Source organism: Cynocephalus volans, chromosome 13 (assembly GCF_027409185.1).
Source record: "Cynocephalus volans isolate mCynVol1 chromosome 13, mCynVol1.pri, whole genome shotgun sequence".
Taxonomy (NCBI): domain Eukaryota; kingdom Metazoa; phylum Chordata; class Mammalia; order Dermoptera; family Cynocephalidae; genus Cynocephalus; species Cynocephalus volans.
In genome coordinates, this window is record NC_084472.1 from 9,607,227 (window position 1) to 9,895,584 (window position 288,358).

At 40.7% G+C, this 288,358-nt stretch overlaps 4 protein-coding genes and 1 long non-coding RNA gene across 13 annotated transcripts; 2 read left to right on the forward strand and 3 right to left on the reverse strand.

The window, feature by feature from the left end:
- Positions 1-37,952: 37,952 nt before the first annotated feature.
- On the reverse strand, positions 37,953-56,028 carry LOC134362154 (general transcription factor II-I-like). Its single transcript, XM_063077480.1, is given in 5 exon segments — positions 37,953-38,738; positions 40,070-40,393; positions 40,396-40,647; positions 40,650-41,063; positions 56,025-56,028. Coding segments are annotated over 5 exon segments (1,515 nt in total). The 3' UTR covers positions 37,953-38,217.
- A 13,436-nt stretch (positions 56,029-69,464) lies between these two features.
- LOC134362003 (uncharacterized) lies at positions 69,465-92,580 on the forward strand. Its single transcript, XR_010021514.1, has 4 exons — positions 69,465-69,662; positions 73,395-73,445; positions 75,887-76,033; positions 91,883-92,580. It is a non-coding gene; the product is annotated as an uncharacterized LOC134362003 (long non-coding RNA).
- A 1,099-nt stretch (positions 92,581-93,679) lies between these two features.
- LOC134361766 (mitochondrial enolase superfamily member 1-like) lies at positions 93,680-121,163 on the reverse strand. 4 transcript variants are annotated; one of them, XM_063076771.1, is made up of 16 exons: positions 121,071-121,163; positions 116,012-116,120; positions 111,227-111,342; positions 110,583-110,669; positions 110,196-110,222; positions 108,314-108,386; positions 108,162-108,200; positions 107,638-107,720; positions 105,946-105,980; positions 103,991-104,078; positions 102,316-102,450; positions 99,211-99,252; positions 98,283-98,412; positions 97,903-98,002; positions 94,631-94,712; positions 93,680-94,058 (listed from the first exon to the last, which is right to left on the reverse strand). In XM_063076771.1, the coding sequence occupies exons 1-16, from the start codon at positions 121,152-121,154 to the stop codon at positions 93,957-93,959; spliced, it is 1,332 nt and encodes a 443-aa protein (XP_062932841.1). In that variant the 5' UTR covers positions 121,155-121,163; the 3' UTR covers positions 93,680-93,956. The 4 variants fall into 4 exon arrangements, with proteins under 4 accessions (XP_062932841.1, XP_062932840.1, XP_062932839.1 ...); XM_063076770.1 differs by lacking the exon at positions 121,071-121,163 and adding an exon at positions 120,905-121,070; XM_063076769.1 differs by lacking the exon at positions 116,012-116,120 and having other exon boundaries at positions 120,905-121,163.
- A 9,987-nt stretch (positions 121,164-131,150) lies between these two features.
- Positions 131,151-208,472, reverse strand: LOC134361758 (tyrosine-protein kinase Yes). 6 transcript variants are annotated; one of them, XR_010021474.1, is made up of 14 exons: positions 207,969-208,471; positions 205,471-205,555; positions 158,738-159,010; positions 155,234-155,333; positions 152,232-152,330; positions 150,947-151,050; positions 150,705-150,854; positions 148,788-148,943; positions 148,440-148,619; positions 140,909-140,985; positions 139,331-139,484; positions 137,852-137,983; positions 133,583-133,907; positions 132,820-132,905 (listed from the first exon to the last, which is right to left on the reverse strand). XR_010021474.1 is itself a non-coding variant. In XM_063076738.1 (13 exons), exons 3-13 carry the CDS (start codon positions 159,000-159,002, stop codon positions 132,784-132,786), a joined length of 1,539 nt encoding a protein of 512 aa, XP_062932808.1. In that variant the 5' UTR covers positions 159,003-159,010; positions 205,471-205,555; positions 207,969-208,471; the 3' UTR covers positions 131,151-132,783. The 6 variants fall into 6 exon arrangements, 5 of the variants coding, with proteins under 5 accessions (XP_062932808.1, XP_062932807.1, XP_062932805.1 ...); XM_063076738.1 differs by lacking the exon at positions 133,583-133,907 and having other exon boundaries at positions 131,151-132,905; XM_063076737.1 differs by having other exon boundaries at positions 132,816-133,907; positions 205,495-205,555; positions 207,969-208,472.
- A 68,925-nt stretch (positions 208,473-277,397) lies between these two features.
- On the forward strand, positions 277,398-281,488 carry ADCYAP1 (adenylate cyclase activating polypeptide 1). Its single transcript, XM_063077541.1, has 4 exons — positions 277,398-277,507; positions 279,543-279,656; positions 280,109-280,207; positions 281,299-281,488. The coding sequence occupies exons 1-4, from the start codon at positions 277,398-277,400 to the stop codon at positions 281,486-281,488; spliced, it is 513 nt and encodes a 170-aa protein (XP_062933611.1).
- Positions 281,489-288,358: the final 6,870 nt, after the last annotated feature.

Sequence of the window (288,358 nt, forward strand, 5' to 3'; positions counted from 1 at the left end):
TCCAGATAGACGAGCTTGGTGAGATTTTTATAGAATGAGCCAAGTGTGGACACCCAAGAGCTGGTGCTCATCACCACTACCACCCCAATGTCACAGGGTATCGTTCCCTTCCTGGGAACCTATCTCAGCGACCTGGTGATGTTAGACGCTGCGATGGACGACTATGTGGATGTGAGTGAGCCTGGGGACGGGCAGGTCGGGGGCCAGGATCCTGAGGCTGGGGAGGGGAGAGCCCTTAGAACTCAGCACTCGGCAAACCTCCACTCATGAGACCTCACGCCTGCCCGTGTGCTGGGGGGGTCACGCCCTTCTCACCCGTGAGTGATGGAGTGTCCATACAAGCCCCCAGTCCCTGTTCTCCAAGTGGAGAAGTCGCAGAGCTCAGCTGGACTCAGCCTCTCCCTTACTTGCTTGCCATGGGAAGAGAGTGAAATAGGGCCCCTCTGATGGCAGGCAGCTTGGGAGTGGCCAGCAGCCCCTTTTTATCAGAGGCTTCAGTATCCTCACCCTGTCATCAGGGAGGGTTGAGACAGAAGGTCCTCGATCCTCAGCTCCAATGTCATCCTTCTCCAGAGCTCAGAGCCTGACCTAGGTGCAAGCCCTGTTTTGTGCACTCCCCCTGACCCAGATGGCCCCGGCCTTAGTGCAACACGGGAACGGGTGAGGATGGGGCTAGAAATGGGCTAGGGGGCCTTTCTGAGAGACTCGGACCATCACTCTTTCAGGGAAAGGTATTCAACACCCAGAAAAGGCGGAAGGTGAGTAGCTGCGGCCCTCGCTCAAGGGAGCGTGGGGATGTGGAAGTCACAGACGGCCCCTCTCACCCGGGCAGGACACTTCCTGCCTGCATCCCCTGCATCTCTGATTTATTAGGAAGATTTGATAGACGGAGCGGGGCATCCCATCCCACTGGAGGGTGTGGGAAGGGGACAGCAATCAAGGACACATTTCTGGGGGACAGGCTGTTGGAACCCAACTCTGAGAACAGGTTGGGGCATGGATGGGATGGAAGGAGAGGAGGGTATCACTTAAGAGAAAACTCTGTAAACCATCTCACTGCTTCATCCCTCCCCCACAAGGTCCCTTTAGCATCTCCCACCCAGGCCCTGTCGGCATCCTGTTTTTCTCTCTGGCCCCAGGAAATTAAAGTCCTCAGAGAAATCCAGCTCCTCCAGGTGGCAGCCAACAATTACCACTTCGAGAAGGAGGAAGAATTTGGACACTGGTTTAGCTCCACTGAGTGGCTCAGTGACAACGAGAGGTGAGGGCCTTGCAGGAATTTGATCATAGTCAGGGCATAGGGGGCTCTTTCTGGTGGCAGCTGCGGAGAGCCTGGGGCCATGGATGTCTGGTCAGCCACAGACCCTGTCGCATGGTGACCACTGGGGCACCAGGACTCCAGCTACAGGGCAGGCACTGGGAGGGAGAGCTGAGGTGTGGCTCCCGGTAGACTCGCAGCTGCCTCTCTGTCCTGCAGCTACAAGCTCTCCTGCCAGCTGGAGCCCCCATCCCACTAGGCCGGCGACACCCTCGAGGCAAAGAGGAGCAGGCCCAAGGAAGCCAGGCAGCCAGTGAGGTCAGAAGCCCATTCTTCCCTGGTTGAGCCTTCAGATGACAATGCGTTTCAGGTGACTACTTGACTGTGTCTGCTGTCATCACTTCTCATCCCTTCTTTTCCAGGGAAGGTAGCTGCCCTTCCTTCTCTCCACGGCCTTCCCTTCCACCCCAGCACAGCCCAGCTGCATCACTGCACCCATTTCCAGGGCTTCCTGCCCCCAGAACCCCCAGTGCCTCTGCACAAACGCATCTCTAGTCCCAGCAATCTGGACAAGCCTGAGAGTTTTCACAGAAACATTCAGGGGGAAAGTTAAAATCACCACCAGGCAGGCGCCCCCTCCACTCTCGCCCTGTGGCCTCCCCAGTCACTCCCCTATCCCCTCACCTCCTCTTTACTAGATGAGCACATTTCTGCTCACTGAGCTGTCTTCGGCACACAGCTTTTGAAATTTCGGGAAGCTTTTTTTTTTTTTTTTTTTTTTCTTTTTCTGGAGAGGGGAAAGAGGAATAAGTGTGAATAATGTGTGGAGTTGTGTGAGTTCAAATTCCTTTAGTTTGAAAATCCAATGAATTCCCATTGTCTGGATGAGAGCTTCCAGCTGGGTTTCTCTGCGTCCTAAGGGCTGCGAGGGACTGGTGAGAGGAGCTCTCATGCTGGTCACCTGTGCCCCATCCCCATTTCAACTGAGCAGCTCTGGTTTTACAGGTGAGATTTCAGTTGGGCAAAGAGTTCCATTGCTGTTACTAAACACTTGATAGTGTCCAACCGGCTCCAGCCTGTGCCTGACAGTTGATAACACTGAATCCTGGGGCAGAACTGCTGGCCTAAGGTCCCAGAAAGATTGACAGGCCTCTTCATCCAGCTCATTGCAGCCTCCAGTGTCCCTGGCCCCAGTGACTTCCAGGCTCACCGACAAAGCCATGTTCAGCACAACAGAGGACCCTGGTCGTCCCTGGTGCTCCTTCCCGGGTAGGGGGACGTCCTCCCTACCTCCCAACTTCTCTCCGTGTCTCCTTCAGACAGTGAGCAGATGTGCCAGGCAGGGTACAGACAATGGCACAGAGTGAGAAAAATGTCCTAAATGGCGGCACCCCTGAGAAGGAAACACAATAATCTATGAGATGGAAAGCAGTTCCCGGGCCTTTCAGCTGTGGTCCCCGAGGCAGGTGCTGATGACACGGTTGGCCACACTGTTGAACTGGGTAACGGTGGCATGGACAGTTGCTGCCGGGTGCTCCTTGACCTTCTTGTTCTACTGGGACCAGCGGGGGCTCCAGTGGTCATAGGGCACCACCTTCTTGCACACCTGCTACAGAGGAGGAGAGCATTGCAGGGGCATGGCCCACCCCAGCTCAGAATCCACAGTATCGTGCAGTCCCCAGGCAGGTGACGGTGGTCTGAGCTGGAGCTCAGGAAGCTCAGCATGTAGCCGGAGGCTGGCAGGAGTCCCTGCGTTGGGTTCTCCACCCACTGAGGGTGCTTAAGTACATGATGTCCCAGGCCTACCACTGCTGACCAAGGGTCTGTAGCATTGCCGCCAGGTTATTCTCACCAGCCCCACACCCAGAAGCTGTCCAGGGCATGCACATCTCAAGGTGGCATCTTAACCCATCCTAATGAGTCCTCTGCTCCATTTCCCCATTCGGATTCACACTCCCTTTGGAAGCTACAACTAGGGGCTCTACTTGGGCGTCTGCTACAGTGTCTAGTCCACATCACGTGCTAAAGAAGTGCTGAAGCTGGTGAAGCCTCCTGGGAGGGTGGGTGGAAGAGACCCATGGAACTGCCTGCACCTCAGTGAGCACCCTCCATCCCCAAATGGCCCAGGGCCTGGACTTGCTTCCCATACGTCCCAACTCATTTGATCTTCACAGTCACTCCGTGCACCTGGTGCTGTCGGTGTCCCATCTGTACTGTTGACGTGTGGACAGGAACGTCACATGCATTATAAAACGAGTTCAGTTCACGTGGTTAGTAAGATGCCTAACTGATACCGGACCCAGATCACTGCATTCTGGTCAGGAATGGCTGGTCTGGGACATCAGGTGCAAGAAGGACAGCCTGTCTAGGCCCCACTCTGCAGAGCCAAGCTGCTCACCGTGTCCATCAGCGTCACCTGCTCTGCCGGCAGCTTGGGAGAGAATGCCATGATGTCACGCATGTCCACACTGGGCTGGTTCATCGCATCACAGGACAGGGGTAGAAGAGCTCTGGAGATCGCTCAAGTTCCAGCTCCATCACTGGAGGTGGCCACTTCCCTGCCCCTGGTGTGGGCTCAGAAGATGCTCATGGATCCAGTCCTACAGGTGACTCTGGGTGCAGAGCAGGCAAGGTTGGCTCTAGAGCCTGTGGGGAAGTGCCCGTTGCTCCGGGCATGAAGCATGTGCAGGAAGAAAAAAAAAAAAGCTTCACCAATATCACCAGTTTATGAGCTCAATGGCTCATTTAACGTAACCGGCATCGTGATCTTGGACAGTTCCTATTTAACAAGAATACTGAAAACGTTTCATCCAATAGACACACAGCAAACTCACCTGTTGCTATCTTTACGTAACATGTTCGTGGAAAAGAAGTAACAGAAGAGAGCAATTCATGAAATTTCATTTCTATCAGTTCAATTTCACAAACCTTTCCAAAGACCTATATTGTTCTGGGCCTGGAAGGAAATACAAAGACACCCCAAACACTCTCTGCAGCTTCAAGGGGCTCACCAGCTAGTGATGAGCATGAGCAGATGATTATTATTAAGTCTGTCTTGGATCAGACTCAGGAAATGGGATATGAAGGTGATGGGGACACAAAAAGCACAAATCTTCATGGTGGTGTTAAAATAATTGGGGGGCCATTAGGCTGAGACAGCTCCATTGCCTTGGGTTCCTCCTACATAAGCAAACCGAAATCCAACTCAATGTCAACTCAAGCCTTACCAATCAGAACCCACCAAAACTAACCTGTAACTAAAAACTTTCCACTTCCACCAATCAAATGCATCTTCTTTGTCTTGCTTCCTCAAAGAACAACTAACAAACATTTCCCCAGCTCGCCCCCTTGCTGGGGCACTGGACCTCTTGAGATCTGGGGCTGCCAGAGTCCTAATCGTTGTCTGCTCAGATAAACTTGCCAAAATTTTCCTGTGCCTAAGTTTCCCTTCTAACAGTGGGCCAAGGATCAACCACATACAGTATACCATTTTGTGGATAGTTTTCCAAAAGAAATTTCAGACTGTTTTTGTCTGACAACGTTATACATGTTTGTTAAACTTCAAAGTCCACACATGAATATGCCATGGACTATTTAATCATATACCCTTAAGAATATAGGCAAATACGGCTTTAAAGTAGATTTCTCTAAGTGGAGTTTCTGGGTCAAAGGCATGCTCGTTTAAAAGTTTTACAGATACTCCCAGGCTCAAGGTCTTCCAAAAAGGCTTGACCAATTTATACCACCATCAATGCTACGTTCAGTCAGATCTCCTTTTAACATCAAAGGGTGGTCAAAGAGGTACATTACTTTCAATCTGTTCATCTGGCCATGTCCACTCAGCCACTTAAAAAGACACTGAATTGAGCACCTACTATGTGCCAGGTACTGGTTTCGGCACTGGATTAAGCACCTCGTGATGAACCCACTCCCGACCTGGAATGCCCTGCTCTCCCCTTAACTCCTCTACAGCCTTCCCAGATTTCACGGCTCAGTTCAAGATTTTTCTCTGCAAGCATTCCAACTCTCATTGGCTTCCCTCTCTCTCCAACCCCGGCGGTTCCAGAATCGACTGCTCTCAACTTAGCCTTTGATCACACATTAGGTTCTATTACTTGCTGTTACGTCACGGGTACTAGCCAGCTTATCTGCTAACTGTACAGTAATACAATTCCTGAAAAGAGGGGCAATATCTTATACTCCACACACATCCTCACCACCTCAAGGAGAGAGGGCCACATGGCACATGCCCCCTGACCCAAATGTCCCTATGTGCCCCCTGTCCCCGAGTACATTCCCTGTCATGCATTTATCACAGTGCAGGGGGCCTACCCAGTCTCCTTGACTGGACTTCAAGCTCTCTGAGGATAAAACAGTCTTGTGTAATGATGTAGAAGTTAACACGGTAAAAGGCTGAGCAAGAAAGGTTACCTTTGGAATATTATTCAGTGCTAAAAAGAAATGGGCTATCAAGCCATGAAAAGACATGACGGATACTTAAATGCATACTGCTGAGTGAAGAGGCCCGTCTAAAAAGGCCACATACTGTATGATACCGACCATATGACATTCTGGGACAGGAAAAACTATGCAGACAGTGAAAAGATCAGCGGTTGCCCAGGGGGACAGGGGAGGAAGGGATCAACGTACGTGCATCCGTCTAACAAGTGTAGCAGCACTCCGGCGAGGGCTGCTGAAAATGGCGAAGGCTGTGCATCTGTGGGGGAACGGGGGATACAGGAACTCTCAACTTTGCTGTTTATACTCTGGATATCCAGAATATACAAGGACCTCAAATATCTTTGCACTCAAAAACCCAATAATCCAATTAAAACATGGACAAAGGAGCTGAGTAGACACCTTTCAAAGGAAGACATACAGATGGCCAGTAGGTATATGAAGAAAAGCTCAACATCACCAGTCATCAGGGAAATGCAAATCAAAACAACTCTGAGATATCACCTCACCCCAATTAGACTGGCTATTGTCAAAAAGATAGAATAACAAAAGCTGGTGAAGATGTGGAGAAAGGGGAACCTTCCTACACTGCTGGGAGGACTGTAAAATAGTGCAACCATGCTATTATGGAGAATAGCATGGAGGTTCCTTGAACAACTGCAGATAGAAATGCCATATGACACAGAGGCATATACTAGGAATATGCATTTGGACATATGAGTCTAATCATGAGAGGAAAGATCTGATATGGGCTTCTCCACAATTTGAACAACACATTAAAAAGATCATCCACCATCATCAAGGGGGATTTATACCTGGGATGCAAGGATGCTCCAACACATGCAAAATAATACATGTGATATACCATATGAACAGAATGAAGGACCAAAACTACAAGAGCACCTGAACAGATGCGGAAAAAGCATCTGACAAACTTCAACAACATCTCGTGATAAAAAGACCCAACAAATGAGGTATAGAAGAAATACACGTCAACACAATAAAAAGGGCACATGTGACCAACCCCCAGCCAACACCACAATCAATGTTGAAAAGTTGTGACCTTTTCTTCTAGGATCAGGAACAAGACGAGAATGCCCACTCTCAGTGCTTTCAGTATCATAATGGAAGTCCTAGCCACAGCAATTAGTCAAGAAATGAAATAAAAGGAATGCCAAACAAAAGGGAAGAAGTGAAATTGTCTGTTTGCTGGCAACGTGATCTTGCATATAGAACAGAAACACCTAAAGATACCACCAAAATCTGTGAGCACTGAAAAACAAATTCAGTAAGGTTGTAGGATACAAAATCAACACACAAAAATCAGTCACACTTCTATACGCCAACAATGAACTGTCCAAAAACATAAGAACACCATCCCATTCACGATACCAGCCAAAAAACATTTAGAAGTAAATTTAACCAGGATATGAAACGTCTGTATATTGAACACCATAAAACACCGATGGAAGAAATGGAAGCAAACACAAATGAGTGAAAATACATGTTCATATTTATAGATCAGAAAAATTAATATTGTTCAAATGTTCATAGGGCCTGGAGTGATATACAGATGGAATGCAACCCCTATCGAAAGTCCAACGTCATTTTTCATTTTTCCTGTGGAACTCAAAAGACCCTGAATAGGCAAACTTGAGCAAAATGAACACGGCTGGAGGCATCACACGACCTGACTTCAAGATATACTACAAAGCAGCTGTGGGTTGAATTCTGTCCCTCAGAGTTCATGTAATAGAAGTTGAACTCCCACTGTGACAGTGTTAACAGGGTGGGAATTCTTCCTATGGGAATTGAGAGGTGGGGCCTTGAAGAGGTGATTAGGTTGTGAGGACCATGTTTTAGTAAAGAGATTAATAAACTGATGGTTTTAACGGTGGTCAGGGGCATGGTTCTGGGGTCTTTAAAAGGAGAGCACACAAGGAGCATGCCATTTCTCTTTCTCTCTTTCTCTCTCTCTCTTGCTCGCTCGCTCCTGCCTTTCTTACAGTGTGATAACGTGTGTCGTTGAAGTCACCACCAAAGAAGATCCTCACCAGATGTGTTTCCTAGACTTTCGGTTTCCCAGCATCTGAAACTGTAAGCGATAAAGACTGTTTCTTTATAAATCACCCAGTTTGAGGGAATTCTGTTATAAGCAACAGAAATGGACTAAGACAAATGCTACAGTCATCAAAACAACAAGGTAGTAGACTAAAAACAGGAACATCAACCAATGAAACACACTGGAGCTGCAAAATAAACCTACACATTTACAGTCAAATGATTTTCAATAAAGGTACCAAGAACACTTAATGAGCAAATAACAGTTTCTTCAATAACCGGTGCTGGCAAAACCGTGTATACACATTCAGAAAAATGAACTTGAACCCTTATCTTATCTGAGACCACATACAAAAATCGACACTCAATATGGATTAGACAGGTAAATGGAACACCTGAAACTGTCAAACCACTAGAAGAAAACATATGGGAAAAGCTCCACAACACTGGTCTGGGCAATGATTTTTCGGAGTTAACCCCAAAAGCAAGGTGACAAACTCAAACACAGACAAAAATGGGATTGCATCCAATTAAAAAGCTTCCGCACAGGAAAAGAACAATAAGAAGAGTTAAGACACAATGTCTGGAATGAGAGAAAATACTGGAAAACTATACATCTGGTAATGAATAAGTATCCGAAAATATGTACAAAATTCAAACAACTCAATAGCAAGACAATAACTCGATTCAAAAATGGGCAGAGTAACTGAATATCCATTTCTCAGAATAAGACCTCCACATAACCAACAGTTTGATGAAAAAATGCTCAACCTCACTCATCATCAGGGAAATACGAATTAAAATCACTAGGAGCTATTACTTCATACCCAATAGAATGGCTGTTATCAAAAAGACAAAAGATATCTAGCATTGCCTGGATGTGGACAAAAGGAAACCCTTGTACACTGCTGGTAGGAACGTACGGCCATTACAGAAAACAGCGTGGAGGTTTCTCAAAAAACTGTAAACAGAATTACCATATGATCCAGCAATCCCACTTCAGGGAATATCCCCCAAAGAAGTGAAGTCAATAGGTTGAAGAGATATCTGTACTCCCATGTTCATGGAGGCATTATTCATAAGAGTCAAGATATAGAATCAACCTGAGTGTTTATTAACAGACGAACAGATAAAGAAAAGGTGGTATACGTACACAACGAAATACTATTCGGCCTTAGAAAAGAACAAAATCCTGTCATTTGCAACAACTCGGATGCATCTAGAAGACATTATGCAGATACATATGGGCCTCTGATGATGTCATCTTTCTCTTATTTGAAGCTGCCTTGTTTGCTTTTTCTTAAAAGACATAGACCTCTCTCTCCCTAGTCTGTGCCTCTGTTTTGTACCCCTGGGCCTTGCCCCCTTTCCTCTGAGAAGGGTACAGTGACAGGAGGTGGTACGCACACCCACCACGATCAGTATCGGCAGGGCCTGCTTTGATGGCTGACCTTCACTTCTCCGTGTTCGTGTCACCCTGGTGTGACAATTCCTCCAGGAGGGTGGAGGTTTGGCCGCTAATTTTCTGTTCCCTGCCAAGTGCTGTGGGAAAGGCTTTCTTCCCTCATGTCCCGCAACATTCCCGCGTTCTGTCTCTGACCTTCTGTCCACCCCTTATTTCAGCTGTCGTCAACGGTGAGAGGTACCTTTTTAAAGCTGACTTGAGTGCTTTCTCTAAAGGATACAACCTGAGGTCTGCTGTCTTCAAACCAAAAGAGATTCCTCACCTGAACCCAACTATGCTCAGACCTTGATCTCCACCTTCCATGCTCCAGAACTCTGAGAAACAAATTGATGTTGGATATAAGCTACCCACACTATGGTACTTTCTTATAGCAGCCTGAACTGACTCAGACACAAGTGACATCCCATCCCATCACTTGTGTTGTGTTCCCTTGGTCAGAACGAAGTGGCTAACCACTTAGTGCTGGGAGCCATTCATTGTGCAGGATGCCACCACACAGGCCGAGGTAAAGCCCATGGGACTGATTCTAAATATCATAGGAAGGCACTGAAAATTTTACTATCAGGAGATGACAATACCTGAATTTAATTTCACTGTGTTATCACTGCAGGGGGGAAAAAAAAAAAAACCTGGTCACAAAAAAGGACTTTCCCAAGATGATGACACTGCTGGAATTCAGGCCTCTTGGAATTGTATCTCATGCTATATTTCACTCTTTTTTGCAATTCAAATATCTCCATGTATGTGCAGTATGTACATTTGACACTGTATTCATTCCCTTTTGTGTTGCTCTAACAGAATACCTGGATCTGGGTAATTTACAAAGAAAATGAAATTTTTTTGCTTACAGTTTCTGAGGCCGGGACGTCCAACGTCCATCTGGTGGTGGTGACAGCAACCCAGGGGTCTCGCATTGCAAGATGGTGGAAGCAGAGAGAGGAGAGAGCAAGACAGATTATCCTCTTCTTTTAAAGCTCTCAGAACCACACCCCTGACCACCACCTTTAATCCATTCAGCACAGTCTCACAATCCGATCCCCTCCAAGGCTCCACCTTCCAATTACCGTAATAGGATTTCGCACCCTCTTAACAATCACAGTGGGGGCTACGTTTCTAATACATAATGTGTGGGGGATACAAGCTTCAATGACTTTTGGGGGGACATAATTCGATCCACTACAGACACCAACCCATGAGTTTCAATAAGATTTAGCTCATATACACCTCATGAATTTCGTAGGAAGTAAATGCTTGCATAATCCCCATTGGGCATATTGGGAAACTGAGGAGGTCTTGAAAGACACGATATCTTGTCTTGGATCACAGAAATGGTGAGAAAAAGGAGATTCTGATCAACCTCTGCCTTGAAACCTGGGGCCCTTGCTGCACGCCCAAAGGGCTGAGGGAGTGCTGTGTTTGCACACTTGCGTGCAGTTAAGAAGTTGACATGGGGGAAGAGGGTGAGCAGTCGTCAGCCCAGAGAGACCACTGGATAGATCATACTGAAGGAAAGACCCCATGTCATGGAATCTTAAAGAAGTGACCTCACTTCCTTAGTGATGGACCGCAACAGAACTTAGAACTCTGGTAACCATCCAACTCACTTGGCAAGCAACTGCCAAGAGAGAAAGATGGATTCATGTTGCTTCCCGAGTTTTCGACGATCTCACCTCAGGAATTCCCAGAGAGAGAGCTTGTTGAGACGATGGAGACGTTGGCTCCGTCCTCCCCTCTGCTGCCTGTGGCCATTTGGCAGGGGGCAGCCCCAGGTAACACAGGGCAGCCCAATCCAGGAGGGTCCACACCTGTGATCGCATCTGGGCAGTTTTTCACCACGTTCCAATCACCGTGTGTGTGTGTGTGTCTGTGTGTGTGTCCGTGTGTGTTTGCGTGTGTGTTTGCGTGTGTGTCCGTGTCTGCATCTGTGTGTGAGAGAGAGAGTGAGAGTGAGAGACTGGGAGAGAGAGAGAGAGACAGAGAGAGAGACAGAGAGAGAGAGAGAGAATGAAGAGGATAAGAGGGGCCCCTCCTGAACAGGAGCTGGTCGTTAGGGGATGAAACCCTGGAAGGTCTGTCCATGTCTCACGTTGTGGCTGGCAGGATGGGAAAGTAACCGTTAGGGACCAAGTCTGTATCCTCAGAAGTAAATCCTGAACCTCTAGCTGTTATCTGGTTTCCTCCCCCGGCTAGAGGTCTATGCAGATGCTCCTCTGTGCCTGACCGGGGGAGGGGGAAGAATTTCTAGTCGGGGTATCTCCCATGGACACAGGCAGGAGGCTGCTGACTCTTATTGGCCCAAATGCTGGCCACTTTCATTACAGAGCTCCACGCAGGAGAGCACCGAGGAGGTGTTTGATGGGTCCAAATACTCCATCTCCTTGGACAAGGGCCAGGCGCACCATGTCACCAACCAAGGCCAGCGCTGGTCTAAGGTGAGAGCAGGCACAGAGAGGTCTCCACAGACAGGAACCCATAATGACCAGAGTGGGCCCAGGACCCTGACCCAAATATGGGCACTCCCCTGGAAACTGTACTCAAGCCTTCCCACTGGAGTGACCCACAGTTCCACTCCCACAGGAATCTGGCCTCTAGTACTACCCACTGGCAACTCGCTTAGGTGCAAAGTCCCTGTTCTCCCACTTGCAGGACTATAAGAGAAGGCACTTTTGTGTGGTTTCGCTCTACACTAGGCCGTGAGCATCTTTGCTCGTTGCCACTCTTCTTACTGTTTTAGCTCCCCACCCCAGGTGTCCTGTGCAGCAGTCAGCCCCGCTGCCTCCCAGGTCTCCTCCAAGACTTACAAACCATCACTCTTATGGGGGAGGGGGGTGTTCACACACACAAAACAGAGAAGTCACACAAAAAAGGGGGTCCGGCTGTTCTACACATTTGTCTGCAATGGATCATCTCACAGAGCACATCGCTGGAGCCCCACCAGGCCGGGAGCTGTGCCATCCCACGTCTTCAGGTTTTCCTGTAACAGAGGCCATTTTCCCTGGCAGTTCAGTCTCTCGGTGCCGGTGGAACGTGACACGGTTCAGTTGTAATTTCCATTTCAGCCGTGCTGCAGGGAACATCTTATGTGTGCCCGACAGACTGTGTGAGCTGGCTAGGGATGCTGTAACACAGCACCACACACTAGAGGCCCCTGACAACAAAAATATATGTTCCCACAATTCTGGAGGCTAGAAATTTGATATCAAGCTGTTGGCTGGGGTGGTTTCCCCTGAGGTCTCTCTCCTGGGCTTGTAGACGGCCACGTTCTATATCTCTGTTCACATGCTCTTCTCTCCTGCTTCCCTGTGGCCTTACCACGTCTTCTTCTGAGGGCCCGTGCCATGTCAAATCAAAGCGAACACTAACGAATTTACTCGAACTTAATTGCCTTTCGAAAGACCTGTGTCCTACCGCAGTCATCGTCTTATGCACTGGGTATTACCACATCAATTGTGAATTTTAAGAGGGGAATACAGTTCAGCCCAGAACATAGACTAATCCCCTCCTAAACCAGCCTCTGGGGAAAGGGATTCCTGGGTGAAAAGCTATGCACGTGTAAAATGTTGACAGCTGAAGCCAGATGACTTTCCAAAGTGATGTAGCAGGTGCATGCTCAGCAGCAGTCTCAGAACGGAGCTGCTTCCCTGCCTCAGCCTTTCCTGGGTGTTCACATTCTTTGCAATATTTTACCCATCTGGAGACCATGTGGCAAATAAAAAGACCATTGATTTTTCTTCATTCCCAACCTCGCAACTGACAGTCTCAGTCACAGTCAGCCACTTACCGGCCACTTGATCCTTCTTTTCCCTGAATCATCTGCTCAGATCTTGGCACTGCAATGGGCTTCCTCCTGCCCCAGGAGCTGCCAGCATTCCCTCTGTGTGGCATCTGGGATCACCGTGGCTCGCTCTGATGGAAACGAAAGGAAGACAATTGTGTTGTTTAAGTTGTGAGGGTTCTCTTCAGGTGTCTTTCTCTGCACGCTGTCTCCAAAATGGGGAGGAAATGAGGTTCCCACCGCCCCCTTCCTTTCCGTGCCAGCAGCACACCAAGCCCCAGGGAGCTCAGTGGGAACATGCAGCCACAGCTGAGGACAGTTCTCAGTGCCGACCTGTGTGCTGTCGAGCAGCCACTGACATCCAAATGCCTGTGTTTCCTGTGGCTACCGTGGGAGTCATTTTTGAGAACTCACTGGGACAGTGATCTCTATACAGGCTACTAATACAGGAAGTTAGTTGCTCCACAGCTAACAAACTACATTGAACATACTGCGAAGGTACTATTTTCTTAGTTCTTTTCTGTCCCCCACGTCGAATTTGACTTCGAGAGCCTATAATCTTTTCCACGATGGACACTCATGTCTTCCACATGAGCAGATCCCTAAAGGGTTGGGACTTCCTGGTCTGAGCTCCAGGCCGCAGTTCTCTGGCAATTCATGGTGATGACACTGAAAGCGCGTCCCTCCTTGTTCCTTCCAGGATAAAAGTGGTCGTACCCTGGACCTACAAGAGATCCGCGTGATGCGGACCCTCCAGCCAGGCACAAGGGCGAAGCTGGTGGAGTCCCTGCTGCCAGCTCTCCAGGGCAGAGCCGTCCCCCACTTCTCCACCTTCCTTTGCTCATACTGGGACTTCACCACCATCCCACAGTTCCTGGACCAGCTCTTCAGTAGGTGAGTGCCCGCCCCCTCCAAGGCACCATGGTGACTCTGCCACCTATAAGCTGTGTCTCGGGAATGCCACTACAGCACTCTGAGCCTCAGTTTGCTCCTCCGAGAAGTGGGGTGGTAAGAGGATGAACCCCAGAGAGTCCTTATAGGGGCCAAATGCCATAAGACATGACAAGGAGATGCCTGGTGCCTGGCTCTGCTGGATGCACTGTGCTTTTTCATATTTATTATTTTTCTTTCCTGTTTGGCTGAAAAAGCTCTCTGCCTCATGCCCCCATGGCCAGGGTCTCTCTGAGTTTGCAAAAGCCCATAGAAGGCATATCTGACTCAGCACTTTCATTGGAGATCTCTGCTAACTTGTCTTTGTCCTCGATATAGAAAGAACAGGCTCCATGGGCACCAGAGAAGGAGACCCCAGGTCCACTCAGATATCTGGGAATGCTCTGCTTGGGGCTTACTTATTCAACACATTTATAAGCCCTTCCTTTGTAAAGTCACTTTTCTAGATGCTTGGCATAATTCAGTGACCAAAGCAGACAACAGACATTGGGTCTCAATTCTAGTCACGGAGTGAGATACTCACGGTAGACACCGTAAGCAAGTCACGTCCACAGCATGTCAGTTGTGATGCCCTCACGGCCTCCTCAAGGTGGAGGTGCATTCTCCCGCATTCTACCCACAATGACAGGCCCAGCACCCAACTAGAAAGTATGTGGACTTTTGATCCAGAAAGAGAGCTCTCTGTACCCCACAGTGTGGGGGCACATATGGACCGTGGCTGGGGAGGGACTGACAAAGCTGTGAATCTGAGACAACTTGTAATTCCCATGAGGGCGCTGAGGTCTGGGGGCTTTCCCTGCAAGTGAAAAGGAGTCAAACAGAGCTGTGGATGGGGTCACAGGCTCCCTGCAGAACAGGGGGAGTCTGGGGCTCAGGGCCAGCTCTCCACAGACACGTCCCCAGGACAGTCGCATCCTAGCTCTGCCCGTCCTCCATCCCACCTCTGTCCCTCCTGACCCAGGCAACAGGGGCTCAGGCCTGAAGTTATTATGAGCAACCTGCCCACAAATCTGCCTGGGGCCTTGGTCCTTAGTTCACAGGTGCACATAGGTGGCTAACCCGTCCCTTCAGAAAACCCATGTGAGTGTAAGGGTGAGGCTCACAAGGGTCTGTACTTGTCCTGTCTAATGGCCGGGTCTGCCACTGTCAGGACAGCCACACAGCGCTTGAGGGGGGGCAGGTTGTCCTCTAGACAGGCAGTGGCAGGCCCAGGGGCCCAGATCCACACAAGCGTGCCCTGGGAGCCGCAGCATGGAAGGAAAGGCCAGCCTCTGACTCTGCTGCCCACTCTCACACTTCCAGCACCATCTGTCACACTTTGGTCACTATGCCGGAGCGTTTCTGCACAGATTTTCATCAGCCCCTGCACTTTCCATCGTTGAAAGTTAAGATCGACCGCGTGCAGGTCAGCTGGCCTGGATTGGACATGGGTGCCCATGTGTACATTCTGCTCACCAACCTGAGGCATCCAGAGCTCTTTGAGGCAGAAACAGATGGTGAGGGGACCGCAGTCTGGAAGAACTACCAGGGGTGGTGCTTTGGGGTTAGAACTCCCTTTAATGCAGTCAGATCCTTTCTGTGTTTGGAAAGGCCAGTGGGAAATGACTGATGTTGGTGAACTTCCCCCCCCCCCTGCTCCTGCTTCATGTCCAGAGCCACAGGCACTTCCCAGGCAAGCTCTAGAGCCAGTGCCAGCACCTCCGGTAGAGCTGGGGCCTGCCCTGCACTCAGAGTCACCTGTACAACTGGGTCCACCACCAGCTTCAGTGCCAGCACCAATGCCAGGAGAACAGCCACCACATGTGACAGGACTGAAGCTACAGGAACCTTCAAAGCCCTCGTGCCCCTCTCCTGTGGCAACAATGAACCGGCCCCGTGGAGACATGTGGGACATCAGGGCATTCCCTCCTAAGCTGCTGGCAGAGCAGCTGACTCTGATGGACGCGGTGAGCAGCTCGCCTCTGCGGGGGGCAGGGGGGGCTGCCTAGACAGGCTGTCCTTCTTGCACCTGGTGTCCCAGACAAGCCATTACTGACCAGAGTCCAGTGATCTGGGTCCAATACCAGGTCCACATCCTACCAGTGATGTGATCTGGATGAGTTTCTTCATTCCCAAGCCTTCCCTGTCCACATGTCGACAGTCGACTTGAGACATCAACAGTACCAGTTGCAGAGGGACCGAAGCTAAGATGAGATGGGACAGAGAGAAAGCAGCATGGGGGCCTGGCTTATCTGGTTCTGGGAGGGTGCTCACTGAGGGGCAGGTGGGTTCAGGAGTTACCCACCCATCCTCCCATGTGACCTCACCAACCTCAGCACTTCTCAGGACCTGATATGTACTAGACTCCCTAGCAGACACCCAAAGAGAACCCGTAGTCATAGCTGCCACAGGCAGGGCGCATCTGAGGAAGGAAATAGAACAAAGGGCTGATCGGGGTGCACACTGGATGCAGCCTCAAGATGAGCACACCCGAGCCACTTCCTAGTGCTTGGAGTTAGTGAGAACGGCCTGCCTGACAATGCCACTCGTTCCTTGCCTGCCAGTATTAGCTCTTGGGTGCCTTCAGTGGGCACATAGCCAGATCCAAACTCTTTCACAAGAGTAGCCTGTGTGACACACTCTTCCTCTCCAGGAGCTGTTTAGGGAGGTGGTGCCCTATGACTGCCTGGGCTCCATCTGGTCCCAACGCAACAAGAAGGGAAAGGAGCACCTGGCACCCACCGTTCGTGCCACCGTCGCCCAATTTAACAATGTGGCCAATTGCGTCATCACCACCTGCCTTGGGGATTACAGCATGAAGGCCCAGGACAGAGCCAGGGTGCTGGAGCACTGGATCAAGGTGGCCAGGGTAAGCCGTGGGAGGACCCAGGGGATCCCCTCTCTGCAGACCTGGGAACTGCCTTTGACTTACAACCACCATCAGGGTAGTCTTGTGTGCTTAAGTCCCTGCACAATGCCTGGGCGTCTCCTGTCAGGGCACACTGGCCTTGACCCCCATGTCCCAGTGGTGGAGGCTCACTTCCTATCTGGGCTCTTGGGTCGAGCTCACATCCTCCCTCTGTGAGTTCTGCTCGTGGGGTTCCAGCTGTGCCCTCCCGTGGCTGCCCGGGCCTCTGCCTCATCCAAGAGGGGAGATGTAAGCCAAGGGGCTGAAGCTGGAGCAGGCGGGCTCCAACTCTCCACCTCATGGTTCACTCTCTTTCCTCCCCAGGAATGCTTGGTCCTCAGGAACTTCTCCTCGGTGCACGCCATCCTCTCCGCTCTGCAGAGCACACCGATCCATCGAATGAGGAGGACATGGAGAGAAGTTTCCAGGTGGGTGGGCCTCTGTCTCTAGGAGCACAGGGGTGGACCAGGGACCTCCCACAGCTTTGGGCATTGCCCCCTCAATGACCCTGGCAGGGACTGGGAGGTCAGAGGCACTGAGGCAAGAATGGGCTCATGACCAGGGTCTCTAAGACTCCCTGGGAACTAAGCCCAGGATTTCTTACCCCAAGCTAAAGTTTCATTTTGCTCCGTTTTCTTCTCTTATTAAGTGTCAGGCACAGGTTTTTACCAAACTGGCAATTTCAAGGGTTTGCTATACACAATAAGACCTTGTCATACTCACATCTCAACTGTAAAACAGAGCTTCTCAGTTGAAATGGGGACGGGGCCCAGGTGACCAACATGAGAGCTCCTCTCCCAGGGCCCCGGAGCCCATAGGACTCAGAGGAAGCCAGCTGACAACTCTCCTCAAGGCAGTTTGGATTGTTTGCAGTCTCAAAAAAACAAACGTATCAGCAAACAAACAAACAAACAAACAAACTTGAACTTACACGTTGCCCCATTACTCCCAAGTTAATCTTTCTTTCTTTCCCCTTCACAGAAAAGGCTCCCGTAGTTTTGAAAAATTATGTAGCAAAGAGAAGGTACTAAGCAAAAAGGTAAAGTAGAGGCTGAGAGGTGGGGGCAGGTGTTTGGGGACATAGGCAGAGGTGAGTTGTCTTGTTTTGCTGTGGTGCGTTTTGCTTTCTCACTGAAAGTTGACAGGAAAATTTCAGTCTCATCTTGCGTGGACTAGCAGGAGAAGGATGTGTCTGCCGTGGGCAGGTGGAGAATGTGGCAGGAGCCCTGGTGATGGGACGCAGTGATGGCAGCCGGGCTGTGCAGGAGGGCAGAGGGGCTGCAGAAGCAGCCGGTGTCTTCTGTCTTCTCACCTGGAAGCCGTAGGGATGACGAGCCTCTTGTGCGGGCCTCACAGAGTGGCGATGGGGTTAACGAGGCTCATGGAGCGTGCCTGTGTCTGCCTCTTCCTCCAGGGCTGCTGGGGACAATGTCCAGGACAGTACTAGGAGTTCTCAGGGGATCCTCTCCACATGAGGAAACAGGGAAGGGTGGCCAGGGTGCACGCCCAAGACCACACACTGGAGAGTGTCACAGCTGGCATCAACTCTAGAACCAGAGCCGCTAGAGGCGGTGGTGGCACTACACCAGCTCATGAGTCAGATATCCAGAGTTGAAGGTCAGGCGCAGGGGTGAAACTGGGTGAGGGGAAGATGGTCTCATTCACCGTCTTCCTGTGTTCTGTTGCTTACAACAGAATATCTAAAATTGGGTCGTTTTTAAAGAAACGGAGCATTTTTTTCTTACATTTGAGGAGGCTGGGAAGTCCAAGCAGAGGGCGTACATCTAGTGAGGGTCTTACTCCAGAGGGGCGGGGGCGACTCTCTGCAGAGTCAGGAGGTGGCACAGCGTATCAGATGGCAAGAGGGCAAGAGCGTATTTCCACGCACTCTTTAGGAAGCCGCCAGTCCGGTTCCGTGATAACCCATGAACGAATTCATTCATTCATGAGGGCAGAGTAATCCTAGTCCGGTCACCTCTTACAGGGCCCCACCTTTCAAACAGTGTTGTGGAATCTTCCACCCTCTTAATACAGTTACAGTGGGTATCATGTTTCCACATGAACTTTGGAGGGGACATTCATTTGGACATAGCGCTAACCTTGTCCCGGACCCTGTCAGGTGGGGACCGTCAAATTGGCCACCTTAGAGATGAACCATCAGAGAGCCCAGATGAGGCAGCGGCAGCAGAAAAAGGTGAGTGTGTCTGTGACTGGGAGGGGCTCTAGGGAGTAGATGACAGGGGCCCCTCCCTTCCAGCTGGAGGCCTCCAAATCAAAAGAGGAGAGAGCTTCCGCCCTAAGGGGCCTGCCTTCCTGTGGCCACAGCATCTGAGATGCCTTTATTAGAGACACCACGTCCAGGACCTGGAAGAGCTGGCCTAGAGGGGATTACAGAGTGAGGTGTGGCAGGAACCACGTAACCACTGGGACATGAAACTTTCACCACAGAGGTAGCTAGGGGGTACACGGTGTCTTTGGACGCCAGCTGGGGAGAGAGCAGTGTGGCCACGGAGGGGAGGCGCCCGAGGTTTCTCTGTGGCTCCAAGTGGAAAACCCTGGCTAGGGGGGTCCAGAAAGACGAGCTTGGTGAGATTTTTATAGAATGAGCCAAGTGTGGACACCCAAGAGCTGGTGCTCATCACCACTACCACCCCAATGTCACAGGGTATCGTTCCCTTCCTGGGAACCTATCTCAGCGACCTGGTGATGTTAGACGCTGCGATGGACGACTATGTGGATGTGAGTGAGCCTGGGGACGGGCAGGTCGGGGGCCAGGATCCTGAGGCTGGGGAGGGGAGAGCCCTTAGAACTCAGCACTCGGCAAACCTCCACTCATGAGACCTCACACCTGCCCGTGTGCTGGGGGGGTCACGCCCTTCTCACCCGTGAGTGATGGAGCGTCCATACAAGCCCCCAGTCCCTGTTCTCCAAGTGGAGAAGTCGCAGAGCTCAGCTGGACTCAGCCTCTCCCTTACTTGCTTGCCATGGGAAGAGAGTGAAATCGGGCCCCTCTGATGGCAGGCAGCTTGGGAGTGGCCAGCAGCCCCTTTTTATCAGAGGCTTCAGTATCCTCACCCTGTCATCAGGGAGGGTTGAGACAGAAGGTCCTCGGTCCTCAGCTCCAATGTCATCCTTCTCCAGAGCTCAGAGCCTGACCTAGGTGCAAGCCCTGTTTTGTGCACTCCCCCTGACCCAGATGGCCCCGGCCTTAGTGCAACACGGGAACGGGTGAGGATGGGGCTAGAAATGGGCTAGGGGGCCTTTCTGAGAGACTCGGACCATCACTCTTTCAGGGAAAGGTATTCAACACCCAGAAAAGGCGGAAGGTGAGTAGCTGCGGCCCTCGCTCAAGGGAGCGTGGGGATGTGGAAGTCACAGACGGCCCCTCTCACCCGGGCAGGACACTTCCTGCCTGCATCCCCTGCATCTCTGATTTATTAGGAAGATTTGATAGACGGAGCGGGGCATCCCATCCCACTGGAGGGTGTGGGAAGGGGACAGCAATCAAGGACACATTTCTGGGGGACAGGCTATTGGAACCCAACTCTGAGAACAGGTTGGGGCATGGATGGGATGGAAGGAGAGGAGGGTATCACTTAAGAGAAAACTCTGCAAACCATCTCGCTGCTCCATCCCTCCCCCACAAGGTCCCTTTAGCATCTCCCACCCAGGCCCTGTCGGCATCCTGTTTTTCTCTCTGGCCCCAGGAAATTAAAGTCCTCAGAGAAATCCAGCTCCTCCAGGTGGCAGCCAACAATTACCACTTTGAGAAGGAGGAAGAATTTGGACACTGGTTTAGCTCCACTGAGTGGCTCAGTGACAACGAGAGGTGAGGGCCTTGCAGGAATTTGATCATAGTCAGGGCATAGGGGACTCTTTCTGGTGTCAGCTGCGGAGAGCCTGGGGCCATGGATGTCTGGTCAGCCACAGACCCTGTCGCATGGTGACCACTGGGGCACCAGGACTCCAGCTACAGGGCAGGCACTGGGAGGGAGAGCTGAGGTGTGGCTCCCGGTAGACTCGCAGCTGCCTCTCTGTCCTGCAGCTACAAGCTCTCCTGCCAGCTGGAGCCCCCATCCCACTAGGCCGGCGACACCCTCGAGGCAAAGAGGAGCAGGCCCAAGGAAGCCAGGCAGCCAGTGAGGTCAGAAGCCCATTCTTCCCTGGTTGAGCCTTCAGATGACAATGCGTTTCAGGTGACTACTTGACTGTGTCTGCTGTCATCACTTCTCATCCCTTCTTTTCCAGGGAAGGTAGCTGCCCTTCCTTCTCTCCACGGCCTTCCCTTCCACCCCAGCACAGCCCAGCTGCATCACTGCACCCATTTCCAGGGCTTCCTGCCCCCAGAACCCCCAGTGCCTCTGCACAAACGCATCTCTAGTCCCAGCAATCTGGACAAGCCTGAGAGTTTTCACAGAAACATTCAGGGGGAAAGTTAAAATCACCACCAGGCAGGCGCCCCCTCCACTCTCGCCCTGTGGCCTCCCCAGTCACTCCCCTATCCCCTCACCTCCTCTTTACTAGATGAGCACATTTCTGCTCACTGAGCTGTCTTCGGCACACAGCTTTTGAAATTTCGGGAAGCTTTTTTTTTTTTTTTTTTTTTCTTTTTCTGGAGAGGGGAAAGAGGAATAAGTGTGAATAATGTGTGGAGTTGTGTGAGTTCAAATTCCTTTAGTTTGAAAATCCAATGAATTCCCATTGTCTGGATGAGAGCTTCCAGCTGGGTTTCTCTGCGTCCTAAGGGCTGCGAGGGACTGGTGAGAGGAGCTCTCATGCTGGTCACCTGTGCCCCATCCCCATTTCAACTGAGCAGCTCTGGTTTTACAGGTGAGATTTCAGTTGGGCAAAGAGTTCCATTGCTGTTACTAAACACTTGATAGTGTCCAACCGGCTCCAGCCTGTGCCTGACAGTTGATAACACTGAATCCTGGGGCAGAACTTCTGGCCTAAGGTCCCAGAAAGATTGACAGGCCTCTTCATCCAGCTCATTGCAGCCTCCAGTGTCCCTGGCCCCAGTGACTTCCAGGCTCACCGACAAAGCCATGTTCAGCACAACAGAGGACCCTGGTCGTCCCTGGTGCTCCTTCCCGGGTAGGGGGACGTCCTCCCTACCTCCCAACTTCTCTCCGTGTCTCCTTCAGACAGTGAGCAGATGTGCCAGGCAGGGTACAGACAATGGCACAGAGTGAGAAAAATGTCCTAAATGGCGGCACCCCTGAGAAGGAAACACAATAATCTATGAGATGGAAAGCAGTTCCCGGGCCTTTCAGCTGTGGTCCCCGAGGCAGGTGCTGATGACACGGTTGGCCACACTGTTGAACTGGGTAACGGTGGCATGGACAGTTGCTGCCGGGTGCTCCTTGACCTTCTTGTTCTACTGGGACCAGCGGGGGCTCCAGTGGTCATAGGGCACCACCTTCTTGCACACCTGCTACAGAGGAGGAGAGCATTGCAGGGGCATGGCCCACCCCAGCTCAGAATCCACAGTATCGTGCAGTCCCCAGGCAGGTGACGGTGGTCTGAGCTGGAGCTCAGGAAGCTCAGCATGTAGCCGGAGGCTGGCAGGAGTCCCTGCGTTGGGTTCTCCACCCACTGAGGGTGCTTAAGTACATGATGTCCCAGGCCTACCACTGCTGACCAAGGGTCTGTAGCATTGCCGCCAGGTTATTCTCACCAGCCCCACACCCAGAAGCTGTCCAGGGCATGCACATCTCAAGGTGGCATCTTAACCCATCCTAATGAGTCCTCTGCTCCATTTCCCCATTCGGATTCACACTCCCTTTGGAAGCTACAACTAGGGGCTCTACTTGGGCGTCTGCTACAGTGTCTAGTCCACATCACGTGCTAAAGAAGTGCTGAAGCTGGTGAAGCCTCCTGGGAGGGTGGGTGGAAGAGACCCATGGAACTGCCTGCACCTCAGTGAGCACCCTCCATCCCCAAATGGCCCAGGGCCTGGACTTGCTTCCCATACGTCCCAACTCATTTGATCTTCACAGTCACTCCGTGCACCTGGTGCTGTCGGTGTCCCATCTGTACTGTTGACATGTGGACAGGAACGTCAAAGGGTGGTCAAAGAGGTACATTACTTTCAATCTGTTCATCTGGCCATGTCCACTCAGCCACTTAAAAAGACACTGAATTGAGCACCTACTATGTGCCAGGTACTGGTTTCGGCACTGGATTAAGCACCTCGTGATGAACCCACTCCCGACCTGGAATGCCCTGCTCTCCCCTTAACTCCTCTACAGCCTTCCCAGATTTCACGGCTCAGTTCAAGATTTTTCTCTGCAAGCATTCCAACTCTCATTGGCTTCCCTCTCTCTCCAACCCCGGCGGTTCCAGAATCGACTGCTCTCAACTTAGCCTTTGATCACACATTAGGTTCTATTACTTGCTGTTACGTCACGGGTACTAGCCAGCTTATCTGCTAACTGTACAGTAATACAATTCCTGAAAAGAGGGGCAATATCTTATACTCCACACACATCCTCACCACCTCAAGGAGAGAGGGCCACATGGCACATGCCCCCTGACCCAAATGTCCCTATGTGCCCCCTGTCCCTGAGTACATTCCCTGTCATGCATTTATCACAGTGCAGGGGGCCTACCCAGTCTCCTTGACTGGACTTCAAGCTCTCTGAGGATAAAACAGTCTTGTGTAATGATGTAGAAGTTAACACGGTAAAAGGCTGAGCAAGAAAGGTTACCTTTGGAATATTATTCAGTGCTAAAAAGAAATGGGCTATCAAGCCATGAAAAGACATGACGGATACTTAAATGCATACTGCTGAGTGAAGAGGCCCATCTAAAAAGGCCACATACTGTATGATACCGACCATATGACATTCTGGGACAGGAAAAACTATGCAGACAGTGAAAAGATCAGCGGTTGCCCAGGGGGACATGGGAGGAAGGGATCAACGTACGTGCATCCGTCTAACAAGTGTAGCAGCACTCCGGCGAGGGCTGCTGAAAATGGCGAAGGCTGTGCATCTGTGGGGGAACGGGGGATACAGGAACTCTCAACTTTGCTGTTTATACTCTGGATATCCAGAATATACAAGGACCTCAATTATCTTTGCACTCAAAAACCGAATAATCCAATTAAAACATGGACAAAGGAGCTGAGTAGACACCTTTCAAAGGAAGACATACAGATGGCCAGTAGGTATATGAAGAAAAGCTCAACATCACCAGTCATCAGGGAAATGCAAATCAAAACAACTCTGAGATATCACCTCACCCCAATTAGACTGGCTATTGTCAAAAAGACAGAATAACAAAAGCTGGTGAAGATGTGGAGAAAGGGGAACCTTCCTACACTGCTGGGAGGACTGGAAAATGGTGCAACCATGCTATTATTGAGAATAGCATGGAGGTTCCTTGAACAACTGCAGATAGAAATGCCATATGACACAGAGGCATATACTAGGAATATGCATTTGGACATATGAGTCTAATCATGAGAGGAAAGATCTGATATGGGCTTCTCCACAATTTGAACAACACATTAAAAAGATCATCCACCATCATCAAGTGGGATTTATACCTGGGATGCAAGGATGCTCCAACACATGCAAAATAATACATGTGATATACCATATGAACAGAATGAAGGACCAAAACTACAAGAGCACCTGAACAGATGCGGAAAAAGCATCTGACAAACTTCAACAACATCTCGTGATAAAAAGACCCAACAAATGAGGTATAGAAGAAATACACGTCAACACAATAAAGGGCACATGTGACCAACCCCCAGCCAACACCACAATCAATGGTGAAAAGTTGTGACCTTTTCTTCTAGGATCAGGAACAAGACGAGGATGCCCACTCTCAGTGCTTTCAGTATCATAATGGAAGTCCTAGCCACAGCAATTAGGCAAGAAATGAAATAAAAGGAATTCCAATCAAAAGGGAAGAAGTGAATTTGTCTGTTTGCTCGCAACGTGATCTCGCATATAGAACAGAAACACCTAAAGATACCACCAAAATCTGTGAGCACTGAAAAACAAATTCAGTAAGGTTGTAGGATACAAAATCAACACCCCCAAATCAGTCACACTTCTATACGCCAACAATGAACTGTCCAAAAACATAAGAACACCATCCCATTCACGATACCAGCCAAAAATCATTTAGAAGTAAATTTAACCAGGATATGAAACGTCTGTATATTGAACACCATAAAACACCGATGGAAGAAATGGAAGCAAACACAAATGAGTGAAAATACATGTTCATATTTATAGATCAGAAAAATTAATATTGTTCAAATGTTCATAGGGCCTGGAGTGATATACAGATGGAATGCAACCCCTATCGAAAGTCCAACGTCATTTTTCAGATCCAATCAAGATGGCGGAATAGACGGTACACAGCGTCACCCTCTCCCACAAATCAACCAATTTATAGCTATAAAAATGTAACATCAGCCAAGCCGGGGCTGCTGGAGCTCAGCGGAAGAGGAGGAGAGACCTACGGAGTTCATGAAGGCAGGAGAAACTACGATGAGAGAAAGAAAAAGCTGCTTTGAACATTTCGGACTGGGGCCACTTTAAGGCTTGAACTGCTGAACGCATGGAGCAGGAGCCGGCAGAAGCCGCAGCTGTGCCCTTCAGATGGAGTTACCTGGAAACGGCTGGAGAGAAGAGGGCCTTGGCAGCCCCAGGACAGCAAGACCACTAATAGGGTTCCCGTGGACCCACACATGAGCGAGGAGCCAGAACAACTGAAGAAAGGAGCCATTCAGAGGCCGGTAAGTCATCACAAGGGACTGGCACATGGGACGTGTTTGCAGCACTGGCAGTGGGGGAGACAGGCCCACCAGGGGAACACTGGGGCACAGCAAGGACAGCCGACCTGCCCCCCAATCAGCACAGGACCACTCAGAGGAGACTGGTCGAGAATACAGAATTGCATGGGGTGCAGTTTGATGAAAAAACTCAGGCCCAGATTAGAGATTCTACAGAACACAGATCCACCAGGTCTCTGGAGAGCCGGAAGTACCTATAAGGTCGACCATTAAACCCTGAGCTGCACAAAAAGCCTTCCCTAGGGAAACAGCAGCATAGTAGCAATTTAAACAACCACACAGCTCAAGTACTGGTTCCCACAGGAAGTTTCCCCATGTTAGAAGCAAAGGACAAAAAATTAGTTCCAGGCCAGGAACACCACCAGCACCTTGGGGCCTGCCTGGGAACTGGAGGCTTGGATCTGGACACCAGACCCCACTCCCACTTCCAGGAAAACTGCACCAGTGTGTCGGGGCCAGCCTGGGGACCTGAAGCATGGAGAAGAGGACTGGACCCCCCTCCCACAACCAGGCACACTATGCCAGCACCTTGGGGCCTGCCCGGGGACCTGAGGCAAGGAGAAGGGGAACAGACCTCTCTCCCACAACCAGGCACCCTGAGCCAGCACTTCAGGACCCACCTGGGGAACTGAGGCATGGAGAAGGGGACTGGACCTCTCTCCCACAACCAGGAAAACCACGCCAGCACCTTGGGGCCCACCCAGGGACCCAGGACATGGAAAAGGGGACCGGACCTCTCTCCCACAATCAGGCACATTGAACCAGCTCCTTGGAGCCCACCCAGGGATCCAGGGTATGGAGTTGGGGACTGGACCTCTCTCCAACAACCAGGTACAACATGCCAGCACCTCGGGGCCCACCCATGGTCCCAGGGCATGGAGAAAGGGACCAGACTACCCTCCCACAACCAGGCACACCACGCCAGCACCTTGGGGCCTGCCTGGGGACCCAAGGCAAGGAGAAAGGGAATGGACCTCTCTCCCACAACCAGGCACACCATGTCAGCACCTTGGGCCCTGCCCAGGGACCCGGGGCATGGAGAAGGGGACCGGACCACCCTCCCACAACCAGGCACACTGAGCCAGCACCTTGGGGCCTGCCCGGGGACCCGAGGCAAGGAGAAGGGGAATGGACCTCTTTCCACAACCAGGCACACTGCACCTGTACCTCGGGGCCCACCCAGGGACCTGGGACATGGAGAAGGGGACTGGATCCCTTTCCCACAACCAGGCACATGGCGCCAGTGCCTTGGGCTCTGCCCAGGGACCAGAGGCATGGAGAAGGGGACCAAACAAACCCCACAACCAGGCATACTGCCACTGCCAAGGAGCATGCCAAAAACAGCACCCCCTTTTGGGTGGCCCACCACAGCCACCACAATAACCATGGCTGCTGCAAAAGCTGCTAGACACCACAGCCACCATGCAGATGATCCGCCAACAACTGGAGTGCATTCACACAAGAGTCACCAGCAGAGACAAAGAAGAGAATGTCTCTTTCCACAAAACCCATTTCAGAGTGACAGAAGAAGCATCTGCTCTATGATAATATTGGGGGACCTGATCACATCTCTCAGCATTGGACATATCATCTAGGCAACAAGGTAACAGAATAGCCATTATTCTTTCAGAAGGAGAGAAGAAATCTATGACAATTAGAGGGGAGAAGGGGAGGAAATGGGGGAAGGGGAGAGGTTGGACAAGGGGCATAAAGAATAATTACGATTTGTAACAATATATATGCTAGTAATACTGATTTAATCAACATATCTCAATGTTCAACCCCAAAAATATGTATAATTGATTTTGATTCAATAAATAAAATAAATTATTAATTTAAAAAGGTGAAAAAAAAAAAAAAGTCCAACTTCATTTTTCATTTTTCCTGTGGAACTCAAAAGACCCTGAATAGGCAAACTTGAGCAAAATGAACACGGCTGGAGGCATCACATGACCTGACTTCAAGATATACTACAAAGCAGCTGTGGGTTGAATTCTGTCCCTCAGAGTTCATGTAATAGAAGTTGAACTCCCACTGTGACAGTGTTAACAGGGTGGGAATTCTTCCTATGGGAATTGAAAGGTGGGGCCTTGAAGAGGTGATTAGATTGTGAGGACCATGCTTTAGTAAAGAGATTAATAAACTGATGGTTTTAATGGTGGTCAGGGGCATGGTTCCGGGGTCTTTAAAAGGAGAGCACACAAGGAGCATGCCATTTCTCTTTCTCTCTCTCTCTTGCTCGCTCGCTCCTGCCTTTCTTACAGTGTGATACCCTGTGTCGTTGAAGTCACCACCAAAGAAGATCCTCACCAGATGCGTTTCCTAGACTTTCGGTTTCCCAGCATCTGAAACTGTAAGCGATAAAGACTGTTTCTTTATAAATCACCCAGTTTGAGGGAATTCTGTTATAAGCAACAGAAATGGACTAAGACAAATGCTACAGTCATCAAAACAACAAGGTAGTAGACTAAAAACAGGCACATCAGCCAATGAAACACACTGGAGCCGCAAAATAAACCTACACATTTACAGTCAAATGATTTTCAATAAAGGTATCAAGAACACTTAATGAGCAAATAACAGTTTCTTCAATAACCGGTGCTGGCAAAACCGTGTATACACATTCACAAAAATGAACTTGAACCCTTGTCTTATCTGAGATCACATACAAAAATCGACACTCAATATGGATTAAACATGTAAATGGAACACCTGAAACTGTCAAACTACTAGAAGAAAACATATGGGAAAAGCTCCACAACAATGGTCTGGGCAATGATTTTTCGGAGTTAACCCCAAAAGCAAGGTGACAAACTCAAACACAGACAAAAATGGGATTGCATCCAATTAAAAAGCTTCTGCAGAGGAAAAGAACAATTAGGAGAGTGAAGACACAATGTCTGGAATGAGAGAAAATACTGGAAAACTATACATCTGATAACGAATAAGTATCCGAAAATATGTACAAAATTCAAACAACTCAATAGCAAGACAACAACCCGATTCAAAAATGCGCAGAGTAATTGAATATCCATTTCTCAGAATAAGACCTCCACATAACCAACAGTTTGATGAAAATATGCTCAACCTCACTCATCATAAGGGAAATACAAATTAAAATCTCTAGGATCTATTACTTCATACCCAATAGAATGGCTGTTATCAAAAAGACAAAAGATATCTAGCATTGCCTGGATGTGGACAAAAGGAAACCCTTGTACACTGCTGGTAGGAACGTACGGCCATTACAGAAAACAGCGTGGAGGTTTCTCAAAAAACTGTAAACAGAATTACCATATGATCCAGCAATCCCACTTCAGGGAATATCCCCCAAAGAAGTGAAATCAATAGGTTGAAGAGATATCTGTACTCCCATGTTCATTGAGGCATTATTCATAAGAGTCAAGATATAGAATCAACCTGAGTGTTTATTAACAGACGAACAGATAAAGAAAAGGTGGTATACGTACACAACGAAATACTATTCAGCCTTAGAAAAGAACAAAATCCTGTCATTTGCAACAGCTCGGATGCATCTAGAAGACATTATGCTAAGTGGCACAAGCCAGGCACAGAAAGACATGCTGCATGATTTCACTTGAATGTGGAAACTAGAAAGGTCAAACTCATGGAAGTAGAGACCAGAATGTTGGTTAGCAGAGTCTGAGAGCTGGGGAGGAGGGGGAAGGATGGGGGAACCAGAAAAAAGGGAAGTTTGACCAATGAGTACCAAGTTTCACTTTGGAGATATCAGGTATGGTAATCTATTACACAGGAAGGTGACTATAGTTAATAATAATGTATATTTCAGAATTACCAAAAGTGTAGATTTTCAGTGTTCTTACCACAAGGGAGGAAGTATGTGAGGTCACGAATATGTTATTTGCTGAACTTGCTCACTGCACAATGTACACATGTATGGAATGATTACATGGTGCCCCATAAACATATGCAGTTGCTAGCTGTCAAAAAAAGGAAAACTTAGGGCCGAGCCCGTGGCGCACTTGGTAGAGTGCTGTGCTGGGAGCGCGGCGACGCTCCCACCGCGGGTTCGGATCCTATATAGGACTGACCGGTGCACTCACTGGCTGAGTGCCGGTCACGAAAAAACGACAAAAAAAAAAAAAAAAAAAGGAAAACTTAAAGTCAAATAAAAAGAAACATAGTGCAGTGCCGGCGTAAAGTGTACATCAGAGGAACAGAACTGACAGTCTAAAAGCAAGCTCTTACATCTATGACAACTGGATTTTCATAAGTGTTTTATGACCACAACTGAGTCATTGAATAGCCACTTGGAAAAAAATGAAATCCAGCCCCTTTCTAACCCCATACCCAAAAGTGAACTCCAAATGTGTCACAGGGCTAACTGTAAGAATTAAAACTACAACACTCGTGAAACACAGGAATAAACCTTTGTCATGCTGGATTTGGTGATGGTCTCTTAGGTAAGATGCCAAAAACACAAGAACCCATATAAAGAAAGAGTAAATCGGACATCATCCAAAGTAAAAACTGCTGTGCTTAAAAGGACATCATTGAGAAAATGAAAAGACATCAGGCTGCACAGGAAAAAAACATTTTCAATTCGTAGATTAAGAACAAGACTATAGAAAGAGCTCCTACTACCAGCGATCCAAAAGACAATTAGCCCAATTTAAAAAATGGTCAGAGGAAGAGTCGGCCAGTTAGCTCTGTTGGTTAGAGTGTCCTGTTCTAATACCAAGATCAAGGCTTAGGATCCCCACACAGGCCAGCCGCCGAAACAAACAAACCACAAAACTCCTCAGATAATTCAAATAAACATTTCTCTAAGGGACAGATAGGAAAGGCCAATAAGCACCGAAAGACATATTCATCGTCACCAATAAGGAAATGTCTATCAATACCGCAGTGAGATAATATGTCGTACCCTTTAGAAGGGCTGTAAATCAAAAAGACAGTCAGACAAAGTGTTCACAAGGCTATGGAGATATCACAACCCACATATATTGAGGGACAGACTGTAAAATGGTACACACTGTCAGGAAACCAGTTCGGTAGTTTTTCAAACTGTGAAATGGAAACTTACTATGTGGCCCAGCAATCCTACCTTTGGGTACATACGAATGAAAACTGAAAATCTGTCCACACAAAAGTTTCTACAGGAAAGCTCAGATCAGCCTCACTTACATTAGTCAAACAGAGAAAACCACACAGAACGCCAAGGAAGAATACTGAAAGCTGCATGAGAGGGAAGGAAACACACACACACTCTCTCTCTCCTCTCTCTCTCTCCCTCTCTCCCTCCCTCTCTCCCTCTCTCCCTCTCTCCCCAACAGAAAACTCCCAGTCCAGGAAAGAAAGAGATGTTCTACTCAAAGAAAAAATTCAACAACAACATACCGGTCAAGAGTATCCCTCAAACACAGAGAGAGACAATCCTCTCCCAGACAGAGGAAGGCCGAGAGGATCCCCCACAGCAGACCACTCTCCCAAAGCGCTGTACAGGGCCTTTGATGACGAGAAAACCGCTCCCCGCCCACCCCTGGTGGCCTCGTCCCCACCGCCCTCGCACTCGCAGCGGCGGGGATGGCTCACCAGGCCTGGACCGAGGACACGGCCCCGTGACCAGCAGGCCACAGCCCAGCTGCACCTGCTACTCTGGTCTGGCCCCCACACCATCCCCCGCTAGCTGCTCCCGCAGCAGCCCTGGGACAAGGCGACACTACGAGTTGGGGACGGATGGACGGGAGGGAGGACGGACGGACGGACGGACGGACGGACGGACGGCGGGGCAGCGCTGGGCTCCTCCGGAGGGGAGGAGGGCGCCCAGGCCTCCTGTCTCTGCCAGCGCCGGGCATCCCGCCCGCCGTCTGCATCCCTCCCCTCTGGCCTCCGCCGCCCCTCCCGAACTCAGGACTCGGGGAACCTCCTAAGGCACCCCGTGCCGCCTCCATCTCATCTCGAGGACGCTGCTCCCCTGCCTCGCTCGGGAGCCACAGCCCCCTCACCCGGGCTCTACCTGCTACGGTGCGCTGCTCCCCTCGCGGGTCTCCTCCATCGGCCGCCACTACCGCCGCAGCCGGGGCCGCCGCTTCCGCCGTTACCCCCGCTGCCGACGCTGCCTCTGGCGCCGCTTCTCCCGTTGCCCCCGGCGCCGCTTCCACCACTGCTGCCGCTGCCGTTGGCGCCCCTCGACCCGCTGCGGCCGGCTCCGCTGCCTCCACTTCTCCAACTGCTGCCGCTGCCGTTGGCGCCCCTCGACCCGCTGCGGCCGGCTCCGCTGCCTCCGCTTCCCCAACTGCTGCCGCTGCCGTTGGCGCCCCTTGACCCGCTGCCACCACCTCCGCTGCCTCCGCTTCTCCAACTACTGCCGCTGCCGTTGGCGCCCCTTGACCCGCTGCGGCCGGCTTCCGCTGCCTCCGCTTCTCCAACTGCTGCCGCTGCCGCTGGCGCCCCTCGACCCGCTCCCGCCGGCTCCGCTGCCTCCGCTTCTCCAACTGCTGCCGCTGCCGCTGGCGCCCCTCGACCCGCTGCCGCCGGCTCCGCTGCCTCCGCTTCTCCAACTGCTGCCGCTGCCGCTGGCGCCCCTCGACCCGCTGCGGCCGGCTCCGCTGCCTCCGCTTCCCCAACTGCTGCCGCTGCCGTTGGCGCCCCTCGACCCGCTGCCGCCAGCTCCACTGCCTTCGCTTTTCCAACTGCTGCTGCTGCCATTGGCGCCGCTTGACCCGCTGCCGCCACCTCCGCTGCCGCCGCTTCCTCCGCTGCTGCCGCTGCCCGTGGCGCTGATTGCCCCGCTGCCGCTGGCGCCGCTACCGCCGGCAGCAGGGCCTCCGGTGCGCAGGGGGAACAAGCAGGCTCTGGTGCGCCCGCCGCCTGGCTGCGTCTGGGAGACGTGCGCTCCCGCCTCTCCAGGCCGCCTCAGGGGGAGGAGTCGATACCCCAGAGTGGGCGGGGCCGGGCCAGTGCCTAGGGCAAGGCGGGTGGGAGGGGCGGGAAAACAGCAGGGAGTGTCTGCAGTGGGGTGGGGAGTAATTAGATGTTTTTGTTTAAATGTCACTTCCTCCAAGAGGCCTTCCTTAGCTACTCTATCCTAAACAGCCATCACTCCACAGTCACTTTATTGGTTTATGGTGTTTTATTTTCTTTATATTACACAATACTACCTAAAATATGTTGTTAATTTATTATTTATTGATTGATCATCTGTCCTCCTCAACAGTATGGGCTCTGTAAAGGTAGAGTCATTAATGTTATTTATTACTGTTATCTCCAGTGTCAAGAATGGTATCTGGTACAAGGAAAGTGGTAAATATTTGTTGAAAAAATAAATGGCGTTACAGCTCAAGTTTTAGCACCTTCCTCCTAGGAAACTGTTTTGATCTTTGGACAGCTCGTCTTTTTTAAACTGCAACATATTTCAAACATTCTAAAAAGTATTATCCATTCATCAATTCTTCTCATTTTACAAAAAGGATACTACACATATGGTTTTCACTTAATATATTAGGACCATTTTTCCATATCAATTTCTTACATTATTTTTAATGACTTTAGATCACTTTACCAATCCAGTATTGAAGAGCACTTAGGTTAGGTCCAAAAGTCTCTTGAGGGCTGACTCCGCGGCGCACTCGGGAGAGTGCGGCGCTGGGAGCGCAGCAGCGCTTTCCCGCCGCAGGCTCGGATCCTATAGAGGGACGGAGGGATGGCCGGTGCACGGTGCACTCACTGGCTGAGCGCGGTGCGGCCGGTCACAGAAGAAAAAAAAAATAAAAAGTCTTTTGAGACTAAATCAACTGTCTCTTTTTCCTTTAGCCAATGCCCAAAAGGTACTCCCCATCCAGATCCATCATAGTCTCAGCAAAATACCGCTATCCCCATTATGTTCTATAATTTCTCTCCCTTTATTCCTAACCCTTCCCTTCACCCCCACTGCTTCTGGAGCTTTTGCTTCATGACACTCTCTGCTATATTTTGCATTCTTCTTAGAGTATTCCCTCCATCTCCTATCTTTAAGTGAAACCTGGCTCTTTTCTGAGGCCAATGCTTCCCCTACATCCTTCTGATTGGAAATTGTTTATATTCAGCATACCCTATGTACTTCAGGGTCAGTAGGTCGTATTGGAAACATCATTGCTTTCATTATTGCTTTTTGACCATTATTCCCCCAGTCTCTCATTAAACTCCTATTACCCTGAGGATCCTGTCATTGCTCTACCACCCTCAACTTCTCTCCATTTGTATCATCTATGGACCTACTCACTCTCAATCACCGAATATGTTAACACCTGATTCACAGTCTTCCCCTCCAATTCAACTTTACCATCATCCCCGCTGATGTCAGCATCACAAGAATGACACCAACACTCTGAGGACTAAGTTATTTGACCTTTTCTCAACTCCAAAGACTTTCCAAGCAAGCCTTTCACATAGTCATATCCTAGAATTTGTCATCAATTAAAACTGCATCTGTTTTAAAAGAATTCAGTAATTCAAATGTCTCACTACTTCCTGATGCGCACATCTTAACCTTCAAGCTTGGTTTTTCAACCATTCCCACTGCCTCTGCCCATTTGTGTCATCAGACCATTAATTCAAACAGTCATTTTTCTAAGAACTGGGAATAAAGTGGTGAACAACATAGACAAAAAGCTCTGTCCTAGTGCAACATACTTTTTCTCAACTCTTTATCCCTTACCTAACTTGAATTTCATGGTCCAGCATTCCAATCACTCTCCTAACAATGCTCTTATTTTTTTTTTAATTTTATTTTGTCGATATACAATGTGGTTGATTATTATAACAATGCTCTTAAAAACATGTCCCCTTGTCTTTTTGTTCTCTCCCCCCAAATCTGGCAAAATCACAGAACTGGATGAATCCAAATGTCTGCGTTTTCTGTGATTTTTATTTGGACAATTTAGTGTAGATCAAAAACAGAACAAGCAAATAAAGAACAGATCCAGTATAGATTCGTAGTTATTACGCTTAAGTGGGTGCTAAACATTTTCTGACAAAGATACTATATTTTTCTAATCAGTTGTTTTACTCTCCTAATTTCCTTTTTTCACTATTTACTCTAAACAGATGGCCTTGCTTACCACTTCAGAGAAAATAGAGGCCATCCAATTATCTTCACACTATCAAATTTACAAGTCTTTCACACATTTCCTCCTTCTACACTGAAAGAAGTGGTTCTTCTTGTACACATGGCCAATCATTCCATTTCTGCTTCTTAGGAACATTTTAGTATTGAATATCTATTCTAGAAACTTAAATACTTTCTTGATTGCTTTATAACCGAGAATGGTTAAGAAGTTCTCTCCTTTCCATAACCAAACCATTTCTCAATTTATTCCAATCTGGCTTTTACCTTCTACCACTCCACTAAAACTGAATTACAAAATTCATCAATGACCTTCATGTTGCTAAATCCAATGGACTTTTTGTAGTCCTTATTTTACATAATGCCTCTGTAGCACTCAATCTGATTGATTACTTCTTTATTTTCTAAACTTTCAACAGTTCTGTTGAAGAAAAAAATACATACAGAAAAATATACCTATTTACAGTATGCAGCTCAGTGGTTTTTAGTTCAGACCGCTACAACTATCACCATAATCCAATTTTAGAATATTTTCATTGTCCCTGCAAAGAAACCCTGTACCCATCAACAGTCAGTCACTCCCTCTTCCCAGCCCCTTCTCCCAGCCCTATACAATTACTAAACTACTATCTATCTCCATAGATTTGCCTGAATATTTCATGTAAATTGTAAATGAAGCATACAACACGTGATCTTTTTTCACTCAGCATAGTTTTCAAGATTCATCCATGTTGTAGCATGTATTGGTACTTTATTCCTTTTTGTTGCCAAATAACACTCCACAGTATGGATATACAGCATTTTGTTTATCCACTCATCACATGATGGACATGGGGTTGTTTCTACCTTTTGGCTATTGTGAATAGTGCTGTTATAAACATTCATATACATGTTTTAGTGGATATATGTTTTCAGTTCTCTAGGGTAGATAACAAGGGGTGGGATTGCTGGGCAATTATAACTCTGTGTTTGACATTTTGAGGAATTGCCAGACTGTTTTCCAAAGTGGCTGTACCATTTTATACCAGCAATGTATGAAGGACCTATAAATATCAGTATGTGGAAGTCTTTTGGGGGGACCACTAAGTTTCTTCATAGAAGACTCCTTCAATATTCTGCATGGGAGGGAGATGTGGTCTACTTCTGGAACAGGGAAGGAATCCAACCTTTCCATTTGCAGACTTTGAATTCATCTCATTTTCAGCCCTATCTGACTCATCTCACCTTCCAAAGTACATGACATTCCTGAGTCCTCTCTCTGTTGAATTTCTCCAGAGAATTAATCTTCTGCCTGGGACTAACATTCCATATATGCCACTGTGGCAGGAGTATTAGGTTTTATGATTTTTGCTTCAAGCATCCACATCATACCATTTTTAGTTCCACCCCATATCACCACCTTCCACTGTTCATGTTGCTTCTAACTCCCAAGCCTTGCCAAAATTCTGTGAAATCAATCTCTTTTTGTTTGAATAGTAGCTCTCAGTGTTCTCTACGTGTTAGCTTTCTCCATCCTGTGTAATAGATCACTAATCCATTCATTTTCCACTTTCCAAAAATGTATATATATGTCTGGTCTGTGGATGATCCTTCTCCTGTTAGATTTATTTTTGTGGATTTATGCCTTTTTAAAAATTCATTTACTCTCATTTTAGTGATGTCTCAGGAAAGAAAAGAGATAAATATAAGTGCTATTTTTGTTCTTTCAATCATCTTATCTAGAAATATATTTTCAGAGAGCTTCCATAAATTTCTTTTAGGTTTATTATTAGTTTTCTAAACTTTTCCATTGCTGTTGTGAATGAGCCCCCTCCCCCAACTATATCTTTTAAATAGCTAATGTTGGTATAGTGGTTTATAATAACTGAGTTTTGTATGTTATGGAACTCTCTTAATTCTTTAAAATATTTTTTCAATCAATTCTCATGGGTTTTATGGATGAATAATCATTTTTAATGTAAATAATGATAAAATTTATGTGTGTGCCAATATTTGTATATATTTTTTCTTATATTATTGCCTTGGCTAGAACTTCCAGGGCAATGCTAAAACTACAAGTGATGACAGTCACCTTTGTTTAATTCTGATCTACTTTTTCAGTTTTAAAATATGCATTTAGCTCTTTATATCTTCTATCTTTATGCTGAGACATTGTATCTTTTGATTCATTTGAAGAGTGCTCTTACTTCATGAAGCATGAATTTAATAGCTACTTTAAAGTTGTGTAATAATTCGAACATTTTTGTTATTTCTGGTTTGGCATCTATTGATTGTCTTTTTTCTTTTTTCTTTTTGTTTTTTTAGTGTGTGAAAGGCATGGATGGATTTTATTTATTACCCGATATCTACAATTTAATTTGAGGTAAAATGTAAGCAACACATAAAAATGCCTATTTCTGCTACCATGTAATATAACTCTCCATTGTGAATATTGTGAGAGGAAATGAAAATTCTATGCCATCACATACTCCAGCTTTTCATACAGCTGGTTATTTTACAATTAATTGTTTGCAAAATCTCAACACATGTAAGATTCTCCTAAAATGGCGCAGAACATCAGAGGGTGCATAATCAGCTTACCGACCCATCACTCTCCACACTGGGGCCTCAATGTGACAAGTAGAATTAGGAAACGATGCAGGCAATGACAACCCCTCGAGCCTGATCCAAGCTGGTACATGTGCCAAAGAATTCCACAACATGACAGGTCGGATACGTGACTGAGGGGCTTTAGTGTCGTCTAGTGTGCCCAAGTACTCATACCTGATCTTCAACTTCTGGTACACCGTGCATTTTATTTGGACAAAAAGTAAAAGTGGTACAGGTTCTCTGTATTTCGCCTATAATCCACACGCTGAGATACTGACCTCTGACTGTTAGGTGATCCAGAGGGTTTTTCTTTTAATTATGATAAAAAACATATGAACCATGATAGATAGCTTAGGAAAAGGTTTAGTCAAATATACAGATACTAATTGTTCACTCAGTCATTAAGGAGAGCTGTGAACAAAGGGTCATTTAAATGATTTTTCAAATAGAAAACCTAAAGAACTGAACTATCACAGGAATTTTCTCCACTGCAGAAGCTGAGATGTTCCAGTAGGAGATGTCTTCACTTGATTGGAAAATAAACACCACAGCTGAAGGCTCTGCCGAATATGTAAAAAATTCGATGAGATTCATCCCTGTCGTTTTCCCTGTCATTTTCCCAGCATTGCTGTAAAATCTTTATAATACATTCCAAAGTAAACCAGCCATTCCCCATCTACAGTCACTCTGCTCTTTAGTTCAATTCACAGAACTGCTGAAAAAGTAGACATTTCTATCTAAAAGTAGAAAAAAAGGTTTGTATAGAAGGTATTTCTGTTATACAAGTATATTACACAGCTTGGGGCGGTAACAGGTCCAAAAAGCTCTTCTCAACCACTGATACTTTAAGCCTAGGAGGGAGCAGGTCTACCACGTGGGGTCTGGTTCTTGCTTGATCTGAGAGCTTCCATCAGTCTCTTTTATTTCTTCTGTCACTGGAACCTCCAACTGGCTTGGCTCAGCTGATTCTTGTATCACTGGGCCTTCTGACTCATTCTGATCAACCAATTGGTTATTAATCACAAGTCCTGGAAATGGTCTAATGACTGTGAATTTGATAAACTCAGCAGAATCTAAGATCCTTCTCATGGAGCTAATTTCCAGGTAACTAGGGGCTTTGAATGATACCCCAGGGGGCATGCCATCAACCGCCACACAGCCAGGGTCGATTGTGATTTTCCTGTAGGGAACTTTCACAGGAAAACCCATCCCAATAGCTTCACCAAATTTTCGACTGAAGAGGTCATTCACTTGTTCTCTTAGCTGTCTAGCTTTTTCAACTTTTGACAGTCTTTCATTATCATCATCTGGAATTGTCACCTGAATGATGTTAAGATCTTCAACGCCTGATGCAGTGGTATTAACATTGGGTGATGAATTTATTTTTCTTGGAGGGCTCTTAGAGGAGGTGCTCTCCTTAACTGCCGTCTCAAACATTTCAGGCTTTTTAATAATGAACTTAATTTTGGCCTTGTTTCTGAGTATCTTCTCCAGCCTCGGAATGCTGAAAGTAGATGGTCTTCAGAATGGCACACCCTCAGGTAGGCCTTCCACATAAAAATCTTCTGGGAAAGATTCAAATAATGCAAATGACACTTTCACAGCCTGTTTAAGGCCAAGAGCTTCGCAGCATTTTTCATTGAAAACATTTTCAACTTTCTGTTTTAGGTCCGTGATTTTGGCATTCCAGGCCTCAAAGGAAAATTCTCTCCCTCGAGGCTTGAAGGGAACATTAGAACCATTAGTCTGGGTAGGGGTTCGAACAGTTGAGGTTTGAGGACTGTTGTTATTAGGACCTTCAACAGTGACCTCAGTTTCAGGAACCTTTGAATTACTCCCAGGGCTTCGTGGTCTTTTTGGAGACTGCAATGCTTTAGTGTTTATCTTACTAGCCATTCCAGGAGGCAAGTAGGAAACAACTAGTTCAGGTTTTTTAACAACAAACTTGATTTTATTACTCCCATGGACAATCCTTTCAAGTCGTGGAATTCCAAACCAGGTAGGGCTTCGAAAGGGAATTCCTTCTGGCAAGCCTTCTACATAAAGGAACTCAGGATTTGATTCGAACACAGGATATGGTACTTTTACTGCCTCAGTAAGTCCAAGAGCTTGAGCAAATTTCAAATTAAAAATCTCTTCCACTTGCTTCCGTAGCTTGGTAATTCTGACATTCCAATCTTCTTTGACTGGTGTATTCGTTCTCGGCTGAGTAACTTCAGTTGTACTGTGAGTCAGAAGTTCTGGTCTTTTAATAATAAATTTGATTCGATTGCCGACTTGAATGATTTTTTCCAGCCTTGGGATTCCTTACCATAAGGGACTTCTAAAAGGAATGTTTTCTCGTAGTCCTTCAACATGTTTCTTAATCACAAAATGAATCCTTTCCTTGGCAAGTAATATCCTCTCAAGGCGAGGAATTCCATAAGGAGATGGTCTTCTAAAAGGAATTCCTTCAGGAAGTCCTTCTACATAAAGATCTTCAACATGAGACTGGAAAAGTGGGTATGGGATCGTCACCGGGGCTTGGCTTTTATAGCTTGAGCATATTTTCTTTCAAACAACTCTTCCACTTGTTTCCGTAGATCAGTAATTCAAGCATTCCATTTCTCAAAGTTGAACTCCCTCACTTTTCGTTTTCCAGCATTGGCAGGTTCCGTAACTGGTGGCTGCAGTGGCTCACGGCTCTTTGGTCTCTTGGTAGGCGGAGAATAATCATCATCTTCAATAGTCACCTCAACTTCAGGGTCCTCACTTGTTTCTGAAGGGACTTGTTGAGTAGAATCTTCTGCTGGTACTTCCATTTCTGTTCCTTCATTGCCCTCTGAAGAATGATGGATTCCTTGAATATTATATTGATAGTAATCAGGATCTTCTGATTCTTCCTTTACTGTCACAGCTGCCATTTCCAGGGAAATGCCAGAATCCTCTGTGGGTTCATTTTTCACTTTGATGGGGCCACAACTTCCGCCTTGGGATAGTATTGACCTTTCAGCATCTGTTACCATCACACGACCACCAAGGTGCTTCTTTGGCTCTAGGAAAGTCTCTTAATGATAAATGAAATCCCTGCTTTGTTCTCCAAAATCCATTTCAGGGTTGCAAGATCATAATTCTCAGGGTGTTTAAAGGTAACTCCTTCCGGAAGCCCCTGCACTACCACAGCCCCCTGGTCTCCTAGCATCTTCTCATACGGAATGGGTACCACTGTGGATTCGCCTAAAGCTTTCCCATAGCAAAAGCAGAAATAGTCCTCAACTGTTTTTCTGAGTGTTTCAATCTCTACAGCATCTACATTCATCCATTCGCCTGGGTTGTAGATTTCATTTTATGCATCTCTGCAGCCTTTTCTTCTTCTTCAACACAGTATTTTACGAAATCTTTTTGAAAATCCTTTCTGGTATTGACAAAAGCACGTCCTCTTTCGGTTCCAACAACAAACACATCTGTTTCATATACTGCAATGCAGGCCACTTCTGCCTTGGACTTGGCCAGTTCTTTACACATGGACTCAAGAGCAGACATGAGGAACGTCACCACCATCCTGCTCTCTGAGGACTCCTCATCTTCAACAGGCAGCGTGGACACTGCTACTTGAGCCAAGATCCCCGAGTGCGGCAGCCTCCAGGCAGCGCCAGGGCCGGGGTGCCGAAGAGAGGCGAGTGTGGGCCGCGCGCGCGCTGCGGCCACCACGGAGCAGCCTCGGCGGAGGCGACCTGGGGGGCGGGCAAGAGGTGAGAGGGCGAGGGGCCCGTGCGTCTCGGCCGCGCTCCTGTCACCGCCGCATGGCCGCCCCAACTGTCCTTTTTCTTATGAGTTGAGGTGTTCAAGGTTCTTCATATGCTGAGTATCTCGGGACTGTTTCCTGGACATTTTGAATATTATGTCATGACAACCTGAGTTTTGTTTAAATTCTAAGGAGAATTTTTTGTTGGTGTTGTCATTTTGATGTAGTTTTGTTGTAGCAGGCATTCAAGCAGGACTGATCCAGAACACAGTTCCAACCTGTTTTCTGTGAGGTGTTGTTATAATGTCCAGCTAAATTTTCAAAGCATTTGCGGTGGTATTTGGATTAGTCCTACATGTGCCCCACAGAGTAGACAGTATGAGCCCTGGATAATGGTCAGTCCTGAAGCTCAGTTCTCAAAGGGCTGCTATCTGCTACTTAGGAATGGACGTCAGAAAAGTTTTCTGTTAAGGACCAGATAGTAAATATTTTAGGCTTTGTTGACCAAGAGGCAAAATCCATGACAGGGTATACTTAATTAACAAGGAAAATAGTAAATTCCACAACTTTTTTCTTGGTACAATTTTAAAAATCAAAACAATAATTGAGTACACTTTTTAAAAATTCATATCTACTAATGAGAAGAATGGAAATTGATTTTTTGGTAGGGGGATAGGGAGAGAGAATATTTCCCTTACTAGGGTTCGTAGTTAATATTCCCTATCATCCAAATTTAAAATGTTCACGTGTTAATGTTGAACTGTAATGATATGTTTATACAGGGGTTCTTCAAAAAGTTCATGGAAAGATTTGTACTATCTTTTAATTCTATTTTCCATGAACCGTTTGAAGTACCCTCATGCATTTCATCTGTGAAAATGTCTTTTCACACAGATAGGTCAAATACTAATATCAACCCACAAGCATATGATTTTAGCTGAGCATTTATAGGATTCAATTAGATTCTTCTCTTGATATTTGCCTTTTAGCACATCATTACACTGCAGACTTATCATTCCAATTGATAGTTAGGTACAAACTTCTCAATTGCACAGTTAAATGTATCTTGCAATATAGAAATTTCCTTTGCACTTGCATCCAGGTCTGAAAAATATTTCTGGAACTGTTTGTGCTCAGGAAATATATCTGCTGTAAATTTGTGAAGAATGGAGGTCTCAGTTCTTGTTTAAACTGTTGACAGCCTGGGAAGTGTATAAAACAGCATGATATTACTTATGATTCAGACAAGGTTAGTTGTGATTGAAATGACTATCACAGTACAAGTTCATACATAAGCACTATTGTGCCTTGTAATTTAAGGTTGAATTCATTAAGAAATATTATTGAGTCTGCAATAGTCGTTGAAGGGAATTTTTCTCATTGAGAAAAATTTCAATCTCAGTCCTGAACTCAAAAACAAACAAACAAAAAACAAACAACTTTATCACTGCTAAACCACTGAACTACTGTGTCACAAGTCAGGATATTCACCCATTATTTCTGACAAGTCAGGATATTCATCTTTTAATTCTGATGAATAACACAATAAATAAGCTTTAAATACCTTACATTTTCACAAGCTTTGTAAATTTGTCTAACTAAGCCTTTTTCTTCTCCATATACAATTTTACTGCTATCAGTTGTATTACATTTCAGCAGATTCCACTCCTGGTTGTACTAAATTAGTGTTTTATCAATTTCTTTGAAAATATTCTTGCCTGTGGTTGTCCCATATAAATTATTCATAGAGGGTAAGTCTCAGTTATTGGTACTGACTCCAACTGAACAGTGTCTGCAACCTCAGCTGACTCATCAAGAATCAAGGAAAACCATGTGAAACAATTTGCCTTGTTTTAAAATTGACTATTGATGTTCATCCCAATATCAGCAATTTGAGCAACTTTAGATACTCTACAGATATTGACAGCACTCTCTTTTTAGCTCTCTTCCTATTCAGTGCTCTGCCCTGCAAACTCTAGCCACCTTGGCCTCCTCAGACTCCCAACTCTGCCTCTTTAAGTCCATGAACATGTTTGAGCTCCACACTGAAGTTCTCAGATGTGATCCAGAAATATAATTGTAGGGCTATCCTCATTTGTTTTCCCTCTTTCAGTGATAACTGCCCGATGTTTGATGTATGTTTGAAAACAGTAGTTTCATTTATTTTGTCTGATATTTTAGTTGCTTCAGCGGGGGAGGACAAAACCAATCCTTGTTACTCAATCTTGGTTAGAAGATGAAGTGCCCTGATAGGATCTTGACTTGAATTTCAAAACGTGTTTTAAGAACATGCTTCAAGAAGATATCCTGCTTTCTTATGGTTTTTGGGTTTTGCCACTAGAGGTATTTAACCTTGCTGGCAAATGTTAATTATTTTCATTAGGGTTTAAAGGAAGTTTTTAATTTATTTCAATTTTTTTGTTTTGGTTGCTGTTTTTGGTTTTGGCAGATGGCAGAGGGTTTAAGGAAATTTTTGGATATATACATAGGATTTGTATTCTGGATGTGCCAGAACCTAACACATTTCCCAGAATACCAAGATTAAAGTTATAAGAAGAAAGATGCTCACTATTCCTTTAATAACAATCCATGTTTCCAGTTTCTCAGGATAAAAAGGACGAATAAGAATTTTTAGTGTGAAATAGATCTCAGTGGCAAATAATCAAGATTTTAAAAAGTGTGTATAAATGTGATCCAAACCAACATCAAGGATTAACTAACAAGAAGAATACAGAGGTATCAGTTGCATAAGACTAGCCAGATTTGAAACACCATCCTATTTCATCTTTACTTGTCTGATAAATAAGCATGAATAATAAGCCAAATTGCCTCCTTAAGAGAGATCCCCACAGCAGACATGCACATCAAAAGGTAAGAGGAGCAAAAAGGGCATGGTTATTCAACATGCCAAAGTGGTAAGAGAATGCGTCTATGGCTAGCAATCTGTGGATTATACTAAAAAGCATATGTACTTCACAGGGCCTGGTTTTCCAAAGCCTTGCAGTTTCAAATATTAACCTTGTGGAGGACTGGAAATTTTCCTCAGGCTATAAGTCTCTGATGTAAGATAAAGATTTGTGGCACAGCAAGGCTGCTGGCTCAAGGACAGACTAGTTACTGATTGTTATGTAAAGATACTGAGAGATTGCTGTAGGAAGGAATGTTTGCTAAGGTCAAGCTTTTGTTAATTGCCTTACTGGAATGTCATCTGGCTTGTTTCACTGAAAGTTACCAGCCTGTACTGTTAAACTATAACCCCACCTATGTCTCTTCCTGTAACTTCCTGGTCTGGAAAATAAATGCAGGAAGAGAACCCCAATTCAGCGTTAATTTCCCAAGGAAGGGATCCCTCTCACTTGAGCGTTCCCAGGGAAGTTAACCACTTCGGGGCTTCTCACTGCTCAGAAGAGATGAGGTTTGAGTAATCCTCTGCATCTCCATCACCCAGGGGAAGTGGGTGACAAATCCGTGGGGGGTGAAGCAACACAAAGCAACAGCAATCAAGTTTACATCTGTGGGAGGGTTAGAGAAAACACATATAGAAAAGTAAAGTTAAGCAAATTTCTTGATTTTTCCTTCCATCAAGAGATTAGACAGCTTTCAGGAATCCCTCTGAACAATAAGATTTAGAAGAAAAAATAATTTTAGCCTACAACAAAGCCATTGGGATTACAGGAAATTTCAAAGAGTTATTTTTTTTAAGTTCTCATTAAATATAACAGCAGAATTTAAACTTCTGCATATCTACTTTCTTCCCCTAATTTCCCCAACCTCCTAGTTGATGAATTTGCTGCATATTTCATTGAGAAAATATTCCACAGGAAACTATGTCACACTCTCCACCACCAAAACTACCAATTCCTTGCATCTGCATCAATCTTCTTTCTTCTGGTCTGTTTAATGAAATTGGAAGGGGTAGACCATCTCTTAACAAAAGCTGACCCTTCCCTATCTGTTCTGAATCCTATCCCCTGTCACCTCTTGAGAACCTTCATCATTTGATCATCTCTTCTCTCCTCTTCAATATCATTTTTTCCTCTCTCTCAGTTGAATTCTTACAATCAGCACTCAAACATGCTCCAGTGTCTTCCAATATTTAAAGTAAATCCTTCCTTAAATTCTTTCTAGAAGAAATTATGGCTAATAAATACAGAGGGAAAAATGAAAGATTATCACTTTGTAACCCCTAATCTAGTCAACGATCATCAATGGCCACTAAAACCATTAAAAGAAAGGCTGATGGGGGTCTTTATAATAGATGGATCAGGATGGCATTACCTATGCCACTGATCCACCTTAAAATCACTAGAAGTAGGATGACCGGTAATTATTTTCTTCCTGTTATGTTACTATAGAAAGTACACATTATCACCTATGAAGGGTTCTTGCCATAAATTAAACAATTAGATTTTAACCTAATCAGACATCTAGATCTACTTGTCAATTTACATGAAATACAAAGTATAGAGGAATAGGTTAACTGACATCACAAGGATATAATCAGCCAAGTCCCAGAATGTGTGAAATTCTATGAGACAGATGACTCAATTACTTCAACAAATATAAACGGCATTAAAAATGAAAAGATACGTAAGAGATCTATCAACCAAATGCAGCATATAGACTTTAATTGAATAGTGATTCAAACAAATAAATGGTAAACATGTACTTTTGAAACAAACCGGGAAAACTGAATAGGAACAGAATTAGATATTAAGGAATTATTATTGTTTTGTTAGGTGTGCTAATGATATATGGTGATTGTGTTTTTAAAAAACCTTATTTGTTAAAAATACATACTTAAGTATTTGTATGTATTTGATTAAATGACATGTCTGGAATTTGATTTAAAATACTGTTTAAAGAAAAAAATGTTTGGGGGGATTATGAGAAAGAATAGTAGAACACTGAAGGTTGCTGAAACTGAGTAAACCATATGGACCCATTATTACATTCTCTCTACTTTCATATATGATTGAAAACTCCATAGCACAAAATTAAAAAGAAATCCTTTCTTAACCGAATTCCCCATTTAGCTACCACCCTAACTTCTTCTTCCCTTCGTAGCAAGCTTTTTGGAACAGGAGCATGCACGCTGTCGCCACTTCACCTCTCATTCAGTCTGCAACCACTCCAATTTCGGTTTCTCCTGACCACTTTCCTGAAACTGTTTTTCCTAAGGTTACAAAATAACCTCCATTTTGGCAAATCTAGTGGACATTTCAATTGTTTTGATCTCTCAGACTCATTCTACAGAATTGACCATGTCTACCTCCTTGAAACACTTTTTTCTCTACTCTTGGTTTCCATGACATTACATCCTCCTGAATTTCTTCTTGCCTTTTGGGCCCCTCTTCAATGATATATCATTTGCTCACTCTTCTTCTATGTAACTTCAAAATGTTGGCATTTCACAGTGCTTAGGTCAGAGGTCTCTTCTCTTGTCAGCTTTTCTCCTTACTCTTTCTTTTGAAAAGATTTCAGTATTAACATCTCTGTGCTGATTCTTAAATTTATATCTTTAGTTCAAGCTTCAAAATCCAGTCATCTGCTTGATTTCTCCACTTGGATGTCTCAAGGCATCTCAAACTTAACTTTCCTTAACCCAGAATGTTCACGTTTGCCTCACACCTGCCCCTTTCCTTATAGCTAAAATGCTCCCTCCTCTCCTAGTTATCTCATTGCAGAAAAAAGCTCTTTCTTGCACTCCATTGCTGAAGCTAGGAACCTTAGATCCATCCTTGACACCTCCGTCTCTTTACTGCTCTCTTCCCCATACAGTCCTGTTGTTTCTAGTTGCTGAAGACAGTACGGTGTTTATTGTTTCTATTGCATTTCACTCCTTGGGTCCCAGTCACTATCATCTCTCATCTGTACTACTGTAACAGCCTCAGTGGTTTCCCCTTTTGACTTCTGCTCCCCTCCACATAGCAGCCAGAGCGAATTTTGCAGACACAAAATACATCCTTGTCAATCCTCTTCAGTGACATTTCCTTGTCCTTAAAGTACAAAATAGCTAACAAGGGCAGTGTGATAGTTAACTTCATATGTCACCTTGGCTAGGATATGGTGGCCAATTGTTTGGTCAAACACTAGCCCAGATGTTGCTGTGAAGGTATTTTTTAGATGTCCTTAACATTTATAATCAGTTGACTTTAAAGCGTATTATCCTCCATAATGTGGATGGGCCTCATCTAATTAGCTTAAGGCCTTAAGAGTAAGGATTGAGGTTTCCTAAAGGAGAAGGAATTCAGCCTCAAGACTGCAACATAGAAATTCTGCCTGAATTTCAGCCGCTATGAGTTTCAGACTTTCTAGCCCCCACAATTATATGAGCCAATTCCTTAAAACAGATCTATCTGTATCTATCTCCTGTTAGTTCTCTTTCTCTGAAGAAACCTAATACAGGCAGCTAGACCCTGAATGTCTTGTGCCCTGCCTGCTTCTCTTACTTCTCATTTCACATGACTCTGCTCCACTCGTAACAAACACTCTCGCTTCAATTGTCTTCTTTCTATTTCTGGAATAGGCAAGTTATTTTTTTGCCTCAGTGCCTTCATATTTGCTGTCTCTATCTGTTAGGAATGTTCTTCCTCTCTCAATGTCTCTACCCTCCTCTCTCTGTTTTATTTTTTAATAGGAAAGAGACTGTATAGTATTTATGTATAGATAAAGAATAATAATAAGATTAACACTTGAATATCAACTGTCTACCAATTCTTCTGGAGAGCTATTATTCATCCTACCAGATATCAACTGAATTTTCACTTCTTCAGAAAGGTCTTCCTTAACCCTAATATCTAAATTAGATTGCCCCAGTTATTTTTTTTTTCTCATAATACTCTGCTCTTTTCCTTCATAGCATTTAACACGGTTTGTAATCATTTATTTTGGCTTTATTTATTTAATATCTGCCTTCCTCATCAGACTGGAAACAAATACAAGGGCAAGAACCATTTTCCCTTGGCTTACCTTTGTAGCCTTAAGGTGAAGTACTCAATAAGTGATGAAACTACACTGTCCTAATTAATTTCTTAAAATTTTTTAATTGTTCAAATAAGATATGTTTACATTATAAAAGTTCAAATATTCAAAATTATATAATTATACAAAGAAAAATGAAAGTCCCTTCAATATCCTATCTTCTCACCCAAATGCCAATACCATGCCCCTTACCAAAGATCACTGGTAATAGTTTAGTATATATGCTTTCAAATCTTTTTTAGTACAATTATATGCATGCATGTACATACACAAATACAGAGACATAGATACATACGCATTTACAAACTTAAGTTGGGCCATGCTTATGTACTGATCTGTGATTGGTTTTTTCACTTATCAGCATGTTTTGGAGATTGTTCCACAACAGGGCATATAGATCTACCTAATTCTTCTAAACCACAGTGCAATGTTCTATTTTATGGATGTGTCATTGCCCTAATTTTAAAGAATTTCCGTAGCTTCTACCATCTTACTCTAGCTAAATTTTATATTTGGTATTCCTGTTCTAGTATCTTAAGGGGAAAAAAATGAGTATTTGGTCATTTTTGTTGATTTAAGGCAATTTGCTTGAAAACATTTCCTTTAAAGTGTACTTTTCTTAAACTTTTCTACTATATTCACGCGAGATAATGTCAACACAACTTGCTTCAATGAGCAGAAATAAAATAGCAAGGCACCACAAGGGGTTCAGGAAGTCTCAGATAAAGTAGCTCAAATTAGGGTTGCTTTTACCATGTCATAAACTAGCCAGGTTCATAACGATCTAGTATTTCTCTTCCTTTTGAAATACTGAATTCATATAGGTATCAGCGATCCCTATGTTGTAAGCAGTTTTGTCTTATGCACATACCAAGTAATCCTCAGGCTCTATGCACAAAGCGTGAGGAGCTCAGGCATCATTCTGGCACAGGGGGTCTCAGAGAGGTTAGAATCCCTACAGGTTCTCTCCTGACTTCTTTATGCTATTAGTTCCATAGCTCCAGTTCAACTGAAATGCCGTTGGCTGAAAAGCTTAACTCTTATTTCTATGCCAATTTTGTGGTTCCAACCTCCGGATCTACAAAGTGAATATTATCTACTGTGCTAAGGCTTTTAAAATTGGATGCAGTTGATAAATCTGTTACTCTGACAAGTCATTATCAGAGTATTATTATTTAAACAAAGCTGTAGCTCGATACTTTCAGCAAAGTAGAACAATTCAGTGGGCTAAATTCACAGGTATACACACTTCCAATAGATGAACATTCTTTTTTTTAACTATTTTAAATGGCATGGTTTTTCTGACACCAGTGAGACACAGGTAGTAACAACGGGAATAACTATGGAAAATTTGGGAATCTTTATGCCTGAGACTTTGTTATTCAAGGAGAATAATATCTCAGTCATCCTAGTAGGGCTAATTATAACTCTACTATGATATTTCTGGTAATAGCTCCAAATTAATATTCTTCAGAAAAACATTGCATTCAAGGTAGTGGTCAGAGGTCAAGCTCTGAAGACAGCTGTTGGATTTGAATCCTGGCTCTACCAATTTCAAACTATGAAATCTTGGGCAATTTGCTTAATTTTTGTAAGCTTCAATCACTTCATCGTAAAATGGGAATAAAAACAACAAGGCCTACCTTTCTGAGGCATTATTATAATATATATAAAATGCTTAGCAATATGCCTGGCATATAATAAATGCTCAATAAATGAAAGCTATTACTAATTTTTTAAAATTATTGTTAGGAAGAAGGATGTAGGCAGAGAAAGGGAGATTAGATTGAAGAATCATAAAGAACTCTAGATAAACGTGCCATTAACGCTATCGATAAACGATTACAGGAATGAATGTAGAGTGAAATGATTAATGACAAATCAGAGGTGGAACCAATTGAAAGACCTGAAAAATCATTTGTCTGAGAGAATTTTCTGCATGGAAACAAACGCCATACAACCAAAATCAAAAGACAAAAGACCAGCTGGGCAAAATAGTAGTGACATACTATGAAAAGGGCTATTTTTCTTCATATGTAAGGAAACATCTATAAGTCAAAAAGGAAAAGACTGACACCTCAGTGGAAAAATAGACAAAAGATAGAACAATAGTTTGTAGAAAATAAAAATGACTCCAATAAAAACTTCACCCATAATAAGAGAAATGCTAATTATAACTACAAGATACCATTTTCACCTTTCAGACTGGCAAAGTACCAAACTTTCTGATTACATTGTTGAAGGTGTGATGAAATAGGCACTTTCAAATATTCTAGGTGGGACATAAGTTGTACAATCTCTATTGAAACAATTTGGCTATATCTACCAAAATTCAAAATGAATTTGTCTGTGACTCACAATTCCATTTCTAGGAATTTATTCTACAGATATCCTGACACGTACAAATAGCATGTATTGCAATAGTCACTGCAGCATTGATTGCACAAAAGAGTCACAAAAGAGTGAAAATAACCCAAATATCCATTCACTAGTGACTGGTTAATTGTATTATGGTACATCCATACAGTGAAACATTGTGCAGCAATTATAAAGAATGAGGCAGTTCTGCAATACATGCATTCATATATCTAGCCAAGACTGTGTACATGCATAATTATCACTGAAAGGACGTGCAGGAAACTGGTAGTGATTACACCCAAGGAGCTTACTTAGTTGACTGAGAAATTGGGGTGTGAGGAAGCCTTACTTTTCACTAAATATCCCTATGAATTTGTTCTTAAATAAGACAATAATTATAAAAACAGTTCAATTCTTTGTCTCTGATAAGTGAATATTCAACCAAAATGAACATGAAATATTTTAATGGGGTCCTCCTGTAACCTGTGTAGCCTAGCATTTTATCTAGGAGAACAACATGAAGAAATGATTTGGAGGGAGGAAAGCAGAAACATTGACTTTTATGGAAATTCCTGGACTAGGAATAAATAAAATAATATGTCCAAGAGTGGTCCAAGGATTATGTAGGCCCTTAATCCTTATCTGCAATTGTGAAGTCTTTCAAGTACTGAAAATTCAAAGTTTCTTCACAACGTTTTTGGTAGCAGCATCTGACCTAACCCAAACTAATCTGACTTGAACTGATATGAGACTATTTATATTCTTTGTTTATTTCATTTAATGTGAGTAATCATACATTATGCTGTATCCCATATGGTATATGCACTATGTTACTTTTTTAAAAAGTGGCTTCTGAAAGATATTTGGCCCCAAGAGTTTTGAATGAGGAACTGTGGACCTGTATCATTTTCTCTCCTATTAGTCCTGAGTTAAGTCTTCACACATATTATCATTAACAGAAAGAACCTTCTGAGAAGTGCCCCATCCTCTTCAACAATGTCCACCGATCAAGGTTCATGAGATGCCTACTCTTGGCTTTTTGTTGTTTTTTGGAAGTTTTGGTAAAAGACTCACTATGCAAAGAACATACTTAGAGATTTTGATATGGAAAGCAAATTTGGGCAAATCTGGTAATTTGTACAAATATGAAAATGAAATTGTTTAAGAATTCCTTTTCTCCCTGTAATTGTAGCAGGAGCTACACACAGGTTTTTTTTTTTTTTTTAATTACCACCTTTGTTATACTTCCAAGTACTCAAAAACTTAAGATATCTTAATTATTTTCTGTCATCTTAATCATTTTGTGAAATTATGACATTAGCTAATGGCTATTTAATATAAAGTGTTCTCTTTTCTACGAAATTGTAACTTCCTACAAGTTGTGAATTAAAGCCTAATTTAGTATGGCTGGAAGGCAGCATGACATGTGAAATTTATAGACCGTAACCTTGATTGTATTGAGAGACAAGCGCTGCTGGACAGCTTGGAGTCAAGGAATATTACCTGTTAGGCTCCGTTAGGAAAAGCAGTAAGCTGACAGCTGGAGAACATAATGTAGAAACCAAAACCAAGAGGAATCAGTTTTGCCTTGTAACTACTACCAGGCCAAAATGATGCTAGGTCACTCTGATTATTAGTGTGCATGTTAGAAAGTACAGGGCATGTATGGATATGCCTTCGTTCCATTTAATGCTACACATTACTGAAAACACGTTCCATAACATAAATAACTCATCAGCACATTGTTTAAAATTTAAGATTTCAGAACTGAGCGGTAGTATTCTGTTTTATGATTGTTTAAACTTTCAAAGAGAAAGACAATATGGTAGATGGACTTCATAACCTTTATATGAATCTATTAGGGAGAACCCAGCAGACAAGAAACCCCCCCTGCCCCCTCCACACACACGCACACAGACATACACACACAAAATTTCTCTGCATGTGCCCCACAGGTTGTTATCTTCAGGTGTAACTAAAACCAAGTGTTCAGGGCTGCTTTAGTGGGGACAGAGTGAGTTGGAGATTAAGGTGACTGCTTGCACTTACTGCCACAGTTGAAGGTGAGAGACTAAAAACTGATCATGAGCAAGCTGAAATAGGAGTCACTTGGAAGTGACCTGAGATTCTTACAGTTTAACACAGCAGATTTTACCCCACCACCCTCTGGTCACAAAGAAGGTGATACAGGTTGGCAGAGAGCAAAAATCATGAAACAGGAAACCTTAGTGGATATACAGTGAAAGAACTTATGCATTTTGTTAAGTACAGACAGCCCCCAGAAGAGCCATTACTTAAACGGCTGATCACTATTATGGACTCAGAAACCATTGCCCTAATTTTGGATACAGCTTCATGTTGAGCTTAATATATGACCCCCAATTGATACCTCAGATGAAAATTAGAGGTTAACTCCAGCCTTTTGGGGAAGATAAGGTCAATACTGCAATGCGTATCCCGGAAAAGGCAATTGTCTAACTTCCCTATTAAATGCAATGTGGAATACCTTGGGTAAAGCAGCAAGAGGCTGTGAACACAAGCCATGCTGGATTGGCTTTATAGTAACCAAGATGCTCTCCCAATGATATGCCTCTGGCTCAGGCCATGATAAAAGATGCAAGTAGAGGGCACCTAATGTTATTCCCATGTTACTTTGTTACTGGGGGAGAATAGTGCAGGCATGGGTGAGAGAGAATTCTAAAATGCTACTTGCTTGTCACTTTGAGAACAGTGGTATTTCAGTGAATGGATGTGGTGACCACAATGTAATACACGCAATGAAGTGTTTCAATACAAATGAAATCAAAGAAGATTTTTAAGTAAAAATGAAAATAAAAGATATATTCCAGGAAACGATATCTGATTTACTGTCCCAACTTCCTTTAATAGGATTTACAGATGCTAAGAAAATTAGAACAATTCAGCAGAAGGGGAGTCAACATAAGAGAAAACAAGTATAGCCAAATAGGTGGGAATATGTCACTGTTAAACAAGGAATGAATAAAGCAGAAATTGATGGGGAAGAAACCAGAGTTTTAACGGAACATTGCTAAGACTGAGGGACCAACTGGGGTTTCTCCCAGTAAAAAGACCCAGACAGATCTACAATCTATTCCAGTTTAGAAGAATTTGGAAAATTGGATGACAAGGAAAAGCCCAGTGAATTTGTTATTGAAACACAAGGTGTCAATAAGAAAGACAGAATCTGATCAAGATGTCCCTTGTTTGGGTCAAAAATCAATGATAAATGGAAGGAAGGAGGTAAGAGAATGAATAAATGTGTTATGCTGCTGTGAAAACCCAACATTATTTTGGTGTTTCAAGAGAGGTACAGAGCAAGAGAATAGCATTCTTAGCTCAAACGCTAATGCCCAGAAGGGTGAAGCAATATGGTTTGATAAAGCTGCCTCTGCTTCTGGAAACTGACAAAGTAGAATGGCAACCAGCAAACTTGAATGGCATCTTCTTGGAAATGCCTTTTTTTCTGCATTAGTCCTAACCAGGAAGATTCCATTTAATCATTTTTTTCCTTTCATTCATTCTAACTGCTTGATTTAACTTTAATACATATTTTTCTCACCTCAAAAAATAGAGGTAGGAGTCATTTTTAGAATATACATTTTATACCAGTAATTTCTTTTTCAGATTAAATTTCTGTATATATCCAAATGGAAACACAATCACCTCATAGCATTCCTAATGTAAGTTATGAGAGAAACGTGCACTCTCGTTGCAACAATCAACACTGCTAACAAGCCAGTCAAGGCAATGTTATTTAGCACACCTAATTCTCACCTACTTCTTTCTTACTTATTCATGGAATGGCAAACACAAAGAAGAGTTTTTGCTTTTTTAGCTTCTGGAGATCTCACAATTTAGAAAACTTTAAAGAAAGACAAGTTTGTAAAAAGTGAAAGAAAAAAGGACAAAAGAAATAAATAGTACAGTACTGACAGTGGGATATACAGTGTGTACAGTATGTACAATGGAGGTAAGATTATAGGTGATTTAAATGTTACTTTAAAAAATCTATAGTACCACTGCAGTTGTCCTAAATAAACATAAATGCTTACATGATTACTGCCAAATCACTGGTATCAGCTTCTTTAAAAACTCATTAGCAAACAGACTCTGGAGTGAATCCTCCCTAGCCCTCTAAAAAGGGATTATAGTTGGTATTGTGAGGAGGTGAATGCTGGGTGCCCATGTCATAGCCAGTTAATCTTATTCAGCTGTTTAAGCCTGACTTTGGGACCATGGGCTGAAGGTGGTGGCAAGATAGTAAATTCAAAATACTTTATAATAGGCCGTACAGTATTTCATAATTTGTGTAAAGGCTACACAAATATATTTCTTATAAATTAATGTTAAACGGTTTATGGTATTAAGTTGTAATTCTAATTTTTTTATTTCTTTGATCCTAAACCTCTGAAAGACTTGTGTATATAGGCATTTTATTTCATTTTTTAAAAGATTCATTTTAACCAAATATCCAGCTTAAATAATAAGGTCTGATTTGTTTCCACCATGTTTGCTATTAAACTATTCCAGACTTTTCCTTATACTGAGAGCTTGCTCTACTATGTTTCCTTCTCTCTTTCAAATAAACAGCTGTGTGAAGAAGAAATTTTAATTTTTTTTTACCAGCAATGACTTTTGAGTCTTGGGACCATAGTCATCCATATGGAAAACCACACTAGCTGAAAAGAATTCTTTTTTTTTTTCCTTCTCCTTAAATAAGAGCTTTAGCCAACAGATTTTTACTTAACTCTGTTTGGAGATCTCAAATGGATCAACTTTACTTTCTTTCAATCTGAAATGAACTTGATACAGGGATTTACCCTTTATGCAACAACAGGGGCAGAGAGAGCACAAAAGACTATTAAGTCTGCAGGGTGTGAAATTAAAATTTTCACGTTGGTACAAAAGATACCACTGAAGTAATGATACAATGTTATAATTCTGCCATGAAATCTTCTGGTTTGAATAAAAGTCAATGCCATGTGACCTCCAGTTTATACATCAGTAGAAACAGTTTGTTGTTCACAAAAATATCTATATCCAAAGGGAGAAGATAAAAGAATTGGGGAAAGCCAAGCATAAATTTACTGAAGGGGACAATTCTGGGAAAGCTACAAAGCTCTAGCAGCACTGGACCGGGAACAGAGGAAACTACAATCCTGGCTGAGGTGGCTCATCTATGTGCATCATAGCAATTCCCAGTGATTCCTAACTCTCCTAATGTCCACAGAGCAGTCACGAGTACCAGTGGTTTCTGTACAAGTCCCTGTCTCAGTTTTGCCACCAAGTAGCTTGTTCATTTGTAAACTGGTGGTTTGTGTTACAATCTACCCCTGAGAGGAAGCAGCCCCTCAGCTTTCATGGAATCTGCTTCTTCCACCACCAGTCCATTTCTTTCCAAAGCTCAGAAGACAGAGTCTGCTGTGGGTTATTACCAACTGGTCTGTACAGGGGTCTTATTTTAGGAGCAGCACATTTCTCAGTCATGAGCTGAGACTGTGAGGACAGCAGACATGGGCTGGATGGAATGGAAGGACACTGACTGAGGACTCTCCTTTGAGCTAGCTGACTTAGCACTTCCACCTACCCATGCCAGGATGGGAACACTTCATTAACAGAAAACACTTAAAAGGATCTAAATGAAAGAACACTCCAAATGCCAGTTGTAAACAGTTCATTGTGCATCTGGCGGGGAATGTGTCCCAAGGCAAGATACTTCCAGCCTTCATCAGGTTATACCAAGTGCCAAGTATATGACTGTGGTGACTTCTGTAGGGCAGACTACTTCCAGGGCATAGGGAAGAGAGAGCCCTCAACAAAAAACAAGTTGAACACCCCTTCCCTCAGCATGGACCAGCATGCTGCCCCAGCTCTGGCTTTCCATTGTGGTTCTCAGCAGGGTTGCTCGGAGCCCCAGAAGGAAGAAAATCCCCAAGGCACAATTCCTAGCATCCTTTTGTTATTCAATGTATAACATTTAAAACACAATCCCCCTAACTAAAACAAGCCTTTTACCTTATCTTCCTTATTGTGTATTATTTAATATCAACATTAACATAGAATATCTTTAAACTGCCCAAATGTAGCAAGAACGAATTCACGTATGTTAAGAAATGCAACTGTATACAAGGCTTGAACGAGACGTGTAACTGTATGCAAGCTTTGTCTGCTTTCTACCCTGCTGTGCTGGTAATGGGCTTTAGACTTTATTCTCAGCTCTGCTTATTGGCTCTGGTTTTCAAGTAGCCCACTTGGCAGGAAGAGCTTGAAGCAGGGTCCCTATTCTGATACAAATCCCAACCGACCTCAGAATCTCCCTGCTCTCCCAAAGGAAGAAATGACTTCTCACATAACAGTAATCACTCTCTATTTGCCTGCCAAGAGGCTTGTGTTCCAACCTAGGTGATCGTTTTATAAGCATTTAAGGATGGGTGCCAAGCAACATGATGATGAGCTTTCCATCTCACTAATAGTCATACTTCAGTATGCACTCACGACTAAAAGAATATCAGTGAAAGCCTACATCTTCTCCATTATAAGTATTTTTGCTGACAAAGTCTTTGATTTACTCAGTGGCCTTCTTGGTACTATCATGCACAATTCTGACCATTTTTTCCCCCAAGGTAAGACATTATATATTAGCCTATGCTAGTATATGGCTGCCTTTTTCAATGTGACTGATGACCTCAATTTGGACTTCAAGGGTGTTACTTTTTTTCTGTGTCTTTCTCTTGGTGTCCTCCCTACAGTAAGATCTGATGCTTTCCAGACATGATTTCATTCCAGTGTTTAAAAAGTAAACCTTCAGTAAACACATGTTCACAGGGTGTAATCTCGAGACATGTAAATTGTGCTAGGTCCCTTGTCGACTGGGAAGGCCAGTGCTTCCCACAAAATTGCTCTGTACTGTATTGTAAATGACACAGTGCCAAGTTTGCTATATACTTAACATCTCTAAACTACTGGCCAACAAATTCCACATGACTTTTGGAGGGAACAACACATCCAGACTCCATCAGTGTTGTTAGCACCATGCTCTCCAAGTGAGCTAACCAGCCATCCCTATACAGGGATCCAGACCTGTGGCCTTGGTGTTATCAGCACCACACTCTCCCAAGTGAGCCACGGGCCAGCCCTAAGGCCATTTAAAAAAAATAAAATCATAAACAATTTTATGACAATAAATTCAATAACTTAGATGAAATGAGCAAATTCCATGTAAACAAAACTTATCAAAATTAATCTGAATAAATAAATCTGAACAGTTCTACATCTATTAAAGAAAATGAATATGTATCTAAAAACTTTGGCACACAAAACAAAATCCAGAATTACACCATCACCATCAACACTAACAACAACAACAAAAAGTAACAACACCAGGCCAGAAGATTCAATGGTGAATTTTATCAAACAGGGAAGAAATAAGACCAATCTTACACAAACTCTTTCAGAAAACAGAGAAAGAAGAAATACTTCCTGCCTAATTTTTTTGTGGTAAAATACACACTTAACATTTAACCATTTTAAAGTGTATAATTCAGTGGCATTAAGTACATTCATAATACTGCACAGCTATGACAGCTTTCTTTACATAACTTTTTCATCACTCGCAGTGAAAATCTCGTGCTGATTAAGTAGTCATTCTCAATTTTCCCCAACTCCCATTCCCTTCCCACTTCTGGTGACCACTAATCTGCTTTCTCTCTGTATGGATTTGTCTGTTATAGATATTTCATATCAATAGAATCATACAACATATGGCTTTTTGTGTCTGGCTTCTTTCACTTAGCATAATGTTTTCAAGGTTCGTACATACTGTAGTATGTATCAGAACTTTGTTCCTTCTTATGGTTGAATAATATTCCATTGTATAGAATGTACCACATCTGTTGATGGACATTTGAGTTGTTCACACCTTTTGGCTATTGTGAATAGAACTGCTATGATCATTTGTGTGTAAGATTTTGTTTGAATAACTGTCGTTACATATTTTGGATATATACCTATGAGTGGAATTGATTGGTCATAAAGTAACTCTATGTTTAATTTATTGAGGAATCACCAAATCATTTTCCATAGGGGCTGCACTATTTTAAATTCTCACAGCAATGTGTGAGGGTTCTGATTGCTCCACATTCTCACCAACACTTGCTATTTTCCATTTTTTAAATTATAAAAATCCTAGGAGTGTGAAGTGGTGTCTCACTGTAGTTTTTGATTTGCATTTCCCTAATGGTTAGTGATGTGGAGCACCTGTTTATGTGCTTATTGGTCACTTGGGTGTCTTCTTTGGAGAAATGTCTGTTCAAGTCCTTTGCCCAGTTTTTACTTGGTTTGTTTTTTTGTTGTTGAGTTTTTAGAGTTCTTTATATATTCTAGATACCAGACACTAGTTTTAGCTCTTATATTTAGGTCTTTGATTAACTTTGAGTTAATTTTTATATGTAGTGTGAGGTAAGAATCCAAATTTATTTATTTATGTTTTGGCATGTGGACATCCAGTCTTCCCAGCACCATTTGTTGAAAGATTCTTTCCCCACTGAATTGTTCTGGTATCCCTGTTGAAAATCAATTGGCCAGAGATATATGGGTTTATTTCTTGATGCTCGATTCTATTCCATTGACCTATATATCTATCCTGTGCTAGTACCACACTGATTACTCTAGCTTTGTAGTAAGTTTCAAAGTCAAGAAGTGTGAGTCCTGTAACTGTTCCTTTTTCAAGATTGTGCTGGCTATTCAGGGACCCTTGCAATTCTGTATGAATTTTAGGATTGGCTTTTCCATTTCCACAAAAAATGTCATTGGGATTTTAATAGAGATTGAATTTATAGATCACTTTGGAAAGAACTGCCATCTTAACAATATTTTCTTCAAATCCATGAACACAGAATGTCTTTCCATTTATTTAGGTCTTCTGTAATTTCTTTCAGCAACGTTTTGTACTTTTTAGTGTACAAGTCTTGCCCCCTTGGCTAAATTTATTCCTAGGTATTTTATTGTTTTGAAACTATTATAAATTCAATTATTTTCTTATTTCCATTTCAGATAGTTCATTACTAGTGTGTATAAAAATATAAATGACTTTTCTTGGTTGAATTCCATCCTGCAACTTTGCTGAATTCATCTATTAGCTCTAATTGTTTTTTGTGCATTCTCTGGGATTTTCTATATATCAGATCATGGTATCTGTTAATACAGATAGTTTAACTTTTTCCTTTCCAATCTGAATATGTTTTATTTCTTTTTCTTGCATATTTATCTGGCTAGAACTTCCAGTACAATGTTAAATAGAAGTGATAAAAGCAGGAATACTTGTCTTATTACTGATCTTAGGGGGACGTTTTTCAGTCTTTCATAATTAAGTATAATGTTAGCTGTAGGTTTTACATAGAGGCCTTTTATCGTGTCAAGGAAGTTCTCTTCTATGGGCCGAGCCCGTGGCGCACTTGGTAGAGTGCGGCGCTGGGAGCGCTGTGATGCTCGCGCCGCGAGTTCAGATCCTATATAGGACTGGCCAGTGCACTCACTGGCTGAGTGCCGGTCACGAAAAGGACAACAAAAAAAAAAAGGAAGTTCTCTTCTAGTCCTACTTTATTAATTGTTTTTTTTTTTTTTTAATCATGAAAGAGTGTTGGATTTTGTCAAATGCTTTTTCTGTGTCAACGGAGATGATCTTGTGGTTTTTCATTCTATTAATGTGGTGTACTACACTATTGATTTTTGTGTGTTGAACCACCTTTACATTCTTGGGTTAAATCCCACTTGGTCATGATGTATAATTATTTTAATAGGTTGTCACATTTGGCTTGCTAGTATTTTGTTCAGGATATTTTCATCCATATTTACAAAAGACATTGGTCTATAGTTTGGCTTTGGTATCAGGATAATGGTGGCCTCTTAATATGAGTTAGGACACATTCTTTCCTCTTCTATTTTTGGAAGAGTGTGAGAAGGATGTATGTTAATTCTTCTTTAATTGTTTGATAAAATTCACCAATGAAGCCATGTGGTCCTGGGCTTGTTGGGAGGTTTTTGATTACTGATACAATCTCTTTACTTGTTATAGGTCAATTCAGATTTTCTATTTATTCTGAATCAGTTTTGGTAGTTTGTGCATTTCTAGGAATTTGTCCACTTCATCTAGGTTATCTAATTTTTTGGCTTTTGTTTGCCTCACTGTTACTTTCTTATCAGGTGGCAGCAGTGTGTTCAATTGACTTGCAGTGTTTTCAGAAAATGTCCTACATGTATTTGCTTCTCTGCCCTGAGAAAATACAGAATCAGGCAAAACAAAGGCAGATTCCTTGTGTCAGCCCTTTAGGGAATCCACAGACAGGTCAAAAGAGACAAATAATTCCTTGAGAACAGGGTCTGCTCTGCTTCCTCTGAGACCAGGTACTTATACCTGGAACATGGGCTGCCATCTTCAAAGACTGCTGCCATGCTGGGAAGGGGGTGGGGCAGGGCTAAGTTAAAACTCCACAAAGTTCTCCTACCAGGGTGCAGTAGCCTTTCTCCTGGCTAAGCATTTGTTTGCTTTCTGTAAATATTTATCTTCCAGAGTTGTGATAAGGTTGATTATGACATCTTCTGCCAGATTCTTCAGTGTTTCTGGAGAGCTACCTTTCCCACCTTTTTCACTGACATCCTCCTGACTCATTTATGACACTAGCCAAATACCTGATACTGAACCTCAAAGGGTTATTACAAAAAAAGACATTACACCCCAATATTGCCCCATCAGGTAACCATTAAATTAACAGAATAATGAAGAAAAAATAAAATAAAATGTTCATCTCAAATAGGTGCAGAAAAAAGATTTGGTGAAATTCGACATCCACTTATGATAAAGACTTTCAGCAAACTAGGAGGGAACCTTCTCAACCTGATAAAAGGCATTTACAAGAAACCTCCAGCTAAAATCATAGTTAACGGTAAGAGACTGTCTGCTTTCCCTATAAGATTAGGAACAAGGCACGGAAGTCCACTGTGACCATTTTATCCAACATTGTAATAGAATCCCCCTAGACAGTCTAATAAGATAAGAGAAATAAAAGGCATAAAAATTGGAAAGTAGTTATTATAAACTGAGTTGTACTCCTTCCCAATTCACATGTTGAAGTCCTAACAATACCCAATATACCTCAGAATGTGACTGCATTTGGAGGTAGGGCCTTTAAAGAGGTAATTAAGGTTAAATGAGGTCATATGGGTGGGCCCTGACAGTGTATGCCTGGTGTTCTAAGAAGAGGGAGAGACACTAGACATGCACACAGAGAAAAGGCCACGTGAGGACACAGTGAGAAGGCGGCCATCAGAAAGGCAAGGAGAGAGGCCTCAGGGGGACTCACTAAAAAGAAGCGTGAGAAAACTTTCAGGGATGATGGAAATGTATTAGATCTTAATTGGGGTGGTGGTTTCACGGGTATATACAATAGTCGAAACTTATCAAAGTGTTCATTTAAGACCTGTGCAATTTTACTGTATATAAGTTAAATCTCAACTAGAATAAAAGCAAATGAACCCCCTCCCCTCCCAGTTTTCTTGACTCCGAAGGCAATGCCTTTTTATGACCCCACTTTACTGATTTCTGTTTGAATTACCACTCAATCACCATAAGGACTTTGAAGAGACAAGTACATATTTTGCTTAAATCACTAAATCACTGCAGGCAGTGAAGTTGAAAGGTCTAACTGATTAGGTCCTTATTTTGGGAACATGGGACAAGGATATAACATTACGTTAATTTGTTCAACAGATATATAATGAGTACCTATCACGTGTTAAGCAATGTTCTAGAAGATGGGGAAACAACAGTGAACATATGGAGCTTATATTGCAGTGGGCGAAGACAAAACATGTATAACGAGTAAATAAATTATACAGTATTTTGAGATATTTCTTTCCATTTTAGGGGATAGAAAATGTAGACCCTCTCTCTGGTTTAAGTGACAATACTCTATACATAGCAACTTCAACTCTTAACACTAGTCTCTTGCATTTGAATTCCTGTTTTTAGTGGACTGGGCAGGACAATTTATTCTACATGTTTGGGTTTATTCATAGCCATCTACCATGCTAGTATTCTGTGTGCTGCTGATAAAGACATCAACTTTTAGCATACCTTTTGGCTAAGACTTCTGGGAATCAGAAGTAATATCTTGTGGCACTTTTTCTTATGATTAAATATATAATAATTACAATGATGGTAGTAACAAAAGAAACATACATAAATGCTCCTTAGGGGAAAGATGGAAATGGTTTCTGAACTTTGGATACTCCAATTTGTTTATTTTTTAAATCATGTCACCTATTTACACATCTTGGGCTGTGACGAGCACTCATATCATTGCAAGCACAGGCTCACTTAGAGGAAAAAACAGGAGCTTCAGAGATTATGCCTCACTTCAGTCAAGTCTACAATAATCCTCTTCCAGTAGAAAGAAAACATGAGTATGGTTAACCACTCAAGGGACTTCAACCAGTGGCAGCTGTTTTATAAGATTATATAATCTAAGAAAAACCCAAAAACAAAATAAAGGGCATTGTCAATACAATGAGGTAAATACAAATTAGTTTAGGTTCAGCCTCTCTCAAAGAATTAAGGGAATTTAGAGATCCATAAAAGAGGAACAAACAGGGGATAGGTGCTTTGGAATGGCTTTACAGCTTGACTTACGGATGGGCAATGCCAAGCCCCAAGGTCTAACGTTTCAGTTCTGGAACATGCGTACTCAGGGCATCAAAACCTCTGCTAGCTCATCAGCATAATGAGAAAAAAAAAGCCCTCAGCTTTGAGGGCTCTTATAAAATGGAATCAGTGATTTCTCAGGAAGGGGAGGTTCTAGGCAAGCTGGGAGAGACTTTTACTGCTGCATGGAAGAAAGACAGAGGAATGAATGAAGATTGGGTGCTTCCAGATTTATACCTTTTAAAAGTTCTTGACCCAAGTTTAGATTTTCCCAAGTAGTGCCTCCCTGTTCCACACAGCTCAATAAAAGCAGCTAAAATATAACATCCCAAGCACTGAGAATAAAAACAGTTCATATGTCAAGTGCAATTCTGACAATACTGTACATATTTTTGCTATCACAAGGTTATTTCTTGAGAAAAGAGTCTGGCAGAATGGTGAGGAGATTAGAAGAGGTAAAGGAGCGAGAGACTGGTAATAAAGAGTAATGGTCCTGCTGTGAATGTCCTATGCAGTACTTAATGATTAAAGGGCAACAGCAAAGGAAACAAAGGAAATAAAACAAAGGAAGACTGGTTGATTCGCTCAGTAAGTTAGAGTGTGGTATTATAATACCAAGGTCAAGAGTTCAGATCCCCATACCGGCCAGCTGCCAAAAAAAAAAAAAAAAACCTGGAAGAAAAATACATTGAAAAATTCAGGTACAATAAAGAGGAAAAAGCAGTTAAGGAGACACTAAACCAAGCAGTGTAACTTAGGCAATTAGTGCTAGGTCATTGGCTTTACGATAAACAGGGTATCCAAACCTACTGCAGCACACTTGGAAGCTTTATATCTCCCATTTGGTTAGGTGCCACAGCAAATGCCAATGCAATAACTTTGCCCTGGAGTGTAATCTGCATATAGCAGCTCTGCAATGGGTAGAATGGCTCAAAGGGGCAATTTTAGCACCTTCAATGATCAAGTAGACCATGATTTTGTTAATGGCTCCATATTAGAATAAAAGAAGAAAAAAATACAAGACAGTCTTTTTCATGAGCAGAAAAGAAAGTTAATAGTTCCTGTGAATACCTTAAAATTCTTTTAGAAAGATGGAAAAGTTTCTTTCTTTCTTTCTTTTTTTTTTTTTACTACAACACTACAACCTTTCCCCATGTGCCCAAAATGGGGGGGTAGGGGGGTACTAATGAAAAAATAAAGCCGTGAGTGAAAACTGTTCCTGAAAACTTTGCAGAATTCTAACAGCTTTCTCTCATTTAAATTGATTATAGCAACATTATAAAATGACTACTAGGATTCATTGTGCACAACAGAAAGTGCTGAAATGTCAGCAGTCTATACAGCAAAAAGTAATGGGTTCTGAACCCCTGTTAGTCAAAAATGATTTTGTTTCAAATTAGAAATCGATATTCTTTGGACAAGCCCTTTCCAGGTTTCTGGTTTCTGTAGCTGGGTATGGGAGAGATTAACCTCCTCCACAGCAAGGGCTGGCTTGATGATACATTTCTCAAAGTGCCTTTTCAATTTCTGCTTTCTAATGTTGCTGTGGTCTTAACCAATAACAAGTTATTTGTCCCTTTGCTATTACACTATGTTTTTCTCATTTTGCCATTTTATTTTAGTGCTGACACTCAACACAGATTTGTTGACAAGTTAACAGACAACCATGTTAGGCCTTGCTCTGTAAGGCACACCAATTTTGGCTATTTTACACCAATTTTGACTGGTTCTTTGCTTTCCAAAGTGCAATGACTAAGAATAGAAGAATCTGAAGTAAGAGTTTCCCATCTGAAGGACTACTAACGGAGAAAGTAGATTCTAACTTATACAGTAAGCTTCCTTCAATTTCATTTTTGTTTTTGGAAACAAAAGTCTAAAAGGAAACTTCTGAGTTGTCCTAAAGTAACAGAGGTCTATAGAACTTTTGACTTACGTTAAAAAAAAAATGTACTTTTGTTTTTGTTTCAAATTGTGAATAGTCTCCCTTCTGAAGTTTGGACTAATTATCATCTCAATTATCTGGGAAAGGATTACACAATTTCTAGGTTAACCATAATTAAAATCAAAAAGCATGACAAAGCTGGCAGCAGGTAAGAAAAGGCAGGGAGAAGCAGGCAAGATCTTCTCATAAAGCAATACCCAATTTTCAAATAAATAAATGTAAGAGTATGGTTAGAGAGATTGTGGAGAAGTTGGTTGCTTAACACCAGAGGTCCTGGAAAGAAAGGTCCTAGCCCAGTGGAAAAAGAGGTAAATAAGAAGAAAATACGGAATAATGGTTGAGAACAGGAAAAAAAAAGATGTCTGGAAAAGAGGTATGAGCAGAAGGAAGCTCAGAGACCTTTCTGATGATTTGTTCCTGTACATCTCTTCTGTACAACGAAGCTCAGACTTGCTCCATTCTCTTCCAAAGTCCTTACTTTAAGAATGCCTGGATGGAGTAAGCCAAAAGCTTAAGAGAAAGAGAGAAGCCTTTTTTCCCTCTCTGTGGAGGCATCTCAGAGAGCTGCAGTGGTGGTGGCAATGGGTGTCGGGTTTGCTGCTCTGGAGTGTGGTATTCTAACTGGAGCAGGTGCAGCAGCACTCAGCTTTGGCCCAGCAGTAGCAGCAGAGGCTCCAGGAACTCAAGCTGTCTAGAGCTTGTGAGCCCTTGCTCTTTTGGCTGTTGCTACTGTTGAACACCTAGAGTGTCGGCTGCAGTATTGGCTTCTGGCTTCCTGCCTATTGGTGGTAAATGTTCCAACATCAGCAGCCTGAAAGGGCCAGTGACAGTAGTCCCTGGGTAAAACTATTTTGCCTTTCATTCTTCCAGCCTAAAGGGTTGGAACAGCTTGCTATAGTTACTAATCTCTAGGTAATCTCACATGTTCCCTTTTTGCTCTTAATTAACCCTTCCAATATATTTGTAATCTATTTCCTGTGTTAACTTCTGTGTTTGAAATAAACTGGAGAGGATGCTGCTTTTGTGATTGGATATTGACTGATACAAAGTCTATATAACATTATTTGCAGTTGATATGATTTTTTTAACCCATATACCCAAGAGAATCAATGTAGAAGCAAAATGAACTAAGAGTTCAATAAGGGAATGGATAAAAAATAAATATAAAAAAATTAATAGCTTTGTTGTAAACAATGTAGAAAAAAGAGCCCATTTACAATAGTATAAAAACTATAGAAAGTTTTAATAAACCTAATGAGAAACATGCAAAACTATGTGAAAAATCTTTAGAAATATAATGAAGCACATATAATGAAGGCTGTCTAAAGGAAGAAATAAAGCATGCCTAAGGTGATCTGTGCATGTTAGTACATTAACAGGGGAATGGTTAAATAAACCACAGTATGTCTATATTTTGGAATGCATAGGTTAAAAAGAATGGAAGAATGAACTAGACTCACATAGAAGTAACTCCAAGACACAGTGGATATTTTTACACATTTGTTTATATTTATTTATTTATTTACTTTTGGCAGCTGGCTGGTAAGGGGATCCGAACTCCATGTCCTAGGTGTTATGAGGCTATGCTGTAACCAACTGAGCTAACTGGAGAGCTCCACAGTGGATATTTTTAAAAACACAAAAATAGGTATAGTATTTTAAAATTTATTTTTAAAAATCCAAACAAAATTTCTGTATACTAGGTACACATACACATTTTGTATTAAGTAAATTCATAGAAAAATGTATGGAGGAGTACACAGTAATGATTATCATCTTTGGGTAGGAAGGTTAGATTGTGGGGTAACTTTTTACCCTATATGCACCTGTATTTTAAAACAGGTCTTATAATAAATATGTAACTTAAAAACTGGTCTAGAGAATGAGAAGACAAGCCAGACTAGGAGAAAATATTTGCAAAAGACACATCTGATAATTATTATCCAAAATATACCAAGAGCTTTTAAAATTCAATGATAAGAAAACAATAGATACCTCACCAAAGAAGATATATAGACAGCAAATAAGCACATGAGAAGATGCCCCACATTATGTCATTAGGTAAATGCAAATTAAAACAATAATGAGATACCACTAAACACCTATTACAAAAATCAAAAACACTGACAACAGCAAATGCTGGCAAGGATGTGGAGCAACAGGAACTATCATTCATTTCTGGTGGTAACACATAATGGCACACCAACTTTGGAAGACAGTTTGGCAGTTTCTTACAAAACTAGCATACATACTCTTACCATATAATCTAACAGTCATGTTCCTTGGTATTTACCCGAAGAAGTTGAAAACTCACGTCCAGACAAAAACCTGCATGCGTATGTTTACAGCAGCTTTATTCATAACTGCCCAAACGTGGAAGCAACCGAGATGTCTTTCAGTAGGTGAATGGATAGTGTGGTACCTCCCTACACTGGAATATTATTAGGCACTAAACCAAAATGAGCTTTCAAGGCATGAAAAGACATGGAGGAACCTAAATGCATATTACTAAGCAAAAGAGGCCAGTCTGAAAAGGCTGCATACTCTGTGATTCCAACCATATGACATTCTGGAAAAGGCAAAACCATGGAGACTGTAAAAACATCAGTGATGGCTAGAGGGAGAAATGAATAGGTGGAGCACCTATTTAGGGCAGTAAAACTATTCTGCATGATACTACAATGGTGGATAGATGTCATTATACGTTTGTTAAAAGTCATAGAATGTACAACACCGTGAGAGATAATAATGCCTGGTTCCCGTGACCAGCCTGGGGGATATTGATAATGGAGGAGCTGTGCCTATGTGAAGGTAGGGCTGTGTATGGCAACTCTCTGTATTTTCTGCTCAATTTTGCTGTGAATACAAAAGTGCTCTAAAAACTGAAAAAAAACAAAAACAAAAAAACCCCCCGTGTTTCACCTATTCAACATTCTACCCCCACCATGATAATCTGTGACAACCACTGATCTGTTTACTGTCTGTATTTAAACTTAACTTTATAGAGAGTAGAACTGTGGTTACTAGAGGTTGGGAAGAGGGGAAAGGAGGAGGGAATGGGGGAGGTTGTTTAATGGACACAAAACTACAGCTTGATAGAAAAAATAAGTTCTAGTGGTGTAGTACAGTAGGCCTTGGTATCAATAATTAACAATTATTTACTGTATGTTCTCAAATGGCTAGAAGAGAGGAGTTCAAATGTTCTTATCACAAAGAAATGAGAAAGTTTTGCGATGATAAATACACTAATTATCCTGACTTGATATATAACTTTGTACCCTAAAAATATATACAAGCAAAATGTGCCAATTAATAAATTCCTTAAGACAACAATAAAAAACTTTAAAAAATAATTTTATAAAAGATTTTTTAATAAATTGATTGGACTTTATTAGATGGTGCTTTCTCTGAAAGAGTGTCTTTCACCTTAAAAAAGTTATAGTTGGGGCCAGCCCGTGGCTCTCTTGGGAGAGTGCGGTGCTGATAGCACCGAGGCCGCGGGTTTGGATCCTATACAGGGATGGCCCGTGAGTGTGGTGCGGATGACACCACGCCAAGGGTTGCAATCCCCTTACCGGTCCAAAAAAAAAAAAAGCTACTTTATCACGTCTTACATTCTTGGCATTCCTGGCCATAATCCAAAATGTAAGCCCTTTCTGCAGGCTCAGTTTTGAATTTTTTCCTGGACTTTCACTTCGCTAACCCAGTCTTCCGCTGTTCCCCATCCTACCTCACGTTTTAACAATGCCCTCCGGAATGCCTTTCCCTGGTAAACAAAATCCCCTAAATCGTTAACCTCTTTGAAGAACGTTCCTCTACTTCCTGATTTTGACTGAATCCTTGATCTGCGGACTCTTCACAGGCCTCCTGTCCCGGGGTTTTCTGCTCATTTCACTTATTTCTACAGTGGGACTCTGGCTCCAGGAGTCCAATTCACTTCAGTTCCTGCCCTCTCCCCCCCACGTAACCTGCTTCTCCACGGAGAACTTTCTGACTTTTAATATTTACTCAACCTCCACCAATCTTGGTTTTTTTATCACCCCAAGCCTGTTCCACCTGTGAAATCTTTCATCAGTTTGGCCACTACTGTGGATCCTTTCCTCTTCGACCTCCGTACACCCTCGCCTTCTCCCTCTCAGCTCCATCCCCCGCGCCTTCACTTTCCAGCTACTGAGCCTGGACTCTTTAGGTCCTCCCTGGCTTCTCCCTGCTCTTTGGAGCAGAGCTCCGTTCCCGAGCACGTGCGCGGTTCCACTTCTCCCCTCGCTCCGCTCCGTGGGCCTATCCAAATGTTGGCTGACACTGATTCAGGGCTGAGGGCTGTGGATGGCATTTTTGACTTTTTCATTTCTCCTAATTTCCACTCCTTCACGACGAGTTCCCCTACTCCCACTACAGCACAGCTACACCCAGTCTTGGCGAGTAGGCTCCAGCCCGCGCGTGCTCGCTGAGGAGGCGCGGGCCCGGCGGAAGCCATGTTTGTGGCGCGCAGCATCGCGGCGGACCATAAGGACCTCATCCACGATGTGTCTTCCGACTTCCACGGCCGGCGGATGGCGACCTGCTCCAGCGACCAGAGCGTCAAGGTGCGTGTGGCGCTTTCGGGAGGGCCGAGCCTGGAAGGAGGGGCGTGGGAAGCGGCGCGGGGGACAGGGACTTGCTCCGATTCCAGTGTACGCTGCCGGAAAGGAGGCCTGGAACCTTGGGGCACAGCGGGCAGACCCCAGCCGGCCTACGCCGCCCTCCCGGCCAGCGCATTGTGAGGTCACGGCTGCCCGCGGGACCGCGCTCCCGTGCGCCTGCGAAGGGCAGACGGTCTGGCACGTGCGCGACCGCCGCCGGGTGCTGGGGGGGCCTGGGAGCCGATGGTCCGGGGGCGCCTGGGGCCGGCGCGCCAGGGCGCTCGGGCTCTCCTGCTGCCCGCCTGCCGTGGGCTCGTCGCCCCGCGGCGCCTGCCGGTCGCAGGTCTTACGACGCACAAGGTCGACCCCGGCATTTGTGGGGGGACCTGTGGGGAGGCCGCCTTCGTGGGCAGCGTGTCCACGAGTTCTGGTGCCTCACCTGCGTTCCTCACAATCCTGGGGGGCTGTTCTCCACTTGGGGTCAGATCAGAAGCTCGTTTTGTTTCACGAAGAAGAAAAATACAAACCGTTCACATCCAGTGAAGTCTGTACCTGCGATCTAGACATCGGAGTGTTTGTTTCCTAAAGTTTCTGTGAACGTCTGTAGACTCTTGGACAAGCAGAATTTCTATAATATGAGGATAATATTTGGGACTTTGGAGTCTCAGAGAAATGTTATAGGGAAATGATAATCTGAAGATAAAAGCTGGAGAATGGATTATGTTCATTCTCTACAACTCCAAAGTAATTGAAGATATGAAGGACAGTTTTTCCTTTTTCACGTTCAAGTTTGATACCAAAGATTTCTCAAAGATGAAGGTATTATAATAGCAAATTATCCATCGAATAACCGTAGTGTTGTGACTCTTAAAAGGTTTAGTATCATCTTTTTTAAAAATTTGTTTGTTTTTATTGTGATAAGCTGCGTAACCTTTTAAGTGCACAATTCATTGGCATTAAGCACGACGGTCACATGATTGTGCAGCCGTCACCGCTGCGCACCTCCAGAACCTTTTCATCTCGGGTTGGTGAGACCGAAACTGCCCGATAACTCCCTGTGTTGGGCAGCCCCTCCCCGGTAACCTCCATTTTACTTTCTACGAATTTACCTTTTCTAGATACCTCATATAAATGGAGTCATAGAATATTTGTCCTTTCGTGTCTGGTTTATTTTACTTAGTGTAATTTCAAGGATTATCCAAATTGTAACATGTATTAGAATTTCATTTTATTTTAAGGCTGAATAATATTTCATCGTATGGGAAGGAGAGGGAATAGTGAGAGTCTGGTGAATCGACTTAAGATTACAGCTAGATAGGAAAAATAAGTTCGGGTGGCGTGCAGTAGTGCTAGGCATCTATAATTAACAATAATTTATTGTACTCAAATGGCTAGAAGAGAGGAGCTTACATGTTCTCATCACAAAGAAACGAGATATTTTTGTGATGGTGAATTTGCTAGCCACGCTGATTTGATCGTTACATTGTATACACATATCGAGATATAACTGTGGGGCTGGCCTGTTACTCACTTGGGAGAGCAGTGGTGCTGGTAACACCAAGGTCAAGGTTCAGATCACCTTACCACCCAGCGCCCAAAACAAAACAACAAACAAAAAAGAAATATAACTCGACCTCATCAATATGTACAATCAACATGTTTCAATTTAAAAATAAGTTAAAAAATAGATAGTAAAAGTAAATTAAGGAAAGGGGAAGAAAAATTTGGTTGTGTCTATTTACCACATGTTGCTTGTCAATTCCTCCATCCCCCTTTTGGCTCTTGTGAATAATGCTGTTATAAGCATTGGTGTACAAAAATCTGTGCAAGTCCCTGTTTTCCTGTTTTGGGGAAACATTTCAAATATATAATTGTCCTAAATTGGCTGGTATAAAATGTCTAGGTATGTTGATTAAATATATATCATATTCATACTCTGAATGACATCTCAATCAGCTTTATTAATGTACAAAGAGGTTTTGTGGGGTGTCTTTACCCAAAGAGTTTTTACCTGAGGATGAAGAATTATACTTATTTGTATTTTATTATTATTTAATTTGTTTTTCATTATTTTGCAGCCTCATGTCCATTTCTTTCAGAGTACTTTTTCTGACTGATGAGCCATGTGTTTATTTATTCACACTCATGTGCACACATGTATGCATACATATGTACTTATTTGTGCAAGTAATATTCTTTTTATTTACAAAGAGAAAAAATTACTTATAGGTTCATTACTGTCTTAAGACTCATTGTTAATATTTACGATTTTTTTCTTTTAATGTTTTAAATAGTTGTTATGGTAGTGTATATATCTGTAAATTTGCAGCCATGGCATGCAAAATTTTATTGTATTAATTCCAGTATTGCTGCATTGTCTTAATAATTACCATTCCTAATGGCTTAGTTAATGTGTGTTAACAGGCCATACATTTGTTTTCATTATCCACTTAGTACTGGATCTTTTAGCTGATCTTTCAGTATGTAGATTGTGTCTGTCAGAAGTAGTGTTGCCATGAAAATCTTCATTAATTTTCATCATTTTATACATTTTGGGTGATTTCCTTATGCTAATTCCAGAAGAGAAATTAGTGAACATTTTAAAAACTTTTGACAAGAATTGGCAAATTGCTTTTTTGTAGGTTTTACCATTTTATACTGCCAGTGAGAACATTGATTTGATAGCATCATTGTGCACTTTGGGCGTTAGCATTACATTTTTCAGCAGGTTAACTTGGCACCTTGTCATTGTAATCTGTATTTTTTGTGGATAGTAAGGCTCAATATTTTGCTTTAACATTTGTTACATATACAGTTAGTCCTTGTTATTTGTGGATTTGGTATTTGTGAATTTGCCTACTTCTAAAATTTATTTGTGACCCCAAAGTCAGTATACATGGTGCTTTTGCAGTCATTCATGACATATGCAGAATGAAGAAAATTTGAGTCTCAGGACACATGTTTCTAGATGAGGTGGAGAAAGGTACGCGTCTGTCTTCTTGTTTTGGCTCATGCTGTAAACAAGTGTTCTTTTTATGGTCTATTTAGTGCCATGGTTTTTGCATTTTTTGTTCTTTCTGTTGGTAATTTCACTATTTAAAGTGGCCTCCAAGTTTAGTGCTGAAGGGTTGTGGTGCTGTCGAGTGTTCTTTAGCTCAAAAAGGCTGCGATGTGCCTTGGAGAAAATAGATGTGTTAGAGAAGCTTCCTTCAGGCATGAATTCTAGCACTGTTGGTTGTGAGTTCATTGTTGACAAATCACCAATATATATTAAATAAGGTATCTTTAAACAGAAACACACGTAAAACAAATTATGTATTGATTGATGAAAATGTTAGACCAGAGGCTCACAGGAACCTAACCCTGTATTTCCTCTAGGAGCAATGTTTCAGTGGTCAAGGCAGCTTTATAGAACATAACTACTGCAAATAATAAGACTTGATTATAACTGTAATTGTCTCTATTAACTGTTAGAGCTTGGGTTCCTTGATCCCTCAGTGTTTGGCCCAGCGACTGACACATTCAAAGTTCTCAATAAATATTTGGTTGAGTGAATGAATGTTACTCTTACTGGTCGTATTCTTTTGTGACTTTTATGTTCACCTCTTTGCCTGTACGTTGATTTAGTCTTATAGTTTTTTGTATCAATTTGTAGGAATTGTTTGTATAAAATGTCTGCCTTTTATTTTCTTACAGGTCTGACATAAAAGTGAAAGTGAAGATTGGCATTGTACTGCTAGCTGGAAGGTTAGTATTTATTTTTACAATAAATTTTTTAAAAAATTAAAATGTTTACTATGTATTTGGTAGTATCAATGACTTGCTTGTCAGCTTTGAGAAAATCATACAATTTAGTTCTTTTCATGGAAAGATATTTTACATTTTTTCACTATTAAAGTAACAAATACATTTCTGTGAATCTGAGAGTAAGAATATCTGTAATTTCACAGTATTCTAACATGGCTATTTTAGGATTACACCATATTCAGCATATTTCTTACTTTTTCTTTTACATATTTTTAATAGTTTTATTTCTTGCTTTAAAAAAAAAACTTTACTCAGAATTTTTCATTCCTTAAAAGTCATAAATTTTAATGTAGTTTTAAACTTGCAGTTGTACAGACATCACCACAATCCAGTTTTAGAACACTTCCATCAACTCAGAAATTTTCCTTGTGCCCATTTGTATTCGATCCCTCTTCCTACCCCCAAGCCACAGGTGACCATTGATCCATTTCTTCTATAATTTTTATTCTTTTCTAGAAGTTTTATATAAATGGAGTCCTATAATTTGTAGTCTTCTGTGTCTGGCTCCTTTCCCCTAGCATATTTTTAAGGTTCATCCATGTTGTATTACATGTCTATAGTTCGTTCCTTTGTACTGCTGAGTAGTACGTTGTATGGATATGTCACATTTTGTTTCTCCATGTTTTCATTTCTCTTTGGTAGATACCAGGAGTGGAATTTCTGGATTGTGTATCTTTAACTTGCTAAGAAATTGCCAAACTTTTCCAAAGTGGCTGTACCATTTTACATTCCCACCAGCAATAGCTTTCCTATGTCTTTAAAGGCTCTTTTTAAACATCCAATAAATATACCATTTTGCTTAACTGAACATACTGTTTTGCTTAAGTTGTTTCCTTTTTATTGTGATGAACATTTTTGAGCAAATCTTATTCTTTAGATTCTGTTTTACTGGGAATCTAACAGTTTATAAAACCTCTCTGCCTTAGTGCCTTTTTTACTTAATAGACCTGTATAAGTAAGAATTAAAGGTGGAACCAAAAAAACTGGACAAAACAAAGGATACAAAATAAGGGTACATAGTTTTACCTTTGGTTGGTGACATTGCTACCATGAAGAGGTTATCAGATTAACAAGTGTTCTTATGTTGTTGCATGTAAAAAATGTTAGATATACAGAAGTGTGAAACACATTTGTAAATGTAATTGGTGAACTCATGTTTATTTTTAGACAATATTTTTACTGGGAAGCACCTAGCAAATTCTTTTGGTGGTGAAATGCTTTCAGACCTTTTCATCCTTTTTTTTTTTTTTTTTTGGTGTGGTCAACATGAAGAGGTTGTAGAATAGTAATAGACATTTTTCATATATAAAGATAATGAGATACTTAGCTTTTACATTATTTTCTCAGGGTACAAGGATTTGGGTTTCTCTGTATTTGCTCACTGAATGCCTATTTTCCTCAAATAGTCCATTGTCTAAGATCCATTGGTTAAGATCTTTTAAGCATTTTGCTGCTGTAGTTTCTATATACCGTTAGGCTTTTTTTTTTTTTTTAAAAAGATGACCGGTAAGGGGATCTCAACCCTTGGCTTGGTGTTGTCAGCACCACGCTCAGCCAGTGAGCAAACCGGCCATCCCTATATAGGATCCGAACCCGTGGCCTTGGTGTTATCAGCACCGCACTCTACTGAGTGAGCCACGGGCCGGCCTCCGTTAGGCTTTTGAAGCAGATAATTTTTTAAAAAATAGAATGGTGCTTTTTAAGATTGAGCTATAATTTACATACCATTGTGTTCACCCATTTAAAACATACAATTTAGTGATTTTACGTTATTCACAAAGTTGTGCAACCATCACTATTATCTAATTTCAGGACATTTTCATCACCCCAAAAGGAAACCCATTTAGCAGTCACTTCGTATTCTCCCCTCTCCCAGATGCTGGTAACGACTAATGTGCTTTCTGTCTTAATGGACTTTGAAGCAAATAATTTGGATTAATCTGATTTTATTTATTTTGTTATGTGGATGTTTCCTGTAGAAAGAATTTGCGAGTAAAAAAATTGTGGACTCATAAGAATCTCTGTTTCAAAGCTTGGTTAGGCTAAACTCTGAAGCAGGTCTCCAACTGTTATCCCTGGAAGTTGTCAACTTTATCTGAATGGATTTTTCTTTATTAGTAAAATGTTAGAAGAACTTGATTCTAGAAAGGCTGCAATCCTCAGTATAGAATATCCTCGAAAGGTTAAAGAATTCTGGAATTTAACTTTTTAATCTAAATGCTAAATTGATTAGCTTTCTCCTTTAATGAAGTAAAAATATCTGTATTCTCTTTCTTCAAGTAAAAGTTTTTATGTGTGAAATGTGAATGAATTCAGGTTCCCCCCCACCAGAATAAACAGAGATATTGAATATGTGTTCTTTTTTTTTTTTAATTCCCCAGACACACAGTGGATCTGTATGGCGTGTGACATGGGCACATCCTGAATTCGGACAGGTTTTGGCTTCCTGTTCTTTTGACTGAACAGTTGCTGTGTGGGAAGAAATAGTAGGAGAATCAAATGATAAACTGCGAGGACAGAGTCACTGGGTGAGACATTTGTTAGTATTCTGAGGGTGGGGAGGGGGAGACGTGACCAGCCAGGGAGCATTAGTGTCATAACACCGTGCTCTAACTAACATAGCTAACAGGCCAGCTGGAGCATTAGTCCTTCTAAGAATACCTCAGGCACTTGCTAAAATGTTACCATTCCCCTCTAAATTTACCAGTTCCACTTTTCTTTTTTCCATATTTTCCTCAGACTTGTTTTTTAATTTTGTCTTGGGCCTGAAGTACTCGGGAGCACCCATGGCATTGTTTAGTTGTAACTTTCATGATAAATACAGAGTATTTACTTTGTATATGATTTTATATACTATATATTTTATATAATATTAATGTATGATTTATTACTATTTTTTTACTTTTTTGCCTTTTTCTTTTTTGTCTTGTGTCTTTTTGGTTTGTTTTTGGTGGCTGGCTGTACAGGGATCTGAACCCTTGATGTTGGTGTATATGATCATAAGGATATGGTTTTAGAGTACCCTCTCAAATCCTTTAAAAACTTGCTCTGTTTTGTGGTTCCTTTTGCTTTCTTACAAAATGCGCTCTCCTTTATCTGTGCCTACTTTAAGCTCTAGCTCTGCCCTCATTGCATGTTTGAGTTTGGGCAAGAACACACGTTGTGTGCTGCTCAAGTTCCTCGTCTGTGAATGAGAGAACCGAGCTAGGTGATCTTTAAGACCTTTCCAGTGTGTTCATTTTAAGATTATCATCTGTAGGCTTGCTCTTTCCCCCTGTGATTGTTTTTTGTAATAATCATACACATGGTATAAAATTCAAAAGGTATAAAATGGTGCACACAGTGAGAACATCCTCCCCTTTCCTCACCACCTAGGTCTCTCCCTAGAGGCAGCTGCTATTGCAGCTTTTTGTGTGTTTTTCCAGAATACACAAAGAAGACATATACAATGTTTTTTTCTCCCTCCCTTCTCCCCCAACTTCCCTACTAATGCTTGCATGCTATTGACACTTTTTTCTGATGTATTTTTTTTAACTATAGTAAATATATCTAATATAATATTCATCATTTTATTTATTTATTTATTTATTTTGGCGGCTGGCTGGTACTGGGGATCCAAACCATTGACCCTGGTGTTATATAACACTGTGCTCTAACCAACCGAGCTAACCGGCAGACCCCCATTTTAACTATTTGTAAGTGGTGCAGTTCAGTGGCATGAATTACATTCATGGTGCTGTGTACCCATCACTGTTATCTATACCCAGAAGTCCTCATCATCCCCAACATAAACTCTACAACATTAAATAATACCTCCCTTTTCCCCCTCTTCGTAACCCCTGGTAACCTCTACTGTACTTTGTCTATTAATTTGTCTATTCTAGGTACTTGTGTTAAGTAGAATCATACAGTATTTGTCCTTTTGTGACTGACTGATTTCACTAAGCAAAATGTTTCCAAGGTCCATCCATATTCATATATCATGTTCATGTATCAAGCATACATCAAATTCATTCCTTTTTATGGCTGACTAATACTTCATTGTGTGTATGTATACCACATTTTGCTTATCTGTTCATTTGCAGATGGCTGTTTGGGTTGTTTCCACTTTTTGACTATTGTTAGGAACACTATTATAAGCACTGGTGTACAGATACCTGTTTGAAACCCTGCTTTCAGTTCTTTTGGATATATACCTAGGAGTGGAATTGCTGGCTCATATGGTGGTTACATGTGTAACTTTTTGACGTACTGTCAAACTGTTTTCCACAGAGGCTGTACCATTTTACATTCCCACCAACAATACACAGGGGTTCCAATTTTTCCACATTTTTATCAACACATGATATTTTCTGGTTTTTTTGTTATAGCCATCCCAGAGGGTATGAAGCGGTATCTCATTGTGGTTTTGATTTGCATTTCCCTAATGATTAACAAGATTGAGTATCTTTTCATGGGGCTGTTGGCCAATAGCATGTCTTCCTTGAGGAAATGTTCATTCAAGTCCTTTGCCCATTTTTCTAATTGGGTTTTTTGTTGTTGTTGAGTTGTAGGAGTTCTTTATATATTCTGGATATTGATCTCTTATCAGGTACATGATTTGCAAATATTTTCTCCTAGTACGTGGGTTGTCTTTTTACTCTTTTGATAGTGTGCTTTTGTTTTTGGCTTTTGGTTTTTTTGGGGGGGGGGGTTTGAACTGGTTGGTATAGGAATCAAACTCTGGACCTTGGTGTTATCAACACCATGCTGTAACCAGCTGAGCTAACTGGCTAGCCCTATAGTGTCTTTTGATGCACAAAATTTTTAAATTTTGATGATGTCCAGTTTATTTATTTTTTCTTTTGTTTCCTGTGCTTTTGGGGTCATATCCAAGAAATCATTGTCAAGTTTAATGTCATGAAGACTTTCCCTAAGGTTTTCTTCAAGAGTTTTATAGCTGTATTTCTTAGTTTAGGTTTTTGATCCATTCCGAGTTAATTTTTGTATATGGTGTAAGGTGAAGGTCCAAATTCATTCATTTGCATGTGCATATCCAGCTTTCTCAGCACCATTTATTGAAAAGACTGCCCTTTCCCCCATTGAATAGTCTTGGCACCCTTGTTGAAAATCAATTGACCATACATGGAGGATTTATTTCTATTCTATTCCATTGGTCTCCTTATGCCAATACCACTCTGTTTTAATTACTGTAGCTTTCTAGCTTGAATGCTATTCATATGATTTTACAACTCTTTTCTTATAGGGGGAGGAGTTGGTCTGATTGCCTTTGCACTAGAGCCTCCTTAAGACAAACAGCTGCTTAAGGAGAGAAGGGAAATGTATGGAATTAGAAGGAATTTTTCTGGCATCAGTCTGAGGTGTGTCAGTTTAGTATACTATAGGGTGGGTTTAGGAGTTGTGGCATATAGAGAGTTTTTCTTCTAATTTTAAGATATTTATTTGTATTAGTTAAATGTATTGACTTAACTAATTGATTTATTTTTTCAACATTTGTGTTGATGTTACTTATTCAGTGGTGTTTGTAGAAAAAGTTTGCTAAGATATTTGATGTTTACCTAACATTAGTCTTTTAACATTGAGATACCTTGAGAAATATTTTGGTAACCACAGATAGTAAACTATTGATTTTTAAATTTTATTGACATTTTCAGTCAAATATTGTCCTATCTAGGTACCAGAAAATAGCTTTTAAATGTAATGCTGGACTTCTGTGATCATCACAATGCCAGCTTACTACCATTCACTATTAAACACCTTCACTTAAAGGTCAGTAGTGGTGGTTTAAGGAGGATTAACATTTTATGCTTAAGAGAAGAAGTTGTATGCCTTCCATTTGCTGTTAAAGGATTTAAATAAGTTTTACTGCTTGCAGTGTGCTTTCTGTGACAAAACTACCAAAATGAAAATTCTAACATTTTCTGGTTCTGTGACAAGTCTACTTATGAGAGATTACTTACATAATAAAGTTTAGGCTTTCTAAGGTAGACTCTTGGTGCTTTTGCCAAAGATCAGATGGATGTAGGTGTATGGGTTGATTTCTGTGTTCACTATTCTATTCCATTAATCCGTGTGTCTGTTTTTATGGAAGTACCATGCTGTTTTGCTTATTATAGCTTTGTAGTATACTTTAAAGTCAGGTAGTGTTATGCCTCGAGCTTTATTATTATTATTATTTTTTGCTCAGAATTGCTTTGGCTCTTCGTGGTCTTTTGTTATTTCATATAAATGTTAAGATAGTTTTTTCCATTTCTGAGAAAAATGTCATTGGAATTTTGATGGGGATTGCATTGAATTTGTAGATCACTTTGGGTAGTATGGACATTTTCACAATGTTAATTCTTCCAGTCCAAGAGCATGGGATATCTTTCCATCTTCTTGTGTCCTCTTTAATTTCTGTCAACAGTGGTTTGTAGTTCTCATTGCAGAGATTTTTCACATCCTTAGTTAACTGTATTCTTAAGTATTTTATTTTTTTGGTGGCTATTTTAAATGGTCTAACTTTCTTGATTTCTTTTTCTGCATGCTCACTGTTGGAGTATAGAAATGCTACTGATTTTGTGTATTTATTTTGTATCCTGCAACTTTGATGAAATTATTTATCAACTCTAAGAGACTTTTTGTAGAGGCTTTAGGCTGTTTGATGTATAAGGTGATGTCATCTGCAAACAGGGACAGTTTGAGTTCTTCTTTTCTAGTGTAGATGCCCTTTATTTCCTTCTCTTCTCTGATTGCTCTGGCTAGTACCTCCAACACTATGTTGAATAGGAGGGGTGAAAGTGGGCATCCTTGTCCTGCAAAATTTCCCCATTTCAGCTTTTCCCCATTCAGGATGATATTGGCAGTGGACTTATCATATATGGCTTTAATTGTGTTGAGATACTTTCTGTCAATACCTAACTTGTAGGAGAGTCTATCATGAATGAATGTTGAATTTTGTCAATGCTTTTTCTGCATCTATAGAGATGATCATGTGGTCTTTGTCTTTGATTTTTTTGATGTGGTGTATCACATTATTGATTTACGTATGTTGAACCAACCTTGCATCCCTGGGATGAGTCCCACTTGATCAAAGTGTATGATTTTGTGTATGTGTTGCTGTATTTTGTTAGCTAGTATTTTATTGAGGATTTTTGCATCTATATTCATCACGGATATTGGCCTGTAGATTTCTTTTTTATTGTATCTTTGTCTGGTTTTGGTATCAGGATGATGTTTGCTTCATAGAATGAGTTTGGGAGATTGGCTCTTTTTCAATATTTTGGAATAGTTAATAGCAAATTCGTATCAATTCCTCTTTGAAGGTTTGGTAGAATTCTGCAGTGAACTCATCTGGTCCTGGGCTTTTCTTTGTTAGGAGCCTTCTGATAACAGCTTCAATCTCTTTTATTGTTATTGGTCTGTTCAGATTTTCTACATCTTCATGGCTCAGTCTTGGTAGTTTGTGTGTGACCAGAAATTTATCCATTTCCTCCAGATTTTCAAATTTGTTGGCATATAGTTGTTTATAGTAGTCTCTAATGATTTCTTGTATTTCTGACGAATCAGTTGTAATATCATCTTTTTCATTTCTAATTTTTGTTATTTGGGTATTCTCTCTTCTTTTTTCAGTTAGCCTTTCTAATGGTTTCTCAATTTTATTTTATCTTTTAAAAAAACCAACTTTTTGATTCATTGATCTTTTGTATCATTTTTGAGGTTTCTATTTCATTAAGTTCTGTTCCAAACTTAATTATTTCTTTCTGTCTATTAGCTTTTGGTTTGGATTTTTCCTGTTTTTCTAGTTCTTTAAGGTGAAGTGTTAGGTTGTTTGCTTGCCATCTTTCCATTCTTCTGAAGTAAGCATTTAATGCGATAAACTTCCCCCTTGGTACTGCTTTTGCAGTATCCCACAGGCTTTGGTATGATGTATCATTATTTTCAATAGTTTCAATAAGTTTTTTGGTTTCCTGTTTAATTTCTTCTTAGACCCATATGTCATTAAGTAGAATGCTGTTTAATTTCCATGTGTTTGTGTAGTTTCCAAAGTTTCATTTGTTATTGATTTCTAACTTTAATCCATTGTCATTGGAAAAAGTCCTGGAATAATTCAACTTTTTTGAATTTGTTGATACTCGATTTGTGACCTTACATGTGATCTATCCTGGAGAATCTTCCATGTGCTGATGAGAAGAATGAATATTCTGAGGTTGTTGGATGGAATGTTTTGTAGATATCTGCCAAGTCCAGTTGGTCTAAAGTATTGTTTAGATCTTGTGTTTCTCTGCTGATTCTTTGCCCAGATGATCTGTCAAATATTGAGAATGGGATGTTCAGGTCCCCTGCTATTATGGTATTAGTGTCTATCTCATTCTTTATGTCTAATCGTGTTTTCTTTATAAATCTGGCTGCTCCGACATTGGGTGCATATATATTTGTGATTGTTATGTCTTCTTGATGGATAAATCCTTTTTTCATTATATAGTGCCCTTCTTTATCTCTTTTTATGGTTTTTGGTTTAAAGTCTATTTTATCTGATATAAGAATAGCTACTCTGGCTCGTTTTTCATTTCTATTTACATGGTGTACCTTTTTCCTTCCTTTCACTCTTAGTCTATGTTTGTCTTTACAGGGGAGTTGAGTCTCTTGAAGGCAGCATATTGTTGGGTCCACCTTTTTAATCCAGTCAGGCAGTCTGTGTCTTTTGAGTGGGAAGTTTAATCCTTTTACATTAAGAGTTGTTATTGAAAAGTGTTGATTTACCTCTAGCATTTTATTGATTTTTGTTTAGATGTCTTAAGTATCTTTTGTTCCTTTCTTTCTGATTTACTGTTTGTGTTCTGTATTTGTTGGTTTCTTGGGGTGGTAGATAAATTTTTTTTTCTCATTATTGTTAGCATTTTTACTTTACTAGTGGATTTTGTTTTTTCTTGAGTATTATTGGCAGCAGTGGTTGTTTTTCAGGTACCAAACCCAGTACTCCCTTGAGAAGTTCTTGTAAGGCTGGTTCTGTGGTAGTGAACTCCTGCAGTTTTTGTTTGTCTGAGAAATATACTATTTGTCCTTCATTTTGGAAGGATAGTCTTGTTGGGTAAAGTATTCTAGGCTGGCAATCTTTGTCTTTTAATATTTTGAATATATTTTCCCATTATTTTCTGGCTTTTAGGGTTTGTGGTGAAAAGTCTGATTTTAGTCTGATTTTGGGACTCCCTAGTAGGTGACTTGACACTTCTCTCTTGCAGCTTTTAAGATTCTCTGTTTGTCTTTGAGTTTTGCTAATTTGACTATAACATGTCTTGGGGAGGACCTTTTTGGGTTGATTATGTTTGGGGATCTTTGAGCCTCCTCAATCTGAAGATCTGTGTCTTTCCCTATACCTAGGAAGTTTTCTGCCATTATTTTGTTGAATACATTTTCAATGCCATTTCCTTTTTCTTCCCCTTCTGGAATACCCATGATTTGTATATTTGAGCGCTTAAGGTTGTCTGTTCTCTCTCTTAGATTTTCTTCAATGTTTTTAATTCTTTTTTCTTTTCTTTTCTTTTTTTTTTTTTGTCCTCCTATATTATTTCAAACAGCCCATCTTCAAGGTCAGAAATTCTCTCTTCTTCTTGTTCTAGCCTGCCGGTTAAACTCTCTGTTGTGTTTTTTATTTCGTTGAATGAGTTCTTCAGCTCCACAAGCTCTGCTACATTCTTTTTCAGGGTATTGATTTCTTTGTACATTTATTCTTTCAGGTCCTGTATACTTTTTCTCATTTCATTGTGTTGTCTCACTGAATTTTCTTGTATCTCGTTTAGTTTCCTTAGAATTGTTGCTCTAAATTTCTTGTCAGTCACTTCAAGGACTTCCTGTTCTATAGGATCTAGAGCTTGAGAGTTATTATTTTCCTTTGCTGGTGTTGTACTTTCTTGATTTTTCATATTTCTGGTATGTTTCCTTTGATATTTAGTCAGTGTGGCAGGAGATTTCATGGTCCACTCCTTCAGCCCTAATGTCTGGCTGGGATCCTGCAGGGACTGCCAATTTGGCATGGCTGCCTCTGTGCCTGTGGGTGGGAATCTCAGGCCTCCCTGGGCTGCAGGGACTGGCCTGGACTGGGAGTCCTGCGATGGCACCTACCCGCTCCAGTGCAGGTGCCTCAGGGTACATGGTCATATTTTTAAATGATTTATTTATACCTCTGGTTCTTGCTATGTTGTCTTTAAACAGTATTCATACTCATTGAAATGAAAAATGAATATAAAGCATTTATAAAACTGTACTTTCCAAGATATGACTAGATAGATATTTATGATAATGTTAATAGTTGTTTTAGTTATGTTGAAAATTATTATAATTTCAAGTAATACATTTATATGTCTACTTATAGATTTATCAATTTTTAGACTATATATTGACCCCCCTTTCTCCTGAAAAACAAGGAATAAGCTTATTTTGCTTGTACTTCACATTGATCCTTCCATTTCCTAATTTTGATGATGTTGCTTGCATACTGGCAAGATTTATGGTATTTATGTTACATTTCTGTAAACATTTAATACATATATAAGTATTTTTGCCTTCTGACTACAGGTTGACTCTAAAAATTAAAAAGCAGCCAGATTTATATTATTAGATTCTGTAAATATTCATTGTAGCTGCAAGTATTATCTATTTCACAAAAACTTTATTGTTTATGTAGAATAATTTGATGTTACCTTCTGATGGATGCTCTATTTTCTTGAATCTTTACTTCTGGCTTGTATTTAGCTGTCACAAGTTTCATGTTGTCTTTTTAAATTTTTATTTTATTAAAAAATAACTGATTATATTTGTGGAGTAGTGTTACATATCAATATACAATGTGTGATGATAATCATATTGTCTTTAATCTTTTATCTCAGCGACACACTCTACAAGTAATTTTTTTCCATATAGGATGGCAAACTTTGAATTCTAGCATATCTGAACATGTCTTGATTTTACCCCAGGCTTAATGGATAGTTTGGCTAGGTTTAGAGTTCTGAGTACAAAGTGAGTTCTAACTTCAAAGATATTGTTCTTGTGTCTTTTTAACTTTGGGTTATGTTAATGAGAATCTGAGGTCATTCTGATGCTGGTTCTTTTGCAGGTAGCTTGTTCTTTCTGAAAGGTTTTAGGATTTTGTCTCATTACATTGAGTTCTGTATATCTTCCTAGTTTGTGTTTGTCATTTTGACAATTGTTTTATGGCTTTTGATAGTTGATGGAACTGAATTATAATGTAGCCACATCTATTAGTCTTTCTTTTATTGTTAGAGTGCTTTTTGTTTTCTGTTTTTTGAGTGATTTTTCCCCTCCTTGAGGCTGTCAAGTGTATTCTAAAAGGTTTTTGGTTTTGCCTTTCATATTTAGGTAATTAAACCTTCTGGAATTGCTTTGTATGGTTTGAGGTAGAAAAAATTCTAGATTTTAACCAGGATGTTTCTGTGTTTTGGGGTTTTATTTTAAAGTTTTTTTTATTAGGGAAAATTTCAGATCCACCAAAAGTAAATAACAGAAGTACAACAGACAGACCCTCACATATCCTTTGCTCACTTATAGTAAGTCAAAGTTACTTGTTTCTTCTCTATATACTTTCCTCATTTCTCTCCCTCCAAAAAAGCAAAAAACAAAACCTGGATTAGTTTGAAACAAGTCCAGATATTTGCTATTAAATGTTGATCTTTTTTGATAAATTCTGCTTGGCACTTACTGGTCTCTTTCAAAATGAAGGCTCTTGTCTCAAATTGGGGATATTCAGTGATTCTTTGATAACTTCTATCATCTCTATTCTGTCTTTCTGGAACTCTTGTTTGAGTATTCCTAGATTTACTCCCCCCCCCCCCCCAGATTTACTTTACAATTCTTTAAAGTCGTTTGGAGATTCACTACTTTATTTCCCAGATCTCCAGATACACATTTTATCCCATCGTTGAATTTTTGGGTGAATGTCAGTCATTTTTAATTGTTAAAAAGTCTTCTTTTTCTCTGATTGCTCCTTTTTTGTACAAATTAGTTTCTGTTACATGGATACAGTATTTCCCTAAGGATCCTAATTAAAATTTATTTTCATTTGTTCCGTGAATTACAATCAGTTCTCATAATTTATAGTAGTCATATTCTGTAAAGTTGATGGGGACACCGAATTAGCTAACACTGCGTACTGAATTGCTCCTTGGGGAATACAGTGTTAGTTTCCCACCAGCCTCTTATCACAACATTTTCGTCTACTGAATATAATGCATAACCTTGTTTTTTGTTTCTGTTTAAGGACAACTTATATAGTATACGAGGGTACTTCAGAAAGTTCACAGTATGTGATTCATATTGAATGGTCCTTTTGATTGCTATGTGGAGAGTTAATCGTAGGGTGGCAAGAGAAGCATGGAGACTGGTCAGGCTTTTCAGCAGGATAGGGTGGTAGTAGTGGAGACAGAAAGATGTAAAATGTTTCATGGTGTGTTTTGGACATAGACATGTTTTTCCCTCAGGAACAGACTACACCAGTAGGTTTTATTTGGCAACAGTGTTTTTATTGAATTTAATTGGCTTCAGGTGGGGCCTGTAATTTCCAGTTGACCTCAGCCCTTACAGTCCTGTTTTCTGACAATATTTGTACCTGAAGGCATTTGAGTTTGAGATCCCTAGTGTGTAAAATGTAAATTACATTACAGAAAGTCTGAGGTCAGAATCCTGGGTGATCCTAATGTATAAGGAGCAGACAGAGGAAGAGGCTATCCGGTGAGATACAGGAGTAGTAATTGTGGAGTGTTCTCCTAGGACACTTGGCTGTGAAGGAAAGGCAAGATGGTGGTGGCAGGATGTGCAAAGGAAAGATCAGGGCAGGTTGTCCTCTGCTACCTCCATCCTAATATGGGAGAGTTTTGAACATGTTTATAGAAATCAGGAAGAGAGAATAGTTAGAAATTCCAGAGAGAGAGAAAAGCTGGGGCATGATCTGAGTAGAGGGTGCTTATATGTTTGTAATGAATTTGCTGTGTATTGACATAGTTTGAAAACATTTACTTATTTATTCACTCAAATTAATTGAGTGTCTCCTTTGTGCCAGCAGTGCAGTAGGTAGGGATGCAGTGGTAAGCCAAAAGGGCAGAGTCCTTGCTCTCATGTAGCTTAGGTTCTAATGTGGGAAGAAACACAAGTAGGTGTGTGAATTATATAGCATGTCAGATATTGCTCAGTACTTTAGAAAAAAGAAAGCAGGGCAAGGGGGTTGGGAGTGCTGTGCCAAACTCTAGGTTGATCAGGCAAGGCCTGACATTTAAGTGAACATTGCTACAGAGACCTGAAAGACGTGAAGGTACAAGATGTGTGGATACCTGGAGCATCAGGGGCTGGGCAGAGGTAAGAGTCGGGGCAAAGGCCCTGGCGGAAACTGCTTAGCACATTTCAGGGACAGCAGGGAGGTTAAGATGGCTGGAATGGAATGAGTAAGAGAGGAGTAGTAGGAGGTGAGGTCAGAGATCATTTAGTCCATTGCTGGGTATCATAAGGATAGCTTTTTATTCTGAATGAGACGGGAAACTGGTGGAGGGAGGATTTGAGCTAAGAGTGATGCTATGTGACTTATCTTACAGGAGTAACTTTATTGTGTGGAGAATGGACTAAGGGAGGAAGAGTGGAGGCAAGAGACAGTCCAAAGGCCACTGCAGTGAGTGTCAGATAGGAGGTGGTAGTGGCTTGACCAAGGTGGCAGCTGTGGAAATAGTGAGGAATGGCAAGGTTCTGGTTGTATTGTTAAAGTATAGTCATTGGAATTTGCGTAGGGATTGCATATAGGGTATGTGTCTGAGAGGGCTTAGTGGAGACTAAGGTTTTCAGCCTAAGCAACTAGGGATTGGCGTTGTCATTTTCTCTGGTAGGGAAGATTGAAGAGCGGGCTTTTCTTGAGGGGGTTGGAATGAGGTGGAGTCAAGATTTGAGTTTTAGGTGCCTGTTAGAAATCTAAGTGGAAATGTCATGTGGACAGTCGAGTATCTGAGGTTCAGGGGAGAGGCCCATGATGGAGGTGTAAATATCACATGGTATTTAAAGGTTTGAAGCTAAGGACAGTTCCTTAGAGAGGGTGGGTAGATGGAAGAGATTGAGGACCAAGCTCTAGAGTCTTCCACTGTGTGGAAGTCCTGGATGGTTCAGGTCCAGACAAGGACAAGGAAAAGAGGCAACTGGTAAAGCCTTAGGAGAACCAGACAGCTGTGTCTTGGGAATCAAGTGAAGAAAGTATTTCCCCAAGGAAGGAATAATCATCTGAAAACCATACTGTTAGGCTGAAGAAGAGGTCCAAAAATTGACCACACTATTCTAGGGTTTGGCAACAGGGAGATCAGTGGTGATGTTGACAAGCATTGTTTTGGTGGGTTGAAAGCCAGATTAGGTGTGTTCAGGAGTGGAACTTTATGGCTAGTCATGGTTTCTCTTGGGGGATTGTGTGGTAAAGCAAGCACAGATAGGAGTGGTGGAAACCAAAGGGGGATAATGGGATGCGAGATAGGGAAGGCTTTTTTAAAAGATGGGAGAACTAACACCATGCTGAGCATGGGAATGATTGCACAGAGAGAGAAGACGACGATGTTTAAGAGAGGGTAGTTGTTGCAGTGGTGAGAGGGTTTTGATCAAAGTGGAGAGTATACTTCAGACAGGAGCATGGGCACTTCATCCATAATCAAGTAAGTTTTTATAGCTCTCTAGTGGTCTTAAAACTTTTTCTACTTTATAGAGTAATTGAATTAATCCATATTACCTAAAATCTATACTTTAATCTATTTTTCATTGGCCCTAGTACAGTCCTTTATTCTTGCCATATATGGTAGGTCTTTGAATAGTCTTACATGCTTTAAGTCCTCTGCCTTCCTGTACTGTTGTTTGATTGTACCAGTCCTTTCACTGGTAGCAGAATACAGTCCAAACTTCCTAATACACCATTTAAGGCTTTTAGGATCTGGCTCTGTTCTGTTATTCTAGTTTAATTTACCATGTTATTTTGTACACTGTTGCCAAAAATACATTGGAGCATTTGTTATTGCCAGCACAGACTTAGCATTTAAGAGTGGATGTTGGAGTCAGACCTGGGCTTGAATCTTACTAATTGTATACCCCTTGGGAAAATTTAGCTAGTTTAGTCTCTGAGTTTGTTTCTTCATCTGTAAAATGATAATACCTACATCATAAGGTTTTCAGTGGATTCAGTGTGTGAAGATCATAGGTATGCAGTAAATTTTGCTTCTTTTCCCCCTTAGCTCATGTTTATTTGTTATCCTAAAAAAATCCCTCATTCCATACTCTGCCTGTAAAACTTTTTCTCATTCTTTAAGGTCCAATTCCAAAATCCTGTCATTTTTTAGTTTTTCCTGACTTATCTTTTTGTTCTCTCCCTCCTTATATGCTTTACTGAATTCCATGCAGTGCTTACATAATGGGCATTCTGAAAGATTTTTGGGATTGAGTAACATCCTGAGTACTGTGATCAGAGTCAAGTTGAACCAAGCACCAGTGTTGGCTTTGTAGGTTCTCCATGGATGGTGTAGATTTTGTGCCAGAGTCATTCGTGTACCACTTCTACCATTGTTGCCTTGTCCATGTGCCAAGTATACTTTATTTAACTTAAAATTTTTCTTTGGATGGGCTCACTTTTTAAACTGTACAGTCATCCTTAAGAATAATCTCTTAAATCAGGGGCTAGATTTTGCTACTTCTATTTTTTCTATTCCATATTGGAATGAGTATATAACTGCCAAACTTTTAAATATGCCCTGAAATCATCTGCATATACCATCAGTGTTATGCCATCTTTGCTTTCTTTACTAGGTAAGTTTGTGGTAATTCGTTTTCCTTGCTACACCAAGCCAAGGGTAAATTAAACTATGTTGTATGTCATTACTATGTTAATTATATGAAGATAAGTTTTAATGTTTGATGTTAATATTCTCAGCTATAAAGTAGCAAAGTATTCTGAGAATTACTTTACCTCAGAATATTTGCCAGTAGTATCCCCTCTTAGTGATGTTCCAAAAGATGATTTTTTCCTAAGATTTATCAGTTTTCTAAGATTTATGAGACCTGTACTCTTAATCATTTGAAGAAGTTTTAGAGTGATGTTTGATTTATAAAATACTTTTGTGAGTGAGATGGAAGATTTTCGAGGTATAGCAGAAGAGTCATTTCCAAGCTTTTTAACCAGTTCAGTGCTTGGTAATACTGGGATTTTGGAAAATGTCACTCTGTCTTCAAATCTTGGCTTGCCTGTTGCTGTTTCCACACTTGCTAGAGATAGGTCCAGCACTGATAATAGGTAAGATATGTTTGGACCGATTTTTTTCTTTTAGATCTATAAAACCTACAACATACTTGTTATTTACGTAAAACTTCTCAGTTAAACTTGAGCTTTTTGCTCGAGATGGCCAAATATGAAAAATGAATATAGAAAAAGATAAAACTTACTGTCTCATTCCCTGTTCCATTGCCTTATCAGTGGGTGGGATTGGGATTTGAGCACTAGTGACCATTTTTGGTCCACTAATTGCTTTTTTTCTGTCTGTAGAGTTTTGGATTTGTATTAGTTTATCCTTATAAGCAGCTGGTAATATAAACCAATTTGTTAATGAAGTTCGAAAGGGGAATTAACCATAAGGGTGTGGGAGTATCTGCTGAAATCAGGGCAGGAATGCAGAACCGTGCCACAAGAAGGGACAGCAGTTGGATCTGGGAAGCAACTAGGACTTGGGTTTCTGTTTTCCCACTATACTTATCTCTGTGTAACTTTCATTCTCCTCCTCCTTTTAATACACTTGTTTTATCTGCTTTTCTGTATTATATTGCATGTCTTTGCCAAATATGCTAAGTCTTTCTTCTAACTACTACTACTTTTTCTTTTTGCATTGTTTCATTTTATTCCTCTAACTTCTTGATCATCTGGAATACAGTGATAAAATAACTGACCGTGTACTCATTTACTAATTCTATCACCTGTGCTATTTCTGGGTCAGTTTCAGTTGATTTTTCTACTTATTATGTGTCACATTTCCCTGCTTCTTTGTGTGCCTGGTAATTTTGGACTGGATACCAGACATTGTGAATTTTACTTTCATGGGTGCAGGATACTTTTGTATTCCTGTAAATATCTTGAATTTTGTTCTGTGGTAAAGTTTTTTGGAACTGTTTGATCCCTCAGTTGTTGCTTTGTTAAGCAGGACCACATCTGTCTTTAACCTAGAGACAATTTTGTCCCAGTTACTGAGTCAAAACCCTTCTGGGTTCTCTATTCAATGGTAACAGAAACTAATAACTTTGATTATTGTTTATCAACCTGAGGACAGGTTGATCTGTGGAACATCCCTTATGCAACAAGTGTTCTACTCATTGCTATGTCTGAGATAAAGATGACTGTGCTCCAACTGCGGGGCTTTAAATCAAGGGAAGGGCAGTGAGCACATGAGCAGGGCCAAGGCAGGCACCTGCCTGAACGACCACAGGCACTTAACGTGTCAGGGGTTGTAAGGTACTAAGCACCAGTACCAGAGAGGAAGAGCCACATTTGGGACCATCCCAGAGGTGGCATTTTAACCTGTATTTATGCTTGAAGAAGAATTGAAATGCAAACGTTTTTCCTTAATTTTAACTTTCCAAAGTCTGTCTGTTCAAATCCTTAGGTTATAGCAGTCAACAAGTGATTTGATATAGCAAAAAATATATAAGTATGTGTGTTTCATGAGCCCCACGATAAAAAGATTTAGAACCAAAAACCTTTTAGCCCTTTCCAGATTAAATGTCATTTTTAAAAGTTACTCCTTTGAGGGGGCTTGGCTGCTTTTAAGTACAAGGTGACTTGAGACTTATTCAGATGCTTCTCTGTGTCTGTCTGCTCCAGTCATGTTGGACACAATAACGTGAGGTTGTGACCTGTGTCCACATCCTAATTGCCACTGTCTGTTCGTCTCAGGAATCCTGGCTTGCATCCCTTTCTGTTAATCCTCAACAGCTGTCATCTTTCCTTCCTCTTCTGCCAGGGACAGTAGGGATAGGGATCATGGGACTCAAGTAGCCATTCTGAGTGCTGCTATAAATTACAGATAGAAAAACAGACTATGTCCCTGTCTTTAATAAATTTACTGAGCGTGATTACAAAAACATATACGTGATGAGCCACCAGGCTCCTGACACTGTAATGTAACAAAAATACCTTCACTCTTGATCTGTGTGAGAGAACCAGTTGGTTACACTCCAACAGTGTTATGTAACCAGGGACAAGGTATCTGCAGTTGTCCACCCTGTAAAATAACTTTGTTGATAAGACAGTCTGTTTCATGAAGAGATATGGGGAGCAGAATTAGAACAGGCGGTACAAATATGGCAAAATAATGGTCATATTTTGTTGCTTTTAGCTTTAGCGAGAACCAAGACCTTTCCCAAAGCTCTAAATCCTTCGAAAAGTTGAGACCATCGATGATTTCAAAGCTGAAGACTTTCCCATTGAAGGGTACGATCCTCACCCAGTGATCAAAATGGAAATGGCTGTTTAGAGTGCTTTCGAAGGAGCTGTTTGAAGGATATTGCCCGACTTTAGAGGGCAGACTGGATGCCCAGGTGGAAGTGCTTTTTGCTCTAAAGGAAGAAGGAACTAGGTCAAAAATCTGTCAGTGACCTATCAGTTATTTTTTTATTTTTATTTCTTTTGACCAGTCGGGATCGCAACCCTCGGCACGGTGTGGTCTGCACCACGCTCAGCCAGTGAGCGCACCGGCCATCCCTATATAGGATCCGAACCCGCCGCCTCGGCGCTACCAGCGCTGCACTCTCCCAAATGAGCCATGGGGCCGGCCCTATCAGTTACTACTAACTTTTAAGGATATTGCCGTTGGCAAACAGAATTGTGCTGGTTCTTTTAGTAATAAAAGGCCTTAAGTTTGATTAATTCACTGAGGTTGTATGAAAATGAGATTATGAATAAAGTGAGGAGAGAAAATGAATACACTTGAAAACATACATGCATTTCAGCCCCACATTTCTGTGATGGTCGGTGAGTTTAAAGAATTACGTGTTATAGCTATTGTATATTGCTGTAATAAAGAAGTGTTCTGCATTTGTCTATGTATTTTTCATTCCATGTTCCTGCCTAATATATAGTTAACCTAACCCTCCTAAGTAATCTGCTGTATTCTTGTTTGGATGCTACTTAAAGGGTTAGAGTAGTTTTTATAAATGCTGACTAAACTATATTTTGCCCTATTTTTCTGTCATTGTCAGGTTAGGGCCATAGCTACGCTAATTGCTGGTTGGGGTTATTGTAGGACTCCTGCTGACGTAGCCAGTTGTAAAGTTACAGGACTACACCAATTGTAAAGCTGCGTGGCTACACCAAATGTATGGCTAGGCAATCCACAACTAAGCCAAAACGTTTCATTATTTTAGTTATGCTAAGTTTCCATTTGTATTTTCAGGGCTAGGGCTCACAGCCTTCAAACCCATTGTACAGTTTGGGTCACCAGACCCCTCACACGCAGGCCCATGCTAGATAATTGGGAAAAGATCCCAGGACCCGTTGGCAGACAACATGAGCTTAGTCCTCAGCTTCAGAAGCAGCAGCAGCTTACAGATCCAGCAGTGGTCTCCCATGGCCCCCCAGGGCCATCTCAGGAGTGGAGGTCACTGTGGATCAGAGCCACTCATCCTTTATACTTAAGTCCATAACCCAGGGCACCTGGGTGCACATGCGCAGTTACATTAGACAATAAGGAAGGAACAGCTGGGCACAAGTGCAGATTTATATCAAACACTCGGCAAGATTCTGAACATCTGAGGGGCCCTGACCATTTTCCTTCACTTTCCCTACAATCAATCATCTCATTCTAATGCATTTTATCATTAAAATATAGTGACCATTTAGGAATTTTTTTAAGGGTTGTTAAAAGAAAACTAAAAATACCATTTTGCCTTCATTGGTTTCAGTGTGGTGTGAATTCTCTAATAATATGCTTAGACTGGGCAAGAAAGGAGATGCTGAACTACTTCAGGGCTAATCAGTGAAATCTTCCCTTTGTTGCACAGCAGATACCCCCTGGTGCTGCAGAACTATTTTTTATTTTTTATTTTTAATTTATGGCAAGTTAAATAGAATAGGAAAATTTTCCAACAAATTATGCAATATGCTGCTTACTTTCAAAGTACAGTTTAATGTCTAGTTACCAGCACTTGATAGAAATTTTGTGAGAACACCTTCCTAGGCTTTGGGTTAGTTAAATCTAAATTTATTTAAGGATTAAATAGGAAAAATACATTGATTTGCTAAAAGAATCAAGTAATAATGATTACTGAGCTGATTCCTTAGGTTAATATGACTTTCAGCTGAACTCATCATGATTGGTAGGATTTTTTTTTCCTTCTATTTTTGTGAAACCATATCCAAAAAATTTTAAGCCTTTTCATTTAAAAAAGAAAAAAGGCGTAAGGGCTGAACACTTAATTTTCTTGAGCGGCACGGAGTTTCTTCCAGACTTCACCATCTGGATACTGGTGTTTCTTTACAGATTCCTCCTTCATTTCTGTTGAATAGCCAGCATCCTATCAAAACAAAAAGTTTAGTGTTAATAACCACCTGGAACAAAAACATGTTTTAGGTATTTCTGCTGCTCCTAGAAATGCTTTTAAATCGAGGCCAGAGGAACTGGAGTAATATTTTAAAAATAAGTTTCAGATTGAAATGTGTCAGAGGGGCACACATTACTGGCGACTTGCCAGGATTAGTTAACTAAGCTAATCAAACTTCCTTTGATAGCTCAACTGCTGTGGGTGAAAATGAGCCATGATCTCTTGAACATGATCCGGATAAATGGTCCAGATAACACAATTGCAGTCAAAACCTAACTCACTAGATGGTGCCAGGTGTTTCTGCACAAGGAGCATGTGTTTTAAAGTCTCATCTATTGAGGAAAGTCTAGCATTAGAGAAGCCTTGTCAGGGACAACTTACCTCCAAGCCCTGAGCATACTGAATGACTAAAGAGCCATCCGTTTCTAGACACTGAAAATAAACTCTAAGGAGTCAAAACTCAGTGCCCCATGGTCGAGTTCACAGAATGGGTGGAGGAGTGGCTGGCAGCATTTTCTCTGCGAGGCCTCTTGGCCACAGCTCACCTTGGGAGGCATGTAGGAAGCCTGCTTGATCGTCACAGGATACTTGAAATGTTCATGCAGGTGGTTGACGTATTCACACATCCTGGGGGAAGGAATGAGACGGGCAGTAATGCCTGAAGTTAGATGACTCATGTGGTTCCATCTGCTGAAGCAGAGGGGAGGGCACCACAGTGAGAAACGGTGGGCTCGGTCAAGGCTGAGCTGTGACATCCCGTGTTTCCACGTAAATCCCTTAACCTCTGTGCCTCAGGTGCTTTCCATCTGTACAATACAGCAATGTGGGGGCTTCGATGGAATAAGCCAAGAAATCCCTCATAACTCGAAAGGTTTTGTGATGTCTAAAAGGCATCAATTCAGACTCTGTAAGTATTTGGGATTATTTAAGTGCCTTTTGCCAAAAGTTAGATGAACAGATTAAAACCACTAAATGAGGTTCCTTCCAGCTACACAAACGATTTAAATGAAGAGCACAGGTTCTAGAATCAGACCAATCTCTGTTCAGGTTCCGCATCAACCACTTTCTAGTTTTGTGGCAGGGACAGGTGGCCTAACCCTGCTGCCTTACTTTAGTCACCTGTTAAAGAACAGCAGCGACAGGCACGCCTGGTGCCAAGGATACACAAAGGAATGGGCAGCAGAGGCGCTCCTGGTTTCAGTGGACACAGGCACTAAGTCATCGACTCCAATCTGTGTTGTCTAATCTCTAGAGGACGGCACGGAGGAGAGGGCAGTCGGGCCTTGAAAGAGGAACGGGCACTCCACACAGGATTGCAAAGCAAAGCGCGGAGGTGTGGCGGCACGTGGAGACAACATCTGGTGGCGGCTTTCCCTGCACAGGGCCATTCCCAAGCAGGGAATCCCGCAAGAGACACTAGTGCCCCTCAGTGGGTGTCCAGGGACATGGTGTGCTGAGGTGCAGGGGGTGACCCTCCTCATCCCTCAAGACTCCAAGGACCCTTCGAGGTTGATCAGAACCACTCCCTTTGTCCCAAAGGCAGGAATCGCATGAGGGAGGGCAAAAGCAGAACTGAGGAATGTTAACTTTCTTCACTACAGATCCAGAATATTAGTTGGAAGGGAAAAGAAAAATGACCTAGTCCCAACCTTCACTTTCCAGATGAATGAACTGAGGTTCAGACTTGTGTGAGATCAGATAACTAGTGGCAACTTTAACCAAGGAGGCCCAGGTTTTCTTCTTTCCCCATCTAATGTTCTTGTTTTTAATAGTAGAAAATAGCCGCAGCGTGTTAGAAGGCAGCACCTGTCTACTTACTACCCGGCTGAAGACAGAAACCATTACAATGACAACTGACAGCCCTGTGTGCCCTGACGGGTCCCATCTCTCTCTCTCTGTTTCTCTCTCTCTCAGTCTTGAGTTTGGTGTTTGGCTTTTCCATGCATGTTTTTATGCTTTCGCTATACAAGAGTACTTCAAGAAGTTCGTGGAAAAATGTGATGAAAAGATAATATGAGTCTTTCCATGAATTTTTACCCCCTCTTGGCAGCTGGCTGGTACAAGGATCTGAACCCTTGACCTTGGTGTTATAACACCACGCTGTAAACAACTGAACTAACCGGCCAGTCCCTGTGAACTTTTTGAAGTGCTCTCCTATACTTCGTGACCTTTCTGTGATACCTCTAATTCCAGGAGACAAGAACAGTATAAGAAGCAATGCCATGTGTGTGTAGGTGACTAGGAGACTGTCCTAACTTAAAGCTCACCTGGAGCATGTTGAGAAGATGAAACTAAATGAAGATGCAGCCAGATTGTGGAAGACTCCAGTGTCAGGAAAGGAGATTGGACAGAAGCAGAGAAGAGACATATGACGAAAGAGGGGTGTATGGTTAGGCAACTGTAGGAATCCTGCCGACATAGCCAATTGTATTGCTAGGGCTAGGGCCCATAACCCTTCAAACCCTGTACAGACTGGGTCACAGACCCCTCACATGCCAGGCTGGATCACCTGACCCCTCACGTGCTTGGCCGCGTCACCCTCACATGCAGGTCCACAGCTAGGTAGTTGGGAAAGATCCCGGGAGTTGTTGGCAGTCGACATGAGCTCAGTCCTCAGCAGCAGCAGCAGCGGTGATGGTGGCCTCCCAGAGGGTCCCAGGGGCCCTGGCAGCAACAGCGTGCAACATCAGCCTCCAGCAGCAGTAGCAGCCTTCCTGTGGGCCCCACCCCAGGGGCAGGGAGCCTTGTGGACTAGAGCCACTCATTCTTTATGCTTAAGTCCATAACCCAGGACACCTGGGTGCGAGTCAGACAACCCAGGATCACATAGGTGCCCGGCACACCCACAGACAATAGCCAAGGAACGCCTGAGGGCACATGCATACTTATATCAATGCTCAGCAAGATTCTGAACATCTGAGCGGCGCTGACCATGTCCTGTATTTTCCCTACAAGGGGCTTGAGAAAGTCGGGAACAGGTTGGCTGAGGGAGGGGTTCTTGTCGCAAACCTCACCGCCCAATGTACTTAAAAAACAGAGTGAATCACTACCAAGGGCCATCTGTAGGGAAAATATAGGAAAATGGTCAGGGCCCCTCAGGTGTTCAGAATCTTGCTGAGCATTTGATGGAAAAATGCATGTGCACCCAGGTGTTCCTTGGTTACTGTCTAATGTAATTGCCATGTGCACCCAGGTGTCCTTGGTTATGGACTTAAGTACAAAGGACGAGTGGCTCTGATGCCCAATGCCCCCCGCCCCTGGGATGCTACCACCACTGCCAAGGAAACTGAGAACTGAACTTGTGTCATCTGCCAATGGCTCCCAGGCTCTTTCCCAATTACCTAGAGCATGGGCCTGTGCGTGAGGGGTCTGGTGACCCAGCTAGGCTATGTGAGGGGTCTGTGACCCAGTCTGTACGATAGGTTTGAAAGGTCTGTGGGCCTTAACCCCTAGTCCTGACAATACACATGGAAAAGTTAATGTAACTAAAACAATGAAACATTTTGGCTTTAGTTATGAATTGCCTAGCTGTACAACTGGGTATGTCAGCAGGAGTTCAACAATAACCCCAACCAGACAATTGACATAGCTATTGCCTTAAACCCAACACCACCCTTCTGGAAAGAAAGTGACTATTCACTGGTGGGTGTCTGGTGGTTATTGCCCCATGTGCAGAAGTGGAAGCAAAACCCACTGGCTGTGCCAGTGGACAGGATTCTCGGCATCTCTGGTCACGAAAGCAGAATTTTAAAAGATCTGGCCTGGATTGGGGAACACTAGTGAAATGGAAAATATTTGCTGATGCCACGTTACTGACCTGTTTTCAAGGCTTGCAGAGACTGATATGTAGTCAAATATAATCAAGTGCTGCACCAGTTCACAGAGGCCAACACCACCAGCGTGGGGGCAGACAGGAACTAAAAGGAAGACAGAATTCTATTAAATCCAAGAGTAGGGCAGAGAGAGGAAGGGATGAAAAAGAGCTCTGTGGTTTTCCTTATTACCTGCAGGTGATTAAATCATTCATTAATTAGGGATGATATTCCAGGGTAAAAATCAAAGATTCCCCAATTATGACTAAATGAGTTAGATAAAAATCAAAATGTCAAACTACAGACTTGTACGAATTGCAAAGACCCTGGAGGGAACCACAGGTGTCCGATGGGGGTGGGGGAGGACTGGTCTTGGCCCCCTTACTTCCAAACTTTTTGGCCATCAGCAATACTGACAGGTTCTCATTGATACTTCCCAGTCTGCAGCTGTCAATCTGGAGAAACTGCAGGGCATTCGCCTGGAGGAGTTGCTTAAATATCACTCTATTGTGGCACTGGAAATAGAATTAAAAATAACACCAACAGAAGAGTCAGTTTTGGCCTTCAGGATCGCTAAGCCCGGACTTGCGGCAATTCCACACCACTCCTCAGCGGCCTTCAGAAAGCCTGGGCTGTGTTTCTTCTTGTTCTCGCTTAGCATGAGGCCAGCCCTGATCGTGCAGGTGGGGACCGTGGGCTTAGTCTTCAGGAATCTGCTCACGGAGCAGTGTGAGTCAGGCAAGCCTCATGCTGGCTTGCCATTTATTAAGGAATAACTGTCACACCGACTGGCAAGTGGGAGATGAAGAAGAGAATCAGGATGAAAGACAGTGACAGCAATGAGCAGGTGGCCTTGATGACAAAATAAAACCATGCAGAGCGGCATTGCTCCTTTTGCTGGGAAAACTGAGAATCTGTTCCTCATAATGCTCCACAGTGGGCTGGCTGCAGCAGGATTTGGCAGGCACTTGTATTAGTTTATAAGCACAAAACGTGAACATGATCAAGTTTATTCCATCTACAAGCTGGCTTCCTTGAAACCATTTTATACCCTTGCAATAGCAACTTTAAATTGCTGCTCTGTCAATGTTGATTAGACACTTTGAAAAAGATAAACGACCTTAGTCATATGAATTGTAGAAAAAGCCAAACTTTTGACTCTGACTCCAGACTCTAATGAAGTGTTATAAAATGACCCAATTTCTAAGATGGAAATTTCCCAACTCTAAATACAACAGGTGATGGGGCCTAACATAGGACTGTGTCCTCAGTCGGTGGTCAGTGTGTGCTGGCCCCAAAGAGACATCACTCACCTGTTCTCCTGTGGCAACTCCAATTCCTAACGGGGCCAGTGCCTACAAAGAAAAGGCAGCCTGTTATTATTTTCCTAAGTGTTGAACAGCAACTCCTAATGTTTAAAAACTTTTATAGCTGAAGAAAGAAACGTCCCTACTGTTGAGCCCTGCAAAGCTTCAAGACTGGCAGAGGATGTCAAGGGGAACGTGTGTGGATGTGGGAGGGCTGGGTGTCTGCACAGGGAAAGGCAGGCCCTGCTCAGACGCCCCGGCTCCCTTCCTGGCCCTGGGTCTGCAGATTTCCTTCTGTGGCCTAGAGCAAGCTCTGCTCTGTGCCCCTCCTCTCCGGGCCCGTGCACTGCTGTGGAGCTGGGGGCCCTGGCTGCTCAGCAGTGGCTCCTTGTGGACCCATGGAGTCCAACCTTGGCTGACTCCTTCTTGTGTGTCACTCCCTGTATTCCCTCCTTGTGGTCTCCCTTCAGTGGTTATTCTAGATCTCTCCCTTGTTTCTGTCAATCCCCAAATGCTCTCCCTTCCAGCTCAGTGGGTGGCCTTAGATCCTGCTTTGCAGGTTAGGCTGAGACCATTGCTCACCAGGAGAACTCACCTGGTGAGGTGCTGGAATCCTCACCTGGTCACAGCACTGCTGCTCTCTCTGGCCTCTCACTGGGCCCCTGAAAGCTACCCACTCACCTGTCACCCGGGCTCTTCCCCCACCCCCGTAGCCTCCACAGGGCTGTGAATCCAGTTCCTCTCCTCAGGCATCTTTGGTTTCTCCCTGGTGTTCCTTCCCTTTGTTTGGGATAATAATATTAATGACACCAACAGCTCTTTCTGAGCTCTTACTACCTGTCGGGCACTGTGCAAAACACTGACTTAAATGATTCCTGGTCACAACCCACTGGGAGAGGAGCCATCAATCTTCCCATTCTACAGACGAGAAAACAGACGTGCATAGCTAGGACTGCTCCCGGGTCACAGAGCTAGAAAGCCGGGGTTTGAACTCTAGGCTGATTCCAGAGCTGGAGGACGCATCTGAATCATTAGATTAAGCCAACTTCTCAGTAGAAAAATCCCTTAATTTAGGAGCCAAGGTCCCTGATTCCCGTACGTGTCCTGCCTCTCACAGGATGGGTGGTCTTGGGCAAGTCACATATGTGCCACCTGAAGCCCTGGCTTCCTCATCTGCAGAAGGTCTCAGATTGAGCTCTGGGTGTCTAAGGCACCTTCTCGTGCTAACACTTTTTGTTTCCTCAAATTTCTAATTTAAGTGCCCTTGGTTCTTCCTGTCAAAAGAGAGAGGGAGAAAGGGAAGCAGGGAGGAGGAAAGGCCATGTGACACCCATTCTACCACCTTAAAGCACAGGTGTTTCTGGCACTGACTAGGTACCACATTCCCTTCCTCCCTGTCAGTGTCTCCTGCACTTGCTCCCTCCCAGCCGCCACCCCCTTTATCCCCCTGATGACTGCAAAGCCTGCCAGCTCCCGTCCCTGCCTCGCTTTCTTCCTGCCCGTTCCTCACCTCCCCTCAGTGCCTTCTACCTTGCAGGCAGCCACATCACCTCTGTCCCCACCGTCCCCATGTCACTTGCGCGCTGGGGAACCTGCAGGGGCCCGCTCTGTGCTGCACTCCTTGGGGACAGAGCTCCAATGGCAGCCCCACCTGGATGCCTGCTGAGGCCAGGCCACCCGGTAAGCAAAGCCTCGGGGGCTGAAGCCCAGAGAGGTGAGGAGGCTCTGCGGGGCGGAGGCCAGGCCCGAGTGGGCGGTGGGCACTCAAGAGGGTGCAGCGACCCCCACAAGCCCCGGGAGGAGTGAAGATCCTACCCACAGCCCCCGCCTGGACCGCCTGCTGTCCCAGCTGTCCCTGGAGGGTGTGGCTTCTGCCCAAGCAAAGCAGGCTGCTGCCACCCCTCCCTGAGGCCCTGTCCCGCTGTCCCAGCCACAGCCTTCCTTGCTTCTCAGCCCCTTCTTTCTGGAGAGGAGGGGTTCCTGAAACACAGGCTTTGGGAGAGTGTCCCCCATAGGGCAGATCAGGTGCTGCTTGACTGAGAGGCTGGAGAACGGGTCTAAGCCCGGCTCCACTCCCCAGCAGCACCTGAGTTTATGTAACGAAGACTCCTCGGTCACTTACATTTTTAAGATCAACACATAGTGAGGCAGAGTATAGCTATGCAAAGTCACCTCAGGAGAAAATGTTCCTAGGCAGCAGGATGTGGCCATCAGCCAAAGGAATGTAGCGACCCAATGGCATGGTGTAGGGAAAGGGTTGCCATGTGAAAACACCAAAGGGCATCAGAGGCTGGGCCCTGTCCGGGGGCAGGTGGAGGCTGAGCCCCGACACCGCTGGTGCCAGAAGCAGGCACACCTGAGCCTGGATGGACGCGGAGAGCCGTGGTGGTCTGATGCCATCACACAGTGAAGTCCCACACCAGCCCCTGCCCCGACTCCTCATTCAGCCAGCAGCTCTTCGCTCAAGATGGAGCTTGCTCTGGCCAGAGGATACAGAAATCTAGTAGTTCTCTATATAAATTAATCAGGTGGTGTTCTCCGGCATTGTAGATCAGTGCCATAAACCTGGGAAGACGGGACGTTTCTCAGAAGTTCTGACATATCAGGTTCTTTCTCAGCGTGGAAGGGAGGGAGGCCAGACCCCAGCTAGGGCGGGTTGGTCTCCAGGGCTCTTGGGGAACAGACAGGCAGCTTCTACTGAGGAGGCCCGACCTTGACCTTAGCAGAGCTCACCTTTCATTTTGAGTCCCCCAGAGGAATCTACACCTTTTGTTTCATTCAGAGGGAATAAAGGATTTAAATATCAGTGACATTTCTATATTTATAAAGGATGGGAATCATGTCTACTACTCTTCAGATTGCTGGCTGCCTTTCGACCTTCAGCAACTTCCTTTCTCTAAAATAAATAAGGGCAGTGAATACGCTGAAGTGGATAAAATGATGTCAGGTCTGTAACTTCCATACTTACCACATGTTACAATTACTTCAGCTATTTTATCAGGAAAAGTAAAAGGGACAAGCAAAAGAATCTTAGGATCTCTCACCCCACCCTAAAAAATGAAAGGAAAAAATAAATGGCCACAGCAGCTGCAGGAGCAGCAGTTTATCTACCTTGGAAATAGCAGCGTGCCCCAGAATGTCATCAGGGGAGGTTGGCTCCTCGATCCACAATGGCTTGAACTCGGCCAGCTGTGACACCCACTCCACTGCCTCAGGCACGTCCCAGCGCTGGTTGGCATCCATCATCTGCAAGGACGGAGAGGCCCTTCACAGCTATGTCTGCCTGTGCTAACCTTGATGCAGGCTGTGGCTCCCAGGGAGGAAAGGCTGTCACTCTGTGCCACCAGCTGCTGAGTAGACTCCCCTGACATTTCCTCTGCTGGGGCCCAACACACAGCCCTGACGGAAGGAGCCAAAAAGCAGCCACTGAGACTGGAACTTTGGCTCCAGACATTGTCTTATGGAGAAGCAAATTGTTCACAGAGCCACTGTGATGTCTGGAAGGGCCCTGGGCAGGCCATGGGACACGCTTGCTGGCCCTGAGGTTCTGGCCCAATCTCCATCTAGATGCCACCCAAATACGTGTCTTGTAGTGTTAGTTCTGTTTTTAGGAACTGTTTTTTATTTTTTTTGTTTTTTTACTACATTCTGAATCATTGTGTACAGTCAACACTAAGTTTGTTCACTAGTCACTATTGCCCACTATGTGTCTGACAATAAATAATAAATAACCCAAACTCTACCATTAATGAAGCATTTGCTCCAGTAGGCACTCAGTGGATTTCGTACCATTTAACATTATAATAAACCCATGCGACAATTCATATTAACCCATTTTACAAAGAAGAAAATTGACATGTGGAGAAGTTAAGTAACTTGCTCAAGAACACTAAGTCAAGTCAGTTTTTGAGTTCAAGTCCAGGCCTCTCCTTCCAAGGCCTGGTTCTCTGTGCACTGCTCTCTCACCTGGAAGCCGGATGCTGCATGTGCCGAGCTTAAGAGAGGGCCCTCCATGCCCTCCATCCCCAGCCCTACCCTGCTTGGAGAAGACAGACTCAGAAATGGGCATCCCCACACGCTGTAATAAGTGGTGAGAACTTCACATACGCTATGAGAACTACAGCACAGGACACTCAGAATAAAATTCTATCAATTATTTGGATGAGGATGATCTCATAAGCAAAAGCAGCATTGATTCATGGATAAATAATGGGACTTCTGATCCCAGGTCAGGGACTCCAAACTTCTGTTTTAATTTATGAAACAAGCCTCTGAAACTTCACAAAATCATCTTATTGTGACTTTCTTTCATGAAAATGTTTTACACATAATAGGAACTGTTTTATAAAAATACAACGTCAGGAATGAGCGGTCCTTACGTTTATTGTAGCCAAAGTCCTGACATTTCCTCAAATGGGGAAATGAGCTCCATGGGGAGATTAAATGATTGACACACCAGGGTGCCAATGGGAGACCTGTTTGCTCAGGTGCAATCAACGTTAGCAAGAAGGAACAATCCCTAACTGTTCCGCAGAATTAAAAAATTTAAAACTTTCTTGCCCAGTGGTCCCTGGAAAAAGAGAAAAAGAGAATTTAAAGCTATCAGTCCCCTCGCTGTTGTGTTTTGGAGTTCCCCTACTGCAGGACTATAGGGCTGTACTTTGTCTGAGAGGAAGTTTTAAAATCTCAGTGTTCTCTAATCCTTGCTGGACGTGAGTTGGTCTTTGGCCCTGCACAAAGGCTTGCTGCAGGCTGCTGTTTCTCGGCGGGGTCACAGGCTACTTACCAAAGTTTTCTCTGGTCCAATCACGTCTCTGATGAGCCGGCACCTGCGCACATCGTCCTGGAGATCTGCACCAACCTTTACTTTAAACCTACAACATACATTTGGTTTGGTAGTTTACATCAAAGCCACTGGGATTTTCTGCAGAAGTGACTGTCTCTGTCAATTCACAGACCACATTTCTAGCAACCTCTTGCTCATTCCCAGTCTTCAGACAAGTCACTTGACAATAACCCTGTAAACTTAATTTCTTTGCTCAGTGCCTGGGCAATGACTGTCAATTACCTGCAGTTAAAGAACTGGAGAGAGATGTTAGAGCTTTAATACAATCGACTGAGTTCTTGCTGTGCCATGACAAGGAACCGAGAAGGAAAAAGTCACAGTCAGAATGGAAGATGGGCGCAGCTGACGGAGGATGCCACGGGAGCCACGCTGTAGCCCGAACGGGGAGCACGGTTTACAAAGTACCTATGTTTGCACGGCCCTACACGGAGGGCTTCGTGTGAACTCGGTGAGAGGAAACCACAGGGATGGTCTGTGCCCCGTGTGCAGGGCCGAGGCTAAGAGAGGGAAAGTGACTTGGTCAGTGAGGAGGTGCAGCGGAGTGGCTTGAGCCTCTGTGGTCTGCTCACACCACACCTGGCCATCTGCAGGGAGATCTCTTTGGTCTGTTTTGACGTCAGCTATTCTCTTGAGACGTGGGCCTCTACATCTATTCCCTGTGACTCTATCAAAGCGGCTTTTTCAGTAGCCAGGACAGTGTCGATGGCCTGAGTGTGGACACTGCCACATAGAGGAGGGGACACCACTGCACTGGGCTGGCATCCACTGCTTCGCTTAGCAGCCTCTGCAGCTGCGTACTCAGTGACACGGCCGCCGCTCCAGAGCCTGGGACTGCTGAGGTCCTCCCTCTACTTCCCAGAGTGTCCAACCTCTGGCTACAAAAAGAGCCCTGGCTCGCACAGCGCCGAACACACTCAGGCACCTACTGCTGCTATCTCCTGGTGCTCAGCGCAAAACCCACTAAAGAAGACATGGCTATACCAGGTGGGAGCTTCAAGGGCATGACGATGGTGCTCGAGAGAGGGTGGCAGGCCACGGCCTCCAGATGCCAGGCTTCCTGTGCTAGGAGGCCCATGAAAGCTCTCCACAGCCTTCTCTGCAGCCTCTCCTGGGTATGTGGAGGGAGGGCAGGAAACCAGCACTCACTGAACATCTGCTCTGAATCGCACCCCGTGCCGGTCCTTGTCAGATAAGGCAATTTTGAGAACTGTAAGTTAACATTATGTCCATTTCACTCAGAGAGGTTGAGCAATTGGCCCACGATCACACACCAGATACTTGCAGGGGAGGAGGGAAAAAGGCAAGATTTGATTCTGCTTCCATGCCATGGGGTCCACAACAGCACACAAGAGACAGAGGGGAGAGGTGCAGATGGTCAGTCTGGAAAGGAGGTGGCCTGGGGGTGGAAAGGGCTGTCACTCAAATGGAAGAGGAGGAGCCTGGCTCTCAACTCCATGCAAAAGAACCGGGACCGGTGGCTGGACATTACATGGAAGCAAAGCGTTCATGACATTAAATACCTTTCTAACATTTAGCACCCTCAAGCAATAGAAAAATGCTTTCAAAGTGAAGCTGGCTGCCTCTGGAGATGTTCAGGTGAAGAACATGTGAATCAACACTTCCTTCAGATCATTAAGAATGAATGTCCATCCTAGATTGGGGCTTGAAATCAATGATCAAAATCAACTCTGATGTTTTAAAGTTCTAATTGGGACTCACATCTTGTCTTTACAGAAAGAGCCTAGCCAAGGTTTAAGCTTCTCTTCAGCCTATGTGCCAGCCTGCTTCTGGCCTTGCTGGTGCCTTTTGAATCTTGGCCGCTCGCCACTGACTGAGTCCCTGGTGTTGTGCAGTTATCTGGGAAACCCAAGTGCATTATCAGCCGGGTAACTCACCTGGTCCAGCCATCCTTCAGCGCTTCCTCGCAGAGCTGTGGGGAGAGGAGCACACCCACCATTACACACTGGAAAGCTCCCCTGGGTCTGATGAGGACCTCAGTTGTTTCTGATCTGGGTTTTGTAAATGCTGTAATCGTAGCACAAACCAGAGGAACACCATATGTTGTTGAAATTAAGAGCAGAAACAGCTTGGCCAACAGAGCATAACTCTACCTGTAGGCTGACTTTCTACGTTCATCTCTATGGGAACCATTTCCTTTAACTGTCACGCCATTCCTGAAAGGGGAATATGGCATTAACATCCCTCACTTCAAAGATATGCTGTGGCACCCATAGATCTAATGGCTGTAAGACGAACAAGCAGAAGTCAGCCTCTCTCCCTAGTCTCTCCCTCAGCTCTCGTGCAATATGACGGGAAAGAGCATTAACTCACCCACGTGCTGATTGCCTGCCATGTGCCTGCTGTGCTACGGTAACTCATAGCATTTATCTGGATCCTCAAAACCATGCCACGAGATAGAGGGTATTATCTCCCCTTTCCACAGTAAGGAATCAGGATCAGCATGGTCAAGCGGCTTGTACAATGTTACATGGCTGGCCCTGTCTGGGAATCAAATCCATCTTCCAGAACCCAAGGTGGGACTCGCTAAGCCACAGAATCCCGGTGTCCACAATGTGAGCGGCTTTACTTTTGCTTGTATATAAGCACTTTCAGAAAGAGGACTTGGATCCAAAATGATTGGAATGGCTAACAAGAAAATATTCCACCTCTCCCAGAAAGCCAGGAATATAAAGCCTGTGTGACATAATAAGAAATATATATTTGGTCTCTGCCCCATCCCCCAGCCTCATTTCCTGGCACACAACTCCTAAAACCCTTGGACTCTCCTGAGTGATGAGTGTCTTTTGTATGCTAGTGAAAGAACCCTAATGAGGGCCCCGAGGTAGCTTCAGCATAGGGCTGGTCACCAGAAAGGCCAAGCCATGATCACTGGGTTGGAAATTTTCCCTCCATGCCTGGACCTCTGGGGAGGGGAGAGGGGCTGAAGGTCGAATTGATGGCCAATGGCCAGTGATTTAGTCAACCCTGACTATGTAATGAAACCCCCACAAAAGTCCAAAAGGACTGGTTCAGAGAGCTTCAGGCTGGTGAAGACGTGGAGCTTCCCGGAGGGTGAAGAGCCCTGGGAGGGAAAGAACGCTCCACGCCCCTCCCCACGCCCCTTGCCACACCCTGCCTGGTGCGTCTCTTCATCTGGCTGTTCCTGAGTCGTATCCCTTGTGATAAATGGGTAAACATAAGTAAAACGTTTTGCTGAGCTCTGGGAGCCACTCTAGCAAATCATCAAACTCCAAGGGGGTGTGAGAACCTTCAATCTACAGCCTGTTGGTCAGAAGCACAGGTGACAACCTGGACTTGTGATCGGTGTCTGACATGGGGGCTGTCCTGTAGGACTGAACCCTTCACCTGTGGGGTCTGATGCTAACTCCAGGTAGACAGTGTCAGAATTGAGTGAAACAGTAGGACAGCCAGTTGGTGTCCACGGGGAACTGGAGAATTGACTGGTGTTGGAAAAGACCACACACAGATGATGTCAGAAGTGAAATCTGGAGAGCTGTGGTGTGAGTATAGAAGCAAGAACTGTTTCCCCATTTGGCGTGTCTACAATACCAGGTTAAAAGTCCCACCTGCTTCAACGTGTCATCTGTGTACCCCAGCCAGGCGCATGACGTGGTGTAGGCAGGATAGCCGTGTGCCAGCATCTGCTTTTCTGTGAAAACACAACACTTATCAACGTACTGCACTTTCCAGGGACCTTCGGAATTAGAACTGCCCATAGCTAAGCTGCTCCCGTGGACAGCCCAGCTGTTCTCAAGGTCCTGCCCTTCGCACGCACCCAGCCGCCAGTCCGGCCCCTGGGATGTCAAACCCGGGTGATCAGGATGCCCTGTCGGGCTGCCCACTCCCCAAGGGCCCTCCCGTACCCTACGGTGTGACCCTAAAGCCAAACTTCCTCTTCACTGAAGTGAACCCTGCAGTCGGGGGCGTTCCCAGGAGGCTTCTTCACCAAGACTAAAACATCTGTCTGTCTGAGGGCCCTGCTGCTCGGCACGGGGCATTTGGGAGGACGATGTGTGCCCCCACAAGACAGGGACACTCAAAAGTGCACAGTGATAGCAAAAACAACGAACAAAATGTACTCACAACCCACCTCTTTCTTTTTTACCAACTTGACCTTTGTGCAGTATTTCTGGAAAAAATCAAAAGCATCACTCCCTCTTAGAGAACAGAGCCTGGCGTGACCGTGTGTGCACCTGGGCACATACCCGAGAGCTTCCAGGTCCCCCACACAGCACGACTCACCATAGGCCTCCTGCTCGGTCAGTGCATCAGTGATGTACCTGAAATCGATGCAGGATAACAGCGTCCTGGGGTCCTGGCAGCGGGACAGGGGAGAGAGAATCAATGCATAGGCGGGTTGTGCTTCTAAGAAGCTGCTTACATGACAATGCAGCTGATCCTTTCGGGGAAGGGACCTTCGGGATTTGTGTTAAACTCGTCTGATTATGTCATTTCCTTGGTGTAGAGTCCTTCAGAGAGAGACTCATTGCTGCCCTGAGAATGTCCTCAGCCCCTCATGTTCTGACACCTTGTTCCCCCACCTCCACCCTGTTCTTCTCAATTAACACAGCTGCCCCATAGGGGGACCTGGCACCACTCCACATCTGCTCCACGCCTCAGGGCTGCCTGCGGTGACTGTGTGGGAAGAGGGTGGCATTGGAGCAGCTCAGCTGAACAGCCAGGCCACCCAGGGCAGCCCCGGGCCACCACTCACCAGCAGCATGACCTGGGCAATTTCCTCTGTCACCTGGGGATAACTGGCTTCACTGACAGCAAAAGAGGGGATGAAGCGAGGCGCACTGACCCTCTGGGTAACCGCTGGCTGTGCTCCCCACACCCCGCTCTGCTCTTCCTGCCCTGGCCGCCCTGCTCTGGCCACACGGGGAAGGGCCAAGTCTCGGCTGCGCCTCCCGCTGACGTCGCTCCCACCCACCAGAACAGTCGGTGGGAAAACAACCAGCAGTTCCATTCCCACTGATGTCTTAAGTGACCCACAACACTCCACTATGGCCGTTCAAAATCTTAGCTCTTTCATCACGAAGATTCTACTTCTTGTAGGAGTACTGGCACTGAAACAGGGAACAGAATCCAAAACTGGAAAGTCCACAGGTGGGATCCCAGGCGCCGTTCTGGTCACCCTCAAATCATTCTGTTTTGGTGGCCACCAACTACACCCCTGTGAAAGGCTGATCTCGAGCCTGGAAAGCGGTTCAGGAGGTCCACGTCCTTCCCCTTCAGATGGCCCCCATGTCGCCTGCAGCCACATTGAGAGATGTGACAGCCTCTGGCCTTCACTTTCCTCTAGAGGGGGAGCAAAGTACACTGGCCCAATAGTCTTGGTGCTCTTTGTTTTCCTGTAATTTTGCTGCTGAATAATAACAAGAGCCCACATCTGTGGGCCACCAGATTTTCAGCCACCATCCAAGGCATCACACTGAGCCGCTGAAGCTCAGAAGAGTAAGTGACATGCTCACGGTCACTTGGCCACTTAGCAGTAAGCCCGAATCAAAGCCAGGCCTGCCTGGGTCTGAAGTCCACTCCCCTTTAACTTGCCCAGAGTTTTTCCTCCTCAGCAGCCAGGAGCTCATCTCTGCTATAAATAGGTGGAGGAGAAAGGAAACAGCCAAGTGCGTATCTTTAGAATTCAGCGTCAAGCTCCTTCCCTGCTGGAGCTGTAGAGCAGAGACCACGATGGTCTGATCTTGCTCTTGTGGTCAAAGGGAGTGGACACTAGCCCAATAATATCTTGCTCTTCAGAGTTTATGAACTTTACTTTTCTCATTTGGTCTTTAAACTAATTCTATGAGGCTCCTAGAGAAGCAACATGGTCCTCTTTTCACAGCTGGGCCATGGAGGCACAGGGAACTTGCACCAGGTGTCACAGGCCCGCAGTGGGAGGACAGACCTAAACTCCCTGCCTCCCATGCTACCACCTGCCTGCACGAGCATGGCCACCTGTTACTCACACCCCAGGAAAGGAACTTTATATTTTCCTGGTTTTTTGCTCTATCATCACTACAGTAACTGACAGTCGTGAATATATTTACTGAATATCAAAAGGCAAGTAATCTGTGAAGCCCATTTCATTTACGGGAACAATTGTAATATGACAGAATCTACTTACCATGTCCACAAGTAACTTCCACAGGGGCTTGAAGAAAGAAAGAAAAGGCGTGTAAAACGTACATGAAACGTACGTGTTTTTCTCCTGACAGTGAATGTACCGGTGAACTCATGCCCCCAGGCATCTGGGCCACTGTCTCTGGTGCCACCCACACCTCCCATGGCCATGCGGCCCTTCACCTTGCTGTCCCTTCCCCTCCTCCTTTCTAATTCACTCCCACAATTTCCTAACTACTGCCGAAATCTCTCAGGGGAAAAAGTAATCAAAACAATCTTTTTATTTCCTTTGGGGAGCCTGCGGTGCATTTGTGTTTTGCCTTTAGGTGGCTGCTTGTAGAGGAAGTCCCACGCCACACTGTCCCACCAAGCCACCAAGCTGACGAGTTACCTTCCCTTCCTGCTTCGCCCACAGGTCCCACACCGCATTGAGGACAGCCGCCGTAGCCAGGTGCACCACGCCCTTCTCTGGACCGATCTGGTGGGAAGCAAGGCACAGCAGCACGTCTTAGAAATGAAAAAGATACTCAGGTCTTCTAGCCACTGACACGTTGACATTTCAAGAATTAAAAGGCAGCGATGGCAACTCACCTAAAGTGTTTTTGTTTTTTAAAATAGTTTATAACCTATAGAAGAGTAGCAAGAACAGTGTGAAAAAACCCTGTCTCTTCCTCTCTCTCATTCTCAATTTCTGTATTTGTATACATATTTAGGGCTAAAAGGGCATAGTCTCTGCAACTTTACTCTCAACTGGTTCAGAAAAAAAATTGTGTGTACACGTGGGAGAAGAGGTCCACAAGTGCAGAGTCTTTGCTCATTCAGGATCCAAATACGTCCAGATTCAAGTCTTACAGAAAAGAACCGATTACTTCAAAATACTCATTATCTAAATGGGCCAAACCCTATTTATCGGAATAAAATATTTTACCTTAAAATTGTAAACCAATCTCTATTTTCTTATTTGTTGCCATCAAAGGACATCTTAGACTGTAATAGCATTATTTATAAAAGCATTTTACCAAATAGGTCCCTTACCCATCTGAGCTGCCCATCACTCGTGAGCTGCCTGTAGAAGCCTCTGAAGTCACTGACAATGTCCCTGAGGTCCTTGTTGAGCACATGGTGGGCAAGGGCATTCACAGCACAGACAACTGTTACAAAAGGATTTGATTCTTTTTTATATTTTGGTACAAAGTCAAGAAATCAAGACATGAAAACATCAGAAACAAACTAATGTGGGCATTTTTATGAAAAACTAAATATGAAAGGTATATGCTTTTTAAAATTGCCCCAAATATGTCTTCTGTGGTTGTCATAACGAACATCACACAAGTAGAGTAGCTTTTAATCCATATACTGAGCTTAATTTCTGAGAACAGACACATTTTGATTGGCTGTCATGTGAAAAACAGAACCACAGATCTGCAAATTTAAACAATGTTCCCAAATTATTTTCCTATTCACTTTGTAAAGTGATTGGAAAATCAGGTTCAAAGCCAAACCTTGCTAGTGCATTGTTCCCGAGAAATTCTAACTTGCAGAATTAAAAAAAACGCCTTTTCATTATTGTCAAGGATAGAAAATACCTAGAATTCCCAACATAACAAACTATTAAAGATTAAATGAAATAAATTAGCAATTAGCATAATACTTATATGTAAAATGTTAAAGTACATGAAAACACGGTTTCCATAAATATTAAATTTCTTATTATTGACTTACTTATGAAATACTACATTTTTTGTAAGTAGTTTGAAGGTTAAACTTAATTTGGGTCAGCATTACCATCAATTATTTATTTTTGGTGCTTTGCCTTAAAAGGCTTTATTGTGTTATTTAAGATGAAGAATAAGTAAAGTAACAAACTGTATGGGAAAGCCCCTCCTATCCTTTCCTCATTCTAGGACACAATTGGTCTATATGTAAATGACCAAAGTAATCATCGACTTAGCCCCAAAGCAATTACTTTATTACAAAACATTTTAATAAACTTTTTTTTTGAGGAACATGCTAATTATCCTGGTTTGATCATCACACCTGGAACATAGGTATTGATATTCAACTCTGTAGCCCACAATCTGTTCAATCAATTATTTTTCAATAAAAATTAAAAATAAAATAAAAATGAAAAAAAATTTTTTAAATAAACTTTTTCTCAGGTGTTGCCATTGCTTCAATAGTAAAGCTTTTGGGTCATTTCATGGACTAGTTGTCGAGCTGCAGTTTTCCCATCAGTCAGATCCTATGCGAAAGGCATTTTGAAAGCAGCACCACGTGCTCGTAGGATGGGCCTGGCCTCTGTGAAGCAGCTCTCAGATGACGGCGCACCTGCTGTGGGATGCAGCACTTCGGGCTGAACCAGCCAGTCCAGGTCCTCTAGGGCTTTCGTCGATGGGACACACCATCATTCCAGTTCAGATCTTCGTTCCCTAGGACAGTGAGAAGACAGAATCCTCCCCACTCCTCGATGGTTGATGCTTTGGGTTGAAAGAACATCTGAAGAGTAAGTCAGTGACTCATAGTGAGGTATATTATTATCCATATCAAACCTCCATCTCATGGATTTGATGGTTGCTATAAATCACTGACTGGACATACCTCGGGTTTGCATCACAATAGCAAATGCATTTAACAAAAGCTAAGGATGATCTCATCTTTTACAGCTCTAAGAGATGCACAAGCAACACTAACATATTCATCTATAGTTTGTGGCTTGTCGTTGCTCAACATGAGGCCGCTGCAAGAAGTTAAATAAAATTTGCTGCATTCAATAGACATTTGGGTTGTGGTGGTCTGACTCCAGCATGGTGAACAGTCCACTTCAGGTTTGCATGTTTGATGGGATGGATGTGAAATTCATCTGGAAAATACTGGCCCTTGAAAGCAGCTCCTTGCTGACTAAACCCAAGGGTCTTCTCCTGTGACTGTGCATGGACCTCAGTTCCCTGAAGCCCTACAAGCACTCAGTCAATGGACACTCAAGTAAAGCCTGTGGATGACTGTGGGTGTCTGAGCCAAAGTGGCCGCATGAACCCTTAAGGCAAAAACTATGGACTCTGGGTGATGTGTCAGTGTGGTGCATCGACTGTAACAAATGTCCCACGCTGGTGGGGGATGCTGATAAGGGGGAGCTGTGCCTCTGTGGGGGCAGGGGGGATATGGGAACTCTCTGTACCTTCCACTCAATTTTGTTGCAAACTTAAAATTGCCCTGAAAAAATAAAGTCTTTAAAAAAGAGAAAGCAGGAGAAAATGGTTAAGTAAATTTAATAAAGACATAAGTTGAAGAAAAACCACCCAACAAAAAACCACATTTGTGTATTCTATACATTAAAAAAAAAAAACCCTTCCTATACCCCACCCCCATATACACAAGCACTCTCTTCATAATAATGACAGATTGAAGTCTGGCTTGAGGAAGTAACCGCTTGAGCTAAAGCCGACCCGTCTCTTCATAATAATGAGAAAAGCACTATTTTTTTCTTTTTTTGGATCATAAAAGAATGATTAGGTAAGTAAGCTGGTAAAGGCTGCAGGAGAACTGGGATGAGCTAATGGAATTTTCCATCTTTAGTGTGAAAGCCGGGTAACACATTTAGTGAGACTGCAGTGAGTCACCTGAAATATGTAGCAAGTTAAAGTTAAAATGGGTTCTGTCATACAGTGGTCTGAAAAAGGCAAAGCCAACAACATCAGTGCAAGAGAGCCATTTATTAACATCATAAAGAGATGGACGTTGATTTACCCCTGCCCGAGACGCCCATCAGGACGGCTGGGTAGGGCGGAGGGGACGGCCAGTGAAGGCCCTAAACACTGAACTCAGCAGTCATCGGAGAAGAGCCTCTGACCTGTCTTAGTGCTCAGGTCCCCCCATGGTGCACCCACGTCAGCAAAGTGTAAAGTCTTGACTGTTACCAGAGTGGTTCCAACGGCCTGTCCCATTAAATATTTTGTAAGTTCACTGTGTTTTACACAACCTTTGGGGGCCAGGCTGTCTGGTTTGCAGTATGGAGCAGGACAGCAGCTTCATAAAGTGCTCAACGTACAACCCGAGACAATTAAAGTCGCAGAAGAAGCTAAAACGCAGCTCACAAATCTAACCCAGTCAGAGGTCCCTCCCTCAGAGAGAACTTTCACAGTAAATCATTGACTTAATGGGGGAGGGGCACTGAACCACTGCCTGGCTCCTCTGTCTGCCTGGCAAATTCCTATATACTCTTCGAGACCCCCTCAATGCATCACCTCTGCTCTGAAGCCTTCTCTGAGCCTCCTGGACAAGTGAAGTAACCCCCTCTCTGTGTAACTTGTACACACTTTTTAAAAAAGTAATTCTAATTCTGCACTACACCCACTTGTTTTATGTCTGTCTCCCCAATTCAGTTTGTGTGCTCCTTGTATGTAGGACTCGATCTTCCTCATCTCCCTCTCTCTTTTTAAAGTTACTTCTCTTATAGGTAGATAAGAAGAATAAGTTCTGGTGTTCTAGGCTGACTATAGCTAAAAATATTATAGTATATATTTCTAAATATCTAGAAAAGAGGATCTTGACTGTGATCACCCAAAGAAAAGCTAAATGCTTGGGTGATGGATATCCTATCTACCCTAAGTGAATCACTGTACAATATATGCAAGTATTGAAACAAAACACTGTACCCCACGAACATGTACAATTAAAAATAAATAAATAAATAGATAAATAGAATTACTTCTCCAGTGCTTGGCAGAGCACCTGATACATAGCAGCACTCCAGAGAAGTCTGTAGAAGGACTCGCTTGCTAGATGACTGAACGCCAGCCTCGGCAAGAGGTGGAACTGCAGCCACCTTAGTGGTGTCCATTCAAAGTTCGAGAAAGGCTCCCCTTGTCATTCATACACACACTCATGCACACATGCTCACACACACTTCTTTTATATGTTCAACCATATTAAAATCTTTCAATAGGGCAAGACTTTTATTCTACAAGTAGCAAAAGGGCTGACAATGCAAATATCCATCACCACCGAAGTTAGCGAATCTGTTTCCTCCCTTCCTAGACACTTACTCTTCCACCTATTCATAATTTGGCTTCAGCCCCTAATGACCTACTGAAATTGATCTGGCAAAGGTCAATTTTGTACTTCTTGAATTTTGTACCAAGTGCATGTATTATATATTCAAAAAATGTTGAAAATTTTTTGAGAAAGTGCTTCGGGCAGCCAGGAGGTTCTGTCATGGCTCTCGCTGAGTAGCTGTCAGGGCCCCAGTTTCCTTATCTCTAAAAAACGAGGTGGCTCAAGATTACCGCTGAGATCTCATCCAGCTCTGAGATAAGAATGACTCATACATGGCTCTTCCCCAGTGGAGACCATGGAAATTGGGCAGGGCCAAAGGCCTTTCCTGCCATGAAGATCAGTGAACTCGAAACCACCTCGATGCAAGTATTTCGAGAAGCGAGTAGACTCCCTGAGCACATCACAGTAAGCCTGGCCACGCGGGCTCCACCTACTCCCTCTCGCCACCCTTGCTCACTCGCCTAGTTCACGTCCTGAAAGCTCTACAGCAGCTGAGAGTTACAAGCAGGTGAATAACATTCTCGTAGTTATCATTTGACATAAAGAAATGGACTGAGCACGAAAGATTTTCCAGCAGTGTTCAGATAACTGCAAGGAGAGGGGCCAAATTCTGCCACTTATCAATTTCTCCCAGAGAAATAAATAACAAACCATGAAACATTGTTTTTACTCACTTTCAGCAGTGTAAACACAGAGAAAAATAAGGTCAGATCTAGTCTCTAAGTGAAAATTAAGCACTCTGGAACCTTAAGAGAATCTTCAACTCACCAACTTCAGTGCCTTTTCCCAGAGTGAAGGTAATTCCACATCCTTTGAGACCATCTTCTGAATCAGTCTCTAAGACGACGTAGACGGCTGAGTAGTCAGGGTCCGTGTGCTGCAGGAAAGATGCCCCCACCCAGCAATCGAACATGAGAAACCAGAAGTGAACACAAGAATGACATCACAGAAGAACGGAAATGCAACAGGGATATGGAAGAAGAGCTCCAGCTGAAGGAGCTGTCGATGGACCCCACAGAGAACGCAGCAGCTCTGAATGGACAAAAGCAACGTCCTCCTGAAGGATTCAAATTATCTCAACAAGTGCAACGTACGTATTTTTAATGTCAGTTTGCAATTACGTCTCCATCAGTGTTGAGCTCCATTTTAAACCCACGAGTTTTGCTCACAGAGTCTGTCAGCTCTGCACAGAATCACATTCACAAGCACCTTCACATTGAACAAGCCAAGGTTTCAGAAAGCTCTGGCACAAAACTGGACATTCTCCTTCTCAGCAGTTTATAGCAAGGCTGAAAACAATGGCACCAGTTCAGAGGTCACTGGGGGAAAATGAAGAAAGCAAGCTTCAGGACAAATTCATCTATTTTTTTGTTTTGTTCTATGTTGTTTTAACTTTTTACTATCAAATCGTATTTTGAAAAGTATTTATTACCAACTGTCAATAAAACTCAACACTACTTATTGATAGGAAGGATGCAGAAGTTTAAAAAGTCTGTCTCTAAAATTTTATCATGTAGTGGGGACAAAAAGCCAACACACAGAACCAGGTGCGCCCGGTTGCAAGTAGCATAGAAGTTCAACGGGGAGCAAAGCAAAGAGGACGGAGAACTTGAGTGAACTCCTAAGGGGGCAAAGACCATTTGGACGGGCAAAAGGACAGATGGAAACATCCAGCCAAGGGAGTGCAATACAAAAACCAGAGGCCTTTGTGGGCCAGAGAAGCAAAAGGCGCCAGAGGGCCCTGGTTTGGAAGTGAACGAAGACCAGATTGGAGAGGTGGTGTGGGGGCAGGTAATGGAGACCCCGAAAAACTGGGTAGATCTGAAATCATTAATAAGAAATGTAGGATGCTACTATTGCAGAATTTTGCATAAGGCGATGACAAACAATTTATTGCTGCTCTTGGTATATAATATTTACTGTGCCAGGCACACTATTCTAAGAGCTTTACGTGATTTAATTTAATCCTCACAACAATATCATAAAGTAGGTGCTATCATCCCTATCTTAGAGATGAGGAAACTGAGTATAAAGAGATTTAGCAACTCGTCCAAGGTCACATTATAAGTAGGTTGTGGAGACAGAATTAAATCCCTTTACTGGGGGAGGGGGAGGGAGGTGTACATGACGGACGGGAGGTCTGAGCCTGGTGTCAAACCCCAGTGGAGGGAATCCTGTGTGACGCGCTGCTGAGCACCACCTATGCATCAGAGATGCTGCAGGTTGCTGAGGGCGACGCAGATATGTCTGTCCTTGAGGAAGTTATAGCTGAGAAGACATGGCTGCACAAACTCTAACCGTATAAGGCAGAACACGTTAAGTCCCTGGGAGACGCAAACTACGACAGACAGGCGGAGAGCGCCATCAGCTGGACGCACTCGCAGCTGGAGGAGGCTTGCTGATGGACAGTCCGAGCTGGTTGCTGGAGGATGGGGAGCTTTTCAGCAGAGGGCAGGGGCACAAAGGATCTGGGACGGAAAATGTCTTTGGTGAGGTAACAGTGGCAGTGAGGGCAATAAAGGGGACAGAAAAGGGAAAGACGAGTGTAGACAAGGGTTGGTGACCATCCTGGTGTGGCCTAGCCATTGGGTTCCTCAAGGGTCAGCTGGAGATGAGGCCGAGAGGGAGACTCCCAACAATTACAGAGCCATCGGCAGTTTCTGGGTTACAAGGAGAGGAAGAATGGAAAAAGAAAACTTTCCACTGAAGCTTTACATGAGGGTCAAAAAGAAGAAATGAGCCAAAAGTGGCTTTTGAGTCCCTGTGACTGGCAGAAAGATCCCAGTAGGATTAGGAGGGAGAGGGGAGCAGCACAGGGAGATGATGAGGTGTGATTTAGATGGACTGTGTTTAGCACAAATGTGAAAAATCCACCAGGAAGTGTCCATATGGCAGCTGGACTTGAGGTGGCAGCTGGACTTGAGGTGAGGAGGCAGATCCAGAAATGAGACCTGGGAGTCTCTGGAATAAAGGTGGGGAGTGAAGCTGAGACCACAGAGAGGGGTCTTAAGGGGAATGTGCAGTGGGACAGGAACGTGTTGAGGCCTGAGCCTCGAACAGGGAAGAAGGATCAGTGTAAGAAGGAGGAACAGTCCGGAAAGCTGGAGGCCAGGGGAGAGAGGTGGCAGGAGGAGGAGGTGGCAGACAGCATGACAGGCAGTGCGGGGTAAAGGCCACTGGAAGCAGAAATAAAAACAAGGGCAATTCCAAGAGAAGGAAGGAGGCAGAAGTTGATTTCGGATTAGGGAAGAAGTAGATGGAAAGGACTGCAGCAACAGGACCCGTGATTTCCAGTGTGGTGAGGGGCGGACACAGAAGGGAGCAGGAGAGGTGTCGGGGTCAAGTAAAGACTATTCCGAAGCGGGAGGCCCTGCCCACGTGGGATCGAGAAGGAACAGTTGGGAAAGGAGAGGCCGAAGACGAAAGTGCTGGAGAAGAGGGAGATACGCCTGGGGAGCTGGGACACAGGACAATAGATTACTTGTGGCGCAGGACATGACTTGAAAATCAAGGAAAGGGTGAGAGGGTGGGTTTGGAGACTGATGCACAGAGATGGAGCCCAGGGTGCACTGTCTTCAGTCATCTCAGTGATGCAGTAGACAACTCTCCTAACTGCTAAGGGGACAGGACTGGGGCTGGAGGAGACAGAATGGTCTGGAACAGCCATTCTGGTGAGCTCACAGGCAATGAGGAAAGAAGAGGAAAAGTGCTGCTGAGAGGTGGCCAGGTGTCAGCAGGAGCTAGGCTGTGAGCTCACTGCCCTGGCGCTCTCTGAAGCCTTGGTGACAGCAGGGACAAACAAGCAGGCAGCTGATGCACAAAAGCTGAGCACTCCATGATTCTCTTAAGGCCCATAGAAATCATAATGGGAACCTTTGCTTTAACAGATTTTGAGGACACCTGCAGGACTCTTTCATGAAAATATGAGCTCCTACTTCTGATCAGAGGCTCACTCAGCTGCTAAACGCGGCCGCAGCTGAACTGCCTGATCCAGCATGCTGTGAGGGCGGCCGAAGCAATGACCGGGCAAACCTGCAAAGCAGCACATTCTATTAAGAAGGCACTGGAGAATCAGCCCACAACACGTGCCCTGTCTCCCCAAGACAAAGTATTTATGAGCTTGCAACACAGACGTCAGATCACCCAGAGGTCAGACACCACTCAGATCTAGAGACAAATTCCATTTCTTGAATTATTCTACAGTAAACCAGGCTATCTTAACACCTCACAAATTCAAAGTCAAGTCTAGGTCGCAGTTCTTTCTGCTCCAGTTTTCTCATATCTAAACAGTAATTACAGCCAACTCTTACTGAGAGACTTCTCTGTGTCAGAGTGTTTACGGAAATCACATTTACATGTATGAAGTGGATATTATTATACCCATTTTACAGATGAGAAGACGTAGGCTTGGAGAGAGTGCGTGGTTTACCCTCAGAAAGGTAAAGGCAGTTTGTACTAGATCAGGTGACTGGATATTACAAGCTAGTAAAATTTCAAACATTTATTTGGAGATCCATGAAGGATTGCCAACTAGGTGTTTTTTAAGTCATTTATCATAATACTACATAAAAAAAGACACATAAGGATTTTTAAAAGCAGGAAGAACATAATCTCAGAATAAAGGACATTCTTTTGCATTTAATAACATTCTTTTTTTTTTTTTTTTAAAGATGACCAGTAAGGGAATCTTAACCCCTGACTTGGCGTTGTCAGCACCACACTCTCCCAAGTAAGCAAACCGGCCATCCCTATATTGGGATCCCAACCCGTGGCCTTGGTGTTATCAGCACCGCACTCTCCCGAGTGAGCCACGGGCCGGCCCCATGCATTTAACAACCTTTTATTTAGCATGTTTTAATGAGAGGCTTAGTTTTATAAAACACTTCAGGTACACAACAGCGGAGATAAGGTAATGAACACCAGTCTGCCATTCACCCAGCTTAGGAAGTAAAACGTTACAGTGTGGACTAGAGTCCTGGGGACCCCTCCCTGACCCACTGCCCTTCCTCCCAGCAGGTAACCATTTCCTAACACTGATGCTTCTCCCTTCCCGGCGTCTCTCCATGCACCGACTACACTCCCAGCAACTGTGTTTTCTAGTGTGGCCATCGCCTCAGTGGACCGAGGGGTCAGTGAGGAGCGGGGGCGCCCCGGGAAGACCCTGCACAAGTAATTGCATGACCGTGCCCTCTCACGTGACCCGGAGTTGTCATACGCTTGGTTTCTCAGTCTGACTGTGACACCTTCATTTCATAGATGGGGCCACGACGCCAGGAGAGGTTTGGGTCTTCTCTAAATCACACACAAGTTGTGGCGGAGGCAGGATCACCACCCCAAACTCCCAGCTCCGGGCTTCCCGACCTCTGGCAAGGCGAACCCCAACAACTTCTCGCTACAGAAGCAGCCCGCGCTGTGTTCTAGGGTTTCCCTGCAGGGGACTCGGCAAAACCATGCTGCCTTTGTTGCATATTAGCATTTCCAGCAAAATGTGAATCATAAATGCAAAACCAGGACATTCCAAACGCCAGCAAAGGAAAAAAAAAAGAAAAGAAAAGAAAAAAGAGACGAGGAGGAAGAAAAAGAGGAGGAGGAAGGAAGGCGGGAAGGAAGAGGGGGAGGAAAGAAGAAAGAAGCAAGAGGGTGAAGTTTCTGGATACTCACACTCAGAGGCAGGAAAACCGTCTCTTTCCCCATGTCCACCTCCCACTTTACAAAAGCAGCGGTTCCAAAGTCGGGAACCTCCAGGGGACCCGCGGGCCTCCCGCGCATGAGCGGGCCCGGGCGCCTGCGGGCCGGGAGGGGTCCGGGGCCGTCGGTCTGCGCTTACCATGGCGTCCGAGCCGTGGCCCCCGAGCGACGTGGGGAAGCGCACGTCGCGGACCGAGAGCCGGGAGATCCTACCGTGCGCCATGTCACCCGCGTCCTGGAGCCGCTTGGCCTGCGTGCCCGGGCGCCGTGGGGACCCTACGTGCGGAACCAGAGGGCGGCGGGGGCGGGGCGTAGTGGCGGCAGGGCGGGCGCTGATTGGCCGCGCCGGCCGAGGGCCGCACACGTGAACTTGGCCCCGGGAGCTGCCGGCCGGGCTCGTTTGCGGCCAGCACCGGCCGGCACCGCCCTCCAGCGGGTTCGCGCAGGGGAGCTGTGGAGCCTGGGCGAGTGGGAGGCCTCGCGCCACGGCAGCGCCTCTGCAGGACGCTGCCCGGCCTGGACTGGAGACTGGCGAACTGACCTGCCGGAGCTGGGCTCTCAGCGAAGAAAGCGGCTCTGACCCAAGTGCCACCGCACGGAAGCCGACTCGGGCCAATGGCTCATCTCCTGCCCCCGAGTCCGCGGGTAGAAACTCCTGAGCAGCCAGGAGAGCAGTGGGCTAGAAAATCCTAGGTCTCTTCAAGTGCCCTGAGACTGACTGCTTGCCGTCTGATAAACTGAGAGGCAGGTCACCATTTATTACACCCCTGGTGCAGTGCATTAAATCGATTCTCTTATCCGCCTAACCCTGCAAGGTAGGTAGGTCATTTTAATTTTACCGGGGGAAAAATGGGGATCCAGAGATTAAGTGACGTGCCCAAGACCACGTAGCTAGTTAATTGGCTGCAAAGCCTACTTTCTGTCCTCTGGATTGCAGGGCATCTTATTTTGGAAGTTTAAGATCCCTCTGAGAACGTGGTGCTGAGAACAAGGTGAAAGCTATGTACACTCTCTTCTCCCCACCCCACCAAAAAAAAAAAAGTTTGCACACAAACATTTTCATACCATTTTAGAGGCTCGCTTTACAGCGGTGGGCTGTACAGTTCCTACCTCTAGGGAATGCTTTGAAGACTGAATGAAATGTTTGGAAAGTACTGCTATAGGTATTATTCTATTAATATGTGTTCCTGTGACAGGGATGACAGGGATATCTCTAGGAACACCCAGGTCACCTCTGCTGCTCAGGGATGCATATGACCCTCATTAGATGCATTCCTTCGGCTTAAGGCTAAGAAGGTCAACTCACATGCCTACACAGCCTGGGTGGTAACAGGGAGCAAAGGGTGAGTGAGGCAAGAGGCAGCTATGAATGTCTCTTGTTTTTTAAAGGGGGAGCCAGGGGCTGGCCGGTTAGTTCAGATGGCTAGAGTGGTGCTTGTACCTGCCAACTGCAAAAAAAAAAAAAAAAAAAAAAAAAATGGGGATCCAGATATTCACTCCAGCTGATTGTGGTCGTATGGAAATTACAGCCCAGACTGCTGTATCTTCTCATTTTCTAGAAGTCTGAAATACAGATGTTAATATGAAATATCCTGATTTCTAAACATTAGCATCTAACTTGAGTTCTTTCTCCCAAAACTCTGTGCAGGCTGAACAAACAGTTCTGTGGCCCCATTTCTTGGTGGTCACTTGCTTGCCCTGACTGGATTTTGTCTCCCAATATAATATATGCCCTTGGAGAACTAACCCTTTAAGTGTCATTGGCCATATTTGCCTCAAGATCTAGAAGTTTATTTCTGAGATCAAGTTTGCACTGCTCATGGATGGGAAGAGCCTAAAGGTCCTCTTGGAATCAATAAATTTGGGTAGCATGGTATAGAGTATAGATATATTATTTAACCAAACCTAGCAACCCTGTGAGGTAAGCAGAGATTATCTACTCCATTTTATAGTTAAAGAAAGATCCAGAAGGGTGAATTGAATTAGTTGTAAATGTGTATTGGAAACTCTTAGGCAAACACTAAAAAAGCAGAAAAAAAGGTTTAATTGACGTGTTAAGAAAGGAAAGAAAACAGAATCACATAAAATCTTCAAAACCACAAAGGGTAGAACAAAAGAGTAGAAGACAAAAATAGGAACAAAGAATAGGGAAACAAAAAGAAAACAGTAACAAATATGATAGATATTAATCCATCAGTAATCATTTTGAATGTCAATAGTCTAAATGCCCTAATTAAAAGACAAAGTGTCAGAGTATATCAAAAAACAAGACTCAACATTATGTTGTCTACAAGAAACCCACTATAAATATATGAGGGTTCTTCAAAAAGTTATTGAAAAAGTAGAATTAGCAGATAATACTAATCTTTCCATGAACTTTTTCAAGCACCCTCATAAAGACACATATAGTTTAAAAGTAAACGGATGGTGCTATGGTCTGGATGTGCCCCTCCAAATTCTTATATTGAAACTTATTTGCCAGTGTGATAGTATTAAGATAGTAGGATTAGGAAAAGATTAAGTAATGAGGGTAGAGCCCTCATGAATGGGATTAGGGACCTCATAAAAGGGTTGGAGGGAACAGCCTTCATCCTCATGGGAGGACACAGTGTTCAAGGTGCCATCTTGGAAGCAAAGACTGGGGCCCTCACCAGACACTGAACCTATTAGGGCCTTAATTTTGGACTTCCCAGCCACCAGAACTGTGAGGAGATAAATTTCTCTTCTTTATAAATTAACTAGTCTGTGGCATTTTGTTATAGCAGCACAAATGGACTGAGACAGATGGACAAAGATACAGCATGCTAACACTAAGAAAGCAGGAGTAGTTACATTAAAGTCAGACAGAGCAGACTTCAAAACAAGGAAAGTTATTAGGGATAAAGGGGGCATTACATAATAATAAAGGGTTCAGTTCTCCAAGAAACCTAAGGATCTTTAACGTGTATGTACCTAACAACAGAGCACCAAAATATGTGATGCAAAAACTGATAGATGTATAAGGAGAAATAGATGAACCCACCGTTATAGTTGGAGACGTCAGCACCCCTCTATCAGAAATGGACAGATTCAGTAGGCAGAAAATCAGTAAGTATGTAACTGAACTCAGTATCACCATTAATAAACTGAATATAATCAGCACCTATAGACTGTTTCATCCAACAAATGAAGAATACACATTCTTCTCAAGCTCACATGAATCATTCGCCAAGACAGGCCACATTTTGGGCCATAAAACACACCTTAACAAATTTGAAAGAGAAATAATACAAGGTCTGTTCTCAGATCACAATGGGTTTAAACTAGAAATCACTAACAGAAAGATAACTGGGAAATCCAAAAATACATGGAGATTAAACAACACCTTTCTAAATAACACATGGGTCAAAGAAGAAATCTCAAGAGAAATTTTAAAATATTTTGAACTAAATGAAAACACAACTTGCCAAAATTTGTGGAAGGCAAAAATAAAACAAAACACAGGGGAAGGCCAGACAGTTTAGATCATTTGTTCAGATCCCTCTACTGGCCAGCTACCAAAAAAAAAAAAAAAAAAAAAAAAAGATTTGCAGTGAAAGCAGTGCTTAGAAAGAAATTTATAGCATTGAATGCATGTATTAGAAAAGGAAAGCTCTAAAACCAACCATCTAAGCTTCAACCTTAGGAAACTAGAAAAAGAAAACTAAATTAAATCCAAAGTAAGCAGAAGAAAATAATAAAAATTAGAGCAGAAATCTATGAAATTGAAAGCAGGAAATGAATAAAGAAAATCAGTGAAAAAGAAAGCCAGTTCTTTGAAAAGATCAATAAAATGGATAAGCCTCTAATCAGGCTAACTAAAAAAAAAAAAGAGAGAACACAAATTACTAATATCAGAAGTGAAAGAGGGGAACATCACTACAGATCCCATGGACTTGAAGAGGATTGTAAAGGAATACTATGAACAACTTTATGCTTACAAATTTGATAATCTGGAAGAAATAGACCAATTCCTTGAAAGACACAATCTGCCAAAATTTACACAAGAAGGAACAGACCATCTGAACAGGTCTACATCTGTTAAAGAAATTGAATCAATAATTCATAACCTTCTGAAACAAAAAGCACCAGGCCCAGGTGATTTTATTGGTGAATTCTACCAAACATTTAAGGAAGAAATTATACCAATGCTCTATAATCTCTTTCAGAAGATAGCAACAGAGGGAATACTTCCTAACTCATTCTACAAGGCCAGTATCACCCTAATACCAAAAACAGACAAAGACATTACAAGGAAAGAAAACTACAGACCATTATCTCTTATAAACATATATGCAGAAATCCTCAACAAACTATTAACAAATAGAATCAAACGATGTATGAAAATTATTATACACCACAACCAAGTGGGATTTATCCCAGGTATGCAAGGCTGGTTCAACACTGGAAATGAATTAGTGTAATTCATCACCTCAACAGGCTAAAGAAGGGAAATCACATGATCATATCAATAGATGGAAAAAAAGCATTTGACAAAATCCAACAGCCGTTCATGATTTTAAAACAAAAACCAAAATACTCTCAGTAAACTAGGAATAGAGGGGGAACTTTCACAACTTAATAAAGAATATCTACAAAAAACCTACAGCTAACATCATACTTAATGGTGAGAAACTAGAAACTTTCCACCAAGAACAGGAGCAAGGCAAGGATGTCCCCTCTTACCACTGTCTTTTTGTTTGTTTGTTTGTTTCTGTTTTGGCAGCTGGCTGGTTCAGGGTTCAAACCCTGGACCTTGGTGTTATCAGCACCATGCTCTAACCAACTGAGCTAAATGGGAAGCCCACCACTGCTTTTCAACATCACACCAGAAGTACCAACTAATGCAATAAGGAAAGGGAAAAAAAGGTATACATAATGGAAAGAAATAAAACTGTCTCTGTTCACTGATAACATGATTGTGTAAAATATCTGAAAGAATCAAGAAAAAAATGCTTGGAAGTAAGAAGTGATTATAGCAAGTTTGCTGGATACAAGGTTTATATGCAAAAATCAATCATTTTCCTATATACTATCAATGAGCAAGTGCAATTTGAAATTAAAAACAGAACACTATTTACATAACACCTCAAAAAAAAAAATACAGAATATGTTCACTTCCCTAAAAATCCTCTGTATATTTTCATCGGCAGATGTCTGCTAAGGTCTTTGGCCCATTTTTTAATGTCTTTGGTTGTCTTCTTATTGTTGAATTTTAAGAATTCTTTGTATATTTGAATAACAGTCCTTTATCAGATACGTCTTTTGCAAATATTTTCTCCCAGTCTGTGGCTTGCCTTTTCATTCTCTTTACAGTACCTTTAGCAGAGCAGAGATTTATACACATTTGTACAAACCCATAGAATGCACAATACCAAGAGTAAACCCTGATGTAAACCATGGAAAACCCTGTAAACCAGCTTTTTGAAAGAAGTTCGCATTACCCTGATACTAAAACAAAGATATCACAAGAAAACTGCATACCAGTATCCCTCATGAACTTAGACACAAAAATCATTTTAAAAATCAGCAAAGTACCAGCAGGACATACGTACTAGGACAATACATCCTGACTGAACGGGATTTATCCCAGGAATGCAAGGTTGGTTTAACATTTCAAAATCAATCAATGCAATTCTCTTAGTAATACACTAACAAAACCCTATATGACCATTTTAATAAAGGGAGAAAGCATTTGACAAAATTCAACATTGATTCATGAGTAAAAAACAAAACAAAACAAAAAAACTCTTAGCAAAGTAGAAATAGGAAGGAATATCCTCAACCCGATAAAGGGCATCTACAGAAAACTTGGAGCTACCAGCTGACTTCATGGTGAAAGATTAAAGCTTTCCCCCGAAGATTAGGAACCAGAAAAGATGTCTGCTTTCACTTCTATTCAACATAGTACCGCAGGTCCTAGCTAGTATAATACCACAAGGAAAGAAATAAAAGGCAGATTGAAAAGGAAGAAGTAAACTTCTTAGATGACATGATTGATGGTCTTTGTAGAAAACCATCTTTGAGGAATTTACATAAAAAGTTACTGGAACTAATATTGAGTTTAGCTAGTTTAATTTAGTCAATTTAAAAACAATCATGTTTGATATGCTAGCAATAAAAAATTGGAAATTGAAATTAGAAAACACCACCTCTTAAAGTTGTATAAAAATATGAAATTTTAGGACAAGTTTAACAAAAAATATGCAAGATCTGTACACTGAAAACTATAAAACATTGCTAAGAAAAATTAAAGAAGGCCTAAATAAATGGAGAGAATTTTTATATTCTTGGATTGAAAGAGTGCATATTGTTAAAATATCATTTCTTCCCAAATTGAACTATGGATTCAATGCAATCTAATCTGAATCCCACACAGGAGTTTTTGAAGACATTGACAAATTGATTCTAAAATTTATATGGAAATTTGAATAGCCAAAACAATCTTGAAAAAGAACAAAGCTGCAGAACTTAAACTACCTGATTTCAAGACTTACTATAAAGCTACACTAATCATGTCAATGTGATACTGGCATAAAGAGAGACATGTAGATCAATGAAACAAGAGAGTCCCAAAATAGACCCACACATAGTAGTTGGTTGATTTAAAACAGGTGTCAAGGAAATTCAATGGGTAAAAAATAGACTTTTCAACAAATGCTGCTGGAACAACTGGACCCTCATATGAACAAATAAATTGAAACAACCCTGGACTCTTCCCTTATATCACACACAAAAATTATTTCAAAATGGAATACATACCTACATGTAAGAGCTAAAATTATAAAACTTCTAGAGAAAGCATTAGAGAAAATCTTTGTGAACTTGGATAAGGCTAATTTCCTTAGGACACAAAAAGCATGAATCGTAAAAGGAAAAAAAAAATTATAAATGACCTCAAAATTAGATTTTTTTCTCCTCGACTGAAACCATTAAGGAAATGAAAAAGCAAGCTGCAGGATGGGAGAAAAATATTTGCAAAACATATATGATAAAGGACTTGTATTCAGAATACTCAAAGTTATAACTCAGTAAGATTGACTCAATGCAAAAAAATGGGCAAAATATTTTAATAGACACCCCACCAAAGAAGATATATAAATTTGAAATAAGCTTATGAAAAGATCTTAACATTACTAGTCATTAGGAAAATACGCACTAAAACCACAATGATGCTGTTGGGGGAGGCAGGGGGACGGAAGAATTAAAAAACCCACAATGACATACTACTAATATCCACCAGAATGCTACAATTAAAATGACTGGTAATACCAAATACGGCAAGGATTTTAAGCAACTGGAACTCCCATACAATGCTGGTGTGAGTATAAAATGGTACAGCTTCTTCGGAAACAAGTTGGCAGTTTCTTAGAAACCTAAACATCCACATACCATACAACTCAGTAAACTTACTCCTAGGTATTTATCCAAGAGAATTTAAAGGCTTTGTTTACACTGAAAAACTTGTACTTGAATGTTCATAGCAGCTTTATCCGTGATCGCCCTAAACTAGAAACAACCTAAACATCCATCAACTGGTAAGTGGACAAAACCAAACTGTAGTACGTCCATACAATAAATAGAATATTACTAAGTGATAAAAAGATGAATCTCAAAGGCACTATGATAAATGAAAAGCACCAGACATAGTGACATATTATTGTGTGGTTCCATATATGTGAAAGCCTAGAAATGTAAACTGTAGTGACAGAAAGCACTCAGTGGTTGCCAGAGGACAGGGTGAACAGAGGAGATTGACTGTAAAGGGACGTGATGGAACTTTATGGGATGGAAATGTTCTGTATCATGATTGTGGCAACGGTTTCATGACTGTATCCACTTGTCAAAACTCATCTAATTGTACATTTAAAATGGTGAATTTTATCATGTAATTTATACCTCAATAAAACAAAGAAACAATGTGCTTTGGGGCTCCCTTCTCTTTTAAGTGTGTTGATTCTAACTTTGAACTCTCTCTGGGATTGCACTTAGAACTGCAGAATTTTCTCTTGTATTTCCCTTGGCTCGGTTTCTGCTGGTTTCAGGAGTTTCTTGAAATTTCTGCTGAACTAATAATGCCACCTTTTTCTGATTTTCTAACTATGGTAAGAATTACAAAAACAAACCACCAAACCAACAACCCAGACCTTTGGGCATTTCAAGGGATTTAGGACAGGAGACAAAAGCATGTAGTCAGTTTGCCGACTAGTTCCACAGTATATTCTCTCAATGTTTTTAAGAGGCCAAGGCTTTCCTTGAAAATAGAGCAATTATGAGTAATAGGAGTTTGATAACCTTTAGGGGACACACCACTTAAAATAATTCAGTTGTTGGAATCACTTTCAATTCTTTTGGCCAACTGCAAAGTTTTGCTTTTTATTTCTCTCATCCCTATTAGCACTTAAGCTAGAGGCAATTTTTAACTTTGGATTCTCAAAGTCCTCCAGCTTGCTCAAGTTAACTTGACCTTTAAGATCTAAGTGAAGCTGGATTGAACCCCTATCCCATGTATGTTTGAAATCCATTGTCTCTCCAAGTCCCCCCCCTGGAAATATTTGGGGGACTTATTTTTCTTCAATTCACTGGATTCATTTTCTGTATTTGCTAAATTACTTCCTCACTGCATTTAAACTAAGGTGTGAAATCTGCCCCTATCCTTTTTTTTTTTTATACCAAGTCATCATTCCTTCTGGCCATTACCCCAAACCCTTTACTTCCCTAAACACCACTAACCCATGGCTGTGTACAGCTGATCTGAAGGGAAAGTTGGGGTAACCAAGAAGGGCCCAGCAAGCATCTTAGAGTTGAAAATTAGACATCTGTTTCTTAAAGATCTGGGGGCCATTCACACATTATCTATTTAACTTAGCTTCTATTGTTTTACTAGGTATCTGGGTGCCTCATTTTTAAAATTCCATTTCCTCTTCTTAGCACCCCATCTCTCATTCCTATTTATTTTTTATTCAATTAATGAATTGAATAATTCATTCTTGAATTGGGGTGTTAACATCTAATTATTCTGTTTAACGGAGTCTTACCACATATAGTTCACCAATTTTTGAAAAATGGAAATTTAATTGCAAACCTCTTATGATTCTAGTTTTGGAGTTTCAAATAGCCTCAAGATTTGGTATGATTATCTCCACAACTAATCAAGCTTTGTGGTAATTTTACATTTAATACAATATTTGTATATGTTGCTATGGTACTGAAAATGTTCCTGTTTTGTATAAACTGTTTCCTATTTTCTACTCATACAGCTGTTGGTATTAGGACAAGGATCAGTCAGGATCCCAACTGGAAATAGATGACATGCTCAAATTAAAAGATATGCTTTAATTAAAAGATAAATGCTCAAATTAAAAGATAAATCAAGGATATTTACAAAGGGGTTGGCAGGATAGGGGAACCACCAGGTATAATCCAGTAGCAGCAAAACCGTCACCATGCAGAAAAGATACAGAATGAGAGCTGCTACCAGTCCCCAAAAGGAGAGATGTATGGGGGAGGTCCTATTGAGAGGAACCTCTGATTGGCTGAAGGATACAGCCAGCCCAAACTCACAGGGAGGGAGTCAGGGGAATAAATACCTTGACCTCTCCTTCCGGTTTCCTCTGATCTGCTAGATAGAGCTCCTCACTGGCTTGACACAATGCAAATCCGGAGAGCAACTGAACTCCCTGATAAGCACAGCTCAGTCTTTCTGCAGGAGCAGGGCAGAGTCTGGATGTGGAGGGCAAACAGATGGTATTGGGCACAAGCTGCTTACTTTAATCAGAATAATTTTCTCTATTAACTGTTTTCAGTTAATTAATGAGGACTCTGGTTGCTGGTGACAAAAACTCAAGTTGAAGTAGTTTAAACTAAAAAAGGAGACACTGGAGTAAGGGCAGGGAGGAGCTGATTTTAGGGAAATAATGCTACTGGGGCACATGCTGTTTCTCATCTCTGCACATTGCTTCTTTTATAACAAAATGGGGACCTGGTCTCCAGCAGCACTGACATGACATCCTTAGAACAGTGTAATCAGACACAAGACGAGACTCTTCCAACTCCAAACAGAAAGTGTGGAGAAGAACTTTACTATGAGATCTAAATGAAGATTTACATAAATGGGATGGAAGAATAAGTTCAGAATATACCAAATTTTTAAAAATTAATGAGAAAATATAAATAACTAAAAAGATAAATAGGTGCATTCAATGAGAATTTTTATTTCAATTATCCACAAAACAATATTATAATACTTTATAAAAATATTAAGTTTTAGGCTACCATTATTAAAAAAGTGTTTGTGCCAGGAGGCTGTTTTGCCAACTTCCTTTTTTGGTAAGGGTTAAGTTCCATATTAAGACACTGAAGATGAAAAGCTGTTGAAAAAAAATCTTCAAATGTACAAAGTTGTCTTTTTTTTTTTTTCTGGCAATTTAAAAATACAGACAATTTTAAATGAATACACAATGAGTTAGTGTTTTATCCTTACTGTACAATGGTTATTATAAGGAACTACTTCATTCACTTAAAACCTAATGAATACCATCTATTTTTCCGTGCTTAATGTTCTGATCAGAATTAGTACATAAACATACTTTTGTTACCCTTTTTAAAATGCTCACAAAAATTACAATATCATAGTTCACATAAAGCCCTTTTAAAATCTCATGTCACAGGTTGTAGACATTAAGGGTAAATAATAACAGCACTCTTCTTAGGAAAGACCCTCGTGGTAGAGAGGGATTCAATACTAAGCAGGTTACGTAAACAGAAGAAACAACCACGTTTTTTAGTACCAGAACTGTTGCCAACTTGGGTGAAGTTCATTCATCACATTTTAAAATGGTTTGAATTTGAACATATATCATGGCACAGAATTTTAAATTTAATGATTAAATCAGGTAATAATCGTTAAAAATTACATCTTAAACATATGGGAACCTAACATAATGCTTGACTTAAAGTGTGACTATAAAATAGAGTATTTTAAAATATAAATACCAGATGTTTATTTTATTTATCAGAGTCAGTTCTTCCTTTGCTAGACACATAAACCAGTAATGCTGCTATTCGAATTCATATTTTGGAATTTCTTTCTGAGTTAAGTCATAAAAATCTGTCTTTTTTTGTGTTTCACTTCCGCATTTCAAATGGGCAAAAACTGTTCCCCTTTTTACTACTACTGTTATTATTCAGAATGTTTTCCCACCTCAAATTAACTATATTCTAAAAGAGAAAAATAATGACCATTAAGTATATTTAAAAAGTGAATGTAGATCCAAACATGGATTTGAAAACTGGAATTCTAAAAATATTTTTCATAAAAGCTATATCACTGGAATTAGTGTGAAGCCTTAACTTCACTATTTTGAGGATGTAACACTCATTTAGTGTGTATGCTAGTTTTACAGTCATACCTCATATCTCTTGACGTCTCAGAAAACAGCTAAGTGAGGAGCTTTGAGTGCCAGCAAAGCCATTTTGTCACTCCATGACATCTACATTAAACATTACATTCCATCCCTCTACCTGTAAAACTTTCACATTCTTTTCTCATGTTTCTTTTAAATACATTTTCCTCTCTTAGTCTATATTCAATACAAGCAAAAGTGCATTCAAGTCCCTGATTCAGTGACATTTTCTATTTGTGGCACCCATCACCATAAGAACATATTAGCAACATCTCACAGTACCAAGTCCTATTTTTTAAAAAAGGACTGTTTAAATGAGTGGTCTTACATTTCATGCTATCTAAAAATTAAAACACTTCCCCTCGGATTGGATGGTACAATTTCCATTATATATTGCCTTTAAAAAAAATTAAGGGCCAGCCCCGTGGCTCACTCGGGAGATTGCGGCGCTGGGAGCACCGAGGACGCGGGTTCGGATCCTATATAGGGATGGCTGGTTCGCGTGCTGGCTGAGCGTGGTGCAGACCACACCTGGCCGAGGATGTGATCCCCTTACCAGTCAAAAAAAGAAAAAAAAAAAAAATTAATGCACCTTATGAAAGATCAACTCAGTTTCTAGTTACCTTCATTATTCTAAACTGAACTACTCAGAAAATGACTGAAGTGAAAAATTTCTTATTCTATTTTCCAGTTCCACGAATGAGTATCAACATAGTTCAATCTACTTTCAAATTCTACTACTGTGGTCTAACATTTAATCAAGTTTTAGATGACGTTTATATTCCTTTTTTGGTTCTGAAAAACCTGACCCTTTTCCATGCAAAAGGAGGCATATATTAAGATTGCATATTGGCTGATTAACTTAGAAAAAAACTTTTGAGAATAATAAATGCAAAAGATATTTAAAAACTGGAATGAAATTATTTGGTCCCATTAAGATCCTTAATTTTAGATTTCATTATGGTATAACTTTTACTCTCCCAAGTTTTGTCTATAACAATAAATAATTTTCTCTTAACTATTTTCAGCTGGGGGAAGAAAAGCAAGGAAATGATTTATAAACAATAGCCTTGTTACTCTTCATTACCATGCTATCATCAGTATCTTAGCTCTACTTTCTTTGGAGCATGAGTAAATAAGTTGGAAAATCATCATTGGTACTTTACAGTTTAACACTTGGAAAAAAAAAAAGTGGTTTTGTGCAACTATATCTGGAATTCCAGTTTACCATTAAATACACGCGGAGTGAAGATGTTCTTCTTTTGATTCCTGTATGTAAGTGAGGAACTCTACAAAGTTCTTTACATTTTGGCAGATTTGTGCATATAAAACAGGCTACTTGGATTATAAATTTTCCCCTGGCTGGTACTGTGGCTCTGTAGCAGTGAAGTAGTCTTCCAAGAAAGACTGAATATATTCAAATGTTGGTCTTTCATCGGGATCCTTCTTCCAACACAGATTCATCAATTCATGGAGGGATTCTGGACAGCCCTGAGGGCAGGGCATCCTGTATCCTCGTTCTACCTGTTCCAGCACTTCACGGTTTACCATACCTGATACACAAGATTCAAACATTACAAAACAGGGAGGAGAAGGGGAGGTTAGTGAGAAATTGGTAAAGGGCCACAAAATATGACTACATTGTGTAATGCTGAATATACTAATTATCCTGATTTGAGCATTACATACCGCACACAGGTATTGATATTCAATGCTGTATCCCACAGATATGTGCAATCAATTATGTTTCAATAAAACAAAATTTAAAAAAATTGAAAAACAGGAAAAAAAAAAAAAAATAGCTATGGTCCTCGTATAGGCCAGCCACCAAAACAAAGACCAAAAATAGTCCTAACCACCACTATCAAAACAAAAACAACCCCCTAGCCACTAACTGATTCAAGGTATAAGTTTATTTGGTGAAATGATTCTTTCAACAAAGAAACAAAATAAATTTGAAATATCAGAGTACATCAAGAAGAGCTTAGAAAATGCTAATCTACGTTTCAACACAGAATTAGAACATAGAACATAGATTTTTAATTTCACCTAAAATCTTACATTTGACACTAATACCTTCAAAAGCTAACCCCATTTGATTAACGAGAATTCAGGGTGCCACTTTGACACATTCTGATATTAACATTTGGTCATTTAACAATGAGGAATGGTAGCAAGATAATGTCTGGAAGAACATTCAAATAGGGATCCAGAAGAAAGAGTCCTGGTTTTGCCAAATATACTAACTACACAACTTTATACCAAGCCAATTCCCTGACCAGGTTCCTTATCTACTATTACCTGCTTGATTTTCTTCAAGCTGTTACACACAGCTCCTCTCCTGAATCCCTCTGTAACTTCCCCCACCCACATTCCCTCAGCAGCAGCTCACCCTGTGTTACCACAGGCCAGCAGAAAGGATCTTTTTCCAATTTTTCTTCCAGACACTGTTTCAGCAAGCTGGCGATCACAACACTCTTGCTGTCTTCCACATCACCTTCCCTATCTGCAAGTCATGCCACCCCTCACGTCCCCTGCAATCTTGAACTGATCATCAGCAATGAGGTTTTTCATAGACTATGATTTCCTTAGGCCAATGGAGGGCGTTAAATCATTAATTCTATCTGTAGTTGTAATATTTCTAAGGAATAAGTATTCCTCAAAATACATTTTTTTGGTTTTTGGGTTTTTTTTTTTTTCTATTAAAGGAAACTGAATGACTTTGGGGACAAATACTTGAAAGTTTTCTGAGCTTTTCATCTGAGCAGGCAGTATCATCTCTAGAAGTGAAATCCAATAGTCTTTACCAACCACAGAAATATAACCAGAAGTTGTAAAGGAGAAGCAGAAAGAAGCAAGGGAATGAACATTCAACGATGGTTTACTATAATAGGAAAACTTTTCTTCCAGTCTTATGCCTTTGTTCTTTTATGCTATGCTTCTTTACTATTATAATTAACTATTAAAATTAATCAACATAAATAAGCCTTAACCTGCAAAAATAACTTCTAATTACCAATAAACTCCTTCATTCAAAACCAGACCCTTCAGAATTTTCTGATAATCAGAAACTATCTAATTATTTTATGCCACCAGCTACGAAAGTAAAATGCAGCAGAGATGGCCTCTAAGAGAAACTCTATCTTCAGGAAAAGAATCATTTCCTGTAAGAGAACTTCTGAGCTTCCAAGTGAGACATGACTCCCTGCGCCCAGTGGGAAGCCAGATCTCTATTCCCCGCTCCTTGGTAAAAAAGGAGACAGATTCTAAGATCGTCAATACTTAAAATCAAATGGTAATCATTTACCAATCTGACAATAAATTTAAACATTCATACCTATTTGCAATTGCCAAAGTTTGTTACTGTCCCAAAATAAGACTAGTGAACAGAAGCTATTGCTCTAAAATGGACAGCATGTTGTGAGAAGAGCCTGCAGTGGACAGGTTTGTGCCACATGTGTAAACTTCTTTCAGAATCCTCTTCAAATCACCAAAGAAAGACAGTGATGCTTATGTAGTATATCTTTTATCTTCTTTAAAGACTGGGAATCTACACCTTGTTTATATTCTGATTCTCATCTGAACATTGAACTAGAATATCCCAATCATATCAATTTTTGTTTTATATATTTTGAAGTTAGTTGCATACTCATTTTGGATTTTTATGTTTCTCTGTCGAATTGACTCTTTTACCTTTATAAAATGTCCCCTTTTGTCTGCAGTAATATTTCTTGCCTTAAAGTCTACTGCTACGTATAGGCTTTCTTCTGGTTAGCATTTGAATACTGTATCTTTTTCCGTCCTTTTAATTCCAGTCAGTGTCTCTGTGGCAGAACTGGTTAGCATGTTTGGCTGTTAACCAAAAGGTTGGTGGTTCAAACCTACCAGGGCCATGCCCTTCACTTTAATTCCAATCATGTTGTATATCTTATATTTAAGTATGCCTCTTATAAACAGCATTTATGTATTGTGTACATAAAATCCAGTCTTATCCCTTTGTTTTTAATTGGAATGTTTAGTGCACTTACATGTAATACAATTATGAATACAGTTGGTTTTAATTCTACTATCCTTAATTAATGTTCATCCCACCCACAGATTGTCCCCAACTTACGATCGTTTGGCTTATGTTTTCCAACTTTATTATGGATTTATCAGGGTATTAAATGGATTTCGACTTATGGTATTTTCTACTTATGATGGATTTATTGGGAATGTAGTTCCATTATAAGTAAGGAGCTTCTGTATTCCTTTCCCCTCTCTTGCTTTTTATTTTAAGTAAGCATTTTTCATTATTCCATTTTTTTCTCTCCTCTATTAGCTTTTTATTTTACCTTCTATTATTATTTCAGTGTTAATCCCTAAGATTACAACATGCTTCTTTAATTTACTACAATCTTAGAAATAAGCACTTTTACACTTTTGCTCCTTTATCCCTCTGTCCTTTGTGTTATTACTGTCATAAAATTTACTTTATATACATTATAAATTCGATAAGTGGTTTTTTGTTTCTGGTAGCTGGCCAGCATTTTTTCATTGCTGGTGTTTTAGGTCAGCTGTTTTCCCGCAAGCACTTTAAAGACAGAATTTCACTCTTTTCTGGCTTCCATATCCTGAGGAAGAGCTAGCTGTCTGTTTAACTGCTGTTCCTATGTAGACAATACACCACCTCCTGTTAGCCTCTCCCAGTGAGTGTAAGTATCAGCAATTAACAGCAACAAGGGAAAGTGGGTGATAATACACAGTGGCATTAGATGTACGTTTGGAGGTATTAGGGAGGAGGGATATGTTAGATAACATGCAAAAACCAGAAGATTATCAGAATAGTTTTTCCTGAAGATTGGCTTTCACTAGCCTCAACTATTGGGATACTTTAGTAGAAGAGTTTGAGAAGTAACAGACTAAAAGAATATTCACTTGTAGCTGAATTTCAAGTGAGCTGAAAAGCCTCCAGAAGCTATATGTCTTTTTTTGAGAAGGAAACTTTTTTATTTTTCATCTTAATGACAGATAAACTTCTTAAAGTATGGTTTATAAATATGCTTTGCTAAGAAAAATAAAACACGGAAAAGATCTTCTCAAAATACAGTAGTCTACTGAGGAAAAACAAGGCAAATACTTATACATATTTACGAAAATAAACTGGTCACATTATTAGAAAAGAAGAATTACTTGTGGGGGGAAAAGACGACGCAGGATAATTAAGATACATGTGTTATCTGAGAGAACAGTACAGATAAAAGGCCCTTGTGGAATATGTCCTAAGGGAGAAAGCAGAGGTGAATGCAGGGCGTGCCTCCTGTGCTTGCCCTATGTCACCGATTGTGGCTCTCATTGGCTGCTGTCCATACAATGTCACAGCAAAGAGAAGGATGGGGGGAGGGAGGGCTAGGGAGAGAAGAAAAAAGGCCTTTTCCCGTCTTACATTTCTGCTCCTAATAAACTCCTGTTAAAGTCGCTAATGGGATAACCAAGAGCTAATGAAATGCAAGCTTACCTGGATAAGGCACTCTGCCCTTTGTTACCAGTTCTGTCTGTAGAATCCCAAATGACCATACATCAGATTTTATTGTGAATCGACCATACAGTGCAGCCTCAGGAGCTGTCCATTTGATTGGAAATTTTGCACCTAAAACAATATTGACAATCTTGCTTAAGTTAATTGTATAAAAAAACTATTAGTGTAAATATAGCATGAGCAAGGCTAATCTCTTGTTAATATACCTCTTGTATGTGTCTCAGTGTCAAATTCTTCAAAGGTACAAGATACATGAGAAAAATTCTTTAATTTTAGAAATTTATATTAAAATAAATCCCATTTCTACCTGGTATTCAATAACATTTAAAAAACAACAACAAAAAAACCCCCCAAAAAACGGTGGTAGGGACAGACCACCACCCAAGAAAAGAGAGGTAGTGGGTCTAGTAAGCGAAAAATATGGATTGTAGGATCTGTAACTTTTAAGAAACAGTCTGGCATCTAACAACTGTAGATAACTATTGGCTCATGAGGGCATATTCTGTTGGGTTCTAATGTCTACTGGTTTTTGAGCATAATCTCTTTTCTATTTTATGATATCTTGTTAGAAAATTTTATTCTATTATCAGTTTTAAAAGTCTATGTTAATTTACTCAAATATTTAAGATTATAGGTGTCTTACATGTGTGAAGTTATTCACATATGTGTATATAGGGCTGTAAAATATAGTTCTTTAGATATTTAAACAAATGGAAGATCAATTTTCACTGGTGCAATCACAAAAGGTTTCATTTAAAAAGTGACAGCTAAGTTAAGCCTTAAAGAATAGTTAGGATTTTTATACATAAAGATTACACAAGAACAGGAAGATATTCCAGCTGGAGGTAACGGCACAAAGGTATGGAGGCTGAAAAGGAAGCTCTGTGTCTAAAGCAGGGTTTCTGAATCTTGGCACTGCTGACATTTTGGGCCTGATAATTCTTTGTTGTAGGGTGTCTGCTCGTACATTGTAGGATGTTTAGTGGTATGCCTGGCCTTTACCCACTAGATGCCAGTAGAAGTCCCTGAGTTGTAACAACCATAAATGCCTCTACACAATGTCAGATGTCCCCTGGGGGAAGGGTGGGAAAATATTGCCCCTGACTGAGAACCTCTGGTCTAAGGCCATAGTTCAGTGGTTCATGAAGTTTATTACGAAAGGAATTAAAAAACGCTTATTTGTTGCCATGCCAACAAAAAGGGTAAAGAGGATATTACTTGCTATATTTATAATGTAAAGAACACCTAGTCAAGTTCATCCTTAGAAGAAATAACTATCAGATAGCCATAGTGGTACTTAGTGTATATAATTTTACAAATAAAATCAATGTTTCTATGACTTTTCTGAGGTGACCTAGAAGTATTCTTATTCTATAAAACCCTGTATGTTCAAAGGAGTGTTAAGTAAGAAAAAACACAGAACATTAGGTTATAAGCATTTATGTAAAAGTAATATACCTTGTCTTGCCGTGTATTCATTGTCTTCAATTAATCTTGCTAAACCAAAATCTGCTATTTTGCACACAAGATTTTCTCCTACAAGAATATTAGCAGCTCGAAGATCTCGGTGAATATAGTTCATTCTTTCAATATATGCCATACCATCAGCAATCTTGGAAAGAAAAAAAAAGGCAAAACATGATACAAAGGAAAGCAGGGAGAAAATTTTGGTTAATATTAAATCAGATCACTGAAAGATCATATATCTCACAAGGAGATGATAGTAACAGGGCACAGTCTAACACATAACTGGAAAAATTAAAAACATTATAATAAAAAAGCAGGCTAAATTTAGATTTCGAAAATCTGACGCCTACTTTGAAAGCCAAGACTTTCAACCCCCGAGTATATCCAGTCACCATTAGCAGCATAATGTCCTAATGTCTTCTTGTGTCAGTGGTTAGGAAAAGGGATAAATCACAGAGTTAATTAGTGCCTCTGGACACAAGCCCATCAAGATCCATGTTAGGCACAACCTAAGATGTCCTGGTGTAAAACCTCACTACAAAGTAGAGGTTGGCAAACTACAGCTTGCAGGCCAAATGTGGCATGCAGCCTGTTTTTGTATGACCTCAGAACGACAAATAGTTTTCCCATTTTTAAAGGACTGTAGAAGGAAGAGGAAGCGGAGATACGACAGAGATTGTATGTGGTCCACAAAGCCTGAAACATTTACCCGGCTTATTTTTTTACGAAAAAGATTTGCTGACCCCTCTATCATAGAATGTCTAAGAGCCTTGAACTCGGGAGCATGAACCAGGTCTGGCATATGCGTGTCTCATAGGTATAGTTTCTTGGTATAAAGTTTCTCCAAAGCACCAGATTCTGTGGACATTTGGATTCTGGCTGAGAGGTAAGAGCTCCAGAACTAGCATGTGAACTGAAGCCAATAAAAGGCCCCTTGAATACCTACCACATAGCTGAGTGGAAACTTTTAACGGTTTTCACTTTATAGCTAAAACACAAATTCAGAAGAGTAAAAAAGTCCCATTTATAACTATATTGCCATCTTGTTTTGGATTATCTTAAATAAAAAATTCACCATACACTTTAGATGCCTAATCTTTTCTTTGGAATAGCACTCATCCGTTTAAATTTTCTTAAAATATATCGATTGAAATGTAAATAGATATAGACTTTATATTTGTGGAAGCACACATTTTCTAAAAGGCCATATGATTCAAGACAGCACTGGACTGGGAGTTAAATAACTGATTCTACTATTGATTCTGCTACCAACAAGTGATGTGAGTTTTAGATACCTCTGGTCTTCAGACACTATGTTATCTATAACATTAGGAACTCACAATGGTCTATCCTCTGATGTTACTTCCTGTTCTAAAATTCTATTTTTTCACTATATAAACTACAATATTCCACTAAAATTATTTTACATTTTAAGTGTATACTTTCAATTCAAATGGATAAATACACACACACACACACACACACACACACACACACACACACACACACACACACACACACACACACACACACACACACACACACACACACACACACACACGAAAATACCTGTGCAGCCATATCTACGAGTTGTGGAAGCTTTAAGTACTTTCCATCTCCTTCCTTAAGGAAATCTAATAAGCTCCCTGTAAGACAAAGTAAAATATTCATGGAAAATAAGCAAATCTTACATTAGGATTGAAACAAATACTCCTTTCCACCCCCAAACAAATCACCAAAGCACAACACAAAACTTCTTAGCTTTTCATTCGTTAATATTTTTTGTACTTTTGGAATTTCTGAATAATTATTTTAAACATTCTAGAAGAGGTCTCCACACAGAAATTTTGAAAACTCCTCCTGATAACATTTGAAAAAAGGGGAAATGCAATTACCTCGCTTGATCAGAGGCACTCTTTCCTTGCTTTCATCAAGATACTTACTGATTTTTAAGTCAATCTGAATCAAGAATTCAGACAACTAGGAATATCTTATGGTAGTTAAAAATAAATACACATGGCTAAATGAGTTGCTGTGGAAGTGCTGGTCTGACCAACTTCTGTTAATTTTAACAGAAGGTACCATGGAACAGCAAAGTTCTATCAATAAAAATAAAGAGAAAGGCTAGAAAAGTCTGGTTGCTGCATCTCTGTTACTGGATAAAAGCTTACCATGTACTTGAATTTAATCAAGAATATCAGACAAACCTAAATTAAGGCATATTTTATAAAACATAAAACTGGACCATTCTCTTCAAAAACGACAATGTTATGAAAGATAAAAAAAGGCTGAGGAATGGTTCCAGATTAAAGGAAAATGACAACTAAATGCAACACATGACCACGGATTAGACACTGAATCAGTGAAGGGTAGTTGGTGGACTGGTCAAGTGATAGGAAAACCAAATCCAAAGTGAATGAAATAACATGAACAAGTAACAGAAACCAGGGGCAACAAGGTCTATCAGTCCAGAATAGTGGCTTTATGTTGGAGAACAAGAGGCAATGAGTTTGGGATGCATTACAGATGGCCAGCTGCGAAGTAACTGAATACCAAAATGGGGAATTACAATCTTAAAACTAGAAAGGCCTTCCGTTATCTTGTATTCTAAATCTTCCACCTCTGGAAATTATCCTAACCCAGTGATATGATGACACGGAATTCTACCATGTTCCCCCAATTAAATAATTATTGAAATCAATACACAGAGATAAATAGACCTTACCTCCATTATATTTCTTATACTACCAATATCTTGATTTAAAGTTCCCCTTGGAGAAATGGCAGAAGGACGTGGGACCACAGGAGCCAAGGACAGACCCTGCCACTGCCACAGACACTGCTGCCTGGTGTGATCCGCCACATTCACAGCCACTGCCAATGCAAGGGGGCTTGCCACCACAGTAGCCACCATAGCCACTGTGCAGGTGGCCTACAACCCACTGGACTGCAGTGACACAGAGAGTCACCAGCAGAGCCCAGGGAAAGAGATAAGCAAGCGCTGACCCAAGACCCAGTGGTCCAACCCAGAGGAGGAACTATGCTGCCACACACAGTAGCACACCTAATGGTGAGAAGTATGTGCACAGCCTATGCAACTGCCTTGACTGGGGAGACACACACAGACCCCCATCCCAAAGAGTGTGGAAACCCAGGATACCCAAATACAGTAAGGGAGAAAATTCCCAATCACCACCAACCCATCCCCCAACTGGGGGAAGCAAGGGCCCAGGAAGAGCCTCTGCCTGTAGGAAAAAGGAAAGAGAAAACCCGCCCAGGGTCACCCATTCAAACTGAGGAGCTCCAATATATCCCAGTGCACCCATCAGGGTTATGTGATGCCATCCAGGGTTCCAGTAAACCTGCCCAGGGTCACCCACTCCAGCCAAAGAGTGACAGGGCACCCAGGTGCTTCTCCAAAAAACTTGAGAGCTTGCCTATGTCCTTGATGAACCAACACAGTGTCACTTACCTCAGCAAGAAACCACTAGGCACTCACGCACAACTCTAACACTGAATACAGCCAAAGCACCCACACAGAGACTATACTACTCCATCTACCTGGGACCAATACTAAAACACCTTGCTTAATGGTCAAAATTTAAAAACATATATACAGGAGGAAGTCTCTCTCCTCACAGCCAAGAGTAATAGAAGCAACTGCTCTACGGGATGACCTGACATCAACATAGAGATAAAAGAAATATGAAAAAAATGAGAAAATATGATACCACCAAAGGAATACAATAATTCAAAAGTACCAGACCCCATACAGAAAGAAACCCTTGAAATGACTAAAAAGGAATTCTAAGCAACAATCTGAAGGAAACTCAATGAGATACAAGAAGACTAAGATGACACAATGAAATGAGAAAAACTATCCAAGACATGAGGAGGAAATTTACAAAGAGATTAATGCCTTAAAAAAGAATGTAGCAGAACCTCCTTGAACTAAAGGATTCAATCAACGGAAGAAAAAAAATTTGAGAGCTTACGCAGCAGATTAGAGCAGGCAGAAGAAAGAACTTCTATTCTTGAAGACAGACTTTTTGAAATAACTCAGGCAGACAAAAAGAAGAAAGAATCCAAAAAGTGAAGAAAATCTAGAGAGCTAGCAGTAACCATAAATGCACAAACATCCAAATCATGGGTGTTCTGGAAGGGGAGGAGAAAGGAAAAGGCATTGAAAAACTACTGAATTAAACAATAGCAGGAAATGTCCCAGGTGTAAAGAGAGACATGGACCTTTAGATTCAGGAGGCTCAAAACTCACCAAACAGACTCAACTCAAAAACATCCTCTTGGAGACACATGATAGTCAAACTGGCAAAACTCAAAGACGCAAAAAATCTTAAAAACAGCAAGAAAAAAGTGAAAAGTCACTTATCAGAGAGCCCCCATTGGACTAACAGCAGATTTCTCAACAGAAAGTCTACAGGCCAGAAAAGAATTAGATGATATATTCAAAATACTGCATGAAAAAACCTGCCAGCCAAGAATACTATACTCAGCAATACTATCCTTCAGAAATGAGGGAGAAACAGTGTATCTCCCAGACAAACAAAAACTGTGGGAGTTCACGACCACACAACCAGCCGTACAAGAAATCCTCAAGGGAGTCCTGCATATGGAGTCCAAAAAATGATAATCACTACCTTGAATATATAAGACAGAACAAAATGCACTGGGAGAACAAAAATGCAAACAAGAAAGAGAAAGAAACTATATCCACCACATCAAATCAACCAATAAACACCAAGGACAAACAATAAAAGGGAAAGAAAGGAACAAAATATATTTAAAACATCCAAACAAAAATAGATAAAATGCCAGGAGTATGACAATAACTTTAAATAACAACCCGAAATGTGAATGAATTAATTCTCCACTCAAAAGACATAGACTGGCTGTGTGGATTAAGAAGCTAGACCCAAATATATGCTGTCTACAAGAAACTCACCTCATCTGTAAAGACACACACAGACTAATAATGAAGGGACAGAAAAAGGAACACCATGCAAATGGGAATAAAAAACGAGCACGAGTAGCTATTCTTCTATCAGATAAAACAGACTTTAAATCAAACACCATAAAAAGAGGCAAAGAAGGACACTGTATAATGATAAAGGGATCTATCCAGAAAGAAGACACAATTATCAATATATATGCACCCAACACCAGAGCACCCACATATATAAAGCAAACACTATCAGACCTAAAGAAAGAGACAGACCTCATACAATAATAGTTGGGGACCTGAACCCCCCCCCTCTCCATTGCACAGATCATCTAGGCAACAAACCAACAGAGAAACACAGGATTGAAACTACACTTTAGATCAATTAGACCTGGTAGATAACTACAGAACATTTCATCCAACAACTACTGAATATACATTCTTCTCATCACTACATGGAACATTCCCCAGGACAGACCACGTGTTAGGTCACTGATCAAGTCTCAACAAATTTTTAAAAATTGAAATCTTTTCTAGTATCTTTTCAGACCACAATGGATTAAAACTAGAAATAACAAGCAAAACTCTGGAAACTATACAAATACATGGAAATTAAACAACATGCTCCTCCAATGACTGATGGGTTCAAGAAGAAATTAAACAGAAAATCAAAAAATTTCTTGAAACTAATCAAAATAAAGACACATCATACCAAAACGTATGGGATACTGCAAAAGCCATACTAAGAGGGAAACTTATTGCAATAAATGCTTACATCAAAGAACAGAATGATTTCAAATAAACAACCTAACACTACACCTCAAAGAACTAAAAAAGAATAATTCAATATTAAAATTAGTAGATGGAAAGAAATTATTAAGATAAAACAGAACTAAATGAAATAGAGAACCAAAAAACGATACAAAAGATCAATGAAACAAAAAGTTGGTCTTTTGAGAAGATAAATAATATTGACAAGCCATCATCAAGGGTAAATTTTTTATTATTTTTTATTTTATTTTATTTTATTTTTTTAAAGATGACCGGTAAGGGGATCTTAACCCTTGACTTGGTGTTGTCAACACCACACTCAGCCAGTGAGCGAACCGGCCATCCGTATATGGGATCCGAACCCGGGGCCTTGGTGCTATCAGCACCGCACTCTCCCGAGTGAGCCACAGGCCGGCCCAAGGGTAAATTTTTTAAAAAGAGCCATATAACAAAAAGGAGAAATGGGAAAGGAGACATTACAACTGATACAACAGAAATACAAAGAATCATTAGAGACTATTACAAACAAATTTGCAAACCTGAAGAAAATGGATAAATTTCTGGACACACATAAACGACCAAGACTGAACCAAGAAGAAATACAAGATCTGAAGAGACCAACAGCCACCAATGAAACTGAATAAGTACTCAGCTGTCTCCCAACAAAGACAAACTCAGGACCGGATGGCTTTACTGTTGAATTCTACCACACCTTTAAAGAGAAATTAATACCAGTTATCTTCAAATTATTCCAAAAAATTGAAACAAAGGCGATTCTCCCAAACTCATTCTATGAGACCAGCATCACCATGATACAGAAACCAGACAGAGACAAAACAAAAAAAAGAAAACTACAGGCCAATATCTCTTATGAATATAGATGCAAAAATCCTCAACAAAATATTAGTGAATAAAATTCAGCAACACATCCAAAAAATTATAAACCAGGATCAAGTGGGACTCATCCCAGGGAGGCAAGGATGATTCAACATTTACACGGACGCAAGTCAATAAATGTGATATACACATCAACAGTATGGATGCTCCTCAAACAACAACAGATAGAACCAACATACAATCCAGCAATCCCACTTCTGGGTACATACCCAAAGAAACAGAAATTATCATGTTGAAGGGATACCTGCACTCCCATGTTCATCGCAGCTCTATTTACAATAGCGAAGAGTTGGAACCAATGTAAATGTCCACCAACAGACTGGATAAAGACTATATACACAATGGGACACTATTCTGCCATAACAAAGAATGAAATTCTGCCATTCATAGCAATATGGACAACCTTAGAGAAACTTAGGTTAAGAGAAACAAGCCAGGCACAGAAAGAGAAATACTGCAGTTCCTCACTCATAAGCAGGAGCTAAAGAAATAAACAAATAAATAAAGAGACATAAAAGAATCACAATAACTCATTGGATTTTCAAAAGGATAAAAGAGAACTGAGGCCATCAGAGGTGGGAAAGGGGAGGGTGAAGGGAGGTTAGCAAGAAATTGGTATAGGGCCACAAAATAGGATTACATTGTATAATGTTGAATATTATTGTTGAAATTATTCTGATTTGAGCATCACATATTGCACACAAGTGTAGATATTCAACACCGTACCTCACAGACATGTACAATCAATTATCTTTCAATGAAATAAATAAATAAAAATAAAAAAAGTTCCTCCTTGTCTCTCTCTTCTAGTTCATCCAATGTATTCTTTGAAATGGCATATCTGGCAGTTGTTTGCAATAGAAATGCCATCAAAAGAGTGCCATGTGATTGAGGGCTTTAGGTTTGCTCTGGCTATCAATTAATAGGCTATGTCACTTCACTTTTGGTTTCAGGCCCTTTTGAGGGGAAAATTTTTCCTATAGCAAACAGGTTGTAGTTACCCCTGTCACCACTAGATGGAACTACATCATTGGACAACTAATCCAAAAGAGTTAAAAAAAAAAAAAAAAATGACCAAACTCAACATAGGTAAAATCAGGCCTGTTGGCATATTTTCTGACTTACTGGGTCCTGTTTTAAAGCATCATTAGCAAAGGGAAAGAGAGGAAAGAGCATCAACTTTCCCTTCTCTTCGTCCTGGCCATAACCAACCCTGTTACTGAAGATCCCACCCCTGTGGTCTGGGATTTGAAAGAATGGATAAATTTCAGTTGACAGTGGCAGAAAACAGCAGGTTCTTGGAATCCTGAGCAAGGGGATTATGTTTATATTAAAATGAGATGAAACTAATTTCCTTTACCTATTTCTTTGCTTTTGTACTAAAGATATCTTTTTGATATTATCATTTTAACTCAATTTGCAAATACTTTCTTATTTTTCACTTTCCAAGCTATTCCATTTCCTTTACTCAAGCCTACATTAAAAATAAATTTTCCCTTCTTAATTTTTGTTTTAAATTTTACACTGTCCTCTGGAACTATTCAGTAACTATTCTGTTAAACAAAGTATCAGATTTCTTCTTTTCAAATGTCTACATAAAAATCTGAAACTAAAAAACACTATACAATAAAAATCTACAGTTTACCCCTGAACAACAGGGGTGAGGTAGGTGGGGGGAGTTATGGGAGCCGACCCCCTGGAGCAATTGAAAATCTAAGTTTTCAATTCCACCACCTAAAGCATACTGTTGACCAGAAGCCTTACCGATAATGTGGACAGTCAATTAATACATATTTTGTATGTCATATGTACATCGTATACTGTATTCTTACAAGAAAGTAAGATAGAGAAAAGGAAACATTATTAAGAAGATAATAAGGAACAGAAAGAGTGAAAGATTACTTTTCACTGCGATAGCAATTTACTGGAGAGAGAACTGCTACTGTCGAGATGATTAGCGTCACAAAGCATTTTAAGTGGATACTCACAACACATGAGCCCAGGGCTACAGCAACAGGAGCCGACTACAGTAGTACCGTATCATGCAGTTAGAATTTAAAACTGCATCTTTACAATCGTTTACATTGCTCTCAACTGCAAATGGCAACATGTCTGGTCTGGGTTAGTGTGCGTAAGTTTTAATAAATTAATTAATCAATTGCAATTTTGTGGTAGTAAATGATAAAACAGACTAGTATCTACATACACTTTATGTATTCCCGACATATTTAACCTTTGCTTAATTTTTTCAGTACTTTTAGTCTACATGGTTTATCTGTCAGTGTTTGCAAATTGTTGCAAATCTCCAAAAAGTTTTCCAATATATTTATTTTAAAAACCTGCATATAAGTAGACTCACGCACTTCAAACCCATGTTATTCAAGGGCCAACTGTACATGGATAAAAATAAAAATAAAGACTTGTTTTAAAAATTCATCAACACAAATACCCTAAAAGGAACTAATATACACATACCTTTCGACATAAATTCAGTGACAATGTAAATGGGCTCTTCAGAAACAACAGCATATAGTGGAACAAGTTTATCATGTCTTAATTTTTTCATAATCTGAGCTTCTTGAAGAAAAGCTTCTGGCATCATTGTACCTGGTTTTAGTGTTTTGATTGCTACTTTTGTGGTTCCATTCCATGTTCCTAGAGAAACAATGCATTTTACTATTTCAATCTATATTTTAAGGGATTTCAGACCAAACTTCGATGAAGAGCAATTACCTTAAATATTTAAACATATTTAATCATAAACTGTGGCAATTTAATCTATGGCTAAACAATGACAAAAAAACAAAAGTTCAGGCTTCTTACCCATCCATACTTCACCAAAACATCCTTGTCCTAGTTTAACCTCTAGTCGCAAAGATTCACGAGGAATTTCCCAAGCATCTTTTGCTAGACCTTGAGTCTGCGGTTTCACAGTTGGACACACAGTTGTTAGCTTGTGGCATAAACCATCAGCATGTTCTAGACAAATAAATAAACTACACTGTGAAATGGATTACACAAAAATTAAGGTACATAAAGTGTGTCAACATTTTTAAAAGTTTAAATTGTAGAAAAACAAAAGCATAATGTCCTATCAGTTTTACTCTAAAAACAAACACAAAAAGGGAACTGTCTATACAAAGCAATACATAAGGTATATATAAGAAGGGAAACATTTTGTTAAATACAATTTTTTAAATAATATCAGCTACAGGATTTTTAAAACATTTTTATTAGCACAATCATTATCACAAGTCATACTTATTCTTTAGATCCTTCATTCAATCCCTCCTCCCTCTTCTCTCTTTTCCCTTCCCCTCTAATAACCATAGATTTGTTCTCTCCATCTCGGAAATTAACTGCTCCTCTGTTGATCTGTTGCCTAGATGATCTGTCCAGTGTTGAGACAGGTGTGACCAAATGCTAAATACATTTTTTAAGTTATTATTATTCCTAAATACTTATTGTGTTCCAGCCTACTGTGCTAATTCAGCACTTTACAAGTATCTCACATAAATGAGGCTTCGAAAACTTGATGCAACCTTCCCAAGTTCCCACAGTTAGTAAGTGATGGAGACGGGATTCAAACCCTGGTCTGTCTGCCTTCTAATTTCTGCTTTTGACTACTGGACTTTATTTATTACCAAAGAGAATGCTATCATTAATTACAAAAGAGAACGCTATCACTTATCTGTTAGAGGCATACCAAAAATCAAGGGAAAAGTTTATTTAGGGGACTGACCTTTTTTCTCTTTTTTGGTGGCTGGTCAGTGTGGGGATCTGAACCCTTGACTTGGTGTTATAACACTGTACTCAAACCAAGTGAGCTAACTGGCTAGGGGACTGATTTTTTAAATAAGGGAGACACAAAGGCAGGAACCCCCCGAGTCATAACGGCTTTACTTGTGAATCCTGCTTAGACAGACTTTCTTTTTGTAAATGACACACTCGCTGTCATTCTCATCCAGTAACCACACAAATTCATTCTAACAAGGGCAATCAAAAGTGATGTCAAGACTACTGCGTGATCAATGTCAAGATTACTGGTTGACTTGACAGACTCAGGTTGCAGCTCGCTGTCCTTGAAGAAGAAATTATCATGGATACTTTCCCTCCCCTAGTATCAATCATTTAAAGACTTTTAGATGCATTCATATCTTAAATTTGTATTGAAAAACTGAGACACAAGACTCTAATATTGACTACCTTTCAAAGGTCCTTGAAAGACAGGAGTATCTATAGTTGCTATAGATGCATTTTCTAGGATGGGAAAAACAAATCTCCAGACCAAATTTCACTGGATTTATACTTTAGGAAAACTTACATGATGCAGCCCAAGCAGGGGATGGTAATCCAAAAGGACAACTTAAATAGCTTTTAAGTTAAGTGTTTAGTTTTACCTACCTAGTGTCCATAAATAAAACATTTGCTTGCATGTTTTTAAATTTATTTTCATTATCTATATTGGTATTTACACGTTATGAAACGAAACTCCAATATAAACACTATGCCAATAAAACAAAGGACTCAAATGATCATAATTTGATTTTAGCACATTATCCAACAACTCAGTTAAGGTACTATCACTTGTCTTTTTAAAACTAGAATACAACGGACATTTACTGGGCACGTACTGTGTGTAAAAACTGTGTTAAACCTTAAGAGAAATGAAGATATAGATTTTGCCCTCATAAAACAGAACATAAGAAAATAATTTTTACCTTTGAAATATTCACCTACCTGTGTAGTGTTTCACCAATTTCTGCAGAGTATCAAACGGAGCTCTGGTTGTGATATAGTATCCACCACTGTCAAGCTTCCTAATCTTGTAGTGTTTCACATTGTCACCCCTTACCTCATCCCAATCACGAATAGAGAGGGAATAAGCACCTAGGAGAGAAAATGAATCCTTTTACTATATTTTTCTGAAAATACTTCCCAAGGAAATTTTTATCCTTATATTAATATAACAATATGGATACCTTTAGTAGTTTCACTCTCTCTCACTAAGAAAATACCTCGTTGATTCCCAGGATTCAGAAGCAATCTTTCAGCATCTTTTCTCCCCATTTTGCCAAAATACCATCTGGAAAAAAAATAAAAAGTGTTCTCAGCTGGAAAGGTATGAGGGTAAGAAAAATTATATATTAGTATCAATAAGAACAAAGTGGGTTAGGGTGGATGATAAAGCATAGCTATAGAACATAGCTTAAAAATAGTAAATCCTTTTGTCGGCGACAGAAGGAAATACTAACACTATAGTAAGAAGAACAGAGGTGGTTCTGCATTAACAGTGTTATCATCTGTATTCAGTAAGATGCAAGTATACCACACCCACATTATTAGAACTCTAAATTTGTGTGGATTTTATTATTTAATAAAATTTTGTGAATAGAAATGACAGTCTCTGCTGTGGAAGAGCTCAAAGAATATTGGCATAAGACAAAAGAAAAAACATGAAGTGTCAAATGCCACAGCAGAACAGAGAGCTAATGAGACAAATTACATAACATTAGTAAAAGCAAACAAATATTGACAGAGCACCTATTATATACAAGGCACTTTGTTAAGTGTTATGATGTAAAAATGAAGTAGCATTTATGGATTCCAGATAAACTAGTTTGACCTAAAGGTGAACTGAAGGTGAACTTTTTTAAAGTTGCAAGATCAGTACATAGAACCCCCATAAGCCCCAACTTGGTTAACATTTCACTTTGTGATACTCTTTCTCCCCCTCTATATATGTATGTGTTTATGCGTGTGTGCACACACGCACACACACACGCACACGCACATATATTTTTTCCCCTCTGAACTGATAGAGAGTAAGGTGCAAACATGCTGAACCATTACCCCTAAATACTTCAGGGTGTACTTCCTAAAAGACAAGCATACTTTCTTACATAACCATAATTCAAGAACCTAATCAAGAAGTTAACACTGATACAATACTACTAACTGAAGGTAAAATTTAAAGTGACTGAGTATGCAGAGAATGAAAAGGGTTAATATAATTTTAAAAAAGAAGCAAAAGGAGAGAGACTAGGCATAACGCAGTATGACTGATGCAGACTCATTTATGACCCTACTCTAAGTAGATACTATGACATTAATTATTAATTTTCAAATAGCATCTATTAATAGGATACATGAGCCGTATTAAGACTGGTATGTAATTGCGTGTGTGTAAAGTTGTGGCTAAGTGGAATGTGCATTAAAACATTTTAAAAATAAAAATAATTAATAAAATATGAAGCGGTGCCATACTCTTCTGCCTGAATGGAATCTGCAGGCGCTACATAATTGCTAGGGATATAACCATTCTTTCCTGTAGCGATTGATCTTGCTTCCCACCAGTCTCCTTCCCTGCAACACATAAAAGAACAATCACCACAAGGTAGACTATTGCCCAAGGTACAATACATTCCAGTGTTGTCTTCTCTCTGAAGTAGACAAAAGGTACTACCTTCCATTTTTTATTGACGCTTTGATCAAGAATTAAACACAAAGAACGATATTAAGAAATAGGTACGTGAATTAAAGGAATAAGACTAAGCAAATGCACAATTGCATCCTTTTCAAACCAAAAAAAAAAGAAAATACTGCACACTTTTAGTTATGAGACCTCTTTTTTATGTAATTCTTTCAACTTAAGACAATAAACTACACTGAATGAAACAACTGGGAGGTAAATCTTTTGAATTACTCACTTTTGACTGAATTTTTCTTTTTTAACAGCTTCATTGGAATATAATCGCATACAATAAAGTTCCCCCATTTAGATGTACAGTTCAGTGGTTTTTAATACATTCTTAGAGTTGTGCAATTATTGCCACGATCAATTTTAGAACATTTTCATCACCCCAAAAAGAAACCCTACACCCATTACCAGTCACTGCCTACCTTCACCCTCCGCCCATCCTACCACTGGCAACCACTAATCTGCTTTCTCTAAGAAGCCTATTGTGGGCATTTCATATAAAAGGAATCATACAATATGTAGTCTTTCATGACTGGCTTCTCTCACTTAGCATAATTTTTTCAAGGTTCATCTATGTTGTAGCATGTATGAGTAGTTCATTCTCTTCTTTTTTTTGCTGCTAAATGCTTTTCTCTTTAACAATACATAAAATCGTAATGTTCTTTTTTAGTCATCTTAAGAAAAAAATCACGATGCCCTAGCACTCCTGCACCCAAACAATTGATAATAAGCAATAATAATTAAAAACTGAATTTCAGAAATGTATATTTATAAAAATTTTATCCATAAGTATTCTAGTAAGACTCAAATTAAATTACAATTCAGAACATGAAAACTACATGTGGTATGTAATATATAAGCCTTGACTTCTCCAAAATTAAAGTGAAAAGAGCAAATATTATCAGTTTCTAATAAGGAAGATATATATGGGACTCACTACTTTACCAGAGATAAGAACTGAAAATAAGCTGTGTAAACTGAAATTTTTATTTTTTTAATTTTTATTTTGATTTTTTTTTGTCCTTTTTTGTGACCGTGCTCAGCCAGTGAGCGAACTGGCCATCCCTATATAGGATCCGAACCCGCGGCGGGAGCGCTGCTGCCCTCCCAGCGCCGCACTCTCCCGAGTGAGCCACGGGGTTGGCCCGTAAACTGAAATTTTTAAACGCTCATGGTGAATCTGCTCTCCAGAAATGAAATGGAAAATCGTTTGATAATTCAAATATTTACAAACTCATACATTTAGTCTTTGGTTTCCCAGTATATACTAAGTACTTTCAGATACACAAACTGAAAACTTAGTAATTGATTCTGCTAAGAATTCATTGATCCACTCAAACATTTACTGAATACTTAGTAAGTAACAGACTTTACAAAAGGGTGTGCTTGAAACAGAGGTAAAATACGACACAGTCCTTGACCTCAAGGAACTCTAGAGTATAGTTTTGCAACCTCAGCACTAATGACGCTTTGGGCTTGATAATTCTTTGTTGGGGGCGTTGTTATGTGCATTGTAGGATGTTTATTTACCATCATCCCTGGCCTCTACCCACTAGATGATGGTAGTAGCATCATGATTGTGACAACCAAAAATGTCTCCAGATACTGACAAATGTCCCCTGGGTGATTCTGCCCCAAGTTGAGAACCACTGGTCTTGAAGAATGACAAGCAGGCAACAAATTACAATTCAAAATGTGATGAGAGCTATGACTGAGGTTTGCACAGGGTTTTATGTAAATATCTAAGAAAGACCCTTAATCTAGCATAGCAGGGGTTGGTGACTGGGCCAGGCAGAAGAGGAAGAACGTAAGGAAAGGCATCCTTGAGAAGAGATAGATGAACTATATTTTGAAGGATGAGAGGGGTTAGCCAGACAAAGGAAAGAAACAGAAAGATGTGAAGTCTGTCCAGAAAAAAGAAATACTATGTTGAAGGCATAGAGAGGGTGAGAAACCCTAGTGTACTCAGAAAATTGCAAGTTCTTCAGTATGGCTGGGTGGTGGAGTGAGAAACTAGAGAAAGCACATAGTAAATTCTCAGTGAATGATGGCTTATTGCTGTTGCTTCTATCTTGATGGCAACTGGTAGCTGCTGAAGGATTTTAAAGCAGAGACAGGACCCTATTTTCTGTTCTGGAACAGTAACTGGTGGCAGATGGGAAGAAAGATGGAAGGAAACATGACCGGAAGCAAAGAGACCACAAAGATACATTCTGAGAAGTTACAAAGTGGGTGTTATGCTTGCTAATGGAATCATGGAATCTATTTTCCATAATAAGCATCGAATTTTCTGTAGTGGGCCACTAGGTGACAAAAAGTCTAAGAGTCACATAAGGAAAAATCAACCTCATTTGGTCAGTTTGGGAGTATGGGAGTTCCTTACCCAACTTTTTCCCTTTGTTTTTCTAGGAGAAAGAGATAAGATCTTTAAATCATCTGGTGCTTAAATAGAAACATAGAATTCTCCTTATATTTTTTTCCCACTCACCCACCTCTAAAGACTTTTAATTTTTTTTAAGTAATATACCCCTCAATACCTCTTCATTCTTAAATCTCTACTGTTTATGGCAGAACCACAGCAGCACAGTTTGTAGCAGTAATAACTTCTGGCTACAGCAGTCATATCACGCCATGTGTCTAAAGAAGCCACATGCATTGTCTGACCCAGAGGGCAGAGACCCATCCCCCACCACTCCCATCTCCAGATCTGCAACCTGCCCAGTGATTTCAGTGTAAATTTCAGGTTTCTTTCAGTATTTCTCCCTCACAAAATATTCACAACACTTACGTATTGTTAATTATTTGAAATCTTTCACCCTTTTTAAATGAAAGGTCCTCTGTAGTTCTAGCTTCATAATCATATAAGGCCACAAATATAGTAACACCACCTATCAGAGGAAAAAAAGACCAAGGTAAATTATATAGATAAATTAACAAAAGAGAAATAAAAAACTATTGCCAGCACATAAGCCTAAAGACAGTTTTCTCCCTAGGCTCCAGAATCTATTTTTAGAAGGTGGGGCTGTGGGCACCTGGAGTTTCCATGTTAACACTGTACTCTACAAATCCTAAAATTCTGTAGACTCAGAGAAACAAATTTAATTTTGACTCATGGTAGCAACATGTCTGGCTTGAAAAGAGTCAAATTTCAAACCGATGGGCAGAAAAAGCACTAACGAGCACTGGAAAGTCCTGGCACTGATCTTCTCAACTTCTAAACAACTGACAGACATTTCTGCCTAATCATTAACAGTAATATCGAGGGTTTTAGTAAGAGTATTTGTTACATACTTAACACTTAAAAATAAGAATGTCATGTTTGTCTCAGAAACTAAATGGTATGGCTGATATGAATTATAAAGTATAAATTCCAAAAATAACTGTCATATTTAGCATTATATGCAGATGCTTAAGATTAGCACTGAATAGCCAAACTATTATCTGAAAATATAATAAATAACAGTAGAACAGTTGTATACAATATGCATTGCAGTACTTACAATTATTCAAGGCAGATATTCTCATTAAAATCCCATAACTAACATTCTTTTTAAAAAATTTGTATGTATTTATCATGCACAACACATTTTGAAATATAGTATACATTGTGGAATGGCTAAATCAAGCTAATTACCATATGCATTGCCTCAGATACTTTCACCATTTTTTGTAGTAAGAACACTTAAAATCTACTCTGTTAGCAACTTTCAAGAATACAACACATCATTATTAACTATAGTCACCACGTTGTACAACAGATCTCTTGAACTTATTCCTCCTATGTAACCGAAATTTTCTATCGTTTGACCAACATATTCTCAAGTGAATATGTATCAAATAGAATTTGAACATATTCTACTCAATATAATTCCACTGACTTGCCAGATCAAGTCTTAGATTTCAAAACATCCATCAATATTCTTTAGAAATGATAGGAAAAAAGGCATGTAGTAAAACTACAAGTAGACTAATAAGTCCAAATGCTATGAAAGGTATAAAACAGTATAAAACCTACTACCTCCAAGCACAGAGTAATAGAAAATCAAAGGTAAAAAATATAATCACGCACAATACTATTTACCTGGCTTCTTTCCTGAGTTTCAGTCATATATCAATCGCCTGTCTGACATCTCTACTTGAATGTCTGATAAGCACTTAAAGTTTATTACATACAAAATGAAGCTGTTGCTGTTTCTCCTCCGACCTACATTTACTCAAGTCTTCCCTATCTAAGCAAATGGCTCTATATACAAATCAGGTACTAAAGCCAAGTCTACCTACTCAGTTCTATATCCAAAACATTTTATTTATCTACCTTCTATTTCCACTCCTGCCACCCTAACCCGAGTCCTTGTCACCTCTCTCTGGGACTGCTGGGACTATTGACGGTACTAGCCTCCCACTCTGCTTCTATGGTATTGCTTTCCTACCATCCATTCTCCCCACAGCTGCCAGACTGAGGTGTTGTTTTGTTTAGTTTTTTTTTTTTTAAAGGAAACCTAATCATGTAAAACCTTTATTTAGATCTCTTTAGTAGCTTTTTTCTGAATAAAACCCTAACTCCTTACCAGAGTCTGTGAGGTTCTGAGTAACCATGGTCTCCTAACTCTTCAATCCTATAACATACAATTCGTTCTCCCTGCGCTGGCCTCCCCACTAATTCTCAAAACTACCAAGTCCATCTGTACCTCCTGAACTTTGCATTTGTTATTCCCTCTCCCTAAAAAGCCCTTTTCTCAACTCTGCACGTAGATTATTCTCATCAATCAAATCTCAGCTCAAATGATCTCTGCTAGAGGTGATTTCCCCTGATCAACTACAGGGCCTTTACCAATAATTCTAGTTAAGTTCCCTCATAGCACTTAAGAGCCAATTAACCATCGTGTTTAGTTGTTCATTCACTAATTATTGTCCAACCCTTATTATGATGTAAACTCAGTCAGGGCAGACACTGTATTTGTCCTGCTCTCCTCCCTATACCTGGTAAACAGACACTCCGTATTTGTTGAGTTAATAAATTAACACGTGAATGGAGTATTTCACATAGGTAAACTTTTTCAGGTTAACTAATGGGTGTGTTTAAGTATCAACACTTATTTTAACCACTTAGGATTACCATCTTTCCCAAACACATAATCCTGAAAATTAAACTTTTGCCAGTGACTGAGAAATATCATTGTTGTCCTCTATTATTGAAGTATTTAGAGTTAGGGGGCTGAAATAAAGATAGTAATAGATTCTTTGATGTCCATAACTCCCCAAATGAAGTCTAACAGAATTAGTGTATGGTAGTCTTTTGGCCATTGCTATCCGTCCAGAGGAGAGTAGACTGAAGAGACAAATTTACAGTCCAGGCTTATAGAAGAGATTTCTCTTTTGCCCCCACTGGCTGTTAATAAGGACATATGCTGCTCAATTTGCAGCTGGCAGCTGTCTTGCCAAGCCTAAGAATAAAGCGGACACTCCAAGAGCTGTGGGAGAGAGATGAAAGAAACCCAAGTTTTGATGGCATCATGGAACTGCTGGATCAAGGAATCCTGGAGCTAACCCTACCTTTTTAAGCCAGCTGTGCTTTGTTACTTTAACGGAAAAGCATCTTGATATGGAACACTTTACAAAATAGCTCATTTTCTCTCTTTTTAAAATTTCTGAATCTGTTTTTTTTGGAGCACTTTGTTTCCATGAAAGGTGGTTGTTCTCTGAAAGAATATGATAACGTAATAAACGGAGTTCTAGAATAGGACATTAAACCTTAGCTCTCCTACTTATTATCTGTGACTCTAAAATAAAAAATCATTTAAACTCTCTGAGCCTCAAGATTTTTCTTTTTTAAATCAGTAGTATCTGAAAGAAACATAGTATTATTATTATTACAATGCCCTTTAACTAACATTTATTAAGTAACTACTATAATACTGTAATACCGGAAATTACTTTACAATCCTGAGAAATTATAAGATTCTTGAGGGGGAAGTATATATTTTTAATCTTTATATTCCCAGTGTCTGCCACACAGCAGGTACTCAATAATTATTTGAATAATGAGTTAGTGAAATAATTAATGGTAGAACTCAGTACATAATCACCATCAGATTATAACCAAATTATTCAGAACCATGTCCATGTATACAGTAAGACTTTAGTTTTCATGTTAGAGACTCTAATTTTCACATATAATTATTTGAGAATGCCTCCAGTAAGATATTTTTCTTAACGGCAGACAAACCTTGAGTGTGTATTGCCCAAGGCTGTGCTCTCAAACACACAACACATTTGTCCATTTAAATCTCACCTGTTAAGCCAGTAGGATATGAACTAGGCACCACTGAGAATGAGGAAGATGCTCCTCCAAAAGGTGTCACCCCTGAGGATCCTCCAAATGGTGTCATGGAACGACTGCTAAAATTAACTGATGTTCCCTTTGCTGAAGATGACGGAGCCACTGCAGTGTGTTCTGCTCCATAATGGCTGAGGCTTGTACTGATAGGCTCTGAAGTGTTTTCAGTTCTATATTCAATGGCTGGACTTTTGTTTTCTTTACTTTTAATGCAGCCCATTATCAAATCTACAGAGGCAATAAGGCAAATATTTTAAGAGTCAGTGAGCATGAAGAATACTTCAAAAAGATACAATTCAAAAGTTGACTTTAAACAAGGCACTTTCTCCAGCAAAAATTTTGAATTACATAAAACAGAAAAAAAAAAAAAACCACAAACAGCTGAAAATGAAGCCTCTTCCCTCATTTATTTTTATTACAATTCTGTTAAAGCCCGACTCCATTCACGTCATTCACAAACTCAACCACTTTTAATAGTCCAATGACAACATGCCACAGCATGTCGGGAACACCACAGGCTCTGAGCCAGAGAGGCCTACATTTGAATCCTGGCTTCCTACTTAGTAGCGGAGTGATTTCAGGTATATTGCTTAACCCTTCTGCACCCCAGTTACCTTGAAGAAGTATCACCTACCTCATATGGTTTACCATGAGGATTAACTCAACTTTATTACAAGTTCTAGACAATACGGCTACATCGTGGGTATTAGCAATTACCCACTATTTCGTATTCTTTCTATCTATACCAGCACTATGCAATAGAAATATAATCTAAGTCACAAATGGGAGCCACATACATAACTTAAAATATTCTAATAGCCATATTTTAAAAGTATAAAGAAACAGGTAAGTTAGCTTTAATAACACAAGTTAACACTTAAACATGGGTTTGAACTACACATGTCCACTTGTGCACAGATTTTTTTCAACCAACCAGGGATCGAAAACATAATATTTCCATGTGGTACCCGTACACGGAGAGCAATTTTTCCTGTTTACAGGTCCACAGATTTTGGTATAGGCAGGGGTTCTGGAACAAATACCCCACATACGCCCAGAGATGACCGTATATTTTATTTAACCCAATGTATCTAAAATATAATCATTTCAACATGTAATCAATATAAAAATTTTTAATAAGATGTTTCATAGTCTCTTATTTTTCTGTACTAAGTCTTAGAAACCCAGTATGTATTTTGCACTACCAGCACATCTCAATTTGGACTAGACACATTTCAAAGGCTCAACAGCTGTATGTGGCTAGTGGCTACCATATAAGACAAAGTAGATCTCTACCTTTTCCCTTCCCTATCAATAGACACAACCCCAATGCTTATCAAAGATATCTTGACAATATTTCCAACTTTATCCCTTACTATTTTCTCATACTTATTTTATGTTAACACGTACAAAAAAAAATCCTATATCCCCAAAACGTATGCCCTGTGCTTTCCCATTTTTAATGAGTTTTTCCCTCTAAAACTGCCTCTTGTCCAAAATACTCTTCCCGCATCTCTACCTGCTAAAATCCTATCCATTCACTGATGGTCATCACAAGTGTTGCTTTTCCATTCAGGCTTTCTCTATAATTGGAAAATATCTACTTCCTTAAAACCACCAATGTATATTTGGGGAGATTCTCATATGGGACTCTTACTTTATTCTGTTTTGTATCCTAATTTTTGCTTACTGACCTAATTCCCAACCCACCTCCAAATTAATGGCAGTACATTCCTTAAATGCTAGAGTTGCACTTTGTACCTTACTCATCTCTTGCCCACTGTATGGTCTACCAGTGTGACGTGCACACAGCAGAGGTTTACTAATATTACAAAATCTACAACAGTCTATCGAACTCCTACAGAAGCACTAATGTAGATTTCACTAATTCATTTACTTTTAAAAGTCACTCCTATTTGCAGTTTTCCCCTTCCTATGACACTCAAAAGGAGGTAGGTGAGTAATAAGATGACTAACTCATAAATTCTGAAAAACTAAACATTTACAAACTCGGCTGTATAATATTAATTTTAAATGTAGTTGTAAATATTAAAATAGAAGCAGTCTCTGAATCTCAGGATCAGAAGGTTTTCCGAACACTCTCTTAAATGGGCATATTCTAAATATGGGACGGTTAAGTACAAGTATTAAACATGACTGGGTCTAAGACTTTAAATATATACTGAAATACTATGAGGAAATTATAAGCTAAATATATAAAAGGCAATTGCTACTAAAAGTATTAGAAAAAAGTAAACGTAAATAATTTCATGATCTGGGATTGGAAAAGTCTTTAAAATCATAATATAAAAGTATAAACCTTAAAGGAAAAGATTAATAGATACAATCATGTAACTTCCATATGGGGGCAGAGGTGGGGACAAAACCTCTTAAGCGAAACTAAAGATATAAGAAATAGGGAAAATATCTTTGTACTTGCTCATGCTCTTTCTTGCTCTCTCAATATACACATAAATGTACACATATGAAAGAAAACTGGTTGATATTAATAGACAACTTTTATGCAAGAAAAGAAGATAGCTCCACAGAAAAACAGGAAAGCCTATGTAGAGGCAATTCACAAAAAAATATGGAAGGTCAATTGACATATGAAAACACATGCAAACTTCCCAGTCTTTTAATGAATGCAAATTAAAGCAAAATACCTTTTTTGCTTACCAGATTAGAAAATTCTGACCCAAATCTCAAGGCTGAAGGTAAATTTTAACCAACAATCAACATATATCCACAAAATATGTTAAACTGAAAATATATGAAAATATCAGTAAAAGGAATTTTCAAAATTACCTATATCCAAAGTCTAAACATTAAAAATATATTTTTAACAATGACATAAATTAGACTTTGAAAAAATAACAGTTGTATGAAGGAAAAAAAATTATGAGGAAAAGCTAGCAACTACTGTAATTTATTTTAAATTTGATAGCAGGTGACTGCAAAACACCATGTCAATCACAACAGAGAGACTACTATAATTACCCGCCCACTTGTTTCCATTCCCAGCTTCCTTAATTCCTCATCCTCACCTTCTTCCTCACCCAGTAGGAACCTTCTCTACTGAGTAACCTCCCTGTAAGACACCACACCTACCTTCAAGTCCTCTTCCTTCAACAGTCACACCTTTTTTTCCTCACACTATCAAGTCTTCCATTACTACTTTAACCTGTCCTCCAGCCTCTTTTTCTTAATCCAGAGTCTTTGGCGCAACTCCTCACATACACCCAGTTACCCTTTTCAATAGCTCTGGGACAGACCACCATCTTCAACCCAGTTCCACTAGCACCCCAGTATCAACACAAAGGAGTCATCATTACTGCCCATCACATTTAGAAAGGTTACTAAAAATGTAAATCACAGCCTACATTTGTAAGTAAACTTCAGGTGCAAGATGAGTTCAACAGATTTTTACGGGTTGTCTTAGAAACATATCATTTAAAACACTTACATGGGAAAGTCTCTTCTCAGTTTCAAGCTGCTGACTGACAGATATATACATTTATTAACAACATATATTAGACACTGTAAAAGGAGCTGAGGATGGCAATAAATGGTCCCCTTTCTTTAAAAAGGTCACAAATAAGTGTAAGAAACACAGTACTATAAAATGTGAAAAATGCTAGAGTGAGAAAACATGCTAGACTGGAGGTATGTACAAAACACCACGGGAATACAACAGAAGTTATCAGCTCTACCGTGGGTACTTAGGAAAGAAAGTTTTGCAAAGGAAATAGCATCTGAGCTAGGTCCTGAAGAGTTGGATATTTAGGGAAAGGAAACAGGATATCCCAGGAAGAATGAAAAATGTGCAGAATGGCTCAGATGCTTGAAGAAGCACGGTGTATTCTGGGAACAGAAAACTCTTCTGTGGCACGAGTGTAAGGGGGTGTTTGTGAGCATAGCAGGACAGGAAGCTAGAGACAGAGGAGAATTTATAAAGGATAGTTCACTACGCAATAACTTTTATACTTTACCTAGTAAGCACTAGGAAGCTATTCAGGGATTTTAAAAAATATAAGTAGTAAGAGAAGATACTTATTTTTTTTTTTGTTTGGTTGGGGTTTTTTTGTCTTTTTGTGACTGGTAAGGGGATCGCAACCCTTGGCATGGTGTCGGTCGCACCGAGCTCAGCCAGTGAGCGCACCGGCCATTCCTATATAGGATCTGAACCCGCGGCGGGAGTGCCACTGCGCTCCCAAGCGCTGCACTCTCCCGAGTGCGCCACGGGGGGGGGGGGGGGGGGGGCGATACTTGTTTTTAAATAACTATAACAGAAAGGTGAATCATAGGCTGGAAAGGCAAAGTAACAGTAGTAGTCAGGCAAGTTATAAAACTACTGCAATGACCCATGTCAGAAAGGACAAATCAGGAACACTGTGGGGCCAATGATGAGGGGAAAATGAGAAGTGTGTAATAAGCAGAATAATCAAGTTTAGATGATCAGGTGAATATGGGGAGAGGCAACATGAAGAAAAAGTCATTTGTTCACTCTACAGTATTTATTGAACACTTTAAAAGCAGTAACTAGACATATGTGTTAAGGGTTTGATGACTCCAAGTTTTTAGGTTGAACCAGGTGGAAAGTTACACCACAACTGAGGTAGAGGAGAGAAGAACAGTTTTTCGGACCAATGAGTTCAGTTTCAGATATTTGTTTGGGTGCTTATGGGGCATCGTGTCATGAAGTCTAGTGAGGGATTGATAATAAGTTCAAAGCTCAGAAGAAGGTGGAAACCAAAGAAAGACTAAACAAAAATATTTCCACACTTTCAACTAAACCTTTTGAAGATAATAAAACTGACCCAAGGTACCGATTTAGAAGTAAAGAATTAATACAATGTGGAGGTCACCTACATGCAAGGATGGACAGGGAAAGAAATTAGGAAGCTACAATTAGAGTTGGAATACTTCCATAAATATAAAAACATAGTTGGAAAAGATGATAATCAACTTTAAGACAGTGGAATGGGTTGGGAAAGAGTTTCAACTATATCTGTTGCATTTTTTTTTTCCTTAAAAGAAACCTGAAGCAAATAGAGAAAAATGTTTCTGTGTCAAATGTGGATAATAGATATTACTCTTTTTGTATGTTGAAGTATTTTATAATTTAATAAAGTTTTATCAAGTAGAATAGTACAGTGAGAATAAAGAGACAGAATTTCAGGAAGAAAATGGCTAATACAGCACTATTAAAGACCACAATGAAATCAAGTAGCATTTAAATTGATTTTAAAAGGCCAACTGGTTAGTAATTAGGAGCTCACTGGCAACTTTAGCAAGAGCATTTGTTAACAACATGAAGATAAAAGCTAAGATAAAAAAAAAACCACAGTAAGTTGAAGAATAAATTAATGACTAGGTCATGAAAACATGGAGAATTTTTGGAACGTAATATCTTCAAAAGTTGGGAACACACACTTATTATCAAGATACTTTCTATCATTTCTTTGTCTAATTCACTGATCCTCTCCTTCGGTCTTAGTGGAATCTCATACAACAGACACTTGGTTACTCAATGGCCACTCTCCTCCTCCTCTGACAAAAGAATCCTGATTTTGCTCGCCCTCCTTCCAGGTGCCAAGTCCTTCAGGGGAGGTTCAGCGTCTGTCCAGGCCTAGGTAGTAGTAATCATTGATTTAAGCCACTCATGCAGTCTTATTCCTTTTGTCAGATACCTTGTTGAGCCATGAGCATGGGCTTCTAGGAAGTTTTCCTCACTTATAAAAAGGAATACAAGATGGGAATATTGTTTTCCTTCCCTAGACATTGTCATCTGTGATGCCTAAATCTGGGACAGCCATTTGGAGACCACCAAGTACCCGTCAGAAAACAGTACATCAGTGTACTGAGAATGGGAGGGCAGACACACGAATGGAACTTGGGTCCATACTGGTGCTGTTCAAGTACTGAACTAAATAACCCTAAGACACACGTTAGCTCCAGAAATTTTACTATGTGAGATAATGAATGCCTACGTATAAGCCAGTTTTAGTTTGGTTCTCTGTTACTTGCAGCTGAAAGTATCTTAAGTCATATACTACTCAAATCACATGACAATGCTTAATATTTGAGATCTCTTTTCAACATATCAGGATTTAACAGCCTAGCAAAACAACCACAAAAATATCCCAAACTTCCCTTAAAGTGTTTACATAAATCTAAGATATCCTTAAAATTGTAAAATTCATAGCCTACAAAGATAAGATTAAAATCTTAAGCAAACTATTTCATATAGATATGCACTTAAATACTTGCTGGAAAACAAGGATTTAACTGTCACTTTGAATATTACTGCTATTCCAGAGATTTTTTTGAGTAATATGAACTTATTTAGAAATTAAAATGATGGGACCACTTCTTTCAGGCACTATCAGAAATTCTTTACCTGACATGTTCTTTTCTAAAAAATCCATTTTTATGTATAGTTTACATACAATAAAATGCACCCAGTTTTAAGTACATGGCTCAGTGAGTTTTGGCAAATGTAGAAAACTGTGCAATCAACACTATAATCACAATATATGATGTTTTGATTATCCCCAAAAGTTATTTTAATTTTTTATTTTTTCTGTTGAATGGATGTTTATTTCCTGGATTTACAACAAATGCATGGTTTTATTTGAACAAAAAGCACCCTTTCGTTATTTAATTTTCTAGATAAGTCTTTGAAAACAATGCAGGTAGTAAAGATTATTTGCAATACCCATATTTGATGCATCATCTTCACAACCATACAGTTCAATGTGAAATTTAAATTCAGCCAATAATTGCAAGGTGACAGTTTTATCTACAAAGCCTCCATTTCTATTTCAACCAATTTATTTAATGGAACAATTTAGAGTACTTGTTTGAACTGATCCAAATAACATTTTTTTAAAAAGGGAGATAAGTTTGAAATTCATCTTAATAATAGAAACCCATTTACTGTTTTTTGTCATTTAAAAAAATTATTTATAATAAACATATCATTATTACAAATTGTGATTTTTCTTTACGCCCTTTACCCAACCTATCCCTTCCCAATCCCCCTCCCCCCACATCTCTAGTACACTGAAAGTCCAGGGAATTCTTTAGGGCTCCCAAAAGTTCTATTATACCTTTTCTTAGTCAATCCCTAACCCCAGTCCTTAGAAAATCCAACTGATCTTGTTTCTCTAACTGAAGATTTATCTTTTCTAGAATTTCATATAAATAGAATCATATGATATGTAGGTCTTTTGTATCTGTCTTTTTTCATTTAACACTGTAGAGCTAAGAAACTTCCATATTGTTGCATATACAAGAGGTCTTCAAAAGTTCATGGGAAAAGATTATAAAAAAACTATGTATGGATTGCAAAGTTTTTGTCTGGAACAAAATTAACTTTTACCAACTTGTTATAACATGTCTGAAACAGTATCGAGTTTGAGACATTAAGAAGGATAAGACATCTGCTTGAAAAGAGCTCCTAACAGAGCAACATGAATTCTGCTAAAATTGAAGGAAGAACAACATCAAATACACGGTGAACCCCAGGTAGAAGAACACTGAAATCACTGATGCTTTATTAAAAGTTTATGGGAAAAAAAAAAAAAAGTTTATGGGGACAATGTCCCAAAGAAATCAGCAATTTACAAATGGATAACTTATTTTAAAAAAGGACAAGACAAAGTTGAAGATGAAGCCTGCAGCGGCAAACTATGCACATCAATTTATGAGGAAAAACACAATATTGTTCTTGCCCTAATTGAAGAGGACCAGCAATTAACAGCAGTAAAAATTGCCAACAACACAGACATCTCAACTGGTTCAGCTTACACATTCTAACTGAAAAGTTAAAGTTGAGCATCCTTTCTGATGGGTGCTAAAAGTGTTGCGCCCAGATCAGTTGCAGACAGGAGCAGAGCTTTCAACAGAAATTTTAAACAACTGGGATCAAGACCATGAAGCATTTCTTCAAAGAACTGATGAAACATGGTTTTATCAGTATGATCCTGAAGACAAAGCACAATCAAAGCCATGGCTACCAAGAGGTGGAAGTGGTCCAGTCAAAGCAAAAGTAGTCAAGAGCAAAGGTCATGGAAACAATTTTCTGGGATGCTCATTTTGCTTGTTGACTTTCTGGAGGGCCAAAGAATGATAACATTTCCTTATTATGAGAGTGTTTTGAGAAAGTAAGCCAAAGTTTTAGCAGAAAAATACCCAGAAAAGTTTCACCAGAATCTCTTTCTCCACCATGACAATGTTCTTGCTCATTCTTCTCATCAAACAAGGGTGATTTTGCAAGTTTCAATAGGAAATCATTAAGCATCCACCTTATAGTCCTGATTTGGCTCCTCCTGACTTATTTTTGTTCCCCAATCTTAAAAAAACCTTCAAAGGGCTCCCACTTTTCTTCAGTTAATAACAGAAAAAAGACTGCATTGACATGGTTAAATTTCCAGGACCCTCAGTTCTTCAGGAATGGACTAAATGGCTGGTATCATCACTTACAAAATCTCTTCAACTTGATGGAGCTTATGTTGAAAAATAAATTTTATATTTTTTATTTTTATCTTTGAATTCCATTTTCTCATGAACATTTTGAAGCCCCACGGTATGAGTTCATTAATTTTTTATTGGTAAAAAGAATTCTACCATATGTATACCGTAATTTGTTTATCCATTCACTTGCTGATGGGCTTTTGGGATATTCCAGTTTGGGGCAGCTATAAACACAGCTGCTATAAACATTCCAATATATCTTTGGGTGGGTGGGCATGTGTCACCCCCCTGCCCAAGGCAATACCTAGGAATGAAACAGCTTGGTCATATAAAGTTAAATATATCCTTACCATAAGAAGCTGCTAAACGGTTTTCCACGGTGGCTGCGCCATTTTGCATCCCCATTAGCAATCAATGTAAATTTCAGCTGGTCCACATCCTTGATAACACTTCTAAGTTTTTCTTTTCTCTCAGAAACCCATCATGTGTATACATGAGTCAGGTTAGGATCCAAATATTCTGTATAGCTATCTTTTACATTTTATTTTATATAGAAAGCATTGGCAACTGAAATCTGTTGCTACCAAAAAATAACTGACAGCATAAAATGCATCTGGCTGAGTTCATGCTACACACAAGTATTACAAAACTCATAAGTTCAGCAAATTAATCACTGATACAAATAATGATAATAATAAATAACTGCCAAACATCCTTCCTTAGCACTAATTGGCCAAAATCTATCAAGAGCATTTCAATGACAAGCTTATTATCTGAATGAAGTACATTATTATCACTACACTTAGATTCAATGGCAACCTAAGATTACACACTACTAAGACACCATGAGAATTCTCTTACATTTGTAATGCTTTAATGGGTCAGTTTCTCACTTTTAAAAATCCCATTAGAAAATTAAGGTACAATTTACATAAGTAAAATTTGCCCTTTATTAATGCATGGGTCTATAAGTTTTGACAAATGCCTGCAGTTGTGCAACTACCACCTCAATAATGATGAACAGCAAGCAGTCCTATCCCAGGATTCCTCCATGCCCCTTTGTAGTCAACCTCTACTCCCAACCCAAGGTAACCACTGATCTGTTTTTTGCTCTCAGAGTTTCACCTTTTGCAGAAACCATAGAAGTGGAATTGTACAGTACGTAGCTTTTCAATTCTGGCTTCTTTCACTTAGCATAATGCATCCAAGATCTGTTGATGTTTTTTCCAGTATCAGTTCATTCCTTTTTACTGCTTAGTACTATTCCTCTGTATGTAATACACTACAGTTTGTTTATTCATTCCCCAACTGAGGAACATTTGAGATGTAGTTTTTCAAAATCACAAATGGAGCCACTATAAGTGTGGAGTATACATAAACCAAATGTATTTTACAGGGCCTGGTTTTCCAAAGCCTTGCAGGTTTCAGTATGGCCTAGCTTCTTAAAAGTACATATAAAATGTTGACCCTGCAGGGGACAGGAAACTTTCCCCAGGCTGGTCTCTGTTGTAAGATAAAGAATTGTAGCACAGCAAGGTTGCTGGCTCAAAGGACAGACAGGTTACTGACTGATATGTAAAGATACTGAGAAATTGCTGTAAGAAGAGAATGCTTGCTAAGATCGAGCTTTTGTCTGTGGATCAACTTAACTTCTTGAAAATTGCATCATGGAAGGTCACCTTGCTTGTTTTACTGAATGTTACCAGCTTCTACTGTTAAGCTTGTTAAACTACAGTTAGCAAAAACCCCACCTATGTTCTCTTCCTGTAACTTCCTGGGCTGGAGAATAAATGCAGGAAGAGAACCCCAATTTGAGGTTAATTTCCCAAATGGAAGGAATGCCTCTATCTTGAGGGTTCTGGGAGATTAACCCCTTTTTGGGGCTTCTCACTGCTCAGAAGAGATGGGCTTTGAGTAATCTTTGGTGGCTCCGTCACCCACGGGAGGGAAAAGGGGTGACAAATCCGTTGGAGGCAAAGCAACATATAAGCATATACCTATAGGTTTTTTCCTGTGAATATGAATTTTCATTTCACTAAAAGTGGAACTCCTGGGCTGTATGGGAAGTATATGTATAACTTCATGAGAAACCACAAAACTCTTCTAAAGCAGCTCTTCTTACATTTTTCATTCTTACCATCAAAACGAGTTCAGTTGCTCCACATCAATGCTTAAAAAAAACCAACAACCTGACAATAAATAACAAGTCATTCAAATAGATTTGTAGTAATATTTCCTTGTGTTTTTATTAACATTTCCTTAATGACTAAGCACCTGTATTGAGCATGTTTTCATGTGCTTATTTGCTACCATATCTATACTGGTGAAGTCTTCAAATCAGTTTTCTAATTGAAGTGTCTGTTCAATTTTTTAATTGGGCTGTCTTCTTTCTATTACAGTCTGTAAACATAATATTTACATCTATAACACTATTATATATTCTCTATATATTCTGGAATCAGGTGCTTTGTCAGGTGTATGTACTGCAATATTTTCTCCCAATCTACAGGTTGCCTTTGCATTTTTATAATAGTATCTTTAGACATGTTTTTAATTTTGATGAAATTAAACATTTTTAATTTTACCATTTATGCATTATGTATCCTGAGAATTTTTCACCAGAAGATTTTCTCCTATGTTTTCACGGAGAGGTTTGAGCTCTTACATCAAGCCTTTTGAGCCACTTTAAGCTAATTTTTGCATATGTTGTAAAGTCTAAGTTCAATTTCTTAAAATTACATATCCAGTTCTCCTACTACCATTTGTTGAAAAAACTATCCATTCCCCACTGAATTACCTTGTATAGTGGACTGAATTATGTCCCCCCCAAAACTCACTGAAACTTCAACTGTGTTCCCTAAGTTTTATGTATTAGAAACTTAGCCCCCACTGTGACTGTTAAGAGGGTGGGAAATCCTATTATGGTAATTAAAAGGTGGTGCCTTGAAGAGGTGATTGGATTGTAGGACCATGAGGTAGTGAATGGATTAAAAATGCTGGTCAGGGACGTGGTTCTGAGGGCTTTAAAAGAAGAGAAGAGTCTGTCTTGCTCTCTCTCTGCTTCCACCATCTTGTAAGGTGAGACCCCTGAGTCACTGTCACCACCACCACATGGACTTTGGACTTCCCAGTCTCAGAAACTGTAAGCAATAAATTTTGTTTTCTTATAAACTACCCAGTTCCAAGCATTTTGTTGTAAGCAATGGAAACGGACTAATACACCTTGTCAAAAATCAATTAACCATATGTGTGGGTCTATTTCTATACTATTTGTTCCACTGTTCCATATGTCTATGATTATGTCAGTTATCACACTGTCTTCAATGCTATAGCTTTACAATAAATCTTGAAATTAGACAGTTTAAGTCCTCCAGTTTTTTCATAGTTTTCAAAATTGTTTTGTATACTCTAGGGCAGTGGTCAGCAAATTTTTTTTCTATAAAGAAACAGACAGTAAATAATTTAAGCTTTGGGGATCATATGGTTTTTGTAACAACTACTAGACTCTGCCATTTTATTGTGAAAGCAGCCACAGACAATACACAAACACATTAAGTGTGGCAATGTTAAAATTGAACAATTTCCAAAACCAGGCAGGGGGCCAGATTTGGCCTGCAAGTCTCAATTTGCCAAACCATGAACTAGAGTCTTCACATTTCCACACAAATTTTACTATCAGCTTGTCAATCTCTACAAAAAAAACCCGTGCTGAGACTGTGATTGAGATTATTCTGAATCTAAAGAATCAATCTGGGGGAAATTAACATTTTAACAATACTGACCTCTTAAACCACGAATGTGGTGGCACTCCATTTATTTAGGACTTTAAAATTTTTTCTCAGCAATGTTTGTATGTTTTCAGTGTATAGATTTTGTCCAATTATCTCTAGGCATTTCATGTTTTTTTAATGCCATTATAAACGGTATTACTTTATTTCTATAACAATCGTCCATTGCTTATATATATACAAACTTTGTTCTTGTGACCCTGCTAAATTCACTTTTTGGTTCTAGTAGTTTTTTTTATAGGTTCCATAGGATTTTCTACACTCGAGATCACGTGTACAAGCACACACTGCCCTACTCTTTCCTTTCCAATGTTCATGCCTTTCTTCCCATTGCCTTACTGCACTGGCAAGCACCTCCATTACAATGCTGAACAGAAGGGAAGAGAGAGAACATCTTCGCCTTGTTTCCTGATCTTAAGGGGAAAACATTCAGTCTGTCACCATTAAGTATGATACCAGCTGTAGGATTTTTTAATAGCTGACTTTTATCAGGCTGAGGAAAGTTCCTTCCTAATTCTTTGTTTGCTGAGAGTTTTCATCATGAACGAGTGTTGAATTTCATCAAAAACTTTTCTACATGTATTTAGATGATCATTTAGATTTTCTCCTTCACTCAACTGATGTGGTGAGTTACACTAATTGATTTTTGAATGTTAAATCAACCTTGGCACATTTGCATTCTTGGGATAAAACCCATTTGGTCTTGGTATGTTACCTATTTTATATATTCCTGAAAACTATATTGTTCTTTAGTTTCCTTATAATTTCTGTGTTTGCTTTTGGTAGCAGGGTAATGTTGACTTCATGAAGTGTTCTGTTCCTCCTCTAACTTTTTAAAAAAGATTGGTATTACTTCCTTAAATGTTCGAAAGAATTTATCAGTGAAGTTATACGGACCTGGTGTTTTCGATTACAAATTCTCTAATATATAGGACCACTCATATTAATTTTTCTTGTGTTACTTTGGTAACGTGCATCTTTCAAAGATTTGCCTAATCCAAGCTGTTAAATTAGTATTAGCATAAAGTTGTTCATAACATTCCTTTCTTAATCTAATTTAGCCCCACCCTTCTCCACTAAGGCCCATGGCCCTTCGGGAGTTTCCACTAAGTGTCCTGAGTGATCAACAAAGACTTGATCCTCTTGACAGTAAAAACTCAACTGCCTCCCTGCCCTCTGTGGCCTGTGATGTCCCTCAGCTCAAATCAACTTGGTCTGGCTTTATACTTTTACTCTATGCATACACACTCTAGAATTAGGCAAAAAGTCAGAGACTTCTATGTACATTTGTAGCATTACTTTTCTACAGTGTCCTCTGCTGAAACTTTGTCCTGTAACTTCCACCTGCCTCAGCTTCCATGAATTCTAATGTCTGTCTCTTCAACTTGGTAAGACCACTGTTCTTTGCTCAAGATACCCCCCATTCCCTGCTCTTCAATTTGTCATGTGTCTCCAGGCAGAAAACTGGGGTGGTCAGGTGATTGAAGAACTCACTTGGTTAGTTTTCCTTCTTACAGTGATCACAGTCCCACATTGCTGTGGTCCAATGTCTAAAAACCATTGTTTCAATAATTTGGTCCAGATTTTCACTTGTGTGTGTGTGTGTGTGTGTGTCTGTGTGTGTGTGTGTGTGTGTGTGTATATGTGTGTGTGTATATGTGTGTGTGTATGCATGCATGTGTGCGTGTGTGTGTTTGGTGAGTGGGGAGGATGGTGATAGAGTCTGGACATGTTGTCCCCACCAAAACTCATGTGGAAATCTGATCCCCAATGTGTCAGTGTTGGGAGGTGTTTGAGTCATGGGGGCAGATCCCTCATAAATGGATTAATGCTCTCCCTGGGGGAGGGGGGCTTGAGTGAGATCTTGCTCTATTAGTTCCCACGAGAGCTGATTGTTTAAAAGACCCTGGCATCCTGCCCCAACCTTGCTTCCTCTCACCATGTGATCTGCTTGTACCTGCTACAGGCTGCCATTTTCCACCATGAGTAGAAGCAGCCTGAGGCCCATGCCAGATGTAGCTGTTCCAGAATCATAAGTTAAATAAACCTCTGTTCTTTATAAATTACCCAGTTTCAGGTATTCTGTTATAGCAACACAAAAGGACTAATACAGATGGTAAATCCATCATGGCGATTTAAAATATTCTTAAAAGTTAAATCCTAGAAAAATGTTTCATTCTTTGGTTTTAATACCATTAAAAGTGCAGAGGGTATTAATATCTAAAATAAATTTGTGCTTCAGTTTATGTAACAGATATACCATTTATTCCTTAATAATGATCACCTTCAAATAAATTAGCATTTTAAGTGTCTTCTTATAAGCAAAGTATTCTGTAGTATTTTTCTTTTGTATAAATTCAAGAAAGAAAACATTTAAGAAAGTATTTCCTTATGTATCTGCTTGCTAAGTCTAAATTTTATACTCAGCTTGTTGCTAGGCTCTTTTGGACTAATGAAGGGGTTTTACAGTAAAGATAAAAATGGTAACAGGGAAGAGGCAAGAATCTCATATAAAAATCAGAAACTACAGAACAGTCTGATCGTACAGATTAATCCCCAAAGCGTGATCAAGTTTGAATGCAGGTCTTGATACTAGAGAATCATTGATTAATTGTCAGGAGCAGACTGCCTCTCTACCATAATGTGGATTCAGCATCTCTATTTCTGTACTTCTGATGTTTTTAAGCAACTATTTCACTCTCTGCTGGCATAGCTATTCCTTACCTCATATCTTCTACATACTCATAACTTTTATTCATTTGTGGTCTATTCCAGGTTCCTTCAATCTTCCACAGCCATTGCCTGATTTGCCTATTTCTGAGTTTGCATTTGTATGAACAAGAGTAAAAGCAAAAGAATATAAATTGCTATCTAATTGCCCTAACCTGCTGACCAGTTATGGTTTGGCTATCAGCCTGTTCCATAGCCTCCTTAAAAAGACTTTGAGCAAGGGGCTGACCAGTTAGCTCAGTTCAGTTGGTTAGAGCTCAGCTGGTTAGAGCGTGGCCTTGTAACACCAAGGTCAAGGGTTCGGTTCCCTGTACTGGTCAGCCACCAAAAAAACCCAAAAAACGAAAACAAAAAACTGTGGGCCTACAAAGTACTATGACGACTGTTCTGTTTAGCATAAGCCCTTCTTAACATAGGTTTCCTGGACTGATCTTGCTTTAATAGCTAGTGTATATACACATCTTAGCAAAAAAGCACTACAAGTAAAAACTTCACAGATTCAAACAAATTTTTACATTAGATTTTTTTCCCCTTAAATGAAGTTAGAAATCTGGAAGATTAATGTTTTTTGTGGGGGTTTTTTGGGGTTTTTTTTAGAGGTTGGCTGGTATGTCTAAACCTGTGACATTGGTGTTACAAGGCTGCACTCTAACTAACTGAGCTAACCGGCCAGCCCTGGAAGATCAATGTTTAATGCTGATCTAGCTCCACGAAGTCACTTGCCCATTACCAGAGGGAAGAGTCAGGTCAGTACATAGAAAGTTTTATCTTGTTTCCTCATTACACCTTAACAACTTTCTTATCTTCCCAGATAATAGGCAAGAGAAGGCAGGAAATGGGGCAAGTTCTCAGGGGCAGGAAAGATAGGCCCCTTTCCTATTACAACCCCCCACTTCCAAAAAGAGAAGATAAATCACTGTACTCAAAAACCTGAGCCATTGCATTTGTCTTTTGTTTCAAACCCTGTAGGAAGGGAAAGGTTAGTAAGGCAGTGACAGCACTAAGAAATGCTACCAGGTATTCAAGATGGTCAGGCATTCTACTCTCTTTCCAAACCTCTGGCCATTTGTAACATTATTCGTTGCAACTTTCACGTTTCTTTTTTCTTTCCACATATCCCACTTCTTTTAGCAAACTTTATTGTACCTTTCCTATGTTAATCACATTTGCTTAAAGTATAATCTGAATTTTCTTTATTTCTGACTGTGCTTGCTGCCTCCACTGTATTAAAACTGCCCATCAGGTCCCCAAATAACTCCACATCACTAAATCCAATGGCCAATTTTCAGTCCTCTCATCCTACTTGACCTATCAGCCACATTTGACACAGGGGAACACTCTCTCTTCCTTAAAACGCTTTTCCCTCCTGGTTTCTCAGACATCACACTATTTGTTTTTCCTATCTGACTGGCTGCCCCTTCTCAATCTCCTTTGCTGGTTCTTCATCTCCCTGACATCTAAATACTGGAGGGTTGCAGGAAGGATTTCTCTATCTGCATTCATTCCTTTGGTGATATCACCCAATCATAAATCTGGTGATGTTTAAACATATCTTTACAAACTTCTGGTCTTCTCACTTGAACTCCAGATTAGTGTTTCAAATGTCTACTCAATATCCTCACTGAATATCTAAAAGCATCTCAAATTTAACACTTCCAAGACTCCTAATCTTCTTCCCCAGACCAGCTTCTCCTGCAATATTCCCCATCTCAGTAAATATTAGTGCCGTTCCCCCAGCTGTTCAGGCCAAAAGCTGGAAGTCATCCTTAGCATCTCTTTGTTTCACACCCTTCCAATTCTCAGTAAATCCCTTGACTCAATTTTCAAAATATATCCAGAATCTAAAAACTTCTCTCCACTTCCGCTGCTACCCTGGTTTAAGTCAGATCATCTCTCACTAATTCAACAATACTGAATTATTTTAAGAGCCTAAACGGTCTCCCTGTTCCTGCTCTTGTACCCTTTACAGGCTTTTCTCAAAGTATTTGAATTATTCTGTTTTTTTATTTTTTTTAATTTACTTATTTTTTTGTTTGGTGGCTTGCACATATAGGGATCTGAACCCTTGACCTCGCAGAGTTATCCTTTAAAACGTAAATCATTTCATAGGACTCCTCTGCCATTATCCATTCAAAGACTTCCCACTGCCCTTAAGAGTAAAAGCCAAAGTCCTTACAATGGCCTTCAAGATTCAAGATCCTACTATGTAGACCCCGTTACTTCTCTAAGCTCATCTTCTACTACTGTGCCCTTACTTGCCCGTCTGCCACACTGGCCTTCTTGCTCTCCTTCAGACAGGCCAAGCGTGCAGCCATCTCAGGCCATCACACTTCTTCTCCCTGCCTGGAAAGCTCTTCTGACAGACACCTGCATGATTTATCACCTCACCTTCTTTATGTCCTTGTGCCGTTACTACCTTCTCAATGAGACCGTCTCTGACCTATATAAAGTAGCACTACAGCATTCCCCAGGGTACTGCCTATTCCCCTTTATTTTTCTTCATGGCATTTACCACTATGTAAAGCACAGTGGTTGAAAACAGACTGCTCTGTTGTTTATTGAACATATAGCACCGTGGTTTAGAGCACAGACTTTAGAAACTGAATGTCTGCGTTCGAAGTCTGAGTCCAACACTTTAGCTCAACGAGCTTCAGCAAATTACTCAACCTTCTGTCCCCTGGTTTCGTCATCTGTAAAATGGAAACAGTAAAAGTAAGCCTCAAAGAGCTGTGGTAAGGATTCAGTTAATAAATTTAACACACCTAAAAGAGTGCCTGTCGTATATTAAGCACTAGTATTTGCTATGACAGTGATGATTTTGATCATGATGGCTCTCCTCTATAGAAGTATGCACAAAAATTTTCTACTGAAATATAACATACATACAGAAAGCTACACATAGTAAACATACAGCTCAAGGAATTACACAAACTGCACACCAATGTACTCACCACCCAGATCAAGAAAGATATTACTGCCAGCACCCAAGAAGCTTACCTCATCTCCCTCCCAATCACTAAGTCCAGTCTGTTCCTCTCATGTAACCACCACCTTGACTTCTAATGCTATCGTTTAGTTTTTCCTGTTTCTGTGGCTTCCAAAAGATGAAATACATCATGTATTCTTTTATGTTTGGCTTCTTTCACTTAACTTTTGTGAGACTCATCTATTTTATCATGAATAGCTGTACTTTGTTCATTTTCACTATTCCTTTATATGAATACACCATAATTTACTAATCCATTCTACTGGTAAAGAATTCGAGTTGTTTCCAGTTTTTTGCTATTATTATAATAATGACAGTAATGAATACTGCTGCGCTCTCTCTTGGTATGCATAAATACACATCCTACTAGAAGTACGCCCCTGCATTAGACTTCTGGGCCAAAGCGTTTGCCCCGCTAAACAGTTTTCTGGAGTGGCTGTAAGTTTATACTGTCACCAGCAGAGTAGGAGAGTTCCCATTGCTTTACATCTTCATCAATACTTGGTATATTCAATCTTATAAAATTTATGTGCTCTAGTAGGTGGGTAGTGATTTTAATTTTATATTCATAATTACTAATGAAGTGAACACCTTTACATATGTTTAATGGCCATTCTCTTTAGTGAAAGGTCTGTTAAAAGTATTTATTTATTGGGCCGAGCCCGTGGCACACTCAGGAGAGTGCAGCACTGGGAGCGCAGCGACGCTCTCACTGGCTGAGTGCCAGTCACGAAAAAGACAAAAAAAAAAAAAAAAAGTATTTATTATAGGGCAGTCTGCCCTTTCTCATTGATTTCTAAGGCATTTTACATATTTTCTACATTGGAGGAGTAGGATTTTATCTTCTTCACTCCTGTATTCCCAGAACCTAGAACAGGGCTTGAAATAAGCATCATTAAATATTTTTAAAATAAATTAATGCTTGCCCTGCTTTTCTTCAGATCCTAATCATCCCCATTTCTACAACTCTGCCTCATAATTTTACAATTTATGGTGATTTCCAACATCCAATTCAACCCAAGGAGGTTCTAACATGTTGACTTTATAAAGTAGAACTTTGTGTATTAGTCTATTTCTGTTGTTCAAAACAGAATACATGAAACTAGGTAATTTATAAATAAACGAAATTTATTTCATACAGTTTTGGATGGGGGGAAGTCCACAGTCCAAGAGGCACATTTGAGGAGTGTCTTCTTCTTGGTGGGAACTCTCTACAGGGTCCTGCAGCAATCCAGGGTAACACATGGCAAAGAATCACAAGAGTTTTCTCATGTGCTCCTTATAAAACCACCAGTCCACACCCATGATAACTACTCCATGAATGGATTAATCCACTCAAAACGGCACAGTCCTCACCAGCCAACTCTCAAAGGCCCCACCTCATGAACTTCTGGGGGACACATTCAGGCCACAGCACTTTCTTATAACACTCTTGGATATATAAATCTTTCAATGGCTTCCTACTATCTGCAGAATAAAATCTCAACTCTTTAACTTGGTATTTATTCCAGGCTAACTTCCCCAATTTACTTTTCCAATCTGCTTTCCCTGTCACCTGCTAATCTTCCAGAACACATACTTGGGGTCACGGAAGACAAAAAGGCCAATTAGATATTAAGCAAAAATCAGGAGGCACAGACTGTCTTTTAAGCAGAGATAGCAGGATGTTACGTAAAAGCCCACAGACAAGAGAGAACAAAGTGGGTTTTTTAAATTGTAAGGAGTTTGGTGTTGGTGAAGTACAACATAAGAGAGAAAGAAGGAGAAAGATTTGGCCAGAATAGATAGGAACAGGGATATGCCACAAGGATTGTGTATTTCCTTCTACTTAACACAAATTGCATTTTATATATGGACATTCATTTAATCTCTGTTGAAAGAAAAAAAATCACTGAACTGTAACTTGATTCTGATTACTTCTATCCAGCAACGTACCTAATATTTATATCCCCTCAAAGAGCCAAGCATAGCAAAGGTTCTAGAAATATTTGTAGGTTTTCAAACTATTTCCTTTTTTTTTTTTTTTTTTGTCTTTTTTGTGACCGGCACTCAGCCAGTGAGTGCACCGGCCATTCCTATATAGGATCCGAACCCACGGCGGGAGCACGTCTCCGCGCTCCCAGCACCACACTCTCCCGAGTGCGCCATGGGCTCGGCCCAAACTATTTCCTAACTTATCAATTCCCCAAGTCAAGATTTTCAACTTTATACTATGTGGTCATACATTAGAATTACCTATACTGTATTAGAACCTGCTTTATAACAACATGTGTAGTAAAGCTGGAACAAATTTGAATTAAGTTTTTAATGTATCTGGCTCAATCATTAGCAGCTAACACAATATTACATTACACAACGTGTTAAAGCATTTTTTAATACTACTTTACACTTTGATTCTGCTTTATGTCTTCAAAGTAGTTTATTATTATTTAATTTGATCCCATAATAATCCTAATATATTACCAGGAGGAGTAGGTATATTTGAAGAACCTGAAGCCAAGGATATAAGGCTAAAAGTGAGCACAACCATGGAACCAGATTTTCTGACGTCTATGCCACATTCTCCCCATCACCGGTACAATCCCTAGGAAAGCCCTGTGTATTACATTTTCTATTCATGGTGTTATTAAGTACTAGCCCTTTAGGAAATGTTACAAACAGAACATTACTGGCAGCTAGCTTCACTGCTTGACCTACAGCACAAGTCTACTAACTTTGAAAACAGCCTCCCACCCCTTACCATGACGATATTCCCTTATGATGAATAATGCTGATTAAAAATTCTCAAATGATTCAACACATTTTTGGACTTTAAAAAAGATTTATTGCCACTTACTGGCCAACCGCTCCACCCCCCCCTAAAAAAAAGATTTAAGGTCAAGAGTTCAGATCCCCATACTAGTCAGCCACCAAAAAATTTAAAATAAAAAGGATTTAAAATTACATTATTTCTATAAACTATTTTTAGTTAGAGGGGAAAAAAAAGCCCTAGTTTGGCATTTTGCCTAGACAGCTCCAATTTACAACTAAGTTTTAAATCTTTAAGAAATCCTAGAGAAATTAATTTATAGACTTAATTTCATAAAATATGAAATAATCTCCATAGGTCACAATTCTCTATGGGCCATAAACACAGTCAGTGATTTTTCCCTAACTTTCATTTTTAAATCCTCTCCCTTTAGCATAAACCACAGAGGATAGGCAGTACCATAAAAGAACAGAAAACATAGGTGGAGAGGAGGAAGCAGCAGACTACTAAAGGGCATGCACTTTGTCTTGTAAAAGCAAACAAAGAACTTAATTTTCCAAAAGTCAAGGGAGATCAGAAAATGTGAGCAATGGAAACCAGTATTTGCAAGAGTTTGCCAACGTTAGCAATTTTCTGTACCATCTTTTTCTTTTCTCTTTTTGCACTTTAGATATATAAGCAATTGACCTTAAAGTAAGCCAATTCATTCTAAACTCCTGAAGCCTCATAGTTTCTATAATGAAGTCTTGTAGAAACAGAGATGATTAGGATCAGCCATGAGAAGAGCCTGACACAAGGAATATGTAAAAAATAAATAAATAAAAATTAAAAAAATTGTAAAAAACCCAAAAAATCATAAAGAATACTTAAATTTTTTTTGTTATGGATTACAGTAATAAAAATAATTAACAAACTAAAGCTTCAAGATTTTTAAAAAACTTGATCCCTGGTAACAGTTAACTACTTTTAGCCACTTCAGGCAATTTTTAAAAATAGCTTTTTATAACACTAAGGTCAAGGGTTTGGACCCCTACACTGGCCAGCCTCCAAAAAAAAAAGGCACCTGCAAAGTATTATTAGGTATCATTCCCTCTATGAATTCAGTCAACTGTGGAAAAATTAAGCTGATGCTAAACCTGTCTTAAGAATCCTTATACTCTCAGATGTTCACACCTTATATCCTTGTCTTTTGTCATGATTTCTGACCTGCAAATTACAGTAAACAATTAGGATACTATTTTCAAGTCCTCATTAAATGCTCTGGGACACTATGTGGGCTCTTCTTTAACTGGGGTTTTAAACCTTAAAAACGTACCATGCAACTACTTGTATAATAATGTATGTATCCCTTCTTTTTAAAAAAATCTCTTTAAGTAAGATTAATGAGCAGAAAAAATTAGATTTAGTTTATAAAATTGATCCAAAGCTCTTCAATTTTCCCCAAATTCCTATGATACTTTATTTCCACCATGCTTTTGCTGTGACAATATTTTGAGTTTCAATGTATGTTTTATTCAACAGATTTAAAACTTAAAAAGTTTGATATATAAGTAAAATGTACACAACTGTAAACATGAAATTAATGCAGCAGATCTGGGAAAAGGGAGTTTCTGGCAATGGAAGCAACAAGCAAGGAATAGCCAGGTGTGTTTCAGAAACCAAAATAAGTCACATGATGGTGAGCATGGCTGGAGATGAGTATGGGGAGGAAAGACAAGAAGTCAATCAGTTTACAGGTCTCAGAGGTTACAGACCTTCCTGACCTCTGATACCTTTTGGTGCACGTCTTATATTTTTTAAAACCATTAACCTTTTCTCAGGAATTAGCAGGAACTGTACCCTTGCCTCTCATCTTCAAGCTAATATTTCTAATAATAGAGGTAAGAAAGAATTTCTTAAAAATAAGTTCTGATTGGTATCCAAGAATTTAATTGTAACTTGTGCACATTACCTGCATTTAAACCCATTTTCTTTTTTCTAGTTATTAAAAAAACCTGTTTATTTTGAAATAATTTTAGATGTAAAGAAGAGTTGTAACCGCTTTCTTTTAAAACATGTCCTTTAATAGTTTATTTTGCAACCTAATATCCCTTCCTTTTCAAATAAGATGTTATATTATTACATGAAGTAAATAATTTATTTTGGTTTTGTTAGTGTTTAATACGAAGTTTTAAAATGTTTGATTCAAAATTTAAATTGCCAAACATGTAAAAATATATTTTTTATTTCAATTTTTAACTTTTATTTAGAAAATTCTGTCATCAATAAATTAAAAAGCTATGGCTTCGGCAGACACGAGGTACTTAAAAAAAGTTTATGATTCAATTTTCTTACTTTTGTTTCATTCAAAATCAAAGCCAGTTTAATTCCATGGATACCTCCTAGGTAAAAGGACATGTAAAGTACCAATTTTGCTTTTTAAATAGGCCTTTTTTTCCTTCTAAAAATAAAAGTCTACAGAATAATGATAATTACACAGTAGAAGGACAAAGACAAGCAATGATTTTCTAGCAATTTGTTGCGAAAGAACATGACTTTTTTAAATTAATGGAAAAAAGTGTCTCAGATCTTCTAAAATATCAAAAAAGATTTGATGCCTACAGGCCTTCTTTTCCAGAAACCTAATGGGTGAAAATGAAAGATTAGTTCTCACTTTGTCAAAATATACACTCGTTATAGAAGGCTCTTTTAGCTGGCATAGCTGTCTACTGGGCATCTATTGGGATATATTCCAGGTATCTCAAATTTACCACATCCAAAATGGGACTGTCGTCTTTGCCATCATAACTCACTCTTCCTTCTCTGTCCACCCATGTCTCAATGAACTTGGTAAGCACAGTGCTCCCATCCACGCTAGAATGTCATTTTTAACTCCTACCCCTCTCATGCCCCATATATCAAATCAGTCACCAAGACTTGACCATACTATCCTGTCTGTAATCTCTAAAATTCTTCCACTTCTCCCCCAACTAATAACTACCTCCCTTAGCTACTAATTGTTTATTGTCTGGATTACTGAAAAAGACTTAACTGACCTCCATGCCTCTAGTGTTAGTGCTAGTTCTCCAATCTTTCCTGGCTGTAGTATAAAGAATGTTTGTGTTTTCTAAGAAAAAGAAAATCTGATTACAAGCCTTCAATGGCTTGCCCCCTCTTTCTCCCAGTATAAAGTACAAACCCCTTGACATGCAACAGAAGGCCCTGCTTGACTTGCTAAAGCAACTTACTTCTCCTGATTCTTTCCCTTCCTCCCCTTGCATTCTATGTTCCTCGTACACTGAATTTCTTTTAGATCCTCAACTGCACCATATTGTTTTCATAAATGCTTGGCACAGCGTACTTCTTCCCTTATGCTTGGCTTATGACTACTCAACCTTCAGGTCTTAACTTAAATGTTCCAAGAATCCTCCCTGGTCTCCCATGTGGTCTTATAGCACATTTTCTACACTAAATTTTCACTGCCTGTTTGTCAGTATTCTCCTCTGAACTGCAAGCTTTGGGACGGCAAATTTTGTCTCTGTTGTAACTTAGCCTCGTATCTGGCCCATAGCGGATGCCCAATAAATATTTTTAGAGTGCATGAATAAAAACTGACTTTGGAATTAGACCAACTTTTCAATTTTGGTTCTGTCACTTATTAACTACAGTGATCCTTGATCAAATTACTTAATCTCTCTCTTGAGTCTGCGTTTTCTCATTTTTTCTGGAGAAATAATACCTATCTTGCAAGGCTGTAAGAATTAAATGATATCTTATGTAGAACCACCAGCACGTATCCTAAAACATGCAGGTGTTTACTTGGTTAAGACTCCTGGCTGCAAGGATGGAATCTGACTAGAGGTAGCTGAAGCAAAAAGAAGAATTTTTATAAAGGTTACAGGAGTGTGTCATAGAATTCAAGGTCATAAGAGAAAACTAGAACAAGGAACCGATGTCCTGGAAATTTAGTTTGTTCACATTCTCTTTTCTCCTGGTCCCTTTAACACCCCCCTCCCTTTGCCATCTCCTCTCCTCTCCCCATGTATTTGTTACCCGCCCCCGTCCTCCCCTTTCTCCATCCCCTCCATGTGTCTGTTTAAGTCTCTCTTCATCTTTAATCTCTGTTACTATGCCCATCTACTTCCTTCTTCCCTCCTGTGGCAGAGTGGATTTTTCAGCTTTTTACTTCACATGGTAAAACATGGCTGCCAACAGTTCCAGAGTGATGATCATTTTAGAGCTAGACTGAGGGGCCCTAAGTATCAATTCCAAATTCTTAGAGGACTCTGGCCCAGCTTGGGTCAGCCGCCTCCCTCTGGGTCAATCCTCCCAGCCAGGAGGCAGGATCACTGCTGGAACATGGCAGATCTCACTTTAACCATGAGGTGGTGGGAAAGGTCCTAGAAAATGAGGGAGTCTGAGCAATCAGATCACTCAGGGCTCGCTACTCCATCTTTTCAATAAAAGCTATTAACGTTTCAAGAGAATTATATTACTGAAGTAAATTAGCTACAATAAGAATATATTGGTAATTAGTCACAAGTTTAAAGTTACACTTCTATGATTTTAAGTTTCATATGAATGGAAAACATATCAATATAAAACATGTAAAAAGAATTATTTTTTCTCTTTAATTTTAACTTTCTGAATTTCTGATCTCAATAGCTAATGCTTCAAATAGACTATAAATATAACCTTTTTTAAAAAAAGAAAAGGATTTAAGAATATTCTAAGAAAGTTTTCAAAACTTATACAGCATACTTTAACCAAAGACCCAAAGAGAAACTTGGGAAAATATCTCAAAAACATGTTTTAAATTTGAACTAGCATACAAAATGTCTTCCCCAAGCTTTGTCCCAAACTGAACAGAAGAGAAAATCCTTCTTAATGTGGAAAAAACACATGGGAAATATCATCACATTACCTTTTTACAGCTCTCTAGCAATAAATACGGGTGCAATATTATAACAACAATTTTGTTGAATTGGAAAAACCAGGATGAAACAGTAAGAAGCAAGTCAGTTCATAGCATTTCTGCTTCCCATCTCCCACTCCCCAACAGATTTTTGTAAGTTTCCATATGTAGCACATGCCGGTTAATTATCCATCTGGTATTAATATTTGTAACATACAATTAACACTAAAGGTTACTTATCTTTTTTCCTTTGAGGATAATAAAGAGACCCATTTTCTTACATTAAACAAAACAGGCATGGTATTGATGAAATCTTCCCAATAAAATTTCATACTGCAAAATATGCCCATTTTAAGATACATTTTGTCATACATATGGCCCAACTTTTCCAGTAATTCCAAATGTCCCCAGGACGTTTACTAAAATATATCTAATTTCTTCTTGTATTAAGTTTTTCTAATTATAGATTTTCTACATGATCATATTAAAATTTAAATATAGATGTATATAATATACTGAATGCACTAACTTATTAGACAATAATCACTGAAGATATATGCTACAAATTGAGCATCCCTAATCCGAAAATCCAAAATCTGAAATGCTCCAAGATCCAAAACTTTTTGAGGGCCAACATGACACTCAAAGGAAATGCTCATTGGAGCATTTTGGATGTCAGATTTTTGAATTAGGGATGCTCAACTGGTAAGCAAAAATGCAAATATTCCAAAATCTAAAAAAATATCCAAAACACTTCTGTCCCAAACATTTTGGATGAAATACTAAACCTACATAGTACTGATAACACCGAGATCAAGGGTTTGGATCCCCCTATCGGCCAGCCACCAAAAAAAAAAAAAAAAAAAAAAAAAAAAGATTGTCAACCAGCATTATTATATGTGTTTTACAGATGAGGAAACTGAGGCCTGAACGGTTAAATAGGCTTGGGTTCTATTCGGTTAACTAGTAAGAGACAGAGCCAGAATTTGTGAACTCAAGCAATCTTGTCTCAGTGCCCACTAGTTTTTTATGGCTGCCATAACAAATTGCCACAAATTTAATGGCTTAAAAAAATACAAATTTATTTACCCTACAGTTTAGAAGTCTAACACAGGTCTCACTGGGCTAAAATCAAGGTGTCAGCAGAGCTGCATTTCCTCCTGGAGACTCAAAAAAAGAATCAAATTTTCTTGCCCTTTCCAGCTTCTAGGGGCTGCCCACATTCCTTGGTGTTCAAGGACTCCTTCCTGCATCTTTAAGGCCAGCAATGTTGTCTCTTTCTGACACTGCTTCATGGTTACATTTCTTTGACTCTTTTGCCTTCCTCTTCTATTCTTAAAAACTCTTGTTACCCAGGGCTCACCTGGATAACCCAGGATAAACTCCATACTTTAAAATCAGTTTATTAGCAACCGTAACTCCATCTACAACTGTAATTCCCCTTTACTGTGTACATAATAAATTCACAGGATGTAAACAACTTTGGGGAGCCATGATTCTGCCTACCACAGTGCCCATGTTTGTAATCAGTATATTGCAAAAGTTATGCTGATCTGTTAGGGTTCAGTCAGCCAGCACGATTGGGCTCAAAAATGTACCACGACTTAAAGCTAATTCTGTACTAAGCAACATAACTTTGCTAAATTAGGAGAATGGTTTAACTTACTAATTGAATTAACAAAGTGAGTCAACAGAGTTAACAACTCACTCATCTAACTAGGTCTTAAAAGGAAATAAGCAATAAAAGGAAATAAGAGATACCATCCTCCCCTTCTCTTACCAAAATTCTGAAGGACTAGCATTATGGGGGGAGAAAGAGGAACAAGTAAAGCTGGCTGGGAGGGGAGAGAAGCACTGTAAAAGGTATAAGTGCAGGCAACAAGGCTGTGGTTGGCATTACAACCAGCCTGTTCACATGATACTCTGTGCTATGGTTTGAATGTGTCACCCAAGTTCCTGAGTTGGAAGCTTAATTCCAACACAATGATGTTGAGAGGTGGGACCTTTAAGAAGTGTTTAGGTTATGAGGGCTCTACCCTCATGAATGAATTAACATCATTATGAAGGGAGTAGGTTTGTTACAAAAGCAAGTTCAGTCCTCTCACACTCACTCACCCTCTCCACCCCTTTCTCTCTCTCCCTTTCTCCCTCTTGCCTTTCTCCACAGAATGATGCAAAAAGGCCCTCACCAGATGCCAGCACCTTGATATTGGACTTCCCAGCCTCCAGAACTGTGAGAAATAAATTTCTACTTTATACATTACCCAGTCTGTGGTATTCTCTTGTTAGCAACTCAAAACGGACTAAGACACTCTAGGACCCAACTGTTCTTTGAATATCCCTAACGGGAATCTGGCAGAAAACTGGTCTCCACAGAGCAATTACCAAAATCACCAAAGATGGGCAATTGGGGGTGGGGGGTGACTTCCTTCTTTATCACAACACCAAACATGGAGGCATTTTCCCTTTCTTCCCCCTCCCTAGAGCATGTGTGTAGGGGCAGGGGGAGGGGGAGAGATGATTGATATGTGTTGAGTGATACATTAATGAGAGTTAAGGAAACCTGAAATAGGATCTCTGTCTATTGTTATGGTTAGCCCAGAAGGCATCCTGCTGTGTACACACACACACACACACACACACAAACACACACACACACACACACACACACACACACACACACACACACACACACACACACACACACACACACACACACACACACACACCCTATAAATGTCATCATAAATAAATCCATATATATTCACACACAGAATAGCTTCTCATTATCATGGATTCTGTAACTGCAAATTCACCTTCTTGCTAAAATTTACTTGTAATCCTCAAGTCAGTACTCATGGCACTTTAGCAGAGCAGCAAAAATTTTAAGTTGCCGGACGCATGTAAAACAAAGTGACATTCTGCCTTCTTGTTTCAGCCCTTGTACTGTAAACAAGTCTCATTTCTTTAGTTCTACTTTTTTTTTTTTTTTTTTTGCATTTTTGTTGATTTTGCTGTTTAAAGTGCCCCCCATCCCCTGCTTAATGCTGAAGTGCTGTCAAAAGGTCCCTAAGTGCAAGCAAAAAGGCTGTAATGTGCCTTATGGAGAAAATACATGTTAGAGAAGCGTCATTTGGGCATGAGTTACAGTGCTGTTTGTGAGCTCAATGTTGACAATCAATGATGTATATTAAATAAGGTGTCTTTAAACAGAAACACACATACAACAAAGTTACGGTTTGTTTACAAAAGCTCATAGGAACCTAATCCTGTATTTCCCCTAGGAGCAATCATTCAGTTTTTGATAATTTAGTATTCACTGTGACTTTATAGAACATACTACCACAAATAATGAGAACTGACTATATATGAATATTTCAATAAAAAAGATTCTTAAGTGAATCAAAAGTTATGTTTCCTTAAAAAACTGTGATACATACTGTCAAATTTCCCTCCAATAAGGTATTCTGTAAAAAAAAAAAAAAAAATCTAAGATGCTGTTCTTTTAAAAATGTTTTTTAAAGCCTAGCTTTTTGTTTTATTTTTATTTATTTATTTTTTTGTCGTTTTTTTTTTTTTTCGTGACCGGCACTCAGTCAGTGAGTGCACCGGTCAGTCCTATATAGGATCCGAACCCGCGTCGCCGCGCTGCCAGTGCAGCACTCTACCAACTGCGCCACGGGCTCGGCCCTGTTTTATTTTTAAATTTTATATCTTTAAATGAATTCAAGGTTTCTGACAATTTCTGTACTAATATTCGCATTTGTAAGAGAATTAAAATTCATTCAAATGAATTGTCACATTATATTGTGACCCCAAACAGAAAGTAGTGAATGTACTGACTATATATTTACTTATCCATTACTAAAACAAAAATCAATGTATGAGCAATCTGAGAGCAGGTATTATGACATCCATTTATATATATCCAATACTGTGCACATTCATTACATTTCAAAATGCTCTGATGAATAAATGAATGAGTAAAGGAAGAAACCAAACAAAAGGTAATACACCAAGAAGCAGTTTGATTAAGCACAAAGTATAAACTAATTAATGAATTGTAATCTAATAAAAAAGGTTTCTCTTAATTAGATGATAATATAACTATAAAAATAGCTAACACTGAGGGTTTACTATGTGACAGCTACTATTGCTTAGCACTTAAAATGGATTACCTCATTAAATTCTCAGAACACCCTACAAAACAATTACTATTATTTTCCTCATTTACAGATGCAGTCTTCAGTGTCTGATGCACAGAGGGTTAAGACACTAATGTGTTTCTATTTTCAATTTTTCCACTTTACATACAATAAAATAACCTGAGGTGCTTATTAAAAACAAAGATTCCTGGTTCTCAGTGCAGGTCTACTGACTTAGAATTTCTGGAGGTAGCACCTAGGAGCCTACATTTTAACAGGCATCCCAGGTGACATGTAGGCATTGTGACATTTGAAAGCCACTGTTTTACGTATATGACTGACCCTTATTTCTATGCTCCGTGCACACCTATTTGCTAAAACCAGAACGCATCTTGTCTTCTCCATCTTCTCTGTGTCCGTGTTCACACTGTCAGCTCCCTCTGGAATGTCCACCTTATATATCCTTCAAAATCTACTCGAATCCCATCTCCACCGGGCATTTCCTGAATGTGCATTTCTCTCTTCTCTTGATCTGTCATTGAATCTTAAACATCCAATACAATATTTCCCAGGTAATCTGAAGAAGCAGTATACTTCACTGATAAACATGAGAGGGCAGAGTTCCCTTTTAATCTCCTAAAAAGCTTAATTAATAGGGGGCTTTGCATGGAGTAGATATGTAATTGTCTTAAAAGTTTGTTGAATTGAGTTACAGAATCTTTTCCTCATCAACATTTAGGACTTGACCCAAACAATAAATACTGATCAAAAAATTAATGGCTGGATCTGGTTTCTTTAACTGAGGGAACTGGAGATAAAAAATACCCAAACTGTAATATAATTTAAAAATTACTGTAAGTAAAAACAAATGTAATCCATAGTAGATTAACATGTATCAAATTAATTTACTAGTTATCGGCATCTGCTTTTAAACTGTGAAGACCTGATAATGCTATGGCTTCAAAAACTGCTCTAGCTTCAAAATGTCAACATAAGGCATGAATGGTGGGTGACAAGAAAACAACAGCTATACGAGAAAGGCAGAATGCATGCTGACCACTTCCTGCCTTTGCCGGCATCATTTTATCAGTTCAGGGTAGTAGCAACAATTGATAATATCAGTGTTTTGCACTGCTGATTATTTAGCAACTGCTATTATTTCCTCTTAGATTTAGCAACTGCTATTATTTCCTCTTAGAAATAGGTAGGAACCTCAGAGACCCTTGAATAAATGAAAATTTATGGGAAAAATAGGATTGTATTATATAACAAAGTTGATGCAAGGATTGGATGGTTTATTCAGATTACCGGTACTCAACTAAATGTCTAACCAAGCAAACGAACAAAGAGAAAAGAGGAGCAGTGGAGTCCAGTTTAGCCTAGTCCTAATCAGCTGGGCCAACCTATTTCACTAACAGTGATTGATAAAAGCAGTTCTCCCCACCATTTTCAGCATAAAGAAGAAAAGTATCGACTAGATTTAAATCAGAAAAAAACAGCATAGCCAAGAGCCCTCCAGGGTGCACCTGTACAGAAGTGGATACAAGCCAACCAAACAGAAGAGGGCTTGGAAAATCAGAGAAAGGTAAAGAGAATAAAGCACTGCCTTGTCAGAATTTAGGCCAGGGACTCCAGGAGAGATCTACCAGCAGCAGAGACATGGGAGCAAAATAGTCCCAGTGGCCACTTGCCTCTTACAGCTAGAGTCCTCTCCAGTGCCCAAAGCTTTCCAATTTTTGCTAGTGATTAAATTAGGCTCTCGGATTCCAAAGTCATACAAATGAACAATGTACCCAACAGTAAAGCAAACAACGCTTTATTAAAAGAGGAGATAGACTTATGCATAAGGCAGTAGAAACAGTAAAGCAGGCCCCTCGAGGGGAGCTGTTCAGGGTCTTTTATAGGGAAAGGAGTTAAGGGTATGTATAGGCCAGCGTCACTGGAGGGGGTCCGTTCTGTTCTTCCTGGTTGCATCATGGGTGCATGCTTAGTAGGCAGTGGTGTTCATCATTGTCACCTCAGGAGGGTCATTGTAGCAGTCACCTTGATGCTTTGCACGCAGGTGGGACCTCCTAAAGGGGTTTTAAGGTTAATCTGTAACTTTTATGTTTTTTTCTTTTAAAAAGATGACCGACAAGAGGATCTTAACCCTTGACTTGGTGTTGTCAGCACCACGCTCAGCCCGTGAGCGAACCGGCCATCCCTATATGGGATCCGAACCTGGGGCCTTGGTGTTATCAACACCGCACTCTCCCGAGTGAGCCACAGGCCAGCCCTAATCTGTAACTTTTACAATATAGTAAACAAGCTTTGGGGAGGGGTTTTGCAACTCAGTAAACATCTGTTTCCTCTCTTATCTCAGTCTATTTTGTCAGTGCAGCCCATGCAGTAATCATTTGCCCTGAGGGGTCTCATGACTGAGGAGTAGAAAAGTAACAAAGTGTCCTCTGCAGGGAAAATGGAGTCAGTTTGGTTCACAGGCCTAGCCTTACTCTGTTTCACTCTGATAAAGCTGTCACATTATAAAAGGATAAGTTTTTATCAAAGAAAAGTTGATATTTCCTTTATTCCTACCTTCATATTACAGGAGGAGCCATTTACAATGGGCTATATGTGATCATTTATACTCAGTCTGTAGTTCCTTAGGATGACCTAAGAATTAAAGCCAGAACCTTGGTACACTAATTCTGAAATGTTCCTTCTTCTGTGCTATACTATTTTCAACCCTGATATTTTTTAAAACATGTACATAATAAGTATGTACATATGTCATCATTTAAAAAACTCTTATAAAAACATGAAAGTTCATTTTGATTTTCAAAGATTATCATATAAAGATGAGGGAGTTTCCAACTAGAGAGGGTACAAATACTCTGTGGAAAATTATGTTAGAACCCAACAACGCTAAGAATTTTTGTAATCCTGATACTATTTTGTGCCCTTATCAGAATATCACTACAGTACGAGCAGTATTTGCTTGCTCAGAGCAAGTGCATAGAAGAGTTTGTTCAAATGAATATCAGCATTTGTCATATTACTATGGCCCACATTTTATAATATTATTTGTTTTGGGAATGGATATTTAAAATTCCATGAAATTACCTATGCATGCTTGAATTACTTCTGAGTGGAACTAAGTTACTTACACTGCTGTTTAGCATTTACTGAGTACTGATAATAGAATATATGTTATGAAGCCTAAAGAAATTGTAGTGCTTTTTTCAAGTTTTCCTAAGGGAGATACATAAAACTTTCCATGATCCAACACTCGTATCAAAAAGGAAAAACTGCAATTATAAAATAACATCTTTCTACCTCAATGAATTAGAAAAGACTGTATTCAGAGCAAAATTCATAGCCCTTACACAATAAAAAGGAAACAATATAAACAAATGAAATGCAGTGATAACACCAGATCCCCATACCAGCCAATCACCAGAAAAAAGAAAAAAAAAAAAAGAATAAATTTAGGGGCGGGGAGAAGAAACCCCCCAAAAGAATTTTATTTGTAAGTCGCACTGGGATTTCTTTTCTGTTGTTTCTAACTCATTACTTTTTCATTTAATTTTTAAACTTTATAATTATTATAGAAAAAATTTCCAATATGATTTACAAATAAAAATTAATGAAACCAACTCAGTTAAAAGACAGGCGACCTAAATAAATAAATAATCATGAAAATGGCTTAAATCTTGTTAAAAGACTATCCAAAACGCACAAATGTTATATATTTCATGGGTAAATTATGTGATGCTTTCTTGGTTGCAGTATTGTTTCAACAGACATTCTGAGTTATCAAGACAGCTCCTTCCCAACCACTACCTAGGTTACTCAGAAATTCTCTATATTCATTCATTCACTCATTCATAAAATATTTACTTAAAGCCTATAAAGTAGAGCTACAGCAAAGTCCCAGTCCTCATGCAGCTAGCTAACTATGTGCTAATAAGCACTGTTTTAAGTACTCTTGTGTATTTTAGCCCATTTAATCCTTAAAACCACCCAATGAGTTAAGGGATAATTTTACTCTCCCTTTAAAGATGAGTCGACAAGGTCAAGGGTTTGGATCCCCGTGCTGGCCAGCTGCTGCAATCAATCAATCAATCAATAAAACATAAAGATGAGGCACTAAAGCACAGACATTATTTAACTTGTCCAAGATCACAGATACTCCCGGGCAGGCTGGCTCTAGAGCAGTGCTCTCCAACAGAAACATAATGTGAGCCACAAATACAAGCCACTATGTAATTATAAATTTTCTAGCAGCCACATTAAAAAAAGGTAAAAAATAAACAGGTGAGATTAATTTAATAGGCTATCTTATTTAACCTAATTCAAGGGTCCTAAAAGTTCATGGAAAAATATTATCTTTCAATTCTATTTTTCCACAAACTTTTTAAAGTACCCTTGAATATCCAAAATTTCATTTCAACATGTAATCAATATAGAAAATTGAGTTATTTTACATTCTTTTTACCATACTAAGTCTTCATAATCTGATGTGTATTTTACACTGTTAGCACGTCTCAATTTGGACTAACCCCATTTCAAGTATTCATCTGTCCCAAGTGGCTGGTAGCTACTACACTGGACAGTACTCATAACCACTGTTCTGTGCTTCTCTACTAAAAAAATATATATAGTTTATTCTCAGAATATAAGGATGGTTTAGTATTAGGGTCTATTAGTTATACTAATTCTTTGTATTAAAAACAGGGAGAAAAGCCTTTTATTTCAATAAAAGCCATGAAAAAAATTTTAATCAACATCCATCCTACTTTAGAGAAGAGAACAAAATAAGATAGATGAATACTGGAAATGAATTGGGATTTTAATCATTATTTCTGCATAATATTACACAGAAAAACCTAAGAGAACTGAAAAGCCATTAGACACAAGACATTTTTTATAGGGCAGTTACAAAAACATATGCAGAAAAAAGTAGCTTTTTTATGTACCAAAATGGCCAGTTATAAAATATAATTTTAAAATGAACCATTCAAAACCACGCATACCTGCTAAAAGAAACCAGCACTCCTTGAATAAATGACAGATTCCAAAGCTAGAGTAAAGTGAGTACATGAGCCTGGGACATCTTACATCAAAAAAATAAAGTAGTACTCCAAAAATGATGGAGATCTATCAAAAGTACATAGGAGCCAGCTTGAAGGGGTTCTTGCTGGCCAAATAACAGATTATAACCTGTTGAGTAAAAAAGACTCCATAAGTCATTCTGATAATAAATGAGGAAGGTTCCTCTTACAGAATCCCAACTAATAAATGTAGATGGAATAATGATGTTAGAATTGTTTAGAAACCATCGCTGCAATAATTAATCCACACAAGAATCATCAATGAAGGCTAAAACTATTTCCCCACACATAACATTAAAACAAGAAAAATAACTTTACAGTGGACAAGCCTAACAGATATCACTATGAGATATCAAAATTAACATTGCCAATAATAGGACAGTGTGCATACTGATGTGTTGTACTAGGAAGGACACAATTCCCCTTATATAGTATTCCTGACTCAAATTCATAATCTGAATCTAGTCATGAGGAATTATCTGACAAATCCTCCTTGATGTACATTACTCAAAACAAGCAGTCTGACTTTTCAAAAATAACAATGTCACGGAAGATAAAGAAACACTGATGAACTGTTCAGACTAAAGGAGACTAAAGAGACATGACAACTAAATGTGACCTGTGTTCCTAGATTGGATTTTCGATTTCTGTAATAAAAAACATTATTAGGACAACTGGAAAAAATTGATTATAGACTGCTATATTAGTTTCCTAGCACTGCTGGAAACAAATGGCTTAAATAAACTGAAGTTTATTTTCTCACAGTTCTGGAGGTAGAAGTTCAAAATCCAGGTGTGAGGAGGGGCCTGCTCCCTCTGAAACGCTGGATGAAATCCTTCTTTGCTTCCTTTTAGCTTCTGACGGCAGGGAGCTTGCAATCCTTGGTGTCCCCTGGCTTGCAGCTGTATCACACCAGCATCTGCCTCTGTGGGCACGTGGCATTCTTCCTGGGTGTCTCTGTCTTCACATGGTGTTTTCCTCCTCTTCTAAGGATACCCACCAGTCATACTGGATTGGGGCCCACCCTAATTCAGGATAACTTCAACTAAACCCGACTACATTCACAGGTAGCGAGGGCTGGGACGTTTCTGGGGAACATTCAACCCACAACTAGAAATTGGGTATTATTGTAATGTTAAACTTCCTGAATTCAATAATTATATTGTGGTTGTGTAAGAAAATGTCTTTGAGGGCTGGCCCATGGCTCACTTGGGAGAGCGTGGTGCTGACAACACCAAGTCAAGGGTTAAGATCCCCTTACCGGTCATCTTTTAAAAAAAAAAAAAAAAAAAAGAAAAGAAAAATGTTGGATGTATAAGACAATCTCAATTAATGAAAACAATTTATTTTTAGATAGTAAGAGCCATTATTATAAGACGTCCATCCTTCCTAAGAAATCTAAATAGTTAACATTATCTAAATCATAATCACAATGAAGTTCATACAGAAAAGTAAATGCATATGAATAGCCAAGAAATTTTTGAAAAAGAAAATTGAGGAAATTTCCCCCATTAGGAATCACAACCTCACGGTTAAGAGCACAGGCTTTGGAGTTAGAGACTTGGGTTTCAGTCCTAGCTTGTAACTTGAGTAAATTTAATCTCTTGATGCCTATTTCTTTATCTGTAAAAATAAGGATATTAAGACTAACTCATAAATGGTTTTATGAGAAATGAGTTAGCTAAAATATGTTGAAGTATTTATCATTGTGACTGGCATATAGTCAATTCTCAATACACATTAGTTGCTGCTGCTGCAACTGGTCATGGTCATCATCATGAGCATCAAGCTATGTGGTACTGGCATAGGAATAAACTAAATCCCTGGAAAAGAGAGCCCAGAAACAGGCCCAAGAGTAAAAGAATTCGTAACACTAAAGGTGGTACTTTGAAGTGGGAAAAAGACAGATTTAATAACTAGCACTGGTGAGCTATCCAATCTGAAGGAAACTGGATTCTTACCTCACGACACATATAAATTCCAGAGTCAATAGCTAAATGATTTGCAATTCAAAACAAAAACCTATACGTAGGATTTTTAAAATGATCTTCCGGTGGAGAAAGTATTCTTGAACACAAAATCCAGAAGTTATAAAAAGAAAATAAATTTTAAACACTTTTTAAAAAAGATATAAGGAAAATATTAGACAAAATAAAGACAAGCACAGATATAAAGAGTGCAACATAAAGACAAAGGATTAATATTTATAGTGTAAGAAGAGTCCCTAAAAATCTATAAGAAAAAGACAACAAAAAGGTAAAATTGGCAAAGGTTGTGAGCAAGCAGTTCACCTGGAAAAACGCACAGCAGCCTTCAATTGAAAAAGCAAATTAAAAATAACTTTGTTACCTTTATTCACATATATAGCTGCTAACAAAAATAAAACGTTTACAGATATTACGGATAAGCAAGCATGCTTTACATATTCCAGTTCAATCTCCTAAAAGAAAAAAAAAATCTGGAAAGATATTTTAAAAAAGCTTTAAACCTATTAATATCCCTGGCTCTAAATGTCACCAAAAAGATAAAGCAATGCCTATCATGTCACTAAAAGACTTAATTATGGAAAGAAGAAAATAAAACAAGACAAAAAAAAAAAGAAAAGGAATCACTGAACCTCACCACTAGAAGGAAACAAAGCTTATCAAGTCAGACCACTCACCAGCACAGGAAAGTACCAGAGACAGATGATGTATACGTGCATTTACTCAAACTCCAGAGATAGTTGGTTCAATGAGTCAATAAAGCACTGCTGGACAACTATTAAAATTACTTTATAATCTTCCAACTGCTTATAAATAACAAACATCTGTTCAATAAACTGTTCTAGAATTTTGTCAGGAATCAAAGGCAACTTTCAGTGTCTGCATTTATTAAAATTCACCCTTTAAAACATCATTTAATTTTCTTTTTCCTGAAATGTCTACCTGTCTCCATGATTTCTCCATTACTGATGGCACCCTGGGAATATCAGAAATGTCTTTCAGAACCTTGGGACAGAATTCTTCTGGACCTGGAGACTTGAAATCATTTAAAGCTAGATAACCTCTTACCATTTATTATCTATTTTCTTATTCTTCTAGCTTTTCCAATCTTAAGAGCAACCTCTTGTTACAGAAGCTAGAAGATAAAAAGGAGATATATTAGGCGTTCTCTATCAACTACTATTTCAACTTTCCTAAACTGTAGATCCGTGACTTCCTTCTTATGCTAGCTGTGAATTTATCTCTAAGAACTGTCTATATTGTCAGTTTTTCCTTCTCCTAAACATCAGTCTTTCTCAAAATCCTAATCATCCTCTGACAATATCCTAAAAGGTTCATGATCCTCTCTTCTACTTGACCTTCATTACGAGTTCCACCTTCTGAATTATGTTCTATATATTAAAACAAAACAAAAATAAAATATATGCCCAGGTTGGAGTAGCCAAGGGGATAGGGTTAGGGGAAAGGGGAGGTGGTGAGATGACATGGGTGGGGGGCTCTAGCTCCACTATAATTTCTACCTGCCATTACCCCCACCAAATTTTTGATCTGACTAACATTTTTTCTCAATCACTAGAAGTGCTACGTAAACACAGATAAAATTTGGTTCTACTCTGACCCCCTCCCCCAGCAGAGTGCTTCCTACGCTTTTCATATAAAAAGTACGGGGAATTTTTAGACTTTTTATTCCTTTAGGTGGTATACTGCCCATTAGAATTAGAATTTTTAGACTTTTTATTCATTTAGGTGGTATATTGTCCATTAGAATCTTAATCTTAATCATACTTTTACAGGTTTCCTAATGTTTCCTAAAGTCAATGGCACACATCTTAAAATCCAGAATTGCCTTCCCTGCTACTTTTAATAAGACCAAGATGCCATGGCTCCCATCCTCAAAGGTTCTTTCTAGAATTTGCTTATCACTAACTTTTTTCCTAATAGTCCTAGTTTGGTTCAAAATAGCAAATATCTTTACAGCTTCCTTTACTACCTAAAATACAAAATCAAATTTATAAGATGCTCTGCTTTACAAAACAAACTTCCAGAAGGTATTGGGATATTTGAAGTCTTCCATCATAACCAGTTTGCTTCTAGGCCTATAAGTAGCCTGACTTAAGAAGATATCATCTATGTCCACAACTTTCAAATAGATATTCTAAGCATGTTTATTTACACAACCAAATAGAATATTTCCATACAGATGTCTAACTTGTTTATTGGGTTACTTCCTGTCCCCTTTTGTGGTGTCCCCTTCTACCTGTCCATAAAAAATTCATTCTCCCCTTCTATGGTATGAAAAGTTCTCACTAGGAGGTAGCTGCGCTACCAGGGACTACTTTTCCCAGCTCTCCTTACACCCAGATATATACATATGACTCGCTTACATCAATGTAATGTAAGAAGAACTGACATGTGCCAGAGTTTTTGAGAAGCATGGTTGCTAGACACATGAATATATTTACAGAATCAGATATAAAGAATAAAGAAATAGAAATGCCTTATTTGTAAGTGGGTAATTACCCTTAGGAACAGTTAAGTACTGCTCTTTAATATTTACAAGACACTGCTGAATCAAACCTCAGTTTCTCCATCAGACTCAAGTAGAATACTTATTTGAATTCATCCTGAGCATTAATGACACTAATTTAGCACTACGTCTTCCACTCCAAGAAGTCTTGGTTAAAAAATATCTGTGATTACCACACCAGTTTTCAGTGAGGAGCTATTTGTTGACATTCCTTTCTCTCATGCCTCTGACTCTTGCAGTTTCCTACATTCAAAAAGATTTAGTAAAAGTGAATAATATGTGTCATTGTTCTAGATGCTTGGAATAACTTCGGTAACCAAAATAAGGATCCCTACCCTTATGGAGCTTACACTCCAGGGGCAGCCATTCTAGTCATTTAGAGTTGCCACAACAGTTTAAAACCTATGTGCCAACCTTCATGTAAAGATTTAATAGACATGGGCAATGATGCACTGTTGGAGTGATGTGTGAAGGAGTTGTATAGTAGATATTCTTTGTAGGATAAGAATGCTACAAAATCAAGCTAGCATTCCCACCAGAAAACAATGCTCCAGTTTATTAGAGAGGACAAAGGGTACATTCTTAGATACAATTGAAAAAATAAAAGGAAACCAAAGAAGAAAAGGCTTCTAAGGTGGTGAAGGAAATCACTGTCAATGCAAGAACTTGGCACAATGGCAAGAGTAGCAAATTAAAATTTCATTTGGAGCTTTAGATGAGACGCTTCTTGAGATAGCGAGGAATTCAAGTAACAATAAGATTGATAGGAATAAAGCAGTATGGAAGACTGTAAGAATTAGCAACAAGTCAATAGGGAGGAATCCTACTGTTTCCCCCAGAAGGAAGTGAAGCCTTGAATGGTTGGTGAATCTGTACCAAGGTGTAGGAAATTGTTATCCTACCGATAAGACAAATTAGAAAGTAGATGTCTTTCTGCAGCGTGTGTCTGAAATCAGACAATGGAGACCTTCCATCTATTTCTACTAACTCACCTAAGAATAAATAACGTAATTAGTAGAAATGAAGGCAATATTGTGCAGTAGCAGTTTGATCCAGGTTTTGAGTTAGAAGACTCAGATTTGAGCACAAACTATATATACATACACACATATACTGTGTGTGTGTGTGTCTGTGGAGAGACCGCCTATATACATACAGACTACATATAGATGTTTTACAAACCCAAATCTAGAAAAGAGCAGCATTTGCTACAGTTTAGTCAGTGTAATAACCCATCCTTTGTATGTGTCTTTGTTCTTTTGATGAATTAAATTTGGACTGAAAAAGAAAAGAAATGTGATTGGAAAAACATGTTAACACTGTCTCTCTGTTAATCTGGGCTGAACATCTTATGTTATAAAAACATAATGCTTTGGACTTCATATATCATTTTCCACCATAAAACCAAACTTAAGGGCAGTATTTGCTACAGTTTAGTGTAATAACCCATCTTTTTCAGCTAGTGAATATAATATCTGACCTTAATTAATATCTGACATCTATTATTGTACATGCACCACAAAGCTACTTCCATTAAAAAGAAAAGTGTGAGTTATTGAAAATTCTCTGCCCCCTATTCAAATGTACAGTTTAATGGAGAAGGAAAAAGATAAGAAATCCTCCTCCCTTTCTTTCTATCACTGCTCCTTATTCCTAAGGAAGTTATGGTATCGGGAACAGGTTTGTTAGTCAGCCCTAGATTCAAATCCCAGTTCTGTCAATCACTAGTTATGTGACCTCAGAAAATTACATATACATTCTGTTCCTCAGTTTCTTCATCATCTGTAAAATTACTTATCTCGTCCATGATTTTTCTGTATATTTTGGAAACACATCTCAAAGACTCAAGTTAAATGTGACAATGCATATGAAAGTGTAGCACAGCACCGTCACAGAACAGGCTTTCTTCTTTCCTTCTCCAATGCCTAAGAGAGAATGGAAGAGAAATAGAAAAGGACACAGAAGGGAAAGTGATAAACTCCGTATTACGTCACTCCTCATTTTCCCAAGCCCTTTTCTACTATTTTTATGTCTCATTCCCAATCTTTAGAAGCTCTTCTATCCTTCACAGGGTTAGAGCAGAAGGCAGGTTTCACAATTCCTGGCAAACAGGTAGAAGAAACTACGGAAGCTTCTGTACTTCATTTTACCAGCGAGGCCTCACTGGGAGAGTCCTAACATCCTAATATGGAACTCCTAACAGAACAATTTTTAAATAGTGAGGAGCTGGGAAGGTGAGAAGGGAGGGTGACTGGCAAGGCTATAGGTTCATCCACCACATAATCACAGCATTTGTAAGGCCAAATATTTCATTTGTTCAAAGAGCTCAGCAGATTTAAAAAAAACGAAAACTGAAAATCAATTAGAGCGTAGTTTACCACCAAAACATCATTATACCTGTTTGTTAGGTTTTTACAGGTTAACTCTAAAGGGCTCCCTAGAAAGTAAACCAAAAAGGCTTACGTGAAAAGATTTTTTTCTGGGAAATTAGATTTTGATTTTCAAAGAACCTACTGACAAACTTTGGGAATACTATCTACTCATAATTTTAGTTTCTTTCTTTCTTTTTTTTTTTAAGTAAATCTATTTTACAAACCTCAAAAAACTAATCAGTTTCGAATGCCCATGCATGTTTTGTTCTAAATATTAACCATATGTGTTAAAAAAAAATTAAATGTAACTTTTAATCATAGTGGTTTTCTTGGTACAATGTGACAAAGTTTTCATCCAAATAGCCATGATTACCTATTAACTGACATCATAACTATCTGCTTCAACAGAATAAATAAGTCATTACTTGTTTAATCGTATTGCAAAAAACTCTGAAATTTTTTTAAAAGTCTTGCTTTCAAATATGTCCCCTTATAATAAAACTTCTATGTATGTGTTGTGGAGCCTGTATATCCGAGTCACAAACATCTGTAATGAACTAATGTCCAAAAAAAACCACATTAAATCAAGTCTTCCTGCCTCGAGAATTAAATCCATTTACATGAGGCTAAACCTATCCAGTGCAAAGGGATTTACTTCAGAGGTATCATGCACTTAATGCCATCAAAATCCATAAGTATTATAATGGGTTATCACACTGAAAAGATCTACTGATCTACAAAATGTTAACAGCCTCATAATCACAGCCAGTTCCATCCCAACTGTGAATTCCTAGAGGGCAGCAGTCCTGCTGCAATCATTTTTATAACATCAAAACTAGCATAGTATTTGTCACACCACAGGTTTAATAAATGTTTGCTTAATGAGTAGAATAACACTGCCTTTGCCTCAGAAAGTTCAGTGTCAAGTCCAAGGGTCAGTTTTTTACTATCTTTACTCACCTGATATCTAATTTTATTCTAAATTCTACGCTCCAAAACATTTCCTTAAAATTTCATCAATACTATAAAAACGTTGACTATAGCAGAAGCACACCCTTCTATAAAGTTGGAAGACTATAAGAAACCATCGGCCCAACCACCTCTTTTCAAACAGCAAAACTCAGGCCTATGGAGTTTACTGAATTGACCAAGGCTACATAGCTCCTCGTCAAAAATGGAAGTAAAATCCAGATGGTCTTCTACCTTCTAGTCCTTATTATACCATGTTTCCTTCTTTCCTTCTTTCCAAATGATGCCTGATTGCTGTTACTTTAAAAGGGTCCTTATCTATAAAACACTGATCACATCAGAGCAAATGTTAGAAATCAGTAAATGTGCCATGAAACAATTATAAGTATTAACTTACACACACAAGTCACCAACTTTCTCACCTCATTCCGACTCCCACATAATGCTAAAAAACTGAAAGTTATATTAAAAATTAGAGAAGTAACTTTCCTTCGTGGTCAGCTGAAGAAAACCTAGAGTCCACACATTGCTAGGAACACAAGCTGAAAACCAATCTTGAAGTTTCAGCGGTCAGTCCTTTCCTCTCAGCACTTCCTGTCCCTGCCTCCACCTCCAATAACCCAGTTTATATCCTATAAACTACACATTCCTTTATACACATTACAGCAAGAAAATCAAGACTTTTTCTTTCTGTCCTAGGCAGATACAAACATAAGTCATAATTGTCACTACTAACATGATAATACCATATGTATTTTAGGAAAATCTTGGATTTTTTTCTTTTTTTTGCATAACTTGGACGTTCTATAATCACTAAAATAGTAAAAAATATTTAAAATAAACCTTACTTAAGACTAGTTTAACTTCAACTACAAAGAATTTCCAGTTTATGTTAGAAATATCAAAATGAACTTTAAATTCATGTTTGCAGGATTGTTTAAACTATTTTATAAAATCATTTTCTAGAACCAAATCTTGAGAGCAAAAGTCTAAAGAATTTATTTAACTTTAACCTATGAAAAGCACTAAGCTAGCTGTATAAGATTTTAGTAGAGGTGTACCTAAAATATTTGTTGTATGTAGAAAAAGTCTGTAGTTACAGTCACATAAATATACCCAGAACCATAGCTCTGTATGCAATTCAAAATTCATTTAGTATTTATTGTGCTAGGGGCTATTCTCAAAGATTAACATAGAAGAGCTCCTTGCCACAGTGAACACTAGGTAAAGGATAACAGACAGTCAAGGAAAGAAATAATTACAATGCAAGGGAGAGATGTGCTTTCAGAGGGGTTTTGTGGGAGCACAAAGAACAAGGTCATCACACCAACATCTTGCTAAGTATGTGACACAATGACGATGTGTACTTGTTAATGTTCAAGTGTACAGTCTTCCTGTACCTCTTCCTAGCTTCTTGTTATACAAGTTTTAGCACTGCTTCTCTCAATAGTCTCTAACTTCCAACCCAAATTAGCCAAACCCCGCACCACCAAGCTCCAAAGCCAGGATCAGCAAAAGGAATTGTCTCTGGTTTTTCGGTAGACAGTAGTAGTGAGAAGACAAGATGCTGCTGCTATTTGCTTGGTATGTCTATAAAGCTGAGCAACGGGCCGGCCCATGGCTCACTCGGGAGAGTGTGGTGCTGATAACACCAAGGCCACGGGTTCGGATCCTATACAGGGATGGACGGTTAGCTCACTGCGTGAACGTGGTGCTGACAACACCCAGTCAAGGGTTAAGATCCCCTTAACGGTCATCTTTTAAGGAAAAAAGAAAAAAAAAGCTGAGCAACATTTCAGAAGCAGCAAAATTTGTCTATGGCATCTTCCAGTCTGGGACTTGCCATATATAGCCAATACTGTATCTGTGTTTGTTGATGTCCATCCTCTCACACGTTGAAAATAAAGAAAGAATAAAAGAACCTAAGTTTCCTACCTGCAAAATTCAGGCAGCCACAGGGGATAGGTGATGTTCAGATAGTCCTAAAAATAATCCCTCTTGAGGGCCTTCCACTTCCTGGGAGAAAGTAGGGAGTCTAAAGAACCCGCACATCAGCAATCCTACTACTGCCCAGACAACAGTAACCGCAGGAATACTAAGAATCACAGCTTAAAGCAGAATGGAGTATACGGCATATACTTCAAGGAACCTGCAGTCTCATAACTTACTGTACACAGTCAAACAAGGGAACCTGAAAGGCACTGCTACCCCAGGTTGGGGGGCAGTGGGGGGTGGGAGAAGAGCTGAGGCACAGAGGCTTGTGATTCAGTCCATCAGTGCCTCATCAGTATACGATCCTATCCTCTGAAATTACAGGATTCTCTGTCTTTCCTGGAGTGGGCTTCAAGATCTTCAGGGTAAACTTAACCCACACCAGAAGATATTGCCATCAAGTCTGCTAGTTCTGAGACAACAGTAGTGCTGCTGCAGCCAACAATTCCTTGGCATACAGACATGTTCAAATGATATTGGCAGCAGCACTGCCTGTTCTCTTTCACCCTCTGCTGCTACTATAGCTCCTTTTGCTAAATCTGCCTCTGAGTTTAGACAGGAGCTTGATGGTTCATAATCACCCAGCAGCTGCAGCTGAGCAATACTCAGCCTAATTGTGGCACTAGAGCAGCTGAGAGGAAGAAAAGAGCTAATACACACCCTACCACAGCCACACACGAACTGCCGCACACCCTACCGAGATGACACCAAGATACTTTAATAGGAACAGATTACTTCCTTTAAAGAAAAACACTTGTACCTTGCTAGAGGACTTGTACTTATATTATAAACCTGTTTAAGTGTGAACTGAAAGTGACCTACGTAAGCCATGCAGGGTTCTGAACAGTGGAAGATCTTACTAAAACTTCCTATATTCACACAAAGCCAGCATCACAAACATCACCTTTAGAACGCTGACTGAAAGTTCCTGTGATATAAGAACTTGGCACAGATGCGATCACTTCAATTCTGTATTACCACAAAATGCAAAGCAACATCCACAACTGAACAGCAAGCCATTATATAAAACAAGTAAAGTAGCATAATGCAATGATTCTCTGCATTTCTGAAACTCCAACACCACATCGTCATTTGCTTTCTTTTGAAACAGAACATATTGTTCTTTCAGGTGCTATACACCTGCATAAAGTTCAAGTAAACAAAAACTTAATTAATCCTAAGAATTTCATGACATCCTTAAGAATATCAAAACAAAGGCTGAAATTACTGATCTAAAGAATTACTGTTCTAGAAAACTGAAAATGGATAAAAGTTAAGACTATTTTAATGCCATAATCAAGTTTTGAGTTTTAATTGTGAACTTACGTAATTTTATGAAAAATAGGGTATTTGATAGCAGGACAGTATCCATTTATTCAATAAACTTATTTTGATTACCTACTATTTGTCACTTATAACATGCAAGCTGAAGAGGATTTAAAATTAGTAAAACCTAGTGTCTTTCCTTAAAATATTAAAAATAATTAACATATTAACAAAAATCCAGTAGAACTTCATTTAGGAATTTTTTTCCCCCCAAATTCTCTATTGTACATTTGGAAGTACATAACATTTTCAGAGTAGCTATCTACACTAGCTGGTATATTATGATTTAGTAAGACTAATCCTGTTTGCAAAGGACAGCCCAGGCCGTGTTCTAAAGTCAGTCACCAAATATTAAGTTCTTAATCGAAGCACTTATATAGTACTTTACACACAGGCTTCTTAAAAAAAAAAAAAGTTTCATGTAAAATATAACAGATACAGCCACAAAACACACAGATACAGAAAAGCACCCAAAACAAAAGTATGGCATAATGAATTATACCAAGGCCAACACCCTTGCAACTGGAACCACCACCACCACCACCACCACCACCACCACCAGATTTAAAGAACTTTGCCACCACATCAGCAGTCAGATCTCAAGCACAGCCTCCCCCCCCCCTCCCGTATCTTTACTTTTATAGCAATCACCTCAGAGCTGGACAGCGAGCTCACTTGGTTAGAGTGTGGTGCTGATAATGCCAAGGTCATGGGTTCAGATCCCTTTACCGGCCAGCTGCCAAAAAAAAAAAAAAAAAAAAAAAGAAAGAAAGAAATCACTTCATTGCAGGGGTTTTTAAAAAATATAGACACCAGAGCTTCGCAGTGCTTTTAAAATTTTTTTGAGATTAGGCTTCTTTCTTAATAAAATGCTAGTAAAGCTAATAAATGATGCCTACACTGAATTTGTAAAAAACAAAAACAAACTATTTACTTCCTAAAATGATGCAAATTTGAACTTTGAATAAATATTCCTATATCATATACGTGTTGGTAATATTTCACTTATACTGAGTCACTGCTATGCTTTTAGCATATTCTTTTATCATTACATACCAAGTAAGTTTTATTTGCATAGATAGACATTAAGTTTTCAGCTTGAGAATTTCCTTAAACTAAAAAATAAAAAAATCTCAGTCCATGTGTTATTGGTATACCTTCACCATAAGACAAAATCCACCTATCCCAGGAAGATAAGTCGAAGCTGCAACTTAACTTACGGTTGAACAGAAAGGAGTCAATTTGGGGGTTTATGAAGTCAGCAAAGACTAACTGAAAAATTGAGGCTTAAAACTTAATATTATGGTGGTTACAGCAGAGTACTTATTTTAAGAGCCCTTTTATCTTTCATCCTGAAAACATGGATATGAACTGTATTGTATTTAGATTCAGGCCAAAGGAATTTTTTGTTCAAGTTTAGGACCCTCTGAATTGTCAACCAGCATTTAAAATCTCCACTGAGGTTTAGCTAATGTCCAAAAACTAAAATGCAATTAAACTTTCTCTTCTTAAATGTCCACTATGGCAGGGGTCTCATATGTGTAAGTAAAAAAACAAAACAAAACAAAACACCATATATACGGTTCGGTGAAATACAACTTTCTTACAGTACAATACATGAAAATCAGATGTGATGCATACAAGATCCTCCTCTACTACCGGTCCAAATGTTTCCCAGCCACCACAGCCAAGCGGTATGTATGATACTTAAGAAATTAGATAACCATGTCCTTCGTCTTAAATGCAGGGACATATACACATTTAGTAATATTTTCCTTTGTGTGTGATTTAATTTCAGAAACTTAACAGGATGGTTTAAATAAACTTAAAATTATCAAGATACTTTGGCACTATAATCCTACAGTTACAATGCACAAATATACCATAAGAGCGTTATACACATGTGAAATCATCTATGTGAAAACACACAGCGGTGGAACATAAATATATAATAAACCGCATGAACATAAAGTTGTGGTTCTACCAGAGACTCTTCACTTATTTACTTTAATAACTCATTAATTATCAGACCATGTTATTCTATGCCTGTTTCAATTTATTACGCATAAAATAATTCAACCAAATCCGACTTACGTTGTGTCACATTTACTACAAAACGAAAACTAAAGCAGTCTCTACACCAGACTTGATTTTTGAAGAGCTTTTTAAAACAACTCTGCCTCATGCCCAATAAAGCAAACGCTGGAAGCAATTATCAAGAAAAACAGACTTGAAAACAAAATTTTCTTTAACACATGTAGATAGAGAACAGAACCAAATGGGAAGTGGAGTGGCATGATACGGTAAAAGGAGACGCCGAATGCTATATTCCGCCCCACCTCCAAAAAACACAAAGGAAAACTTTAACATGTTGCGGTTTTCAATCAAACCAAGTGAAGCCAGAGGCTCAGCCTTCGCTCCACACACCCTCGTCCCCTCCCCAGCAGTTGCCACCGGCGTCGACCGAAACACAGACCCCCAACCTCCAGGACAGAAAGAGGCCGCTTCCCTCGCCCCCTACTTCGGCCGTGGGGGCAAAAATAAACCTGGCCCCCACCTCACCGGGTGGCTCACACGACCTTAAAGACATGGGGCGGGGACGTCCCAACACTCCGTGGACCCAAGTCGGACTTGGGCGGGATCGGGAAGGACTGGCCGGGGTGGAGACCCAGTCAGGGGGCGAGCAGGTAGCGCGGGGAAGGAGCCACGCCCGCCGGGGAGCCACGCCGGGGGAGGGGACAAGTTTCTCCCTAACTTCCCGACTCGGGGCCGGCGGGGGCGGGGAGCGGCGGCGCCTCCAGGTCCGGGGCCTAGCGGCGCCCGGGCCGGGGTCGGCCGCCTCCGCCCGCGGGGTGCCGCTGGGTCCTTACCTGCCCTCCTGCCGCGCTCGCATGAGTCGCTGCTGCCGCAGCACGGGGTGGCGGGGAGGGGGCGGAGGCGAGGCCCGCGGGGCCCTCTACCTCCTCCACCTCCTCGTCCCGGGGCGCCGGGTGGCAGCGACGACGGCAGAGCCGGCCCGGACCGCCTTACTTCAGGAGGCGGGAACTCCCGGGCTCTCCCACCCCTTGGCCTCACTCCCCACCTCCTCCCTCCAGGCTCCGCCCCTCTCCTCCCGGCGGGGGCGGCGCGGGGGCGGGGGCTGCGGCTACCTGCGCATGGGGTCGTCTGCTCGCCGGAACTCGCGCTGCGTGGGACCGATGCCAGTGGCCGCGGCCTTCCGGTGCCCGCGCCCCTTGCCCCCTACACGGGCCCCGGACCACCTCGCTGCGGCCCGGGTCGGTGGCGAGTCCGTGTCACTTCTCCCGGCCCAACATGGCGGCGGGGGCCGGGGCGGCGCAGGCTGAGGGGCGTGAGGAGGAGGTGCTTCTCCGCCCGCAGAGCGGCCGACGGCGCCCCTGCCACCCACCGCCCCTCGGGCCGCTCGCTCGGCTGCGGCGGGGACTGAATAGGGCGCGCCGAGCCCGCCCTCTGCCTTCTCTTTTTCCTTTGCCCGGCTCTTGCCGAGGGCGTCGAGCTTTGTTTTGTGGGGAGGACAGCGTTGAGTGTTCTCGGCTGGCTGGTTGCTTCCTGGTACTAGGCTTCCGCCCCTTTGTCCTTGATAGTAAAATCTCAGCCCAGCTGCGTGAGCCGGGGGCGTTACTCACGCTCTCATCACCACCCTGACCGCCGTCCAAAAACCTTCGCGTCTTTCCGAGCCGGGATCTCGTCCCAGCCCGGGAGCTTCCTGTTGACTGTAGCTCCAACCAGCCTTGCCGGGAGGGGAACCGAAGCTGAGTTGTGTCGGCGACTCTCCCAGGAATGGTGACTTTGGCTTATCTTGGGACAGCGTATTCTTATGTGATATTGGCAACTTCCCCAGTGAAGGAACTGGGACAGGTATTACCCGTGTGACAGCTGTGGAAACTGAGGCTGCGACCCCGAAAGTGGAGCAGTTACAACTAGAGTCGTGTTCATCCGAACCCACGAACCTTCCCTATTTGCCGCTGAAGGAGAAGGGGGAGGATCCCGAGGAACTGGGGTAAAGATGAGGCTAAACTTTGAGGCTCTTCCGTTGAAGTCACGTCTGCCCTGTCAGACTCAGAGTAGCTTCCTCTTTGGTGGGACTGGTGGTTTCCTTTGTGGTTTTTAACAAAGTACAGAATCACTTTCAACACATAGGAAACAGCACTATCATATGCCTCAGGATTCCGGTATTCTAGGAACTTAAGAAAATGCATATAAGGGTTTGACAAAATTTTTTCAGCTTATTAAATAAGCCAAAGGTAGGCATAGGAATTCACATTAACAAAAAGGTACGTATAGTGTAGAGCAGTGCTTCATTTTAGCTAGCTACTAAAACTTCATTTGCTGTTGACTGTCTTGGGCATTAAAATGTTCGTGTAGATTTATATCCAGCTTTTCTTAAAACTAGAAAATAAGGGCCGGCCCGTGGCTCACTCGGGAGAGTGTGGTGTTGGTAACACCAAGGCCACGGGTTCGGATCCCTATATAGGGATGGCCGGTTAGATCATTTGGAGAATGTGGTGCTGACAATACCAAGTCAAGAGTTAAGATCCCCTTACCGGTCATCTTTAAAAAAAAGAAAAAACTAGAATATAAATTCCTTAAACTTCTAAACAAAATATTTTTGTTTTCCTAAACTCTCAGTCTCAAAAAATAAAACACTGGTTTAAAGTACTCTGAAATACTAGTTTATCCCTGTTTCAGGGGTGAGGTGGCTTTGAAGATGTTCTGTATGGTGTTTTAAAGTTGGGAAGAGGATGTCAACATTTCACCTACAAGTTATAGGTTATACTGACATACTGAGTTTGCTTCTCTTCATCCTCGTTTTGATTTTTTTTCTATTACCTTGCTCCGTTTTCTTTTTTAGAATATTCACTGTCCAGTGCCAAGGGTCAGTCTGTAAATAACCTGGCAAGTTTTCGGTCTTACACTTAATGGCTCACTTACTTCCAGGAATATTTAAAACATTTTTTTTTAAAATGAGAGAATTTGGAAAGTCTCACTGAGTTTGGTATAATAGAAAATTGCTTTTAACTGAAAGTATTTTCATCCTGAGATGGACAAATGAAGAAGCCCACCTGTGTTTCCCTCATGCACAATATAGAGGTCTGGTACGTATATGTGTGTTAGGGAGTGAAAAGGATCCTAAGTCTTATAACCCCTGGGAAAGTCTGCTGGATGAAAAAGCTAGGGGGAAGCTTTAAATAAACAAAATTTATGATATGTTAGGTCCCTATAACAGTAAAGTGTTTTCATTTAAGTTTATTAATGTTTAAAATTATTTGGCTGGAAGTTTGAAAGATTGGAATTTGAGCTGGGGCCCGCTCACTATCTCCCTGGAACCTATGATTCTGCCAGGAAATGTTTTGGGTAAATTTCTCCTACCTGTTATCAGAGATATGCTGCTGCTACTGCTTCCATCACTGAGTCTGTGATGATGAGTTTCTCTTCCTGGTAATAGTAGAAAGCCTGCAGCCCCACACAATGCATGCACCCTCTCTGCTGTCTAACAACAATACCTACCCCCACCTAACCTCCTCAAAATGCCTTCCACCACTCCTCTGGATCCACTGGATCTCCTCAGATCCACTCAGTGTCTGAAGTTATCTACACCACTTTAGCCTTGCCTCCTCCACCTGGCCAAGACTACTCCTAGGCCCAATTAGAAGAATATGAGGACCCCTCTAAGCAAAGTTAGGAGGATCAGGCAAAAGGAAGGTATTTCTCCTTGAGTGTTAGTTAGGCTCATTGTGGAGCATTGCAGTAACCCATCAATTTCTCAGTGCTCCTGATGTCTTCATTACCTCAAGGTCTGGGGCTCATGTTTTTTCTACCCCCCAGCTAGGCAAGGGCTGTGTAAGAGGGCCAAATCAATGGAGGTATGAGTGTAATTATGTGTCCTACAATAAACAGCTGTCAATCAAACACATTTTACAATTAATAGGTATCACAATTGGCAATCTTACGTGAACTTCAGCAAATCTAACCCGTCTTCTTGCTTGCTTTTGTTTTTTTCTCTACCTTTTACCTCCTTTTTGACTACCTGGTCTACAACACTAGAATTTTACCCTGTGCCTGATGTCCCTCCCCAGCTCCAGGACTGTTTTGACAGTCTGGTCTTTGCTTTTGGAATCTTCTTTGGGGTCATCTCTTGGTTTATTTCTATAGCTTTAGTTCTTTCCAGTTCTGCAGTTTGGCACCAGGTCTGTTGTAACTACCAAGGTCCATCCCTGGTTTCAGCTCTAGGTTCTGATCCCCACTCTGCCTATTCCACAACTTAAGTCTTTCATACTCTCCACTTGGTTCCTCACTCTGTTCTGTGACAACAGTTTCTAAGCTGGGTGAGCACTTGGCATTCTCTCATATGCCCTCTGCCAGGCAGTAGCATGTAGTGGATACCTTTTGAAGGTGCCTGTTTTAACTCAAGTTCCTCTTCTCTGAGAGTCTTCTACCAGTAGCAGGAGCATAGGCCTGCTATCTGAGTACTGCTAATCCCAGGCTCCAGCCTGGAATTTTGAATTTTGAGAGAATGACACAAGATGACTCAGAGGTTATTCATGGTGGCCATGGTGGAGTTGAGAGTCAAATGGCAGAAGATGAGTGTCCAGGGTTAGAAGAGTCCAGTAGCAGCAGGCAAAAAGTGTCCAGTGCTGGTGTGTCTGCATCCTAAGCAGACCGTCCTCCTGGCAGGACCTGGACTCTGCCTTGCCTTCCTTGCTTCCTGCCTGAGCCTGCTCCCCTAATCTTCCTGTTGGTTCTCTGAACTTCCTACAATAAATTCCCTTTCTGCTTAAATTAACTAGGGACTGTTTCTGTTCTTTGTGAATAAAACCACTACTTGTTTCTGCTACTTACTTGTACTGCTGACAGTAAACAAGTGCTGTGAGGGCAGCATCTCCTGCCATGGATACAGAATGGGGGTGAACTGGAGAGCCAGTTTTTACAGAGAGAAGGATGAAGCAAATGCACAGCTAGACGTGGAGATAAGAGATTGTAGGAACCCAACACCGAGACTCACGTGCCTTGTACCACATGTAAGACCCCAAACCTGAAACAGAGCTGGCAAGTCAGTCACCCCTGTCTGCTCATGGAAGTCATGGCTTTTATTTTTATTTTTATTTTTTTTGTCTTTTTCGTGACCGGCACTCAGCCAGTGAGTGCACCGGCCATTCCTATATAGGATCCGAACCTGCGGCGGGTGGCCCTGCAGTCATGGCTTTTAGATCATGGCATAGCATACACTCTGCCCCAGAGCATTAACCCCATCCTCAGAATCCTTCTCAACACAAACAGTTCAGGCAGCAGCCACTCCAAAATTGGAGTTAGAATATATTGAAAACCAATTGATTTGTCTGCCCTATAGGCTTGTAATTTCCTCCTAAAATCTATATTTGCAATTCCTGTAGCTATTACCAAGTGTTTGGCCCATACTTCTCTGCTATATTAAGTTGATGGGTAGTCATAATATGTCAGTGCTTCTGACATTGAGTTAAACACCACTAAAATTGCTACCAGATTGCTACTTCCTGGAAATCTTTACAAATGGGTTATGAAAAGTAGAACATAACTTTGCTTGAAGGCAAGAAGTTAATGTTAGAATGTTTACCTGCATTGAACTTTTAGAGAAGAAACTATAAATCAGGCTCTTTTCTTTAAAGTTAGCTGACATCAGGTCATAAAACAAAGATTTGTATTAAGGAACTTTTCATTATTAGACGTTTTTACAAGTTAACACTGGCTGGATTTTTTTTGTTTGTTTTGGTTTTTTTAATGTGTTTATTAGAGGCTGGTGGGTTGGCTCAGTTGGTTAGAGCACAGTATTATAACACCAAGGTCAAAGGGTTTTTTGGGCCGAGCCTGTGGCGCACTCGGTAGAGTGCTGCGCTGGGAGTGCCGCGACGCTCCCGCTGCGGGTTCGGATCCTATATAGGAATGACCAGTTCACTCACTGGCTGAGTGCCTGTCACGAAAAACCAACAACAACAACAACAACAAAAAAAAGAAAGGGTTTTGATCCCCATACTGGCCAGCTACCAAAAATAAATAAATAAATCCATGCTTTTGAAAACTTTATTTTAATCTCTTTTTTGAAGTTAAACCTTCTTTTTCCATTTTCAGCTGTTTAGATCATTATTTTTAACATTTGTATCTGAGCAAGTTTTAAAACCTTACCAGATCTTATTTTGTGATGTAAACCATAATGCATTTAATCCATTAGCAAAATATATTCACTCTTCTTTGACTTGTGTATAGATAGGGCTTTTGATAACTTGAAATATCCACTTAATTTTTCTTCTTTCTAAGGGATTTGTCTAAGGGAAATACACAACAAATATTTAATGTAAGACCCATGCTTTGATGAAATGTTTTAGGTCATGTGAATGAATGAATTAATCAGATAGGCAGTGCAGATAGTAGGGCTGATAAACAACGGCAGCAAAAACAACAGCAGTCTACTATTGAGCCCTCACCATATGCCAAGTGCTTTACCTGTATCATTCACTGAATCCTAACATAATAACTCTGGAGGCTGGTAGTGTTATCCCAAGTAACAGATTGGATCCCTCAGGCTTTCAGGGGTTAAGCAACACACTGATAAGAAGAGATGCTCTAAAACCTATTCTACTTAACGTCATTGTGATTGCAGAAAAGAAATTATTTTTAAATGTTATTTCAATGACCTTGTAAACAGCATTTATTTCTCCAAATTATGGAATAATAAAAGTGGATAAATTGTCTTTATAATATGGAATGCATAACTAGGACATGTGAGATTCTACAAATTCATAGAAAACTCTTTCTTTTTATTACAATCATATATCCCTAAGGAAGGGTTGGGGCAAACTTAGAAAGATGTATGAGACTAGCCTAAAAAGAGTGAATTCAATTCAGAGAAAAACAACATGTATTAAATATAACTTTCTGGAAATTAGTATTTTGCAGCTATCAAGTCAAACTTCCATTGACAGCTCCCTGAAACCATGGTTTTGAAACAAAGAACCAACTATCTGGGAAATGACTATATGTACTGCATAAATAATTTATCAAATAAAAAATATCTAAGTTAAGTCAGTGTTAATGTTAACATTTTGATCTGCCTAGTCTGGGTAACTATGTAAGCCTACCCTGGTAACTATAACTCCATGATATGACTCAGTAACAGTTAATAATAGCCCAACACTAGGTGAATTTGTTTAATATTTTTAAAATAAGCTTATTCAGTTATCCATAAAGCACTTATAGTGTCTCCCAATAAATTCTGTATACTTTGGCTTATATTAAAAGAGATCTTATGATTTTATTAACTTGGAGAAACTGGAGATAAATGGCAGGACACTTTATTGAAATTCAAGGTGTGTAAATATATATTAATAGAATTTCAAAGATCTTATTAGGATTTTTTATTTTCCCCAGAGAAAGAGAAATTAGAAATCCTACCAAATTTTGTGTTAAAATACAGTTTTCTTTTGGAAATTTTCATTAGAGACTAATAAAATCAATTTTTATAGTTTATACCCAATTTGGTTAAAAGATATTTTTTGTTTTCATCCAGCTCAGGGACTACTGACCGACCACTGGAAGCCCCCAAGACCCCGAGCCGGGGTAGGTGGACCACCCCCTAGGGCCTCAGCCATGCTCCCACCGCCCTTGCAACCAGGCCTGCAAAGGAGCCGACAACGTGGGCCAGCCCCGCCCTTCCACCTCCGTTTCCCCCCACCCCCTTACTGCTCCGCAACTTCTTAGAATGTAAAAAATAATAATAATGAATAAATTAGAAAAAAAAGAAATGCTATAGGTTTTGATTGAAAGAACTAGTCAGTATTTTAAAAAATTATCTTCTAGCTTTATTACCATTATGATAATTTTCATTTGTTTATAGTGAACTAACCTACAACCATTTCAAATTTCCTGAGCCCTGAGTTTTATGATTAATTTGCATGAGAATATGTAATTATGAAGACTCAAAACCATGTTGACTAAAGAATCAAAACCATGCACTGAAGATTCATAGTGTATACCATGACTCTCACAATTTAGAGGATGCTATCTAAATAATCTAAACACGACTAAAGGAAAGATTTTTCTTTTGGAAACCTGGTGATTTTGGCTTAAAATAGAAAATTGGCCCTCATGCTCATTTTATGTAAAATTAATTCCAACAAGTTAAAATAGAAGCAAAGCAAGAGACCAGGGAATGGATATTTTGAAAATCACAGGGTGGAAAATTTGGTTTATGTTATGGTAAGCATTTTAGAACTTATCTGAAGTCCTGTTCAGAAAACATTTAGGTTCTCCATAAGGCTCTGAAGGACGTATTGTCATGTGGATTTTATTTGAAAACCTTGAAACGAAAAAATCCTCCCTTTAATAAACAACTCCAGAATTAACAGCTTATTTAAGCTTTTCTCTAAAGTCTCACATATTCTTTGTAAAAATTACCAGTCTCCTTTCCTTTGAGGTGATGTGCTGTATATCTAGAGAACAAAGCATTTCCTGAGTCTGGTTAGAATATGTAGGACTCATTTCTAAGTGTTTGCCATGTACCCTCAAGAGTCTGGTTTTGAAAAAACAAAAACACCCAAAGAATACAGAAACTTCTATAATATCATGAGATGGTTAACAGCACAGAATTATGCAAAGTCCTAGCAAATATTTGATAGATTTGATCATCTAGACATATAAACACTTATTAAGCTTTACTTAGCTTAGGTAATCAGTTTGAATATCCATAAAAGGCTGTGACAATGCCAAGCTCTTTGGACTGGCAGTAAAATATAAATTCTGGTCCCACGACTATTGAGTCCAGGATTTCTTTTTGAGGTGATGAAAATATTCTGAAGTTAGATAGTGGTGACGGTTGCACAGCTTTGTGAATATACTAAAAACCACTAAACTGTGTACTTTAAAGGGTGAATTTTACTTTATATTTTTGTTATATCATGATTTAAAAAAAAAATTCTGATTCCAGAATTTTATGTCTTTTTGTAGCTATGTAATCTTAGGCAAGCAAATTTCCCAATTTCTTAGGACTTTAGTTTTCTCCACTGTAAAGTGAAAGGATTGTACTAGAGAAATGTGTTTTGAACTGTGGGCTGCTATTCCTTAGTGAGTAGCAAAATCAGTTTAGTAGATGGCAACTGGCTTCTTTTAAAAAATGAAACAAAGAAATATCAGAGTGCACTGCATAGACTAAGTAGTATTTTGCAAAACTTTTGTTTGCCTTATTTGAGTGCATATTGAGTCATAACATAAAATATTTTTTCCCTGTGGGTTATAGTCTAATAATTCAACACACAGAAAAACTCTTTTGATGTGATCCCTGCTTCTCATGGAGCTTCCAGTGTCTTGGCAGTAAAAACTGGACGCTATCCTTTCGAGTTTGTTCTTTAGCCTTGCCCTGCTTTTATATGCTAACACATTTAAATTAGTCTTCACCACAATCTGAGAGGTTTTTGTTTTTGTTTTTTATTGTGAGTACATTGAAACTCAATTCAAATAATTTGGTGTTAAGAGATCCAGTTTAAATTAAGCTCCCAGTTTCTCTGAGCCAAGACTGTTAGTTTTTCCCACTGTATGGCTCTGAAGGATGGCCCCCTTTCCCAAATTCACCCTCATACATACACTGTATATTTGTATTTAGTATGTTTTCCATTTTTTCAATTATTTGAAATAAATGTAAGATATATATCCAGACATTTCCATTTTTTAGCTTTTGTCTGCTATGGGATCTGTATTTTACTATTTTAGGACATTTAAAAAATTTAGTCAAACTGGAGGGACTTCTGTTCTCTTACCTTTGGTTCAGTTCAAACCTTGAATATTTAACATTATATATAATAGTCACATACAAGTGTGTCACATTATTTCCTTTTTAATGTTACACTATAAATTGTTAAATTTAAGTCCAGCTGCGAAGGCCTAATGGGTCAAGGACAATGTAGCTATTTGATAGGTTTTTGCAAATTCATCTTGGAATTTAAAGAGGAATGGAAAACCTTGGCTGAGTTTGTTTCTATTTTTTAAACTGTAATCCTATCCTTGGAGCAATGCTTGAGATAATGATCCCCACAAAGAATAGAAGTGATGTGGAGAAAAAGCACTTGTTTAAGACATAAAATGAGAGATGGCCTTCTAATCTGTAAAACCTACTTTGGAAAAATCAGATTATAAATTTCTTCAAGGCACAGGTAGAACACATTTAACAGAGATTTTACCCAAGTAGGAATAATGCAGAACCGGTGTGAAGAACTTAGTGTGGCTAGCCACATACAAGCTTTCTGGTCATTTATATGTTTTCTAAGGCAGGTACCATTTATTTCACAATTACCAAGTGCCAGGCAAATTACTAGTACTTCAAATCATCATAACTCATTAGTCCCTCATAAGAATCCTGCAGATTTAGGTATTAATGATATAAAAATCCCCCGAGAGTCATACCACATATCAATAAATTTCAAATGTAAATAGTATATAGTTTAGGCATTTTCCAAAAGTTAGAATTTAGTTCTTAATTATAGATTAGAATCCTTACATAAAGGAGTGCTTTTGGATATTTGCCATCAACAGGAGATTTTTAATCTCAGCAACAGATGTTGATTACTTATTGTCATAATACCATTATAAACAAATTATAGTATTTATAGCTTATTTGGTCTTTTTTCCTACTTGGAAACCAAAAACATTTTATATAACATTTCCATCACCAAGTATTTTCTTCATTGTGCAGCTTGTGAAAAATCAGGACATTAAAATGAAGTGATTTCTCAGTTTCTTATACTGAGTCAACAGCACAAAATCATTATTGTTACTCAAGAAATGCTTACCAGGGCTGGCCAGTGGCTCACTTGGGAGAGTGTGGTGCTGACAACACCAAGTCAAGGGTTAAGATCCCCTTACCGGTCATCTTTAAAAAAAAAAAATAATAATAATAATAATAAAATAAAGTGTAGGAGTTGTAAATGTGGAATCATCAAGCACCTTTATCTCCTACTCTACCCTACACAAATCCTCTCCTCTTGCACTCTATTTCACACATATTTAGGACTCAAACTCTGACTATGTCATCCTCCCTCTTCCCTTTCTGGAATTCTCTTTCCCCATGATGTCACACTGCTTTTTCAAGGCTTTTGTCAACAGCTTCAGCCTACTAAGACTTCCTCTACTCTAAATTCCCAAAGATTTTATTTCCTGGGTTCTTCATTAACATTTATCAAACATGAGCTACTTTTTATCTTTGTATATAATATTCTATTGTTAGGCTTCTAAAAGTAGGATATGTTCTTCTTCTTCTTCTTCTTTTTTTTTTTACTAAACTCCTACACTTTAAACATGAATTTTTCTATCAAATGTCTCCAGCTCTCACTCTATTGAACTTTGAAAGGGTGGAGACTTTATCTTATCTACCCTGGATACCTTCAGTGCCTAACACAGTACTTTCAGTGCCTGGCACAGAAAAGGCATTCTGCAATATTTGTTGAATGAATGAATGAGTCTCAGATGGATTGAGTGAATATTCAAGGTCAAACAACTAGTAGGTGACAGAGTTATGACTGAAACAAACCATTTGTTTTTACCCCATTCAGATATGAACTGTGAAATGTTAAAGAATCACTATTACTCCATTTTCTTTGGCTTTTTGGAAAATTTCTTGGGTGAACCTTAAGAAGTTTGTATTCATCAGGATTCACCAGTGAAAACACAACCAATAGTATACATATATACATAGAATGTATTTATTATAAACTGGTTCACATAGTTATGGTAGCTGAGAAATCCCAACATCTGCAAGGTGAGTTAGCAAGCTGTAGACCCCGGAGAGCAGATGGTGTAGGTCCAGTTGGAGTCTGAGGGCCCAAGAACCAGGAAGAGCCAATGTTTCAGTTGGTTTCCAAAAGCCCCAATTTGAATGGCTTCCTGGTAATTTTGAGTTTAAGGATCATGTTTTTTCCTTCTATTATACCCCCTCTTACGGTATCTAGAACGATGCCATGCATGCAGAATGTGCTCAGTATAGTCTTGAGCAATGAACACGTAAACAAAATTAGTTTGGAAGAGACTTGGGGAAGTCTAGGATAGTGGAATGGGGATATTCTTTCTGTTAGAAGTATAAAAACGAATAGATACGTCAACACTGGGACATCAAAAATGACAATCCTGTGTAACGACTGGAGGGAAGACATGGAGGGAAAGTGAGTTAGAGGCAGGCACAGAAGCAATCCAAGGAAATGAAGGCAAACTGACTATGAGACTAAAGACAAGGGTGAGTTAGGGGAGGGGATGATGTCATCAGAACAACAATAGAGGAAGATGGTTTTGGCAACAGTTTTGAATATACCTTGAAGAAAATAATTAGAGAAAGGGGAAAAAGGAAACGGGAAAGGGAAGTCTGTTGAGAACTCAGCATGACATTTGGAGTGGGTGGGGAGCTTCCTGTAACAGCTTGATGTTTGAAACATCTGGTCACCTCTTTTAAAAAGGAGCCTTTAGAAACTTCAGCTTTCTCAAGTGACCAGGTTAAGGTAAGCATGGATTCCATGGCGTCATTGCCAGTAGACAGAAATAGCAGAAAAATGGAAAAATACAGACGAAGAACAAACTCTTAGACTGAGAACAATCTCACTAGTTTTCCGATGTAAGTATTCATATTTGTAAATGTAAATGCTTTGTGTTTTTGGAATTCATTTTGTATTAAAATTAAAGTGTTGTAAATTCTATTTTAATTCAGTGATCCCAGATGGCAAAAGGTAGCCAACAGATTTACAAAGAAAGCAATTGTTTTCAAATCTAATGATATTTACTACCCACTTTTCTGTTGTATTGTTTAATTTTCTCAAGATTTCATACATTGCTTCATTTCCAACATTGGTCAGACTTTTCTACAACTCAATTGTGCCCTCTAGCGTTTCTTCGTATTTAGTGACGTCTACTTTGGAGTTTTAAAAAGTGGTCACAGAGAGAATTGGACTCTTCTGAGTAGGGAAGCTAAGGATTCCCACATCATCTTCGGGCTACTCACTATATTAGTCGGTACAAGTGTGGCTATGTTACGGTAACAAATAAACCCCCAAATTTCAGTGGCTTAAAAAACAAAAGTTTATTTCTCACAGAAGGTCCAGAGCAGGTTGGCAGTGCTTGTCTACAAGTGGTGTCTCCGTGGATCCAGGCTTCCTGCATCTTCTGATCTCTATGGCTTTCTCACCTGCCAAGAGATGGATGAGGACATTGGCTTTCAACTGCTTCAGCCTGGAAGTGATACGTGTCACCCTGTTACTTTCCACTCGCCAGCGCTAGTCACCTGGCCCCAGCCTAGAGGCAAGGGAGCCTGGAGGACATGGAGAAGCAGGTAGGAATCAGTTCTGGGAGAATCAAGTGCTCCAGAAGCTAAAGCTGCTACCAGAGTAGCTGGGAACAAACACAGTGGACATGCTAGCTTTATTATTTTGGAAAATATTTTTGTTTTAAGGTTTTCTAATGGGAGAGTATTCAATCAAAAAAGAATAAATAATAATGGCAATTATAATATACATAGTTCTTCATTTTCTAATATGCAACTCAAATATTCCATTTCTATAATAGTAGCGATGTAGGGGCAGATTTTTATATTACAATTTCTCTTTTGATTGGCTTTAAAACAAATTATTTATTAATATTATTGTTTTTACATTCTAAGATGTTGCCTGATTGACTTTTGTACAAAATAACACGTCCCTTATTTCCCTATCCTCCTCCTGCATATATTCGTTAGATGTAAGTTATACCTTTTTAAAAAAAATTATTTCTTCCCAAGTTTCATTTAGAGAAATTTGAAAGCTATTTCCTATGTTGTCCTTACTGATATTCCATCTTGGAGAAGTATATTATATTTGTTTATGAAATTTTGTGAAATGTATCTCTTAGAAAAAATATATTTAAGGAAACTTTATAGTGGCCTATTAATTATTAAGCTCCTGCTTCTTTATTTGAATTTTTATTGTGGTAAAATATATAAAACATAAAATTTACCATTTTAATTATTTTTAAGCATATAGTTCAGTGGCATTAAGTACATTCACGCTGTCGTGAAACTATTAACACCATCAATCTCCAGAATTTTTTCATCTTCCTGAACTGAAACTTTGTACCTGTTAAACACTACTTCCCTATTTCCCCTTCCTCCCACCCCTGGCAACCACCATTCTACTTTCTGTCTCTATGAATCTGATTACTCTAGGTCCCTCAAATAAGTGGAATTATACAATATTTATTCTTTTTCATCTGGTTTATTTCACTCAGCATAACATCTTTAAGGTTCATTCATATTGCAGTATGTGTCAGAATTTCCTTCTTTTTTAAGGCTGAATAATATTCCATTAACGAAGATACTACATTCTGTTTATTTATTCATAATAGCTCATCTTTGACAATATCACATTTACTTTGTTTGGTCAATCATTAATACATATTTGAGACCTTTGTATAATCTATAGAACATCTTAATTAGAGGGACAGAAAGTTGTTCAACACTTGGTCTCTGTGTCCTTTTAGTCTATATATATCTTGATATTTCTATCTTTCATTAGTTCTTCTTGCAAAGCTCCCTTTTTCAAAGAAAGTTATCTTCACTGGACTTGATAGTGCTCTGGAGAGAATAAGCTACAGTATTCGGCATCCAGCATAAGCATGTTACATCATTAAGCTTTTGCTTTTCTACCCTGATATTCTAAAAGGCTGATTTTTTAAAAGTTATCTTAAATATGGAAGTGCTGTAGAAAGTTAGGCACTTCTGGGCTGGCCGGTTAGCTCAGCTGGTTAGAGCACTGCTTTGCAACACCAAGGTCAAGGGTCTGGATCTCCATACTGGCTAGCCACCAAAAGTTAGCACTGCTTCACCATGTTTCTGAAATTCTTTATTATAATTCTATCATTATAGGAGAGTACTTAAAGTTCATAGAAAGATTAATATTACCTTTCAATTCTATTTTTTCACAAATCTTCTGAAGAACTCTTATAATTCTATTGCTAATAATGTTATCAACCCTCATATAATAATAATAGCTACTAGGTACTGTTCTAAGTTGACACATATAATACACGATGATGCTAGTTTTTGAAATAGAAAACACAGGAGAAAAAGCAGAGTAGAAAACGGGAAAATTATAACCTGAGGAAAGCAGGTGCCTAGTGCAAGATGACCAGTGGGAAATGTGAACTTAACTCAGAGCACTGCCGGGCTAGAGACAGACTTGGGAATCAGTGACATCTGGTAAGAGCTGAAGCCGTGGAGCAAATGAGATTCTTAAGAAAGAGTGCAGGGTGCCCACTTAGGCCAGCCCCAGCCTGAGCCGAGCGGCAGGGATGGGCAGAAAGTAGCCAGGCAAGAAGGTATGAGAGGTCATTCCAGGTGGAGGAACTAGTGATGATGCGGAAGCCTGCAGGGTCCCTGGCAGCCATCGTTCGGCTTTCTGTCTGTATGAATTTGACTGTTCTAGGTACCTCTCCTATAAGTGGAATCATAAGTATTTATCTTTGTGTCTGGCTTTTTTGTTGTTGGCTGGCCTGTATGGGGATCCGAACCCATGACTGTATCTGGCTTATTAAGGTAAGTGCTTCTCAGGCTGGCCACTTAGCTCAGTTGGTTAGATTACAGCCTTATAACACCAAGGTCACGGGTTTAGACCCCCTTACCCGCCAGCTGCCAAAAAAAAAAAAAAAAAAAAAAAGATGAGTGGTTCTTAACCCTGACTGTGTAGCAAAATCACCTGTAGAGCTTTGAGAAACTACATATATCTGGGCTCTGCAGCTAAAGATTGAGTTCTGTGCTCTGAGGAAGGGGTTGGACATTTGCATTTACAAAAGCCAGTGAGAATATCTGTTGTAGAAGGAGAACAGCATCACATAAGCTAAAAGAGGAGAGGCAACAGGTGAGCGGAATGGACAACAGTGGAAAAAGTGTCTCTTGGGTTTACAAGGGTAAGGACCAGGGAGCAGCCACTGGGTCTGGCAAACAGGTTTTTCCAGAACCTCTGAAGAGCAGTTTCAGTACAGAAGGGAAGAGTCATTGGTGGAGCAAATCCTCTGGGATGCTGGAGAAATTGGGATCAAAATTATGGGTAGAAAGGGGAGGACTTAAGGATGGGTGGCTTAAAAAACAAAAGCTTTTGTTCCAATAACCCTTCTGAATCCTATCTGAATTTCCAATATTACCAATCAGTCACTTAAAAAATCTGTTAGAGATAAAAGAGGTAGCCGTGGCTCAGTGTAAAGGGATCCTGACTTCATCTCATACAAATAAATAGGTAGAGGGATGGAAATGCCTGATAGCTTCTATTTTCTAAGCAGAGCTGCAGGCACAGTCATTGGAGGCCACACAGCATTGGTGGCTAAGAACACAGGCTTTGGAGCCAGACGAGGCTCAAATTCCAGCTCTGACAGTTCCCAGCTCTTTGATCTTGGTGCTTCAGATTCTCATCGGTAAAATCAGGATTATTTCTCTGCCTGTAGGGCTGTCTTGAAGGTGAAAATGAGTTAGAACGTATGATGTTTTTAGAACAATACCTGGCATGCAGCAAGGACTCAGTTTTGTGTTAACAGGGATGGAGGCAAGAACTGGGCTTGATGGCTGGGCCGCCTTTGGAGGGGAATCGAAAAGGAAATCCACCAGAGCTGAAAGGGGATTCCTGAGTAGTGTAAGGGGCCCAGCTAAAGCTGGAAACCATTAATTTTGCAGCAGAATCGACTGTTTGACTGTTTGATTTTCTTGGTAGAATTCAGCAGCATGGAGAAGCAAAGGTAAGCCATCAGCAGGGGGCGTAGGTAGAAGGGGAAGAGGCCCAGGAATTCCAGGTGTTCCCACAACTGTGGCTAAGTGGTTCAACTTTGGTCCAGGTTGGGGCTGGTCAACTGGAAGATCAGGGAGGACTTCAGGTGTCTGAACCCTGGTGAAAGTCCAAGGGGAGGTTTCGTGGCTGTGAAGGAGGTGGAAGAGCAGCAGGGGAGTTATGGCTAGAGAGCCAATATGAAAAGCACAGTTTAGGGCTACGAGTTGAGTTTATTCCACCTCATCGATTATTTACAAACATCTAAGGAATCTGATGGTTCTTCAGTGATGCCTCAGGGACAAGTCTTTCAATAAGAATGACTTCATTTTCATTTGTCTAGAGATGGGAGCAGTGGAAGAAGTATTTTTCATTTGTAAATTTTCGTTAGATAAAAAGGTGTTTTGTTGTTTGTTTTGTTTTGTTTTGTTTTTGCTCTGAAAACCACTGCCTTTTGGTGGAACGCCCTTGGACTTAACAGTGAGGAGACATGGACTTTGATCCTGCCTCCTCCAAACTAGCAGTGTGGTTTGGGTTAGGTCACTCGCCTTCTTTGGGTGGCAGTGTTCTCATTTGTAAAATGGGTGGGCTGGACCGATGCTTTCCGCGCTAACTTTCCTTCATTCTGGCTTGCCCAGGGTTGGAATTCAGCAGCACAGCCGTGTAGCGCCTTTGGAGGGTTGTGGGCGCCACCTCGTGGTAGAAACAAACAGTGCGGCCCGCAGGTTCAGAGAGACTGAAGTGGGGAGTGGTGGGGGTGAGGGGTGGGAGTGGTGGGGGTTGTGAGAGGGGTGGGGGGGTGATTGTAGGGGGTCAGAGGGGTGGGGTGGTTGTGGGGGCGTGGGGGCGTGGGGGGAGGGAGTGGGAAGGTTGTGGAGAGGACACCCAGGCAGCTTTCTAGATGGGCCTTAATTTACATTAGAAAATACTCTCTCCAGGGACAGGGGCCCCTATCCAGGGGAAGAGTGATCTCTTGCTGGAATAAATTTGGGATGAGCTGGACATGGTGCAGTAACCAGAATCTCATCATGTCAACCAGAATAACTCATCAACGCACATGAATAATGTATGGCTCAGCCTGTTGAAGAGAGACCAAGAACATTAGCCAAAACTTACTTGGAATCGGCTCACTTCAATTAGATTTTTCTTTATTGGAACAGTGACCTTGAAAATGACTCCATCTTCATATTCAGGCCTATCTCTTGTGTTTCCCAGTATAGTTGTAAAACTGATTTGATGTGTGTGCTGTTTATGTAACAGCACTTGAGCAGAGATGAAGTCAGGATCCCTTTACACTGAGCCACGGCTACCTCTTTTATCTCTAACAGATTTTTTAAGTGACTGATTGGTAATATTGGAGATTCAGATATGATTCAGAAGGATTATTGGAACAAAAGCTTCTGGAAATGGCCTTGGATTATGAATTTCCTACTCATGGGTGTAGGGGGTATCTGCAACAAAGTCTGTCATGAAACAAGTGCAATGTAATGATAAAGCAGAAGTGGGAGGGAGTTCTTCTGTCATTGTGTTAGTCCTTGAACCCTTGAGGAAAGAGATGCAATGCCTCTGGCTTTGTACTGTACATACCCACACCTTATGATTAACCTGAACTTTTTTTGTTCAGCAAAACTTCAGACTAAAACTTGACCTCCAAAGAGCTAACCTCAAAAACTGTTTGGAAGGGCTTCTGGGGTTATTTTATTTCCTCTACAAAGAAATCGGTGGATTAAAAACAGTAGTATCTAAAATTTATTGTAGGCTGATATCAAACCAGTCACCCACTTTTATAAATCTATAATTCAGTCCTACCTTTCAACTCCTTGACCCTTAGTCTCAGATGTAGTTTCTCAGAGCAAATACAGCACACCATTAGAAATTTAAATTCTCGATTCCCATTCTTAAAAGGGTGCTAAATCTAGACTTATTCATATTTCCTTCTCATTTCACAACAAAAGGAGTGCACCCTCCACTTATATTTTATATCCTACAACCTCTTACCTCCTACCTCATAAATCAGCTGTCATCTCTTTTCTGTACTTCCAACTTCTCCTGAGCATATAATCATGTTTAAGTGAGTCATATCTTTAAACAAAGTAAAAGATGTAATCCTATTCTCCACTTTATTTTTTATTTTTTGGCACTTCCAAGGGTTCGTGTATAAAAAATAACAACCAAGGGCAATGCTGTTCTCCACTTTGTTACTGTCTCAGGTCTCCTCTCCCTGTCCGAGCCCAGCCTCTGAACAGAGTAGTATATGTTCTCTCTCTCTCTATTCTCACCTCTCATAATCATTTCTCAAATGATGATGATAAAGCTTCCACCCCAACCATTCTACTTTGCTAAAGTTACCATTACCAAATTCAATGGAGGCATGTCTAGCCCCTCTTACCTGACCTCTCTGTGGCATTTAATGGTACTGAACACCTTCATCTTTTAACTCTCTCTTCAGTTGGCTTCAGGGACACTACTCTCCACACTCTTACGCTCCTCTTTAGAAATTCCTTCTCAGTTTCCTGTTTTGGGAAATGTGTGCATGCGTGTGCATGCATTTGCCTGTGCCATTTACTGAGCCCCTTCTAAGTGCCAGACTGTAATAGTTTGCATACATTTTCTCATCTTATCCCCAGAACGACCTTATGAGATAGGTCCTTTTATTTGCCATCTCACACAAGGAACCCAAGACTCGGAGAGGTTAAATAACTTGCCCGAGTTACACAGCAAGTAACAGATTCAAACCCAGAGATTTGTTCAGAGGTTAAGTCTTACTCTCCGATGTGATGCTGCCTCTACTTTACCGTGCCTCTTAAAGTTGAACCTTCCTGCAGGCGCTGCCCACAGTTCTCTTCTTACTCTCCCTAGGGAGTATTATTCTCACCCAGGGATTCAATGACTATTTTTATGTGGATACCTGTGAAGTCCTCGTGTGCACTGTCATTCCACACAAATAACTGCCCGCCGCGCGTCTCTAAATCCGTGCCCACAGCCCCTGCAGTATCAATGTGCTCAGAGTCTTTATCAAAGCCCAAGGGTCTTATAGAATGGGAATATCACCCACTTCCAACTTCATCCCACACTAGTCTTCTACTTGCCTGCAGCACTCCGGCCACAACCACCTCCTTTACGTTCTTTAAATTCGCCAAACTCCTTCCTGCTCCAAGGCTGTATTGCACATACTGTTCTCTTTTACTGGAATATTCTTAGCATGGCTTATTGTTACCATGGTTGGCTGCTTCTTGTACTTCCTGTCTCAGCTCAATTGGCATTGCCTCATAGAAACGTCCCTGACCGTCCTGTCTGTCAACTCTTTCCCTCTTCAGTTTTTCTAGATCACATTATCGTTTATAATTATCCTTTGTTTTTCTTGGTTATTGTCTGTCCATTCTCTCTACAACATAAGCACTCTGAAGTCAAGCCACTTGTCCTGGGCCCCCATAAATATTTGTACAGGAGTACCCAGCTGAGGTGGGTGAGTGGGCTAAAATCCAGTCTGCCTGTACTTACCTACCAGAAGGGCTGTCTTTAAAAAAATTGTCAAGAGATATCATCCAGGCTGATAGTGGACATGACCTTGTCTGTCTTGTCCAACAGTTTATTTCCACAGCCTAGAACAGTGACTGATACATATTAGATGCTCATAAAACATTTAGCAAATGAATGAAAGGGACTAATGTAGCTACAGGACAGGCTTATACTAGAAATAACCAAGGAGTCCTTTTTCTTTTTCTTTTTTTCTATTGATTATGTATATTCATGGGGTACAAAGCTGACCATCACCACCTGTGCTCAAGATGTGATGATCAAATCAATACTATCAGCAGGGCCATTACCACAAATTGCAATTATTCTCCTTGTGCTCCACCCAAACTCTTCCTGACCTCCCTCCCCCTCCCCCACCAAGGAGCCCTTAACATTTTATTTTATTTTATTTTATTTTATTTTTTTATTTTATTTTATTTTTTTTTGTCGTTTTTTCGTGACCGGCACTCAGCCAGTGAGTGCACTGGTCAGTCCTATATAGGATCCGAACCCGCGGCGGGAGCGTTGCCGCGCTCCCAGCGCAGCACTCTACCAAGTGCGCCACGGGCTCGGCCCACCCTTAACATTTTAAATCCTCCAATGGTTTCCATTGCATGTAGGGTGAAATCAAAATTCCTTACATGGCCCATGGGGTTGGGCATGGCCTGTCTCCAGCCTATGTGTGCAGCTTCATTTCACATCACCCTCCCCACCCCTGTTGTTATGATAAATTGCTATCATTCTGACCCAATTCACAGAAGACAAAGCCCCCAGATATCTTTTGATAATCAAAACCCAATTATAAGTCCAGAGCCCACAAGATACAGGCAATGCATGAAGAGGTAGCTTGTGTCTTGCGACCCAGTTGAAGGTGACTTGAACACTTGCATATCCTCCAGTCATAGAATGGCTTCTGATGAGACTTCACCAGAAAACTGCCTCGTGACATTAATTCCCTCAGGGCATGTGATCCCAATTAAGTTTTTTTTTTTTGTCTTTTTCGTGACCGGTACTCAGCCAGCGAGTGCTGGCCATTCCTATATAGGATCCGAACCTGCGGCGGGAGCGTTGCTGTGCTCCCAGTGCCACACTCTCCCAAGTGCGCCACGGGCTTGGCCCTCCAATTAAATTTTTCAATGAGTGTTTTCTTGTACATTTTCATTTAAACATCCACTTAAATGGTACTTTTGTATGCATTCTGGAATTACTTTGACATACTCTTTTTTTTTTTTTTTTTTTTCTTTTTTGGTGGCTGGCCAGTAAGCAGATCTGAACCCTTGACCTTGGCATTATGACACCATGGTCTAACCAACTGAGCTAACCCAAGAGTCCTGACATGCTCTTTGATAGCTATTGATGGAGTCTGGATGTGTTGTCCCCTCCAAAACTCATGGAAGTTTGATCTCCAATGTGGCCCTGTTGGAAACTGATTGAGTCATGGGGGCAGATCCTTCATGAATGGATTCATGCTCTCCCTGGGGGAGGGGAGATTAATGAGTGAGTTCTCGCTCTATTAGTTCCCACGAGAGCTCAGTTGCTTAAAAAGACTCTGGTGCCTTCTCTCTTTCTCTTTCTCTTGCTTCCTCTCTCTTGCTTCCTCTTGCCATGTGATCTGCTTGTACCCGATGTTGGGTGGGTGGAATAGGGGAACGTCAGTAAAATGGCACCGGGGCCTCCATCTTGTTGGACTCGCCCCTGGGACTTTCCCTCCTGACCCGAAGGTCACCTTCCAAGAGATCTCCCGCCATCAGAGCAATGGCTCAGGGCCTGGTCACATCGGGGAAAACAGAACCTATGCAGGAAACCAAAACCTAACTTTACACATATGGGCTGTGTAAAGTACCATATATGGGCTGCTGGCCAACAGCGCCCTCCCTTATAAGAACCCCACCTGCCTTTGCCCAGGCGTGACTTCCCAGCCTCACTCCCTTGCCGGCTGTGGAACCTCGCCCGGGAGCGCCCCCATTAAAGCCTACCCTAAATTTACTGCCTGGCTACTGGTTTTCTTTGCTCCAGTTCGAGACTAAAACCTTCAAGATTCAGACCTAACATTTCTAAAATCTTCAAGATTCAGACCTAACACCTGCCAGCTGCCTGTCACTTTCTGCCATGAGTAGAAGCAGCCTGAGGCCCATGCAGATGCAGCTGTCCCAGAATCATAAGCCAAATAAACCTTTTTCCTTTATAAATTACCCAGTCTCAGGTGTTTCTGTTATAGCAACACAAAACGGACTAAAACAGCTATCTCTAACAACTTGGTCCATTACAGTAATTCCACCTTAGACTTCTGCCTTAGATTTCTCCTTGTGGATGATGCAACCCTTTTAACAGATCTAACCCTCCCCTTATTCTGTTTCACCAGTCTTATCACCATCTGCTTCCCTTGCCACCTTTGCAAATGTTGCCTGCCACTCCAGGTGAGAACGAGGCCTCTGGTCATGGCTGTAACAGTAATGCAGCTGCTGGGGAATGACTTCCCTTCAAGCTCCTTGGCAAATGATGAGTTTTTTTTTTTTTCCTAGTATTGAGGGCAATTGGGAATTCACTTCCTAATGACAAGATTTCCTCTTCTGGAATGGGATAGGAAGGGAAGCAAATGCAAAATTCTTGACCTTCTAAACTTCCTCTTGAGCTTTAATAAGCTCTGTTTACAAAGGAACAAATTTAGAAAACCAAACCAAGCCAAACAACATCCCAGAGCTGAAGTTTTAGGTTCTTCCTATTCACTCTTCTGGAAAAGTAAGTAGTGGTGGTAGTGCTGGATGTGGCCAGGCTGACCCTACTACACCAGGAAGATGTTATTTTTCCTAGACCATATTTCTGATTATTTTCCTAGACTATATTTCTGATTAGTCTGAAAGCTGAATTTGGTTAGCTTTACATACACACGCCTCTTACTGCTGTGCATTTAGAACCCTCAGATCTTGAACAAATGTAATAACCCCTTAAGCACTCATTAGCTTGCTTAATAATTTTAGGAAACTTGGGCAACAGGATTGACACTTAGAGCACTCTAAGTTTCAACCACAGGAAACCTGGCGTGGTGAGATTGCTTGCCTATGGGCCATTTTTCTGGGAATACTTGCCTGAGCCAAATGGAAACTATTTGGCCAACTGAATCAATTATCAGTAGCTAATAACACTGTACGTTAAGATGTAGACTTAAAGGGCTAGCTTTTCAGAAAAAATTTTCAATTTAGTAATCAATCACACCTTATTTTTTTCATTTTGAGATAGATATTTCAGACCAAATTAAAAGTGATCATTTTTCTTTTTAAATATATTCTGCCCCTCAATATTGTTGCTTTGCAAAAGTGCATCTGACCAACTCAAATAGTAAGACAATGATGATAAAAATGTTAAGTAGGCATCTTTCCAGTCACATGACTAACTTTTCCACCCAGAGTGAAATGGAATTTTGTGTTTGATAAACCTTTTTAAAACTCTACAAATTTTCTTCTGGGTGGAAAAGCAGAATTTATACTGAGTGCCTACAATATCTTTGTATATGCATTATATAATTATCATACTGATTATTAAGGTGTGTATTATGATTACCATTTTACGAATATGGAAACTGAGTCTCAAAAGTTACTTGTCACATAACTATTGATTGAATCAGATGCAATCCTGATCTATCAGACTCTAAACCTCTTCCTGGGAGCTTGTTAGAAATGCAGAATCTCAGCTCCCACCCCAGACCTATTGAATCAGGATCTGCATTTTAACAAATTTCCTAGGTGATTAGTATTTACATTTCAGATGTTTGAGAAGCTGGGGACTAGATTACATAGAAATTTTTGAAGCTATTTGAGATTTTTTACCCCACCCCACCCTGCTTTTTTCCCCCTGAACCTGTTAAAATAACCTAGGAAAAAGTATCTGTTTAGATGTTATCATTCACTGATCCTTCACAAACACAGTCTGAACTAAGCCTCATAATAACTCCATAGCATGAATATTAATATCGCCACTTTATAGGTAAGGAAACTGAGTCTTGGGAATATCAGAGTGCTAATGTAGGAATTGGATTTTAAAAATAATACTTCTCAGGTGAAATTCAGGTTTAAATGATATAAAATATTGCTGTTTTTTGCTTTTCTTTTGACTAATATTTAATACCCAAGTATGGTTGATAATGGTACTAATAAGGAAAATTGTCGCTAACTATTGTTGAGTGCTTACAATTTGCAGAGCCCTATACTAGGTGCTTTATATGTTATCTAGTTAAGTATGTAAAGCTATTACATAAACGGGATTTATTCTTTCTTACTATAACAAGTAGAAAGACACGTATGATGAAATTGTTTGGCTTGGTTATCACGAACCAATGGCTAAAAAAAAGAAATGATACCTGTTTATTAACTATTGTCAACAAGAACATCTGCCCATCAGCCAGTGATTCTCAGTAGGGAGTGGGGGCCACTTTCCAAAGAGCATTTGGAACCCCACAGGGGCCCTTTTTGGTTGTCATAATGAATGAGGAGGTACAGCTGGCCTGTAGCGTCTTGGGTGGAGAGATGCTAAATGTTCTGACAAACATGGAATCTACATGCAACCAAATACTGTCCCTTCCCAAATGCCGTTGGCATTCTCCTTGAGGAACAGAGAATTCTGCCAAAATTACTGTATTTACAGAACAAGTTTCAACCTTTCAGAGAACAATTAATTACATGATTTAGTTATAACGATATTTAATAAAGAATTAAATGATTTGGTTATAACGATAACTAACACATTTTGTGTTAACTCTTCGGGGTGCTATTTTGCCCTTTGCTCTGGTGTTGGCGCTGGTGCTGCGGCTGTGCTTTGCATCACTGGACTTTACTTGCGTGGCGATACTTCCAGCTACCCTTGGATTTGCAGGTGAAATGGGAAGATATTTAGGAGAAAAGCAGCGGCAAGCCCCACTCTAGTTTCAGGCCTAAGCCTTTCTCCAATCGAGCCTTTAACAGAGTAAAGGGCTTGCTCAGCTATTAACAAAGAGCCTCTGTCTTTCCTCCCCGTTCTTTTGCACTGCGCATGCTCCCTCTGCAAGGCTGCAGAGAGGCGCTGGAGAGACGGACCTGAGCCCTGTCGTGTCGGGTAGCAGAAGAAACTGTCCTCTGTGAAGTGCTTACACCGTGCTGAGCACTTTATTGACATGATCTTCTTTGCTCCTCAAAACAACTCTGAGAAATAGACACTATCCCCGTTTCAAAGAGATGGAAGCAGAAATTTTAAGACATTAGTAACTTGCCCAGGGCTACTTAGTAAGTAGGTAATAGAATTGGAATTCAGTTTGTCTGCACTCTGAAGACTATACATCTAGCATTTTAAAAGACAGAGTAGTTTCATCCATGTTTTATGATACAGATGTATCAACAAAGCATTTCGTTTGTTTCTGAGTAGACCCAAGGCTGTTTTTTTGAAAGAAAAAATAATTGGCTCTGATAGCCTTTTGGAGTAGGGTGCTCTGTCTCTGGCAAGAATATAAATCAGGTTCCTAAATTTTCCCAACACTTTCAGCCCTGCCATATTGCATGTCTGGGTTCTAAAACATATGTATTTTCTTCTATTCAACAACACAGATGACTGTCATTTTAGTCACTTGTCACTACAAGTTGATTGCAATTCAGCACTTGCCAAAAGTTAGCTTGTGACATCTGGTAAGAGAGAGAGAAAATAAGTATGTGAAAGAAGATTTGTGGGAGTTATATTTATCTAGTCTTCTGGGGTCTCTAAGTTATTTGCCTTTATTATATTAGGTAATTAGAAAATAACGTTCTTGACTCGTGTGTGTGTGTGTGGGGGTGGGGGTGGGGTGTGTGTGTGTGTAATCTAGTTCCCTTAGGAATATATCTTTATAATAATAACAAAAAAATACTGTTAGGCTAAATGCTTGTAAAATCTGTCATTTTAGTAATTTCCAGGGCTGCTTCGATTGATCTCGTGGGAATGACAGGTGTCTCCTTTTCTCACTGTTTAGTCTGCCTCATAAAATTGGATGTTAGGGGAGAGAGGACTTTCTTTTCAGATACAGAAGGCTGGTTCTTTAGGTAAGGTATACAAATGTCCAGGCTTTCATTAGAATAATTATCTACTACATTATTCAATGTATTTATATAATGTGAGAAATTTCTGCTGGGGTCCAGTTCGCTTCTGTGGAAGAGTTCATGTTCCTTATTCCATTTGAAAGGGAGACCTCTAACTAAATGTTTTTGCTTTATTGTTTTAGTTACCAGAAAACTCAGAGTCAAATGAGTGCTCAGGTGCACTGGTTAATTCATTCCAGTTGCTAAGTGTGTCTCTATTGTTCTTTTAAAAATTACTTGTTAAATTTCAGTTGTCACCTTAAGTTTTGATATTTCATAAGTTATCCAGAACATCCCCTCACACTTTTTTTATCAATAGGCACGAAATCACCCCTGGATTACTTGCTGATTGCAAAGGGCAAAAATACCTTTACAATGGAGAGATCTGGTTTTCACCAGCTCCACACAGTGATCAATATAAAATTCACTAATGGCAAGACAATTAGACAATATGTGACTCTTGATGTATGCAATAGGATGTACGTATTACTTCTTGCCAAAAATGTTTACATGAATGAAATCAAGTCTTTAGATATTATCTCCAGTTCCTGGAAATATAGGAGACAGAGAAACAAGTTAAACAACATCACAAAGAAATAAGGTCAAAACAGAATGTGGGAGATTTTACAATACAACTGGTCAGGTGTGATATTATAATATATATTTTTTGGTTTCCGTCCACGGTTCCTGGCTCCTAACTCCTATACCTCTTGTTCCAGTCTTTCCCCACCTTTCTGTCTTGAAGCTGGCCTTACAGAAATTCTCAGACCTATGTTATCTGATTGTAGGTCATAAAATCCCTTTTTCAGAAGAAGTCCTGCCCCATGCCCAGGAGGAAGGAATGCTGCACAGAGAGGCCAAGAAGAACCTGAGCAGACAGGCCTTGCTGGGTGTCCCCACCCAGTCTATTAACGTTAGATCACACCTTTTTTTGTCCAATCACATTTCTATGTGGTTGTCCGTGCTTCAATCAAGCCTATGTAATGGAGCTTCCATGAAAACCTGTAAGGAGTGAGTTTTGGGAGCTTCTGGTTAGCTGGATACATGGAGGTTGCCAGAGTGTGGCACGTCTGGGGAGGGCATAGGTGCTCCGAGCCCATTTCCACATAACTCACTCTATGCATCTCTTCGTCTGTATCCTTTGTAATACCCTTTATAATAAACTGGTAAATGTAAGTAAATGTAAGTTCCCTGAGTTCTGTGAGCTGCTCTAACAAATTAATTGAACCCAAGGAAGGGGTCATGGGAACCCCAACTTGAAGTCAATCAGTCAGAAGTTCCAGAGGCCCAGATTTGTGACTGTCATCTGAAGTGGGGGCAATCTTGGGGACTGAGCCCTTAACTTGCAGGATCTGATGCTATATCCAGGTAGATAATATCAGAATTGAGTTGAATTAGAGGACAGCCAGCTGGTGTCTGCTGCAGAATTGCTTGCTTGCTGGTGGGGAGAGACACCTGCCCCCCCCACCCCCCCCACCATATCTGGTGTCAGAAGTGTATTGTGAAAGTTTAGTGGGAGAAACTGAGTTTGTGTTTTTTTCCACTCACCAGGTCACTTAAAAAAGTAAGCTTCATGGGCCGAGCCCTTGGGGCACTCGGGAGAGTGCGGCGCTGGGAGCGCAGCCACGCTCCCGCCGCGGGTTCGGATCCTATATAGGAATGGCCGGTGCACTCACTGGCTGAGTGCCGGTCACGAAAAAGACAAAAAAAAAAAAAAAAAAAAAAAAAGTAAGCTTCATGAAAATAATTAGGGAGGTAGAGTCTGTTTTAGATTAAAAGACGTAGGAGGATGTACAGAAACTAGATTAACATTCATTACTGGTGGGAATGTAAAATAGTGCAGCCACTTTGCAAAGCTGTTAACAAGTTAAATGTAAATATACTACATGATTTGGCAATTCTATTCCTAGGTATCTACCCAAGAGAAAATATGTGTTCACACAAGGACTTATATATGAATGTTCAGCATCATTTATTATGGTCAAAAACTGGAAACAATCCCAATGTCCATCAACTGATGAGTGGATAACCAGTGATGTATCCTCATGAGGGAACATTAGTCAGCCACAAAAAGGAACAAACTACTGATACGTGTTACAGTGTAGGTAAACCTCAAAAACACTATGTTAAGTAAAAGTTTTGGCCTGAAGCCAGATGCAAGACACTGCATATTGTATGATTTCACTTATACAAAATATCCATTAAAGGCCAACTTGTAGAGACAATAAGTAGATTAGTGGTTGTCAGAGGCTAGGGGTGGAAATGGAGATTTACTACTTATGAGCATGAGAGATCTTTGTGGAGTAAAGAAAGTATTCTAAAACTGAATTGTGGTGATGATTGCACACTGTGAGTTTACTAAAAATCATTGAATTGTACACTTGAAAAGAGTAAATTTGATAGTACTTGAATTATATCTCAATAACACTCATTTAAAAAAGAATATGGCAGAAGTGATGTTGTGTGAGTCCAGGCCTTAAGAGGCCCCACAGCCTTCACATTTCACCTTTTGAAACCTGCTGTGAGACAGCCATGAAGGAGAGCTGAGGTGCTAAGCCAACAGCCAGCACCAACCGCACACGGGAGCACGTCCATCTCAGGCTTTCCAACCTGCTTGCCCTTCTAGGTGACCCAGATGAGGCCAGTAGAGGAAAATCCCAGCTGAGCCACAAATCATGAGACATAATAAATTATTGTTTTATCCCACTTAAAAATATATATGATTAAATAGATATATACATTTTTATGTACATTTAAATATAAAATATGTTATTTATCTATGTGAAATGATATGGCAAAAGGTTAACAACTGTATTTAGATGGTGGATATATGATTATTTACTGTGTTTCTTCTAGTTTCTTTGTATTTGGAAAATTCAAAATAGAAAGGTAGAACAAAATAGGTGCATTTGAGAAATCATACCTGGAAAGGGAAATAGGCATTTGGGGTCGCCATAAATCCTTCTCTAAATTCATGTCTGCACTGCCACCAACGCTGTTCTTGGACACTTGATGTAGGTCTTGAGTGAGTAGCCCCTGAAAGGAAAGTGGAAGAGATTCTCATCAGAGGACAGAGCATATGTAGAGAGGTGGCGACAGGAGAGGGTGTGATTCATTCGGGGATCACTAGCTTATTTATTCAACCAAAATTACTAGCATCTGCTCTGTGCTGAGTACTGGTAGTGAACAAATCGGACAACATTTATGCCCAAATGGAAGTTACATTCTAGTGAAAAAAGGCAGATAATAATAAATAAGTGAATAGTATATATGGAATATCAGATAGTCGGGGTAGATCTGGGTTTTGTGAGGCCTGGAGCTTACATAAATTTGGGGCATTCATTAAGGAAAGAAAAACAAAATGATCTTCTGTGGCAAATCTTACAGAACATATGACTGTGCGAACACATTCGCTAGGGCCTTTCCAAGGCAAGTGAGGGCTCTGCCGCTGATGCTGCATTAGCTTCGTGGACATCTGTTCAAGTGTCTGGGTTTGGATTTCTCTAGAAGAAGAACTGGGATGCAGATCTCAGTGTATGTGGTTGATATGGGAAGAAACTGCAGAAAACGCCGGTAGTGATGAGGAAGTGAGGCAGGGAAGGAATGAACGTGCTTGATCCTAATCAGGGACTGGGGAGACAGCGTAGAGGGGGAAGCTTGGACTTACCTCCCCGTGAAGGACTGGGGCGTATCGTCACTGGTTGAGGTTTGCTCCCTGGGGCATAATTTCTTTGGCATTTATAACCTGCAGTGGAGCAGAATGGGTGTGGCAGGTGGAAGTGGGACTGGCATGCACCAAAGTATTAAGAGGCGGGAGATGGGGTGCTGCACCCAGGCTATCGCTGTGTCCACCATGTGAACCACTCTAACCCATTCATGCCTGGCATTAGGTTCATGGCATCCTGTCACCAATTCTTCTGGGTCGACCAGTCAAAATTTCTAAAAAATAGTCTTACAACAGAACAGTTGGAAGCTCATACCACAGCTCCCTCCTCTGCAGTTGATACCCAAATTGGAACAAATACTTACCATTTTCTTCCTTGTCCATTCTAGATTCGCCTTGCCTACGGCTAATCTTTCTGCTGGTCTAGGTTGCTCACCCAGTGGAAAACCCAGACCTTTTCCCTGTGCTCTTGCCAGGTATGGTGGCTGTGTATGGAAGCAACAGGTGATGGGCTAGTGTGTAAGTATTCCTGAGTTGTCTGTATACGAGGGTATTTAAAAAAGTTCATGGAGAAAAATAATTAAAAGATAATATAAATCCTTCCATGAATGTTTTGAAGACTCCTCGTATTCTTTCCTGCCTCGATTGTGCAGCAGCGATCTTATTTCCTCATGATAGTGTCCATTACTACCACCTGTTAGTAACTGCACTCTGCCTTCTGATTTACTGCCATGAGAAATTCCAAGTGGAAGCCTTAGGGTCAGTGCAACCCTTACTTAGTCCCTTAGTAAAAGTGTACCCTCTCAAGGAACCAGGACCTGTGGTCCACTGGAGCCTAAAATTGCAGGGACAGGAACTACTTCTGTTCCTTGGTTCCAAGGCCTACAGTGACATGGCACCACATCACAACCACTGGTCCAAAGAGGTTTTACCCTCTCGGCAAGAATGGAGAAGAAATACTGCAAGGGCCCACGCAATTAAAAACAGGTTGCCTAGGGCCGAGCCCGTGGCGCACTTGGTAGAGTGCTGCGCTGGCAGCGCCGCGACGCTCCCGCCGTGGGTTCGGATCCTATATAGGACTGACTGGTGCACTCACTGGCTGAGTGCCGGTCACGAAAAAACGACAAAAAAAAACAAAAACAAAAAAAAACAGGTTGCCTAAAAGGAACAAACCACAAGCTTAGGCCTCTGTGAATGCCAGAAGAAAACAGATCAGTGCCAATACTACTTGTAGAGAAAAGTGTGCACTTAGAGAATTTTATGCTAGGCCAAATAGTTGTCTGGGAAGATTAAAGAAAGATGTCATCATACGTGCAAAAGCCCTGATAAAACACTGGTGTTGAAAAGAAATTACTTGGACATATAACCCCGTTCGTAAAGACAGAAACCAACATTTAGATGAAATTTAGAATTTAAGAATTGAGAGACAGAGGCATAAAGGACTAGTCATAAACATTAAAATCAGTTACATGTAGATTTAGGCTACAAAACCAACTGCAAACTTTATTGAAAACATTGCAGAAGACCTAAATAAATGGAGACAGACGTCACATTCAGAGATGGAGAAAGTTTCCGTGGGCCAGGAGTCCAGGCTCGTTTTTGCTGGGTCCTGGGCACAAGGACTCACAAGGCTGAAATCCAGGTTTTGGCCAGGTCTGAGATCCCGCCTGGAACTTGGGGTCTTCATCCAAAGCTCATTGGTTGTTGGCAGAATTCACATCCTTACAGGCTGTAGGATGGAGGTCCCACTTTCTTGCTGCCACTCAGCCAGGGCCCCTCTCATGTCCTAGAGGTTGTGTGACATTCCCTGCCATGTGGCCCTCTCCCCAGTGTGTCAGTTGCCCGGTGAGGCCATCAGGAGCATCTTTGTCACACTCTGAACCGCTCCTTCAGGAAGGGCCCAGTGACTTTGAAGAGCTCATCTAATTAGGTCAGGCCCACCCAGGATCATTCCCTTTTGATTAATTCAAAGTCAGCTGCTGAGGGGCCTACTTATGTCTGCAAAATTCTGTGTGCCTCATTATGGAATATAATCATGGGAGCAACTGTCCGATCACAGTCACAAGTCACTCTTACACTTAAGGGGAGGGGGTTACAGAGAGCCTGTATAACAGGGAGCAAGGATCTTGGGGGCCTTCGTACCACGCTCAGCCAGTGAGCGCACCAGCCACCCTTATATAGGATCCGAACCGCGGCGGGAGCACTGCTGCGCTCCCAGCGCCGCACTCTCCCGAGTGCGCCACGGGGTCGGCCCTCGGGGGCCTTCTTAGAACTCTACCTGCTGTAATCACATTTCTTCTCACTGGTTCACCCACAGCAGGTTTTCTGTCTATTCCATAAACACATTTGTGGTCAGAACTTGAGGAATTTCACACCAGACTTTCTTGTTAGTTACCCTCCGGGCCCTTTGGGAAAGGGCAGCCTTGAACAGAATGGAGGGCGACACTAGGAGAATTTAGGAAGGAACCCCAGAGAAGCCCCAGAGGGTCAGGATAGAGCCTGGGAGCTCTGTGCTTCTTTTCACGTTGGGACTGATGGTTGAGCCAGTGTCATAGCTCGTGTCACACATTTGGCTGCTGTACTCATCACACAGAAGAATAAGATCCAAAGCTGAATGTTTCTTCCTTCTTTTTAGGGTTTTCAGCAATTAGATCTCTGAGTTATTTCATAAGAAATTAAATGAGCTATTTTTAATGATGACCGGTAGAAGAAGATAATTGATTATTCACAGAATTTTTAATAGGAAAAGTAATTTTAGTATTCTTTGGGGGAAGCAACTTTGAGTAAAAGTTATCTGTAGGGCCCTCATGATATTACTTCAAATACAAATGTGGATTAAAAGAAGAAAGATTTGCTGATTTTTGTGTTTGCGGTTGGTTTTTCTGAGGCACAGAGAGTATTCAATTTATTTGTAATGCCATAAATTATGTATTATTTTAACTTTTGTTTTGGTGATTCATTTTCTTGTTTATTAACTTAAGAAATGCAATTTTTCAAAGTGAGGTTTAATATTGTAGTAATACAGTGGAACTAGGATGAAGCAGGCCTATTCATCCCGAGTTAAGTGAGAACACCTTCATTTTCATAACTGAGAGCATTGTCCTTTAATACAGAGATGGAGCTAAATACCATCCTTCCTGTATTCACCCAGAATGCTAATCAGGATGGTTTGTTAAAGAGGAAATGTTTTGTGTTTGGCTGAAAGTAGCAATTTAGAAAAAAATCCCAGGACACTTTTAGTAACTGAAGAAATGAGTTGGTTTCATACTTCTAAGAATTTATAAATGAACTCACTGGAAATGAAAAAAAAAATGTTTATAATGATTATTTCTCAATAAAAAAGAATATGAACTAGTGTTGTCAAGAATTTAAAAGCTAGTTTTGATGATATATGTGATATATAGGATATAAACATGTTCTATCTTTTATTCTAATAAGTATTTGTAAGTATAGAACTAACTGCAAATAACATACCTACCTCAGAGTGAAGCTGTGAATCGCTGGCTTTTATGAAAAATAAAATTTATCAATAAGCTTTACAAAAAAGAAAACATGCTCAATGTTGGGTCTTGCTGTATAATAACATTACCTAACGTGCGTGTTGAAAATGCAGTTGTTTACTGACATTCCATCTTGAAAACAAATCATAGGGGATTCATTTCTGTAGGGATTAAACATAATTCAAATAGGTTTCACCTCAGTAGAGCAATAGTACATGAATACTTCCAGTAATAATGACTACTTTGAAAAATTTATTATTTTTATTATTTATTTATTTATTTAATTTTTATTGAATCATAATTGATTATACATATTTTGGGGGTTCAATGTTGACATATGTTGATGAAGTCAATATTGCTAGAATATATATTGTTACAAATTGTACTTATTCTTCATGCCCCTTGTCCAATCTCTCCTCATCCCCCTTTTCCTCCCCCTCCTCCTCCCCCCTCTAGTTACCCTAGATTTCTTCTCTCCTGAAAGAGTAATGGTTACTCTGCTGATTTGTTGCCTAGATGATCGGTCCAATGCTGAGAGGTGTGATCAGGTCCCCAATATTATCGTAGAGCAGATGCTTCTTCTGTTACTCTGAAATGGGCTTTGTGGAGAGAGACATCCTCTTCTTTTCTTTATCTCTGCTGGTGACTGTCCTTGTGTCAATGCACTCCAGTGGCCAGTGGACCATCTGCACTGTGGTTGTGGCGTCTAGCTGCTTTTGCAGCAGCCATGGTTATTGTGGTGCCTGTCATGGGCCACCCACACGGAGGTGATGTTTTTGGTATGCTCCTTACCTAGTTAGAGGTGGCAATGATGGTGTGCCTCATCGTGGGAGGGCGTTTGGGTCTGGTCCCCCAGATCCATGCCTCAGGACTCTGGGCAGGTCCCATGGCACTGGTGGTGTTCTTTGAAAAATTTTGAAAACCAACTTAGTGGTGGCCACAGCTGTGTCAGATTGCTGGTCACGGCTACCAGATCTCATTTTTAATAGAAGCAGGAAATCTGGGCTTTATTTTGTATGAGATCTTCCAATGTTTAAATGTTGGCTCAATTTTTGTGATTTTTTTTTTTTGCATTAATTTTGTTAGCTTTTGTTAGTTTTGTGAAAAGTGTTAAAGGGGAATGGATTGTGGACCTTGACACTGACATGAAGTAGAAAGAGGGAGGGTCTGTGCTGCTATGCTCCTGACCTGCCTGACCCCCTTAGAGAAGCCCCTTCCCCTTCTGAATCTGTTTTCACTTCTACGAGAGGAGATCCTATAGCACCATCGCTAAAACACCCTCCTCTATAACTCTCACTTTGAAGAATTACTTTTTTCTAGTTTGTACCAGCGACATGCTGTTCAACGTGTTTTTGGATGAATCTTTTATTTAATACATGAAACTCATGTGTTACATGATCATGATTTCTCATTTTTTCTTTTTGTGCCCATTATCTTTCATGCAGATGTTCTCAGACTGGTAGCATGTGCTGGACCAGTTGTAGCTTATTACTCTTTTGTTTTGACACTTTAGGCTTTTCAGGGATTCATTTCTTGATTTATAGTCTAAGAAATAAAGTCCATATAATATGCACAAAGAGAATTACCATCATAATTATTTTCTCTCCTCCCTTCCTTTTCATTTTGTATTCTCTCAGGCCACTATTAGGCAGGAGGAAATGAAGGTAAAGTTAGCAGATTTGTAGTAAATTTTAGCTTTTCAGGCATTCAGACTGGTGAGTTCAGCCCCATTTTCTTCTTCACTTTGAACTGTATACAGATTCTAAGAATTCTAACAGTAGCTGTGGTAATTCCAGTTTTGCAATTCAGGCTGTAGAATTTGATTTTTTATTAAGATTGATTCTGTAGATTTCTGGAATTATTTTTGAACCATCTAGGCTTGTGTTGCCATTTAAAAATATAACACCATTTTAAAACAACCTTTAGGTGCAAGAAAAATAATACAAAGCAGGCAGCTTCATCATTAAATTCTAACCTTTCGTCAAGGTCTCTCCATTTTACATGTTTGTGGTAAAAAGGTATCCTTAGCAACCAAGATCATTGGCTTGCTATATAAAAGACCCCAGGCTAACATTTAACATCTAAAGATTCAGCTGCTTGACACTGAGTTTGCTTTTCCTTCCCAACGATAAAAAGCACAGATGGAAAGACCTGATGGCAAACGCCCATGGGCCTTAGCATTTGAATAAGAAGTGGCAAGTACTTTCGGCCCTGTGCATGGTGATCTTCCCTTCCCAGCCCTCTTCTTGTCTTTCAACCGAGTCTATTTTAGCAGGGCTGCCCAGCAAAAGGAAATCTGGCTTTGCATTATGGCACTAGGGAAAACGAAGGGAAAATAAAAATGCCCATGGAACATTTTAAAAATTCAGAATGAAAATAGTCATATTGAATTTCACCTGAAAGCAAAATGTATATTCTCACAAACTGTCATGATTGAACAAATAATGGTAATGAGAAAAAGAATGATCATGAGAAAAGACTGATTTGCCCCTAAGATGACAATATCGAGAAGTAGTAACACGGATGCTATTTTCTAATTTTTATTCTGAAATTAGTGATTTCTTCAAAGGGAGTTCCCTGTCTTTAAAAAAATTTTTTTTGTATTAGTTTTTTTTTTCTTTTTTGTTGCTTTTTTTTCCTTTTAAAAAAAATTCCCCAGTCTTTATGGTGGTTCTTTTTTCATAAGCTGGTTTGGAAAATTTTCAGGAAGAGGCTATTATTTTCTACATTCCTTTAGGATACTAAATGCCCTTCTCCTTTTCTCCTAAGGGAAACTGCATCAAATGTTTCACTTTGAAGCCAGCAAAGAAGCACCTTCCTGACTATATGCAGCTGGACATGAGTAATTCCCACCAGATCAGAGCTACCTGTTGATTTTGTGAATAAGAAAAGTGGGAGAGGGAGATCAGTGAGAAAACAAGAACCTTCCTTTTGTGGCTCCTATGTTTTGGGTAACCATTTTCCACATCTGCTTTGGTTCTCTTTAGTGCCTGTGTAAGTACAGAATTTGTTCCTAGAATTGGCCATTTGCACTTATATTGGAAACATCTGCACTGACAAGATATTTAAGATTTTGTTCACCCTTTCGTGACAGACTGACCATTAAGTGACATTTATAATTCAGGCAATTCTTTGTATTTCTGATGCACCACTTTCTAAGCAGAGTAAGGATGAGAAGACTCATTCTGAACAAGGATGTTCCTTGCTGTTCCTTCATGAAATGTAGAAAAAAAAAGTAGCCCAGAATATGCAAAGGATTTTCTTGGACCTTCTCCTCTTGTAGAATTTAGATCCAGCTTGACCATCTTCCAGTTTATGAGCACCCAAGGTGACTTTCAACATGAGGCAACCTGGCATAATCAAGAAATTGTCTAAAAGAGTCACAGACACACAGAAAGGGGGAGATCTCAGGCTGCATCCGTGGTTTTTGTTTTTTAAACCCAGACACAACTCATTGGGTTTCTTTCTTATTAATGAGTTCCCCTTAAGGTACTCACTTAGATAGTTCTATTATTTTTCTGTCTGAAATGACCAAATTCACTCCTACATTAGTCAAGTAAAGGGTTGTTCCAAGTTACCCTTATGTTCTTTCTCAGTGGGATGTCACCCTGGAGAGAACGGCAACGTTTTATGAGTAGAATTCATGCACTCCTCAGAAGGTAAAACATGTAAACCAAAGAAGTTTGGCTGGCGCCCTGTGATCTACCGTCCAATGGAGACTCCTTCAGGCTGATCCCTCAACAATCAGTCCTTAAGGGCAAGGAGATTCTTCTTCTTAAAATGTCATTTTGCCTCACATCAAAGATCGTGAACCCAAGTTAACATACAGCAGAAGTGCACTCAAGTTCAAAGTCAGCATGCCAGGAACAGCCAAGCGAACCTAGAAAAAAAGACCTGATTTTCCTTCTTTCCTAACTATATTCAGAGATAATCAAGTGCCTCCTTTGCTCAAGATACCAACTTTGGTAAATACATATTGGTCAGATAAATGCTGCTTTCTTTGTTTCATTTTTGTGTTCTCTTTTCTGTCTCATTGATGGTTTCTGTAAAATGGTGCATTTCAAATAGCTGCTGTAAATTTCAGTTTTGCCTCCTTTTATGTAGGCAGCAGCTGGAAAAGAACAGTGCAATTTAAATAATTGAGATTATTTAATATGAAAGATAGGAAGATTGAGGTTCCTTCCTGCTCATCATTATAAACTGTTTCTGGTCCCAGTTCGCCTTATAAAAGCTGGTTTCTATTTTCTAGATGAATTGTAATGTGTGACTCTGAGGATTTCCTGTAATAAGGTAGAAGTAGTTTCAGGATCATATCTTGGTCCCCACGTTGTTAAAAAAACCCGCCAGTCCAGGAAGGCCAAGCACGGGGCTGTGGTTTTGGCAGCGAAAGAGTGTTTCAAAAGGGCCACTAGGTGGCGGTGCAGCATCGTAAGTGCTAGAACGCCGCTCGCCCTTTAGGCTGCCAGAGCTGGGAAATATTTTTGTAGGGAGAGCTCAGATCACTGTCTCCAGCAGCAATTATGTTTGCCCAGGCAGAAGTGGTCTTTATATGTTATGTATCTGGTAAACGAATTTCTGTTAAGTTTTTAAGGCTATAGCTAGTTAAGTTAACCAACTATGTCTGTGTCTGTTTAAAGGCTATGATGCCTTCGGTTTTTTTTGTGACCGGTAAGGGGATGGTAACCCTTGGCTTGGTGTCGTCCGCACCGCGCTCATCCAGTGAGCGCACCGGCCATCCCTATATAGGATCCGAACCTGCGGCCTCGACACCCCCAGCGCCGCACTCTCCCGAGTGAGCCACAGGGTTGGCCCTTGAAAAATTGAAAAGGAACTGTAAGGACAAAATTTAGATTTTGTCGAGATTATTAATAAAATTCTATTTTTAACATTAACTTATGTTTTCCACTGGATGATTAAAATTTTCCTAAAACTCAAGACACTTGGTGGCTGAATAGGAAAGTAAAGACTGGGTGGTTCGTGAGGGGTCAGGTAACCCGAGCTCCCCCATTGGGTCTGAATAAGGAGCGGGAAGTGGCTGGGTGCGGCATCTGCTTGCTCGACCTCTTCTCAGCTACAGTATGAGAGATTTGGACTGGAGACCTCTAAGATCCCTTCTAATTCTATCAGCCTATGATTATCTGATTTTAAGCGGTTGCAAAAAATAAAGTGTAGGAGATCTTGAATGCCGTTTAATTTGATTTCAATTCTTAATTTTACAATATGGCATATATGTGAACAATGTTCTTGTTTAACCTCAAGTAATTTTTATTCCTGAAATTCCAAGATACAGAAAGAAAGCTTTGAAGTTGTAGTTAAAGAGATAATGGAATGGTCTGTTATATCATTTTAGTGCTTTATCTTTGCTGTAAATGTTTTAGAAACCATTGGCCTTCTATTTGCAACATTTAACAAAAAATCGCATTAGAATTTTTGGATCACAAATCTGACATTAAATAATTATATAAAATTTTCTTCTGGGCACATGATATATTTTGCACTTTATACACACACACACACACACATACACACTCATATATATATAGAGTTCCCTTTGAAGTAACTTACTCATTAATTTTCTTTTAAATAATTTATTCACTTATTGAGAGAACCAATAATAAGCTCTGCCTTCAAGTAGATTGTTTCCCTGGTTAGACAATTAATTGGACAAGCAAATTACAAGAATATTTGGTAAATGATCTAAGTGGAGAAATACAAGATTCTCTGAAAGAATATAGCAGTAGAGATGAAAATTACTATTTGTAGCAACCCCATAAGGAAAAACTGAATGTTAGATTAGATTATGCATGGGTGTTTATAGAAAAATAATCCTTTAACAGAAAACTGAAAAAAAAAAAAAAAGCGTTGTGTGTCTGTTTTAAATACTTTTTTTCTTTAGAAACTTGAGACATATCTAAGATTTTTTGAACGTGTTGATCATAGTCACTATAGAAAAGCTCTAGAAGTAAATGCTAGGGTAATATTTGTCTTTTAGTTCTCAAGTCATATAAACAGTTGCATCTAAAAACAAAACCTTTTAAATACCAGTAGATTTTCCATTCTTTGTGAACTTTCTTTTTTCTTGTTACTCATGGAGAATATCTTTTCTTTAGGAGAATTACGACCCCTATTTAGAACTGCATAGTTAACCCCAAATTAAAATTTAAAAAGCAACAGTTTACACTTACAATATACACCATTTCAGGTCCATGGCAACTTTTGTTCATGTAAGAAATTAATATACCTTGATCTGTCATTCATACTGTGAACAAAGATGGGAGAAAACAGAACCAGTGATTCATAGTTATTTTTTGTTGGGGTACAAAACCATCTCTTGAGAAGGACAACAGTTCAATAAACAAATGCCACAGTGCTTGGGATGACACAAGCTAGACTCAAGTAAATGGAGAAAGAAAACAGCATTTTCTACAAGGACAGTTTTGATGCAATTGAAATATTACATTTACAAAATCCTATTCATTGTTGATGAGTAATTGACTTTAATGGTGATTCTTTATTTGAAATATATATATTCTGACAACTTACTTCCCTTTTCACTCCCCAAATAGAATGTTTGACGTTTGATATTGTTCTTTATTAATGTTTTCTGTGTTACTCCCACAACTTGGGCTCCTTCTAAGTGCCAAATCCAATTCTAGAAACCAGAATGTATAGTGTCCCCTTCTCCCAGGGACAATTTTAGGGGTGTTTGTATTGAATCAAAGAGTGTTAGAGGTGGACATGGCTTTAAAGATAATCTAATTCCTTATTTTACAGATGGAAAATTGAATCTTGAGGAGTTTTGTTACATATCTGATAGGTTGTGAAGCTCCAGCCAGAACTCAGGGAAGAGGAAAAAGTACAAGGAATTTTGTATTTACGAAGAATTTACTGTCATAGCCATGGAACACACCTTTTTAAATTTTAGTCCTCACAATAATGCTATGTCATGGGCAAATCCCTATTTTTGTTTTATTTTTATTTTACCCCCAGCTTTATTGAGGTATAATTGACAAACAAAGTTGTATAAGTTTAAGGTGTACAGTGTGATGACTTGTATACATATATATTATGAAATGGTTACCACAGTCAAGTTAGTTAACACATAGATCACCTCACCTAGTTATCATTTTTGTTTTGTTTGGTGGTGAGAACATTTAAGATCTATCTCTTAGCAAATTTCAAGTACACAAATTCAGTGGCATTAAGTGGCATTCACAGTGTCGTGCAACCATCGTCATTATCCATTTCCAGAATTTTGTCATCATCCCAAACAGAAGCTTGGTACCCGTTAAATAATTAATCCTTACACTATCTTCCTCCAGCCCCTGGTAACTCTATTTTACTTTTTTCCCTATGAATTTACATTTTCTAGATACCTAACATAAGTAGAATCATCAAACATTTGTGTGTGGCTTATTTTACTTAGCATTATGTTTTCAAGGTTTCAAAGTTTGATAGCATGTATTAAAATTTTATTTCTTTTTACAGATGAATAATATTCTGTTGTTTATATCTACCAAATTTTGTTTATCCATTTATCTGTCAATGAACATTTGTATTGTTTCCACGTGTTGGCTATTGTGAATAATGTTGCTATTATTACTGCATTGGTATACAAGTATCAGAAATATAGTTTTATAATACCTTTGAACTGTAAGTTAATTTCCTGATTTGTAAAATACACTATTCTAATAGAGAATTTGACATATAGTTAGGCCAACAGATCAGGAAATGATTTCCATTAAAAGATGATTTATTACTCACGGTCCCCAAGAGGAGAGGGCAAACCACACCACAAAGGGGCCATACAGGAAAGCACTGGGGTTGGTCATGAGGCCGAGGAAGGGGGCGGGACTGTGGCTGGCAGCTGTCACTGTGGTGTCTGAGGGAAGGCCTGGGCAAGTCAGGATAAGCAGGACTGGCTAGTTTGAACAATTTCAGCAGCTTCTGGGCATAGTGGCTGTTCCCACTTGTCTGGGATCTGGCCCTGGGTTGATTAGGGCAGATGGTAAGTGGTCTAGAGGGTGAGAGCCCAGTAAAGGAGGTGTGCACTGTGGGTTGGTTGATTTGTGTTTGAAAAGCCTGTCCTCCAGGAGGAGGACTCTTCCCAAAGGGTCAGGGACAATGAGAGAGGCAGGAAGCCAAGGCAAGGTGACTGTTTTTGGATTGTACAGAATAAGGCATGTCCAGCATGTGCACATAGGACAGATGTTAAAACACCAAGTTTACAGGAGCTGGTAATGTGGTTAATACATGATTCTTCTCTGTTTCTAAACCTTCAGCAAAGTTCTGTTATACGCAAATATCTTATGTTAACAGTACTTTGAAGAATAAAGGAAACGGGGCTATTTATCCTGTTGCAGATGTTGCTACATGAAGGGAGTAGAGTGGAAATCTGAGTGAGACGTGGCCAGGAGAACATAAGCAATCCTGAGCAAGAATTCTCAAAAGTACTGAGGAGGGCTAAGGACATCATGTGGGATGGAGGCTCAAGTCACCTTATTTGGAAAACAAATTCCTCAAGAAGGCTGGGGGAGTTGGGAACAGCCAGTGCCAGCCCTTGGGTTATGATGGTAGGAAGTCTATTTTCGATACTCCAGAAAATTTAGGGTGTGGCTTAAGGGCTGATCTGTTCCTAATGTAGGGCCCCTTTATAGAAGTGATTCCTAAGGATTTTAAGGGTCATCACCATGGATTTTGGGAATCTGATGAAAATGATACATTCTCTCCCTATAAAAATGTACAATATTTTATATATCATTTCAGGAACTTAACAGAAGCTCTAGAGTCCATCTATAGATACTGTTCTATGAACCTTGGGTGAAATATCTCTGCCTTAGAAGTCATAGTAAAAGAAATGAACATAATGTGTTCTCTTTAAATTAATCATGACATACCTGGCCTAATTATGCGTGTTCAATACCACCACATGTTAATTGAGATAACTGCTTTTTCTTTAATCAACTCTATTGGCTGGGTCCTTACCTCTAACGTAGTATAAAAATCAGGTTGACTTAAAATGATAGAAGTAAGGCCTTTGTTATAAGTGACAGGGCAGTTTTCTAGTATTTGTTATTAAGGACTTATGGTATCTTTCTATAACCAATCAAGCTAAGGACTCATTTATATGTCCTTGTTTCTATTTAAGAATGTGTATCACACCAGAAAATCTGGCTCTTTTCAGTTCTAGGAAGAATTGAAGAAATATGATTACCCAAAGGGAGATCTCATCCCCAAGTTATTGAAAAGTTTTCTTAATAGTTCAAAGGAAAAATAAAACTCACATAATGGAATAATAAAAGACGGCTTGACATTTTTCTTAAAATTTTAATAAGAAGTAATTCGATAATTTAATAGTGGCTAACACCTGCTTTGGGACCATGAATTAGAAGTAATTAAACTGGTAAAATGCTACCTAGAGGGAATAAAACAAAGCAGTCTATAGGGTTTAATAAGACACATTTCAAGAGTCTTCATTTGTCTGTATCATTATCTTAAGTCACATGAAAAGTTGTTGTACATAAAGAATTTGTCTGGTCTTTGTAATTTTAAGTATTTGTAGTTTCCTCAGTGATAGGGTGTCTGTTATTCATGGTGGGCCCCTCAGAGCAAACCTGAGTTTACACTAATGAGGTGACTCATGGTGGGCCCCTAGATCGTGTCAGGATGGCAGCTGGCTATGCTGGAAAGACAACCACATGATTAGAGGGTTGAAGATTTCAACCATCATGGAGGGGAGGGGGGCTGGAAATTAGTTCAGTCACGTGACCAATAATTTAATCAATCATGCCTACATAATAAAACCACAATAAAAACCTCTGGACTGTGAAGCTCCAGGGAGCTTCCATGTTGGTGAACACATCACTGAACCAGGAGGGTGATGTATCCTGATTCCACAGGGAGAGGACATGGGAGTTCCATGTTTGGGACCCTCCAACACCTCACCCTACAGGTCTCTTCTTTTGGCTGGTCTTGATTTTTATCCTTTATAATAAAACTATAGACATAAATATAGTGCTTTCCTGAGTTCTGTGAATTGTCCTTCCAAATTATCAAACCCGAGGGGCATAGTAGGAACCTCCAGATTTTTAGCCAGTTGGATAGAAGCATGGGTGGCCTGGGAACTCCAGAGCTTGTGGCTGGTGTCTGGAGTGAGGAGGTTCTTGTGTAAGACTGTGCCCTCACCCTGAGAAATCTGTGCTAACTCCAGGCCGTTAGCATCAAAATCGCATTGCAGAAGGAATTCAGATGGATGTAAGAAGAACTTATCTTGGTAAGGTGGTTAGACACTGAAATTGGTTGCACACTGAATGAGGAGTCACCTGTCATGTTCAAAGTGTTGTCTTGGCTAAATTTAAGAGATGTGAATAAGGTAAACCTTATCAAGAAGTTGTATCTGGCTATGCGGTTCTGAGACCTTATTGCCATTTGTTTTTTCCTAGCACAGTTAAAGATTTCCTATTTTTTGTTGTTAATTACAGATTGGAATAAAGATTCAGTATCTAAAATTGGTGGTAAATTTATGCAACTATGTCAAATGAACATAAAAGACATAGCGGAAGCTCTCTATAATAGAAAGAGGTCTCTATAGTAATTTTGAAAGGACCAGAAAAGTTGGTGAAGCACTTACTAAAAAATACTGTGTGGCAGAGTAGACATGTGGTTTTTGATCTTAAATATGACAAACTTGTCACTGATCTTTTGCTATTTATATATGTTTCCTTGATATTTGTCAGTCATCCTTATAATGAAAAGTTACCCTTTAAACATATAGACCTTCTAACAAAAAATTTAAAGAAATCTCATGACTTGAGTATTTGAGCATTCAAACAGTAGAACAAATATCCAGTTATTTTAGACACTCCCCAAAAACCTAAAGGACAATTGTATTAAGTTCACCTGTAGGTAATATTTTCTCCACATAACAAGTAATAATAAGATATTACCAGAGAAGTTTGCCAACTCCTAAACTTGTAATGTTGGTCAGGTCATTACAAAAGTTCCAACATGCAATATTTGTTTAGTATTCTTGGGTAATGGATAAATACAAAATGCTAAAGAACCGTAGAAACTATGGAGAGAACAGAATCTCTAGAGACTTCCACAGTGCCAAGCCAGCTCTAGACATATGTATGAAGTATGTGAAGCTTGTCTTTGGTGCCATTTCAGGACCCAGTATTCACTCAAGCACCATCCTTCCTCTTTTAAGTTTTCCAATGCAACTGTCTTAGTCCATTTTCTGTTGCTATAACGAAGACTGGGTAATAGTATTAGTCAGGGTTCTCCAGAGAGACAGAGTCAATAGGATATGTTATAAATATATGAGAGGGATTTATTAGGGGAATTCGCTCATGTGATTGTGAAGAAAAGTCCACGATAGGCCATCAGCAAACTGGATGCCAATAGCGTGGCTCAGTCCAAATCCAAAGGCCTCAAAGCCAGGGAAGCTGATGGTGTAAGTCCTGGAACGCAAAGCTGAAGGGTCTTGAGCTCTGATGTCCATCGACAGGAGAGAAGAGTGTATCCTAGCCCCAGCAGGTAGAGAGAGGGATTCACTTTTCTTCTCTGTCTTTTGTTCTCTCTGGGCCTCCAGCAGATTGGATGGTGGGTGGGTCTCTCAGTGATCTTTCTCTTCTACTGTGATAGTGATCCTTTTTTCTGAAAACTTTTAAATTACAGCTTCCATGGGACTTTCGTCTTAGGTCATCTCTCAAGGTAGGGAGACTAGGGGCAGCAATGGATCCTGGAAACAGGGTTGGAAGCAAGACTGGAATAGCTGAGTTGAGTTTGGGGTTTAGCTTGAGAATTGATCAATTGATAAACTTCTCTTGGAGGTGAAGAGCAAGTACCAAGTCAGGAGCAAGCGAGTCAGAAGAGCAGAAGCAGACTCGATATCCACAGATCAAAGAACCTCTAAACCATAGGAAACTCCTTCCGTATTCCCAGATGCAACAGGACCCAGATTTGGTTTTTCCAGGACATGGCCAAGCCAATGTTTAAAAGCTGCTGCTATGCAGTAACTCACCTCTCCTGGTAGATTTTGCTCTACTGGACTCGAAGTAGAATTACAGAACAGATATAACATGTGGGTGTTTGTGCAGGAAGGGGCGGGCAGTGGTGAGTGATAAGCCTAAGAGGTCATTCATCACTGAACACTTAGGTGTTAAAATATCTTCAAAATCATCCTGAATAGGTAATTATTTGATCATGTTTATCTTACCAGTATTTAGTCTACAAAGTAACTTAGCTTTTACGCTATAGTTTATGTTGAGTTTTTACCAAGAGTGACTTTTAAATTTTGCCTAATTGAATTAGAGAATTAACATTTTTGGGGATGACAACAGTTAGTTATTTACTCTCACAACAAAATGAGATAGGTATGGGGAATGAGGAAAATGAGTTTTGAAGAGGTTTAGTAACTTGTCCAAGAGTAACTAGAGAGAACATAATGGAACTGTAATTCAAATAGAAGCTTGTCAGACCTCCTAAAACCCAAGGAAGTCTCCCCACTATATGTGCCATCACCAATGCAGAACATTCATGGTTTCTCTGTAGGACATTGTGAGTCTAGTGGCATGGAAGGCTGCTGAATCAAGGTCTCCCCTACTTTCATCCCCCCCCCCAAATTCTCTACTCATTTACATCAGTGGAACTTTATTTCTGGCGAGGGGTGATACAGCCAAAATAAAAATAGTCTTTATAAAAATGTCTTTAGAGTTTCTCTTACAGAAAAAATAGATTAGAGAAAAAAGTCTGTGAATAGTAAGAGCCAGGGGTCTGTGCATCTACCACTCTCCCATCCCAGAGGATGAACTAGTGGGGAAAATACTTTTTTTTTCAGTGATAGCAGAGAGTAGAGTGAAAAGGGTCCCAGTGTCCTCCCTTCCCTGGGCTGTGTGTGTGTGTGTGTGTGTGTGTGTGTGTGTGTGTCTGTGTGTAATAACATTGCACACCAGGTAGGCTAGGGAAGTGTCAGTGCTTCCCTTTCCAAGTAGTGCCTGGGGAGTGATCCAAGCTTGGCAGAGAAACTTCCTCCCTTCACAGTATGCTGTGACATTGTGAAATGCCTCTGGCTGGGGGTGGGAGGGGAGGTCTAGGCAGAGTGCCTGAGGCCTCTCCCCTGCTCCCCCCATCAGCTGTGGTCCAGAGAAGTGTGGGAAAGCAGTAGAAAAATCCCCATGCCCTCAAGAGAGGCACAGGATTGGCTGAGAGAAGACTGATGGAGTAGAAGTGGCCTCTCAGTCACGAAGAGAGGAAGGAGTCAGCAGATGCTGAATGGACCATTTGAGAGAGAAACCACAGCTGGAATCTGTGCTCATCACTAAAACCCAGCAGGATGAGTGACATTTCTGTGGAGGCCTGTGGAGGGTGGAGAACCTTCAAGAACCAGATACCTCACTTGCTGAAATACAGGCACTTCCATAAGCTCTCTGGCACTTATACCCCTAGGTAAAAGTGGAAGAGGGAGGGGATCCCTGGATTTTACTGGGAAAAATGTTCCTAACTTGACTGACTATAAACATGGAACGATTGAGTAATAAATTATCTAACTGAGTTTACCTAGAAATTATTAGATTAAACATTCTATCAGATAGTAATGGAAGCTCAGGGCAGAAATTAAATTTAGTTATAGAAAAATAAAAATGCAGTTTGGTATATTTGAGTTTATTACTATAAAAATCCATTCCCCTCTGTGATATTACAAAACAAATCAGAGTATTTCCCACCTGCCCCGATGTTTTCTTACAGTTTTCCACTGATTTCTCTATTTCCTCCCACACAGGTTGACTTGCTAGGCTATCCCTGTAATTTCTTGGATTTAGAGGCCAGGAGCTCCTGGGGACTTGGAAAATGTCAGGTTGTAAGTTATTATTGTAATAACTATTCAGTTAAATAAAAGCTCTATGAATTTGTGTATTGAAATGTTTCAGATATTTCCTATTTATTTTAGCTTTGTTCCTTTTGCAATAAAAGCTTTCTATTTAATTATTAATTTGACTGTTATTCCTGGCAATTCTTGACTATAAATAAATGTTTTCAAAACATTATCCACAAACCACTAAGGGTTTTTTCTTATTTGGTAGAGTGGTTATATATGAGATTGTTTTCTCTGTAAGTAGTGTTTAATCATAAATATAAATGTTAATGTAAATTAAATTTAAATGATAGGTTTTTTTTTTTTTCATGATTTTGGGAGGTTTAGGAACAAATAATACAGTTTAGGCAAAACTTGTGATGTCTTTTTGTGATTGGATGACCAAATGAATTATGTTATTTGCTAATTATAATGAAAACAGAAATCGCTATTGGAGATTGTGATGGTTAGTTCATGTGTCAACTTGGCTAAGCTATGGTACCCAAGTTATTCAGTCAAATACTAACCTAAGTGTTGCTGTGAAGGTATTTTGTAAATATGGTTAACAGTTACAATTAATTGACTTTAAGTAAAAGAAATTATTCTTGGTACTGTGGGTGGACCTCATTCAGTCAGTTGAATAGTCAAAGTTTCCCTGAGAAAGAAGAATTTCTGTCTTAAGACTGTAGCATCAGCTCTTGTCTTGGGGTTTCCAGCTGCCAGCCTGCCTTATGATTTCAGACTTGCCTGGCCCTGCAATATTGTAAGCCCATTCTTTGAAACCTCTCTCTGTCCCTCTCTGTCTTTGTGTCTCTGTCTCTCCATGTGTATCTACCTCTCACTAGTTCTGTTTCTCTGGAGAAACAATTGACTGATATTGATTTTGGTACTGAGAGTGACTTTAGAGGAACTCATTTTAAGGGTTAGTTTTCTGGATTGCTTATCTGATATGGTTGGGTCTAATGACCATTTCCAGTGGTAAAGAGGACACTGATAATCTATGGCATGATGTGGCAAAAGAGATATGCAAAATATCACCATTGAGTACTCCTAATCAAATAGTTGTAAGAGGCAAGGTTCTGGGTGACCATGTATTTGAAACCTTAGAACATTTATGTCAAACTTATGAGTATAATGACATTGGCTGTGTGATAATTAATTTTTATTTGTCAATTTGACTGGGTCACAGGGTGCCCAGATATTTGGCTAAACATTATTTCTGGGTGTGTATGTGAGGGTGTTTCTGTAGGCAATTAGCACTTAAATCAGTTGACTCAGTAATGCAGATTACCCTTCTTAATGTGGGTGGGCATTATGCAATATGTTGAGGGCCTGAATAAAGCAAAAGGTGGAAGAAGGGAGAATTTATTCCTTCCCTGCTTGACTGTTAGCTGGGACCTTCGTCTTCTCCTATACTCAGACTGGGATTTACCCCATTGTCTACCCTGGTTCACAGGCCTCTGCAATCAGACTGAACTACACCACCAGCTTTTCTGGGTCTCCAACTTGCAAATGACAGATCTTAGGACTTCTCAGCATCCATAATCGTTTGAGCCAATTCATTACAATAAATCTCTCTTGACTTATATATCTCCTATTGGTTTTGCCCGTTTGGAGAACACTGAGCTGGTTGCTCCTAATTGCACTGGAGTAAGTGGGCAAAGAAAATAATGAGCTCAAAGCCTTAAATTCCCAGCTCAAGCCCTGCATAAATGATCTGAAAGTCCCTATGTCTATCCTGGGAAAAAACCCCTTATTTCCTATAGCCTCAGAGCTGAGATTTCTGAAAATCAAGCTCAGAGTATCATCCTGCAAGTGGCTGAACTACGACACAAATTGAATTCCCAGTCTTGCAGGGCATCTTCTGTTAAAGTGAGGGCATTGGTTGGGAGTAAATGGGATCCTGAAAATTGGAATGGGACATATAGGAAGGTTGTGAAGAATCTGGGGACATTGAACCTCTACATTCTGTTGAGTCTTCTTTGTTTATAGAAGCAGCTTTCCAGCCCTGTCAGAGAAGGCTAACCCTGCTTCGCCTGAAGAACCTGTAATGACATCCCTTGAGGAAGCTGACTTGCAAGACACTGCTGATTCTCCTCCATTATTTTTCCAATTTGTAAAGAGAAATCAGGAAACATGTGTGGAAATGTATATTAAACGTGCAGAATAATGATGGAAGAAACAGAAAATTGGATCAGGCTGAATTTATTGATATGGGCTCACTAAGTAGAGATTCTGAATTTCATGTTGTAGCTCACGGGGTTAGAGAGGCTCTAACAGTTTGCATGGTTGCATGACTGAAATATGGACGAAAGGGTGGACTACAATAAATGAAATTGAGATGCCAGACTGCCTTGGTATACCATAAAAGGTATTCGAAGGCTTAGGGAGATTGGGATGTTAGAATGGATTTATCATGTAAGATCTGCTCACCTTCCTTGGTGCGGAAGTCCAGAGGACACACTTTTATTTATTTAAAATTTTTATTTTTTTTTATTTTTTTATTTATTTATTTTTTTTGTCCTTTTCGTGACCGGCACTCAGCCAGTGAGTGCACCGGCCAGTCCTATATAGGATCCGAACCCGCGGCGGGAGCGTCGCAGCGCTCCCAGCGCCGCACTCTACCAAGTGCGCCACGGGCTCGGCCCTAAAATTTTTATTGAATCATAATTGATTATACATATTTTTGGGTTTCAACATTGAGATATGTTGATAAAATCAATATTACTAGCATATATATTGTTACAAATCATACTTATTCTTTATGTCTCCTGGTCCAATCTCTCCCTCCCCCCACCCCCCTCTAATTACTCTAGATTTCTTCTCTCCTTCTGAAAGAGTAATGGTTACTCTGTTGATTTGTCGCCTAGATGATCTATCCGATGCTGAGAAGTGTGTTCAAGTCCCCCAATGTTATTACTGTAGGGCAGATGTTTCTTCTGTAACTCTGGAATGGGCGATGTGGAGAGAGACATCTCTTCTTTGGTCTCTGCTGGTGATGCTCCTTGTGTCAATGCACTCCAATGGCTGGTGAACCATCTGCACTGTGGTTGTGGCATCTAGTTGCTTTTGCAGCAGCTGTGGTTATTGTGGTGGCCGTGTTGGACCACCCACCTAGAGGTGATGTTTTTGGCATGCTGCTTGGCACTGGCATTGTGCCTGGTTGTGGAAGGGGGGTCTGGTCCCCGGATCCATGCCTCAGGTTCCTGGGCAGGCCCCAAGGCGCTGGTGGTGTGCCTGGTTGTGGGAGAGGGGTCTGGTCCCTGGCTCCATGTCTCAGGTCCCCAGGCAGGCCCTGAGGTGCTGGTGGTGTGCCTAGTTATGGAAGGGGGGTCCAGTCCCTGGCTCCATGCCTCAGCTCCTGGAGAAGACCCTCTTTTAATCACAACTGAGAGAAACAAATATTTGAGGGTTGTACCCACATTCTCGAAGTGCTCTGTGGTCTCTCTTCCATGTAGGTCAGAAATTGCAGTGGTTCCCCACTGCTGCTGAACTGGAATCCTTAAATGCAATGAAAGTAACTGAATCCTGGGTAGCAGAGACCAAGTGGGGGTTCTTAATACCAAAGACAAGGTTGGCTTGGCTGCTGTAAGGGACAATGGATCAAAGCAGAAATCAGACTAGTCTGACTTACAGAGACGTACAGTAATGACGTGTTGATCATGGTGTCCCTAGAAGAGAAATAGGTGGGCAGTCTACTTAATTGTTACTTGACCTGTATGAGCTGATGAGTTCTAGGTCAAGTGAACAAAAATTTCACTTGAATCACTGAAGCAGAGAATAATGGTCCCTGAATCAATTCCCAGACAGAGCAGAACCTCTTGAATGAAGGATAGGCTGGGTCCCCTTCAGGAAGAACCCCTGTACATGCTAAAAATATATAATTACTCTTTCTTCCAGCCTTCCACAAAGGGATGGCCTTTTTCCAGGGTAACTGTACATTGAAGAAAAGAAACTAATCAGACCTTTTAGGGACTACTGGACACTGACTCTGAACTGAGGCTAATTCCAGAAGACATCAAAATCACTATGGCCCACCAGTTAGAATAGGGGCTTATGGAGGTCAGGTGGTCCATGGAATTTTAGCTCTGGTCCATTTCACAGTGGGTCCCCAAACTCATCCTGTGGTTATTTCCCTAGTTCCAGAATGCATAATTGAAATAGGTATGCTCAGTAACTGGCAGAAACTCCATACTGGTTTCCTGACATGTGAGTGAGGGCTATTTGTATGGGAAAGGCCTAGGGGAAGCAACTAGAACTGCTTTTACCTAACAAAATCATAAACCATAAGCCATAGCACATTCCTGGAGAGATTTCAAAGATTAGTGCTACCATTAAGGAGTTGAAAGATGCGGAGGTGGTGATTCACACCACATCCTCATTAAACTAGTCCATTTGACCTGTGCATAAGACAGATAGATCTTGAAGAACAGAGTAATTTTTCTTAAACTTAGCCAGGTAGTGACTCCAATGGTAGCTGCTATTTCCAGATGTATTTTTATCACTTGAGCAAATTAACACATCTCCTGGTACCTGTATGCAGCTATTGACCTGGCAAATATCTTTCCTCCCACCTGTTAGCAAAAGGCCACCAGAAATAGTTTGTTTCAGCAGTCCAGCAATACACCTTCAGTGTCCTACCTCAGGATTATATCAACTCTCCAGTCCTATGTCAAAATTTAGTCTGCGGGGAACCTGATCGCCTTTCCTTTTCATGAGATATCACACTGGTCCATTACATTTATGACATTATGCTGGTTGGATCTAGTGAGCAAGGAATAGAAACTACTATAAGCTTATTACTAAAACATTTATGTATGTCTGTTAAAAATTCAGGAGTTTCCTACCTCAGTGAAATTTGTAAGGGTTGATTGGTGGGGGGCGTATTGAGATATCCTTTCTAAGGCAAAGGATAAATTGTTGCATCTGGCCTCTACTACAGCCAAAAATGAGACAAAATGCCTAATGGGACTCTGGATTTTAATAGCAGCATATTCCTCATTCGGCTGTGTTACTCTAGCCTATCTACTGAGTCACTGAAAAGCTACTAGTTTTAAGTGGGGCCTAGAACAGGAGAAAGCCCTGCAACAGGTCCAGACTGCTGTGCAAGCTGCTCTGCCACTTGGGCCATATGATCCAGCAGATCCAATGGAGCCTGAAGTGTCAGTGGCAGATAGAGGTACTATTTGGAGCCTTCGTCAGGTCCCCATAGGTGAATTATAGTGTAGTCCCTTTAGATATTTGGAGCAAAGACTTGCTGTCCTTTGCAGATAACTACTCTTCTTTTGAGTACTTGTTACTAGGCCTTAGCGGGGACAATGCTTAACCATAGGCCAGTTAACCACGTTGACTGCAACCTGACTGCTCATCATGAGCTGGATGTTGTCTGACCCACAAAGCCATTAAAGTTGGGCGTGCACAGCAGCACTTCATCATCAAATAGAAGTGGTATATATGAGATTGGGCTTGAGCAGGATATGAAAGCACAAGCAAATTACATGAAGAAGTGGCCCAAATGCCCACGGCTCCCACTCCCCCTACATGACCTTCTCTCTCCCAGCCCACACCTATGGCCTCATGTTTAGCTCCCTTTCATCAGTTGACTGAGGAGGAGTAAACTTGGGCCTGGTTTACAGATGGCTCTGTGCCATAGGCAGGCACCACCTGAGACCAGACAGCTGCAGGACTATAACCCCTGTCTGTGATATTCCTGGAGGACAGTGGTGAAGGAAAATCTCAGTAGGCAGAATTTTGAGTGATACACCTGGTTGTTCTTTTTGCTTGGGAGAAGAAATGGTACAAGTCTATACTGACTCATGAGATGTGGTCAATGATTTGGCTTGGTGGTCAATGACTTAGAAGAAATGTGATTGAAAAATTGGTGATAAGGAGGTCTGGGGTAGAGGTATATGGATATACATCTCTGAGCAGGCAAAAACCGTGAAGATATTTGTGTCACTTGTAAATGCTACCAAAGTGTAAACTCAGCAGAGGAATATTTTAATAATCAAGTAGATAGAATGACCCATTCTGTGGATATCAGTTAGTATCTTTCTCCAGTCACTCCTGTCATTACCCAATGGGCTCATAAACAAAGTGTCCTTGGTGGCGGGATGGATGTTATGCCTGGGAGCAGCAACAGCAAATATCATTCACGAAGGCTGACCTTGTTATAGCCACTGCTGAGTGCCCAGTCTGCCAGCAGTACAGACAAACCCTGAGTTTGTGATATGGCACCATTTTTTGGGGTGAACCTGGTGGTAGGTTGATTACATTGAACCATTCGCATCATGGAAGAGCCAGTGCTTTGTTATTACTGGAATAGACACTTACTCTGAGTATGGACTTGCCTTTTCTGCATGCAATGCTTCTTCCTAAACTACCATCCATGGACTTACAGAAAGCCTTATCCACTGTCATTGTATCCCACATAACATTGCTTCTGATCAAGGAACTTACTCCACAGCAAGTGAAGGGTAGCAGTGGACCTAAGCTCATGGAATTTGCTGATCTTACCATGTCTTCCACCATCCTGAAGCAGCTGGCTTGATAAAATGGTGGGACAACCTTTTGAAGATTCAATTCAGCACCAGCTAGGTGGCAATACCCTTTAGGACTGGGATAATATTCTCCAGGAGGCTGTATTTGCTCTACATCAGTGTTCAATATATGGTGCTACTTCTACAGGCAGAATTCATGACCCTAGGAATCCAGGATTGGAAATGAGAGTGCACCACTCACTATTACTTCTAGTGTTCCACTAGCAAAATTTTTGCTTCCTGTTCCTAAGACCTTATGATCTACTGGTCTAGTCTTAATTTCAAAAGGAGGAATGCTTTGACCAGGAGACAAAACAATGATTCCATTGAACTGGAAATTAGGACTGCAATAGGCCACTTTGGGCTGCTCATGCCTCTGAATCAATAGGCAAAGAAAGACATTACTGTACTAGATTGAATAATTGATCATGATTACGAAGGGGAAATTGGGCTTCTGCTACACAATGAAGGTTAGAAAGAGTATAAAGAGTATGTCTAGAATATAGGAGATCCCTTAGGGCATCTCTTAGTACTGCTGTACTTTGTGATTAATGTCAATGGAAAACTATAACGACCCGATTCTGGCAGGCTGCTCATGGCCCAGACATTTCAGAAATAAAGGCTTGAGTCACCCCATAAGGTAAAGAACCATGATCAGCTGAGGTGCTTGCTGAGAGTGAATGGCCTATGGAATGGGTAGTGAAAGAAGGTATTTATAAATCCCAGCTACGACCACATGACCAGTTGTAAAAATGAGTGCTGTAATTGTTTAAAGTATTTCTTTCTTATTTCGTTATCAATAGGTATGTGTGTGTATCTATCCATCGGTCTATCTAATCTATCTCAAATATCTTTGTTTTCTTCCCTCTCTTGTTCCCTTGCCACATAAAATAAGATGTATTAATAATATTTAACTTTACATCACAGTACTTAAGTTAAAGGATATTGAGGAGAAAAGTGAATATACCCAAGGATTTTGTATCCTCTTCTGGGGAAAGGTTCATGCATATTTAGTTGTATGTTTTGGATAGTTGTTCATGTTAGGCAGAAGTATGACTTTGTTATTGTCCTTATTTGGAGATTAAGTATGGGTTAACCTGTGCATGGATGCCAAGTTGACAAGGGGTAGATGGTAATGGTTGATTTTATGTGTCACCTTGGCTAGGCTATAGTACCCAGTTATTTAATCCAGCAATAATTTATGTATTGCTGTGAAGGTATTTTGTAGAAGTAGTTAACATTTGTAATCAAGTGACTTTAAATAAAGGAGATTATCCTTGGTACTGTGGGTCAGCCTCATTCAATCAGTTGATAGCCTAAAGAGCAAAATTATAGTTCCCCAGAGAAGAAATTCTGCCTGACGACTGCAGCATCAACTCTTGCCAAGAGTTCCCAGCCTGTCAATCTGCTTTGCTATGAATTTTGGAGTTGCCAGCCCCAACAATTGCATGAGCCAATTTATTAAAAAAAAAAAAAAATATATATATATATATATGTATATATGTATATATCTCCTATTCTTTGGAAACTTTGGGAAATCCTGAGTGATACAGTAGGAGGTTTTTTTTTTTTTTCTGTTAAGAGCCAATGTGTAATGTTGTTATATGAATATTGTCTTTAAAATATTGACAAATTTTTTACAAGATGTTATTTGAAGGGAGTGAAAGTAGTTGATATGTATATTTTACATGTAATTTGGTCATTTCCAAAATGCACTTCTCTATTTCACAGGCTATGAAATTGTGGGGTTACATCTGTGAAGATGGTTTTGGCTTATATCTGCGAGGGCTAGTTCTTGGAACTTGAAATGGTCAAGGCCTAGTATGGCAAATATACTTCACTGATGTGACAACTTTGATGGATTTCACATGCCTGGAATGCTGTATTGAAAAGGGTTATGACTCTGAGTCTGGGCCCAGGAGGAAAGAGTGCCATGATTAATCACCTACATCTGCCATGGCACAGTGAGAAAAAAGTATGATATACGAGTCATAAACTTACAAGTACCTAAAATTCTTCTGTTAATTTATTTGTTGACTTGTTTGCCTTCTGCTATCCTATGTCTAGGATTTAAGCTCCATGAGAGCATAGGCCTTGTCTGTTTTCTTTATGGATCCATCTTCAGAACCTAGAACAGTGTCTAGGTTCTAAAATATTCAAAAAACAGTTAAAAATGTTTATAAATAAATATTCAAAAATATTTGTTGAATGTATTTTTTATTCTTGATATGACTTATGCTAATTTTAATGTCATTTAAATAAATACTTTGTAAGCTCTTGTTTCCAGGATTGTCTATATAAAGCTTAAAAAATATTGATTAAATAAGATAAAATACAGGAAATTACAGTGTCCAATACATTTTAGGGTACTCAATTAATAACACTTAAATCTGAAATCTGCATTGTTACTGCATTCTCTTCATGCAGGCAGAATCATTCATTAAGCACGTATTATACGCCAAGCCCCCTAGTCAATGCTAGGGATATGTGAATGAATAAAATGTGAACAATGGCTTCAGTATGAGCAAATTTTTATTTAAGGAGATCAGAGAGGAAAACGAATGTTGCAATCCCATGTGATAAGTGCTTTAACAGGACTGAGTTTATGGTGATCCCCGAGATGGTACAAAAGAAGAAATAATCAACTTTGCTGAAGTTTGGGAGAATCAGTTCTCAGGAAGTTTTCATAGAAGAGGAGATTCTTGAGGGATGAAGAGAGCATTCTGTCACGAGAAAAAGCATTCGAAAAAGCAAAGAGATATAGAACTAACTGCTGTGTTTATGGAATTCTAGTACACTGAGGACGCCTAGTTAGTAGGATGGGATGGAAGTGATGAGTAAGGGCCTGATCCATGCTGTTCGGGAAGGTAGCAGCTAGCCGCAGGTGGCTGTTAAGCCCCTGAAATGTGGCTAGTTCTAATGGAGATGTGCTATGATTGTAGAGTACACACTGGAATTTGAAGAGTTAGTGGAAAAAAAAGTAAATTATCTCCTTAATAAGTTTTTCATTTTTTCCCAGATTTTATATAGATGAAAACGAAGGTTGCCTAGCCTAACATACAGGGTTGGGTCTGCTGTGAAAGGGCCCTGAAGTTTTCATAGCTGTGGACCAACTTCAAGGAAATTCTCTCCAGGTGTACAGTGGTAGGAATGAAGAGCGTTAGGGCCTGGGAGCCTGGGCCACATGTGTGTTGGTTGTCTACCTTTTTCCTGGGATTTGTATACAAGGGGAAGGCAAGAAGTCAGAAAAGTATTCTCTTCCACGCTGACCTCTCTTTTGGGTTTCCAGGATGGATATTTCTCTCAGTGTGTTCTGTGGCCGAATATTCAGTATTTAGGTCCTGGGGCCTCAGATTCCAGGAGCCAGTGACAGGTGGCTTTAAATGTGAGGTGAGGCTGGTGTTCAGCAGAGGTTGGCCTTGCTCCCCCTGTGTTTGTTGTGCTCTTGAGATTTAAAGGAATTGGCTTTTAGGAAACAAATTTTTCCCAAACTTTTGGGCTTTCAAATTCAAATACTGCCAAGAAATAGTTAGATTTGGTTGTATGGATAGGCATATTCATGATCATGTGGTGTATATTTAACAGTTATATACAAGCTTCAAGAGATCTCATGACTTTTTAAATACAACTATTTTATTAACTCTTTTAAATATATTTATCTATAAATTGTTACTCTGTAATTTGTACTAGTGCTTTACCTACTTTTGAGTAAGATATGAATACACTTAACAGGCAGAAATAAAAATTTTTATTGAGGTATAACTTGTAGTAAAGTGCACAAAAAGTTAACAGCCTGATAATTTTTTTACTCATGTGTAGATCCATGTAACCATCACCCAGATTAAGGTATAACACAGTTTCAGAAGGCTCCCTCCTGCCCCTACCTGGCCAATATCTCTCCTCCGAAGGTAACCACTATACATCTGTCAGCATAGGTCACCAACAGGCACAATTTTAGTAAATTTCTAAGCATTGTAGATTCGTCTGTATCTGGCCGTCTGCTTATTTTTATTTCAAAGTGGTATGGCTTGCCAAAAAAAGCGGTATGGCTTTCATTGAAAGCAAGGAAGCAGCAGTCATAAAATCTTCTTTAGTACATGTTTATGCCCTATAAGACCTTTAGACAAATCTAAGAGAAATCAAGTTGCAAGTAGAATGACATTTAATTTCTGCCTTTTCTGTGTATTCTAATTTAATTGTCCATCTATTGGGAAGAATCTGTGCTGTGGATTGAACATCCCCCCCAAACTTAATCCCTACTGTACCTGTTGAGAGTGGTAAGTCCTATTATGATAATTAAAAGGTGGGACCTTGAAAAGGTGTTTAGACTGTGAGGATTGTGCCCTGGTAAATGGATTAATCCATTGATAGTTTAATGGTGGTCATGGGTGTAGTTCTGAGGGTTTTAAAAGGGGAGCACATGAGCAGCTCTTTCTCTCTGCTCCTACCATCCACCTGTGACACCCCGCTTTGCTGCGAAGAGTCACTACCTACCAACATGGCTCTCATCAGATGTGTTCCGTGGACTTTGGGCTTCCTGGCCTCCGAAACTGTAAGCAATAAATATTGTTTCTTTATAAATTACCTAGTTTCAGATATTTCTGTTATAAGCAACAGAAATGGACTAATACAATCTGCTAAGTGCTGTGAGAGTAATGTAAGTGAGGATGTGTGTGTGTGTGTGTGTGTTGTATACTATTTGTAACAGAAAGAGATATCTGTTCTGTTGTTTCTTTTGTGGGATGAAAAGAGAATAGCCTAGGTAAAATCTATGTTAGGAGAGTGTACAGTCTGCAGGCCAAGTAGAGTCTTTGCAAGCACAGTGATTTTAAAAAAGAGTTTGCAAAGCTGCCCTACCTCCTATTCATGCCTGCTGTCTTAGGTAAGAGCATAGCACTTACCCTTGTGAGTGACAATGTCTTGCCTGCTGAACCTGTCTTCTCTAATTGAAATATTTGCTAGAGGTTTCGAAAAAATATATTTGTGGCAGTTGTGTACATCTGCAAATATTTTCTGAATGAGGACAGTAGGGGAGAAATAGAGAGGATCTGATTTAAGGGACTCAACAGACAATTTATAAAGAAGCATTTTCATTTCAGTTATTTTGATTGCAAACTTCTTGATGGCAGACGGTTATAAGTCTTATGCATCTTCTCTAGAGCCTTCAACAATCTGTCAATTTGTTAATTGACAAATACTTGCTGATATTTTTATTTTGATTTGGCTTTAGAAGCTATGGAAGAGGTCTACCAACTACAGTTGCACAGAGTGCTAACTCATTGACCTCAGTGTTCTGGTTGCTTTATGTACAGCCAGGAAAGATTTTTATATAATCCTGGGTTCCTTAGCTCAAAAGTTGGAACGTTTGCTTCACGTTGTGGGAGGGCTTCCTCTAAATGTAAAGTTAGCCTAGCAGTAGGCTGCATTAAAAGAGGAGAGGTAGGGGTGTCCTCTTTTTTTTTTTTTTTTTAAAAAAAAAGAAGACACGTAAAAATATTTCCAGCTCTAAAATACATCATGGGTTTATCCCTAGAGAAGGGGTATTTGGAGAGGAAAGATGAGTGGTCCTGCCTTCAGAATGAGACTGACTTTTTTAGAGTGGTGTCTTTCACTGAATCTAGAACCTAAGTGTCTCGAGGCATCTCAAGGTGTTTCATCTGAAAGCGACTGTGGTCTCCTTTTGTTCTCTGCCTTTTGCTATGAGTCATACAGTTTTCCTAAGAGATTTATTTATTTAGCAAAATGTTTGCCTTCCTGGGACAGCCTTATTTTCTGGGTGTCTGTTGTGCGAACCTCTAGGGAATGGCTACCACACACTATTGCCCTAGCCTATTAGACCATACAGACAGCTCCACACAGATCACTCCATCTGCATGCCAGATAATGAGCCGGCATAGTAGTTTGTTGTTTTAACACACTACAGAAGCATCCGAAGATTGCAGGCTATTTAAAAAGTATTAGAGTTAACAACTGGCCTAATGTATTATGCCCTGTAGCTAATTCTGTTCAGCATGTTTATTATGGTTGTCTTACCTGGTTCTTTTGTATTTATGTACTCCCTTCCTTTTCAAAGGGTTTCTCAATAACTTTTAAGACATTAACTCTGTGCAGTAATCCTGTGAGGAAGACCAGCCTTTTTTTCTCAGTTTAAAGATGAAAAATGATGGCAATATGGAAGTTGAGAGGAGAGGGTATGTATAAAACAGGCATAGGTTTTGCCTACACAGGCAGGCAGAAGTAGACCCTCAATTCCTTCTGATTAGCTTTACAGCAGCCAGACAAGTTGGGCACACTAGAGGGGCTCCTGAGTATTTTCCAGCACCTCTTGGGAATTATCTGCACCTTTTCTTGGAGGGGAGGGACAATGCCACCTGTATTAGTTTCCTAGGGCAACAAACTAGGTGGCTTAGAACAACGGAAATTTATTGTCTCACAGCTCTGGAGGTTAGAAGTCTGAAATCAAGGTGTTGGTGGGGTCATACTCCCTCTGAAACCTGTAGGGGAGAACCCTTCCTTGCCTCTTCCAGCTTCTGGTAGCCCCAGACATTCCTTGGCTTATGGCAGCGTGACTCCAGTCTTCACATAATCTACCTTTTGTGCATCTCTATGTGTGTATACATATTTCCTCTTTTTATAAGGATACCAGTTTTATTGGGTTAGGGTCCACCCTAAGGACTTCATATTAACTAGATCTGCAGAGACCCTATTTCCAAGCCAGGTTACATTCTGAGGTACTGGAGTGTAGGACATCTACCTGTCTTTGTTGGGGGACATAATTCAACCCATAACACCACCTCTTAAAACTTCTGACTAATGGCCTGCTTGCTAGATGTTGTTCAGCTCTATTAACAACTAGCCCTGAAACCTGACTTTATGGTGGGGGTTGATAGGGGGCAGGTCAGGAGACAGTAATCAGGTATCTGAACTTCCTTGGTCCCACAAAACATGACAACAGCACTGGATCATACAAGAGTCAAACTGAATAAATCACAAGCTAGATGATCTACCTCTGAATAATGTAGGATAAACTATACTTCCAAGGTACAGCTCAACCTCATTCAGCACAAATTTGATTTAACACATTGAATTAATCTTATCAGTAATGGCTTACACATGAGATGATTCAATATCTATACTGGAAATGGGCCCTGTTGATGGCTGTGTTGCTTAGCTCTCCCCTCTGCTATGTTTCTTCTCATACTTACCTTGCTCCCTTAATATGCTTGTTTGGTTCTCTTCTTTCCTCTGTCCCTGCTTGATTTTAGCTTTCCTTCCAAGTGGAAGTCACAGGTCACCATGATGAGAAGAAGCTTAGCATAAGACAAGAGACATTTTAACAAAGAGGGAGTATACCTTTATTGGAAATGTAATGAAGAAAAGCCATGCATTATATTTAAAAATAAATCTCCTCCCTTTTTCCTCTTATAAAAATATTCACTTAAAAACTTTAAGATAAAATGGATCAGCATAAAATGGAAATAAAAACAATCTGTGTTGCCCTTTATAATTTCAACACTAGCTATGAACATTGCTAATGTTTTGGTATATATCCTTCCACACGCACAGGTAGAAATGTTTTGTTTTTGCAAAATTGGTATTGTACTGTACATATGGGTTTTTAACCTGCTCTCTCTAAAAGAAATGTAATCAATTCCTTGTTATGGGACATTTTATGGTTGTTGTCAAATGTTCCTCATTATAATCAAGTGCTATGAATAGGATTGTAATTAATCTTTGGACAGATTCATGCTTAATTATTTCTTCAGCATAAATTCATAGAAGTAAAATCAGTAGGTGAAATCTATGCATAATTGATAAACTGATCTCTGGAAAAGTTGAATCAATATGCGCTTATGCCAGCAGTGCTTGAGAGCACATGTGCTGTTGACAGTACAACATGGTAGAATATAAAAAATTATTCCAATTTGGTAGATTAAAAAAAGACATTTTAATTTCTATGTGTATGATCATTTGTACTATATTGAATAGATCAAAAGAATAAATATAAAATATGTAAATAAAAGAAATAAACACTATTAAGTAATTTCCAATGGAAAGAGTAGAATAGTGACAACTGATTATCCATTTGGGGAAAAAATTTCTCTTGAAGATTGTTTTGCAAATTTGTTGGCTATTCATATTTTTAATTTTGTGAATTGCCTGGTTATGTCCTTTGCCAACTTTGCATTTATGTGTGATCATCTTTTCTTTACGGATTTGTAAATGTTCTTTATATTTTGGAAACTTGAATTCTTTATTTTTCATAAGCGATGCCAATATTTCCCCTGAGTTTTCATGTGTCATTTAAATTTATTTGTGGATTTTCTTTTAACACAGAGAAACTAAAAAAATACTTTAGTTAATTTATCAACCTCTTTCTTTATGGTTTCTTTATAGTTGCCAGCCTTAAAATGTACTTTACAATTCTAAAATTATTTATTTTTTTCTAGTATTTTTGTGATTTCTTTTACATTTAAGTTTTTAATCCATTTGGATATATTTGATATTGTTGCAGGATATAAAGTAACAACCCAATTTTTCTCTTTTCCCACATGGATAGTCAGTTGTCCCAGTATTCTTCTCTTTCCCTTGGAAGTTACATGCTAGTATTTATTTCTTTATATTTATATTTATTCCTTGAATCTATTATTTTACCTGCACCACACTGTTTTAATTGCTGCAACTTTATCACATTTTTAAATACCTGTGAATGCAACCTTATTCACTACTTATCACTTAAAATGTTTTTGGGAGTGATACTTACATGTAACCTCCTCATTTATTTTAAAATGTTGGGAAAAAGCAAGAATGGTTGTTTAAATTACTGCTTTAAAACTGATTTTTGTTAAATAATCATGTTTTTCTTTGAAAGCTATGCTTTTTCTCCCTTTATTAATAATGGTAATTATACAGCAATAACAGGGATGACAAATGGTAGGAGAAAGCACGCTGACTTTGGGAACAGCTAGTCCTGGGTTTGAAAACTGACTTTATCATTTGTTGGCTGTGTGTGGTGGGGAAGTTAATTAACCTTTGAAAGTGCCAGTTTAGCCATCAGTAAAAATATGCATAATAATACCATACTGATCTCAAAGGGCAATAAGAAGATTAAATGAGGCAATGTTTGCTAACAAAGTGCATATGGCTGCTATAAAAGAAGGAGCCTAATAAACGTTAATTTCACTTCCCTTCTATTGGTCTAGGATCTATTGTTTGTAAAACATTTTTATATACATCATCTCATTTGACTCACAAGTCTTGACTCACTGACAATCATATGGTTTCTGTGGCATTGAATTACATGATGATTTAATAACATATGATAATATAATGGATATTAAGTGATGAACTCAGAAAATAGAGTTTCTGTTTTACTTAAACACATCACCAAACTTTTGCTGCATTCTCAAGTATGAAATCATTTTATTTTATTTATTTTATTTATTTTTTTTTTTGTCGTTTTTTCGTGACCGGCACTCAGCCAGTGAGTACACCGGTCAGTCCTATATAGGATCCGAACCCGCGGCGGGAGCGTCGCCGCGCTGCCAGCGCAGCACTCTACCAAGTGCGCCACGGGCTCGGCCCATGAAATCATTTTAAATAATGACTTGGGGCGGCAATATTTTCTACCTTTTCAACAACTTGATGTATGTAAATAAGAATAGTTGGTGCATTTTTAATGCACCTAATTTTAGAAGCATACTTGTTCTACACAGCAAAATCCACGCATAAGTCAATATTTATAGTCTTATGTAGCCAGTTTCAACTGTGTTAAAAGCATTTGATTCCTGTTGCATTAACATGATTTTTAATAGGAAAATTAATAAGAAACCGATTTTCTTCTCAGTTGAGTCAAGTCACAGATTAAAGCTGATATTAAATTGGTAATTTGTATTTATAGCAACTCTAGAGAAAATAAATATGTAAGCCAGTATAACATACTATGGTGATTAAGACTGTTTAGAGTCATTAAGACTTGAATCTGAATCTCAACATTACAATGTAGCAGCTGTGTAACTTTGGGTAAATTACCTAATCTCTTTGAGCCTCAGTTTCTCATTTGTAAAATGGAAGTAATAAATGTCTACAAAGATGATTGTTGTGAAGGTAAAGGAAATAACTCTAGTCAAGCACTAAGCACAGTAAGTGTTCACTGAACAGTTGTTGTTGCTGTTATTAACTGGTAAGTGGCAAGATCATGCAGCCCCTTTCAAAGGAAAGATTTGAAACAATTTAAAGAAATAATAATTAAAATTTAAAAATCGTAAACCCATGACAAATAATTATATTCCAAGCAAATGATAGTTTTTAAAAAAAATTTATTTTAAATAATCATGCTTATGTATATTTGGGTAGACAGAAAGATTATTTCAAAAGTATTTGCAGTGATATTATTACCACACAGTGCTAGTAATAAGATAATGAAAAGCAAAGGCTCCAAAACTATTACAATTAGGCCTATATTTGCAGATAGATAAAGCTGAGTCTGATCCCAGAGGGCAGGGATTTGGGATGTTCTGAGCTCATTGAGCAAGATTCTCTTTGATTTACACATAAAAATCTTGCTTTATTTTGCACACAGATCCCCCTTTCAACATTGTCAGAAGCTGTCTCAAAAACTCATATAGGATATTAAGTTTCCTGGATCCTGCCAAGGCTTTTCCTCTTGCAATTAAGCTTTATATGAGTAGAGATTTTAGGCGGAGTAGAGGAAGACTTTCTTCTTGGCTTTTAAGAGGAGATGTTCTGGGAATTTCAAGAGAATTTGGCAGATGCTACCCACTGAAGTCTGGTGTACGTATTTTCAGTCCCAGTAAACTAATGTTCAAAAAATAAGGCCTTAGAAGAGCCATATATGTGGAATACTTGACATCACCCAAACCTACAGCAAAGTTTAGATCCTGGTTTCTGTTTCTTGAGTGTCTGCTTTGCGTCTTAAAACAACCAGCAACATTTCTTGGCCCTGCGAATATGCAATTCTGTTCTTGGATTAGAGAGAGATGCTTTGCTCATGTGGTTTGGAAAGGCTTCCTTTCCTGGTTGTTTTCAGAGTATATGAAGCACTAAATTCTGAAGGTCAGAGAAGTCGTGACACATTATGGGTAAACTCATCAGCTCCTTACTTCACAGTGAGTTCAGAAAGGCATGATGCAGGCAGTCCAGTAAGTGCCGGTCATGATGTTCTGTTGCAGAACATTTCGGTTTCCCTACAGGTGTAATCGGTACGAAGTGAGTCATTAGTCATTGCATTTTCTGGAAGAGTCAGAAGAGAAAAAGTTTAGAGTGAAATTGAATACAGTGTTATAATTCACTTTTGTCACTCATAGGAGAGGACGATGTTCTGCATCAAGCTTGTTTACTGCAAAAGCTCACTGTAGCCTGGTTCTTATGCTAAGTACTGAGAAGAAAAGAATAGAATGAGAATGTATGACTTTTCCCATCTTGATTTTGTATGATTTATACTAGGAATGTATGAAGATGCTTTGTGCAACCATGACCTTTCGTATGGTTAAAAAAATCTGATGGGGTAGGACATAGAGGTAGTAGTGGTTAAAGGGCAATGTGGAGAGCCACATAGCCAAAGAAACGGGAAGTAAACACATGAAAACTATGGACACTGTAGCCAAGTCAGAAGGGAACTAGTGGAAATCTTACCCTAGGGAACTGAGCCTCATGTCTGCTTAAAGGCAAAGATGCACTTAGTTCACCATTGATTTGCAATATGGGGGCAGAGAGGCAGGACTTAAGGTATTGAAGATGCCCATGCAATAGAGGGAAAGCAGATTTCTCAAGTGGAGATGGTTAAAAAAGTAGGAACCTTGCATAGACAAGACAATACAAATACTACAGTATTTGCTAATGTTGTGAAACCATCTGCAAATTTAAACTCTCAGTAAATATACAAGACATATTGCTTCTGTTTGAATACAAAAATCCACTTCTTCAAAGGCTAAAGAGTTCTTTAAATGGAGTGTTGATTCAGGGTTCAAAGGCTTCAACCTTCAGCGAAGGAGTATATGTTAGTGACCAGGAAAAAGTAATTCAGGGAAGTGTTGGCTTCGCTTTTAGCTAGCATTCACCATTTTGGACCAAAAATTATTTTCACGTCTGAAGAACCAACATGATAAAAAGGAGATAGTATATTAGAGGCTTGAAATTCAGGAACTTTTATCATTTTCAACAAATATTTCCAAACAGTCTTTTCAGGGTAGGTCATGGCTTAGCCCCAGCTGAGACACCTTCGGTCACTCTGCCTCAGGGAGGGCAAGGGTGAAACCTTCTCTGAAGGTTTCCGTAGTTCCTCTAACTTTTCTAACTGAACGTGATTCCAGTTAACATAACATTACCCACTTTCACAGCCTGGATAGAAACTTTGCCAGCCTGGGAAGTCTTCTGGCCAATGTTGGGAGGAGGGTATGGGGCTGTTGGAAAGAAGACTTGAATTTCCTTTGCATGACCTGTAAATGGGAAGTTCTGACTCTTCGGTTCCTTTCCCCTCTCCCCTCCGCCCCCCACGTCATTTTCGGTTATACAGTATATAGGAGATCTGAAGGTTCCTCTCATGCTCTTAACCTCAGTCCCTGCAGGAGAATGTAAAAATCCCTTTGAGAGACGCGGTAAGAACAGAATAAAAATGGAAAGGCTCTCCCCCGTGTCTTGCTCCTCTCCAATTCTCCTCTCACTCCCCCCCTTCTCCCTTCTCCTCAGCTAAAGGAAGCCTTGGTTGAGGGTCTCTCGGGTCCTGGCCCAGGCTCCGCGCTGCAAACCAGCTGGGCGTCTGCCTTTGTAATTACGAAGCCTGCACGCGCCGGGCCTCGGTTTCCTACCCTGCCCTGGCCTGCGTGCCTGGGGGGCTCCCGGTCTCTCCAGCCTGGCATTTCGGGCTGAGGAGTCCCCTTCTCCTCGTCGCTCCCCAGAGGCCCCCCACCCAACCCGACCCCCTCTCCGCCCCCCAGGCCTCGTTAACGTTCGACTGGGGCCTCCCGGAGATTAGACGCAAGTTTCCTTCCTCGGGGGCACATGCTGGGTCGTTTTGGTGCTGGAGACTTCGGTCGTCCCATATTTCCCCCCGCTCGTTAGAAAGCAGAAAGGGCTCGCACCCAAGTCGGAGGATTTGTGAAACGGGGTGCAGCCCGGACTCCAGCGGTTCTCGGGAGCCCTCGGGTCAGGTCCTCAGCATCTCTTTCTTGCCCTCCCTCGGCCTCCTTCGCTTCCCGCAGCCCAGGGGCCCAGGGCCAGAACTTTCAAGAATAGGAAAGTAAAGTTTAGAGACGGCCATTGGCAACGAAAGATCTCCCGGTATGATCTCGGCGGGGGTTCGAGTCGGAGGCGGGCTGGGTGGGTTTTTAGAGTGAGCTGAGCAACAAATGAGTCTCTAAAGCTTGATTTTCTGGAGTTGGGTGACCAAGAATCTCAAGTTCTCTGTGTAGCATTTTACGTTAGTGAATGGGTTCAGGCCCCGAGGCCCGTGATTTTTGGGTGCTGGGCCCCGAGTTCCACGCCGAAAGCGCCTAAGCTGAGAAGAGCACAACCGGCACAGCCTTTGTAACCGCAGGCACCGTGCAGGTTCTTGCAGGCCCTGGGCGCCAACAGTTCGTCCTCCTCCCCACAAAGTTAATGGTGATTGTGGTTCTCCCCCTTTAATAGGCGTGAAGTCAACAAACTCCCCACATGGTGGCTCCCTTTACTAAAGTTGAGAAGTGAATAGTGCGAGGAGTCTTGGAAATTTTCAAATATTTCTCCAGATTGAACTCATTTCAGAATTCGCGTGGGAGGAAAGAGTAAGAATTTTAATGGGGTTCACCTTTGACGTGAAGCAAAGCGGAAGACAGGAAACCCACAGTAGGTAATAGCTTTGGGCACTTTAGTGAGAAAGACGTCTCTGCTTGATTATCCGGTTGGGTTCACCGCACGCTCTTTGTGTGAAAGCTTGCTGCAGAGGCAGAGCTGAACACGGAACGCACGCATGTAAACACTCCAACATAAATCAGTGAACATATGCAGCAGAGACAAAGAGATTCATCTTCATGTAGATGTAGGTTGAAGCTTGGCTTAAGGCAGACAAACTGGAGCATGGCCAGGAATAAACTAAAAGGAGGCAGTTTTTGGCCATTCATAACCAAGAATAAGCAAAACTTTGTCTTCTTGGAGGAAGTATTAAATCTCAAATAAGAGCAGGAATGGCACTGAAAATGAGAAACATCATATCTTGGAAAAAGCATGCAGAACTAATATAGCTTATTTAAATATTAGATACAAATCATAGTAACAGGAAACACTCCCACTCAATTGTCATTTCCCCTAATTTTTGTGTAAGATCCAAATAATTAAAATGCACATTAATGGTTATTGATGGGTCTATTTTCTTTTTAAGAGAAACAGACTGGAGTTCTCTTACTAGAGTAGAAATTTTACGAATCTTCTTGAATTACTCAGGGACTTGGAAGCCTCTGGATGGATGTGGTCTTCCTTTATTGTTTTCTTCTTCTTCCCACATCATTTCAGCTAAACAAATTTAACTGGTCCTAATAGAGGGATTCCCATTAGAAACCTTCAGCAAGTGAACTTATTCTGGCAATCCTTGTGCTTTCCCAGTCTGTCTGTATTTCAGAAAACAGAACTCAAGTCGTAAATAAAGTGGAAAAAACTTATTTCTTACCCCAAATTCTTAAAATTTCAATTGTTCTGGAAAACACAATTTCATAATTTCAATTTTTAAAATCAGTAATAACCACAGAAAGTGTGAGGGTGTCCAAACAGGCAATTCTAGAGACCCAAAACCCAGCACTAACGGGAGACGTAGAATGCTCTTTACTCAAATCTAGGCAAGGATGGGGACTGTTCTTTAGCATTCGGGCATTCATGGACACTGCAAGGGAGAGGGTTGTATCTGATCAGCGGGGCGATTTAGACAATGAATCGCCATACTAATAGCACCATTGCCAAATCTTCAGATGTAGAGGCTCTTATGAAAAATTAAACCAGTGGCAATTTTCAGCGTTTGTATCGTCTGCGATCAAACAGTTCAGCACCAGAGTCTGGACAGCTCCACAGGCCGCGCTCCGGACACAGCTTGAGCTCTCATCAATCTGCTCATAACCACACTGTCAACGACAGCCAGACTCATTAGAGATTTACTGAAAATCTTCCAAGACTTCCCTTTAAAAACAAAACGACTTCCACATTTAATTGTCCATCTGAAAGAACATACGCAAGAAATTAGGAGATCTAAATTAAATTTATTAATAGGAGAGCTTGATGGTGCTTAATTCCAGAGACCAGAACTCTGATTGGAGGGGCTTGATGAAAAAGTAAAGAGAAATAGTAGGGATATAGTTAAAAACATGACTTCCATCATCCTCAAAATTCTACAAATTCTTTACCTGTCCTTGAGAAATGAGTGAAATTGAAAACCATCAAAATAATTGGACTTAAAAATTGGATTGTATGAGTGAAAGGTGTTTATGAGAAGTTGATGACTCCGGATCTTATCATCCAAGAGGACAGCACAGAATAGTTAATATGTTCCTTGAGGGACTAGGATGCTGACGTCTTTTTCTGATACCCGATCATTACGTGACTGAAGAAAAAAAAAAAAAAAAAAAAAAAGGAAGTCATTTCATGAATAAAAATCGGAGCGCAACAGTGCAACAAAATATTCTGTACTTAAAGGCAATAGGAAGACAGATGTTGACAAAGAGAGCTCTCCCCAAACCATGTTCAGATAGATTTTTGCTAACTGCACATATAAATACGAGCAGAAGGCCGGTCACCTCTGTAACCACCACCAGCAGCAGCAGAAGTCGCAGCTTCCGACGCAGCCAGAGAGACCTGAGCAGAGAAGGCGCTGCCGACTGTCGCAGCAGCCTGACCCGGCGGCTCCCACGGAGGCCGGCTGCGCCGCCGGCCCACTCCCTCCCTCCCTTTTCTTCTTTGACTTTCCCTCTTTTCCTCCATCAGTTGCTTCTTTCTCCCGGTGGACTTACAGCCACTTTGCTCCCCCCTCCCCCCGCCCTAGCTCGTCGCCTCCTCTTTATTCCTTCTTCATCTCTCTTCGCCCCCTTCTCTCGGTGTCACGCTCCCTCTTAGTTCTGTGTGTCTCCAAACTTTTGCACAGAATACTAGCCTCAGCAAACAAGTCCTCCAGCTCCTCCTGCTGCTACTGTTCGTTTCTGCGGCTTCTCCTCAGCCAGGAACGCCAGACGGTGATGCCTCTCGGGTTGTGACTCCAGCGCAGAAACTTAAAGGCGCCCTTTGCTCGCTGTCCCACTTGGCAGCAAAGCCTCTCCTAGCAGCGGTAAGAGTTGAATGGTCAGGGGAAAAAATCTTAGCAAACCAAACGACTCACCTGACTGCTGATTCTTTCGCTACGAACGGCATCAGGGTAAGAGTTAGCTTTCCTTCGTTCCAGGTCTGGCTGGTTATTGGGCGCTGGGCATACGAATATATATTTTTCTAAAGATAGCAAGCAAGAAGTGTTAGGGCGCGCGCCGGCTGTCACTAATGCTGTTTACCGCAGGGAGCCGGAGCTTCGCTCCGTCCCTCCCCCAGCTCAGGGAGTTTCTTGGGGTCGGAGGGTGTAAGGCCAGGGGTGCTCTAACAGCCGTGTGCCCTGTTTCACATACTGCGCAGAATGACCATGTGTAACGGAGCGAGGCTGACCCTGCTAGTCTATGGGATCATAATGCACAGCAGCATCTATTGCTCACCTGCCGCCGCCGGACTTCGGTTCCCCGGGATCAGGTAGGTGCTGACCGAGCTGGAGCCGGGGCGCCCCTTCCCCGGACGCCTCCTTGCGGTGGCCTTCCTGCAGTTCCCTGGGTCTAGGCTACTAGCATCGTCCCCTGTCACCTCCCAGCCCGCGACCTCGGTGCGCCTCCACCAGCCTCGGCTGGGCCGCCGCTCTGGGCCTCCGTTAAGCCGGAGGGCCGGGCAGGCTCCGGACCAGCGCGGCGCCCCTCCCCCAGACCTAGGCAGCCCCGGGCCCGGGTCGAGCGAGTAACCTTCTAATTAGCCGCCAGAGAAACCTCCCCTCCCCCAGCCTGGCCCGCGGGAGGGGCCGGTGGCACCCTCGGATTGACTTTTTTTTTTTTTTTTTTAAAGAACTTGGGCTCCAGGAGCCAGGCCGGGTTGAGCGCGAAGCTCCCTCGGACCTCGCTTTGTTACAGCTTCTTCTGGACTGTCTGGGCGGGGTGTCCCTCCCTGTCCTCCGCCCTTCCTTTTCACCTCATTCCAGTCCTTTCCCCAGAAGAGCTTTCTTTCAAACGATCCGTGTCCCGACTGCATTTGAGTCCCGGATTTTCCTGGGGAGGGAGGGTGTTGGCCGGGTATGTTTGAGGAAGAGCGACGTGAATGAGACTGTGAGGGAGGAAGAGAGAGCAGGCAGGCTGGCAGGACCCGAGGAACCCCGCCTGTTGTCTTAGTCCCCGGTGTCTAAGCGGTCGGCGCTGCCCGGGTTCCCTGCCACGGCCGCAGAGCCGCGCGCCCGTGCGCAGGGCGGTGGAAGCGCGCGTGCTGCCCGCAAAAGCGCTCTTGGGCGCCGCGCCCAAGAACGCTCGTCTTGGAGGGCCGCTGACCAACGATTTGGCCGGAGAGATGGGTTCTGGCTCCCGTATTAGAATTCCAGCATTAGGCGCGGGCCAGGGCGGGAAGTGCCTAGAAAGACTCGTGGTTGGGGTGCCAGGGCCAGGGTTGAGGCGCGTCACAGAGGAAAGGCTGGGCGCGGGCGTGCGGGGGGACGCGCTGGCCTGGCCCGGGTCTCCGAAGCTGGAAGACGAGCGGAGTAACGGAGCACGACTCGTACCCCGCCTAGGCAGCGCTGTTTGCACTTGTCGCATCCCGAGTCTCTCCAGCGGCCCAAAGCGAGGGGGTGTTTTGACCCACCTTTTCCCGTCCTATACAAGGATGGAGGGCGGTAAGCGAGGGCGACTGTGAAGTCGCCGGGAGCGCGCTGGCTCTCGGTCCTCTCTTGACACTTTCCCTGCGTCCCTGGGTTGAGACGGGGCCCCGCCATTGCTAACAGATTAGCGCCAACTATTTATTTCGTGGATTTAAAAGCCCCCTGATTTCATCCCCAGCCATTTTCGGAGTCCCGTGTGCCTGGCACTTTCCCTGGGTGAGAGGCACCGGCTGGCTGGCACCGGCACACCAAAGAGTGAACCGCCGCCGAACCGGCTAAGTTTAGGGCATCTATTATTCATGTTCCTGCCAGATCCTCTCCAGCCCAAAATAGAAGCCGGAGGTTCTCCGTGACCTACATCTGCGAGGGGAAGGGCTCCCCTGGGCTTGGAGGCTGGGGTGGCGCTGGCTGCCGGAGTCGGCCGCCGCGCCCTCCACGCGCCCATCCTCTCGGTTCCGCTCCGGCCTCTCCCTTCGGCTCTCTGCCTTGCTCAGCGCCTTGTCTCCTCGGGCCTTTTGTGTCCCCGCCCGCGGCTACCTGGAGAGGCTCCAGCGCCGGGCGGGGAGGGAGGCGGCCCTTTTCGGTGGCCAGGTGCTTGCGGTCGGCCGGGACGCCTCAGTTTCCCGTTGCTCGTTGAGGACGCTACCCTCTGTCAACGAGAGGAGGGCCGGGCGAACCGCCTGGCGGGGGAGGAATTGCTGCTGAGTGCCATTCCCTTCTCCTTACCTCTACCCCCGTCCCCGTCCTGGAAGAAGAGACAGTTCTCCGTGGGGGACCTTTAGGAAGAAGGGAAGTCAGTACAGCCCCTTTCTGTGAGTCGTCGCCGAGCTAGGGAGGGACTTGTGCTGATCACTCCTCTGTCCCCCGGCCACCCCGCAGGCCCGAGGAGGAGGCGTACGACGACGACGGAACCCCGCTGCAGGACTTGTACGACTCGGACCCGCAGGGCGTGGGGAGCCCCGCCTCCGCACTCTACCACCCCGCAGCCCGGAGGTACGACCCGCGCCGACCCCCCGACTCCGCCGCAGGCCTGGGCTGCGCACCCGGGCGGGGGCTCAGGGGACGGGAAGGCCAGGGTGGTGGCTCACCCAGTGGGTTCATTGTCAGAAAAATCCTCAAGTTTCTCTTCTCTCTGGCTGGATCCCAGGGGAGCGGCAGAAAATTCGTAGTGGGGGTAGGGGGTCTGTGTGGACCTGAGGGCCGCATGGGGACCGAAAAGCCTGTGGCACCTGCCATTCCCGGAGGCCAGAACTAACTCCCGATCCGATCCTGGCGTTCAACTCGCAGCAACGTCCCAAGAGAGTTATTCGCGAGCCTGTGCCTCTAGGGGGTTTCTCCATAGCCTCCCTGAACGCCGAGGGGGACACGCGCCCAGCAAGGGTCCTCCAGCGGCCACTTGCGGGCACAGTCAGTGACCCTGGGCGCCTGCTTTGCCTCCCTGTCAGAGATGTGGCCCACGGGATCCTTAACAAGGCCTACCGCAAAGTGCTGGACCAGCTGTCCGCCAGGAAGTACCTGCAGTCGCTCGTGGCCAAGGGCGTGGGGTAAGAGTTTGTGAATGAGTGAACCGGCGCGGGACGTGAAAGGGTTAACCCGCGAGCGCCGGGGCGGGTGTCTGTGCGGAGCGCGCGCGGGGCGGGCGGGGCGGCTTCTACGTCCCTGCGTGCACGTGAGGCCGAGGGTACTTCGGTGCCCGGGGTCTTGTATTGGCCGCCAGCCTCAGGCGGAGATTTTGAAGTGGTACCTTAAAACTGGCCGGAGATCCGGGAGAGAGAAAGGGGGCGGGAGAAGAGGGGTGTCTGATCCGTTTTGAATGAAAAGAAAGAGAAACCAAATAAAACGCTCCATTCATTCAAAACCATCAAGCTTAGTTTGAGAATTTGCTATAATTTCCCCTAAGCAGGACTTTTTTGGGGTGGGGTGAGGGGTGGGCAGTGCATTTACTGTAAATTCAAATGGAAACAAATAAATCATCAAATTTGGACATTTAGGGAAACAGTTTTTGCTCACGCCAGACAAACTCAGAGCACAGGGCTTGCGTGAAGCATATCTCAGCAGAAGGCAACGTTTTAATACAGCCCAAGGGAAAACAGATGACATTTTCGCAATGAATAATTCATGCGGTGAAAAATATTGCCCACAGCCTGTCGACTTATATTATTATCACGTTTTTCAACGTGGCGTGCGGAAGGAGAGGAGTGCTGGTGTTTGACTAGGAATCGCAGCAGCCAACGGGACATTCAGGGCTCTTTGGTTATTTTCTCTGTACGTCGGGGGTGAGAGGAACAGTTAGGACCATTGAGCGCAAACGCACGGATGATAATCAAATCTCAAAGGGCAGACTTTGGAGAAAGGTTAGGCTTAAATCGCGTGCCGTTTGCCCGATCTCACACCCGGCCCCTTCCATCAGGTCTTAGTGCCAGGAAATCCTGGTGGCGAGGGAGGAACTGGGGGGCGTCCGTCTCAGCGCCCCCTGCGGCCGCTCCCAGGCAGAGGAAGGCGGCGCGGTGCGCAGTGCCAGCCCCGTGCGCTCCGGGAAGGCTCCCTCGCGCGGGGTGGGGCCTGTCTGGTCCCCGCAGCTGTTGAATCTGTGTCTCCCGCCCCGCCACCCTCTTCCCGACCCCTTTCCTTGCAGTGGGAACCTGGGCGGCGGCGAGGACAACGACTCGGAGCCGCTCTCCAAGCGCCACTCGGACGGAATCTTCACGGACAGCTACAGCCGCTACCGGAAACAAATGGCTGTCAAGAAATACTTGGCAGCTGTCCTAGGGAAAAGGTATAAACAAAGGGTTAAAAACAAAGGACGTCGAATAGCGTATTTGTAGCGAAGAGTTACCAGCTACCCTGTGTATACAACCCTGACACAATGAAAAGTCGTTTTCCAAACCGACTGAAGTCATCGCTCATGTGTTCTATCCAAACATGTATTTATGTATGAAGTAAAGCCATTAAATGAATATTTTGATAATAATATTGTTTTTCTTTTTACAAAGCACTAGAGAATGCACAGATATACTTTGTGGACCAATTATTGATATATATTATAAATATATATTAAGAATATATATATAATAGAGAACAATTCATACAAAGTGTGCACAAGGATTGAAAATTTGCCTGAGCTGTTTATGTTTTTATATAAAATAAATAGAAAAATAGACAATCATTGTTTTGAATATTACTCCTATTTTTGTAAACTGGAATTAAAAGGAAAGTATTTTTATCCATGAAAGGCCTGAAGATATTAATACTGACCATTTGCTACTGTATATAAACAATGATGCCTGCTCCAGGGAGACTTTGAAGCAATGATCTGGAGAATTGCTGAAGGGCATTCTCTCCCAGCAAGTCTCCGAGGCAGGCTGCTTCAATCCCTGCCGAACTCAACTGGGCGCTGTTCCCCTGGCTAGGTGGCAATTCCAATACTTCTGCTCTCTTTGATTCTACTTTTATGTATATTTGTCTCTCTTCAGACTCAGCCCAGAAGGAAATTCTCCTGATAAAACAACAGCTCAATCCAAATTGTGCTTCTCCCTAGAATGCACACCATTCCCTGGGGGAAGAGTTGAGGGATTGTACAGAGAAGGGAGGCTTGGGTACAAAGCTCTCTTTTCTGTACTTCCTGATTCACCCGGGAACCTAATATCCCATGTTTAGGGCAATTGGAACAAAGTGAAGGAAATAAAGGTATATTGGAAGGAGCAGAGCATAAAGCAGTAGTAGTAGGACCCTGGAGGGGACTGATTTGAGGCTGCCCCAGATGTGGGAAGCTGGCAAGTCCAGTCCCAGGGTAGGTCCGCTGCCTGCCTGACTTTGGGCGCTGGGTATTGGAAACGGATGCAAAGTACAATGTGTTTTTCTCCAGTGCTGTTCATGCTTCTCATCTTGTGAAATGGCCAGGATCCTTCCCTTTGAACCCAGCTCTGTAGGAGCCACCCTTTTCCTTTGTGAGTTTTCTGGAGACCTCTCTTTCCCACCCTCCTGCACTGTTTAAGGACCGTTTACCATTTTTCATTCACTTCTCTTAAACTTGTGAAAGCTTCTTACTTTTTGTTGTTGTTTGATGCAAGCACTACTGTAAGGTTTAGGAACACTTGTGTAGCTACCACTCAGTAATTATGCACTAAATATGAACCTTTTGTTTCTTGTTTATTGAGTTTGTAGGTAAAATGTATTTTTCTACATTATGGCTTATTGCTTAGTAAAATATATTTCATAAAACCAACCTTTGTCATATTAGAATGTGTAGTGTTCACATGTTGTTCAGTTTTACTAACTGATAAATCATTTAAACCTCATCTACATATGTATGAGTACTATCTTATATCTGTGGTCAAGAGTGAGGTAAGCAAGCTCCAACAGACCCTGAGAACCTATCCTTGTATCCTTTCTCGGATAAAGAAAGCATGTCTGTTTCCTGTCAATTCTTTGAACATATAGAGTAATCTTTATAAACAAAAGAAGTTTCACCCAGCAAACAGATCAAGCAGCAACAGACAAACCAGCCAGCCAATCTCCCAAATTTCAGGCACAAATTTTTTGAAAAAGAGTAAAAAAAAAAAAAAAAAAAAAAAAAAAGAACAACAAAAGATTAAACATTAGCTTGTAAAATTTAAAGGACCTTTCCTTTTCCTTTACCGATTTGATCAGTATGAAGTCATAAATCAAAGAAAACAGAATTGGATTTGCATTCCCAGGCGGGACAGAGGCTGCCAGGAGATCACATTGCAAACAGTGAGAACAGAGGCATTCGATCTCTGCCTGAGTCCTGAGTACAGGATCAGTCTTTCTTTAATTTTGCAGTCTCCTCAGGCAATGTAACGTGGATGCAGTTTGCAGCTTTAGTGCCTTTCTTCGCCTTTTAAATTGCCACGAATCACAGATGGCTATTTAGTGGCCCTACAATGCTGCAACACATCAGCTTGCATTTTAGTCGTAATTATTTGTTTCTTGGATAATGGGCAGAGTTTTCTGTATTTGTGTCAGCTGTTAGTGGTGAAATAGGGCTTTATAGTTAACCTTTCATTTATGAAGTATAAGTTAGTGTTCCTGTGGCTAGTTGCAAGCATTTTACAGTGATCACCCAGTTTAATCTTTTGTATCCTTTTTAGAAATGCCAAGAGCCTTACTAAACTGGAGCAGATTTATGATATAGTGATAATTTAGGTAGATGTTAGTCTTGAAGCTATTTTGTGTGCAACTGATTATAAAAACATCTTAACCAAGTATTATTACACACATGATATCTATAACTAGGACTTTGATAACTGTTATATAAAGTGTGTAAAATTTGTATGAATAAATTTTTGTAAACAATGCAACTTGGTCTAATGTTTGGAGAAAAAAGACACAGGAAATTACCTTAAAATCTCTTAAAGTATTATATTTCTTTAGCAACCATAAGATTATTCATGTCTGGAATATCTATCTATCTAAGCATCCATGTATTTTCATAAACCATACTTTAATATCTGCTTGATGGGTTACTGGATTCAATTTAAAGTAGCTACTCAGATGGAAATGCCTAAGAAGATATTAAGCTTATAAATAGGCATGGATGTTGGAACATTTATAAAACACACAATTTAGATTAATTTCCTTCCCCTAGTGTATATATACATTGCTCAGTATTCAGAAAGTTACTAGGCAGTGGTGAGAGACAATACTAGAGTATTACTTAAACTTCTAAAATAGCTGTTTAACATTGTTTTTTATAAGAAATTCTGCAGACCAAATTGGTCTTAGTAAAATTGTGTATAAAAATGATCTAAATAATCAGTTTTGGAGGTTTTAAAATTTGTTTAGAAATATATAAACATCTATTTCTGATTAAAATGCTTTGGGTAGAAGGAAAAAGAACATGGGTAAGTAAAGAGTTAATTAGATACCTTTAAAAGAAAATGAACTTTGAAGGCTAGGACAAAACATGAAAAGTCATTTGTGGATTATAGGCTTTATTAGTTAATATTAACAAACTTTAAAGAAAGCCTTCATATGAAATTCTCATAAGTTCCTCAGTGCTGTGTTTTTTGGAGCCCTTGACTATTTCTAGGTTAAAAAAATTTTGGTATTGAAAATCACTTGTAATAAGTCACATACCATTTAATTTAAGATGCCAGATTTTCACACTAAAAATTAGTGTGTTCAATTAATAAATCAATAAATTTGTTGCAATAGGATTAAAGAACCAGCAAGGATTCAAAAAGTATCTTCAGAACTTGGCTCAGTGTTTAAGGTCCGGAATCATGTAGAGAGGAGCCCACAATCTAGAAATCCCATTTATAGTAAATATTAAAAGAAAAATGAATATAGTACAGTTTATATCTACATTGGACTTTATTAGATAAGGAGGTTTTCTTCTCCATCTTTAACTGCCCTCCCCCCATGGAGTCACTGGTGTGGTAAATGGAAAAATGAAGAAAGATAGTTTATTTGGTTTGGTGCTAAAGGCTTGTCAAGAAAGCAAAGCCCCAGACTTGGTTGACTTCAGATGAAGTCCATATATAGCAACTTGTTATATTCTTTTATGGGGGATAACTCAAATTATGGCTTTTCTTAGGAAGACAACATATTTGGGTATTCGAGAAGCCATAATGTGTGCCTTATTGCTGTTAGGGCTGGGAACTCATTGATTTGATACAATACATACTCACTGAATACCCGAAATGGGCCAGGCACACTGGTTGAGAGAGCTTGATTAACATCTGGGAGTTAAGGCAGTATTTTTCCCAAAAGTATTTTTCTGTAACAGGATCATCTGTTACGAATTGTAGGGCTCCACCAGATCCAGTGAATCCGCATTTTAAATAAAAGCCTTAGATTAATGTGCACTGAAGCTTGAGACTGCCTAGATTTAGAATTTTGTGACATATGTAGGCATATATATGTTCTGGGGCCGAATTTTTTTTTTTTTCGTATTTAATAAGCAACAGGTCATGCTGCCTGCACACAGTAATAAATAATCAATAAGCCGTATTCTCCCAGGAGGGACATTAGACTCTTTGTGGATTGCTATGCTTCCTTTAGGTCACTAAGGCCACAAGTTAGTGTTATTTTACTTGTACATTCTGGTTGGACCTCTCTCTCTTAAAGGAGCTTCTGGAAGGAAAGTGATTCTCTAAGTAGAGTCCAAAAAATTAAATCACGTGACTACGAGGTTAATGCTATAATGGACAGAACTTGTGCAGCTAGCGGGTGGTAATTCTGGGGATCCAGAAGTCAGCTTCCAATTGCATTATATACCAATTTGCTTTTAATGTATATCTAACCCACAACCTCCAACTGTTTACAAAATGATTTCACTTGGATCCCCACTATGACCTCAAATCAGCCCTACTGTTCCCACTGTTCCAAGAGTGGAAACCACAAGAAAGCGCGCCCTGTTCTCCCTCACTGTCGTCCTTCTCTGAAGAGGGGAGATGCCTGCTCCCCTTGCCGCTGCTCACTGCTTCACCACTGGGTCCTACATTGCTTTGTAGCTGGTCATCCTGGCTTCGGTCATTCTCCCTTCAACCAGGTAATTTTAGCTCCTTCTCAGCATTCTATCCCTCTGGTCAGATGTTCTGGAGTATCCTCCATTGTCATAGGGTCAAGCCTCTTCAGCAGTCATCTTACCTCTCTTTCTCCAACATAATCCTTTCTCTTTAGAAGGAAGGATTCTTATTAGTCTTTGAAACTTGAATGCTCCTTTCCAACTCCCAACATTCCCCGATGTCCTGAATGTCCTTTCTCTACTGACCCAATCTCAATACCCTGTAAGGTCCGACTCAAGCCCTCCTTTTCTAGGAACCTCCCTCAGCTTCTCAGAGTTACCGTCATCTTCACTGTGCCTCACCCCCGCACTGTTTGCCTCTGACCCTTACTCCCTGTGCTGCCATTTCTGACCTTTAATTCCACAGTGCTCTGCCCTGTTCCTTAACTGTTCTGTAGCGCATGGCTTGTGTCCCTGGCTAGATGACCTCCTGGAGGGCATGGGTGATATATTGCACTATAGTGCCCAACACACTTCTGGGAACATAAGAAATTCCTTTTTTGAATGATTGAACCAACCAGAGGACTTGTGGAATTCACCGTGACATTTCCTCCTTATTCTAATAGGACAGCTGCAAAGCATATATAGGAAGTGAAATTAACTTATTAATTAGGTGCTCATCATGAATCAAGCTAGATCTCCCTCCTGGAAAAGCTACATAAAAAAGAATGCTGAATTAATTAGTGTGCTTCTGCCATAGGATAAAATGAACTTTAAATTCACATATAGGAAAAAAGGCTGCAATAGACTCAAGCCACACAGGCCTTTATTTTTTCATTCTGATAAAGAAAATAGGGTTATATTTTCAAACTAAAGAGAATTCACCTTATGCCTCAAGACAGTAATACTTTTTCCTAGAATAAATGAAAAAAGATAGCTTGAAATGAAGACTGTACTGGACTGCCCTCGAAGTGATAATTAACAGAGCAATTATCTACAGCTACCAAAGAAACTTTCCCCATCAACTGAAATGTAACTTGAAGCAAGAGTTCATAGATAGGAAAAAGGACATAATGAAAAATTTTTTTAACAGTTTAGCGCTTTTGTAGATGATGTCATCTGGTCCAAATTAATTTTCTCCTTAGCTGTGTCTTTGCTATATACTACAGAATCCTAATCAAGGAGGAATATTACAAAGAAAATAGTATGATGTGTATCTGTGTATACTTCCCTTTCTCTTGTTAACTACGCTGATCTTTGCTTGGTTAGCCACACCTTCCTCATGCAGGGCATTGACTTGTTGAGGACGCTAACTCCACTTCTAGATAAAACTAATCAGGATAATTGCATCCCCTGCCTACAGATTATGGCTTGGCATCTGATCCATTTTAGGATAGTAGGATTACAGAGGATTTTTCTTTCTTTTTTTTCTGGAAGCTTCTGGGAAAGGAGTTCTTCCTCTCCTTCTAAGTGATGTGGTGTTTAATGTAATGCATCTTATAAGAAGCCAGCCTCACAGTGGAGCTGACACCATGAAAAACACAGAGGAGTGACTGGAAGAGACATCATCAATGAACCCCTGAATCGAATCAATCCCAAAGCCAGAACTACCACTGGACTTTCCTGTTGAATAAACCAATACATTCCCTTCATTACTTAAGCCAGATTTTTTGTTGCTTATTTGTAAGAGCAGTTAGGACCTTTGATGCAAGAAGTGGAAACCCAACTCAAACTGGAATAAACCCAAACATATTTTCTCCTGGTTGCTGAGAGGGCAACTGGGAAAAATCTTGGGTCTGTTTTGATCCCACTCGTGATAAATATATGATTACTTATGTCTGCATAAGTAATCTATACATAAGTGCATGAGGATCTATAATGCACTCACTTCCAATCAGTTCTTGTTTCCTCTGCTTGTTTGTATCACCCTTCAGGATCCCCAACCCAACCCACCTTCCTGACTTGATTGTTGACTTTGCTTCCTATTTTCCCAAAACAAAGAAAAACAAAACAAAATTCTGTTTCTTTCCCTCTAGCTCCACATATTTTCTCACATCAAATTCCACCTCAATTTCCCGCTGTCTGTATTTCCTCTAACACTTTACTGAAATTTTTGCCATATTCAATTGTCACATCCTTGCCAAATCCAATATCTTTACGGTTCACAACCTATATTATCTCTTTATAGCATCTCCTTCATTCTGAAAGCTTTCTTTTCACTCAG

What these genes read in the sequence shown, in the direction of transcription:
- LOC134361766 (XM_063076769.1), bottom strand. Translation starts at nt 121,154, where the DNA reads ATGGCGCACGGTAGGATCTCCCGGCTCTCGGTCCGCGACGTGCGCTTC. An exon ending in TCTGCAAGCCTTGAAAACAG is followed by an intron (nt 94,713 to 97,902) that starts GTCAGTAACGTG and finishes TCCTTCCCCCAG; the next exon opens with GATGTGTGAATACGTCAACC. An exon ending in CTTCCTACATGCCTCCCAAG is followed by an intron (nt 94,059 to 94,630) that starts GTGAGCTGTGGC and finishes TTGTTTTGATAG; the next exon opens with GATGCTGGCTATTCAACAGA.
- LOC134361758 (XM_063076737.1), bottom strand. Translation starts at nt 159,002, where the DNA reads ATGGGCTGCATTAAAAGTAAAGAAAACAAAAGTCCAGCCATTGAATAT. An exon ending in TTTTGGTGAAGTATGGATGG is followed by an intron (nt 148,620 to 148,787) that starts GTAAGAAGCCTG and finishes TTGTTTCTCTAG; the next exon opens with GAACATGGAATGGAACCACA. An exon ending in GGGCAGAGTGCCTTATCCAG is followed by an intron (nt 133,908 to 137,851) that starts GTAAGCTTGCAT and finishes CTTGTGTATCAG; the next exon opens with GTATGGTAAACCGTGAAGTG.
- ADCYAP1 (XM_063077541.1), top strand. Translation starts at nt 277,398, where the DNA reads ATGACCATGTGTAACGGAGCGAGGCTGACCCTGCTAGTCTATGGGATC. An exon ending in CTTCGGTTCCCCGGGATCAG is followed by an intron (nt 277,508 to 279,542) that starts GTAGGTGCTGAC and finishes GCCACCCCGCAG; the next exon opens with GCCCGAGGAGGAGGCGTACG. An exon ending in CTCGTGGCCAAGGGCGTGGG is followed by an intron (nt 280,208 to 281,298) that starts GTAAGAGTTTGT and finishes CTTTCCTTGCAG; the next exon opens with TGGGAACCTGGGCGGCGGCG.